The sequence below is a fragment of the Schistocerca cancellata genome, chromosome 2 (genome assembly GCF_023864275.1).
Source record: "Schistocerca cancellata isolate TAMUIC-IGC-003103 chromosome 2, iqSchCanc2.1, whole genome shotgun sequence".
NCBI classification, from domain to species: domain Eukaryota; kingdom Metazoa; phylum Arthropoda; class Insecta; order Orthoptera; family Acrididae; genus Schistocerca; species Schistocerca cancellata.
Genome location: NC_064627.1, coordinates 703,419,027 through 703,707,384, shown reverse-complemented (window position 1 = coordinate 703,707,384; position 288,358 = coordinate 703,419,027). Strand labels below are relative to the sequence as shown.

The 288,358-nt window shown below is 42.8% G+C and overlaps 1 protein-coding gene across 1 annotated transcript; it reads left to right on the top strand.

The window, feature by feature from the left end:
• Positions 1-140,144: 140,144 nt before the first annotated feature.
• Positions 140,145-242,772, top strand: LOC126157897 (bcl-2-related ovarian killer protein). Its single transcript, XM_049916405.1, has 5 exons — positions 140,145-140,295; positions 148,063-148,249; positions 196,026-196,245; positions 217,179-217,340; positions 241,739-242,772. The coding sequence occupies exons 1-5, from the start codon at positions 140,145-140,147 to the stop codon at positions 241,862-241,864; spliced, it is 846 nt and encodes a 281-aa protein (XP_049772362.1). The 3' UTR covers positions 241,865-242,772.
• Positions 242,773-288,358: the final 45,586 nt, after the last annotated feature.

Genomic DNA, 288,358 nt, shown 5'->3' with positions numbered 1-288,358 from the left:
TATTTATGGCTTAACGGCTCATGATAAGAATACTGTATCGGAATCTGAATCGTCTGAAATTTTGTAATCCCACTCGTTAGCAGATTAAAACTATGCAAAGTACTGTCATTGAAGTTACTATTCTCACACATCCAGCAGCTAGGGAGCTTTGTCTCCTACCTCGTATACCAATGGTCCCAACCGATTCACTCATTCATGTTAAGCAACTTCAGTTCCCGATAAAAATTTACTTTGCAATAACAATAATCGAAGCGCAAGGTTAGGGAGACGGGAGGAGGAAATGGATGCCGCGCGGAGTGGCCGTGCGGTTTGAAACGCCATGTCACGGATTGCGTGGCCGCTCCCGCCGGGGGTTCCAGTCCTCCCTCGGGCGTGGGTGTGTGTGTTGTTCTTAGGGTAAGTGAGTTTAAGTTAGTTTTAGTGTGTAAGTCTAGGGACTGATGACCTCAGTAGTTTGGTCCCTTAGGAATTCACACACATTTGAACATTTGAGGAAATGGATGGAGAGAAAGGGAAGGAGGAGATGGAGAGGGGAAGGAGGAGGTGGTCAGAGAGAAAGAGTGGACGAGGATATGGTGAGAAAGAGAGGGGGTGTGGGAATTGGATAGAGAGAAAGGGAAGAGGAGATGAACATTGGCAACTGCAGAGCACTACCAGCCTCGCTAATAAGATAGAACTTCGGCTTCACATCAGTCACTACGAACTGTGCCATTAACGACAGGAACCCATGAATCTAGTCGCTCACCCGAGACGAAACTCCATAGGCACGGAATTTGATTAGAAGCCACTCGCGAGGATTGGTGTCAAAAACCTTCTGGAACTCCAGTTCACCTAACAATAGCACTCATTACTTTGTTCTCAATAGAAAATTAGAATCCGTGCTGATTAATGGCAATAGATGGTTCCTCTCGACGTATTTCGTAATAGCAGAGCGTAAGAGTAATTCGTCTTCATCACATACGAGCGCGAGTTGAAAAGTAACGCTGCGGAATTTTTAATGTGAAAACTCTTAAAGCTTTTTAAATAAAACAAACATTATTAAAATTATTCATGTTTATTCTTCATGTCTGCATCTTTATTTCTCAACATAGCCATCCTGGAGACGAACACACTTCTTCCAACGAGAAACAAGTTTGCTTATACCGTCAATGTAGGAGAATTGACTTCGTTGACGGAGCCACCTCCCCTCTGCTTGTACCGCTTCATAACTATCAAAGTGAAGTCCTCGAAGGTGTTCTCTAAATTTTGGAATCAAATGAAAGTCGGATGGGGGCTAGTCTGGACTGTACAGAGAATAATCTATGACAGTGAACCAGAGGCATCTGATTATTGCAGATGTCGCCGCGCTCGTGTGTGGTCTGACATTGTCATGCTGAAGGACGAGCTGCTCTTCGAATTCGAATCTCGATTACAGCACGCTGTTTCACACGCCACGACATAATTGCTTTACACCCCGCTATGTAACACGCTACAGTTCGGAGCCCACTAGTGGCAGAGGGCTGCAAATATATAGACATGAAAAATAAAGGCGTACAATGTTAATAACGTCTTTTTATTTGAAAAAGCTTTAAGAGTTTTCAGAATAAAAAATTCGGAGGCATTACTTTTCAGCACACACTCGTGCAGTTGATTCACAATAAAATTTTACAACATGCTTTTATCATTTATAAATGTTAGCTAACATTGTAATAGGGAGTGGGTGACTTTTCATTAGACCACCGGCGTTGAGGGAGTCCATGAACTTAATATTTTGATACCTAAAACTCGATACCGGCTGCATAGGATGAACTTTTAAATTTTGACTATGCCAAGCCACTAAGGTTATCTATGAGAAGAAAAGATCCAAGATATCAAGAAATATTGCAGCGTTCGCTCAAACCGGTTTGGCTCAGTAAAATTTTCGAAAATACAGTCCTGTGCAGTGACTATCGACATTTAAGTCATTAAAAATTAAGTGCCCGAGTTTCGTGAGGGCTGTAGAGCACCGACTGTGTAGAACACTGCTGACACGTACGTCATATTGTCGTAATGAAAAGTGTCTTCTTAAACAATATTAACATCCTTTCCTAAACTACGTTTATGGAAACCAAGCGTAGGCGTTGCTGGAAGCAACCGCATTTGCTGTCACCGTAGCCTCGGCGTGTGTGTGTGTGTACGCGCGTGCGCAGCCACCTGTGAACGCAGATAGCCGACCGGCACTGCACGGTCTGTGAGCCGCAATCCCGGCTTTCAGCCCGCACACAAAGCAGTGTTCTACGCGGATTAGATGGCCACCATTAACGTAATTCAGACTACTATCGTGATGTGTGACGTAAACTCATCTTCATGAGAAGTCCCCGTCAGTATAACGTTCGCCCGTAACGATAGTATAGCAAACAGAAAATGTTACACAGTTTCTTGAGTTACGCGGTTGGTGCGTAATTCGTAGCGTTTTTCCCTAAGTTTGCGAAACACAAGAGTTACACATGACAGAGACTTTAGTCATCGGTAACATAGTCTCCTTCGCTGTTTATAACAGCCTGCAAGCGCTGGGGTAACTTCTCGATTTTACGACTGTAGAAATCACGTGACTTTGAGGCGAAGAACTCGTCAAGCCGTGTTCGGGGCGCATTTTCATCCGGAAAAGGTGAAAATCTGAGGACGCAAGATAAGGTGAATAACGTGGGTGCGGAACGACTTCCCGAATCAACTCCTGTAATGCGTTTTTTGTCAGTGTAGTAGCATGCGGGCGTGGTTTATCGTGGAGTAGCATCATTTCACGTGCTGTTCCTGGTCGATGTTCTTGGACTGAGTTGTTGACAATAAATGTCAGTAGTTGTGGTAAAATGTAAAATGTCGTGTGACTAGGGCCTCCCGTCGGGTAGACCGTTCGCCGAGTACAAGCCTTTCGATGTGACGCCACTTCGGCGACTTGCGCGTCGATGGGGATGAAATGATGGTGATTAGGTCAACACAACACACCCAGTCCCTGAGCGGAGTAAATCTCCGACCCAGCCGGGAATCGAACCTGGGCCTTTAGGATTGACATTCTGTCGCGCTGACCACTCAGCTAGAGGGGGCGGTCAGCATTTGTGGTTACACCTCGGGGAAGCGTTTCGTAGTACACCACACCGTTGCTGTCCACCAGACACATAACATTACCTTTTGTGGACATGCACAGGTCTCTGTACGGGGAGTTGCTGCTTTGTTTGGGGTCAACCATTCCGTTCCTTTCTTTACGTTAGCTTAAAGACATTTCTCGTCACCAGTAGTGCAGCAATAATAGAGGATAGGAACAGTAGGCGTTGTTCACGATCCAGTAAGTGACGAGCAAGCAGAGCTGCACATATGGCCACACGCAGATTTCTGTGATTTTTAGGTTCCAGCATGCGGCACCCACCCACTTGAATTTTTTACCTTTCCCAACGCATGGTCGTGGTCATGGTCGTGTGGTAGCGTTCTCGCTTCCCGCACCCGGGTTCCCGGGTTCGATTCCCGACGGGGTCAGGGATTTTCTCTGCCTCGTGATGAATGGGTGTTGTGTGATGTCCTTAGGTTAGTTAGGTTTAAGTAGTTCTAAGTTCTAGGGGACTGATGACCATATATGTTAAGTCCCATAGTGCTCGGAGCCATTTGAATTGCGACGTCATCAACGAAGCATGCAAAAAAATGCGCAGATTTTAGGACCATTATGCCACAATATTTCGTACAAATAACTAAGTAATAGAATAGTAAAGCAGTGGACAGAGCCCAGCTTTCAAAACAGCTGTGTTACTAGGTATAACAAGGATTGACGGCAAATTCTTCTCATCCCTGTGTTTTACCCCTGCTACCTACGGATGCCTTCGGGTTTTCAAACACAAGCTTTGTCTACGTCTACAAATGCTATAAACGTAGGGTTGCCTTTCCTTAACCTATCTTCTATGAGAAGTCGAAGGGTCGGTATTGCCTCGCGTGTCCCTACATTTCTCCGGAATCCAAACTGATTTTCCCCGAGGACGGCTTCTACCTTCTTCATTCTTCTGTAAACGATTTTTGTTAGTATTTTGCAGACGTGACTTCCTGAACTAATAGTTACGTGATCTTCACACCTGTTAGCACCTGCTTTCTTTAGAATTGGGATTGTTATGTTCTTCTTGAGGTCTGAGGGTATATCGCCTCTCTCGTACATCTCGCTCACCAGATGGAGAGTTTTGTCATGGCTGGCTCTCCCAAGGCTATCAGTAGCTCTAACGGAATGTTGTCTACTCTCAGGGTCTAGTTTCGACTTACGTCCTTCAGTCCTTTGTCAAATTCTTCACTCTGTATTATATCTCCCTTCTCATCTTCCGCTACGTCCTCTTCCATTCCACAATATTTTCAAGTACACGTCCTTTGTATAGCCCCTCTACATCCCTTCCAGCTTCCTGTTTTCCCTTCTTTGCTTAGGACTGGTTTTCCATATGAGCTCTCGATATTCATACACTTGGTTCTCTTTTCTCCAAAAGTCTTTCCTGTAGATAGTATTTATCTTACCCCTAGTACATCCTTAAATTTGTCCTCCAGCCATTCCTGCTTAGCCATTTTGCACTTCCTGTCGATATCATTTTTTAGACGTTTGCGTTCCCTTTAGCCTGCCTCATTTATCGCATTTTTATATTTTTTCCTTTCATCGATGAAATTAAATATCCCTTGTGTTACCCAAGGATTTAAGCTAGCCCTAGTCTTTTTACCTACTTTATCCTCTGCTGCCTTCACTGTCCATCTCTCAAATCTACCCATTGTTCTTCTATTGTATTGGTTTCCCCTGTTGTTGTTGTCAGTCGTTCCCTAATGCTCCCTCTCAAATCCTGTACAAATTCTGGTTCTTTCAGTTTATCCAAGTCCCACCTCCTTAAATTCCTGCCTTTTTGTGCTATCTTCAGTTTTGGTTTCATAACCAATAAATTATGGTCAGAGTCCACATCTGCCCCTAGAAATGTCTTACAATTTTAAATCTTGTTCCTAGATCTCTGTCTAACCACATTATATAATCTGTCTGAGACGTTTCAGTGTCTCCGGGTCTTTTCCAAGTATACAACCTTCTCTCATGGTTCTTAAGTCTGATTAATTTATGCTTTGTGCAAAGTTCTACCAGGCGGCTTCTTCTTTCATTCCTTTCACCCAGGCCATATTCAACTACTACTTTTCCTTCTCTTCCGTTTCCTATTGTCGAATTCCAGTCACCCATGACTATTAAATTTTAGGCTCCCTTAACTATCTGAATAATTGCTTTTATCTCATCATACATTCTCTCAATCTCTTCCTCATCTGAGGAGCTAGTTGACATATAAGCTTGTAATATTGTGGTGTATGTGTGCTTCGTGTCTATCTTGGCTACAATACTATACTCAAAATGCTGTTCATAGTAGCTTATCCGCGTTCCTATTGTTTTACTCGTTATTAAACCTACTCCTGCATTACCTCTTTTTGATTTTGTATTTATAACCCTGTATTCAGCTGACAAGAAGTCCTGTTCCTCCTGCCACCTAATTTCACTAATTCCCACTTTATCTAACTTCAACCTATCATTTCAATTTTTTTAAATTTTCTAACCTATCTGCCCGATTAAAGGATCTGACATTCCACGTTCCGATTCGTAGAACGCCAGTTTTGTTTCTCCTGATAACGACGTCCTCCTGAGCAGTCCCCGCCCACAGATCCGAATGGGGGGCTATTTTATCCCCGGAATATTTCACCTAAGAGGATGCCATCATCATTTAACCACACAGTAGAGTTCCATGCCTTCGGGAAAAATTACGACTGTAATTTCCCCTTGTTTTCAGCCATTCGTAGTACCGGCACAGCAACCCCATTTTGGTTGATGTTACAAGGCCAGTTAAGTCAAATCATCCACACTGTTGCCCCTGTAACTACTGTAAAAGCTGCTGCCCCTCTTCAGGGACCACACGTTTGTCTGTCCTCTCAACAGATACCCCTCCGTTGTGGTTGCGCCTACGGTACGACTATCTGTATCGCTAAGTCACGCAAGCCTCCCCACCAACGGAACGGTCCATGGTTCTCACTACGGACCTATTGGAACTAAATGTAGTCTAACTCACACCGCACTCCATACGCGAGCGGAAACAAATTCTAATATGTGGCTCAATGCTAAGTACCCTGTGCCATGCAGTTCAAAGTGATTTCCTATTCGGAAGTGCTGAGGCACCACAGAATGGCCTTGTCACAGTTGCAGAATTCAGTATTCTCTGCATAATAAGTTTATCTCATCATTCTCCCAATTACTGAAACCCTACGAAATATCACACATTCCACGGCATGCACTTCCATGTGACCTATAGAGATTCATTAACACGTTTTAGTACGTCGTAATATTGTTTCTGAGGACTGTATGGCGCTCATGAAATATAAAAGTAGCGTAAGCCTAAAAATTAACTTCTGAGACAAACGTTCTGGTAGTTGTCCTCAGAAAAAAATGAAAATCTTGTAAATTTTTTGAAATAATTTTGTATTCAGATTTACGTGGTATAGCTAAATTACATGTTGTTATAATTTTCTGCTGTTGACAACACTTCGTAACCACTGTGTTGTAGTTTTCTCCGAAATAAAGTATTTAATAGTAAAGTTTAAAGAAATGATACACTAACTTCCACGATAAGGACACCAAATAATACGAAATTAGCGAATACTAGCCTAAACTGTTAACTTCTCGATCAAAAAATTAATTTTACTCCCATACAGCACTTTTCACACTGTGACACCTCATTCCCTGGCTGCACATGTGTGCTCATCCTGTTCTTCATCGCGTGCAATAGGGCGTGTTTTGCGGTGTCCGGGGTTTACTGTCCTAGTCGGGTCAGGTAGCACTCAGCACACACTGATACGTGTGAACGATGAAAGTCATCGTCATCGTCGTCATCATCATCAGAGTTCTTCCGTTGGACAGGTCTTCACATAAAGCTCTTTGTGCAGTCCTGTCATTTGCTACCCTTTTCGTTTTCTCATAAATATTTCCTATGCTTATTCTATCCTCCATCTGGTACCTTCTGGGTCTTCTTCTTTTTCTTCTTCTTTCATTCACTCTTACTTCCATAGCATTCACCAGTAAACAATCTCTTCTTATCTAGTGTTCAAGCTAATTGTGCTCTCTCTTCTGATTAACTTTAAAATTTCCAGAATGAGATTTTCACTCTGCAGCGGAGTGTGCGCTGATATGAAACTTCCTGGCAGATTAAAACTGTGTGCCCGACCGAGACTCGAACTCGGGACCTTTGCCTTTCGCGGGCAAGTGCTCTACCAAAGGCAAGGTCCCGAGTTCGAGTTTCCGTCGGGCACACAGTTTTAATCTGCCAGGAAGTTTCAACTTTAAAATTTGTCTCTCTCTTTCCGCACTCTCCTCAACTCCTCCTCCTTTCTCACTTCGTCTACTCATTTCTCTCTTCCATCCTGTTCCAAATCCACGTCTCAGATACTTCTATTCTTTTTTCTTCCTGTTTCCTCAGTATCCATGTCTCAGCTCCGTTTAATGCCACCCCCCATATGAAGCACTTCGCCAATCTCTTCCTCAGGTCCCTGTCCATGCACTAAGATAGAAGCCTCTTCTTATTAAATGCATCCTTGACAACTGCTATACATGTTTTCACCTCCTTATTACATCTCATGTCTCTTTCCGCACTCTCCTCAACTCCTCCTCCTTTCTCACTTCGTCTACTCATTTCTCTCTTCCATCCTGTTCCAAATCCACGTCTCAGATACTTCTATTCTTTTTTCTTCCTGTTTCCTCAGTATCCATGTCTCAGCTCCGTTTAATGCCACCCCCCATATGAAGCACTTTGCCAATCTCTTCCTCAGGTCCCTGTCCATGCACTAAGATAGAAGCCTCTTCTTATTAAATGCATCCTTGACAACTGCTATACATGTTTTCACCTCCTTATTACATCTCATGTCCTCCGTAATACGAAATCTCTAACTTGTTCTATATCTTCCTATTCTAACTGTATATTTGTTTTTACTTTTCTTTCACTTGTCACCATACAGTTTGTCTTTTTCTTATTAATTCTCATTCCGAATTACCCCACAATTCTTTTAACATTCCAGTCTTAGTTCTTTCGCTCTCTGCCGATAACATCATGTCACACGCAAATCGAATGCACTCTATCCTCCTAACACCATATCGCATTCCTCTATTTTGTTTCAAATACTTCTGATTAATACGCTTCAAATATATGTTAAACAGTATTGTGGAGAGACAGCAGGCTTGTCTCACTCCCATTCTAACTGTGCTTTCCTCTGTCATCTCATTCTCAGCCTGTAGTTATATTTTCTGTTGCAGATATAGATTTTTAATCAGCCTTCTATACCTTTAGTCGACACCATTTTTCCTTAGAATGTCCATTAATTTATTCCACTGTTCTCTATCAAAGGCTTTCTCCAAGTCAAGGAAAACGGTATAAACTTGTCTTCCTCTTTCAATGTATCTCTCCCCTATAATTCTCAGCACCCCAATTGTATCTCTTGTACCTTTCCCTTTTCTAAACCCATACTGTTCGTCTGCAATACTTTTCTTCAGTCTTCCGTGAAGTCTTCCATTCATCACCCTTAATAAAAATTTGTTGCATGAGAAATCAAACTTATAGTTCTAAAATCCTCACAATCCTTGGTATTTCTTTTCTTCTCAGTCGCTATCACTACTGCCGAGAAAAAGTCATACGGCCATTGAGCTTTTTCATATATCTTATTACGTAGATGACTCTTTCACATCACTGCTCCCAAGCCTCGTAAACAACTCTGTTGGTAATACATCAGTTCCGCTTGGTTTATGGTTCTCCGCCTCTCTTAAAACCCTTTCAGCTTCTTCTTCCAAGATGGAGGATCTTTCGTCCTCTTCTGTGACCATTGTCTCCTCTTCTAATTCAATATCTTTTTGTTTTTGATCAGCGTCATATAGGCACTCTACATATTCTTGCCCAACACTCCCTCCTGATTATGAACCATAGTACTATCACTTCTTTCTATTCTCATATACACTCCTGGAAATTGAAATAAGAACACCGTGAATTCATTGTCCCACGAAGGGGAAACTTTATTGACACATTCCTGGGGTCAGATACATCACACGATCACACTGACAGAACCACAGGCACATAGACACAGGCAACAGAGCATGCACAATGTCGGCACTAGTACAGTGTATATCCACCTTTCGCAGCAATGCAGGCTGCTATTCTCCCATGGAGACGATCGTAGAGATGCTGGATGTAGTCCTGTGGAACGGCTTGCCATGCCATTTCCACCTGGCGCCTCAGTTGGACCAGCGTTCGTGCTGGACGTGCAGACCGCGTGAGACGACGCTTCATCCAGTCCCAAACATGCTCAATGGGGGACAGATCCGGAGATCTTGCTGGCCAGGGTAGTTGACTTACACCTTCTAGAGCACGTTGGGTGACACGGGATACATGCGGACGTGCATTGTCCTGTTGGAACAGCAAGTTCCCTTGCCGGTCTAGGAATGGTAGAACGATGGGTTCGATGACGGTTTGGATGTACCGTGCACTATTCAGTGTCCCCTCGACGATCACCAGTGGTGTACGGCCAGTGTAGGAGATCGCTCCCCACACCATGATGCAGGGTGTTGGCCCTGTGTGCCTCGGTCGCATGCAGTCCTGATTATGGCGCTCACCTGCACGGCGCCAAACACGCATACGACCATCATTGGCACCAAGGCAGAAGCGACTCTCATCGCTGAAGACGGCACGTCTCCATTCGTCCCTCCATTCACGCCTGTCGCGACACCACTGGAAGCGGGCTGCACGATGTTGGGGCGTGAGCGGAAGACGGCCTAACGGTGTGCGGGACCGTAGCCCAGCTTCATGGAGACGGTTGCGAATGGTCCTCGCCGATACCCCAGGAGCAACAGTGTCCCTAATTTGCTGGGAAGTGGCGGTGCGGTCCCCTACGGCACTGCGTAGGATCCTACGGTCTTGGCGTGCATCCGTGCGTCGCTGCGGTCCGGTCCCAGGTCGACGGGCACGTGCACCTTCCGCCGACCACTGGCGACAACATCGATGTACTGTGGAGACCTCACGCCCCACGTGTTGAGCAATTCGGCGGTACGTCCACTCGGCCTCCCGCATGCCCACTATACGCCCTCGCTCAAAGTCCGTCAACTGCACATACGGTTCACGTCCACGCTGTCGCGGCATGCTACCAGTGTCAAAGGCTGCGATGGAGCTCCGTATGCCACGGCAAACTGGCTGACACTGACGGCGGCGGTGCACAAATGCTGCGCAGCTAGCGCCATTCGACGGCCAACACCGCGGTTCCTGGTGTGTCCGCTGTGCCGTGCGTGTGATCATTGCTTGTACAGCCCTCTCGCAGTGTCCGGAGCAAGTATGGTGGGTCTGACACACCGGTGTCAATGTGTTCTTTTTTCCATTTCCAGGAGTGTATGTCCTGCTTTTCTTTGCTTCAAAGACTCGTTCAACAGCTAATCTTCTAGTTTCTCAGTTTCTTTAGATCTATATTTCATCAATGTCCTTCTTACCTGTTCTGTCTTTCTCCTTAATTCATTATCCAGCTTTCTGTACATTCTTTCTCCTCCCTCAGTTCTTACTATCTTCCATTTCCTGATTTGTTCCATCTTACCCAACATTGGCTTTACTACCCATTCTTTCCTGATTCTTTCAAACTTCCTCATCCCTATTACTTCTTCTGCAGATTCCATAAGGTTGTGTCTCATCCTCTTCCATTTCTCCTTTGCACTCTCTTCATTGGGCCTCTATCGCATTCTGACATAAACGTGTTTTCCAACACAGCATCCTCACCTTCTTTTAGTGTGTCTAGGTCAATTTTTCTTTTGGTTTTTTTCCTCTCACTCTCTCCAATCTGATTTGCAAGTTCTGCTCCGAATCTGTGTCTGCTCCAGAGTATACTCTGGCGTTTTATGCCCATTCATAATTATGACATGATCAATTGGGTATCTTTCATAATTCAACCCAGTTATCTACGTCTATTTTCGTTCAATGTTTTTTCCAATCCCAAGAATGTTTTCTCTGCAGAAATTAACAAGCCTTTTACCCGCGTCGTTCACATTTCCCAATACAAATCTTCCAATCATTCCCTCTCCTACCACTGCATTCAAACCCCCCAATAGGGCCGGCCGCAGTGGTCTAGCGGTTCTAGGCCTGCAGTCCGGAACCGCACGACTGCTACGGTCGCAGGTTCGAATCCTGCCTCGGGCATGGATGTGTGTGATGTCCTTAGGTTAGTTAGGTTTAAGTAGTTCTAAGTTCTAGGGGACTGATGACCACAGATGTTAAGTTCCATAGTGCTCAGAGCCATTTGAACCAAACCCCCCAATAACGATGATGCAGGCGTTTCTTTTTTCTTTATGCATAATTTCTTCAATCTTTTCATAATATTCTTCTACTTCATCAATGTGTTGACTTATTGACACGTATATATGTATTAAAACGACATCCTCCTCCTCACCTCTTAAGGTCATCATCATCAGTCACTTTCAATACGATTTTCATCGGCCACTTTCTATAATAATTGCTACATTATAGCTGCCTATCTTCTCCAAGCTTGAGTAAAACAATTTGTACTCTCGCTATCTGTTCTCCTTTACTCCTCCATCTCATTTCACACGTACCTAATACATCCAGTCTATTCATCATCATTTCCTGTTCGGCATTTTCCAGCTTACCAGCCTGCAATAGTATGAACACGTTTCATGTTTCAATCCTGGACTTCCCTCTTCCTGCTTCGTTTCCTCTTTCTTTCTTCATCCTTCTGCAGCGCTTCTTTATTTGATCTCGACGTAATCCCCTCCCAGAGATCCGACTTTTACAAAGACAACCATACCTTGTGTTTACTGGAGAGAAAAATGTGCTAATGTCTCACTCCTTTCCATATATGAAGATGTTGCCCAGTCGAATTTAGCAGCTTAGTATGAGTTAGATGCTGTTTGTAGCCCTCTCTCTGCGAATAGATGCTACTGTTTCCAGCTTTCGTCCTCGACGTCGTACTGAAGTCCATCTTCCCCGCTGCCTACGACGTTAGAGATAAAAATGGAACTTTAAAGACATCCTAAGGTCTCGGAACCGAAGACAAGAGTTAGTGAACGAAGACCGATAGAAATGATAGAAGCTTGACACAAGTAAGTGGAAATGATGTCATATTTAGCTAGGGCCCCTGCGGTTGGCATCCACGTATTCCCAAGAAGGGAACCCTCTAGGGGGACTACTCTTTCTTTGATCTCTCACCTACGGTATTTGAAAAAAAAAAATGTACCTCTAAATGTAGTTGCACGCGTCGAACTAAGAATTTCAGTAATATTAATATTAGCACTATTCATGTGTGTATATATATCTTGTAATCTGACTTGTTCCACATCATATCGATAAAATAAACGTGAAAATGGTCTACGTAACATGACTAAACTAAACTAAACTACTGACAAGTCTGGCATGCGTGACCCTACCGGGTACATACCTCCCGCCAGCATAGATCAGCGGACCAGTGACACACACAAACCTCCCCACCGACGTCATGGTCGTGTCCATGGGTGGAGGGTGAAAGTAATGGAAGTATTTATATGAATAAGAAACTTGACTTTATCTATGTGTAACTTGAAACAGTAATAATTAAACAGTAAAACGAAAAACAACAACAGTACATTTACATATTTAAAATACAATTTAAAAAAACACTGATCTTAAAACGAAGCACTTCACTGGCACTCAAACTGGAAGGACCTGTCATAGGATTGTTATTACGTAGATGAAGTGGCAAAAGTTATTCATGGAGGAGGGTAGGAAGGTGGTGGTAAGAATAGAGGACTGGAGCGTGGTATCGATGGATAGGATTCCCCGTTGGAAGTACATGAAGGTATCAGTGAGGCTAAAATTTGAAGGAGTAAGGTTGGTAGGGAATGAAGGGAGAAGAGGAAAAAGAGGGTAGGAAAATATGGGGAGGTGAAGAAAAGGAAGACTTGATGATGTGGAATGGATGGAGTAAATTTAAAGTTGATTGGCTGGGCAAATGTCGGGACGGATCCAGGAGGAGAATATAGTAGAAGTTTCTTTGGGACGGTATGTGGATGGTAAGTAGGTGTAGGGCTAGTGGTATTTGTTGGTATAGGCGCGGCAGCGTACAAGGATTGGTAACTGGAGTGGAAAAGAAGAGCAGTGACCGGTAGAAGAAATGATAGTTCTGAGTGGTCGGTAACGACTAAGTTCAGCCAGTGAACGGCTGGCTACAGAGTCCAAAGCAAAGCAAGATCATCGTAAGCGCACAAGATCAGATTGATTTCCAAAATGTCCAAAGGAACTTCGCATCGTAATTCCGAATAACACAAGCACTGCAATATCGTATTATCTGCCGACTGCGGGCAAGCGGCTTTCAAGCAAAATGCCTCGTCTGTATAGGAATATACATAATGGATGTACGAGTACACAAGGAATTGTGTCTGTGAACTAGTCATTGCATCTCACATACCATACTGACAATGCGGCTTGCAGGGAACGTGAATCACTGTCGAATGCACGACAGCGGAGAGGGGCTTTTGTTCGACCTGTAGATGACTGGCGACTGGCCAGTCTTCCCATAATCGCCCCAAATTAGTTTCATTTGTGGCCTATGAGACTGGTTTAATGGCTTCCGCCTTTCCCATGATGGCTGACACCTTATAGCACCTATCTGAAAGGAACTTCTCTGAGCCTTGACAGGAGACAGTACTGTACTTTGCAGAAGAGCTTTACTTATGGGAGCAGAAAATAGCCATTCAAAGTAGTTTGAATGTCCTATGAGTAATTTCAGAAAACATTTATACTAAATTTAGTACGACCTGCACACATTATCTACCTCTTGTTTCTTCTTACAGCTTTTAAATTTTGGTATGTTTAGAATCTAGAACTTAATGATGTAGTGTGGCTTTTGACTAGTGTAAATATTTCAGCCGCAATCCACATTTGAAGAAATCTTTAAGAGCACGCAGATGTTTGTTCCTCGTATTTAAAAATTTCTGTTCCTTATGCCTTGGATATCTGTATGATACTTTTTATTGAGATTCACTAGAAAAAGACCTCCTTCCAGTAGGAGGTTAATAAGTTACTACAAAATCTCCAACGTGAAAGAAATGCCTAGTTTTAATGATCAGAGTGGGTATGATTACTAGAGGCAGCTGCGAGCACTAGCTGTTCAAAGCAGGGTGCTCCCCACGTCGTCGTCGCCGTCGTCTCGGAACGAAATCTGTCCCTGCAGACTGCAGAAAAGGAATAGAGTTTTGCGGTACTGGGCAGGCTCTATGTCTCTCTGTTGCCCATGTGTAAGACGAGAAAAGATGGTGAAGGACAATATTACACTAATAAAAGCTACTCAAAGACATACAAACAATTATATGTATAGTAAAAAGTACCCTCTGCCATATGAACAGAGTACGGCGTGTAGAATGTAGATATAAATCATTTTTCTTACTTGCAAAATAACAAGACGGTTACCGAAAACATTTAATTCGGTGTCCATCATTCCCAGTAGCATTCAGTAGGATTTATTACCTGAAGAGAAGCTGAGAAGTAGGTCTCCATTTAGGAACAGTCATAACATGCAGAACACTGCCGTCGATACTGTAACGTCCCTTTTATTAGTCGGCCACAGCATTATTGCACGTGGGAGTCAGGACGCTTCGGTCGGTTTATCGTGAGTTTTTGTAGTGGTATTTCACGAGGACACGCTGAACCACTTCATAGTAGGCAATGTGCAATAATTTCGTGACCAGATAGTACCAACATACGTAGGAACGCCATCTACGTAATCCAACATTTTCTCGTATATTAAGGCAAGTGAATCTCGCAGAGGTATTTTCCGAGATACGCTACCTCTCGCTCGCTGAGTTAACTGACTGATGATTAGGAGAAAATAAACATATCTCTTCAGCACAGCGGTAAGGATAAATTTCAAAAATGAGACACTAAAATATCTGACGCACTACCGCAGACTACGCACGAATGATTCACTTTCCATGAGGATGTCCCATAGCTTTTGTTGAATGTCTGCCTGAAATATTAATTCCGATGTATTGCTAAAGGCACACACGCACTAGTGCAGTGCAGTGCTGCAACAAGACGTCACCATATTAACTGATTGAAGTTCGCGACCCGAATTTGCACACATCAAAAGAAAGCGTGATGCACCATAGAAAAGCTCTGTGGTAGAATACGTGGGATAGTAGTTTCATACCGGACGTCGTGAATGCTTTAAGTACTGACAGGAGAATGATTCAAAGTGCAAAACTGCCAGTACACGAAGCTGAGCACTGCAAATTTCTCAGATGGTGCAGTGATTACCACGTTGGACACGCATTCTGGAGGACGACGGTTCAAATATCCGTCCGGCCATCCAAAGTTGGGTTTTGGGTGATTCCACCAACTTGCTTAAGACAAATATCGTGACTGTATCATTTGCTTCCCCATCCTTTCCGAGCTTTTCCTCTGTCGCTAATGACCTTGACGGGACGTTAAACCCTAGTCTTCCTTCCTTTTTGTTGATACATTTCTCCCGAGATACTGGAAACGCCCATCTGGCGTCAACCAGGTTGACAAACCATTGATCGACTTTGGAAGAGTAGCAATAACACAAGTGAGGTTTTGAATTCCAACCATAAACGGAGTAGTGAGAGCTTAATCGTAGCCATACTGACAATGCACGAATGTACGTTTTACCGTGTCAAAATTTTTGATCGTACATTATACGTTGATTAGACCATTATGTATAAGTGGAGCACGTTTTCTTGACATGAGCGGGTGCATTTACTCTAATTATCTTTCCACTTTAGCACATTTCCATAGATGCAGTTCCTTTTTGCTCTTTTCTTTGCCAAGAATCTTCTTCCTTTACTTGTAGACGTTATATTAGTGTTCCACGGGGCGCTACAGAAGACATACGTTCGCATTATAAACGTCGCTGTGTCGTTCAGTTACGTGAAATAGAAGGTAGGGAGGGCAGCAAGTTCGTGGCCAGGCATGTGTATGGGGAAGGGTCGATCACAGCTCTCGAAAGCGTGGGAAAGTGGACGATGCTCACAATTACAAAGCGTTCTCGCGCACCAATATGTACACTGGTAGTGACGTAACATCAACCACATCGTACTTCGCCAGGGACATCATTTTCGTAAAGAGAACTGGTGTCGTCAGGCGTCGCGCCTGCCGGGTGCTAACTCGATAATAGGTGTGTAAACTCTTACGCAGAGTATCGAGCTATTCGGTGTTGCTTCCACTCGTGTGGTCACCGGCGAACGTAGAGGAGCAAATAGCAGGAAAACTGCCTGGTACGCACACGGAGCGATGAACTTACCGAAAGCGTGACTTTTCAAAGATGTTAGGAAAGCTTTGAGGGAAGACTGAAATTTTTCTAAGAGGTTAGAAAATAAGCACCGTAGCTTGCAATATAGAACATAAAACAATGTCATAAAGATAAACGTAGGCTTCCGCGGCCACTGTCACATTCAGTAAAAAAATTTCTGAGTTTTTGACCGCATTTTCAATATATATAAAACTACCGACGCTTCCTCAGGGTGTTTCAGGCTGTGATTCATATATATTTACAATGCGGTCACAAACCCATAAAAATTTTAAGGAAAATGTCATAAATAGTCAAGTAAATTGGAAGACCTGCTGTGATCAGATCTTGTAATGTCGCACTCTCCAATGTTGACAAACTATCATCACGTCATGAGCGTTAGGTTAAGTGGAGATTAACAAGCCTTTGAGGCCAGCAAGTTATAACAAATTTTCGCTGTAATTTCATGTGTGACTTTGTGTGTGTTGCGAGGGCGAACGAGACATACGAAATAGACAGTAATGATTACGATATAGAGATATTGTCCATAATTTTCATCGGCCGCGTTTGCAATTAGTGCAGTATTTGCAGTTGTCGCCAAGATGTTTCCTGTTTGAATGGAGTCCTTTGTGCTAAAGTTTAACAGTCCTTCGTGCAGACATACAACAGACGCGCCAGAGAAGCAATTTTGGTCGTAACAAAAAGTCAGTGAAACTGGGACCGTAACCTTTCGCAGGCAAGTGCTCTATCAAGTGAACTACCCAAGCACGAATGGGTCGTGAGGGCATGGGTAGCTCAGTTGGTAGAGAAATTGCCCGCGAAAGGCAAAGATCACAGGTTCATGTCCCGATCCGGCACACAGTTTTAATATGCCAGGAAGTTTAATATCAGCACACACTCCACTGCGGAGTAAAAATTTTGTTCTGGAAACAAGGATTCAGCAAGTGGCAGCCAACGCAACTGAGCAGCCAAACCAAAACCGTGCAAATGAGAGCATTTAAGTTGGCTAGAACCCTCTGCGCATGCGGGAATTTTCTTCGAAATCTGAGTTTTTAAACAACCTCCACAGCAAGTGCTCCGTATCGCTGGCGCCCGAGTTCTCCTGCTGTCAGTTCCGTAGTCTCGTTGTTCACTAGTTACGACAATCAGATCATACGGAATAACGATGACAGTTCGTAATTACGATCGTATCCGGATCCGACGCTTCCATGCCGCCGCTAAGGAAACCGCTAAGCTCCATTTTCATATGGCTTCATTAGTACCTCTCTCGTTAGCCCCCAGTTATGTTTTGCAAGTTTTACTGTGAGTGCTTATGTGTTATCTTGACTGATCGATTATTGTCTACCGGTCCAGTAATAACGTTTTCGGATCCAGATACATTTGCCACTTACGAAGTGTGTGAGAAAAGCAATGAAACAGAAAACTCTGCGAGCGATATTACAACGCCGTTTTGTTTTACTTGTCTAGACCGGCGTGTTCATCCCTTCCAAATTCTCAATCGGAGTTCCAGCTCCGTACAGCCATCACATGTTTTTTGAGAGCGCCATCAGTGAAGTTGTGTTTATGTTGTATGTTACGAACACAGAGCAGAACAGCAGAATAGCAGAATTTAGAGCAACGTTATGCAATCAAGTTTAAACTTGGGAAATCCGCGCGTTTGACCATCGATAAGTTGAAACAGGCCTATGGGAAACATTCCTTATCAAGAGCACAAGTTTTCCGCTGGCAGAAATAATTTTTTGAAGTCTGAGAACACGTTGAATATGAATCACGCTCAGGGAGATCTTCAACTTAAAAAACCCACGAAAATATCGAAAGTGTGCGTGCTCTTATGAGATCAGACCGATGCTTAACAATAAGGATGGGTAAGTGACCTGTTAATACTTTAAGCGTGCATCAGATTTTGAGCCGGCCGGTGTGGCCGAGCGCTTCTAGGCGCTACAGTCTGGAACCGCACGACCGCTACGGTCGCAGGTTCGAATCCTGCCTCGGGCATGGATGTGTGTGATGTCCTTAGGTTAGTTAGGTTCAAGTAGTTCTAAGTTCTAGGGGACTGATGACCTCAGAAGTTAAGTCCCGTACTGCTCAGAGCCATTTGAACCATCAGATTTTGATCAAATATTTGCGCATGTGAAAGGTTTGTGCCGAAATTATGTCGAAAAACATCGTAACTGAGCAGGACTATCAAAGGAACGTGTGCGTTGACCACCTTGAGAGGAATGCCAATGACCGCGAATGGTTCAGTCGTGTGATCACAGGTGATGAATCCTGGTTTTTTTAGTACGATCCTTAGACAAAGCGGCAAAATGACGAGTGGCACACTGAGACATTTCCACGACCGAAAATAGCTCAAATGAGCAAATCAAAGATCAAAACAACGCTGATTTGCTTTTTTGACAGTGGGTGTATCGTAAATAAAGAATTTGTTCCTTCAGGACAAACTGTCAACCAAATGCTCGTCCTTGCAAAGCTCAGGAAGGGTGAATCGAATGAGACCGGACATTTCGGACAAACGGATGCTGCGTTATGACAAGGCCCCATGCCACACGGCCACTTCCACCACGGAATTGGTCGTCTCAAAAGGCATTGCTGTTGTTCGACAGCACCCTCAGTCACTTGATTTCTGTCCTTGTGACTTCTTTCTTTTCCAGAAATTGAAAAACGGCTTAAAAGGACGTCACTTTGGCACTCTGGGGAATATTCAAAAGAGTGTGATCGACATGTTAAAGGCCATACCAGTTGAAGGCTCTCAGCGCTACCATCGAGTTTCAGAGCAACGACTACGCTGGTGTGTAGCTGCCAAGGGAAATACTTTGAAGCCGACGATATTCGTATTTGAATAAAATAAAAACTTTGGTACATAAAATACTAGTCCCATTACTTTTCTCACACATCTCATATTTCAGTGACTTTTCACCTTGTTCAGTCGCGTGAGATTCACTGTCAATCTGTTTGTGGGTCTTTACAAAAAAAATGGCTCTCAGCACTATGGGACTTAACATCTGAGGTCATCAGTCCCCTAGAACTTAAAACTACTTAAACCTAACTAACCTAAGGACATCACACACATCCATGGCCGAGACAGGATTCGAACCTGCGACCGTAGCGGTCTCGCGGTTCCAGACTGTAGCGCCTAGAACCGCTCGGCCACTCCGGCCGGCGCGTCTTTACAAAAGTATGGTTCTCTTAGTAAGTCTGTAAGCGGCTCTTATTTAAGTAGAGTTGCGTTGCCAGTCCTGTTCTCAACCTATCCACTGTATGTGTGAAGACGAGGTCCAGTCAAGCCTGTAGTAAGAGATGCATCCAATACCTTAAGCCGTCGGCACACGGGCCGTGCTGTCGAACGTCAACGTTGTGCGTGCCTAGTTCAACGTGCTGCTGAACGCTCAGAAATGATGTGACTTGTGCATACGGTACGTGAGCCCCAACGTGTTATACGCAATCAGAACGCACGTCACTGGCAGTTGCGGGATGTTTCTAGTTCGTAAATCACAGTGTTTACGAAAGGGGCGCGCGTAAAATGCCCACGTTAGCTCTAGTAAAACGCACATTTCCTCCATCGTCCACGAAAAGGGAAAGTACCATGTCCAATCAATAATTACACAGGCTTATAAAACTTCCATTACAAACAGTGCGATACAAATTTGCAATACTTCACATAAGATAAATATTAATTCATCATTCCAACATTTTAGTAAAACCCCAAGGTCAGCCTTACTTGATCAATGTTCCCATCAAATAGCAGAATCTTTGCAACATGTGAATTACGAAGCGTAAGAGAAGAAGGAGCAAAATATCTTTACACAAGTAGTGCAAGCTGTCCTATAGATTAAGCCAATCGAACAAAGTCACCCCCTCAAAAAAAGGTGAACTTATATTTACATAACATCAAATATTATAGTATATACTTATATTAAACTAAAAATAAAGTATCAGAACCTAATAAAAACACAAATATTAGGAAAAAATTGGAAGCGTCGAGTTGCGAACCACTGCCCTAACGTGCTACTTCTTACAGAACAGTGTCACTACTCACTTCGCTACACCAACAACACTCTATTGACACTCAATCATAGCGTGGTAGTACTTGCTGAAAACCTTAATCGTAGATATGTTACTAATTGAAATTTAATTATAACAAATTGTACCAAGAACAATGCGTTTTTGGTGGATCTTCAGTGTGTCGATGCCTTCAAATAGCATACTCTCATAATACGCAAGTTACAATAATCATTTTGCCACGAATATTATGTTTCTCATTATTTTATTGGAACGAATCACACAGTTAACAACGGGTTTTCCAGTGATTCTCACGTATACGCCTCACAACTCTTTACTGAAGGGAGACGGCGTGCATGTGACGTAGGCGGCGTTGTGGCATCTCATTGGTCAACGCTCAGTCGCACGCTCAGAATATCTGACATGCTAGATATTGCTCTGTACTTTCGGAAAGACTCTCGAACGTGTGTTCCACGCCATGACGTCAGAAAATCGGCACGCTCAACTTTCGGTTGCATGATCCGCGTGCCAACGGCTTTAGGCTCGGCCAGCGTAAGAAGTAGGGCAGTTGTCGCTGGTTTCCAAGACACGCAGCTGGTAAAGCGGTTCTACCTTTACACAAACTCTGCTGCTATAATCGAGATCCCCGTGCGCGCTTGAGTGTGTGTGTGTGGGGGGGGGGGGGGGGGGGTCACGTTTGTGTGCTTGTGGATGTATGCTGTCGCAATTTCTATTAACCAGGGCCTTAGTCACGTTTTAATTATCTTGTAGGAACGTAAGAATATTTAGTGGAACAGGAAGATAGAAAACGCACTCTGCTTCGGAGTCTAATTTCCGCGGTTAATTCTTCATTCCGAGTCGCCGTTTCGGCCATTGTCCGTCTCGGCCGCCCCTCCCTCCCTGCCTCCCCCCCCCCCCCCCCTCTCCCACCATGAAAGGCATTCAGCCCGCGGATCTCGACGTCTGGGAGGCGCAGATATTGGCCGCGCTAGGTCCTCGCTGCAGCTGCATCGTGGGCTGCACGACCCGGATAAGAGGTCAACAGTTCCAGCCCAACTGTCACACGCTCAGCACCGCACGTAGACCGCTATGAAACGAACTGATTTTAATGTACCGCATTGCCACGTTAGGACAAACATAAGTCGTATCATATAAAAAATAAAAAAAAACCTCCGTAGCTGTGTAATTTTCATGCTTTTGCTTACTACAAACAGTAGAAGATGAACCACACATCTTTTATTAAAAAAAAGTTTACTGGGAGTGAAAATTGCGTCATTTCCCTTCTCAAATCATCGTAACATTCAGCCGACTTTTGTTTGTACTGCCTCAGTTGTCAACCGAAATTATTGTTTAGGTATGACACTGTTCGGAATTTTCGCATTTGCAGTCATACCTGCTGATTTAATATATCGGCATAAACGTTTATAATACTTCAAGGCAGTAGCATTGTGTACAAACTCGCAAAGCGGATTCTCGAAGTTACAGCAGGCTTGGATATCTGTTTAAACATCGTCCCAGTTAGAGAAATGTCCACCCACGGTAGCTCAGTGGTCAACGCGACAGAATGTTAATCCTAAGGGTCCGGGTTCGATTCCCGACTGGGTGGGAGATTTTTCTCCGCTCAGGGACTGGCTGTTGCGTTGTCCTAATCCTCATCATTTCATCCCCATCGACGCGCAAGTAGCTGAAGTGGCGTCAGATCGAAAGACTTGCACCCGGCGAACAGTCTGCCAGACGGGAGGCCCTAGTCACACTACATTATAAATTTAGAGAAATAATCGTTTTACGAAACTGTCATAAGAGCTTCATTAAGTAGAGAATGCCCACCATGACAGTAGAGTATGAACTCCGACTGTGGCGCAGATTGCTGTGCGTGTATCATACCACACCATTCTTAGGACCGTACACATGTTCTCACAGCGAGGGTTGCTTGCGTGAAGAGGCAGGAAAGCGGTGAGGTGCTCTGTCACCAACAACCTGACACAGCTTCATCAGCAAAATTCTTAGATGTGCACAGTCAGCAAGAGCAGTGTGCATCTTTTATAGAAGGTGATTCAAAATGTTCTTTATATTACGATATTCAAATACTTAATTTAAGGTTCAATATGTTCTCACTTATGTTGCCTTGAACATATTCATTCTTCTGCACCTCACACTTTGGTACTGTAAATATCACAATATTATTCCCGCGTCCAAAATATCGTATTATTTGTCAAAAATACGTAAAGATGTTGACACTAGTGGTGCAGTTTATAGGTTAAGATAGACCAGGCGCTTATAACACGACTCTAGAACACTAATTGAGATTAACAGGAATATTTTCACATCCAAAACTTCTGTATTATTTGTGTTACCATGTTGATCTGGCGTTCCCAAAATTTCAGTGAAGTTGACCATTACTTGTTTCTAAACAACTCTTACCCTCTTTATGCATAATCTCACACAGCTTTCAGATGTTTTCTCAAACGTTCGAGAAAAATGCTTTTACTTTATTTGCAAGTATCATATCAACATTGCTACAACCATCAATGTGCATGAACGTTGTCAGATTAGTGGTCCACGTCCTGTTAAACTAAACGGCAAAGGTTGTAGAAAGAAACATGCACATGAAATTTGTGCGGAAGTGCTCTGCCAACTGAGCTACCCAAGCATGACTCATGACCTCCCCCCCCCCCCCCCCCTCAAAGCTTTCCTTCCGCCAGTACCTGATCTCCTGTCTGCCAAACCTCACTGTTCTCCTGCGAAACTTGCGTGACTAGCACTCCTGGAAGAAAGGACACTGTGGAGACGTGACCTAGCCACATCCTGGAGGATTTTTCAAATGGCTCTAAGCACTATGGGACTTAACACCTGAGGTCATCAGTCCCCTAGACTTAGAACTACTTAAACCTAACTAACCTAAGGACATCACACACATCCATGCCCAAGGAAGGATTCGAACCTGCAACCATAGCAACAGCACGGTTCGGGACTAAAGCGCCTAGAACCGCTCGGCCACAGCGGCCGGCTCAAACTTCCTAAACTGACGGTATCAACAAACAGGTGTCTCATTGGAAGAAATAAGTTCGTCTCCAGCATGACTATGTTGAGAAATAAATATGGAGACATGGAGAATAAAGATGTAGAACTTCAATAATGTTTGTTTTACTTTAAAAAAAGTCAAGATTTTTCACATAAAATATTCAGAGGCATTATTTTGCACCACGCCCTCTTATCCTAATAAGGTAAACATGAAAACATGCATGAAAATTTTGCATAAATGCGTTGAAACACAGTAGACACACAAGGCATTACCGTTAAGGCCACATTGTGTCGAAACAGAACAGTGACACAGAGTATCAAAAAAAAGCATCAAGAGTGCGAGAGTGTTATAAAACTTAATTCAGACGACTGTCTGTCATACGAGAGTCCTCCAGTAAGTAATGCCCCTTTTTTTTTCTCAGGACGTATTTATTTCCGAGAACTAGAATTTGGTGTCAATGTCAGTCAACATTCCTTTTACATGTACTATTTCTCTCCATAGTCTCCGTCAAGTTCTATGACCTCATACCTTCATTGTGTAAGAGTATGTATTCCCTATTGGCAAAATCTCTTGTCTTGCGCTCGTAGCCATGTTTTCACTGCATGTATTACGCTCTGGTTATCTTCTAAGCGTGCCCCACGTAGAGAACCCTTACGTTACCCAAGGAGATGGAAGTCCGCGGACGCCAGGTGTAGACTGTAGAGCGATGAGGCAGTAATAGCCAATTCGACGATGTGTTCCCGGATTCTGAGACTTGTGTGTGGGTGTGCATTGTCGTGTTGGAACAAGATTTCTTTCGGCTTCTTGTCAGACCGAAAAGGTTCTTAGGTTTCTTTAGAGTCTTCACATACGCCTCGGAATTAATATTTGACCCTTTTCGCAGCACATTAACGACAATGGCACCATCACCGTCCCAAAAGACTCTCATCAAGACTTTGCCAGAAAAAGGGAGCTGCCGTGAATTTCTTCGTTTTCTGGTGAACGTGAATGATTCCACTTCAGAGGCTGTCGTTTCTGGTTCAAAGTTATGCGCCCAGATTTCGCCACCTATAACGATCCATGACAGAAAGACCTCTCTATTGGCCTGAGACTGCTCTGACAATTGAGATGAATGACTATTCTTTGAATCTTGTGTGTTGTGTGTGTTCATGGAACCCATCTTGAACACACCTTTGAATATCCAAGAGTCTCAATCATTTCACACGCGCTGATGATGCTCAACCATAGCTGTAGATCCAATTGCCAAGTTGTGATGCGCCGGTCTGCACTTACGAGCCCTATCCACAAAGTACATTACGTTTTCGTTTGTGTCAGTTAGGGGCGGGGCTAGCGCGGCCATCTTGGTGTCATGGCATTCCGCCGCCCAGTCGGCATCCTGCCGTGCTAGTGAAAGGTTCGTGCTGTACTACGTCGAGATACTGTGACAGTTTGAAATGTTTGCGTTAATTGAAAATGCCACGAAGTGTGAAGTGCGCGCTGTAATAAGGTTTCTGACTGCAAAAAACTGTACACCGATAGAAATCTATCGGCAGCTTTGTGAAGTGTATGGGGACAACATAATCACAGAAGGTGGAGTGCGTCAATGGGTCATAAAATTTAAAAATGGCCGAACTAACGTTCACGACGAAGAGCGAAGTGGAAGACCCAGCATGGTGACTGCCGAACTTGTCGAAAAAGTCGATGCCGCGGTCCGTGAAAACCGTAATTTCACAATAACGGAACTCTCTATGAGTTTTCCACAAATTTCACGAAGTTTGTTGCACAAAATCATTACCGAAAAGCTTGGTTACCACAAGTTTTGTGCAAGATGGATACCAACAATCTTGACAGAGATTCACAAAAATCAGCGAATGGCTGCAGCGTTAACGTTTTTGGACGCTTACGAGAAAGATGGCGACTCATTACTCGATCGCATCGTTACTGGTGACGAAACATGGGTTAACCATGTGAACTGCGAGACAAAGTTGCAGTCAATGCAGTGGGGGCACATAAATTCACTCCAAAAACCCAAGAAATGCACGCAGACAATGGCGGCAAGGAAGGTGATGGCGACTGTCTTTTGAGACAGAAAAGGTGTGATTTTTGTGGATTTCCTGGAAAGAGGCACTACAGTAAACTCTCAAAGGTATTGCCAAACTCTGCACAACCTCAGAAGAGCAATACAAAACAAGCGCAGGGGAAAGTTGGGCTCAAAAATCTTGCTGATTCACGACAACGCCCGGGCCCACACGACAAATGCCACTCGTGAAGTTCTCGAATCTTTTAAGTTGGAGTTTTTTCCTCATCCGCCGTACAGTCCCGACCTTACACCGAGCAACTTCCACTTATTCCCAGCAATGAGGAAGTGGTTGGCTATGCACCGTTTTGATGACGACGCACAGCTTCAAGAAGAGGTAACCACGTGGTTGAAGGCGCAGGTGGCCGAATTTTACGACGAAGGAATTTCCAAGCTCGTCCATCGCTACGATAAGTGCCTTAATTTAAATGGCAACTATGTAGAAAAGTAGTATTTAAGTGTGGCTTTCATCTGTATATAATAAAAAAAATTTCCAATACTTTATTTACACTCCTGGAAATGGAAAAAAGAACACATTGACACCGGTGTGTCAGACCCACCATACTTGCTCCGGACACTGCGAGAGGGCTGTACAAGCAATGATCACACCCACGGCACAGCGGACACGCCAGGAACCGCGGTGTTGGCCGTCGAATGGCGCTAGCTGCGCAGCATTTGTGCACCGCCGCCGTCAGTGTCAGCCAGTTTGCCGTGGCATACGGAGCTCCATCGCAGTCTTTAACACTGGTAGCATGCCGCGACAGCGTGGACGTGAACCGTATGTGCAGTTGACGGACTTTGAGCGAGGGCGTATAGTGGGCATGCGGGAGGCCGGGTGGACGTACCGCCGAATTGCTCTACACGTGGGGCGTGAGGTCTCCACAGTACATCAATGTTGTCGCCAGTGGTCGGCGGAAGGTGCACGTGCCCGTCGACCTGGGACCGGACTGCAGCAACGCACGGATGCACGCCAAGACCGTAGGATCCTACGCAGTGCCGTAGGGGACCGCACCGCCACTTCCCAGCAAATTAGGGACACTGTCGCTCCTGGGGTATCGGCGAGGACCATTCGCAACCGTCTCCATGAAGCTGGGCTACGGTCCCGCACACCGTTAGGCCGTCTTCCGCTCACGCCCCAACATCGTGCAGCCCGCCTCCAGTGGTGTCGCGACAGGCGTGAATGGAGGGACGAATGGAGACGTGTCGTCTTCAGCGATGAGAGTCGCTTCTGCCTTGGTGCCAATGATGGTCGTATGCGTGTTTGGCGCCGTGCAGGTGAGCGCCACAATCAGGACTGCATACGACCGAGGCACACAGGGCCAACACCTGGCATCATGGTGTGGGGAGCGATCACCTACACTGGCCGTACACCACTGGTGATCGTCGAGGGGACACTGAATAGTGCACGGTACATCCAAACCGTCATCGAACCCATCGTTCTACCATTCCTAGACCGGCAAGGGAACTTGCTGTTCCAACAGGACAATGCACGTCCGCATGTATCCCGTGCCACCCAACGTGCTCTAGAAGGTGTAAGTCAACTACCCTGGCCAGCAAGATCTCCGGATCTGTCCCCCATTGAGCATGTTTGGGACTGGATGAAGCGTCGTCTCACGCGGTCTGCACGTCCAGCACGAACGCTGGTCCAACTGAGGCGCCAGGTGGAAATGGCATGGCAAGCCGTTCCACAGGACTACATCCAGCATCTCTACGATCGTCTCCATGGGAGAATAGCAGCCTGAATTGCTGCGAAAGGTGGATATACACTGTACTAGTGCCGACATTGCGCATGCTCTGTTGCCTGTGTCTATGTGCCTGTGGTTCTGTCAGTGTGATCATGTGATGTATCTGACCCCAGGAATGTGTCAATAATGTTTCCCCTTCTTGGGACAATGAATTCACGGTGTTCTTATTTCAATTTCCAGGAGTGTATTTTTAATTCCAAAACGTAATGTACTTTGTGGATAGCCCTCGTATTTTGGCATCGAGAGAACTTCCTGAACGTGAACGGTCATGGAGCAGTTTCTGCTCATCGTGGCGCTTTCTTTAACATTTTTTACCCAACGCCGAAGACTACTACCAACTCAAACATTACATTTTATAGATATGCACGTCAGTTTTTTTTTCTGAACCAAGAATATAGTTGCAGCACGTTATTGTAACGAACGTCTTGCGTAGATGTCATTTTGATGGTTCACTACGGCTCTGCCATCTTTTGGAATTATTCGAAGCTTCACATACGCGTAGAAGAACTGTCAAGCATTTATAAAGTGTATATCAAAAAGAATCATCCGATTTTAAAAAGTCGTAACTATTATGTTATTAGAGACATGAGCGTGAACAACGTACTGTTGGAAAGGGCAAATTCTCGAGTTTTAAATGGTTCCCGCTAGGTAGCGGCAGTGTGCTCTCACTTCAGTTCTAGAAAAATGGTGTCGGGACAACAGAAAGCATTTTGTGTTCTACATTTTGCGCAATGCGGGTCAGTAATGACTGTTCAGCGTGACTTTCAACTAGGTATGGTGTGGATTTTTCAGATATCTGTTTCCAGTGCTTTAAAAATACTGCACCATTATGCGCACATAATCTTAAATAGTATTATTTTTAATTTAAAGCTGCCGACGGTTAATTGTCCCCCGAAAGAACAGCTTAGTGTGATGTGCGACACCGGACTCTGCGGGACCTGTAATATGCGCTGCATAGATAAGCTGCGTCTGCTTTGATGTACATCTGATAATAAGGATAAGAATTCTCTGCGGATCTTCAAAAAGAAACTTCACACGTTTCCATCTTTCTTCAGCAACACTGTCTTTGTTAGGATTATATTCAGACTTGGAGAACAGGAAGGAAATTGTTCTGAAAGGACATCATTTTCGTTTACGTAATAACAATATACGCTCGCATTGTTCATTGCCAAGCTGAAATACACCTGTATAACAAGGGGCCGTATTTTGCAAGCACGTGAACATATTAACACATATCATGGTAACGTACACCCATCCGCTAGTTCTCAACCTAATATTCTGAGCGATCACACTACTCGGGACAGTTCTACGTACTTTAGTTTCAATAAATTTTACCAAAGTCACAAAAGTAGTAGTATGTCGTCGCTCGTAAAGTATCTGGCAGGAAGTGATTGCTGTTAACACACTAGCGATACACAAGATGACTACATTCAGAGTAGAAAGTACCGTACAAAGCAGAGTATTGAATGTTTGAGAGGCAGGCCGCACCTAAACTGAAAGAAAGACGTTGCGATTGTGAATTTTTTAAATGTTTTAGGGTTTACTAAACGAAGATCGATAGAATGCAATTGACTGAATACAAACTCAGGCTGAGGTAACAATATGCTTAAATAAAGTCCTTCTGTTGTTCATACACTGATATAACAATGCCTCTCCACTGGTTCGACAGCCAGGAAATTCAGCTACGGATGTCAAGAATACAGATGGTTAATGTTTTATACTGTTATTCATACGATGCAGTAGGATCATAACCCCGTCCCAATTAACACCTGCTATTGCCGCAGCTACCGGAAGGGTGATATCATCGACAACGGTGCGTATAAGGCTTCATGAAAGTGATATGTATGCCCCGCGACCAGTGAAGTAGGTACAGCTCACAGTTCTTTGCAAGAGGGAGCGTTCAGTGAGAGAGCCTCTTCGTGCGACGAACGATGAACCAATAAACAGACGCTGTTGTTCATCATCGTTCTTATCTTAACTGTTGTACCGTTAAGAAGTGCTAATAAACGTTTTTCCAAGAATAAAGCTGTTACCCACCAACCAGTGCTGGTAGGAACTAGACAGTATCCACGTGTGTGATGTAGACCTACCTTTAGGACTACTCTCACAACCATAACGTTTCGATGGGAAAAATAAACAAAGCGGATATTTTATCTTTGAGCATCCTAATACAGTAAGAACAGCAACGGCAGCGTGGGAGAAAGGAAGGCAAGCCAATGGATCTGTCGCTTCAGAGGAAGTCTTTTCGATGCACGTTTTTCGACACGGGTAGCTAAACTACTGGGTTTAAGATCTTTTGATGCTGATCCTCGTAAACCACCGTTGAAGTTAGCGAAAGTGACGAAGTGTCACCAGTTTAGCTGTCACATTTATTTTATTCTCATGATCAAACTTCAAAGGTGTGTTGTATGGCTGCCATTCAATGTAAGTGAACACCAAACTTCCATGGGTTACCATTTGTACAATACATCTCCTATTGCTAAAAATCAGTTACGTTATAATCAACATCATTCTTTCCATTCCAAGAATGTGGGCGATGATGAAGAATGGTGATTTTATGTGACCACCAAATGTGGAAAGAAAAGGTCAGAGCTCCAATAAAAGGACATCTCGAAAAATGCTTGAGCCTATTCACAGATAATTATGTTACTCGCCCATTGGATAAAGGATACGCAGTGTACTAAAACTGCTTGCCTCCGTAACCATTGTCATTTATCGCTATCAGGCCAGAAAACATGTGGATACAACTTGAAGAAAATCAGGCGAGAAGACTGAATCCAGTGTTGCTATAACAAGATAATTTGCCTCTCAGGCCGGTAATTGGCGAAACCATCCGGTAACTGTCGAGAAAATAACCTCATAAGCTCCTTCCTCAATCTTTCACTGAACTCCGCAGACAACCAGTTAGTTTTTGTGAAATTAATGACTTTAAATCAGATCATATTTCTGAATTAGGGATAAACCACGTCTGCTTGTGACTGGTCTTCTGTGAGTGTAACGTTACAATTGGCGGTGTCCTTATATACAAACTGTTATTTATTGCTCTGTTTATACATATGTGATTTTTTTTAATCGTGTTGTTTCTGTAATTTTTACTGTGATGTTATGAGCCATACGCTAAATAAATAAATAAGGGATAAACCAACGAGCCCGTCGCAGAGAGAGAGATGCACGGATATTGGAGAAAAACGTATAGCTGATTCACTTCTGTAGGCTGTATAAAATATGCAAGTTTTTCGGATTTCGTAGCTCGTCTTACATTCCTTGTTTGCAAAGAGAATTTGCACTTTATGCAAAGGGCCATTTGTTTATTTTCGCTTTGCCCAAACATGTTTCAGCATTTTGTATGCTATATTTACGGGATTTTGTTTACTGTTCCGTCTCACATGATACTAGCATTTATTTAGTGCTGGTAGTTTTATGTCACCACACATTCTACAGCTTTTCGCGGTTTCTGATATCTTGTTTCGCGTTAATCTGGACGTGTTAAAACATTTTGACTACCGATGTTTTTAAGTGTTTCACAAGCAGATCATTATTATTTCAACACAAAACGCAAGGTTTTTGTAGCTTTCCCTATAGGTTATACCTATTTTCAGAACTGCGAACATCTTGCACTATTTTACATTATCGAGTGCTTTTTCCAGGTTGACAAATGCTAAGAGTTTGTCTTGAATTCCCTTAGTCTTGCTTCCGTTGTCAAGCACAACGTCAGAACTGCCTCTCTTGTGCCTTTACCTTTCCTAGAGCCAAAATGATCGTCATCTAACAGATCTCTAATTTTATTTTCCAATCTTCTATATATTATTCTTGTCCGCAACTTTGATACATGAGCTGTTAAGCTGATTGTCCGATGGTTTCTATATTTATCTGCCGTTGCTGTCTCAGAAATTGATGGATTATATCTTTCTGAAACTCTGACGGTATGTCTACAGTCTCGTAGATTCTGCAAACCAGCTTGAATAGTCGTTTGAATGCCACTGCCCCCAATGATTTCAGAAATTCCGAAGAAACGTTAGCTATGGTTCCCGCCTTATTTGAATTCAACACGGGGAGCACTGGTTAGCACAATGGGCTCGCATTCGGGAGGACGACGCTTCATATCAGCGTTCGGTCATCAAGATTTAGGTTTTCCGTGGTTTCTCTAAATCGCCGCGTCAAATGCCAGGATGGTTCCTTTGAAAGGACATGACCGATTTCCGCCCCCCCCCCCTCCCCTTCCCCCTAGGGTGAAACAATCGGAGCTTGCGCTCCGTTTCAAATTACCTCGTTATCGCTGACAGAACATTACTCTTCCATCTTTGTTTTTCCTGGAGTTCAGGTCTTCGAAAGCTCTGTTAAACTGTATTGGATCCTCTGCATTTTCCTACTTCTGTCTCGTCATCGGACTGGTCCTCCCCCCCCCCCCCCCTCCGTGAAGTCCTGCAGTCTGGTCTATTTACCTACCCACTGTTTCCTTTCCGTTTAACAGTGGAGTGCACAGCTCTGCTAGTGACATAATACCGCTGAAAGAGTAAACATTCGGGACTGTTAAGCCGCCAGTATGATTGGTGGAATAGGCTCAGTTTTGACGTTTCGTGAGGTTGGGGCAACGCGTAGAGGTGGCATTCTGCGGCTGTGCCAGTACGCCACGCCACTCCGCGATGTGTCGCCGTCGCCTTCGCCTGCGCGGGCTAATTGAGTAACACCAGAGGCGGCGAGGCGGCCTGGCCTGCTTTCCGCCGCGGCCGGCTGCGCTGTCCGGAAAACACCGCCATTAGCCTGCCCCGCGGCCCCGCGGCTCTGCCCACCGGCGGCCTATCGCAGCATCGCCGCCGCCGGACGTCCTCTTCCTCGCCTCCGTTATCTCGCGGGCCTTAACAGCCCGCGCGGCCGATCAAGTATTTTCTGGGCAAGTGCTACAAGTGTGCGAAGGAACTGCTCGCGGTGATGGCAACGGAGCACGAGCCGTTGGTGGTAATCACGGAGTCCTCTAGCGACAACAATGACGTCTTCGAGGGTAAGTGCTCGCAAAGACGCTTTCTTTTCCTTGCCGTAAGTTGTACATTTTAAAATCGGACGAAACATCTTCTCAGATATCTGATGGCGTGAAAGAAGTGTTGACTGACTGGGCCCTGTACGTCACACTGTTAGGTGGATATTGAAAGGAAAGGAATCTGGCATTGGGTGACACCTCGAGGTTGCATGATGTGATCGCTAACGTACTCAGCCTGTTGCATACGAAGGTCATTTCATAAAAAAGTGCATGAACTCGCAGCACTGCGTAGTGAACGACGTGTCGGTATCGTTGCGTGTGTTAGTATAGGTCAAGGCCTGCGACAAAACTCAAATTTTTTTTCGGTGTCGTATTAACCCTTCGCCTACCTTTTTTCCAGAGTGATACTCAGTAACATACAGTTCTTTTAACTAACGTCGTAGTTAGAAGTAACAATATGAAAAAATAGCTGCTGGTCAGTTTTCCCAGGTCGTGGTCCGTGAAACTTTTCTGTTCCTAATGTTTCGGCCAGAGCTAGGCAGGACATCTTCAGAGGTGCTACTTCTTTCGCTGAGTCTTGCCGATTCTCAGTGTTCTCCGTCTGCAAGACTCGGCGGAAGAAGCGGCACGTCTGAAGATATCCAGCACTGCTCACGGCGAAACGTTACGAATGGAAACGCTTCATGGTCCAAGAGCATGCAACCCGTTTTATTCACACCCGCTAACATTCCGATTGTAAAAGCCTTATTTGTACGATAAAAAAATATTTCCCGCAATTTAGTTTTTCAGTGCGGAGAGATGTGGGACGTACTGTGTTTTTCACGCGTACCTCTAGAGATTTGCAAGTCGATTGCGCAAAAGCTACAAGACATACAGAAAACAGACATAAGTGAGTGGATAGAGCGTCTCTCCACGTTTGTAACTCACATCAGAGATGTATTTGTGACTGACAAACGTCGGTACGTGTTTGAATGATCTTATGGCATTGATGGCTGGAAGTCCCCACCTCTGGAACTACGGCCACGGAGTTGCAAGTCTTTTCAGTTGACGCCACACTGGGCAACTTGTGTGTCTATGATTATGAAATGATGGCGAGAACAACACAACACCCAGCCCCGTCTCGGCCGGCAAACGAACCCGGGCCCGCTGCGTGGCAGTCAGACGCACTGACCAGGCGGCTAAGGGAGCAGACAGCACGTGCCTGAAATTCGTTGACACGACTTATCTGGCAAAGCAAGGTGGTAGCCTGCTTGGCAAATCTATTTATTGGGTTGCCTACCTACAGGCTCAAACTAAAACGACGCGACAATATGAAGTAGAAGGATAACTATGACACTTGAGATTAGTACAACCAGTAGGCGGGTGTTGACAGATGCGAAAATTACCGAACAATCAGTTTAATAAGCCACAGCTGCAAAATACTAACGCGAATTCTTTACAGACGAATGGAAAAACTAGTAGAAGCCGACCTCGGGGAAGATCAGTTTGGATTCCGTAGAAATATTGGAACACGTGAGGCAATACTGACCTTACGACTTATCTTAGAAGCTAGATTAAGGAAAGGCAAATCTACGTTTCTAGCATTTGTAGACTTAGAGAAAGCTTTTGACAATGTTCAGTGGAATACTCTCTTTCAAATTCTGAAGGTGGCAGTGGTAAAATACAGGGAGCGGAAGGCTATTTACAATTTGTACAGAAACCAGATGGCATTTATAAGCGTTGAGGGACATGAAAGGGAAGCAGTGGTTGGGAAAGGAGTGAGACAGGGTTGTAGCCTATCCCCGATGTTATTCAAATGGCTCTGAGCACTATGGGACTTAACATCTGTGGTCATCAGTCCCTTAGAACTTAGAACTACTTAAACCTAACTAACCTAAGGACATCACACACATTCATGCCCGAGGCAGGATTCGAACCTGCGACCGTAGCGATCGCGCTGTTCCGGACTGAGCGCCTAGAGCCGGCCGGTGTGGCCGTGCGGTTAAAGGCGCTTCAGTCTGGAACCGCGTGACCGCTACGGTCGCAGGTTCGAATCCTGTCTCGGGCATGGATGTGTGTGATGTCCTTAGGTTAGTTAGGTTTAATTAGTTCTAAGTTCTAGGCGACTGATGACCTCAGAAGTTAAGTCGCATAGGGCTCAGAGCCATTTGAACCATTTGAGCGCCTAGAACCGCTAGACCACCGCGGCCGGCCCCGATGTTATTCAATCTGTATATTGAGCAAGCAGTGAAGGAAACAAAAGAAAAATTCGGAGTAGGTATTAAAATCCATGGAGAAGAAATAAAAACTTTGAGGTTCGCTGATGACATTGTAATTCTGTCAGAGACAGCAAAGGACTTGGAAGAGCAGTTGCACGGAATGGATAGTGTGTTTAAAGGAGGATATAAGATGAATATTAGCAAAAGCAAAACGAGAATAATGGAATGTAGTCGAATTAAATCAGGTGATGCTGAGGGAATTAGATTAGGAAATGAGACACTTAAAGTAGTAAAGGAGTTTTGCTATTTGGGGAGCAAAATAACTGATGATGGTCGAAGTAGAGAGGATATAAAATGTAGACTGGCAATGGCAAGGAAAGTGTTTCTGAAGAAGAGAAGTTTGTTAACATCGAGTGTAGATTTAAGTGCCTGAAAGTCGTTTCTGAAAGTATTTGTATGAAGTGTAGCCATGTATGGAAGTGAAACATGGACGATAAATCGTTTGGATAAGAAGAGAATATAAGATTTCGAAATGTGGTGCTACAGAAGAATGCTGAAGATTAGATGGGTAGATCACATAACTAATGAGGAGGTATATTGAATAGGATTGGGGAGAAGAGAAGTCTGTGGCACATCTTGACTAGAAGAAGGGATCGGTTGGTAGGACATGTTCTGAGGCATCAAGAGATCACCAATTTAGTATTGGAGGGCAGCGTGGAGGGTAAAAATCGTAGAGGGAGACCAAGAGATGAATACACTAAGCAAATTCAAAAGGATGTAGGTTGCAGTAGGTACTGGGAGATGAAGAAGCTTGCACAGGATAGAGTAGCAATGAGAGCTGCATCAAACCAGTCTCAGGACTGAAGACCACAACAACATAGGCGGAGTCTGTAATTATAATATTTCTGCAATGATACGTAGCATTACAATGCAGCGAATTCCCACTGATTACTAACCAGTCGCGGAACACGTACTTCCCGATGGTAGTCAAAGGAATAAGTTTTGTTATAATAGAAGGTAGAAATGGCGTCCGCATTTGTTTTAGCTACTGTGACTGATAAAGATCAAAAACCGTACCTTAAGATCGAAGCGTTGTGTGTCAAGAACCTGACCGAAAGCCGCATAGCTTTAAATAAATTTCGTAGCGAGTTAAGAGTGGACCTCAGCTAATCGATTTCGTGAAGGTTCTCTCATCATAAACAACCGACGGCTGAAAACATCAACAGATGAAGTAAGTATGAAAGGTTTGGAAATTTCTGAAGCTGCATAGCTACCATAGACATAAGTATTTCGTTTTGTGCCAAATAAATTTTTTTCTCCAATGTGTCCGACACTTCTTGAGTGCTGAACAAAAGTGCGAAACAGCCGGACACCGTACCATCGCTGAAAGTAGGTTTGGCGTAGGTTAAAGGGTTTTTTTTTGCATAGAATTTTCGCTACAGAGAACTGAAGCCGGAGTTGAAATAACCGTCGAACTAACCGAGGTCAGTCTTCACAACGACAAAGAACACGTAAAAATGAAAAAAAAAGAAATATCGTCGAACTCAATCTAAGATCAGAGAAATGATGATCTTCGCTTACGATTAGTAGGAGGGAGTTCCAAGTGGACAAAATGTCACATGAGTGTATTATCGTGAACTCATGCAACAACTTAACAAATTCACAAAACCCGACCTGAGTTGGTTGAGTTTGGACGCTACTTTTCCTCGACAACGCTCGCCCTTATAACATCGGCGTCGTTAATTGGGAACCTGCGCGAATGGGGTTTGGAAGTGTTACATCATGCACCTTACACTGCTGACTTGAGTGTGCCAGACTTTGACGTATTTTCAACGTTGCAATCACTCATTCGAGGACATATATATTAATTTCTGGAAGAACTTTTGTCGCCGTTACCCCTCCCCATTTGTTAGCCAGAGAAAGGAGGCGGGTTAGATTGAGTTGTAGAACTTCCCCATCTTTGGGCCACGGTCATTCAAAATCAGACACACCATATTGAAGGATTGTAGACACATAATGTCAGAAATCAAAATAAATAAAACTTGTATGTAGTATTTATTAAATGAACCTCGTAGTATGAGCAGCCCTGTCAGATAATAGAGTGAGATGAGAAAACTCACGGGATAGCGATATGCACATATACAAATGGCAATAGTATCGCGTACACAAGATATAAAAGGGCGCCGCGTACACAAGATGTAAAAGGGCGCCGCGTACACAAGATGTAAAAGGGCGGTGCATTGGAAGGAGCTGTCATTTGCACTCACGTGATTCGTGTGAAAAGGCTTGCGACGTGATTATCACAGCACGAAGGGAATTAACATACTGGTGGTTGGAGCTACATCTACATGACTACTCTGCAATTCACATTTAAGTGCTTGGCAGAGGGTTCATCGAACCACAATCATACTATCTCTCTACTATTCCACTCCCGAACAGCGCGCGGGAAAAACGAACACCTAAACCTTTCTGTTCGAGCTCTGATTTCTCTTATTTTATTTTGATGATCATTCCTACCTATGTAGGTTGGGCTCAACAAAATATTTTCGCATTCGGAAGAGAAAATTGGTGACTGAAATTTCGTAAATAGATCTCGCCGCGACGAAAAACGTCTTTGCTGTAATGACTTTTCCATCCCAACTCGCGTGTCATATCTGCCACACTAGACGCATGGGACGTTCTATTTCGGAAATCGTTAGAGAATTCAGTATTCCTAGACCCACAGTGTCAAGAGTTCCTGGCATTATCTCTCGCCACTAACAACTCAGTGGCCGACGGTCTTCACTTAGTGACCGAGAGCAGCGGCGTTTACGTAGAATTATCAGTGGTAGCAGACAGTAGAAATCATTGTGGGCCGTATGACGAACGTATCCGTTAGGTCAATGCGACGAAATTTGGCGTGATGGGTTATGGCAGCGACGACTGATGCGAGTGCCTTTACTAGCAGCACGACATCGCCTGCAGCGCCTCTCTTGGGCTCGTCACCATATCGGTTGAATCCTAGACGACTGGAAAACCGTCGCCTAGTCAGATGAGTCCCGATTTCTGTCGGTAACAACTGATGGTAGGATTCGCAGACACCACGAAACCATGGACCCAAGTTGTCAACAAGGCACTCTTCAAGCTTCTGGTGGCTCCATAATGGTGTGGGTTGTGTTTATATTGAAGTGACAAAGTTCTCTGGTCCAACTGAAGCGAGCATTGACTGGAAACGTCTATGTTCGGCTACTTGGAGACAATTTTCAGCCATTTATGTATTCCGTGTTCTCAAAAACGATGGAATTTTTGTGGAAGACTATGCGGCATGTCGCCGGACGACAACTGTTGCCGATTGGTTTGAAGAACATTCTGGACAATTCGAGCGAATGATTTGGTCACCCACCGAATATGTAGGGGACATAATCGAGAGGTCAGTTCGTGCATATCATCCTGCTTCGGCAACACCTTCGCAGTTATGCACGACTGTAGAGGCAGCATGTCTCAGTATTTCTGCAGGGGACTTCCAACGACTTGTTGCGTCCACGTCATTTTGAGTTGCCCCACTACGCCGGGAAAAAGGAGGTCCGACACGATGTTACGAGGTATTCCGTGACTTTTGTCACCACAGTGTTTGATGATCACAGTTTAGTCTACAGTAAACTATAGCGTTTGGGTGACTGCAAGGGATTCCGTGACAACTAGAGCGTGACCTTGGAAGCGGTGTGAAATATATAGAACACTTGAAACCAGCAGCAGGGAAAGCGATGATGATGATGATGATGATGATGATGATGATGATGATGATGATGTTTGGTCTGAGGGGCCCTCAACTGCGCGGTCATCAGCACCCGTACAAGTCCCAATTTTTTCACAGTCCAATTTTGCAACTGTCACAAATGAAGAGGGCAACACAAGCGATACATATTACCAAGAATTATGTGCTGCATTTTTTTTTAATAATCAGATACACCAAATACGTAATAAAGTGTTATCCACACAAAACAACACTTTAAAGAAAAGTAATAAATGGCAGACATGCTGCTGTACAGTATCATACCCGTGTACTCTATACGAAAGTGTAAAAGAAATGCCCAGGGAATTGAAATGGATATCTCTCTGTAACGACCAACTGGTTTTATTATTTTTAATCTCTTTCTTACTTTTGTCTATGTCTCCTACTTACGTTGTTTCGTGTCTTTGGGTTATTCTTAAATCTGAACGTCTAACGAGATCAAATGTAATCACAACATTTACAAAATATTTGATGCCTGACTTATTTCAGACTGACATACCATTCAGCTGAACGGAGTAGAAAGTGAACTGTTCAAAATGGTTCAAATGACTCTGAGCACTATGGGACTTAATTTCTGAGCTCATCAGTCCCCTAGAACTTAGAACTACTTAAACCTAACTAACCTAAGGACATCACACACATCCATGCCCGAGGCAGGATTCAAACCTGCGACCGTAGCGGTCGCGCGATTCCAGACTGTAGCGCCTAGAACCCCTCGGCCACTACGGCCGGCAAAGTGAACTGTAAATCACAAGTTGACAACTGTATGAAGACACTTCGCCATGTAATACGACACAGCACAGTTCAGTGCAGTTATTGCGTAAACGCAACTGCAAAATATTGTACTTTGCTTAACAAGTTTTAACTAACAAACTGTGCCCTGAAAAAGCAGCTTTTGTCACTTTCAAGACTACTGTGATTCCGGAGATCCTAATATACAATGATTTAGCGCTTTATGAATACGTTAACGCTGAGATTCTCACTGATTATCTGTGAAATGCTTCAACTGGGAACTTTTGTTCTCACAGTAGCAGTGACAGTATTTATAACTGAGACAGCAGCCGGTACATCTGATCTTGAGAACAGACACTTGTCACTCAGTTGTATTTAAAATTGGCCATCAGTCCCAATGGGACTACTTGAAAGACTCCGTCATCGGTAATTTCTTTCGTGCAATGTTTCTACTTTCGTAAAGACCAAGCTAATGTTACAAGCCATTGTTCCCTGCCCTTGTATCAGTAGCGGACATCTTTCCTCATTAGAAAACTTAGTTTAACCTTTGTACATAACTAGGGTGACAAAATCAGTTAACCAACCGTTCGTCAAGTTGTGACAAACAGAAGCACTACTTTTACTACTACATTCATGTCTTTGTTTTATACCGACTACTCAAAGCAAAGACGATTTTGTCTTTAGTTGCCACACGAAAATTAATTAAAGTAAAGCTTTACAGTGAAACTAACACTTTAGGCAAGATATCACAATTATACCTCACAAGAGATGTTTTACTAAGCAAATACTCACAAGGAAGTGCGTGACCTCGAACGCTCGAACTGCACGCGAATGTGCTTTTAATTCAAATTTCTCATCCAAAAAACAAGTGGCAAGAGCCATACCCGTCCAAGATTCCCACGACAGACATTTGAATGAGCACTTTTTCAGAGTCTAAGAGAGGGACTGTCATAACACGAAGAAAAAAATATCGATATAATACTTTCCAAAAACACACTGAAGAAAAGAAAATTTGGCCATCACCTCGAAGTATAATGCTGTAGGCAATATAAGCTGCACATGAGAAGGATCGCTTATGTAGTAAGGTTATAACATTCAAAACCACAAGCAGAATCAAGAGATAGTCATTTCAACATCAGACTTCGCTTTGTGGAATGTAATAAACTGCGTGCACCCGTAGGTTACGACACTAATATAACAGTATCATCGTTTGAAAAGGTAATTAGTGTAGGGTTTGATACTGGACTGCTTGAATGCAGAAGAGATGTTGAATGCGAAAAAGTTGCTTTGGCTGAATTTGGGTACCACGTCATTGAAATCGTGCACTCGCACTATGAACACTGAATAGCACTGTCAGGTCAGTAGGAAAGTTTGTCGTTCAGCTAGCGTTATTATATTAAGCAGAGGGAAATAAGGTAATAAATCACGACTTTGAATTTTTTCTGTCATATCGATATTTTGTTTCTTCACGTTACCAAAGTTCCTTTCTGAGACCTTGAATACGGGATCACTCAAAAGTATCTAGTGTGTAAGGCGCAGTGTTTCGCAGGCGATTTGTATTCTAACATTTTCATGCACTTCTGAAAGTTCGAGATATCGCATTTCACTTGTCAGTTTGACAAAAGGATGGATCATATAGAAAACCTTATTTTCAATATTACACATGCATTGTCCATTTCAAACAAGCGTTACTTTGATTACAATGTTTGAAGAATGCCGTGCAGATTCGAATTAGCAGACTGCAGCACCTTCAGCCCGTCCAAATATAGCCATGCCACACCTCAAGACGACTATTCGATGGTTTACCATTCATATCATTACCACAGCATTAAATGAAGCCTTTAATCACGAGATCGCTGAACTAGCTTCAGTACGACCTGCTTGCCTCAATATTCTACCATCTGAGACAAATTAATATTCGAAGCCAGGTTTCCATTGCTTCCTACCACTGTTAACTGTTCGCATCTGACTGACTTTGACTGTAGTTAAACCGCGACTGCCTATACTATGTGATCAAAAGTACCCGAACACCTGGCTGATAATGACTTACAAGTTCGTGGCGCCCTCCATTGGTAATGCTGGAATAGACCGCTTACACCCTCAAAGGCAAACGTTGAATCAGGTGCTGGAAGGTTTCTTGGGGAATGGCAGCCCATTCTTCACGGAGTGCTGCACTGAGGAGAGGTATCGACGTCGGTCGGTGAGGCCTGGCACGAAGTAAGCGCTCCAAAACACCATAAAGGTTTTCTATAGGATTCGGGTCAGGATTCTGTGCAGGTCAGTCCATTACAGGGATGTTACTGTCGTGTAAGCACTCCGCTACAGGCCATGCAATATGAGTAGGTGCTCAGTCATGTTGAAAGATGCAGTCGCCATCCCCGAATTGCTCTTCAACAGTGGGAAGCAAGAAGGTGCTTGAAACAGCAATGTACTATGATAGTGCCGCGCAAAACAACAAGACCTGGAAGCCCCCTCCATGAAAACCACGACCACACCAAAACTCCATTGCCTCCGAATTTTACTGTTGGCATTACGCACGCTGGTATATGACGTTCACCGGGCATTCACCATACCCACACCGTGCCATCGGGTCGCCACATTGTGTATCGTGATTCGTCACTCCCCACAACGTTTTTCCACTGTTCCATCGTCCAATGTTTACCCTCTTTACACCAAGCGAGGCGTGGTTTAGCATTTACCGGCTTGATGTGTGGCTTATGAGAAGCCGCTAAACCATGAAATCCAAGTTTTCTCACCTCCCGCCTAAATGTCATAGTACTTGCAGTTGATCCTGATGCAGTTTGGAATTCCTGTCTGAGGATCTGGATAGACTTCTGCCTACTACACATTACGACCCTCTTCAACTGTCGGTAGTCTGTCAGTCAACAGACGATGTCGGCTTGTACGCTTTTGTGCTGTACGTGTCCCTTCACGTTTCCACTTTACCACTACATGGGAAACAGTGGACCTAGGGATGTTTAGGAGAGTGGAAATCTCGCGTACAGACGTATGACACAAGTGACACCAAATCACCCAACCACGTTCGAAGTCCGTGAGCTCCACGGAGCGCTCCATTCTGCTCTCTCTCTCGGTGTCAAATGACTACTGAGGTCGCTGATATGGAGTAACTGGCAGTATGTGGCAGCACAGTGCACCTAATATGAAAACCATATGTTTTTGGGGGTGTTCGGATACTTTTGATCACATAGTGTGTGCTTTCCCCTCGCGCTCTAAGGCACGACGGCCGAAAGCCTTGCTATTTTCTCCATCTCGTGGTAGAAGACACGTTCAAAATATAATGGTGTTTTTCGCTCATGGAACGAAATTCAAATGTAATTAATACGAGTAATAAAACGGCTAGTGCACTGTATACTGCCATAAACAACAAAATAGAACCCCCACAAGAGTACTGTGGAGCAAGAATATACAATGACAGATATATACTGAAGAGCCAAAGAAACTGGTACTCCTGCCTAATATCGCGCAGCCGGCCGGAGTGGCCGTGCGGTTCTAGGCACTACAGCCTGGAGCCGAGCGACCGCTACCGTCGCAGGTTCGAACCCTGCCTCGGGCATGGATGTGTGTGATGTCCTTAGGTTAGTTAGGTTTAATTAGTTCTAAGTTCTAGGCGACTGATGACCTCAGAAGTTAAGTCGCATAGTGCTCAGAGCCATTTTAATATCGTGCAGGGTCCACGCGAGCACGCAGAAGTGCCGCAACACGACATGACATGGACTCGACTAATGCCTGAAGTAATGCTGTTGGGAACTGACACTATGAATCCTGCAGGGCTCTCCATAAATCAGTAAGGGTACGACGGGGTGCAGATATCTTCTGAACAGCACGTTACAAGGCATCCCACATATGCTCAATAACGTCCATTTCTGGGGAGTTGAGTGGCCAGCGGAAGTGTTTTAACTCAGAAGAATGTTTCTGGAGCCACTCTGTAGCAATTCTGGACATGTGTGGTGTCGCATTGTCCTGCTGGAATTGCCCAAGTCCGGCGGAATGTGCAATAGACATGAATGAATGCAGGTGATCACACAGGATGCTTATGTACGTGTCACCTGTCAGAGTCGTATCTAGAGTGGCTCCAATATCACTACAAGTGCACACGTTCTACACCATTACAGAGCCCCCACCAGTTTGAATAGTCCCCAGCTGACATGCAGAGTCCATGGATTCATGAGATTGTCTCCATACCCGTACACGTCCATCCGTTCGATACAATTTGAAACGAGACTCGTCCGACAAGGCAACATGTTTCCAGTCATCAACAGTTCGTCAGTGTTGACGGGCCCAGGCGAGGCGTACAGCTTTGTGTCGTGCAGGCAAGGGTACACAAATGGGTCTTCGGCTTCGAAAGCCCATACTGATGATCTTTCGTTGAATGGTTCTCACGCTGACGCTTGTTGACGGCCCAGCAATGAAATCTGGTGCAATTTGCGAAAGGGTTGCACTTCTGTCTCGTTGAAGGATTCTCGTCAGTCGTCGTTGGTCCCATCCTAGCAGTATCTTTTTCCGGCAGCAGCTATTTCGGAGACCTGATGTTTTACCGTATTCCTGATATTCACGGTACACTCGTGAAATGGTCGTACGGGAATATCCCCACTTCATTGCTACCTCGGAGATGCTGTGTCCTACCGGCCGTGCTCTGACTATGACACCACGTTCAAACTCACTTAAATCTAGATAAGCTGTCATTGTAGCAGCAGTAACTGATCTAACAACTGCGCCAGACCCTTGTTGTCTTACCCAGGAGTTTCCGACCGCAGCGCCGTATTCTCCCTGTTTACATATCACTGCATCTTAATGCACATGCCCATACCAGTTTCCTTGGCGCTTCAGTGTATATGTACGTGTACAACTGGAAGAAAGAAAACTTTATGCTCTTTATTCAGTGGTGGGAAGATTAAGAGAACTCCATATAGGAATATCGTAAGCAGCAGTACTACTGTCTCAGTCCTAGTTTCTGTGAGGAGCTCTTGAGAGTAATATGAGAGGTTAGGACGCGTGCGTAGGTAACCCAGTAAACAGTTTGCTGTATGCGCAGTAGGAATGTAACAAGAACTAGACAACAGTGGTACGAAATTTGCTCCCCTATGATTCTGTGGTGGCTTCGTAATTACATCTTGACATGCAATAAAATTTGAGCAACTGACTGTTTCTGTGCTTCACTATAACTTAAATACGCAACCATGATGAATATTGTAACATCTTAACGTGTTAATTAATAATTTGGTGCTAAATAATGAGACTCAGAACTAAATTCACAGTTCTCTGGAGCGCTATACTAAGTTGTTTTTCTCTCATTGCTACATTAAGCCATTACCGTCCATAAAATTACTATTCGAAGTACATGCTAACCGGATGATTCACTAAAATCCTCTCCGCATTATGTCAAAGACACTTATGACGGATAGGGAGGTTAAGCCCAGCGGCTCGTTGGTGCTAAGGGGAAGTATTGGACCATGTGCCGGCACCGGGTTCCGCCCTTTCCCTTCTTTCATCATCTTACAACCCAAACATGATATCCTACTATACACGCTTGTATTACAGTTACTTCAACTCAAAAGATACTCTTAATAACGAATCTCACACTTCGCAAAGGCAACGTGCCACAGAGCGCGTGATGGAAGGGAAACATTTCCAACTAGGCGACTGAAACCGTCGCTCTGGGTCTCCCACACAACCAACCCATACGACTTTGCTTACTGGTACAGTGGTTTATCATTTATAGTGCTACAGTACTGAATCCAGTGTTCAAATCAATAGATTGGTGCACAATTTAGTAGCGTTTTTGTTTGCATGTAGGCATTCCGGTTGCTATGGTTTATTTGTCGATTGTGATTTTTTTATTTTTAGTTCACCGTGCTATCTGAGTTTATATATTGTCATTTGGAGATAGGAAATAGAGCCTTGGGCCTAAAAAATGGTGCCAAGTGAGAAGTCAGAACGTTTCTGACATTCTTATGTAGGAGTTCAATAGGGGCGTGAGAGCAGTGGAGGCAGTCAGAACCATTTGCACCATGTATGGGGATAATGCCATTGGACAGAGCACGGCAAGAAAATTGTTTTCTCGTTTTAAGGATTTTTGACATTTGTGACTCTCCACGTTCAAGAAGACCTTCGGCGTTCGATGAAGATCGTTTAAACGCATTAATCCACTATGATCGCGTCCGTGTACTAGAGAACTGGCAAATGTGATGAACTGTGATCATTTCACCATCGTGTGACATTTGCATGAAATGTGGAAGGTTCAACAATCGCCTGTATGGGTTCCGCATGTCCTAAGCCGAAAATACAGATCAGCGGCTGGGCATATGTGCGTCTCTGCTTTTGGTCGTCATCGATTGGCTCGCGAACAACTCGGATAATTTCTATCCTACATCGTTACTGGTGAAGAGAAGTAGTGTCTTTATGCTAACACAAGGAAAAGAAAGGAATGATTGAACACAAACAAAGCAGCAACGGCCCGAACAAAGACGTACGCGCATCAACAAAGGGAAATGTTACGCATCTAGTGGACGGCGACGATATCACGAGGTGTACCCATCACTGCTGATATTCATTGTCAACAACTGAGACAACGACCAGAACGACTGCGTGAAGTGACCCTACTCCACGATAACGGCCACCCACATTCTGCTAGACTCACAAAAAGCGCTATAAGGAGCTATGTTGGGAAGTCATTCCGCACCCATCTTAAGCCGTCGGCACACAGGCCGTGCATCCGAACGTTGAGCGTGCCGAATTTCTGACGTCATAATGTGAAATATCACGTTTGGGAGTCTTTCCGAAGTGCAGGGCAACCTCTAGCGTGTCAGACATTCTGAACGTGCGTTTGAACATCGACCAATGAGACGGCAGGACGCCACCTACGTCGTACGCACGCGACCTTCCTTCAGTGCAGGGTTGTGAGACGCCACGTTGGCTTTCACTTGAAGCCCATATCTACATATGTCGTGTCTGAGCACCAAAAAAATGAGGATCTCACGAAAACCCGTAGTTAACTGTATGATTCGTTGTGATAAAATCACTAGAAACATCATATTCGTGGTTAAATATTATTGTAACTTGCGTATTATGTGAGTATGCCGTTTGAAGGCAACGGCACTTGAAGGATCCATAAAAACTGCATGGTTCTCATTACAATATGTTATTATTAAATTTCAGTTAGTAACATAGCTACGATTAAACTTTTCAGGAGATGGTCATAAATACTTCGTGGTCGGTTTAGCGAAACGAGTAGTGTCACTGATTCATGAGAGAAAGCGATTTTTTTATTTAGAAGTGAGTTTGTTGGATTGGCGTAATCTACAGGACAGCTTGCACTACTGACAGTAATACATTTTGTCCTTTTCTTTTTAAGTTTTGTATTTTACATGTTGTAAAAATTCTGCTACTGAATAAAACCAGTCATCGAGCAAGAATGACCTTAGCCTTTTACCAAAAAGTTGGAATGATGAAATAATTTTATTTTATGTGGAGAACAACTAAAAATTTGTACTGTGCTACTTGCAATGGAACTTTTACAAGCCGATGTCGTTATTGACTGGACGTGGTATCTTTTTGCCTTGAAACATGTCCATGGATATTGAAGTTTCTATTAATGTATTCTTCAGATTCCATTCGTATGGACAATGGAGGAAACGTGTGTTTTAACAGAGCTAACTTAGGAATTTTACGCCCGTTAATTTCGTAAACAAACTGGTTACGAGCCAGATACAGTTGACAATTGCCGCTGGAGCGCACTGCTATCGAGTGTATCATGTTGGGCACACGTACCATATGCCCAACTCGCATCTCTTATGTGTGTTTAGCAACACGTTGAACTCCACACGCTCAACGTAGACGTTCAAAAGCATCCTCCCGGTGCCGACGGCTTTATTCATCTATCTTGCGCCCTCAAGCTTTCGCCTTTACCGCTCTCTATCGAACAACCTTCAAGGAACATCCTTTCCGGAAGAAAATGTACTCCGAACATGTCTCGATGAGTTCTTCGCCTCAAAACCATGTGATTTCTATAGTCACGGAATCGAAAAGTTACCCAAGCATGGGCTGACTGTTGTAAATAGTAAACGACAGTGTATTATTGATGACTAAAGTCTCTGTTTTACATAACTCTTGTGTTTATTAAGCTTATGGAAAAACGCTACGAACTTACGCACTAACCCATTATTTATATAGGGAGATTTAAATTGATAAAAGTAAAACGTGAGAGGAACATAGCTTCGTAGACGGCTTGAACAGGAATTTATACCATCGCTCAGTGAAGTAATCGAAATAAAAAATTATTAACTTGTTAACATTTTTAGAAAGAGCACTTGCTACCTGTTTGATTTTCCCCTGTGCCTAATACAGGGTGTTTCAAAAATGACCGGTATATTTGAAACGGCAATAAAAACTAAACGAGCAGCGATAGAAATACACCGTTTGTTGCAATATGCTTGGGACAACAGTACATTTTTAGGCGGACAACTTTCGAAATTACAGTAGTTACAATTTTCAACAACAGATGGCGCTGCAAGTGATGTGAAAGATATAGAAGACAACGCAGTCTGTGGGTGCGCCATTCTGTACGTCGTCTTTCTGCTGTAAGCGTGTGCTGTTCACAACGTGCAAGTGTGCTGTGGACAACATGGTTTATTCCTTAGAACAGAGGATTTTTCTGGTGTTGGAATTCCACCGCCTAGAACACAGTGTTGTTGCAACAAGACGAAGTTTTCAACGGAGGTTTAATGTAACCAAAGGACCGAAAAGCGATACAATAAAGGATCTGTTTGAAAAATTTCAACGGACTGGGAACGTGACGGATGAACGTGCTGGAAAGGTAGGGCGACCGCGTACGGCAACCATAGAGGGCAACGCGCAGCTAGTGCAGCAGGTGATCCAACAGCGGCCTCGGGTTTCCGTTCGCCGTGTTGCAGCTGCGGTCCAAATGACGCCAACGTCCACGTATCGTCTCATGCGCCAGAGTTTACACCTCTATCCATACAAAATTCAAACGCGGCAACCCCTCAGCGCCGCTACCATTGCTGCACGAGAGACATTCGCTAACGATATAGTGCACAGGATTGATGACGGCGATATGCATGTGGGCAGCATTTGGTTTACTGACGAAGCTTATTTTTACCTGGACGGCTTCGTCAATAAACAGAACTGGCGCATATGGGGAACCGAAAAGCCCCATGTTGCAGTCCCATCGTACCTGCATCCTCAAAAAAGTACTGGTCTGGGCCGCCATTTCTTCCAAAGGAATCATTGGCCCATTTTTCATATCCGAAACGATTACTGCATCACGCTATCTGGACATTCTTCGTGAATTTGTGGCGGTACAAACTGCCTTAGACGACACTGCAAACACCTCGTGGTTTAGGCAAGATGGTGCCCGGCCACATCGCACCGCCGACGTCTTTAATTTCCTGAATGAATATTTCGATGATCGTGTGAATGCTTTGGGCTATCCGAAACATACAGGAGGCGGCGTGGATTGGCCTCCCTATTCGCCAGACATGAACCCCTGTGACTTCTTTCTGTGGGGACACTTGAAAGACCAGGTGTACCGCCAGAATCCAGAAACAATTGAACAGCTGAAGCAGTACATCGCATCTGCATGTGAAGCCATTCTGCCAGACACGTTGTCAAAGGTTTCGGGTAATTTCATTCAGAGACAACGCCATATTATTGCTACGCATGGTGGATATGTGGAAAATATCGTACTATAGAGTTTCCCAGACCGCAGCGCCATCTGTTGTTGACAATTGTAACTACTGTAATTTCGAAAGTTTGTCTGCCTGAAAATGTACTGTTGTCCCAAGCATATTGCAACAAACGGTGTATTTCTATCGCTGCTCGTTTAGTTTTTATTACCGTTTCAAATATACCGGTCATTTTTGAATCACCCTGTATAAGACTTGTTCTGACGGCCGCTGTTTCATTCCGTGCGTAAGATGTCAGTTGCCAGCTGCTTTGGTGCTGCATGTGCTCAGCAAGGCGCTTTTCCAGTCATTAATGTTGGCTTTAGAAATTAGGGTCCTCGAGTAGTTTACCATTTGTCAACATAGGACCTTGTTTCAATCTTACGACCATAGCGAATTCCTTGCTGCTACCAAAGATCGAAGCCGAGTCCGTCGTGTTGCTGACGCGCTGAGGACTCTGCGACGAAGGCGCCCGCTGCATTCTTGCTGGCCCTTGAGCAGAGCAATCAGCAGAAAGAAAGACAAGCCAAAGATTTCTAGTTCACGAAAATAAGCTTGTGCTATCCGTACACATGCATATACCGATAAATGTTAAGACTGCAGATTAAATAGGTTAGGGTTTTGATTTCAATTGATCATAGGATATTTAATAATTACAGTTATGTGGCTCTTATCCTGCAGAAATGCGCCGAATATGTGAAAAGTCTGTCCCGTGGTTGTCGCGCCGCACAGAATAATGGCTCCCTCAATAACGGTCTCTGTATCAGGCCGCAGTCGGGTCACAGGATCGTAATAGGACAATCACCAGTGAAGCGCTGTGTCGTTAAACCAGCTATCGCGTTAATGACAGTTTTATACTGTTGGGACATGGTTTTGATATTGCACTGTAGAATAAAATGTGGGAATTTCGATTTAGCGTGGAATGTAACATTGAAACAGGAGACCCATTTATAGTAAATGCAAATGCACGTTTCTCGCTTCCCACGCCCGGGTTCCCGGGTTCGATTCCCGGCGGGGTCAGGGATTTACTCCGCCTCGTGATGACTGGGTGTTGTGTGATGTCCTTAGGTTAGTTAGGTTTAAGTAGTTCTAGGTTCGAGGGGACTGATGACCATAGATGTTAAGTCCCATAGTCCTCAGAGCCATTCGAGCAAATGCACGCAAATAAAGATGAAAATATCATGCCCTGTAAAAGAAAACCGGTATTTAAAAGATGAACTGGAAAATCTATAAATTTGTACAAGTATGAAAAAATGATGTAAATGAGGTGGAAAGAGGAAAGGATACATGTAGAAATCGCAGAAAACGTCTAAAATGACGAGTAACGCAATAAGTACTGTACTCGAACAAACTCGCCCAGTTGGTCAACGCACGAATGATCCTATTGTCAAGGGGAGTATGACACGATACTGTAAAGAATCTGATATCTTGAATTTTGCGACTTTATCACACGGAACGTTGGAAGAGAAGTTTCACGGAATATAAATTACTACAACTTAAGAAAGGTCGCTTTAAGCAACCTGCTGATTACAAATCCGGATTTCAACCACGGAATACACTTGTGAAAATACCTGTATTTTTTTACTCCTAAAATTACATGCAGAACAGTTCACTGAAAGCTGTAGAAGCAAGGAGAGGTGTGGTGTTGGAAGTAGCTTTTTTTTCGTATCAGCGCTCTCACTGGTTTGATGTGGTCCACCACGACATCCTCTTCTGTGCCAACCTCTCCATCTCAGAGTAACATTTGCATACACCATCCTCTATTATTTGATATACTCCACTCTCAGTTTTCCTATACAGTTTTTACCCTCTACAGGTCCCTGACATCCTAACACATCTCCTATAATCCTGTCCACTCTTCCTGTCAATGTTTTCCACGCAGCCGGCCGCTGTGGAAGAGCGGTTCTAGGCGCTTCAGTCCGGAGCCGCGCGACTGCTACGGTCGCAGGTTCGAATCCTGTCTTGGGCATGGATGTATGTGATGTCCTTAGGTTAGTTAGGTTTAAGTAGTTCTAAGTTCTAGGGGACTGATGACCTCAGATGTTAAGTCCCTTAGTGCTGAGAGCCATTTTTTTCCACGTATTTCTAACCTCGCCGACTCTGAGGAGAACCTCCACATTTCTTATGCAATTAGCCCACTAAATTTTCAGCATCCTTCTGTACCACCAAATCTCAAACGCCTTGTGTGGCTAGTGTTGCTACCTGTGGATCACGGGGTCCCGGATTCGATCAACGGCCGGATCGGGAATTTTTTTCCGCTCGGGAACTGGGTGTTTGTGTTGTCTTCATAATCATTCGGGAAGTGACGAGACTGGAACTGGAAAGACTGGGAACTTGTACGGCAGCTAATGACCTCGATGTTGAGCACCCCACAAATCATCATCATCATCATCATCATCATCAAACTCCTTGATTCTCTTCTTCTACTGTTCCCTCATAGCCTACACTTCACTTACACAAAAATACTGTGCTCCAGAAGTGCGCTCTGACGAATTTAATGCGAATGTGGTCTAGGGTACTGCTTTAGGGTACTGGGTTCCAGGGTAGAACCTAGCCACTGCTTAAATTTTGAATTAATACCCTCAGCAACGGGGCCATAGACTTCCGGTGTAAGTAGTCGTCCCCCGTTTCACCACGGCCTTGTCAAAGAAGGCGGAGAAGCGGACAGAGGCTCAGGGCACTCTCTTGCGGCTGGGGTGAAAAACTGCCTCTAAAAGGCGGAAGAATCGGTATGAGGATGCAGAAGACAGTAGAAACGTCTACCTTAGAGATACGTAAGTTGTGTCCACACGACATGTGGCCTGTAATTGAAAAAGTGACATGATAATCTCCATTGGAAAAATATTTCATATAAGTCCACATTCGGGCTTTTAAATTACAGGCCTCGTATCCTGTAAACACACGTGCAGCAGTTTCCATTGCCGTCTTCATCTTCAAGCTCTTGATCATTGCTGATTCTTTCTCCTCTTAGAGGCAGTCTCCCACCCCAGCGACAACAGAGTGCTCTGAGCCCCAGCGCGCTCCTCCGCCCTCTTCGACAAAGACGTCGGCAGAACGAGGGGGGTTCCTTATAGCGGAAATCTTCGGCGGGCCTTGGTGTCGGTTTTTATTCAAAATTTAAGCAGTAGCTGGGACAAGCCCGGGACTCAGGACGTTTTGATTATTCGTTAAAGACGCTATCCCTACACAAAAGCGGCATACCTGTTGCAAAGACCCGTAATCTAGAGCAGAGACAGGTAAAATTGTGCATTTCACGAAAGGTATCCTGAGACCACAGGATTAATGATTCGTAATCAGAGACATACAGATATTTGTGTGTAACATTCTGTAGTGGTATGAAATGTTACGAGCAGCGCATAGGCCCAGCTGTAGGTGAAGCAGGCTACGATTCATGGGTAAGGCACTAGGAACCTGTAAGTATTTTCAACGCAAAACTCTAGTACAGTTGGTATTTGAATACTGCTCAGTTGTACATTATCCGTGTCAAGCCAGGCTAACAGGGAGCATAGACCGCACCGAGAAAGGTGCATTATGATTGGTCACATACTTGTTTCATTGGCGAAAGAGTAGTGTAGGATCCCCACTACATGTTTCTGTATGAAATTAAGCCCCGCTTTATCTCCCATTCCGTAAGAAAATCTACGTGTTACTAGAACTATCTATCCACAAAATATTATCCATCCTAAACTCGTATGTTAACCTTAGGTTAAACAGATCCCAATCTGAAATGAATTATAACTGGTTTGAGTACAACTTGTCTTCAGATAAAATTGCGCAACTGGAGTAAAACAACTGTCTGGCCCTAATTAACAATATTGTTGCAGTTTTCTCGAAAGCACAATAGCAAATAGCAAGCAGTCAGTGGCTAAGCTAGATTTTTCTTCTTAAATAAAATTCCAGACAGTATTTAACTGTCGTATATCATGTGGTGCAATGTGGTAATGCGTAATGATAAACCTTCATTAAACAATGGGATGGGAGAGTAGCTATTCGTATGAAATGGCATTCCAAGATAAAGATTTTGGAATGAAGTATGTATTCAAAAAGACAGAATTTCCCGTGATCTTCACACATAATATTTGTCAATGATTTGAAAAGGGTACAATGTTGTCAGAGAATTTCTATAAAAACCAGACACCTTAATCAGTTGATAACTTAATGCATGCGTGCGGTCTGAGGCGTCACGTCACGGTTCGCGCGGCTCCCCTCGTCGGTGGTCCGAGTCCTCTCTCGAGCATGGGAGTGTGTGTGTGTGTGCGTGAGTGTGTGTCGTGATTAGGATAAGTTAGTTTAAGTTAGATTAATTAGTGCGTAAGTCTAGGGGCCGATGACCTAAGCAGTTTGGTCCCATAGTCCTTACCACAAATTTCCAATTTTTCTTAATGCACGACTCAGGGAAGCGGGGTAGTATTTATCTCAGACCTGAGCAAGTTAAATAGCTGACAATAATCGTTCCGACAAGCTAGCTGCTCAGCTCTGCAGTTTTAACTCAAACTTCTTCTCTTCAAAAATAACAACATTATTCAAAGTTAATATTCCGTTCTTCTTCCAACATATACATCGTATTATCCTTTCTGTCCTTTACAATAAATCTTTCTTCGTCTAACAGTTACAATGACAAGTCGACAGAGCGCTACTGAATACGTCCGTCACCTACGGCACTTCATCTAAGAATATATCAGGCTGCGCAACAACAAGACCAAAGATTGTTTAACAGTGACGTAACTTGCTCTCTGTTTGACATGCACATCGGTAACTTACGAAAATCAAAATGACACGCTCACCTTAAAGTACAACGTAAATACTGAACAACCTGGGCTTTCAGACACACTAAGAAACACGCCATTGATGTCGCGAGAACCTGCTTGGAAAAATCTTCCCTCTTCCGGGCTAGAAACTACTCATATTCTCCAGTCCCCTTCACATCTATCCAGCAGAGGTCTTCCTGACAAAGTTATGGAAATAAGGACTTCGTTCCAACCGTGAATCGACGGGACGAATATACAAATATGATACACTTATGTTGTTCAGTGTACTGGCGTATACGCAGGAGTGATCACTTGGAGCTCAAAAGCTTGCACAAGTACCCCATGTAATGGGCGCCTATTTACACAACATCGGGAGATTTCCGCTGCGTAGTGGACGGACTGAAAAAAGCCGTACGCGATGTTAGCCGAATACGCCACGACCTTCTCCGCGTTAACAAACTACACTGGGCCAGTGAAGGCAGCGTCTATCCCGAATATCCACGGCGACACTTTAGCCGAGAGGGGTGGCAGCTCTTAGAATGGCGGGACTGGCCGCAAACCGCTGAGCTCCGTGTGTCGGCTTTCCCGGCCTCGGCCTTTGAAGTTCGTTTGCGCCCGATGCGATGTTCACAGCAGGCGAGGCTTTCCCGTCCGCTCCGCTCGCCACGTTTATCAGGGCAGCAAAATGCCTGTCTGCTGGAAGCGAGCAGGCTGCAGCAGATCCTCACACTTTATGATCCATAAAAAAGGTTTGGAAAGCCGTGTATATAGTGAGCATTTTTAACGAAGCGCCTTCACGTTATAAAGTGGACCTCATTGCTGTGCATGGCATGGTAGGAACAAAATGCTGAAGCTATGCATAGAGTACATCAATACTCGGGGGTTGACGACCGCCCTTAAAGCAGAAGGCAATATACGTCTTGTAGTATTACCATTCAAGCTACAGCACTCACTGCAGTTGATATTGCTGCAACAGTCATCTGAACATGATTATAAAATCTACAGGATTTTATTAACGTCAAGTCGACGATGGCATTCCTCTGATGGCCATCAGAACTAAAACTGCCTCAAGTTTTTACTATTCATTAATCTACAGATGGCTGCGACTAGTCAATTGGTGAAGTAATAGTTTATCTTCACAACTACTGTCTTGATTTTTCAAGATGTGCTTCATACGAGGTAAGCGGGAACTTTCATACCCTTCAAGCAGTACGCTGATCACTGGATGTTATTTCGCTGTGAAAAATAATGGAGAAACGTTTAATATTGATCCCGCGACGCTACGGCGAAAGTTGAACTTGTTCACATACTACGAAAAGAAAGGCGGCGTTGGAGCAAAAATGCCACTGACATTTTCATTAGCTTTATCTTTCACTCGCACTGTTAGACACTGTTACTGAACGTCTGTTTTGATTGTTTCGAAAAACACTACGTACCAAGAGAAGCCCATCAGCATGCAGCATACTCTGTGCACCTGAAATTTATTGTAAAAATATGCGACTAAATACATAAGATGTTTGCGGGCATATCTCCTTTGCTTGTTACACACAGAACAAAATTTTTGAGAAGTCAAAATTTTAATTTGCGTTATTTTTAACTTGGATGTTCCGTTTTTATCTTATGATGATCATAGGGCCAGAATATATCTGTGTGTTACAAATTTAGCCATATGTCTGATTACTAAATTTGACAGGTACATATCCCCTAGAAAACTACTGCTTTGTCACCAGTATAGAGACAGGACAATTTTGTAATCTATGCATAGCTGTGTATATGTGGCCATCAACTTTTTTAAAAAAATACTTTCATATTAAATTTACCCTTTGAAAAAAAATGGCTCTGAGCACTATGGGACTCAACTGCTGTGGTCATAAGTCCCCTAGAACTTAGAACTACTTAAACCTAACTAACCTAAGGACAGCACACAACACCCAGCCATCACGAGGCTGAGAAAATCCCTGACCCCGCCGGGAATCGAACCCGGGACCCGGGCGTGGGAAGCGAGAACGCTACCGCACGACCACGAGATGTGGGCTACCCTTTGAAGTTAGATGTAAAATTCTTTAAAAGACTACTAGCTAACCGAAATTATTTGTGAGTAAATCATTAGCGTTTACTGGAAGTTTCTTGGAGGTGTGACCGGTAGAAGCGGCGCAGTAATTGCAGACGCTGGACGCAATGAACGATCAGAGTTGCGCACAGATTTTAGTAGTAGTAGTTTTATTCATCCGTAGATCTCATTTCAATGATACTCATTTCAATGATTGCTGTTGCAGTTTATGAAGAACAAAAATAAATTGATTCACATTTACATACTTGCAGATCTACTATGACAAGTATGGGACACATAGTTGGCCCTGGCCTTGTAGTAAGAACCGTTCCGGGCTGAATTACTTTAGGGAAACAACGCAAAATGGATGTAGGTCGGAGCCTCCACCCTCACGCATGCAAGGCCAATCTGTTTATAACCAGTTCTACCCCACTCGATTTTTGACTAGGGTTCAATACGGTTTTAGAAATAAGTTTTTTAATAATGTGAAAAGCCAGTGATACATGGTCCATTCATTTCTCACTCCTAGTCACTTCGCTCACTGCACACACACACACACACACACACACACACACACACACACCAGTAATACACGGTCCATTCATTTCTCACTCCTAGTCACTTCGCGCACTGCACACACACACACACACACACACACACACACACACACACACACACAATACCCAACTCTACACACTATGTGAGCTGATGTCTGGACCATTTTGTGTACTGAAACTTCCCATTTGATGACCTGAAAATCAGATACTGCGTCTCTCTATAATGAGTGACGTGATCGCCTCAGAAAGAGGACAAGGTGTTATTATTTAACCCTACATAGTTTTGGGAATTGCCGCTTTTTTCAGGAAAGAAAAAAGGAAAAAAATGAATCTGGAAGTTTTATGTGGAATCACAGATGTTTCATTATCGTTATTGTTATTATTTGTGTTACATTTTTTACTGACACTTAACTCTGTGTTTCCTAAGTACTACTTCAATTTATAGAATCCATTTCTTAACACTGCTTTGTAACAGCCTTTTTAAATAAATTTGTTTTAGCAGTTCTTTACCTCTCATTTGGAAATTTATTGAGAAAGAAATCTCCAGAGTTGGAGGTAGGTCTGTATCTTTTGTGGTGGAACTGTTACTATTCCGTACGCTGATTTCAATCGCTCTACATTTACAATTACAGGGTGCTGCGCGAAGATATCCTCTTTAACATACACTGAAGCGCCAAAGAAATTGGTATACGCATGCGTATTAGAATACAGAGATATGTAAAAGGCAGAATACGGCGCTGCGGTCAGCAACGCCTGTATAATAGAAGAAGTGTCTGTCACAGTTGTCAGACCGGTTGCTGCTGATACAATGGCAGGTTATCAAGATTTAAGTGAGTATTGAACGTGGCGTTATAGTCGGCGCACGAGCGATGGGACACACCATCTCCGAGGTAGCGATGAAGTGGGGATATCTCGGACAACCATTTCACGAGTGTATCGTGAATATCAGGAGGCCGGTACAACATGAAATTTCCGACGTACCTGCGGCCGGAAAAAGATCCTGCAAGAACGGGAACGACGACGACTGAAGGGATTCGTTCAACATGACAGAAGTGCAACCCTTCCGCAAATTGCTGCAGATTTCAGTGCTAGGCCATCAACAAGTATCAGCGCGCGGACCATTCAACGAAACATCGTAGATATGGGCTTTCTGAGCCGAAGGCCTACGTGTGTACCCTTGATGACTGCACGGCATGAAGCTGTATACCTCTCTTCTGGCCCCGTCAATACCGACCTTGGACTGTTGATGAGTGGTCGGAGAAAACCTCATGAATCCATGGTCCCTGCATGTCAGCAGGGGACTGTTCAAGCTGATGAAGGCTCTTTAATGGTGTGGGGTCTGAATAATTGGAGTGATATGGGACCCCTGATAAGTGTAGATACGACTCTGCCAGGTGACAAGTGCGTAAGCAACTTGTCTGATCACCTGCATCCATTCATGTCCATTGTACACTCCGACGGACTTGGGCAATTCCAGCAGGACAGTGCGACACCCGACATACCCAGAATTGCTAGAGTGTGGCTCCAGAAACATTCTGAGTTTAAACACTTCCGTTGACCACCAGACTCCCCAGAAACAAGCATTAATGAGCATATGTGGGATGCCTGCCGGCCGCGAGGGCCGAGCGGTTCTAGGCGATTCAGTCCGGAACCACGCGGCTGCTACGGTCGCAGGTTCGAATCCTGCCTCGGGCATGGATATGTGTGATGACCTTAGGTTAGTTAGTTTTAATTAGTTCCAAGTCTAGGGGACTGATGACCTCAGATGTTAAGTCCCATAGTGCTTAGAGCCATTTGAACCTTTTTTTGGGATGCCTTGGAACGTGCTTCTCAGAAGCGATCTCCACCCCGTTGTACTCTTACAGATTTATGGATAGCCCTGCAGGATTCATGTTGTCAGTTCCCTTCAATACTACTTCAGACATTAGTCGAGTCCATGCCACGTCGTGTTGCGACACTTCTGCGTGCTCCCGGGGGTCCTACACGATACTAAGTAGGTGTACCAGTTTGTGTATCTCTTCAGTGCAGTTGGACTGTGATCTCGTGCAACTATAAAAGAAGCAGCTGCCCATACAGACTGCAAAACAGATAATTGTGCGCTATGTAATTTGGGACAGTTGAAACAGACATTCAATTGCAGACTACTAGGATTTTTTTTTTAATATCCGATATGAGACTCAATGAATACGTTATTCTTAATGGTTATTTAACATTGTCTTCATGACCCTCATTTGGGCAGTCGTTTCTGCCCGTACCAAAGAGGAGATTCAGCAACTGTGAGTCGTGAATAATTTTTTCAGAGAGTAATCGTGTCCTTCGAATATTTCTAAAGACAGAGAGAAAAGTAATAGTTATTAAATGTCCTTAATAACTAACATAAATGTCCTTAAATGTCCTTAGAACCGAATCAACTTGTCATCCATAGAACTCGTTTTTTGGTTCTTCAACCCACTTGCATAGCCTGAACTTTTAGCATAGCTGACCCCAGCAATTCTTTAGGCAACGTCAAGCACACGCGTGTGCTGAGAATAACGTTTGGTTCGCGTAACGATAATTTCTGACCCCTCTAATACTTTTATTGAATCCCTGTTCGCTTAAAGAGGTTTCAAAACTTAAGCGAAGCGTCGAAGTAAGAAAAACACCGCATTCGTACTCGGTAGAAGCGCGCTTCAAATCCCTGTGCGGACGTCCATATTGAAGTTTCCGTCGCTTCCTAAATCGCTCCAGGTGTAGCTCTTAAGAAAAAAATTCTATGAATCGAAGTGGTACTTAGGAAACACAGAGCAGAGTGTCAGTAAAAAATGTAACCACCCTGTTTCTCCACCTTCCTTGTAAAGTGTCCATCTGAGATAGTGATCTGTATAACACTATCTTTTTCTTCGTTTCTGTTCCTGGAATAAAACACAAAACTTCCTCCTAAACCAGGGAGGAAGTGGCGCCTTTAGATATACCTCTCTTCTACATTCCACCTGTCACTGATGTTTATAAATTGCATTTCAATGCCAGCTATTACAGCGAAATTATAATTACAAAGTGGTTATCATTGAACTTTCGCTACTCGAGCCTCGTAGATGGAAAACTATTCACAGTATGGGTACCAAACTTTATAGGAAATTTGTGATGCAGGATTTGCGTTGTTAGCAGTCTTAATGCCACTACTTTCCGGTAGGCGCCGGTACTGGTATGGCGACGTAGAGTTGAAACACAATCATCGGTGTGCACTGCAGTTGCAGACAGTCAGCATTGGTCTGGACAAGATGAGCAGGGACCCACTCGTAAAGCTGATTTGTTAAACCAGCGGCAAAAATGCTTCTGTTCTTCCATTTTTCTGCATAAGGTCGAGACAGGCATCCAATTCATCCGACATGTGCTCTTCCAGAATTTTACATATTTTGTATCATATCTGAGAAAGTCAGATTAATATCCAGTCAGATCTTGATAAGACTCAAAAGTGGTACAAAGATTGACAATGCGCCTTAAATCAGAAACGTGAAATTTTGTACTTCAGTAAAAGCAAACTTGTAGTATTCTGGAAGCATTCAGCTCATTCAAATACATGGACGCAACTGTTTGTAGGGATATGAAATGATTAGCAAGCTGTGTGTACTTGGGTCTATATATGATCGTCACTGGCCGTAGTTAAGGATACAGGGTACATATAAATAGTAAAAAAATCTAAATTTTTTATGACTTGATTAAATTCTATAGTCTTTCCTGATTACATTGATATATACATTATAGGGTTTCAAATGAAAAATGACCTATACATACCAAATTTTAAAGTTGCGGCCATGTACGCCGCCACGCCCCCTTTATTTCTGTTACAGAAACCTGTATTATTTCGAAAATAACTGTAAACTTCCTGTTTCCAGCGATTATACGTATGGGGCATTGTATATGTTCGTAACAGTATAGGTTTCTAGTGCCTCTTAATGATTACTATGCTAGTATTTACTTTTGTTTCGCTGAAGCATTTTGTTCACGTGTTACTGAATGTTTGTTGCACAAGTGCTACATATATTTTTGGAAGTACATATCCTTTTGTGTGCAGTAAATATGAACTTTGCCGTGGTAACCAGTTCACAAACAAAGCAAGCCACACTGTTGAAAGTAACCTATGTATCAGTTCTTCAGGGAAGAAAGTCCCACATGGCACACTTTCTGGTGATTCAAATTTTTGTGTTAAGAATGACGTTGTTTGTAGTGGATTTGCTGTTGTTGATGTGGGCATCTTATCTTCTTTGAGAATGGAAGTGGCGAAATGTAAACAATGTGATGGTGTAGGCTGTCTGAAAATAACTGAACAACAAAGTAGCAGGAAGAGCTTAGCGTCAAAATTAGTTGCTCTGTGTAGATCCTGCAATAAATCTACCTCGAAAATGACTTCAAATATTGTGCATAATTCATATGATATGAATTTTTTAAGTTAGTGTATGCAATGCGTGCAATAAGAAATGGAAAACAGGCTGCTCAGACGTTTTGTGGTTTGATGGACCTTCGTCCTCCTCCGAGTAGGTTCAGCAAGTACATAAAAAAACTTTTAGTTGCCTTGACGGTTATGTCTAAAGCATCTATGAAACGTGCAGTAGAAGAAACTGTAAATATTCATGGAATCGGGGACATTGCTCTTGCACTTGATGGGACATGGCAACGTCGAAGACATCGTTCCTTGAATGGTGTTGTATGTGCTACTCCTCTGGAGTATGGAAAAGTTGTTGACGTAGAGTGCTTATCTAAGTACTGCCACACCTGCCATGGTGAACATCAGTGTTCTAAGAATTATGATGGTTACATTGGAGGTATGGAGTGTGATGGGGCTCTAAAAATATTTCAGAGGTCGGTGCCCGTTTATAACATAAGATATACGAAGTACCTAGGCGATAGGGACTTTAAAGCTCTCAATAAAATTAATGAGTTGGATGTTTATGGTGATACCTTGGCAATAAAACTGGAGTGTTGTGGGCATGTGCAAAAGAGGGTGGGTACTAGATTGAGGAAGCTACGAAGAGAAATTAAAGGAAAGTTGCTATCTGATGGAAAATCTCTGTCTGGCCGAGGCAGATTGACAGAAACTTAAATAGACCTCCTTCAGGGTTATTATGGACTGGCCATTAGACGAACTGCACCTCTGAATGATGTTACAGCAATGAGAAAAGCTGTATGGGCCACATACTTTCATAAGTTGTCCACAGATGACCACCCTGTTCAAGGACTTTGCCCTGAAGGAGCATATTCTTGGTGTGGTTACCAAAAAGCAAACGAAATTGGTCAAATATACTGTCCTAAGCCTGTTATGAATGAAATAAAACCAATTTTTAGAGACTTGAGTGACCCTGTTGTGTTTAGTAAATGTCTTCACGGGGGGCACTCAGAATGCAAATGAGAGTTTCAACCATCAGCATATGGGAAATATTACCCAAGAACGTTTTTTTAGGACTAAACACATTAAAAGTTGGTGTACGTGATGCAGTGATATGTTTCAATGATGGAGAGATAGTAAAGTTGGAAGTCTTGAGAAATTTAGGCATAAAATGTGGCTCTAATACGAAAGATCAATTGCTTGCCTGAAGCTGAAAGATTTGCTCTTCAAGTTACCAAAGAAGCAAGAATTACTAAAAAGGAATGTAAAGAGGAAGCTTGAACATGAAAAAATATTGCAGGATGAAGAGTATGCTTCAGGAATGTTCTGAGGCACGGTTTAATTGGACTCATATCTTCATTCGCAATTTACCGCAAGTTGTATTTTTCTGAATTTAGGTACAAATATTTCCTAAAGTTTATAAAGCATTGCTCTAATTTTTTTCTGTAACTTTCAATAGTCCATACTTATGTAGTAGACCTAAGCTTTATTGCAGAATCAACTAAATTATAGAAAAAATAACATTTTTAATAGGAAAAAATTATGAAAATTAAAATGTAAGATGTGATATTTTTATCCTTATAATACACATAATAGGTGGAATTAAGTAGGTCTAGTACCTCAGCCGTCATGTTATGCATACCTGGTAAAAATTTGGTCTTCTTCAAATGTGTAACATTGGATTAAAGGGTACCTCAATTTGAGGAAGCATTTCGGGAAAAAATTGCATCAGTTTCTTTGTAATTTTTTTAATAACACTAGGGAGGCTCAAAAATATTCCAAAAAACTTCTAATTTGTTTAGAAAGTATGCTGCATTACCTGATATCAACAAAAAATCTGTAAAACGTACACTTTATAAACAGTGCTTGAAAGAAATAGGTGTTGATTTATACATAATATTGAGCCGGAAAAGTACCCTGTACCCTTAATAACCTTATGTATAAAAACTGTAATCCGTAACTGGAATAAATCACGAGGAGGCAGTTGAGAGGTAAAGCAGATGTCAGACTTCGATTCGTTGGTAGGATAAGTGGGAAAGGGGAACGAGCCTGTAAAGGAGATTGCTTACAAAATACTCGTGCGCCCAATCACAGAATACACTTAGATGACGAAAGTCATGGAATTGCGATATGCGTGTATATAGATGGCAATAGTATCGCGTACGCAACGCATAAAAGGGCACTGCATTCGCGGAGCTGTCATTTGTGCTCAGGTGATTCGTCCAAAAAGGTTTCCGATGTGATTATGGCCTCACGATGGCAATTAACACCCTTTCAAAGCGGAATGGTGGCTGGAGCTAGACGCATGGAACATTCTGTTACGGAAATCGTTAGGGAATTCAGTATTCTGAGATACACAGTGTCAAAACCGTGCCGAGAATACGAAATTCCAGGCATTATCTCTCACCACAGACAACACAGAGGCCAGTGGCCGCCTCTTAACGACCGACAGAGAGGCGTCTCTGAAGAGTTGTCAGTGCTAACAGGCAAGCAACACTGCGTGAAATAACCACAGAAATCAATGCGAGACGTACGAGGAATGTACCCGTTAGGACAGTGCGGTGATTTGTGGCGTTAATGGACTATGTAGCAGACGATCCGATGCGAGTGCTTTTGGTGACAGCACCACATCCCTCGCAGCGCCTCTCCTACGCTCGTGACTATATCGGTTGGACCCTAGACACCTAGGGAAACCTGACCTGGTCAAATGCGTTCCGATTTTAGTTGGTAAAAGCTATGATAGATTTCAAGTGTAGCGTGGACCCCGCAAAGCTATGGATGCAAGTTATCAACAAGGCACTTTTCAAGCTTGTGGTGGCTCCATAATGGTGTGGGCTGTGTTTACATGCAATGGACTGGATTCTCTGGTCCAACAGAATCGATCATTGATGCGGTTCGGCTACCTGGAACCCATTTGCAGCCACTGATAGACTTCATGTTCCCTAATACGATGGAATTTTTATGGAAGACAATGCACCATGTCACCAGGCCACAGTTGTTCTCGATTGATTTGAAGAAGATTCTGGACGATTCGAGCGAATGATCTGACCACGCACATCACCCGACATGAATCCCATCGAACATTTACGGGGCATAATTTAGAGGTAAGTTCGTGCTCATCATCTTGTTCCGACAACACTTTCGCAGTTATGGTTGGGTGTAGAGAGAGCATGGTCCAGTATTTCTGCAGGGGCTTCCAACGGCTTGTTGAGTGCATGCCCTGTCGAGCTGATGGACAGCGCCGGGAAAAAGGAGGTCCGAGACGATATTAGTAGGTGTCCCGCGACTCTCGTCACCTTAGTGTATTTTGCAGGTGTAAAGGACCTACACTAGATACGACTAACAGGGGACGTTGAACATATAGAAAGAATGGGAACATGAGCGGTAACGTGTTTGTTTGACAAATGAGGGAGCATCATTGAGACCTGAAGTGGCAAATAACTGCAGACTAATATTCAGTGAAAATCTGCTTTCAGGGAACAGTACTAAGTGAGGAGTCTCTGAATATACTATAACCCCTACATATCGCTCCTGCAGGGATCGTGAAGACAAGATCAGACCAATTAGAGCGTGCGCAGAAGCGTTCAATCAACAATCTTCCTGCGCTCAGTATTCGAATGGTACTGAAAGATACCTTAATACATGGTGCAATATAAAGCATCTTCCGGCATTCGCTTCACAAGCTTTTGCAGAGTACATAATACACTACTGGCCATTAAAATTGCTACACCAAGAAGAAATGCAGATGATAATCGGGTATTCGTTGGACAAATATATTTTACTAGAACTGACATGTGATTACATTTTCACGCAATTTGGGTGCATAGATCCTGAGAAATCAGTACCCAGAACAACCACCTCTGGCCGTAATAACGGCCTTTATACGCCTGGGCATTGAGTCAAACAGAGCTTGGATGGCGTGTACAGGTACAGCTGCTCATGCAACTTCAACACTATACCACAGTTCATCAAGAGTAGTGACTGTCGTATTGTGACGAGCCAGTTAGTCAGCCACCATTGACCAGACATTTTCAGTTGGTGAGAGATGTGGAGAATGTGCTGGCCAGGGCAGCAATCGAACATTTCCTGTATCCATAAAGGCCTGTACAGGATCTGCAACATGCAGTTGTGTATTATACTGCTGAAACGTAGGGTTTCGCAGGGATCGAATGATGGGTGGAGCCACGGGTCGTAACATCTGAAATGTAACGTCCACTGTTCAAAGTGCCGTCAATGCGAACAAAAGGTGACCGAGACGTGTAACCAATGGCACCCCATACCATCACGCCGGGTGATACGCCGGTATGGCGATGACGAATACACGCTTCCGACGTGCGTTCACCGCGATGTCGCCAAACACGGATGTGACCATCATGATGCTGTAAACAGAACCTGGATTCATCCGGAGAAATGACGTTTTGCCATTCGTGCACCCAGGTTCGTCGTTGAATACGCCATCGCAGGCGCTCCTGTCTGCCATGCAGCGTCAAGGGTAACCGCAGCCATTGTCTCCGAGCTAATAGTCCATGCTGCTGCAAACGTCGTCGAACTGTTCGTGAAGATGGTTGTTGTCTTGCAAACGTCCCCATCTGTTGACTCAGGGATCGAGACGTGGCTGCACGATCCGTTACAGCCATGCGGATAAGATGTCTGTCATCTCGGCTGCTAGTGATACGAGGCCGTTGGGATCCAGCACGGCGTTCCATATAACCCTCCTGAACCCAACGATTCCATATTCTGCTAACAGTCATTGGATCTCGACCAACGCGAGCAGCAATGTCGCGATACGATAAACCGCAATCGCGATAGGCTACAATCCGACCTTTATCAAAGTCGAAGACGTGGTGGTACGCATTTCTCCTCCTTACACGAGGTATCACAACAACGTTTCACCAGGCAACGCCGGTTAACTGCTGTTTGTGTATGAGAAATCGGTTGGAAACTTTCCTCATGTCAGCAAGTTGTATGTGTCGCCACTGGCGCCAACCTTGTGTGAATGGTCTGAAAAGCTAATCATTTGCATATCTCAGCATCTTCTTCCTGTCGGCTAAATTTCGCGTCTGTAGCACGTCATCTTCGTGGTGTAGCAATTTTAATGGCCAGTAGTGTAGATGTAGCGATTAATCCGCCCATAACTTAATTCTCGTGAAATTAGAAGTATAGTATCATCACCAGAAAAGTAAGCTTTGATCAGCACCTAATTGGTTAATACGTTTCGAATCACTGTCGATTCTTAAAATATTAATCAGGTGCTGGTAGGACACGAAGATTTTATTGACTGCCCGGCGTGAAGGAATATCTGCTGAGAGCGTGCCCTTGATTGTAGTGCAGCCAAGTGCTTCGGACGGCAGACGACAAAGACGAGCGCAGCGCGGCTGCACGTATCGAGCTGTACTGTGCTGTGCTGTGCCGAGCAGGCTGTAAGCTGCTGGAGGCGTCGGCTGCACCGCAGCCACCCCCACACCACGCCCCTCACCCCTCACCCTACTGCCAGCATCCTCCTGCCAGACCAGGCCACGCTCCGTGACTGCGAACTACCCCACCATCCCACCACCACGCTTCTAACCGCCGTGGTCTCTTAAGAGATTCGCCACCGACTTCTGCGTAGGCGCGTATGTTCCACCAAAGGCAATTTAACAACTGTGGTGTCTCTTAATTCTCCTCTCGTGCACGACGGCAATCAGCAGTGCAAATTAGGAATTGGGTCTCCCAAAGGCAACGCAGCCGTGCAGAACACAGTTCGTTACGCATTTGTGTAGCGTCGCCCCCTCGGTTCAAAGCTGATTGAACAACGATGTCGGGACTTTGGTGCGTTAACGAGCCCGTGTCGGGGCGACAAATGTTTAGTGAAAGATTGTTGCACAATGCTGAAAGAAGACCATCTCTTGCACTGTGTACCTTAACGCACGAAAATGTGTTCAAAGTACGTCTGGATACATGGATGTATTAATAAAAATTTGAAGCACATCAATTACATCTGATGACGAAGACGATAATCCACCGTTAAGGGCATCCTGCCTCAAATTCCGTGCAGGTTTATTGATCTCGTCTTTGTACACGGTGGGACAATACTGTTGAGTCAAGTCTGCGTCATAATTTCATCATTCCATCTTGTTCTCAGTCATTCTTTTCCGTGTCTCATCAATCGCTTCGAAAACTAGCGACTTCTCCGGTGACATTTCTCATAATGTGGACAAGATATTTGAGTTTTTTCCGTAAAAGGTGACTGAAGTGAGCAATCAGTGCTATTTGTGTCAGAAATAAGATATTTGGACACGTATCGATCAAGGGAAATGTTCATTATTCGTACGTCAGAGCTGGGAAAATTAAATCATTACTGTAGGATACTGATTTTTAGTTTGTATCTACGGAAGTACAGACTAATAAAATAATCGAAAGTGAAATATAAGTTTATCGGTTGATAAATTTGTAATTTGATGCAATAGCTAACTACTGCATTTGTGAAGTAGTTGTGACCTCTGAATAGATCAGTCGTGATCTAACAGATATGAATCAAGCGACCCAGAAGTCGGTAACAGACTGCAAATTTTTTGACGGTAATTGGTGGTCTTCATAAAGATGAGTAGGGTAATTGCAGGAGACATGCACCACCATCTTTGTAGTGCGATTCCGGGACACCTCAGCTATTTTACAATAATTAAAAACAGACACAGTTATCTAATACCAAATATATTTGCAATATTCGTAAGAAAAATTCCTGAAAATTGTCAATTGGGATGCCAGGATAAATAATCTATCTATCTATCTATCTATCTATCTAGCCCGGACCATCCGATTGAGATGGACCGTCGATCACTAGGAAACAAATTTAAAACAGTCGGTGGATTTATGCAATGTTTTATTGATTACAACATGAGATAAATTGTTGGTGACATTCAAAGAAAAGAAATAAGCGTTTTCTGTGCGGCTGTTCCCGGTGGAGGTTCGAGTCCTGCCTCGGGCATGGGTGTGTGTTTGTACTTAGGATAATTTAGGTTAAGTAGTGTGTAAGCTTAGGGACTGATGACCTTAGAAGTTAAGTCCCATAAGATCTCACGCACATTTCAACATTCAAATAAGCGTTTATTCGCAGATGAAAGTCTTTCCAATGTCCCTCACCGTTCAAAATTTCAAAATTGAAAATTTCTTTCTTATCTCTTTAACCGCTTCTTGAATTTACCACATATGTCACAAGTGTTATCAAATTTTGTGCAGCTTTCTTGCAATCAACGGCTGCAGGTAACACATTTAAACCAGTCAGGTTTGCTAGTTATGAAATAGCAGTCCTCCCCACAGCGCACACCAATGTTCTCGTCACAGTCTGCACTGCTATCCGTGTTGGGATCAGAGTCTTCTGAGACAGAGGTATCGCTCCTACTCTTCTTCTTCGGTGGTGGAGCTCTTGGCTCCTTCATTTTTAGCCTATACACCTTTTTTCTTTCGTAGGCCTATTGCCTTTGTCTGTTTGCAATCTAATGTTTGCCTAGAACTTAAAATTCACATTTGTAGCAGCACCTCTTGGCATAATCTTTTTTCTTCGTCTCCGCGACCGGAGAGATTTTATTTAGGACTTTCGTTCAGTTAATTTGAAAGCCATCACTCGAACTGTTTCTCGATTCTGAGAAAAGCTGCCGGAGTGCAGTTTTGTTATGTGCCGCACCATCTCTTTCTCAGCCTCTTCTCCAAGAACGGGTTGTGGCTCAAGAGGAACTTTCGACACGTCGCCGCATTTTAATCTTCTTTTTAATGTGGTTGACGGTGCCTGGATATGTCTGGCAGCTGCACTGACACGCACTGCACGGTTCTTCGCAGCATTACAGACCTTCTGCAGAGGTCCTTCGCTCCAACGTCCGTTGACGGAACATGCCTTTCTTTCATAACGTGTCGGCATTTTACTGCACAAACAAGAATATAAAAAGTTTAATAAGAACCTGCTTTTACGTTTAGGCAACTACAATGAAAAGTTTAGGAGGATGGTTGTATATTATGATACTAGTTTGTACCAAACTATAATATTAAATCAACGATTATATTAACTGTCCAGTTTCAAAAATAAAAGTTTATTTAATATAATTCAACTAAAAACAAAAAGAAAACAAGACTAATTTTAAACAGAAACTATTAAAAACACAAAAAACATGAAAGGGCTAATTTTAGTTATGTACTTTGTCGTTTAAATTTTTGAAATTACAATAGTTTAAGGTGGAGCTCAAAACCAGAATGTTGCATCGCAGCACTGAACAGCTTGACCCGCCTAGTGGTCCATCTCTCCTGGACCAGGCGGTCGTGGCAGCCCTGATCGTAGGAGATGTTTCTAATTTCACAAATAGATTTGTAAGACACGTGACTGAACGAATATGGACGCTAGCGAGGTTACGCAACATGATAGACGTATGGAAAACGTTTATCGGAGACGAGCAGAAAACTTTCACTCACCTGAATTCACTTATGCGCAGTTTATCGACGGAAAACGTGAAAAAAATACCACATCAAAAATACAAGGCGCTGTTGTCCGCCACGTTGCTAGGAGACCGCCAGTGGCGCGTTCAAGCAAATCAGAAACTAACGAGCTGGCCCATCTCAGCCAGTGGTTCATCTCTCCCGGATTTACTCTGTACGTAACAAATAATGAATAAGTACCGCACTATATTTGGTACAGCATTTCTTCAAACCAGCTTTATAAGTACAGTTTCATAATTGCCCAGACACCTGCGATTCATGTAAATTAGTATTTTGGTTTGTGTGTTAATATACTATATTCGTCAAAGTTCGTCCTACTTCATAACTATATTTTATGCTGGTCTCTCTTGTTAAGAGAATTTTAAACGTTTAAAGAAGGGTAAGTGCCTATTTACAGGCCCCTTTCAGCGCACAACAGGAGTCCGCGGAGTTGCGCAGACTACCTGCTCCTTGTTGCACGGAACCAAATGCAAGTCTATACGTGTACATGCGAGCGCATACGTCGCTACACGAATGCTGACGAAAGAGGGAGAAGCGTTCAGTCACAGGTGTGCTCTGAAGTGGTGAAGGCACCTGCAGCTATGCGGTTCACAGCTCCCACGTCGTGCTGACAAAGTGATTTAGATAGGGAAGAATGTAGAGTATAGTAGCTTCATGCTATGAACGCATGGTGTCATAAGTGAACAAGATGAAGTGAAGCAGTGTCTTTTTTACAGCCGAAGTAAAGATTATCACAACAGGGACGAACTTGGTACAGCATTAAACAAAATGAGCTCTATGGTAAAAGAGCGTACATAGGCTACAGACAACGGTGGAGGAAATTAAAAAGAAAACAAAACTCTGCATTCACAGTTATGCGAATAACGACATGTTACTGATACTTCGAAGAGAAGTGCTGCTGACGGTGAGGACGTCGACATACAGAAAGTATAGCTTCTTCAGACTTCGAGTCACCAGGGGCATGGGAATGTAGAGCAGCCGATAAGACCACAGATGAAGCAATTGTTTTTCTCATCATGGCTCCCTGTTTCGATAATTTTTGTTGCAGAAGGCTCAGTAGGAATCGTTAATTATTTTTGTTCATCTTCAGCTTATTTTCAAATGAGCATTCATCATCTAAAATAAGCTATTTTCGAAGATATGTCAAGATTTATCTCGCCTTTGGTTTGTCCATCTATTTTTTTTCGCCCTTAAGAACCGTTTTCTTCTTTTCGTGTTGTTCACTGCCACGATATGGAATGCAGCAGCTGCAGATAAAGTGTGCTGGCTTCAGCTGTGGCCAGCACAGCGGGCGGCAAAGAGGCTGCGAGAAGATCGATAGTAGGCATCGGAGCAGGCGAGGCCATCAGGAGAGATGCCAAAGACAAACTCGCAAGAAACGCGCTGCCAGCGGCTTATCGACTGCCAGTATTTAAATCGCCGCCGCGGACCGAGGGGCCCACTCAGTCATCCAGCGAGTCATCGAGTCATCAGTCTTAGCCCAGTAGGAGTCGCAGAGTCAGTCAATACCTGGCGACCAGAGTAGTGTACATAGCGGACTGGTACTTCACCAGCAGTGAGGCTAACATGTTCTATTACGGAAGAGCTTGTACCACAACACCTGAACTATGTTGAGTAACTTCTTGTTGTTACTAATAAAGAACCCTGTTAATATATGGGTGCAGTTGTGTTATAGAAAGAGGATACTGGCCACCAAACAACATCCTATCCTTGATTCCCTACACTGACAACGAGAGGACGCAAATGAAAGCAAGAATTCTAATTTCCTTTTAGCATTGATAGTTTGCTGTCTTTGTATGCAGTACTGAAGTGCCCTTTTCGTGAGCTTTAAGGAGCGGGTAAATGGTCGCTGACGTATAGTTCTTGGGGGGCAGCCATGGTCTGGTCGTCTCGGCTATCGTCGACGGCAGAGTTGTATTCCCGGGAAGGGGGGGGGGGGGGGGAAAGAGGAGGATTTATTTGTCCAGCGTCGAGATGATGGGTCTATCATTCCGTAACCCTAAATTTCTAATCGCGACCTGGCACATTATGACACGCCTTTTTCCAGAATCTGTTGGAAGGAAACTACGGAGAATTTTTGGCAGGGAGTACCGCCTTCTCAACGAATTTTATCAGCGGGAGCAGAAACATTTCTGTTCTTAGGTTGACTCGCTGAAAATACAAAACCTTAGAACAGGTTCGCGGAGCAGGTCGAGGGAGGAGTGGGCTGGCAGACGTCGCGAGTGCGGGAGGAGGCGATTCGTGGGTCCTGTGGCGCGGAGGTGTTCAAAGAGGACTGCGGACGTAAAGTCGGGAATGAGTGACACTTCGTACTGAAAGTTCAAATGGTTCAAATGGCTCTGAGCACTAAGGGACTGAACTTCTAAGGTCATCAGTCCCCTAAAACTTAGAACTACTTAAACCTAACCTAAGGACATCACACACATCCACGCCCGAGGCAGGATTCGAACCTGCAACCGTAGCGGTTGCGCGGTTCCAGACTGTAGCGCCTAGAACCGCACGGCCACCCCAGCCGGCTCTGAAACTTCAAGAGCTTTCCACTGTATGGGTATAGAATGCTACATCATCATTTGCATTTAGGAGGCACTGTTTTTTAAGGGTGCACGACACTTATGTTACCCCATCGTGGCACCTGTTTCTGTGGGGTGATGTCCGTCCTACCATCACGTTATCACGCTAATGTACGAGGGCGTACTGAAAAGTAATGCCTCTGACTATTTTATGTGAGAGTTCTCAAAGATTCCACAGGAAATGGGTCTCACGTTACGACGACCGCTTGAATCTTCGTTGCATTGAAGGCCAACTTCCATACCGCCGTCCATGACACCAGTTCATCAAAGGACGTCTGCAGTGTATGCTGCATAACCTGGACGCTCATAAACCCGTAAATAGCGCAGCAAGCTGCACGCGTGGCCACAATAGCAAGTCCCTTGTGTACAGCGAGTAACGTACGCTAGACATCCAAGCAGGGTCACGCGGTCGTTGCGTTAGCTACCGCGGAACATACTGGCACCGCTGTGGTCCTGGTGGGTAATTTCCGTTGCCGGTATTTAATGAAGGCTCTGAAATGCGATAAACAGCGAGTGTCGTTAGGTACTCGCGGAGCGCAGTGCCCGGCTGGACATGCGGCGAGCGCGCTCCCTGGACGACGCCATGCTGGCAGGTAGGCCGCACCACGCGTCGCCGCTGTACTGCGTCGGGTTGGGCAGCACTGGAAACTATCTACAGTATATATAAACACTTCTTAATGTGGTATTCAGTCAGAAGACTGGTTTGGTGTAGCTCCCCACGCTACACTAATCTGTGGTGTACTCTTCTTTTGAATACCAGTTTATTTGCCAAGGTCACTATGTAAACAAAATTACTGGGATGCTAGTTTGGCCAATATGTATTACCATCCTTAGATCCATAAAAGTATGTACAGCTTTCTTGATGATCTGCCAGCTGAGGATGTCAGTACATGTTGCCGAAACTAGAAATCCTGTAATTGTGATCCTGGGAAATAAATTGGTTTTCAGAAGATGACTAAAACACAAAATTGTGTTTACGTAGTGATCCTGGCAAGTAATTTGGATTTCAGAACAATACCACAACACAAAATTGTAGATCGCCCTCTGTACTGACGGATCATGTCGGGTAACAGTAACTATTATATTCTGTTGAAATTTCTACGTAACTGTTGCATCCTACATCAATTTTAACCTGTTCGTTGTAATTAAGCTTTGGGCTCTCTCTACAATTTTTACCTCCCTCTCAGCCCCACCTCCATACTTCCCTCCATTACCAAACTTACAATACCCTATAACGTATAATCTCTCTTTTCAACCTATTCCTTCTTTTAGTCACTTTATGCTATTAATTTGTTTTCTCCTCATTAGTTATTCGAGCTACCGATCTAATCTTAATCATCCTTCTGTCGAATCATATTTCGGAAGCTTCAATCTTATTCCTGTGTGAATTATACATGCTCCACTTTTTTCTGTACGATGGAACACTTCAGATATCTGTACAAGGACTTCCTAATGCTTAAATTTATATGCGTGTTAACACATTTCTCTTTTTCAGAATGAAACATTCATTGCTATTGGCACACTGCATTTTATGTCTTCCCTACTTCTGCCACCGTCAGTTATTTTGATATCCAAATATTGTAAGTCGTCTGCTATTCCTAGTATCTCATTTCCTAATATAATGTCCTCAGTATCACCTGATTTAATTCTGCTACATTTCATTATGATTGTATACTTTTGTTTAATTTTCATCTGATAACCCCTTCCTAACACACTATACATTCTGTTTAACTGCTATTTTACTGAACACCGTTGATGGGTATTCGTCATTTTCACCAACTGGCGCGTCTACACTTGCATAGTTTCTTGGGAACATTTACACAGTAAGCCATTCAGCTATAGTACTTTGTTTCTAGATAAGTCATTCATCTACATCTACACTCCTGGAAATTGAAATAAGAACACCGTGATTTCATTGTCCCAGGAAGGGGAAACTTTATTGACACATTCCTGGGGTCAGATACATCACATGATCACACTGACATAACCACAGGCACATAGACACAGGCAACAGAGCATGCACAATGTCGGCACTAGTACAGTGTATATCCACCTTTCGCAGCAATGCAGGCTGCTATTCTCCCATGGAGACGATCGTAGAGATGCTGGATGTAGTCCTGTGGAACGGCTTGCCATGCCATGCCATTTCCACCTGGCGCCTCAGTTGGACCAGCGTTCGTGCTGGACGTGCAGACCGCGTGAGACGACGCTTCATCCAGTCCCAAACATGCTCAATGGGGGACAGATCCGGAGATCTTGCTGGCCAGGGTAGTTGACTTACACCTTCTAGAGCACGTTGGGTGGCACGGGATACATGCGGACGTGCATTGTCCTGTTGGAACAGCAAGTTCCCTTGCCGGTCTAGGAATGGTAGAACGATGGGTTCGATGACGGTTTGGATGTACCGTGCACTATTCAGTGTCCCCTCGACGATCACCAGTAGTGTACGGCCAGTGTAGGAGATCGCTCCCCACACCATGATGCCGGGTGTTGGCCCTGTGTGCCTCGGTCGTATGCAGTCCTGATTGTGGCGCTCACCTGCACGGCGCCAAACACGCATACGACCATCATTGGCACCAAGGCAGAAGCGACTCTCATCGCTGAAGACGACACGTCTCCATTCGTCCCTCCATTCACGCCTGTCGCGACACCACTGCAGGCGGGCTGCACGATGTTGGGGCGTGAGCGGAAGACGGCCTAACGGTGTGCGGGACCGTAGCCCAGCTTCATGGAGACGGTTGCGAATGGTCCTCGCCGATACCCCAGGAGCAAGTGTCCCTAATTTGCTGGGAAGTGGCGGTGCGGTCCCCTACGGCACTGCGTAGGATCCTACGGTCTTGGCGTGCATCCGTGCGTCGCTGCGGTCCGGTCCCAGGTCGACGGGCACGTGCACCTTCCGCCGACCACTGGCGACAACATCGATGTACTGTGGAGACCTCACGCCCCACGTGTTGAGCAATTCGGCGGTACGTCCACCCGGCCTCCCGCATGCCCACTATACGCCCTCGCTCAAAGTCCGTCAACTGCACATACGGTTCACGTCCACGCTGTCGCGGCATGCTACCAGTGTTAAAGACTGCGATGGAGCTCCGTATGCCACGGCAAACTGGCTGACACTGACGGCGGCGGTGCACAAATGCTGCGCAGCTAGCGCCATTCGACGGCCAACACCGCGGTTCCTGGTGTGTCCGCTGTGCCGTGCGTGTGATCATTGCTTGTACAGCCCTCTCGCAGTGTCCGGAGCAAGTATGGTGGGTCTGACACACCGGTGTCAATGTGTTCTTTTTTCCATTTCCAGGAGTGTATATACACCGCAAGCCACCACACGGTGCATGGCGGACGGTACCTATATCTCTATTAGCAATGCCCTTTCTTCCTCCACTTGAAAATGGAGCGAGGGAACATACTGTATATATGCCTCCATACGAGCTCCAATTTGTCTTATCTTCTCTTCGCGGTCCTTAGGCAAGACGTATGGTGGCGACAGTAGGATCGTTCTGCAGTCGGTCGCAAATGTCGGTTCTCTCAACTTTCTCAATAGCGAAACTTTCTGGCGGATTAAAAGCATGTGTCGGACCGAGACTACCCAAGCACGAGTCACGACGCCTTCCCACACCCTTACTTCTGCCAGTACCTCGTCTCCCACTTTCCGATCTTCACAGAAGCTCTCTTGCGAACTTTTCTCAATAGTGTTTTGCGAAAAGAACATATTCGTCTTTGCAGAGGATCCCACTTGAGTTCAAGAAGCGTTTCCACAATACTCGCATGTTGATCGAACCTACTGGTAACAAATATAGCAGCACGTCTCTAAATTGCTTCGATGACTTCCTTCAATCTGACCTGGTACGGATCACAAACATTCGAGCTATATTCAATAATGTGACATTCAAGCGTTCTATACACGGTCTCCTAAACCAAAGTCTACGATAGTATGGCAATGGGCCTTCTGGATCAATTTGCACTTCAATAAGATATTGAAGTATGCAGTATCACTCACGTCACCACCCAAGACAGCGTGCATTTGACCTTGAAAAATGCAGATGTTAGTGCACGTCGCTTATATGCAGGGGCAGGGACAATGATCTTTGACCTTGACATGTGCACATATGAATTCAACAAGAGATGAAGCTGGGAAATTTGAAGTATTTTAAATTCTCTCCCAATTTTAATTTTCTTCAACCAGTCACAACACGCATAATTATAATATGTATATAATATATGTATATAATAAGTACAATTAGATACCTCTACAAAAATCCGAGCAAAATAAAACTATCATTTTTCGAAATTTTGCACACTTTGCAACCTCTATGAAACCTCAAATTACATATTTACGCATCTAAATTGTCTGTATTACTTATTAAAATGCACACAGTTCGCTTATTGGCTCTACTCAAATAAATTCTTTGTTAGTAGACGACTGTAATTCGATCTTTGTACCTTGAATTAAATTAATCTAAATATATAAAAATTGGTTGAAAAAATATGCACATGAGTGCTTCTGCAGATCTGACTTACAATTTAAATTGGACTAGATTTATTAGTCTTGCTCTCACTTCTAAATAGCGTCTCTGAAACCCAAAGTCCCTGCCACACTATGCAAGCACAATGCGTCTTCAAATTAAATATTTTTGCGCCTAAATTGCATGCATTACATATCAGAATATACAGCTTGCATATTGGCAACATTAAATCATTTAGAGAACTTCTACCTGTAACTAGCTAATCTAACCACAAAAAGCAGTTCACCATTCATTTTGGTATGCATTCAGCATAGCAGTATGATCAGAATACCTACTGCTAACACGGTACAAAACTGTGTTCCCTCAGTAATATTTATTATAATGCTGTTGCCTCATTTAATTAAGCATTACATGGAGAGGAAGTATTGCATAACTAATTAAAATCAGTATGTATGTGCAGTGGGTGTAATCAATTGATTGTGTCAGTTACTGGGGGTGTTACCATCCATCGGAGGTGACAAGTATTGATTGTGGTAGAAGTACTAGCTACTGGGTTAATTTTTGTAGGTAACATCTCTGACGGTAACAATTGTCCCTCCTACTTAAGACCATGGTGGCATTTTTCAACAGGTCATTGCTTGTCCCTTCATGGCCAGCAACGTTGCTTCACAACAGCACAATTTTCTGATCCACTTGCCGGCCGCGGTGGTCTAGCGGTTCTAGGCGCTCAGTCCGGAGCCGCGCGACTGCTACGTTCGCAGGTTCGAATCATGCCCCGGGCATGGATGTGTGTGATGTCTTTAGGTTAGTTAGGTTTAAGTAGTTCTAAGTTCTAGGGGACTGATAACCTGAGCAGTTAAGTCCCATAGTGCTCAGTGCCATTTGAGCCCTCTGATCCACTTGAAAACGGCTTACATGTGAAGCCTGAAACCAGTCACGGAAAGTATATATACACTCCTGGAAATTGAAATAAGAACACCGTGAATTCATTGTCCCAGGAAGGGGAAACTTTATTGACACATTCCTGGGATCAGATACATCACATGATCACACTGACATAACCACAGGCACATAGACACAGGCAACAGAGCATGCACAATGTCGGCACTAGTACAGTGTATATCCACCTTTCGCAGCAATGCAGGCTGCTATTCTCCCATGGAGACGATCGTAGAGATGCTGGATGTAGTCCTGTGGAACGGCTTGCCATGCCATTTCCACCTGGCGCCTCAGTTGGACCAGCGTTCGTGCTGGACGTGCAGACCGCGTGAGACGACGCTTCATCCAGTCCCAAACATGCTCAATGGGGGACAGATCCGGAGATCTTGCTGGCCAGGGTAGTTGACTTACACCTTCTAGAGCACGTTGGGTGGCATGGGATACATGCGGACGTGCATTGTCCTGTTGGAACAGCAAGTTCCCTTGCCGGTCTAGGAATGGTAGAACGATGGGTTCGATGACGGTTTGGATGTACCGTGCACTATTCAGTGTCCCCTCGACGATCACCAGTGGTGTACGGCCAGTGTAGGAGATCGCTCCCCACACCATGATGCCGGGTGTTGGCCCTGTGTGCCTCGGTCGTATGCAGTCCTGATTGTGGCGCTCACCTGCACGGCGCCAAACACGCATACGACCATCATTGGCACCAAGGCAGAAGCGACTCTCATCGCTGAAGACGACACGTCTCCATTCGTCCCTCCATTCATGCCTGTCGCGACACCACTGGAGGCGGGCTGCACGATGTTGGGGCGTGAGCGGAAGACGGCCTAACGGTGTGCGGGACAGTAGCCCAGCTTCATGGAGACGGTTGCGAATGGTCCTCGCCGATACCCCAGGAGCAACAGTGTCCCTAATTTGCTGGGAAGTGGCGGTGCGGTCCCCTACGGCACTGCGTAGGATCCTACGGTCTTGGCGTGCATCCGTGCGTCGCTGCGGTCCGGTCCCAGGTCGACGGGCACGTGCACCTTCCGCCGACCACTGGCGACAACATCGATGTACTGTGGAGACCTCACGCCCCACGTGTTGAGCAATTCGGCGGTACGTCCACCCGGCCTCCCGCATGCCCACTATACGCCCTCGCTCAAAGTCCGTCAACTGCACATACGGTTCACGTCCACGCTGTCGCGGCATGCTACCAGTGTTAAAGACTGCGATGGAGCTCCGTATGCCACGGCAAACTGGCTGACACTGACGGCGGCGGTGCACAAATGCTGCGCAGCTAGCGCCATTCGACGGCCAACACCGCGGTTCCTGGTGTGTCCGCTGTGCCGTGCGTGTGATCATTGCTTGTACAGCCCTCTCGCAGTGTCCGGAGCAAGTATGGTGGGTCTGACACACCGGTGTCAATGTGTTCTTTTTTCGATTTCCAGGAGTGTACATTAATTGAATATACAGTTGCAGAATAACAGCACCCTCCGAGCGTGGGAAAACTAATAAAAATAATTAGTGGAACGAGATAGTATTTTGATTTTTTAAACAATTTAGTAGTGATAATCATAATCAAACACTTCCTGCTTTTATCCCCTCCCCTCCCCCCCCCCCCCCGAATATTTCATTTGACCCCGAGCAATCAATTACCCTAAGTGACAACCATTGGCCTACGACGTGGCCCCAGATTTTGATGAATTTGTCGCTAATCTGAATTGTGCTGCTCCTCAATACTTCCGTCATTCTTTGATTCACTCTCATTCCACGTTCTGTGCTCATTGAACTGTTCATTCCACTCAACAGGTCATGCAGTTGTTTCTCACATTAACTGAGTATAGCAACGTCGTTAGCGAATCATACCATGTGTGTCTTTTCACCTTGAATTTTAATCCCACTTCGTTCATGTTGAACAGTAGTGGAGAAAGACTGCCTCCCTGTCTTACGCCCTTTTTAATCCGAGCACTTCTCCTTCGGTCTTCCTACATTCGTAGAAAGGGAGTTGACGTAAGACACCGTCTATGTTGCGACGACTCGTGTGTCTTAGAGAGCTGTTTAGAGGACTACACTACACTGATCGTGCTGATGACGACCACTGCCGCCACAAACATTTATCGGGAAATGTAAAAGAGATTAATGCTTTTGAGAAAATCAGAATTGCTATTCTGCACCGCAGTAGTAAGAAGCTCGAAAATTGGATGGCAATATATTTAAGGCACTAACACATACACATGAAGAATATTCTTTCTCTGAGGATGTCTGAATTCCTGGCTGTGGCTTGAGTTAAGGGCGAATACAACAGTATCAACTGTAAATTAGTCATCAATGATTGCAAAAGATGAAGAATAATATGAGAAGCTGCGTTCGTTGTAAAGCTACATAAGCACTGGTCTATTATATACAGGCTTCTGTTGCTACAAATGAGGTTAATTAATTTCTTTGAAAAATACCAAGTTTTTTTAACTGTGGCTTTCCTTCCAATTTTCAACGTTAAAATTATCTGGCATTAGCATAAATGATATTAAGCAGTATCACGTCATTTTATTCTTATTAATAGCGTCAGACTGAGTTACTAACAAGGGAATCTCCCCATCGCACCCCCCCTCATATTTAGTTATAAGTTGGCACAGTGGATAGGCCTTGAAAAACTGAACATAGATCAATCGAGAAAAGAGGAAGAAGTTGTGTGGAACTAATAAAAAATAAGCACAATATACAAACTGAGCAGTCCATGCGCATGATAAGCAACGTCAAGGATAATGTGAGCCCAGGAGCGCCGTGGTCCCGTGGTTAGCGTGAGCAGCTGCGGACCGAGACGTCCTTGGTTCAAGTCTTCCCTCGATTGAAAAGTTTGGTTTTTTTTTTTTTTCAGGCAATTATTATCTGTTCATCCGTCCGTCCGCATGCGTGGTAACTGCGCCGTAGTATGGGGACGCTACACCTGAACGGAAAAATTTGAAAACGTTAAAAACATATTTTTTGACAGAGCACAGGGAAAACTGTGCGACTGCGAAACTGTTGCATTCATTTGTTGCAGTTTATGTGACAAACTCTTATGTTTTCATCACTTTTTAGGAGTGATTATCATATCCACAAGAAAACCTAAATCGGGCAAGGTAGAAGAATCTTTTTACCCATTTGCCAAGTGTACAAGTTAGGTGGGTCGACAACATTTTCCTGACATGTGACGCACATGCCGTCACCAGTGTCGTATAGAATATATCAGACGTGTTTTCCTGTGGAGGAATCGGTTGACCTATGACCTTGAGATTCCCATTGGAGAGGGACGTCCTCTCGTCTACTAATCGCACGGTTTCGCGGTGCCGTCGCAAAACATAGACACTAAACTTATTACAGTGAACAGAGACGTCAGTGAACGAACGGACAGATCATAACTTTGCGAAAATAAAAAAGGTAAACTTTTCACTCGAGCGAAGACTTGAAACAAGAACCTCGCGTTCCGCAGCTGCTCACGCTAACCACGGGACCACGGCGCTCCTGAGCTTATACTGTCCTAGATGCTGCCTATGTTGCGCATGGACTACTCAGTTTGTATATTTTGTTTATTTTTTCGTAGTTCCACACAACTTCTTCCTGTTTTCTCGATTGATCTGTGTTCAGTTTTCCAAGGCCTATCCACTGTGGCAACTTATAACTAAATCTGAGGGGGGTGCGATGGGGAGGTACCCTTGTAAGAGTCGATTCTCATTTGTTGATATATACTTTGACTCGTTCCATAGCCCTGATGCTTCTCCTTCTTGATAGGATCTACAGAACACGATGAATGAAGGAATGAATGAAAACTGCTAAGATGATTTGTGCGTGATGGAGAAGCTAAGCTCATGTGTCATTTCAGGGTAGTTGGCTACGCTATTAGCCAGCACAGAGTTCATGAACCATTTTCCCCCATTCCTTTGTAATTCACAGCGACACAAAAACTACATTACACTGGACAAGCTTTCAGTACAGTCATGTCTTGCATGAAAGGCAGACAATGGCAAATCACCTCTCCTGGCACAGCAACACAGATTCCCATGTTCTCCCCAGAAGATTCATTTACTGTGACACTGACATCGAAGTGAAGCAGTGCAGGAACTGTACTGTCCAGCAGCAGTTTTTTCTTATTCACTTTGTTCCTTCGCATATTGGAAGTTCTCAAAAAATGAGTTAAGCACTTGCAACATACACATTCATTTATTGTTAAATTGCTCGTGGGTCACTTCAGCTAATTAAGCTTTCTTGAATTTTTTTAATAATACATCTAGTTTCAGTCCATATGTTTCTAGTCTCTCAAAACATGGAGAATCAGGCGTCGAACGTACTGTTCTAGAACAATTCTGCTGACGTCAAGGTGCAGATCAATCTTTAGAGAACATCGCCTGAGCTACTGTATACGAAATAATCTTATCTCTCTCCCTTGAAGCAACACGCAGTTCCTTTGAATAGTATTCTAATTAGTCTTTTTCAAACTATAATTAGCTCCACAAAAGTTCAGATTTTAATCAACTGCAGCCTCGCGCAGAGGACGCTAATGATGGAAATATTTGCTTATGAACTTCTCTTATCTCTCCTGTTCCACCGACTCCAACTTTCGCCCACTTACTTGGCTTCAAGAATAGACGCTTGATTCATGTTCACTGTAGTAATGAAAACTTCATCACCTGAAATAATTCCTTAACGTGTTTCGCAGCACATCAAATTACTGAAATGTGAATAAATTTTATAACAATGTCAACTACAACCTTTCTATCTTTCCGTCTAGTTTGACACTAGAAGTCATAGTTACGTATATAGCATATTATTAATGTCTTGACTGTTGATTAAAGTGAGCTTTGGAAACCTGCAGCTGAGCGACAGTTTCGATTTTCAATTATCATATGTTTCGTTAAACATCATAACGCCGTGGTACATCTCGTATTGTGAATAAAAGACAGCTGAAAACCACATGAGGATTAGGCTTAAGGAAACGTGAAGTAAAATGTGAGTTGGGCATTGTCGACGATTATAAGGAAACATTAAGCTTTCCTTTGCCATTTTATGAAATACTGAATTGTAACTGTCCAAAAATCTGCTATTAAACAATTTTGGTCTCATTTAACATATTTTACATTTAACATATTTTACTTTTCTTCTAGAATGTTCATGGTTTTGCAGTTCCGTAAATTGTGGACGATCTGAAGAGACGCCTCTATACTGCCGACCATATGTTCATCCTCTTCAAGATGAAAGCGAATGTGGAAGTGCTGCTGTCCGTTTGCCTGATATGTTCTTTAAACCTCGTATTAAAAACACTAGCTGTTTGTCCAATGTAATACTTGAGGCATGCGCAACACTGCAGCTTATAGATACCTGATACACTGAAAGGTTCGCTTTTGTTATTTTTACGCCGTATTAACTTCTTTAGGATGTTGTTTGTCTGTAAACTAATGTCCACTTTTGTATTCTTAAACGTACATGGAAGCTTATCCGAAACAATCGCACGATACCGAAATGTGATGAACCATTTTCTCTTAGTAGCCATCTGTTCACATTTTACTAATGTGATCTCATTTTCAATAGATTTTGCACCAGCATTCCGTACATTGTTACACATATTCCTAACCACTAGTAAAAGACTTTAGTAAAATCGGAAAACTATGTAATAAGAGAATATATTGTAACTATGCCTTGTTATTGTGCGTGATATGTCCTCATAAACATGTAGCGCTGAAGGTATCCGTTAGTTTATGCATATGCAAGTTTCTTGCCATTGTTTTCACCGCTGTTAATTAAAGTATGATTGGACTCGGTTTCTCATTACCATAAGATTAGCACCGAACAATATCCTTATCCATTGCTGGCAAAGGTTGTATATCAGGATGCGTCTTAAGTGTAGTCTTTGGAGATGGCCTAAATTCGTTAGAGTTGTTTCCCGCTTGTTTTGGCCAATACTCTATTCGTTAATGACATGTGCGGTCATCACGAGTTTTATTTCATGTATTCTTATCCTGTCTGTCACATAATGATAATTTTAATGAAGAGTGTTGCATTTATTTGTACGTTTTACGATGCTTTCTCGTAACATTTTACATTTATTTAGATGGAGTATATGGCAGATTGACACTAGCAGTAGAGGCTCACGTCATTCTTTTTTTCCTTTTGCTGATGACTACAGCTGTGCTTACAGCACAGAAGTAAGTTTTACTCTATTTTAATCTAGATGTTTGTGACTCCATTGCAAAACATACATGTGTTTTGTTAGTGGTATGTTTGGCCTTGTATGTTTATTGTTTGTAGCTGTTACCCGTTTGAAAATAACCAAAAGCACAACGTATAGAAGGTAGGAAGTGTGATCACTAGTCGAGTACACCCGTTTCACCGCTAGCTCCGATTTAAGCGCTACTCTCCCATACAGTCGAATTACACTTTCGCAATCGTACCTCTATTTTACGTGTTATAAAGTTGAGATTCTCATAAAAGCTGTGGAAACACTTGAACTAGACTATTTAAGCCCAGACTCAATACGGACAATTGATTTTTGCATTGTTCGGGCATGGAAACAGGAGAACACGGCAGTGCATAAACTGCACGACTTGGGACGCAGTCATTAATTTTTGGATTGTCAATGTATTAAAGTAGCTAGAAAAAGAAAAACAGGAATCATTGAATTTCATAAGGCAACGCTAATACGAGGGTCACTCCAAATAAAATACAGTTTTCATTATGCATGTGTGAAAGTTGTACACTGTGTAGATACATCTTTCCCGCTTGTTTTCAAACTTAGTTCAACCTTCTTCAAGATGGCTGCTATACTTGACGTTCGTCAGAAGCAACCTACTGTCATATAATTCCTGTGCTGCGAAAACGAGACAGTGGGAAACATCCACAAGAGGTTGAAAAAGGTATATGGAGATGCTGCTGTTGATCGCAGTACAGTTAGTCGGTGGGCAAGTAGGTTACGTGATGAAAGCGGGCACGGCAATATTGAGGATTGTCCTCGCAGCGGCAGGCCACTCCAGACAATGTGCAGAGAGTTAACGAATTGGTGACTGCTGACAGACGCATCACAATGAAGGAATTGTCACGCTACGTTGGGATAGGGGAAGGAAGTGTTAGCAGAATACTGAAAGTGTTGGCGTTAAAAAAGGTTTGTGCCATGTGGGTTCCCAGGATGTTAACATTAGCTCACAAAGAAACAAGAATGCCGCGAACTTTTGGAACAGTACGAGAATGGTGGAGATGAATTTCTTGGAAGAATTGTGACTGGTGATGAAACATGGCTCCATCATTTTTCACCAGAGACGAAGAGGCAATCATTGGAGTGGCATCATGCAAATTCACCCAAGAAAAAAGAAATTCAAAGCCACACCTGCTGGGAAAGTTATGGCTACGGTGTTTTTCGATTTCGAAGGACTCTTGCTTGTGGACATCATTCCAAGTGGAACCACCATAAATTCTAATGTATATGTGACGACACTGAAGAAACTTCAAGCTCGACTGAGTCGTGTTCGACCACATCGGCAAAAGCAGGAACTTTTTCTGTTGCACGATAATGCACGGCCACATGTCAGTCAATAAACCATGGAAGCGATCACAAACTCGGATGGACAACACACCTTACAGTCCTGACTTGGCTCGATGTGACCATAATCTCTTTGGGAAACTGAAAGACTCTCTTCGTGGAACAAGGTTTGAAGATGATGACTCCCTTGTGCACGCTGCGAAACAGTGGCTCCAACAGGTTGGTCCAGAATTTCACCGTGCGGGTATACAGGAGCTGGTTCCAAGATGGCGTAAGGCAGTTGAGAGGGATAGAAATTATGTGGAGAAATGAAAATATTGTTCCTAAAGGATGTATCTACAGACTGTAAAACTTTCAAACATGTAGAATAAAAGATGGATTTAAAAAAAATGTGCATTTCTTTTGGAGTGACCCTCATATTTATACTTACCATGTCACTTCATATATCTACAGTTGACCAACTAGATAACGATCGTGAAATCTACTACAAAATATGCCACATTAACAATTCAGTTTTATTAATGCTGCGAATAAACTAGAGGTACAATAATATAAGTCATTTGTTGTGAAAAGTTTTCAGTTCTGTAATATTTATAGCAGAACATTGTTTATCTTTAATCCTATCCCCGTTTTGTGTTCTCAACTATTATTTTCTAGCCTTTCGTTTAGGATTTAGATTTTCTTGGCCAGTAGTCAGCTTATATCTCACTTATATCTCACAAGGCACAATAAGAATACTATTAAAATAAATATTGCTTGCCCAAAGGTGACCCTAATGGAGTGTGGCTACAGCTGAAAAGAAGAAAATTCTCATAGGTCTACCAGTCCATAGAGCACAACTAGGCCATAAATAAAAATTACTGCACACTTAAATAAAAAATTAAAAGCATTTTTTACGTATTTTCTCACCTTTTACATCTTGGAAACTTTGGAAAGCTTTCTTGTTGATTTACTAGTTTTTGTTGACGTAATTTCCTTTCTGAGTACCTTCATTTTGAAATAGAATCGACATTTCACATAGTAAGAAATTAGTCCGGGTACAGTCTCCATGGCATGTTCTGCACTACAAGCTAACCCTGAAGTCTTCATTTTTATTTTTTTCGATGCTTTCTAAACAGTCATAGAACAAGTCACTCCAGAAAGCAAATGGAGAAGAAAGATGATTAGATTAGATCAGATTAATACTAGTTCCATGGATCATGAATACGATATTTCGTAATGATGTGGAACGAGTCAAATTGCTTAAGGTTTCTTCTGCCTGTAGCAAGACGTTTAACAGTGCTTCTGAAGACTAAAATAAATACCTCTGTCCTTGATGACAACCATAGTTCTTCAAGTTAGTGAAAAGTAAAAACGACGAGTTTCTACTGGCGAATTGTTTAGTGAACCTAAGCAGGCATTACATTTAGTGATTTTTGAGGCCTGTACAGCATAACTTGCTATGTTGTGTACAATACGTTTTTTGCGTTATCAAGAACACTGTTGTACAGCTCATTAACCTTTCACTCAGAAAGATTTTCACTGGCATTTATGGCAATCAGTTTTTCTGTTATATTCCCTAGTACAGATTTTTGATGTCAGTGTATTTCTTCTTAGTCTTCTTTGCCAACATTCTTATCTAATTAGCATAGAATGTAAGAGTAGATCTGTCCCTGATTCAGAATTCCCTCCCTTTGATAAAACATTATTGACAGGGACATGTACTCACTGGAGCATATGTAAATGTAGAAAGTCTACTGATGAAGGGTGGTCATCAAAGGTCGATGATCTAATAATACCAAAATGTCGCCCTAGTAGATCCTGATTGAATTTGCCGGTCAATACATATTTGAACTCTTTATTCCACAAGTATTCAGCTACTTCTAAAGTATTCTGTAACGTTTCTCCAGGCTATTCCAATGTTCTGTTTGAAGCAAAAGTACTGTCTGAAGTGGTCAGAATATAAGAAATGCTACTGAATTTTGTGGTGATCTGAGCCTTTTTTCATATCACATGATGGTGTTTACAAATTCAGACCATCGAAAACATCGTTTATATACTGAATAAATGTTTCAGATGGCTCACTAGTTTCAAATCCCAAGATTCCACTTTCTAAAAAAAGTACAGCATTTGCCATGCTGGTACTAAGCAACTGGAAAGCAAGACGAGCTTTCATTCGCTGAAAGGAGGTCGGGTGTGTGTTTACTACATACCCTTACACCATCAAATTCTAGTGAATTGTCAACTTCATGAACACATTCATAAAATCCATACCTCGTTATGTCAGTACCAAACACCACAGTACGTTTATCACGAAAGAGGTTACATATGCATTTCAGAATAGGTACTGCATCTGAAAAGCCCAAACTTTTCTGTTTTCAACAGGATTTTGAAAATAGCATTTAGTATTTCGCTTCTTTCCTAATATTTACAAATGTTTCTGGGATTATATTTTAGATTGGCTGCCATCGCATGTAAACCCTACAATTATACAATCTGCCTGCTCCATTTCTATTATAACCTGAATTAAAATTTTTGCTAACAGTTCTCCAGGAGCTGCATCTTTACTTGCATAGACTGAAACTGGTTGTACCCAACTGTGTAGCAGAGGTACGAACATGAAAACAAGTGTGTGGTCATCTAAGACTTTATTTTTCTCTGCAGGTATCATACTGCCATAGTCTACAGATGCAGCTATGAATAAAGAGCACACATTGAACTGAATGTCCTCTCTCAGTTTAGCCTCATCAAAAATAATTACCTGTCTTTCTGTTTTCATCAGTCTCTTCTCTAAAACTCTCTTTTATAGCATCTACGGCTGTCTTGTTAATACCATATGTACATTTCAAACCTTTTAACAGTCTCCTCAAATGCACATCGGAAGTAAAAGGTAACAGATCAAGTTTCAGTGCCTATAACCGTTAGGATATTTAATATATAATAAAAAAAACTATCTAGAAGAAATCCACTGTTGTATCTCATTCATTTCGGAATCTTTTTTTGGCACCTTTTTTTGACACTTCTGTAACATAATACCTGCAATTATTTTTTGTGTGCTAGATAAGCTTTCATTACATTTACAAGTATGTTTTTATTAGCCTACCTACTTCTCTCTGCAGGGCAATTACTCTAGTCTTCTCTGACTTGAGTTTATTGTTTGCCCCAGCCAAGCTACTTTTTAATTTTTTTATTTGTGGTTTCAGTATAGTTACTTCATCAAGTGGGAAAACTAATGTAGACCTAGCAAATAACTGGGTTCTGCTTAAATCAGAAGTGGTATTACTGTCACAATTCTTAATCATTTAGTGGGTGTTTTGTTCAAGTTTGTAAGCAGCTTTCCTATTTATGAGAGATTTTCTTTGCATTAATGGAGTAGACATTTACTTAGGCAAATTCGGGAAAATGTAAGGAACTGAATTTGGTTTCAATTGCCAATTAATTCTGGACAATTCTACTTCTTTCCATCAATAATGAATTTGTCTGTTTTTAGTATTAAATTTTCAGCAAAGTGAGCCTCACAAATGTATGAATTTCTTGTTAGCTCCTTGTCTTCTCTGGAGATAACTTTTTTCCATTTGTTAAAGTTTTCTATGTCCTTCGTGGGCTAAAAAAAGCGTCTTGCCGCTTTGCTGCTTCTGTATCCTGACTTACAACCAGACACAAAACAGGAAGGCGTCGTCACCTCAGTTCAGGACAATGCAGACCCAACTATTTATTTCAATCGAAATATTGCTTGTAAACCACGTATTTTGGTTTAATTTATAATCAGGTACCACTAATAATCTGTACCACTGCAGAACTGCTCATACGTAACTCAAAATATCCGCAAATCAACAACGAAACACATGGACAGCACAGCTCGTAAAACGATTGAAGCGCTGCGCAGGGGAGATTACCGCACTAATTGTATTCAGTGCATTTTATTGGTGACAAGAGATAACATTTTGTACTTCTATGCGCTATGCCAAAAGGTTTAAATTGCAATAGCGGATTTTTAATAAACTTTTAGGCAATGAAGTCTCTCCAACAGTTTTACGAGACTGAGAACCTATAGAAAATGGAATTGTGCGTTACTAACCAAGTGTTCAGTGTCACTCGTCCTCATAAATTAAATTAATCTCTCAAAACTATCGGGGCAAAAAATCTCAGAATTACCAAAGCTCCATGACTGTTAGCATATTTTAGGCACGACATATGGTATTTTACAACGTCGCTTTTAAAGACATCCATATCGGCTGGAACATCGACTGAAAACTTGTTCCCATTTCCAAGAATTTACTTCATAGTGGCAGTTCATTCTGCTCATCTACCGACCTTACTACTTCATTTTGGGAAAGCAACCAAGAAATAATGTTTCTGCAACGTACTATCGGAAATATAGACTATAGTCTATAGTCAAAGAATACGTGCTTGTGTGCCTAATTTTACATTTTGTAGAACTAGGACAACTGAATGTGCATTAACTTGGTGATGTAGATCCTTATAAATTAGTTAACTGATAAATAAATTTATATTTCAGAATTTTAAAGAGTACAAATGCAACGTTAGACATATAACTATGAAATGGGCTTGGCCTAGTGTCATATAGCTATAGATTTCTTTCCAGATAGTAAATCTGAGTTGCGATGTAGGTTAGCAAGCATTAGTCGTAAACACTGCACATGGTGGTTACAAAAGAAAAAGAAATGTGAGAGGTCAACAGAAATGCTTATAGGGGAAAAGTGTGGTATGTGTGGCGTCAGACGATTAGTAGTAATGCCTAGAATTCAATCGCAGGACATTTTTAGTATTCTGAACTTCAACTGGTAAAAACGAAATTCTCATAGGATCACTTTTTTGTCCGTCTGCCTGTCTGTTCGCCCGACTGTTAGAACCTCCTTTTTCTTAGGAAAGGCTGGAAGCATCAAGCTGACATATATGCCACGTATTAAGATCTGCAGTCCTCTGGTGGTGTAATTAATTTAAGCCCAGAAATCGATGCAATTTAAAGAGACGCCCGTTCGTCACATATTTGGGTACTCGTAAACTCATTCATCAAAAGCTATAGCGTACTTCACGTTGACCTAAAATCATGAAATTTGGCAAGAAGCAAGGTTTCATACTACAAGTAGAGGAAGACATTTCAACATTATTAATTTGTAACTGTATAACTTTTTCTCCTTGTGTTGTCCATCTGTCCGTACGTATGTCTGTCCGTCTGTTAATGCCTATTTTCGGCAGGAATGGTTAGAGGTATCCAGCTGAAATTTATATCAAATTCCGAAATCTATGGTCCTAGCTCGTGTAAATAATTTAAGTTTTAAGTCAATGCGATCAAAAAATATGGTCATTTATGTCACATATTTTTATACTAGCGTAGTCACTCAGCGGCAAAGGCCTCGCTGCAGTGGACTGGTGCCGTCATATCACCGAAGTTAAGCGCTGTCGGGCGTGGCCGGCACTTGGATGGGTGACCATCCGGGTCGCCATGCGCTGTTGCCATTTTTCGGGGTGCCCTTAGCCTCGTGATGCCAATTGAGGAGCTACTCGACCGAATAGTAGCGTCTCCGATCACAGAAAACCATCGTAACGACCGGGAGAGCGGTGTGCTGACCAAACGCCTCTCCTATCCGCATCCTTAACTGAGGTTGACACGGCGGACGAATGGTGCCGATGGGCCACTAGTGGTCTGAAGACTGAGTGCTTTATAGTCACTCATCAAAACCTATAAATCATATATCTACTAGATTGGTGTGTAAGTTCGTAGTGTTTTCCCGTAAGTTAATAAATTACGACAGATACACACAGTACAGACTATAGTCATCAATAATGTATTCTTCTTCACTATTTACAACAGTCTGCCAACGGTTAGGTAAATTTTCGATTCCGTGATTGTAGAAATCACTTGGTTTTGAGACGAACTTGTCGGGCTGGAGCGCATTTTCACCCGGAAAGTAAGTTCCTTGAAGGTTCTTAGAGAGTGGAGATGGTGAAAATCAAGTGAATAAGGTGGGTATGCAATTACTTCCCAACCCAACTCCTGTATAGTGCTTTTTGTCAGTCTAGCGGATTATGAGGGGGGGGGGGGGATGAGGGGGGGGATGGAGGAGGGGGGGGGGGTCGGCATTGTGGAGTAGCATCACTTAACTCAGTCTTCGTAGTCGTCGTTATCGGACTGTGTCTGAAATACGTCTCAGTTATTGGCAATAAATGTCAGCAGTGATGGCTGCACCTCGGGGAAACAATTCGTAGCACACAATGCTGTCGCTGTTCCACAAGATGCATGATATTACTTTTTGCGTGTGTGGGTATGTCTTTGTAGTGAGTTGTTGCTTTGTTTGGGTTCAACTATTGCTTTCTTTTCCTTCTGTTAACATAAAGACACCACTTCTCATCACAGTAACGATACAGGATAGAAACTGTCGGTGTTGTTGAGGAGCCAACTGATGACAAGCAAGTAGATATGCAGAATTGCAGATATGGCCACCTGCTGATTTTTATGATTTTGGCTTACGGCGTGCGGTACCTATACATCCGATTTTTTAACCTTCCCCACTGTATGTAAATGTCATACGATGATGGAATGGTCACAGATACACATATGGCAGTTATGGAGTACAGTGAAGTAGGTCATAGTGGATTAATGCATTTAAATTATCTTCATGAAACCGCGAAGGTTTTCCTGAACATGGAGTCACTAATGTCAGAGCAATCCTCCTCAAAACGACAAAACCATTTTCTTGACGTTCTCTGTCCAGTGGAATTATCATCGTACACGGCGCGAAAGTTTTTTTGGCTGTCGCCGCTGCTGTCAGCCCTGTATTGCACTCAAACAGATGAATGTGCCGGAAATGCTCAATGTCTCCAAGTGACACACTATTTTCTAGCTCCGTCAGCTCCGTTTCCTATCTCCAAATGAAGAAATGACAATATTTGAACTCAAATAGCAACAGTGAGCTACAAATAAAAAATGACAATCGACAAATTAACCTACAACATGCAAAATAAAAACGCATCGAACTTATGCGCCAACCAAAATGTACAGTCGACGACAAAACGAGCGAGACCCCTCGCCTTTCCGTTAGGCTGAACCGCACAGCTTTAAAGTCTGCTACACAGCATAATAGGTAAGGCGAAAAAGTGCTGCCAACACACTATTCACAGGCGTGAAATTGAAGAACTATCTGTACTTTGTCAGACTGTTTTCAATCATGTAATTTAAAGGACTACACACGTGGTAATTCAGATCCCAGTATTAATGCCACCGCGTTTTAGAAGTGCGAGCATTCCCATTGCTAGCTAGTTTAAGAAACACTTCGGCTAATGAACGTTTTCTGCCTGTGGCGAATCTAATGGAGAATTCGAAACATTGTAGAATACGTTTGGCAGCTATGTAGCCGTTTATTTCCTGGGGTGATGCAGAATTATCCTACTAAATTTACTCGCTAATAATAGTATTTTGTTATTTCTATAAACATCCCGAATGATTGTCACGTAAGCGGTGACATAAAGGTAGACAATTCATGTTTTTGAGTCCAGAAAGCTCTGTGCAACAGAAACTGCATACCATTTTGCCATTTTCATTGCGAAATTGCCGGCATATTCGTGTCTGGGGTAATAATCGAGGGCTATTTGCCTGGGTTGTCTGCTAGCGTAGTGAAAGAAGTTTGCTACCGCAATGGAGGTCTGGTTTGTTTTCGGTTGTAATCTCGATGGAGGCAGATAGACTATCAGTAAAGCAATTTTAAGAAATTCTCGCTCCCCCAATACGTTTTATTGCTACTTTTATTCTGTACCGGCGCCCTGTGTACGTCAATATGAAACTCTTGCAGAATTTCATACTTGTTACTGCCTACTTTTTCCGCTTCTGACAATAACTGAATTGACTTAAGTGTGGCACTGAATGATTTTTAACTGAATTTTGTTATGAATCTTCACGCATTGCTAGATTTGCACACTTTCATGGTAGGTCGGCAACGGTAATCCAGTCTGATTCGTGTGAACGTTGACACAGACCGTTTCGCGGCCGAATTCGCTTAATATTTTGCTAATTCGTAACGATCTGGGGTCTTTGTCTTACTAGAACAATTATGTTATCTCGATAAACTGAAATTCATTTTTATTAGTACAGTTCATACTAATTAGCGTTTCTTCTTTCATTTATATCTTATATTTACGTGATATGTTTAACACACTAATCAGCATTAATATACTCTTACACATGATTGAAAACAGTCTGAAAAAGTTCAGATAGTTTTCCAATTTCACACCTGTGCATATTATGTTGGTAGCACTTCGTCGCCTTCCCTGTTATGCTGTGTAGTGGACTTGAAAGCTGTGCGGATCAGCATAACGAAAAGGCGAGGGGTCTCGCTAGTTTTGTCCACGACTGTACATGTCCAGTCTGGCGGCATAGCGGTAAAGCACGTGCCCGCAAAACGAGAGGTTTCGGGTTAGAATATCGGTCGCTGTAAAGTAGCCTTCACCTCTCAACAATGTGAGGAGTCGGCAGAAACAATTCGTGGATTGGAATCCACGTTAAACTATAGGTCCCATTCTCCCACTTGGATAACTGTGGTAGGTTAGGAACACGCAAGTCGCCGAAGTGGCATCCAGTAGACTGACGTGCTTACGGCATTTGGCCACGCGAAATTAGTACTCGTATTAGTATTATTGTTATCTATATAAATAATTAAGTTAGTACGGAACCCAAGTTGCGATTCCTAATCGTACTTTTCCGGCTTTTTCTCCCCTATCATGTCTTTAACAAAAAATGGTTCAAATGGCTCTGAGCACTATGGGACTTAACATCTGAGGTCATCAGTCCCCTAGAACTTAGAACTACTTAAACCTAATTAACCTAAGGACATCACACACATCCATGCCCGAGGCAGGATTCGATCCTGCGACTGTAGCGGTCGCGTGGTTCCAGACTGAGGCGCCTAGAACAGCTCGACCACTTCGGCCGGCTGTCTTTAACATCCGGCAATACCTTGTATTTGCGAAAATATCCTGAGGTTGTGGAACGCCATTAGAGTTTGTTTCCCTAATAACCTCTGAATAATCAATTTGTTAGATAGTAAGAACGCAAGATGATTGCACCTAAAAAAAAAATCTATTAATATCCTGCAGTGCTTCAACTTCGTGTTGTACACTGCATTGCTTTAAAGGAGGGAAATAAAGCAATTTGAAAAAACAGAGTCAGTCAGATTAGTAAATGTTTAGTTTTCATCAGCAACAAGCCAACAAACAACTGATACCGGAAGTACGGAGAAACGGAGATCTATTGCGCAAATATTTGGACGAAAATGCAGGACACCATAAGTTCTCGTAAAAGAGGTTCGAGTCTTTCGTGGACATCATTGTCGACGAGAAGCTTCGTTAATCACTTGCGTCTTCTGTTATTCTCTCCATATTTTATATGAACAGTTTCGAACGGTGCAAGGGATGTGTCACACTACGACATCTATAATCATATGAATACTACTCTGTACATGCTATCTTTTTTCTAATATAAACGGGCCAAAGACAGTGCCTCTTGTCGTTTATGCATTTGACGTAAGTGTGTTCTGTCGCCGTACATTTCCTAAGGATTGAGCTATATGACGTGCATGTGATGACGACATCGCCAATGAATGAATTGTTTGCGTTCCAACACTTTTCATTCTTTAGCACGAGATGATCGTACACAAATGGATTTCTTTTGATGCGCAACCACAGTAGATTAGGCCGAATAAATTTCGGTGCGTAAAAGAAAAGTGAAGCATCTTCAGCATATTCTGCAAAAAGCTATTTTCTGGCTTTCTGTACGTGTTAACTTCTCTGTGGTGTCGCCAGATAGAAGTACAAGGGCGCGCTGCAGTCGCGACATGCCGCACAGCACGCGAGGTATCTGACGCGACACTGATACGATTAGTGTCACCTTATTGGTGCCTAACAGGTAAGCCGCTTCACGCATGAAATGAGTGTGCTCAGTGTGCTTCCCGTTTTTTCTGGTGGAGTACGTCAAAGGACGGTTAATGTAGAGGATTTAGATGAAAATTTATGCGTTTCTCTCGTTTCTCAGCGTGAGGAAATTCTTTAAAATTCTATATTTTAATGTCTAGTGTGAACAATAAACGTATTAATCATTTCAGCTCCCTGTTATCTGTCGTTTGCACCATAAAAATTGGTGGTTTTTTTTTTTTTTTTTTTAGTTTGTGAACTTACATGTTTTCGGAAGTTGACGAGTTTTGCCTGTAAGTAATTCATACGAGAGCTGTAACATTCATTTGTGTATTTACTATAGTAACCTTCATTTGCGTATTTAGTATATTTCATAGCAATACTGTACGGTTTCAGACACTCATTCCCTCCCAGTTTAAGTATGCATTTATGATTAAAAATTTTCATTCATACCATTTTACGTTCAGTCACGAATGTGAAATCATCGGCAAACTGTTTCATGATCCGTGTGTTCTGTACTACTAAAGTTTGCTGACTGCTTATGTTTGCTTATGTGTTTTACAGGGGTGGACAAAATGTGGAAAGACCAAAAGCAAAGCACATTACCATGCCTAAGACAGAGTAGGAAAGCCCTTGGCATTCAAAACAGCTTCCAGTCGTCTCTGAATAGATAAATACATGACCTAGATGGTCTTCAGTGGAATCTTATACCTTTCATCCTGCTAAATAGTGGCAAGTTCAGTCTCGATGATGGAGGTGATAAAGATCACGCACTCTTCTCTCCAAAGTAATAATATTAAGATGTGGCGACTATGGTGGCAAGGGGAGATGCGACGTTTGGTCCTCGTGGTCACAAAAATCGTTCCTGGACTATGTGAGCGGTCTGAAGAGGGGCATTGTCTCCTTGGAACACAGCACTACCATTGGGGAACATACACCGTACCATGGAATGGATATGGTCAGCCGAAATGGTCACATAATTGTTGGCAGTAATGTGACCTTACACAGTGACCATGTGACCCAATTAATCGCCAAAGCCCTCGCAATGCTTCACTCTTGGGAAGTGAACTTTGTCAGAAGTTCTAAACAGTGTGAAATAACACTCAGCCGACCAAATAAGTTTCTTCCATTGCCCCACAGTCCAGGGTTTACGGCTTCGACACCACGTTTTCCTGTTACGACCATTTGCATCGCTCGTGACTTGTCTTAGAATTTCAGCTCGCCCTGCAATTACTTGCTTATGGGAGTCCCTTCGCGCTACTTCGGTTCTGACAGGGTTCGCGAGTACGACATTTAGTTCTACAGTGACTCTTGCAACTGACTTCTTACTATTCGTCACAGTCCCTTTTAATAATTCTCTCGCCATCACTCAACACGCGCTTTCGTCTACATTGTGTCTTAGCGGAAGATATCTTTTCGCTTTCTCTGTAAGCGATGTAAATCTTGACACGGGCCTGTTGAAACATCAAATGCTTCGGCTGCCTTGGTTAGAAGAAGCCGCCATACGAGCTCTAACAATTTGCACACGTTCGAATTCACTGAACTCCGACAAAATCCACCTGCAACTACAGAGAACACTTTTCTGACTACCGTGTCGAGGACATTGCGCAGGTGCTGTTCGTGGTAAAACACAATACCGGAACCTGGAGGCCTGGCTAGCGTCTGCATTTATTCGTATTTCAAGGATGCATTTCTCGCGGTGTTTCCATATTCCCATCGAACCCCTTGTATCTTTATCCTGCGCAGATTCCTGTGTCTATTGCGTGGAATTTCACTGTTATGGATATCCGTTTTATGCTCTCACATTTCTGAGATTTTTGTTTACTTGGCATAAATCCAAGATATAAATACACTACATTTACATATACTGCAACCATAGTGGCAATATCGCTTCCGTGTGAGGAATAAGTCGGTTGTATTCAGTACGCAACCACACGCCGTGGCTGGTTATGGTACGAAGAAGCCTCCGCCACGTTCTGCATGTGTCTCTGCACTTATGAGCCAGTACAAATGACCACCTGCTTAATACACTACTGGCCATTAAAATTATTACACCAAGAAGAAATGCAGACGATAAACGGGTACTCAATGGACAAATATATTATACTAGAACTGACATGTGATTACATTTTCACGCAATTTGGGTACATACATCCTGAGAAATCAATATCCAGAACAACCACCTCTAGCCGTAATAACGGCCTTCATACGCCTGGACATGGAGTCAAACAGAGCTTGGATGGTGTGTACAGGTACAGGTGCCCATGCAGCTTCAACACGATACCACAGTTCATCAAGAGTAGTGACTAGCGTATTGTGACGAGCCAATTGCTCAGCCACCATTGACCAGATGTTTTCAATTGGTGAGAGATCTGGAGAACGTGCTGGCCAGGGAAGCAGTCGAACATTTTCTGTGTCCAAAAAGGCCCGTACAGGACCTGCAACATGCGGTCGTGCATTATCCTGCTGAAATGTAGGGATCCACAGGGATCGAATGAAGGGTAGAGCAATGGGTCGTAACACATCTGAAATGTAACGTCCACTGTTCAAAGTGTCGTCAATGCGAACAAGAGGTGACCAAGACGTGTAGCCAATGGCACCCCATACCATCACGCCGGGTGATACGCCACTATGGCGATGACGAATACACGCTTCCAATGTGCGTTCACCGCGATGTCGCCAAACACGGATGCGACCATCATGATGCTGTAAACAGAACCTGGATTCATCCGAAAAAATGACGTTTTGCCATTCGTGCACCCAGGTTCGTCGTTGAATACACCATCGCAGGCGCTCCTGTCTGTGATGCAGCGTCAAGGGTAACCGCAGTCACGGTCTCCGAGCTGATAGTCCATACTGCTGCAAACGTCGTCGAACTGTTCGTGCATACGGTTGTTGTCTTGCAAACGACCCCATCTGATGACTCAGGGATCGAGACGTGGCTGCACGATCCGTTACAGCCATGCGGATAAGATGCCTGTCATCTCTACTGCTAGTGATACGCGAGGCCGTCGGGATCCAGCACGGCGTTCCGTATTACCCTCCTGAACCCACTGATTCCATATTCTGCTAAGTCATTGGATCTCCACCATCGCGAGCAGCAATGTCGCGATACGATAAACCGCAATCGCTATAGGCTTCAATCCGACCTTTATCAGACGGAAACGTGATAGTACGCATTTCTCCTCCTTACACGAGTCATCGCAACGACGTTTCACCAGTAAACGCCGGTCAACTGCTGTCTGTGTTTGAGAAATCTGTTGGAAACTTTCCTCATGTCAGCACGTTGTAGGTGTCGCCATCGGCGCCAACCTTGTCTGAATGCTCTGAAAAGCTAATCATTTGCATATCCAGCATCTTCTTCCTGTCGGTTAAATTTCGCGTCTGTAGCACGTCATCTTCGTGGTGTAGCAATTTTAATGGCCAGTAGTGTAACAAGGCTGCCTCTGGAATGCGATGCAGCGGCTGTTCTGTGTGACATGTATTTGTCGAGTCTATGGTATGGCACGAGATGTCTCGGCATATGTTACACAGTTCTCGTAAATTGCGATCCGGTTGTTTGTGGCACGGAGCTGGAGCACAACAGTCCCTGATGGGAACTACTGGGTTCATGTCAGGCGTATTTGATGACCCAGGCATCAGCGCGAGTTCGCTATAATGCTCCTGAAACTACTGTAGCCCTGTGACATGGACAGTTATCCCGCTGGAAGATATCATCACCGTTGGGAAACATGTCAAGCACGAGAGGATTCAGGTGGTCTGCGAAAGTGTTCACGCAGTCTACAGCTGTCATGGTGCCTACGGTTACTACCGCAGATCACATGAGAGCGTAGGTGGACGTTCCCCATAGCATAATACTGCCCTTCCCGGCCATCGTCCTTGGTGCGCTGTAGATACTACCATCGTGCAGGTGTAACAACGTCTTTCACTTGACCAGGGGTCACGTTTGCATTGATCCGAGGTCCAATCGCAATCGCAATCACAAAAGAAGACGAAGTAAATATTCCAGAATTCGATTCGAGAACAGCTGCCAATTCTCTGCCTCGTGATGACTGGGTGTTGTGTGATGTCCTTAGGTTAGCTAGGTTTAAGTAGTTCTAAGTTCTAGGGGACTGATGACCATAGATGTTAAGTCCCATAGTGCTCAGAGCCACAGCTGCCAACATGAGTAACGTAGACGTAAATATCCTCGGAATAGTGAAGCAACTCAAATCACTTAATAAAAGCAAGTTTTCTGGTCCAGACTGTATACCAATTAAGTTCCTTTCGGAGTATGCTCATGCATTAGCTCCATACTTAACAATCACATACAACCATTCGCTCGGTGAAGGATCCGTACCCAAAGACTGGAAAGTTACACAGGTCACACCAATATTCAAGAAAGGTAGTACGAGTAATCCACTAAATAACAGGCCCATATCGTTAACGTCGATATGCAGCAGGATTTTAGAACATATATTTTGTTCGAACATTATGAATTACCTCGAAGAAAACGGTCTATTGACACACAGTCAACATGGGTTTATAAAACATCGTTCCTGCGAAACAAAACTAACTCTTTATTCACATGAAGTGCTGAGTGCTATTGACAAGGGATTTCAGATCGATTCCGTATTCCTGGATTTCCAGAAGCCTTTTGACACTGTACGACAGAAGCGGCTCGCAGTAAAATTGCGTGCTTATGGAATATCGTCTCAGTTTTGTGACTGGATTTGTGATTTCCTGTCAGAGAGGTCACAGTTCGTAGTAACTGACGGAAAGTCATCGAGTAAAACGGAAGTGATTTCTGGCATTCCCCAAGGTAGTGTTATAGACCCTTTGCTCTTCCTTATCTATATAAACGATTTGGGAGACAATCTGAGCAGCAGTCTTCGGTTGTTCGCAGATGACGCTGTCGTTCATCGACTAATACAGTCATCAGAAGATCAAAACAAATTGCAAAACGATTTAGAAAAAATATCTGAATGGTGCGAAAAGTGGCAGTTGACCCTAAATAACGAAAAGTGTGAGGTCATCCACATGAGTGCTAAAAAGAACGCGTTAAACTTCGGTTACAGTCTAACCTAAAAGCCGTAAATTCAACTAAATACCTAGGTATTACAATTACGGACAACTTAAATTGGAAAGAACACACAGAAAATGTTGTGGGGAAGGCTAACCAAAGGCTGCGTTTTATTGGCAGGACACTTAGAAAATGTAACAGACCTACTAAGGAGACTGCCTACACTACGCTGGTCCGTCCTCTTTTAGAATACTGCTGCGTGGTGTGGGATCCTTACCAGATAGGACTGACGGAGTACATCAAAAAAGTTCAAAGAAAGGCACCACGTTTTGTATTATCGCGAAATATGGGAGAGAGTGTCACAGAAATGATACAGGATTTGGGTTCAAAATGGTTCAAATGGCTGTGAGCACTATGGGACTTAACAGCTGTGGTCATCAGTCCCCTAGAACTTAGAACTACTTAAACCTAACTAACCTAAGGACATCACACACATCCATGCCCGAGGCAGGATTCGAACCTTCGACCGTAGCCAGGATTTGGGCTGGAAATCATTAAAAGAAAGGTGTTTTTCGTTGCGACGGAATCTTCTCACGAAATTCCAATCACCAACTTTCTCCTCCGAATGTGAAAATATTTTGGTGACACCGACCTACAAACGGAGGAACGATCACCACGATAAAATAAGGGAAATCAGAGCTCGTACGGAAAGACATACGTGTTCATTCTTTCCGCGCGCTATACGAGATTGGTATAACAGAGAATTGTGAAGATGGTTCGATGAACCCTATGCCAGACACTTAAATGTGATTTGCAGAGTATCCATGTAGATGTAGAACGCCCACTGAAATCGTAATTGACAGTACCATTGGGTCAACATGGCAACTCCTGCAGAGTGCCCCATTCAATAGTGTGCGCTGAACAGTGTGCTACGAAACACTTAAGAACATGAATTTTTGTGTTGTGGAACCTCTGAGTTTTCTCCTAGGAGGCGCGGGCTGCCGCTCTAGACGATGGACCTCTGCCATTCCATGCAACTGAGCTGTCTGAACGGCCCTTGGCAAGCGCCCCGCCAACCGCAGTGCGCGATTCTGCGCTCTTCGTAGCGCCTGTACTTGCGTTTCGGTGGCTGTACGGCAACATATTTCGTACTGCGCCGGTAGGGAGGAAGGTGGATTCAACAATGCCAACGTGTTGCTGAGCCGACAGATGATTTTGTTCCTAACGTCTCGGCTGTGCAGGCGGTGTAGCGTGACACCAAGATATCGTGCTGCGTCACTGCGTTGGACACTGCTGTCTCCAATCTTGACAGGTGGCATCGCTGTAGGAATGATGCGGCGAGTTACTGTCGGGAGTTGCTTCTAAGGAACACACGATTCTAGGAGCAACTTGGCGCACCAGTTTTGCAGGTTGTCAGAGGGGAGCTGCAGTTGATGTTGCAGAGTTTCGGCATTCACGCTGGAGCTGAATCGCTGTATAGTCAGCGTACAACTCAGGTGTAACAGTGTACAGCATCGGTCCGAGGTCCTAGCCCTGTGACACGCCAGACAGATTGTGGGCAAATTTGAAACTTTCTGGTAGATTAAAACTGTCGGATCCATACTCGAACCTGGGACATTTTTCTTTCGCGGGCAAAAGTTATCTGCCGACTGAGCTATCAGAACACGACTCCCGACCCGCTATGTCATCTTTACTTCCGTTTCATTGGTGTGTCGGTTCCGTGCTTGGACAGCTCAGTCGGTAGAGCAATTGCCCGCGGAAAGCAAAGATACCAGGTTCGAGTTTCGATCCGGCTCAAGTTTTCAGTCCAGATTCAGCTCGTACGTGGAAGGTCCTGTCGTCCTGTCGTTGGGATAGGAGTGGATAAAGTGGACATTGGTGGTTATCAGCTACCACAAAATACTCGAGATTTTCTAAATTCCTATTAACTATAAATCTAGACGTGGTACTTTAATACTAATTTGTTCCCGATATAAAAGTAATCTCGCCATTTTTATTCACATTAACATCATCGGCAGTTTAACATTCACTGAAAAGAATATAAATAGACCTCATTTTTTATCCCTGCTTACTACGTATTTTAGGTATTTACGCTACTGGCCATTAAAATTGCTACACTACGAAGATGACGTTTACAGACGCGGAATTTAACCGACAAGAACAAGATGCTGTGATATGCAAATGATTAGCTTTTCAGAGCATTCGCACAAGGTTGGCGCCGGTGGCGACACCTACAACGTGCTGACATGAGGAAAGTTTCCAACCGATTTCTCGTACACAAACAGTTGACCGGCGTTGCCTGGTGAAACGTTGTTGTGATGCCTCGTGTAAGGAGGAAAAATGCGTACCATCACGTTTCCGTCTTTGATAAAGGTCGGATTGTAGCCTATCACAGTTGCAGTTTATCGTATCGCGACATTGCTGCTCGCGTTGGTCGAGATCCAATGACTGTTAGCACAATATGGAATCATTGGGTTCAGGAGGGTAATACGGAACGCCGTGCCGGATCCCAACGGCCTCATATCACTAGCAGTCGAGATGACAGGCATCTTATCCGCATGGCTGTAACTGATCGTGCAGCCATGTCTCGATCCCTGAGTCAACAGATGGGGACGTTTCCAAGACTACAACCATCTGCACGAACAGTTCGACGACGTTTGCAGCAGCATGGACTATCAGCGCGGAGAGTGTGGCTGCGGTTACCATTGACGCTGTATCACAGACAGGAGCGCCTGCGATGGTGTACTCGACGACGAACCTGGGTGCACGAATAGCAAAACGTCATTTTTTCGGATGAATCCAGGTTCTGTTTACAGCATCATGATGGTCGCATCCGCCGGCCTTTGTGGCCGTGCGGTTCTAGGCGCTACAGTCTGGAGCCGAGCGACCGCTACGGTCGCAGGTTCGAGTCCTGCCTCGGGCATGGATGTGTGTGATGTCCTTAGGTTAGTTAGGTTTAATTAGTTCTAAGTTCTAGGCGACTGATGACCTCAGAAGTTAAGTCGCATAGTGCTCAGAGCCATTTGAACCATTTGATGGTCGCATCCGTGTTTGGCGACATCGCGGTGAACGCACATTGGAAGCGTGTATTCGTCATCGCCATACTGGTGTATCACCCGGCCTAATGGTGTGGGGTGCCAATGGTTACACGTCTCGGTCGCCTCTTGTTCGCATTGACGGCACTTTGAGCAGTGGACGTTACATTTCAGATGTGTTACAACCCGTGGCTCTACCTTTCATACGATCCCTGCGAAACCCTAAATTTCAGCAGGTTAATGCACGACCGCATGTTGCAAATCCTGTACGGACCTTTCTGGATACAGAAAATGTTCGACTGCTGCCCTGGCCAGCACATTCTCCAGATCTCTCACCAATTACTACGTCTGGTCAATGGTGGCCGAGCAACTGGCTCGTCACAATACGCCAGTCACTACTCTTGATGAAATGTGGTATCGTGTTGAAGCTGCATGGGCAGCTGTACCTGTACACTCCATCCAAGCTCTGTTTGATTCAATGCCCAGGCCGTTATTACGGCCAGAGGTGGTTGTTCTGGGTAGTGATTTCTCAGGATCTATGCACCCAAGTTGCGTGAAAATGTAATCGCATGTCAGTTCTAGTATAATATATTTGTCCAATGAATACCAGTTCTTCTTGGTGTAGCAATTTTAATGGCCAGTAGTGTAAGTTAGTCTACGTTTTACAAGCACCACCTGTATTGCGCTTTGTACATGGGTTCAGTTTCACGTAAAACTGGAACGAATTGTTGAGGCAATGCCACGTCGAACTGCTGCACTAGGCCGGGGAAACGGAGGCCCGACACGATATTAGAAGGTATACTATGACTATTGTCACCTCAGTGTACAATGTTTCCAGAACTGAGATGCCTGTATAGGCATGTTCTGAAAGCTAATAAAAAAAACTCCTCCGTTTCACGTAATGATGAGTGCAGGGTAAGTCATTTGCCAGTAATCGAGCAGTGGCTCAACCAGTGGACGCGAGGGGGGCGGCACGTTATCTGCTAATTGCCCTGCCTGGGACAACACTGACTCGGCGCGCTCTGACTAAGTTTGCACAGCGCGCTCTCCGCTGTTTGCGGTTTCCTGGCGCGCGCTCGCACCTCCTAATCGCTTAAGCTGGCCGCCCACGCCCCCGCCACCCAACTGCTTGCCCTACGCCGGCTATTGCTTCACAGGTCTCTCTGTCTCTCTCTCTCTCTCTCTCTCTCTCTCTCTCTCTCTCCCTCTCTATCTCTCTTTATGTGTCCTGCCGGAGCCCACCGTACCGGGACAACACCGATGTCTCGAAAAGACAATCGAGGTCGAGGGTTCGACCGTGGCCATACCGAGAAGGTATGGGGGAGGGGGCGGGAGAAGAGGTTGCAAAAATGAACGAAAAAACACAAAGAAAGAAAGAAATACACTTTAATAACAGCTAACCGGGAAAGGATCATGGTTGTTCCCATCCTCCGCCTACAAGAGGAAGCCTTCTCCTAGCCCGCGACTGTGAACGCACACCTGTTGACACAACGTCGTTTCGTCCAAGTAGCGTCTTGAAGAACCGACTACTACGGGACAGGCGTCTATGGCTAACAAGTTTCATCTGGCAGCAATGTGCTTGCTTCACACAGCTGTCACCTACACGGGCTCGCGTTCAGCAATGCAATTATTGCGGCTACTTTGCTGCAGCGCTACACCGACTCGAACATCGTCGAGCGGGTACTGGAGCAACTACGCTTTTTAAGCGGTTTACCGATTACTGCAAACTGAGGACTGGGACGAGACGTGACGGAGGAGGAAGCAAGCAAAAAATGGTGGAAGAAATACATGATTTACTTACCCCTGCAGGCATTACTTTTTATGCTCCGAACTTTCAGTGGTACGATCTGCCGTGCAAAATAAAAAACGATTCTAGAATATGCATTTTCTGGCTCATTAAAAAATTATGGTAGTTATTAGTCGTTATTCCTGTAGATATTCACATAATTTGCATCCTCGAGTGAACAAACATATTCTATGCCATCGACTACGTTGATCAAGCAACTGTTGTCATCAGATCCCTAGAAATAAGCGTTACATATATATGTACTAAGTACTTTGTTGTTTGAAACTCTAACACAGGTTAACTGCCGGCCGTGATGGCCGAGCGGTTCTAGGCATTTGAGTCCAGAACCGCGCGACTTCTACGGTCGCAGGTTCGAATCCTGCCTCTGGCATGGATATGTGTGATGTCCTTAGGTTAGTTATTTTTAAGTAGTTCTAAGTTCTAGTGGACTGATGACCTCAGATGTTTAGTCCCATACTGCTCAGGGCCATTTGAACCATTTTTGAACAGCTCGCTGAAATTCTTAAGTTTCTCCGCTAATCACTGTACTAAAAGTTTATCCCACGTAGTTTTTGCATCTAATCTCACTTGTCAGGAAAATTTCGTTGTCTCTGATAATCGTGACCATATGGGTTTATTAAACATAATAAAAAATGATAAAAGTTGCTAAATTAGTGGATAAAAATTGCAAAAGGATAATTTTAGAAGGGGAGCACAGCTTGGCAGCCGAGCAGGGGAGGGGAGGGCGGCGCGCAAGATCACCTCAGTGCGGCTCTGTCTGCGAGAGGTCACCTCTGCCATGAGTATGGGGAAAAGGTCTGCATAGATGAGGGCTTTGTTGTTAAAGGTTAAAGGACAATGTTACTATTACAAACTTCGTTTATCTGCATTATATGCGATCGATAATAATTATTTTTGTTTTAAGTCACTGTTATAAGCTATTCTTGACTGAGTGACTCTGTATTGGCTTGAATGTACTATTCTGGAGAGGCTAGATTGCGTTGCTGACTTCTGCAGGAGCTAAAGATGACGACCTGTCCCTCTTCTTAGCTTTGTACACAATTATACGAATGCCCCGTTTCCGTCATACCAGCCTTATGTCTGACTGGGTCCATCCTCGTTAGCAGTACGGAGGTCACATATGGAAAAACTGAAAGGTGACGCAAAACGACCTATTACATCTACTGGGATCTTCGCTTCAGGGTCTGACATCTGTTTGTGTGTTACAGACTACAACAACGATGTTCGGCGTAAAATCTCTTAAATACATTTACTATACAACGCTCCATTCACTACAAATGTAGCATGATTTAATATTATGAATATTAACGTACATTTGATAAATGAACCATCAGCAGCATGCAATATGTGATGGTAACTTGTAATATTACTGCGGAAACATTGCGCTGAAGACATCGCATAGTCTGTTTCAATAATTACGACAGAAATTTGTAACTTACGGCACGTAATAAAAATATAAAAGGCTATCTTCTTTTGTTTTGCCTTGGTTTTATCTCCTGTTTTCAAGGGTCGGCATGTTAATTTTTGGATTTAGTAACGTTAATGGTGGATGGTGGCCGGATGCCAAAAATTACGAAAAGGCTATGTTGTATTGAAATGTAGTTAGGACCGATGTCTACGTTCTTAGTCTATCAATTACAGATGAAGAGGTCACACTTCGCCAGACGAAAATTTAGGGAAGAAGTCACCTTAACGTTAGAACTCCGGTTACGAAAAAGGTAAAAATGATTTACAAAACTGTAATCTCTGCGGATGTGGATAACGGTCCTGCGGATGCCGCGCAGATCTCATTTCACTTATCCAGGCCGACTTATTGTGTGGCCTTACTGCGCTGTTACTGTGTATGGTCTTCACATATGTCTAACGTAATAGGGCAGAAAGTCAGTTAAAAATAACAAAAAATTACATATCTCTATCCTCTCCCAACAACATGTGCTGTCAGTACGTTGTAAATCTAAGAAATAAGATCATAGACGGAACGATGAGCTGCGTATCAGTGAACGAGAGATATTCGAATTCGTTTGACGGTACTTGAAAGATTAGACTAAGACTGCTGGAAGCACACCCGCTTTTCATGACTTTAGAAACTAGCTTTTCTTTCCTTTATAATTTTATTAGATAAAAATTCTTGTTATGCTAGTGGCTGTGTCACATAAATGTTATTTCTACAGTAACTTTACACCATTACTTCACTTTTCTCATCAGCAGGGCGTGAAATATAATGTAGCCTTATACGGCCGGTGTTTACTTCAGTCTCCGGGCTGAGTGGATATATGAAACTATTCTCTGGCATTTTCTTCTCATGTCTGACAGAAGCAGGACGGGTGTTGACGTTCCTTCCTCAGATGGCGTCGTACCGTCCCAGTTCAGTAGTGTAGCAACTTAGAACCCAAAAAACACTGGAAAAATTATGTTTCGTTACCTCTAGAGCAACAGGTAGTACAAGGTTTCCCGTCCCACGTTGGTAGTCCAGATGTTTGTCAGCTGTGTTTCCTTTGTGTATAAAGCAGACCGTATGCGGAATGGTTGCAACTAAACTTTTCCCATTTGGTAGTTTACATGCGAAGAAAAGGTGATCGAACAAATAGAAGCTATAAAGTGAGCATTTCGGTGCTGTACTCTAAATATCGCAGGCTAGCATGTTGCACTGCTGTAGGAGGGATCTCAGTCAGATACGCCTAATATGCTTCAGCTCGTTGCATCAAGCGTCCTGTCTTTCAAGGGGCCCTATAACCAGAAATTATAGCACCGAACATTGGACGATCGGGACGACAAAGTACTTGGAAACGATCTGCTATAAATTCTAACGCTGACAAGGATGGGCATTATACTTCGCGGAAGCAGTATCTCTCTTAGGGGAGTCCATCGCAGTTGGCCAAGCAAGCTGAATGACTTTGGATTTCGAGAACCAACTTGTTAAAAGGCTGTCACCGTGTAGTCACATGTCCACGAGGAACTCTATACATATTGACTGCATGTGAAGATGCCTGCTCTGGCTATGAGAAAAATGGCCTTCGTTACTCCACAGGACGGTGCAGGGTCAGAGGGTGTTACGAAACGAAGGAACACTGCCGCATGTTATGTTGCACTGGTCGCTGTGCCACACGAATCTTCTAGGTATTACATTTCAGAATGTTTCTACGTACTCTTTACTGAAAGATGGAGTGTATAGTAGCCCTGTAAAATGGTTCAAATGGCTCTGAGCACTATGGGACTTAACTGCTCAGGTCATCTGTCCCCTAGAACTTAGAACTACTTAAACCTAACTAACCTAAGGACATCACACACAACCATGCCCGAGGCAGGATTCGAACCTGCGACGTAGCGGTCGCGCGGTTCCAGACTGCAGCGCCTAGAACCGCTCGGCCACCCCGGCCGGCAGTAGCCCTGTCAAAAGGAGCACAATGTCTGTCATAATGATAGCGGCTTCTCCAACCATCTGTGGAGCAATGTTTTCCCGACAGTGATAACTACTAGCCTGCCCTAGCGCATCTGTCAGCTTCATGTTTTATTCAACAGGTTTCCAAAGACGATCCTTTGGTACTACATTCACCGACCGATATCCACGAAGAGTAGCAGGGGCTGTACCATTGTTCTGATGGAAGAGCCGTTCTATAACGCCAACCTCTCCTGCCCAGACTCATTGTCGATTCTTCATGACCAACTGCTCTGCGTGACTAAAACATCCGCGAAAAATTACGACACATGGCGGGCTAGTATGGTAATAATGCATGCAGTAAACCAAAAAAAAAATCTTGTGTCTCGTAATCTGGACATTATTCCTCGCACAAACTGTATCCTCTGTAGGGTGGATTAATATAGGGAAGATTTAATTACAACCACGTTACGTGTAAAAGATTACAATCACTTATACGTTGTGAAAGAGATCAATACTTCTGCGTATTGTGCTTCAGTCTGAACTTCGTTACACATTAAAACAACGTGTCAGACCAGGGTTCGATCCCGAGACATTACCTTTCACGGACAGTCTTCTTTCCGGTTGAGCCATCCAGGCTCACGACCTGTCCTTGAGGCTTCAATTTTTCCAGTAACTTTCTCCTGGTTTCAGATTTCACAGATTCTCTTCTGCATGATTCGCTGGACTAGAGCTCTTCGAATAACGTGAGAGTACTGGCTGAACGATAGCTGTGGGGTCTTGTCTTCATTCTTGCCTCGAATGCTCACTCAATGGGAGCATTGCCTGTGACTCACAGGATCCCGGATTCCACTTCCGCCCCGAACACAGTTTTACTCTGAAACAACTGTTAGATATTTAATTTATGAAATATTTAAATCGTTTTATTGTGCAAGCCATTATCGGTTTCTACCATACAGTTCATTTTCAGATGGTTCCAGTCCATTTGAGAATTATTGCTAATCATCTGTTGCCTGTTTTAGTGCTATTGCAACATACAGTTAAAGTTATTGTAAATTATAAAGGTTGGAAATGAAATTGGAAACCATTGATGCTCGCAGCGCAAAATCATCAAAACTGATGTAAGATCAAATTATCATCAACCGAAAGATTGATATGAACATGACAGGGGATCGCAAACTGAATCCACATTTCTAGATTTCCAGAAGTCTTGCGACGCCGTTCCTCACAAGCAACTTCTAATGAAATTGCGTGCCTGTGGAGTGTCGTCTCAGTTGTGCAACTGGATCCGAGATTTCCTATCCGAATCGTAGTAATCAACGGAAAGTCATCGAGTAAACCGGAAGTGATATCTGGTGTTCCCTAGGGAAGTGTAGTAGGCCCTCTACAGTTCACAACATACTAGTACATAAACGATTTAGAACACAATGTGAGTCCCCTCTTACATTGTTAGTAGATGATGCTGTCACTTACCATCTAGTAACATCATAAGAAAATCGATTTGCAAAATGATTTAGACATGATATATGTATGGTGCGAAAAGTGTTAATTCAATCTAAATAACGAAGAATTTGCAGTCATCCAAGTGAGTACTAAAAGGAATCCGTTAAATTTCGGTTACACGATAAATCACCCTAATCTAAAGGCTGTCAGTTCAAGTACGTACCCAGGGACAACAATTACGAACGACTGAAACTGGAACAATCACATACAAAATGTGGGCAGCGAACAAAAGATTGCATTTCGTTGAACACTTAGAAGATCCAACAGGTCTGCTACAGATACTGCCCACGCTATGCTAGTCCATCCTCTTCTAGAACATTACTGTGCGGTATGTGATCCGTCCCAGGTTGGATTGACAGAGGACATCGAAAACGTTCAAAGAACGGCAGTTTATTTTGTGTTATTGTGAAGTAGGCGAGAGAGTGTCTCAGATATGATACGCGAGTTAGGATGGCAATCAAAACAAAGGCTGTTTCGTTGCAGCTAGATCTTTTCAGGAAATTTCAATCATCAACTTTCTCCTATGAATGTGAAAATGTTTAGTTGACGCCAACCTACATAGGAAGAAATTATCGTCGTAATAAAATAAGAGAAATTAAAGCTCGCACAGAAAGAGTTAAGTGTTCGTTTTTTCCACGGACTATCAGAGAATGAAACTTTAGGGAAATAGTGTAAAAGTGGTTCGATGAACCCTCTGTCGCACAAAGTATCAGTTGCAATTTCCCGGAAAGCTAGGCGCACACTTAGTCTTTAAATATATTCCCATGTAATTGTCTGTATTTCCTTACGGTAAACGGTTATTCTTCCCCATAACACTTGTTTCGAATTTGAAATCTACAGATATAATATTCTCATAGATTAACTGATCATTACAAGATTATCCTCGCCAGTGAGTGTCCGTATCCCAGAAAAAATGTGAAAGCTTACTCCACATCTCATTTTTTATTTTCTTAATTGATTGAGCCTCTCGTCAATTGGTTAGTCGTTCTAAAAGTAGCCTTATAATCCACTTATACTGAGAAAAATCATAAATAATAAACTTTCGAAAATTGAGTTTAGCACTACTTTCTCGCTGGTCCATTGGCAAAAGATAACGGCATACACATATGTCACGTAAGGACACAGAAGAACTGTAAAGTCTGATACTGAATTCATATTTAATAAATTTAAGGTTCAAGCTTTTTTAAATTACTTGGAATCAACACGAAGTAAGAATCACCTGAAATAACTGGACACCACATCAGTAATTCTTAGAACAGTGAATCCTTAACTGTTAATTGAAAGCTAGAGCTTATATTTTCGTATTTCTACATACGCACAAACGCTGTTCGAGCATACAACGCACGGTAAATACACCATCCCGCACTTTAGCAGCACGTGAGAGAGACAGCAACGTAGGAACCTCGTTCTTCGACGGAAGTGTGAGAATGACGACTGAATTTCGCAGTTCAGTAGAATGCGCGAGAAAACCAAGATATGAGTCTAGTACTTCAAAGAAGTGTGAGCTAGCGCGAACAGTGGAAAATAACACCCAAGAGAGAAACTGAAATGCAATGAGTTAAGTCAGTACAGCACGCAATAAACTCGGCGAAACGTACGAGTACAGCTTGAAGCGTCCCCTTTGAAAAATTATGAATGACTGTGCTGGAATAAGTCTTAAATTATTTGATTTTCAAACAGCTGAGCAAAACTCAACGTACTCAGTTTTATCTTTACTTATTCTGATCATCACTAAACTGACACACAATATTTTTAGCGCAACGAAATCTGACTTTCAATAATCCCAGCAAAAGAATGCCCCTGTCTAAAAATAACCTATACCTTTCATGAATCACTTACCTCACAAAAATCATCGTTACTCGAACTACTGCAATACAACGAGCGCCAATACTGCCAGTTAAATAAAAGATTCTAAGTACGGAAGACATAGTTAGCAAATGAAAGATTTTGATAGAGAACAAACAATGTATTTACGTTAATAGTGTTTAAAAATCATCATAATTATATATATATATATATATATATATATATATATATATATCAATTCATGACATCCATCTTTACAAATTTCCGTTTTCTGGCGGACACACGTCCAGATCGTCCGCTTATACAGTAGTAACTTCTCAAAACTCTGGTATCTCTCTCTCCACATCCACCACTACTGGCCGCTCACCTCCAACTGCCCAAGTCTATGTGGTGTTCACATCCAACGGCCCAACACTACAGTAGCGAATATTCCAACAATACCAACCAGCTACAGACTGCACATAACACAGTCAGTGATTTTCATACAGGGCGCTACGTGGCGTTACCAACATAAAAACCTAAACAGCCTATTTACAAGCTAAGTACGTTGCAGTGAAGTCGCTTGGCTCCGAGCTTAAACAGCGAGAGGCACTGCACACCTCAGATTACTTGGCTGCAGGAATACAGAGAGCTCGGTGGGTGTAGTGCAAACCGCTGTCCGCACGAATCTACTCTCGAGTGATTACTCTGGCGGTCAGTGTGTCCATTCCCTCGTCGCTGGCTACTGGACGTGCTAAATACAATTTAATTTTTTTTTTAAGACGACACACCATGAGGGAATTATCTGAACGGACAGAAATCGGCGGGTGTGATGTACTTGTACAGACAAATAAACGATTACAGTTTCATAAAAAAATAATGGTTTAATCAAGAGAAAGAGCTTCACAAACTGAGCAAGTCAAAATGCGTTAGTCCACGTCTGGCCCTTACGTTATTCGGCTCGGCATTGATTAACAGAGTTGTTGGGAGCCCTCCTGAGAGATATAGTGCCACTTCCTGTACAACTGACGCGTCATATCGTCAAAATCGTGAGCTGGTTGGAAGTCCGTGCCCATAATGCTCCAGACGTTCTCAATTCTGGGAGATCTGGCCACATTGTTGGCCAAGGTAGGGTTTGCCAAGCACGAAGATTAGCAGCAGAAACTCTCGCTGTGTGAGGCCGGGCATTATCTTGCTGGACCTTGAGCCCAGGATGGCTTGCAATGAAGGCCAACAAAACGGGCGTAAAACATCCTCGACGTAGCGCTGTGCAGAAGACCATCACTCCTGGTTGTCGGGCCGTATGTGGGCCGACAGTCAGGCTGGCATCCCTCCACTGTGCGGGGCGACTCCAGACACGTCTTCGGCCTAGGAACTTATTGACTGGAGAAGAATTTTCTTCAGTGGTGAATCCCGCTTCGAACTGAGTCCCGATGACTAGTGAAGACAAGTGTGGAGACACCCCAGACAGCGGTTGCATGCAGACCTGACTGTCGCCCACCATACGGCTCGATAACCAGGTGTGATGTTCTGGCGTACCACTTCTTTTCATAGCAGAACCCCTTTGGTTGTCATCCACGGTACCCTTACAGCACACCGATACGTCGACGATATTCTACACCCATTTTGCCGCCCTTCGTGGAAAGTCATCCTGGGCTTATATTTCAGCGAGATACCACCTACCAGCACACTGCCAGAGTTTCCACTGCTTGTCTACGTGCTTGACAAACCGTCCCTTGACCAGCAAGGTCACCGAATTTCCCCCAAGTCGAGAACGTATCGAGAATTACGGGCAGTCTCTCCAATGGTCTCGCGATTTTGACTATCTAATGCGCCAGTTGGACAGAATTTGGCACGATACCCTCAGAAGGAAATCCAACAACTCTACCAATCAATGGCGAGACAAGTAACAACTTGCGCGAGGACCAGAGGTAGGCGAACGCTTTATCGACTTGCTCAGTTTGTGAATCTCTTTCTCTTGAATAAATCATCCATTTTTTTCTGAAATTGTAACCAATTGTTTGTTTCACATGTACTTCACAGCTATCGATTTCCATCTCATTCGGATAATTCCTTCGTGATTAGTTGTTCTTTTTTTCCCCTTAGAGTGGATATAACAGACTAGTTTCTCGACAGCAAACTCCATTCCTTCCATAAGACTTACCGTGATCGTGGGATGTGGGAAGAGCAAAGCGAATGGTCACTGCCGGGGACCCTTAATAGAACTCTGATTGATAGGACGAGTGGTGAAAGGATTTAGATAGCCATGTTGCATGTGGCCCCTTTGCAGTTAGATTTAGATAGCTACGAGGAAGCACGTTGTATGCGCTTAAAACTCCCACAAGAAGCTTTTGTTGCAGAGATTTGCGATTAGATTTTTGACCTCCTGTGTGTGCTTTGCCACGTAGTTACGTTTGCTTATTTTCTGTGAACATGTTTTAGGCAAATGTTGGACAATAATCATTTAAAAATTCCAAGAGAAGAATCTGAAAGGTGTACATTTTAACCATTTTTCACTAGCTGTATATGGAACAAATTTGCCTAATGGTACTAAGATTAGTGGAATTCATTTCAACCTTCATCCGATTGCTGGATAACAAGTTCGCTCCGCTTCGCAATAGCAAGCCCCCCTACAAGACCCTTATCAACAACTATAGAGGGCGAAATTTAAGAAACAGAATGTGCAGCTTCGCGTATAAAAATGGTCACAAAAGAAAAGCAAACGCCTGTCTTCCGCAAAACACAACTATTGTGAGAAAGTGATTGAAGTTCTCTAAGACGGTCATTTCTTACTCTACACATGCAGTTAGTGTGCAATATCCCATGCCTTGGTGCATCTTTTTTATTTCTGAGAGAGAGAGAGAGAGAGTGATAAAGAGTTATAGGGAGCTGTCTTGCGACAAATGCGTCGTGTATTGTTCGTGTGCTGTTTGTTACCAGAAGAACAGTTTCCTAGGTTAGGACAACAAGCGCGAATAATTACAAGGTGTCACTGGCGAAGAGTCATAGTGCACTATGAGACTAGACCTCACTGACAAAGACGGTCGAACTTTAATTGGGGTTGTCGGAAAGACCTATAGAATTAATAAAAATGGTTCAAAAGGCTCTGAGCACTATGGGACTTCACATCGGTGGTCATCAGTCCCCTAGAACTTAGAACTACTTAAACCTAACTAACCTAAGGACATCACACACATCCATGCCCGAGGCAGGATTCGAACCTGCGGCCGTAGCAGTCGCGCGGTTCCGGACTGAGCGCCTAGAACTATAGAATTAATACAACATGAGCGAAGTCATACTTCATCTGAAATCTCTATGCTCACAATGTAAATCGAGAAGTCTACACTCCTGTCGAGTTGCAATCAAACAACCTTCATTAATTCAGTGCTGCTGGTGTAGAGAGTATGCGCCAAGTTAGCTAGTAACAATTTTTAAGGAATGATGCGGAACGTTTCAGATTACTGGCTACGTATATGCGATTATTTTTGAGTATGGCTACATGCTTGACTTTTTCAGGTCACTGACTAGCACAGTGCCATATATTTAATAAAAATGGATGTATTAGCTTTCAATGCTACCCCTGTAACTTGTGTTACAATGTGATTTAGTTACTTTTTGCTTTTTTTAGTTACATGTATTTCCATTCATCAATAAAAAGTTCGTTATAAAGTACAAGGAGTGTTCAGAAAAAATTATCTTCGACTAAATTTAAAATTTGTTTTGCTGCCTGTTCAAATGGTTCAAGTGGCTCTGAGCACTATGGGACTTAACATCTGAGGTCATCAGTCCCCTAGACTTAGAACTACCTAAACCTAACTAACCTAAGGACATCATACACATCCATGACCAAGGTAGGATTCGAGCCTGCGACCGTAGCAGCAGCGCGGTTCCGGACTGAAGCGCCTAGAACCGCGCGGCCACAGCGGCCGGCTTTGCTGCCTGTCAGACATTTTGTTATTGGGAAAGGTATGACAGATTTTTGGAGGCTACAAATCGAACTCCTACATGAGACACTGACAGCATTAATAATGAGTTAAAAATGTGATATCTCAGGCAGTCTCGGCGTTAATGGTTCATGGTGTGCTTCCGGATGTTCAACCGAGTTGTTGGTTTCATTTGTCGGTGTGATATTTCTCTTTCGTGCACCGTGAGCTATGTAAGGACATTACGTGCACTCGCTGTTTGGACTGTGATGTGTTGTCGGTGTCGCGATGCTGTTCGTAGCAGGGCTCGACTCGCGGCATCCGCTACACCCTTTGATACCCATTCGTTTCTAGGTGCGCGCGGTTATTCATACTTCCACATCTCTGCAAACAACTGTCAAGAGCATGGCAGAGGATATTTTCCAGTGTACCAGTCACTGGTGTTTCTTCCCGTTCGATCCACGTATGGAGCGCGGGAATAATGATTGCTTACACGCGTCAGTGCGAGCTGTAGTTAGTCTGATCTTGACTATGTGGTCGCTATTTATAGCGATACGATATTCGTTATAGTACAGGAGTGGCTATAATTACCCTTCTGCTACTTGAGGCGGTGTAGACGATAAACTGTTTACCGTATGGGTACTCAACTTTGTAGTAATGGTGTTCAGACCTTGTCTTGTAGGATCTGCGTGTTTAGTAGCGTTAGTGTCATGACTTGCCACTAGACACCGCTGCTGGTACGGCGACGTAGGGTTGAAACAAAAGCATCAGTGTGCAGTACAGTTGCAGACGGTCACTTGGGTGTGGATGAGGTGAGAAGGGCTTTACAGTAAGTTGGAAATACGGGTCTCACGGGGAGCGTGTCACAGATAAGTCCCTGCAGTCGCAATATCCTCTTGTGTCCTCGACGGCTCACTCGGATAGAGCGTCTTCCGTGTAAGCAGGAGATCCCAGGTTCGAGTCCCAGTTGAGGCAAACATTTTCAACTGTCCCCGTCGATATTTATCAATGCCTGTAAGTAGCTAATAGTCTGGATTTCATCGTAATTTCATTCGAATTAAATGGCGATTTGGGGATTGCTCCTGGGAGAGGCTGACTACCAGTTGCATCACAAATTGTTGAAGTTATTGTTGCCATGGCTGAGACTGCTGGACGTAATGTGCGATCTTCAAGTGTCTCACGTGTTGCGTCACGACAGCTGAACATAGTATGGTTCAACATTGGAAAAGTATTTCGAATAACTTTGATATGGTTTTCTTAGTGCGGTTCCAGGTTGTCTTGGATGCAAATGGTCTTCACACTGAACAGCGTTTGTAGCCTGGATCGCAAACATGATATGCATTTAACAAATGTTATGCCCTCCTGTGGAACTTTCTTTTAATGGTTGATTCATTATTTCTCATCCGTGTGTCCTTACAAATGTTCCCACAAAGTTTCATTATGTTACGATGACACGTTTGTCATTGTGGTCCGCTCAAGTAACGAAATTTTAATTATTATCGCCCTGTTTCATTATTACCAGATCCCTCGCGTAATGCTGGCTCCTGAAACATTGTTGGTAGTCTATCGCGGGACAGGTTATCTCAAAGTTTGTGCCAGCTGTGGTGGATGAAACGACCGGTGAGATCGTACAAACTGAGTGCCGAACCCCAAGCTTTGCTTAAATTGTAACCTCAACGTCATTTTATTGCTTTGAAGAAAATAAATGCCAATAGCTGTAATTTTATGAATTCTTTATTCTACTACCAGTTTTGTTGCCTCATTGGCATCGTCTCCAGGCCCCTATACACGTAATTACACACGTCGTGTAAATGCCTGGGCTGTCATAGGGATCACTAATTTTAACTGGCTACCGTAGATATCTGTATACCTGGACTCTCCACGTCAGATGTGTGGAGAGTCCATATGTACAGAGATGTTTCAGAAATCTACGGTAGCCAGCTAAAATTAGTGATACCTATAGTAGCACAGACGTTTAAATGACGTGTGTAGCTACGTATAAAGGGCCTGAAGATGGTGCCAATGAGGCGACGAAACTGGTGCTCAAATAAAATAATTCATAAAATTACCGCTGTTGGTATTTACTCTCTTCATGTCTGATCAGCCGCAGTCTCATTCCATTTAGACAAGATACATCAACAGAAACTTATTTTTAATATGTTTTGTGACATATTCTATATCGACAAGTTCCTTAATTACGCTTTCGCAGAAACTTGACGTTTGTCCATAAATGGCTCTGAGCACTATGGGACTTAACTTCTGAGGTCATCAGTCCCATAGAACTCAGAACTACTTAAACCTGAGTAACCTAAGGACATCACACACATCAATTCCCGAGGCAGGATTCGAACCTGCGACCGTGGCGGTCGCGCGGTTCCAGACTGTAGCGCCTAGAACCGCTCGGCCACTTTGGCCGGCTTGACGTTTGTACTAGTACACTAATCTAGTCGTAATTCCATTTGATCATTGCCGGCCGCAGTGGCCGAGCGCTTCTAGGCGTTTCAGTCCGGAACCACGCTGCTGCCTCGGGCATGGATGTGTGTGATGTCCTTAGGTTATTTAGGTTTAAGTAGTTCTAATTGTAAGTGTAGGGGACTCATGACCTCAGATGTTAAGTCCCATAGTGGTTAGAGCCATTTGAAGCAATCCATTTGATGACTAATATATTCGAGGCATTGCTCGGCGACAGTTGGTTTGCTTTGTTGTTTCAGTCAGGTATTAGTCTTCAGGATCCGTCACATTCTCATGTTAATAAGAGTCATTTTTTTCTTCTAGTGTTATAGTGGTGGACATCAGAAATCTTCTCAAATTACAGTGAGCTATTTATGACGAATTTATGCCCTGCACTACATGAGAAAGGCCACAGAATTCTCCAGTAAAAATCTGTCAGATTGTGTGTGTGTGTTGCGCCACGTATTACGGCGGCTGCACATCGCACACCCCGAGAAGTAGCGCGCTGTCTCCGGAGTTTCGGTGTGCTGCAAGCAGGCGCGTGGGGACGCGTGCGGCGCGCCTCGCAGCGGCTCACACTCGGCCGGCCTTGGCGGAACAATTAGCGGCGCGACCCGCAAATAAAAACACGGCCGGCCGCGGCGAGCCGCTTCGGGTACGCACCTGCATGCAGTTCCACTCCCCCCTACACCGGCTGGCTCACGTCCAGCGTATGGCACTACGTTCATCACTCGCTTCGTGCCGCCTCCTTGCGCCATATCCACATCACTTCATTACGTTCCGACGAGCGTTGCACCATACTTATTAGGAAATATTCCCGTCACCCCCCCCCCTCTCCCCTCAGATTTAGTGGTAGAATGGCGCAGTGGATAGGCCACCGGAAACCTGAAACCGGAAGAAAGGAACAAGGTGTACTGAAGTATGAAAAAGAAGCAAAATAAAAACAGTGAACGGTCCAAGCACAGGACGTGTAACATAGCTCGAATTGCTAGAGCCACCGACTCGTGGTTGTGTGGTCATGGTGTCCGTTTCAAATCTCCTTCGAGCCCGTCGAACACCGACTCGGGTCTGCTATGGGTCATGGGAGCTATCCGCGGTGCAGACATACTGACGTGTCTGTTCTCCTTCTGTAGTCTTGGCAACTGTCGTACTACACACAGCTTATAGTATATGAGTCATGTGGTTCAAATGGCTCTGAGCTCTGTGGGACTTAACTTCTAACGTCATCAGTCCCCTAGAACTTAGAACTACTTAAACCTAACTAACCTAAGCACATCACACACATCCATGCCCGAGGCAGGATTCGAACCTGCGACCGTAGCGGTCTCGTGGTTCCAGACTGTAGCGCCTAGAACCTAGAACCCCGGCCGGCTGAGTCATGTGGCACGGATATATTACCGTCGCAAGTAACAGTGATGAAAAGTGAAAGTAGGCTAGATGTCGCATAGACCTCTCACAGAAATGAAAACACATAAATGTGTGTCAACCAAGTTACAACAAAGGAAGTCAAGAGTCAAGACCTTCAAAACGAAACACAACAGTCATAACATGTGATTCTAGTGTATTACACATAGGAATGTTGTGAAAAAGAAAGTATGGCCACGAGCGAGATTTGAACCCAGGCCACCTCCTTCGCAATCAACACCGTTGCCACAAAACCACGACGGCATTGCTATTGAGTTGCACTTTGCACTTGTTATTGTACATCTTGAACTTGGATCGTTTAGTGTTTCTATTTTGCTTCTGTTTTCACAGTTCAGTACACGTTCTTCCTGTTTTCACGCTTCATCTGTGTTCAGTTTTCTTGGGCCATCTTACCACTAAATCTGAGGAGAGGGCTGGGGTGGGGGTGCAATGGGGCGTTTCCCTTGTTACAGTAGAGATGGCAGTTGTCGCTGAATCAACTGATGTTCGGGTGATCGGTTTTCCACGACACCAGTTTAACCGAACTGTTAAAACCACTCAACATAACCGGTTTATGAAGTGACCGATTTCGGTATTTTTATTCATATTATATCCTGTAAAAAACGTAGAAATCGAAGAAAGATTTGAATAATTTTTATTCCCTCAGTTTCAAGGTACATAGACATACTAAATTAAACAGACAAATAAAGCAAAACTTAGCCCGTCCACCGTTCGCTGCTTTTCTGGACAAGTGAAAAGTGGTTGAATACTACGAAAAACCAACAATATTCTCCTATTGATTCTAATTTTTGAATCTCCGTTCAAAAATCATGTTGTAATCGAGGTTCATACAACTACTTGTGCATTACGAATAGTCAGTGCTAAAGTGTTAAAACTCAGGTTGAAGAACTCTATCTGTGGCGTTAATATGTCCATTTTCTAGGGCTCCAACCAGATAAAGACATACTATGTAAACACAAGCAGCAGATCAGCTACCCTCTATTTTTATCGTAAATTATTTTGTCAATTTTTATCCTCGTACAGTATCGCAAGTTTATTGTGGCTTTTCCCGTTTGTAATCTATTAAAGTAAATATAACATTGTACTTCATTGACACTGCACTTCGTAAAATACTACCAGACTAGGGATGGTGCTACTCTGTAACACAACTGATGTTCACCCACAACGATAGCGAAGAACTACCTTACGGACCTGCAGGGGGCAGATAGTGGGCAGATAGGGAAGTCTTGCTTACTACATTTGCATCTAATATGCAGTGTCACATTGTAACAGGTACACTATTGTCTCAGCAACGTTGTACCAATTCTTTTGCCTTGTGTTTGTTGCTCGTTTCTGGCGGCATTGTTATTAAAACTACACTGATCGCTTTCTTCATTCTCTATTATAATGCAATATTTCAAAGCATTGGAAATTTTACGAATAAAAATTACTCGTTTTTCAAAAAAGTGTTTATTTAAAAACCAAATATTAGCGTTGTTGCTTTGGCTAATTGATATTTTGGTTTTTTAACCGGTTATGAGTAAAAAATAAAGAAAATGCTCGTTATAGCCGAGACTAAACAGATATCGGAAAATACTGGTTATTCAGAACAGAATACTAATACCGGTTTTAACCGGTCGGTTTTTCCCATCCCTAAATTAGAGCGAGAAGGCTTGCAGCATCAACACGCTAAAAGGACACACACAGACTTTATAGTCCTTATATTGTAATATACTATTAAAATATTTATAAAGTTATAAAAATGCAAGACTTTTTATACTCAGCGCGTCCCAAAAGTCAGTTACCATTTGAAAATGAAATACTTGACAGTATAATGTGGGTAGAGAGGTAAATTTTGGCATAAATGCTTGAAATGGCGCGAAGTTTTATTGGAACCAAAACAAGTTCACAAAATGATCAACAGATGACGCTTCATATGATACAAAAATAACAATTACCATAACAAATCACTTTTTGCAAAGACGATGATCTTTTTCGGCCTTCATTCATCAACATTACCCGTAGTCCGGGTGCAATGTTGTGAACTGCACTGTACAGCATATCAGAAGGTATGCTGAAAAATTGTCATCGTACGTTGTTTTTTAGCATTCCTAATGAGGTCGGACGACCACGGTAGACTTACGACTTCATGTAGGCCTAACCCTACAACCAACAAAAACTCGGACTGAGGACTTCGAAGCTAGGAAGGAGGTCAAGCTTGACGGAAGTGGCGGCACATCAAACGATTTTCACCAAACGACGTGAGCAAGAGATATTTCACACGAGTTGCGATATGGGGTGGAGCGTCAACCTGCACAAAACTCGTACCTTCCAGCAGGTGTTTCTTAGCCAGTCTAAGGACGATGTGATTCTGTTACGTACTCGCACCCGTCACGTTGACAGTTTGAAAGGCCGCACTCCGCATTTCCCCGAACAATAAGGGTCCGACGCGATTGATGATGTAAATCAACATCGTACCGTGACTTTCTTGTCATGCAATGTGGTTTAACGACAGCTCTAGGATTTAGGTTGACTCCCACAGAGAAGATAACAGCAACCAGCCAGTTTTTATAATGCTATTTATTTATTTAAATAGCGGCGCTGTTTAAGTAATTAGATAGCATTATAAAAAGTGGCATATAGTTCCTAGGATTTTCAGTAGACTAAATTCTGTAGTTGTACGTGTTAACAGACGCTCGGAGTATGAAATTGGGATTCGTCGGTCCAGCACCATCTGTTGCCCACTTTCTGAATTCGTTTTAGAATTGTCAAGTTTAACCCTTCTACTAACATTATTCCGTGAATTAGCGCATTTTCAAATGTTAGCAAATTTTGGGTCATCCTGTAGAATTATGTAGCCGAGTTTTATTCCATACCACTCTACGCAGCTGAAGAACTGGACCACCACTTATTTCGGAATTGTAGATTATAGGCGTCATTCCGAGGACTTGAGAAATTTACTTCTTGCAACACAGGGTGGATATCGCACCAAAGAAATGCACCCGGGAATACTCTTCCAACATTTCATCTACATCTGCGGTTGCTGATGTCATAGTTTTAGCATTATGTAATTAAGCTTTTGTTAGCTTGCAGGTAAATGTCTACATGCCACTTACACATAATAACCCACAAGATTTTAACTTCAATAACAAAACTGACCGCCACATTCCAAACGTGTACGAGTCTGCAGACATAGGTTTCCCTCAGAATACAGCCCTGTAGAAGCGTTCCTATTGGCTGCCGCCAAATTAGTGGGCGGATGCTTCGAGCACTCAAGTGGGATTTCCTGTAGGGAAGACAACGTTATTTTTGAGGAACACTATTGAGAACCGTCATTTGAATCCGAGCGCAGGATTCCACCGCCGCCAACGTACATTTCGCATAAGGACCACAGATGTAAAATAACAGAAATAAGCGCTCATGGGTAGGCATATAGGTAGTCTTCCCTCGCTCTGTTTCTGAGCGGAATAGGATAAGGAATGACTAGTAGTAGCGCTGGGTGCCCTCTGCCACACACAGTATGATGGCTTGCAAAGTAAGCATATGGTTGTAAACGTAAATTTAGTCTACCTATTACGATGTCAGTCCATCCATTTATAGTCACACAAAATTCACGGAAGAGTGTTATCTCTCATTTATCCAGAAAACAAAAGGCAGTACTTTTGCTCCTGATTGGCTCTAGGTAAAAATCTTCATATCAGCTCCTAATTTTCTCACTGCAGTCAATTCGCGAGACATATGTGAGGGGTTGTAATATGTTTGCCACAACGCTAAGAAGCCTCCGAACATCGCTCCGTATATGACGCGTGGCGGATGTACATTCGAAACTCCGAATACCGACTCGGGCCTGCTATGGGTCATGGGAGCTATCCGCGGTGCAGACATACAGAAAATAGAGCAGATGCACTGCAACTGTAGAATATGTTGTTGAAAGTGACTGCATGCATTCAAGTACTGTGCTATACTATACCGTCCGACTAATGTGCTGCTCTATCTCGTACATAAGAATGATACTCACGAAAGACTGTTTCACTCCATCCGGTGCACATCTAGCACACCAAACAGCGTGATTGGGTTGAGCATGTACCATCATCATGGATTTTTAATGTACAAAAGAAGGTGTCATAGGCGCAGCGGGACGCCTTGGATGGTTTTTGTTACTGGATAATCTAGACAATATTGTTACAAATATTAGTAATATAAATCATATCGAAGATGTTACGCTTTTTAGCAGGATGGATTTAAATATGCTTACACCTGCTGCAGAACCGTTTTGCGAACAGTATTACCGAGCGAGGTGGCGCAATGGTTAGCACACTGGACTCGCATTCGGGAGGACGACGGTTCAATCCCGTCTCCGGCCATCCTGATTTAGGTTTTCCGTGATTTCCCTAAATCGTTTCAGGCAAATGCCGGGATGGTTCCTTTGAAAGGGTACGGCCGATTTCCTTCCCAATCCTTCCCTAACCCGAGCTTGCGCTCCGTCTCTAATGACCTCGTTGTCGACGGAACGTTAATCACTAACCACCACCGCGAACAGTATTTCGCTATTGGTTGAAATCAAGACTTTGCGATTGGTAACATGCGTGCAGAGTCTCTGTGTGTATGTGTGTAGAGATGTCAGCCGTGGATGGTTGCGGTTCGGTCGCATAACGTGCTAACTCAGAGTCTATAAATGACGCTGCTGGGGAGACGCACTCTGTAAGAAGAGAGAGAGAGAGAGAGAGAGAGAGAGAGAGAGAGGGGAAACTCTCATGGCCCAAGATTCTAGCTGCAGATGACATAATGTCAACTAACAAATAACTTATTACTGGGTTACTAAGAGTAAATACCCAAAAGTTGTAGTTTGTAGATGTCCTGACAGGGTTATGGGTACATGTCGGAGTTGGAAGATATGAACAGAAATAATGAAGCACATCTGGTAAGCAATAAGGGCATATACTTACAGGAAAAAAATCTGAACAGCGACAAAAATGTACTCTGTACACACGTCGACACCATGTTGCAGATCCCTACACGTTGAAGTGGAAGTCAAATGAACGTGTAGAATTGTTTCCAGACTCAGAGTTTCCATCAAATGCAGCACTACATGAGTCTGCAGGCAGGCTTTCTGAGGTGTCGGAGCAGTACTCGGAATTGTTCCCAGACTTCGAGTTTCCAATACATCCATCATCTACACCACTCGTTGTCTCTCATACAGGTAAGAAGCGACTGTTATACGGTATACTTTTCATGATCGTCGTACCCAAAATGCATGCATGTGGATCATTTGGGAGAGGGGAAGTCCCAGGATTTTTCAGTAGGTTGGTGTGTAAGATTCGCAAATTTTCTCGTAGAAAATCAAACAACACATCGGTATGTCAGCAACATGACTATATACATATGGAAAATTGTCAAAAAATATGAAAATGACATAAAATAGGTAAAATTCTAGGAAAACCTGGTATAAACACGATAAATTGATGTGAAATACGTAAAAATTGAGGGAAATGCGATGAAATATGTAAAATCGCGAAAACCTAGCAAAATTACGGAAACTGACTGAGAATGCATAAAATTAGACAAAAATTACCATAAAATGAGTACTGAGCGAAATCAATAAATTTGCGTGTTCTGGAGGAGAGTGGACATTTGCTATATATATATATATATATATATATATATATATATATATATACACATGTCAATAGTGGAAAGAGAAGGCATTCTAGAAACGTGGCGCCAAGGCGAAACGGCCGTATTATCCCACACATGAGCAACACAACCTAACGTCGGACCATACTTGTGGTGCAAGAGGAAGATTACCAGGGGCGATGGTGAACTGCGATAGTACTGTTACATCTCCTCTGGGTACTGACCGTGGTAGTTATTTCCTCGTAAGATGTCGCGTTTCTTCGTATGCATTTTCGGCTGACCTCGATCATTTTATATGACTGTTGTGAACATATCATAATTTCTGAACCGTAACCGGGCTTGAACTTCGTAAACAGCAGGCATAATACATCTCCGGAAACCCATGTAGTGTTTGCGTTACAAAGATTCGATGTTTGCCGTGCGGAGTGGCCGCGCGGTTAGAGGCGCTATGTCACGGATTGCACTGCCCTCCCGCCAGAGGTTCGACTCCTCCCTTGGGCATGGGTGTATGTCTCGTTCTTAGCATACCTTAGATTAAGTTAGTTTAAGTAGTATGTAAGTCTAGGGACCAATGACTTCAGCTGTTGGTCCCTTAGAAATTCATACATTTTTGAAGAGTGCATGTCCTTATGTTCTGCTATCATTTCTTATGCTCCACGATCATTTCTCTCTTGCCAATACTTTCTTTCTGCGCTCATGATCAATTTAATTAATTAACCTATCAATCTGATATTAATGACGTGTCGCCAGACAGGTGGGAGAGAGGACGAGAGTACCACGGATAGTTGGAGTGGTAATCAGGCGATTTTTGGTCCCGGCGACACCATTTAACGGAATTTAAATCTTCCATCTCCTATCTACACATGAACTAGAATAATACTTCAGAATTGACAGTACAGCTGATTTACATAAATGAAACACCGTCTGTCTCTAGCTCCATCATGCATAAAATGCACGTCTCTTCTTAACCGTCTACATCACCACAACACTCTCATATCTGCTATACACCGGTTAGGGGTGTTAAGCTCCTCGACAGGCACGCACCTGGAAAGATCTTGTGCACTTGGATGGGTGCCATGAGAAGGATTGGTGCGGAACAGTCTTCGCTGAACAGCAGTTATGCCTTCAGCTGGCTCTGATAATTCATGAGACGTGGAAAGTAGTGGGCATAGTACACCCTCCTACTTCTGGTCTGTTGCAAATCTAATAGGCAACAGTGTTGCAGGGAGGGGTTCAAAAATGGGTCAAATGGCTCTGAGCACTATGGGACTCAACTGCTGTGGTCATAAGTCCCCTAGAACTTAGAACTACTTAAACCTAACTAACCTAAGGACAGCGCACAACACCCAGCCATCACGAGGCAGAGAAAATCCCTGACCCAGCCGGGAATCGAACCCGGGAACCCGGGCGTGCAGGGAGGGGTGGTCAAAGACAATGTGGCAGATGTTCACACGCGACGTGGTGCCGGAGGCGTCGTGGCGGTGGAGAAGAGAGTGGAACATCCTGCACCCCCACAGACCAACAGGTCTCAGCAAGATTAGATCGGAAGCAAGACACCGGAAGTACTTATTTCCACCAGCATGACAAGACTACCGAGGCACAGAACGCAATTAGCGTTGGATATCTTCAGCTATCTGATGACTGTTACCATACATTTTGGTATCAGAAAAGGAAAAAAAAAAGTTCTCACCGTGTGAAGGGACTCTCATGATCAATTTAATTAATTAATCTATCAATCTGATATCAATGACGTGTCGCCAGACAGGTGGAAGAGAGGGCGAGAGTACCACGGATACGATTCAAGAGTTGGAGTGGTAATCAGGCGACTTTTGGTCGCGGCGAGACCATTTAACGAAATTTCAATCTTCCATCTCCCACCTACACAGGGAGAGATGATCATCGTAATAAAATCAACTGTATTGTCGAATTTATAAAATGCTTCGTATTATAAACCTGACATTTACAATTTTTCTGTGCTGTTACCTTGAGAGACTTTACCTGTGTGATGAGACATTTGGTTACTTTAAGAGAGTTCTAAAGTGAGGAGGCATCCTGTGACAGAGGTAGAGCATGCTCTTAGCACTCTGGCAAATATGAGTTTAATATTCTAGGGACGTGGCAGATATTAAGCTGATAAGAACAAATTTTTCTGTCTGATGAGAGACTACTAACATGAAACATAATCTATGCGATAGCGTTGTACAGGATTTTCACGACAGGTAACTATACTTTAGCGATGTGAAAACTCGTGTATGGTCATTTCTTCTGTCGTCAAAAATAACCTGTATAAAAGGGAGGAATCTACATTTCGCGTAATAAATACGAGGTGTATTGACAAAATTTCTTTAAAGTCAGTATCGCCGTTAGACTGTTGTTTATTTGCAGTGTTACATTTACACTTACACAATCATGATTTCGGCTTCAAAGTGCCATTATCAAGTGAAACCGAAATCATGATCGTGTAAGTGTAAATGTAACACTGCAAATAAACAACAATCTAACGGCGGTATTGAGTTTAAAGAAATATATTATACCGTGGCCCCGCATTATGGAGAAAAAAATATTATCTATTGACAAAACATCTCCGTTTCGGAATTTTTAAAAAGGTCAGTCTATGTCAGAGGTGAAGCTGCAGTTAGTCCAAGTTGCGCCGCATTGTGCCGCGGTCAGAAGTGAAACTGGTCACGAGGATTTTGAGCGATCGAAAGTTGAGGCTTATGGCCTTCGCGGCTCACAGCTGTTCTGGCGGGCCTGCTCTTCAGATACACAATACACTCGGTAGATAGCACTGGATTAGACTGGAGGTAACTGGTCATATTTCTTTTTCGTCTTGAGACGCCATGTTCGGGTAAGATAATGAGGACTGCATTCTTAAGAATGTATCATACATTATATATTTCCCATATTTCTGTTGGCTAGGACGCTACTTGCAACTTGTAAATAGGTATTAGTGTGTTTCATTCTCAAATGATGCTGCTACAGGAGTCCTGTATGTAGAAACAAGGTGTTAAAGGCGCAGTGGGACAATGGGTCACTGTTCTAATACTATTATTACCCATCCTTATGTTCCGCCCAGCAGCATCTAGTCACTTGTACATCGGCATGAGGTTACTTCCGCATACTTCAGTGATAGCTTACTGCCCGGTCATTATTACGCGTCCTTCCCATGTAGGGCTATTGGCTAGACTGGCTGGAGCAACTCTCTTGTGCTAGACTAATAGCGAAAATATCCAGTCCATATCAGGGTGCTATTGCTCCATCAATGGCAACTACCCCTGTCCAACTTAAACTGTTTAAGTAAACAAAATAAGATTTAAGTCCATCCTATCTGGCAGCCCAGAACAGACTGAGTCCTTTTCTGGCCAATTTCCAGATAGCGCAGGGGAATGGGGTCGGGGAGAGGGGAGTGGGGAGTGGGGAGTGGGGAGTTGGGAAACTGAGGAGGGGAGGGGAGGCCGAAGGACCACGTTCCAGCTGGGGAAAACCCATGATGTCATCAGGGGGTGGGTGTAATTAATCGATCGATTAATTAATTTGCATCATTAATTTGATATCAAAGTGGAGCAGAATACAGTTTGCTCTGCTACCACCAATACGCCTAACATCGATTTGCTGCAGAATTCTTGTACACATTCTCAATTCGAAAATAATAAATTTTCATGAGACCAAGAATCTTATGTCCACGAATCAGCTGCCTTACAACAGGCAGATTCTGTATTTCTAGATTTCCGGAAAACGTTTGACACGGTGCCGCACTGCACGCTGTTAAAGAAGATACAGGCTTGTGGAACAGGTTCCCAAATGTGTGAGTGGCTCGAACACTTCTTAAGTTGTAAAATCCAGTATGTTGTCCTCGACAGCCAGTGTTGATCAGAGGCAAGGGTATCGTCAGGAGTGCCTCAGGGAAGTGTGATAGGACTGCTGCCATTCTCTATACACACAAATGATTTGGCGGACAGGGTGGATAGCAATCTGCGGTTGTTTGATGATAATGTGGTGGTGTACAGTAAGGTGTCGAAGTTGAGGGACTGTAGGAAGATACAAAATAACTTGTTAGACAAAATTTCTAGTTGGTTTGATGAATGGCAGCCAGCTCGAAATGTAGAAAAATTTAAGTTAATGCGGATGAGCGGGAAACACAAACCTGTAATGTTCGGATACAGTGTTAGTATTGTCCTGCAGAACACAGTCAGTTCGTTTAAATATCTGAGTGTAACGTTGCAAAGCGATATGAAATGGAGCGAGCATGTGAAAACTGTGGTATGGAAGGCGAATGGTCGACTTCGGTATGTTGGGAAAGTTCTAGGAACGTGTGGTTCATCCGTAAAGGAGACCTCATGTAGGACGCTAGTGCGACCTATTCTTGAGTACTGCTCGAGTGTTTAGAATCCGTTCCAGATCGGATTTAAAGAAGACATCGAAGCAATTCAGAGGCGGGCTGCTAGATTTGCTACTGGTAGGTTCGAACAACCGGGGTGCACTCAGCCCTTGTGAGGCAAACTGAGGAGCTACTTGACTGAGAAGTAGCGGCTCCGTTCTCGTAAACTGACATACGGCTGGGAGAGCGGTGTGCTGACCACGTACCCCTCCATATCTGCATCCAGTGACGCCTGAGGGCTGAGGATGACACGGTAGCCGGTCGCTACCGTTGGGCCTTCATAGGCCTGTTCGGACTAGTTTACTTTTTATTTTTTTAAAAGTTCGAACAACACGCAAGTATTACGGACATACTTCGCGAACTCAAATGGGAATCCCTGTAGGGAAGGAGACATTCTTTTCGAGGAACACTGTTGATAAAATTTAGAGAACCGACATTTGAAGGTGACTACAGAACGATCCTGCTGCCTCCAACTTACACTGCGCCTAAGGACCATGAAGATAAGATAGGAGAAATTAGGGCTCATACGAAGGCACATAGACAATCTTTCTCCCTCGCTCTGATTACGAGTAGAAAAGGAAAGGAAATGGGTGGTAATGTTGTGGGATACCCTCAGCCACTCACTGTACCGTGGATTGTTGAGTATCTATGTAGACGTGACTGGCTTGTCAGCGGTGCCGTCCAATGTCTGATAGCAATCCATAAAGTTCAAATCCTGTCTCGTATTACGATCTACTCCCCTAATGCCAGCGTTGTAGATTTAGTTGCAACATCTGCGTGCCCTTCAGAGTGGTCGAGTTAATTTCTCCTTTTGAAAGCGGAAATTTTATTTCACTAAAGACCACTATTAGTTCCTGTTAAGTGTTTACTGCTTGGCCATGTTTGTCACACTTGTCACAGAATCGTGTATGAATATAACTCTTTGCTCCATGAGAGATATGAGGCTAGATGATATTTATTGTGATTCTGTGCTGCCAAGTCCTTTATGGCCGCTGACACGTTTAAAACGATATGTTATGATATCTTCAACGGCATTACAGTTGTCTGTTGCACTGTATTCATAGCAATACTGCAAAAAGCCTCCTTAAATTTCATGAGTTAGAATTTACAGTTAACTGATAGAAGTCTTGGAAAATTAGTGAAAACCCCAAAAAATGGCAAAAAAGGTCAGATAGCAAATTTAGAGCCTCTCTCCATTAGGTGCCGTTGCATGGGGAGGAATTTAATACGTGAGATAAAACATCGAATGTAATTCCGACGACGCTATAGTTCTGCGCAACTTCTAACTAGTCTCTCATTATATGATTCCATATACTTTCATGTTAAATTGTTATCAGTTTCTCTACTATGTGAGTTCTACGTTGCAAAGAGCGACGGCATATTTCCACTTGGAAATTGGCTCAAGACGTGTCTTTATGAAGTAAAAATACGAATCTGCACCCGTTGTCGATAAGAATAAAGTTTTTTTGAAATTTTTGGAGAGCGGCGTTGTTCTTAGACAGTGTTCATTATTGAGACTCGTTAATGCCAATCATCTCTAGACCACAGCAGCTAAATATCGTCTCATTAGATGTCTTGTCTGTAGCACCTTGAATAAAGTGGATGATTGCTATTTCCTTTACCACTAAGAACATATCTAAAAGTTGTGGAAGAAGTGTCGGTGAAGGTTATATCCTAATTGGTTGCTCAAATGTCATATGTCCCAATAATAATAATGGTCCACTCCAATCAATAATTTAGTTGGAATATCTTCCACATCAGTAAATGAGTCTGCTAGTTTAGCCTTCTCAATTGACGCCAAATTTCCTGCGTTATGTTGTGCTATTTGTTGGCTGATGAGAAAAGGCTGTGATAGAAATATCATCCTCATTCGAAAGCCCCACCATTTCTAAGCACGTCTTCCTTCTGAAACGTGAAGAATGGAATATGATTCTAAAGAGAGTTATCTCTACTGTCTTAGTTTCTAAAAAAGTTATAAATATTACATTAATCACCTCTGATTAAAGTCTGACTGATTCCAAGTATTTAAACAGCAGGTATTAGTTTATTCCTGGCATTCGGTCCTCTTATTCATACTTGGGCAGTTTGCAGAGATATGAAATTGATGAGCATAATTTGTATTTTATTGGTCGTAGTGTTGTAACTATCGAATATGTTGAAATGGAATTTGCGTCTGAGTTGTGAACAAATGCCTTGCTTCGTTGGAAACAATGTTTTCTGAGTTGACTAGTTTCAAGATAAAGGAAACAACGATTAATTTCCTTGAAACTTCCTGGCAGATTAAAACTGTGTGCCAGACCGAGATTCGAACTCGGGAACTTTGCCTTTCGCGGGCAAGTGTTCTACCGTCTGAGCTACCAAAGCATGACTCACGCCGCGCTGTAGAGCACTTGCGAAAGGCAAAGGTCCTGAGTTCGAGTCTCGGTTCGGCACACAGTTTTAATCAGACAGGTAGTTTCATATCAGCACACACTCCGCTGCAGGGCGAAAATTTCATTCTGGAGTCATTTCCTAGTTTGTATCTGTCCACAGTGTTGATCCCAGTGCTCAAGCTACTGACAACACAGGTGGAAAGAATTCGACCGTGGTGTTGCTTTCTGCCTCTTTGTGGACTTTACGTGAAAAGTGGGATTTATGGGTATGGTGGTTGCCTTCAAAGAAACATCTCCTGTGTCGTGGGTGTGGTTTTTGTTGTATTTAACTCTTCGGGACTTTTTGGCATGACTGCATTTCATTTATCCAAAAAATGAAGATGGTTTTCTGTAATCATATTCGTATTTCCAGATCTATAAATGAGATTTTGTTAGATCTGTTCACACGTGTCTGCAGTGCCATTAAACAAATTCATGGGTTCCCTGTCTGAATAACCACAATAGAACACATATTTATTGGCAGTTAACACTGCTAGATAACAATCTGCCTGGAACGGTAAAAGGTGCCGAAAATCTGGAACGTGCTTCAGAGCTGCGAGAAAATGTCCGTAATGTGATAGCCGGCATCTTGAATTCCGATTATCACATAAGTTGGCTTCGCACCGGAGTCTAGTCAGGTGCTGCAGTGCCGTCTGCGTCCCCTGGAGTGCACTCTTCACAGTCCGCCTAGTGATCCGTATACTGAACTTCTGTATTTGTTCAGCTAGTTAGCTAGCTAGCTAGTTGCATGTTCCAAGGCGCTACAGTCTGGAACCGCACGACCGCTACGGTCGCAGGTTCGAAACCTGCCTCGGGCATGGATGTGTGTGATGTCCTTAGGTTAGTTAGGTTTAAGTAGTTCTACGTTCTAGGGGACTGATGACCACAGCAGTTGAGTCCCATAGTGCTCAGAGCCATTTGAACCCATTTTTTTGCATGTTCCATGGATAATTTTGCGCGATAGTTTGTAATGACGCGGAACAAGTCATTTTACATTCACATTGCAGATCATTTTGTGGATACAGTTACATTTTTCTTTCTTTTTTCATAAAAGAAATACTTTGATACAGATTTGAGTTGGTGATTCCTACCCATCGCCTTCTACACATTATAATAATAGAAATTCTTCTGCAGAATAGAAGTTGTCAAGGAGAAACTTTCTCAGTTTGTTACCAAATCTTACATTGCTGTCTGCCAGACATTTTATATCACTGGATAAGTGATTAAAATTTTTTTTGCAGCATTGTGCACTTCTTTTTGCTAAAGACAATATCAATGTGGAGTAATGAATGTCATTTTTCCTGCTGGTATTATCATTATGTACCTCACTGTTCCTTTTGATCTGTAGTGGATTACTTGCAAGAAACTACATGACGGAATAAATATACTGTGAAGCAGTTGTCAGAATGCGCAACTCCTTAAACCGAAATATAAAAGATGATGGTGTGTGAGCAGCACATATTATTCTTACAGCACGTTTTGGCGCAATGAAGACTTTCTTTCTTGAAGATGAGTTGCCCCAGAACATTATTTGTATGACATTGTTGAATGAAAATATGCAGAATATGTCAGCTTACTGATTTGTGTCCCCCTAAGATTTGTACTGATTCTAAGCGCAAATTTGGCTGAACTAAATTGTTTTGGAAGTTCCAAATTGTGCTTTTTTCAATTTAAATTCTCATCAATATGGACCCCTAAGAATTTTGAAGTTTCCACCCTATTTATTGTTTCCTCGCCATGTGTTACACGTATCGTTGGTGTAGCACCTCTCGATCTGCAGAACTGAATATGTTCTGTCTCTTTAAAACTGTCGGGGAGATCATTCGCAGAAAACCAGTCAATAATACTTTTAAGAACGTTGTTTGCCATTTCTTCTGTTTCCACACGTATTCTTGGATTGATTCCAACACTAGTGCCATGTGCAAAAAGAACTAATTCTGCTTGTTCTATACTAGACAGAAGATCGTTAACATATATGATGAACAGTATTGCAACTAAGATTGAACCTTGAGGCACATGATACGTCATTTCTCCCCAGTCAGTCCGCAGCTCGTGGTCGTGCGGTAGCCTTCTCGCTTCCCACGCCCGGGTTCCCGGGTTCGATTCCCGGCGGGGTCAGGAATTTTCTCTGCCTCGTGATGACTGGGTGTTGTGTGATGTCCTTAGGTTAGTTAGGTTTAAGTAGTTCTAAGTTCTAGGGGACTGATGACCATAGATGTTAAGTCCCATAGTGCTCAGAGCCATTTTCTCTCCAGTCATAATAATGTCCCTGGATATAATTGAATTATTCACTGCATCTTCTTGCAACTTTTTTGTTAGATATTACATTATCCATTGGATGACTATACCATCAGTCCCATAAAACGTAAATTTGTCTACGAAAATAGTGTGATCCACACAGACAAATGCATTAGAGAGGTTGCAGAAAATACCAGCCAGCGCTATTTTATTACTTAATGCTTATAAAATCTGGTGTGTGAGCGTGTAAATGGCATTGTCAGTAGAGCAACCCTTCTAAAGCCCAAGCTGAGATTTTCTACGGATACTATTACCGCTAACGTGAGATACTATTCCAGAATAGATCACCTTCCCAAAAATTTTGGAAAATGATGTCAGCAGTGAAACAGGTCGGTAGTTATTGTCATCTCTCTAATAACTTTTCTTAAATTGGTCTATAAATTTACCACAGTATTCTTCAAATTTTCATGACTGTTGTGATGTTTATACTCTGGCGTGGAAACATCGAATGTATTTGGTTGGTGAATGCATCGAATATAATTCGAGCGTTGTATGGCTGTACGTCTTAAAAAATGGTTCAGATGGCTTTGAGCACTATGGGACTTAACATCTGAGGTCATCAGTCACCTAGACCTAGAACTACTTAAATCTAACTAACCTAAGGACATCACACACATCCATGCCCGAGGCAGGATTCGAACCTGCGACCGTAGCAGCAGCGCGGTTCCGGATTGAAGCGCCTAGAACCGTTCGGCCGCAATGGCCGGCTTGTACGTCTTAATTTTGAAAGAATCTGCGTTGTAGCTGTGATGCAGTGTGTTTCAACCGCAATTCTCTGTGTTACGTAGTCGCTTATTTCTCCAGCAGAATTCGCCACTTTCCATCAGAGCAAACTTACAAATTAGCATTGCGTTGGAATATTTTACCTTTCGTGAAGTGTATTTTGCATGATAGTATCTCTTCGTCAATATTCGTGCTCAGCTATTCCGTAGCAGCAGAATCGTAGAGTTCACTACTAAAGCACAAGCTGTTACGTCATGTGCCCTCTCATGATTTCAATAAGCAACTATCAAGCGTAGAGTTCAGCAACTTGCTGCGTTCTTTTTCAGCGTAGCGGACTGCGAGATTTAAGTAGTTAGAAGTTTCTCCGCTAACGAGTGATCCTCCGCGATGTTCTGGTCGTCTAATTGCTTGATTTTTTTCTGTTGGATTTAGAGAGCAGCCTTTTTGGAACATCTGTAGAAAAAAAAGATTTAAGACTATAAGAGAAAGAGCGCTTTATTTGCATTAGAGGCTGGATTCGTGGATTCGGAATATCTACGGTGTTGGAGACATGCACGGTGCATTATGCTCACCCCAAACAGTAAATATCATGTGGCTTTTGGTAATATGTATTTTGAGCAAAAGACCTTAGATTTTGAGCAAAAGACTAAAACTTTAATATTACACGTGTGTGTACCGTTTTCACACATTTATTCATTAATTAAAAGAATGGTTAATAAATATTTTGCTACAGAAATTGAAATTCGTGAAACGAGTCACGGTACCACAAACTGATGTGTGTCTGGTGGCAAAGTGTGTTGCGATAAAAAAATCGTTCTCCACATCTGAATGCTTCCTCTCTACATATTCCTACTTTTTGGTTAGATCACAGAACGCACAACATGAACACAACTATAATGTCAGGAGGTATGCAGTCACCAATATTTTTGCTATACCCCGACAGTGGGAACTGGCAAGTGGAACATCTGCTATGACATCAGTATTTCCGTACTTCATGTTCGAAGTTACAGTATGAGGCAAAAGTTGTAGGAGCAGGCAAAGACATACTCCATCCCTCCTTATCTAGTTGGTTCAAGATCTTCGATAACGTGTTGTGGATTTTCTAACCTTCAGCTTCTTATGGGTGGGCACCACAGCTACGATAAATGTAAATAAAGACATAATTGTTCCATCAGGCCGTATTTTAAAATTTTCCTTTATTAAGTACGCTTGAGTGTAACCCGTGATTAGATATGTATGTCAAGCCAGCAAATATGTTTGATGATGACGTTTGAATTTGAAACACTATTGTAATTGGATTAGCATGTATAGTTAGTAAATTATGTTAGGTCATGTTGTTTGTATCTGACTGCTGGCGTAATTATAGGAGCGCTGTATGAAGAATGTTGTTCATGTAACAACGCAAAATTATTTAGCATTATGTAAAACGCTCGAGTATCCGTATTTCAGTACTCGCTCCCTGTGATTTACGGCGACAGGTCTTACATGATCGGATACGCACTCTGAGTGCAGGATAAGACGATTTCAATGTGGTCGCGCTTGACGAGACGTCGTAATGATTCTGCGTCATGAGACGCTGTTTTAGTAGGACTATGTAACTGGTTTTTACGAAACTTATTCACTAAACAAGCGATACATATTGTTTTTTAAATGTTTCATGAAAGTAAACTATTTATCTATTTATATATGAAGACTTTTGCCGACCACTGTGACCGAGCGGTTCTAGGCGCTTCAGAGTGGAACCGCGCGACCGATACGGTCGCAGGTTCGAATCCTGCCTCGGGCTGGATGTGTGTGATGTCCTTAGGTTAGTTAAGTTAAAGTAGTTCTAAGTTCTAGGGCACTGATGACCTCCGATGCTAAATCCCAAAGTGCTCAGAGCCATTTGAACCATATTTTACGTAGACTTTTAGAAGACTATCATCTAAATGTGTGACCAAAAATTTGTAATGGGGCAGGAAATGTTATTTTTAGTTGTTTCAATGTACTTTATATTAAATGTGACTGGTTAATAAAGGCCCTGCGATGCCCCCTATTCTAATTCGATGCGCCCGTGGACGCGCAGTTGAACATCAAATGCTTGTCTTATGTTTAAATACGAAAGACTACAAGGGACAATAGTGTTCGTATTTGGGTAATTCTTGTACATTTGTTGTTGTCATTCGCAGTATTGATGTCACATTTAGTAAAGGTGCTTACACGCACCCACATGTAAATCGTAACACGCGCATAGGCTGCGGACGTGCTCTAGTAAGTGAGGCCATCAATAGTTTTCTGGTGTTGACTATGTTGACCTCCGGTTTGATTTTGACTTGGGAAGAGGCACACGTGGACTGTGGCATTCATTCTGCAAACATTAATAAAGCAAGTGTTGGGACTTCGGTGTTCAGTGTTAAATTCGGACACTGCTAGTGCAAGTACGTTTGTATTCTAATAATTAATGTCTGTTGCAATTGAACCTTTTATTGTAATTCAACTTTTGTATTCCCCGTTCACTGACAACCATGTTCTGTTTTTGTAGCCTCAGTAAGCCAGGCTTGAAAACGAACCTATAAGGCTTCAAACTACTCGCCTAATATAAATACTGCAACTGTTGACAGAATTTTTAATAAACGCTTTAAGAAACTGAAAAAAGTTGCTGGTTTCCAGTCAAAAAAACTTTGAAACAAAAGAAGTACTGCTAATTTCGAGTTTGGATCGTTCTCAAGTACATTTACAAGGAATACGTATACAAGGAATACGTATACAAAGGAAACAAAAGAAAAATTCGGAGTAAGTATTAAAATCCGTGTAGAAGAAATAAAAACTTTGAGTTTCACCGATGACTTTGTAATTCTGTCAGAGACAGCAAAGGACTTGGAAGAGCAGTTGAACGGAATGGACAGTGTCTTGAAAGGAGGATGTATTTTTTTTATTTATTTATTTAACCTGATCAGATTAGGGCCATCAGGCCCTCTCTTACATCGGACCAGTGTTCCACACATGCAGCATTTCACACATCAGAGTTACATCATGAACATAGTTTAAATGAGAAAATTAGCTTACTCTAGTGACAATATGAATAAAGAGTAATGACTAAGACCTAATAAAGTAAATGCGGCAGTATTTTTACAACAGGTGCTATACATACAGATTATGATAAAAGCAATAATAAAAACAGTAAAAAAAATCAAATAATAATGACAAACATGAGAAAGATTGGCAATAGTAATGAAGGTTTGTGCAGATGTACATTAATATCTTGGTGTGTAAAGTAGATGTTTACTAGTATAGCGAGTTTTGGGGAAGGGAGATTTAAGGAGGGGGAAAGAGGGAAGTAATGAGGTGAAGTGCATTCATGTATAGAGGAATGCATTACTGTTGCTTAAGTAGATACGTCATTAACTGTTTTTTGAAGCCGGACATGTTTTTAAGTTCTCTAACATAACGAGGGAGGTTATTCCAGAGTCGGGTTCCCGCTACTGTAAAGGACTTGGAGAAGGTCACTGAGCGATGCAGTAGAGCGGAGAGGATTTTATTATAATGGGAACGTGTGTTTCTGTCATGTTGTTCCGACATGAGCGTTAGGGACGACGAGAGATATGTGGGACAGTGTACATTTATAAGGCAGTAGATGAGACAGTGTGTATGGAAATCTCTGCGTTTGTCTGCACGCAGCCAGGACAATTTTGCATATGCTGGTGAAATGTGATCAAAAAGTCGAACGTCACAGATATATCGGACGCAGGCATTCATGACCAGTTCTAGACGTCGGGAATTTTCCGGAGAGAGGCCTTGTAGGATAATATCGCTGTAGTCAATGATTGGGAGTATAAGCGTTTGTACTAATTTCTTTTTCAGATCGAAAGGGAAGAGTTTTTTATATTTTTGTAGGACATGAAGGGATGCTGATGCTTTTTTGCACACTGCTGTTACGTGCTCGGTCCAATTTAGATTTTCATCTATTATTACTCCCAAACTCTTTGCTGAGGGAGAGAAGTTAATATTTGTTCCATTTAGGATAAGAGGTGGTACGTATTCCCGATGTTTTGGGCTAATGAGCTTAGAGTGACCAACAAGTACCGCTTGGGTTTTAGATGGGTTTAGTTTTAGACCTATGTCCTGTGCCCATTTTGACAGTGCATCGAGGTCAGTATTGAAATTTTCAATAGCTTTCTTGAGATTGCTTGGTTACGCACTTAGATACAACTGAAGGTCATCAGCATACATATGATATTTGCAATAGGTCAGAACCGATGACACTTCATTGACATACAGAGAGCAGAGTATTGGACCTAATACTGAGCCTTGGGGAACGCCTGACACTACCTGCCGCCATTGTGATTTTATATTCCCAGACAGGACGCGTTGCTGACGAGACGTCATGTATGAGCGAAACCACTGCACTGCACTTGGTGAGAAATTTAGACCGCTGAGTTTGGCTAGTAAGATGTCGAAGTCGACAGTATCAAATGCTTTGCTGAAATCTAAGAAGCAAATGATAGTCGCTTCTTGTCTGTCCATGGCAAGTTTCTGGTCATCTGTCACCTTTATCAGTGCAGATGTTGTTCTTCGATGTTTATGGAAACCTTATTGGTATTTGTCTAGTAGGTTGTTAGTAGTTAGGTAGTTGGTGAGCTGGTCATGAACTATATATTCTAAGGCCTTTGATAGAGCAGGAAAAAGGCAGATGGGGCGGTAGTCAGAGGGTGCTGTGGCGATGTCCTTTTTAGGCAGTGGCTTAATTTGTCCCAGTTTCCAGGCCTCAGGGAAAACAATTGTGATTAGTGAATCGTTGAAAATGTCTGTTATAGAGGGCAGTAGTTGGTCAATAATAAGTTTTACCATCTGGATAGTGATACCATCATGTCTAGTAGATGCTGATCTAATCCGCATTATGGCTTTCTTGACAGTACTGCAAGTGACGTGCTGTAGATAGAATTTTTCTTTGCTGCAGTCGTTCATCCCCATGAAGTAATCAATGATTCTCTGGGTTTTTTTCGGTTCAATTTTGGTTGTAGGTAATGTGAAGAATCGGTTTAGTTCTTCAGCTGGGACCATGGGATTTTCTGCAACTTTTATTTTGCCTAAACCGAGACTACAGAGATTTTTCCACAGGATAGCTGGTCTACATCTATTGTCAGCTAATGTACGGGCATGTCTGAGCTTAGCGTTTCTCACTGCTTGACTCACTTTGTTTCGTTTCTGCTTGTATACAGCATGATTTTCAGGTGTAGGGTGTATCTTGTATGCTCGATGTGCAGCATCTTTGAGATTCATGAGATGTTTTAGTTCATCAGTCAGCCAAGGTGCAGGTTCCCTTTTTACTTTTCTGGTCTTTATTGGGGCATATTTGTCATATAGTTGAGTAATTTTGTTAGTGAAATCCTGGAGTTCGTCGTTTATGCCTTTGAGGGGAGTAGAGGTCATCCCACAAACTATTTCTTGTGCTTCAGTTTCGAGAACATTAACAAAAGCAAAACAAGGATAATGGAATGTAGTCGAATTAAGTCGGGTGATGCTGAGGGAATTAGATTAGAAAATGAGACACTTAAAGAAGTAAAGGAGTTTTGCTATTTGGGGAGCAAAATAACTAATGATGGTCGAAGTAGAGAGGATATAAAATGTAGACTGGCAATGGCAAGGAAAGCGTTTCTGAAGAAGAGAAATTTGTTAACATCGAGTATAGATTTAAGTGTCAGGAAGTCGTTTCTGAAAGTATTTGTAAGGAGTGTAGCCATGTACGGAAGTGAAACATGGACGATAACTAGTTTGGACAAGAAGAGAATAGAAGCTTTCGAAATGTGGTGCTACAGAAGAATGATGAAGATTAGATGGGTAGATCACATAACTAATGAGGAAGTATTGAATAGAAATGGGGAGAAGAGGAGTTTGTGGCACAACTTGACAAGAAGAAGGGACCGGTTAGTAGGACATGTTCTGAGGCATCAAGGGATCACAAATTTAGCATTGGAGGGCAGCGTGGAGGGCAAAAATCGTAGTGGCAGACCAAGAGATGAATACACTAAGCAGATTCAGAAGGATGTAGGTTGCAGTAAGTACTGGGAGATGAAGAAGCTTGCACAGGATAGGGTAGCATGGAGAGCTGCATCAAACCAGTCTCAGGACTGAAGACCACAACAACAAACAACGTATACATCATCCTCATCAACCACAAATCGCGAGCCATGCAAAGTTGTGCATAGTACGGCGTCAAAGTGTATGATGTCAAGATGCAGAGGCTGTTAATAATGTTAAAATACGAGCTGCACATCTTTCCACTGACTGACTTCCTTCGCCTGCTGTACCTCTTTCCACTGACTGGATGACTTCGTGCGGATACCTGTGATGACGCCCCGTCCTCCTCGCTGTTGCAGAGCGGGCAGCGGACACAGGCCGCGCTATGGCCCCGCCGCTGACGGCCGCCGGCGAGGCGGCGCTGCAGGCGTTCCAGCGGCGCAAACTGAGCTTCCCGCTGCAGTCGGCGCATGCGCACCACAGCCACGCCGCGCTGCTCTCCGACCGCTCCGGCACCGCCGCCACCTCTGTCGCCGGTACGCTAACCACACACTAATTACCACTCGGTTTTACTTCTAAACTACAGTAGCCTTTCCGGAATAGAGCACTGCAGCGGTATGAGCGGCACCTGTTCCCCACCAGTAGTCCTGCGGGCGGTTCTGCTTTCTTGGCCAGCGGTTCTCCCACACGTGTGATGCTGGCGAGAACTCGCCGAGTGCGAGCCATCACGCTTGAGTCCTCCCACGGGACGAGGCAGCTAACTTTGACGTGGACATCCAACCTCACGAGATTAGAATTAATTTAATACCTTCAGCTGCTGATGGCCATTGATATACCGGGCGATCAAAAAATGAGTATAAATTTGAAAACTGAATAAATCACGGAATAATGCAGATAGAGAGATACAAATTGACACACATGCTTGGAATGACATGGGGTTTTATTAGAACCAAAAAAATACAAAAGTTCAAAAAATGTCCGACAGATGGCGCTTCATCTGATCAGAATAGCAATAATTGGCATAACAAAGTAAGACAAAGCTAAGATGATGTTCTTTACAGGAAATGCTCAATATGTCCACCATCATTCCTCAACAATAGCTGTAGTCGAGGAGTAATGTTGTGAACAGCACTGTAAAGCATGTCCGGAGCTATGGTGAGGCATTGGCGTCGGATGTTGTCTTTCAGCATCCCTATAGATGTCGGTCGATCACGATACACTTGCGACTTCAGGTAACCCCAAAGCCAATAATCGCACGGACTGGGGTCTTGGGACCTGGGAAGCCAAGCATGACGAAAGTGGCGGCTGAGCACACGATCATCACCAAACGACGCGCGCAAGAGATCTTTCACGCGTCTAGCAATATGGGGTGGAGCGCCATCCTGCATAAACATCGTACGTTCCAGCAGGTGTTTATCAGCCAGGCTGGGTATGATGCGATTCCGTAACATATCTGCGTACCTCTCACCCGTCACGGTAGCAGCTACAAAACCAGAATCACACATTTCCTCGAAGAAAAAAGGCCCGATAACGGTAGATGTGGTAAATCCAACCCATACCGTGACTTTCTCGTCGTGCAATGGAGTTTTCACGACACTTCTACGATTTTCGGTAGCCCAAATTCTGCAGTTGTGGGCGTTGACAGACCCTCTGAGCGTGAAATGAGCTTTGTCGGTCCACAACACGTTACTCAACCAATCGTCATCTCCTGCTATCTTTTGAAACGCCCACACCGCAAATGCCCTCCGCTTCACTAAATCGCCAGGTAACAGTTCATGATGCCGATGGATTTTGTACGGATAGCATCGGAGGGTACGCCTCAGTGCCAACCAAACAGTAGTGTATGGAATGCCGGTGCGACGTGCGACTGCACGAGCGCTGACTTCCCCGTGCATAGAGACGAACCCGCTACAGCCTCCATTTCTTCGTGAACTGTGTCAGCAGCAAAACGCCTTGTGCTCGGTCGGCCACTACGGGGTCTATCGTCTAAACAACCCGTGGCTTCGAACTTCGAAATCATTCTCGCCACAGCTGCATTTGTCAACGGACCTTTACTCGTTCGAATCAGGTTCCTACCGCGATAGGATCGTAACGCTGAACTAGCACATTCCCCATTCTGATAATACAGCTTCACTAAAAGCGCCTTTTCAGGTAACTTCAGCATGCTGTGACTGCTGGCGCATCTGATTTTCTCTCTCTCTCATTACAACTCCTTTTATACACGATTGTCATGCGCAGTCACTGACGTTTTGCTGTCCAGCGCCATCTGTCGGACATATTGTAAACTTTTTTTTTTTTTTTAAACCCCACGTCATTCCAAGCATGTGTGTCAATTTTTACCTTTCTATCTACATTATTCCGTGGTGTATTAAGTTTTCAAATTTATACTGACTTTTTGATCACCCGGTATATCAACGGGGATAGATAAAAATGTGTGCCCCGACCGGGACCCGAACCTGGGGTCTCTTGCTTACATGGCAGACACTCTATCCATCTGAGCCACCGAGGGTACAGAGGATAGTGCGACTGCAGGGACTATCTCGCGCACGCCTCCAGCGAGACCCACTTTCTCACCTTGTATGTCGACACACTACATTCGTAGTGTCCCATCCCAACACACTCATTACTCGTGGAAGACATTCTTACCAAGTCCCGTAAGAGTTCGGAGAATATGTGTGCATCTGCTCAGAAGAAGAAGGTCTTGGCCGGTATTGCCAGAACTATATACTTACATGGATATGGCGTCTGTTCCCTCGCTTTAGTGTTTACTTCGTAGATTCTTACTTAAATTGCGTGTGAGTTTCGTATAGGAGGTGTAATTTCGAGTCTTAGTTACTGTAATCGTAAATTCAGGCAGTCGTTAGGCATTTGTACAGGTTCGTTAATACATTCTTTGCGTGTTCCCTTGCGTTATCTAGGCACTGACTCGTGTTTCATTAACTGTTGTTCAACATCGATTAGAATGGACAGGGACTGTGATTGCTGTGTTCGGATGAGGGCTGAGTTGGCATCCCTTCGCTCACAGCTGCAAGCAGCGCTGACTTCGGTCGCGCAGCTTGAGGCTGTTGCCAATGGGCACCACTGTGGGGAGCCGGACTTGGGTATCACGGGGATGTCAAGCTCGTCCCGTCTGTCCCCAGATCGGTCTGCCGCTGTGGTTGCCCCGGTTGCTGCCCGCAGTGGGGCTGAGCCCTCGCCTGTGGTTGATTGGGAGGTCGTTCCAAGGCGTGGCAGGCATCGAAAGGCGTCCCCGGAGGCTGATCAGAAAGCCTCCCCGGTGCGTCTGACAAACAGGTTTCAGGTACTGTCCCTGGCTGATCCAGATGCAGCTGCCTGCCCTGTTTCAGAGGATGATTCTCAGCCTTCAAGGTCCGGGCAATCACAGAGGGTGGGCTTATTGGTAGTTGGGAGCCCTAATGTTAGGCGCTTAATGGGGCCCATTAGGGATATGGCGGCTAAGGAGGGGAAGAAATCCAGTGTGCAGTCCGTGTGCATTTCGGGTGGAGTCATTCCTGATGTGGAAAGGATCCTTCCGGATGCCATGAAGAGCACAGGGTGCAGCCAGCTGCAGGTGGTGGCACATGTCGGCACTAATGACGTGTGTCGCTTTGGATCTGAGGAAATTCTCTCTGGATTCCAGCGGCTATCTGATTTGGTGCAGGCTGCCGGTCTTGCTTACGAGATGAAGGCAGAGCTCACCATCTGCAGCATCGTTGTCAGAACCGACTGCGGACCTTTGGTGCAGAGCCGGGTGGAGGGTCTGAATCAGAGGCTCAGACGGTTTTGCGACCGTGTTGGCTGCAGATTCCTTGACTTGCGCCATAGGGTGGTGGAGTTTCGGGTTCCGCTGAATAGGTCAGGAGTTCACTACACTCAGCTGGCGGCTACACGGGTAGCGGAGGCTGTGTGGCGTGGACTGGGCGGTTTTTTAGGTTAGAAGGCCTCGGGAAAGTACGGGGTGGGCTGCAATCTCAAAGGGTGCATGGCAAATACAGGACGTGCTTGGATCAAGGAACAGTCAGAATTGTAGTTGCAAATTGTTGTAGCTGTGCTGGGAAAGTCCCTGAGCTTCAAGTGCTAATAGAAAGCACTGAAGCTGAAATAAGTTCTGCAGAAATTTTTACGAAGTCTCAGACGGTGTTCAGGAAAGATAGATTAGGCAGAATTGGTGGTGGAGTGTTTGTGTCTGTCAGTAGTGGTTTATCTTGTAGTGAAGTCGAAGTAGATACTCCGTGCGAATTAGTATGGGTGGAGGTTATACTTAACAGCCGAACTAAGTTAATAATAGGCTCCTTCTACCGACCCCCAGGCTCCGATGATATAGTTGCGGAACAGTTCAGAGAAAATTTGAGTCTCGTAACAAATAAATACCCCACTCATACGGTTATAGTTGGTGGGGACTTCAACCTTCCCTCGATATGTTGGCAAAAATACTTGTTCAAAACCGGTGGTAGGCAGAAAACATCTTCCGACATTGACCTAAATGCTTTCTCCGAAAATTATTTCGAGCAGTTAGTCCACGAACCCACGCGAATTGTAAATGGTTGCGAAACCACACTTGACCTCTTAGCCACAAACAATCCAGAGCTGATAGAGAGCATCATGACTGATACAGGGATTAGTGATCACAAGGTCGTTGTAGCTAGGCTTAATACCGTTTCTTCCAAATCGACCAGAAACAAACGCAAAATAATTTTATTTAAAAAAGCGGATAAAGTGTCACTAGCAGCCTTCCTAAGAGACAATCTCCATTCCTTCCGAACTGACTATGCAAATGTAGACGAGATGTGGCTCAAATTCAAAGATATAGTAGCAACAGCAATTGAGAGATTCATACCTCATAAATTGGTAAGAGATGGAACTGATCCCCCGTGGTACACAAAACAGGTCCGAACTCTGTTGCAGAGGCAACGGAAAAAGCATGCGAAGTTCAGAAGAACGCGAAATCCCGAAGATTGGCTAAAATTTACAGACGCGCGAAATTTGGCACGGACTTCAATGCGAGATGCCTTTAATAGGTTCCGCAACGAAACGTTGTCTCGAAATTTGGTAGAAAATCCGAAGAAATTCTGGTCGTATGTAAAGTACACAAGCGGTAAGACGCAGTCAATACCTTCGCTGCGCAGTGCCGATGGTACTATTACCGACGACTGTGCCGCTAAAGCGGAGTTATTGAACGCAGTTTTCCGAAATTCCTTCACCAGGGAAGATGAATGGAATATTCCACAATTTGAAACACGAACAGCTGTTAGCATGAGTTCCTTAGAAGTAGGTACCTTAGGGGTTGCGAAGCAACTCAAATCGCTTGATACGGGCAAGTCTTCAGGTCCAGATTGTATACAGATTAGGTTCCTTTCAGATTACGCTGATACAATAGCTCCCTACTTAGCACTCATATACAACCGCTCGCTCACCGATAGATCTGCACCTACAGATTGGAAAATTGCGCAGGTCGCACCAGTGTTTAAGAAGGGTAGTAGGAGTAATCCATCGAACTACAGACGTATATCATTGACGTTGGTTTGCAGTAGGGTTCTGGAGCATATACTGCATTCAAACATTATGAATAACCTCGAAGGGAACGATCTATTGATACGTAATCAGCATGGTTTCAGGAAACATAGTTCTTGTTCAACGCAGCTAGCTATTTATTCGCACGAAGTAATGGCCGCTGTCGACAGGGGATCTCAAGTTGATTCCGTATTTCTAGATTTCCGGAAAGCTTTTGACACCGTTCCTCACAAGCGACTTCTAATCAAGCTGCGGGCCTATGGGGTATCGTCCCAGTTGTGCGACTGGATTCGTGATTTACTGTCAGGAAGGTCGCAGTTCGTTGTAATAGACGGCAAATCATCGAGTAAAACTGAAGTGATATTAGGTGTTCCCCAGGGAAGCGTCCTGGGACCTCTGCTGTTCCTGATCTATATAAATGACCTGGGTGACAATCTGAGCAGTTTTCTTAGGTTGTTCGCAGATGATGCTGTAATTTACCGTCTAGTAAGGTCATCCGAAGACCATATCAGTTGCAAAGCGATTTAGAAAAGATTGCTGTATGGTGTGGCAGGTGGCAGTTGACGCTAAATAACGAAAAGTGTGAGGTGATCCACATGAGTTCCAAAAGAAATCCGATGGAATTCGGTTACTCGATAAATAGTACAATTCTCAAGGCTGTCAATTCAACTAAGTACCTGGGTGTTAAAATTACGAACAACTTCAGTTGGAAAGACCACATAGATAATATTGTGGGGAAGGCGAGCCAAAGGTTGCGTTTCATTGGCAGGGCACTTAGAAGATGCAACAAGTCCACTAAAGAGACAGCTTACACTACACTCGTTCGTCCTCTGTTGGAATATTGCTGCGCGGTGTGGGATCCTTACCAGGTGGGATTGACGGAGGACATCGAAAGAGAGCAAAAAAGGGCAGCTCGTTTTGTATTATCACGTAGCAGGGGAGAGAGTGTGGCAGACATGATACGCGAATTGGGATGGAAGTTATTAGAGCAAAGACGTTTTTCGTCGCGGCGAGATCTATTTACGAAATTTCAGTCACCAACTTTCTCTTCCGAATGAGAACATATTTTGTTGAGCCCAACCTACATAGGTAGGAATGGTCATCAAAATAAAATAAGAGATATCAGAGCTCGAACAGAAAGGTTTAGGTGTTCGTTTTTCCCGCGCGCTGTTCGGGAGTGGGATGGTAGAGAGATAGTATGATTGTGGTTCGACGAACCCTCTGCCAAGCACTTAAATGTGAATTGCAGAGTAGTCATGCAGATGTAGATGCAGACAGCAGCAAACTGCTGCTTACCCTGTCTGACGGATCGTTTACGTATATAGGAAATAGGTGTTCTATCACACGTCCCTGGAAAGCTCCTGACGATACGCTTGCCGGCCGCGGTGGTCTAGCGGTTCTAGGCGCGCAGTCTGGAACCGCGCAACTGCTACGGTCGCAGGTTCGAATCCTGCCTCGGGCATGGATGTGTGTGATGTCCTTAGGTTAGTTAGGTTTAAGTAGTTCTAAATTCTAGGGGACTGATGACCACAGATGTTAAGTCCCATAGTGCTCAGAGCCATTTGAACGATACGTTTGTCTCTGATGTACACTTGTTGTCGGGGACAACGTACTGGGTTCTGTTACATAACAAATCTTCGAACCACTCACATACCTGGAAACCTATTCCGTAAGCTTGCACCTTTGTTAACAGTCGCCAGGATGGCACCACGTCAAATGCTTTACGGAAATCTAGGAATATGGAATACGCCTATTGCGCTTCACCCATGGTTCGCAGGAGCTTACGCGACAAAAGGGCAAGTTGAGTTTCGCACGAGCGATGCTTTCTGAAACCATGCTGATTTGAGGGAAGAAGCTTGTCAGTCTCAAAAAAATTTACTATATTAGAATTGATGAACGATTCTGCAGAAAACCGTTGTTAGGGACATTGGTCTGTAATTTTGCGGGTCCGTTCTTTTCCCTTCTTATATACAGAAGTCTCCTGCGCTATTTCCAATCGGTTGGGACTTTATGCTGGCCGAGAGATTCGCGGTAAATGCGAGATAAGGGGCCAATGCCATAGAGTACAACGGAACATATTGTACTGGCCGTCGGGCAAAAAGAGACCAGCCACATGTAGTCGGCGTGCGACTACGGAGCGTGACATTTCCTATCTTGCAGTTCTGTTAAATGTGGTGGGAAACCGCACCTGTTGTTTGACGTGATCCCTTCTTGCCTGCTGCACAGTGTGGCGGTGATCTGTTGCTGTAGGTGGAGCATGGTCAGCCACCTGCTCTCCTTCAGGGAGAGTGGCTCTGGTTCGGAACGCTCCCTACGTACGTGAAATAATGCAGTGCGCCATATCAAACTCCTGAGACTCAGTCGTCACACGCCGCTCCTGTGGCAGTTCCCCGATGATTCTTTCCTCGTGAGGTCATCCAAATGTCCACAGATCATATAGTAATGAAGACCACCAGCACAGTGCACCATAGCTGTTCGCTGATTAACACACACACACACACACACACACACACACCTCTTCCCCGTCCTTCAACTCCCTCGTGTTGTGGGGCAGCCCCATTTGACGCTATGTCACGCTGACCTCACGAAATGTGACGTAAGTTTTCTGTGCACGACTGGGACATCTTTGGCAACACGCTTTCGCACTTTTATCCATTTCTAGCTCGTCGTTAATTTTTGCAGAGCAGTGTACGTTTCCAGACTTAATAAATGTGACAGCCTCAGTACTTAAAAGCACGGTGTGCTGCTGTGCCGGCGATTGCGAGCTGCCTCACGGCGACGTGTTTCGGCAGGCGGCGGGGAGCTGTCGTCGCTGGCGCGGCGGCGCTTCAGCAACGTGAGCGACGTGGTGTCGCGCAAGCTGTCGCACACCATCGGCTGGCTCAACGCGCCCGCCTGCGACATCGTGGAGCAGGGCCGCGCCCTCTGCGCGCACTACATCCGCGCCCGCCTGCGCCGCTCCGGGCTCTCCACGCGCAGGTACGTCCCGCCTCCAGAGGGGCGCGCTGCACACTGGCTGTGGCACGCCCGTGTCGCCGACCTGCCTGCCGGCTTAAGGCCAACTCACACCGGCCGTCACGTCAAGGTGTATTCAGTGATCTCAACTCTCATGGCTGTCCTCAACTGGTTTTTCTTTTTTTCTGTTTCTTTTTTCGCGGGAATTACGATCATCGCAAGATGGTTTTCAGCTGGTTTTAAGCACGAAGTGTACATACTCAACGCGGTAGCTGGACTGCACATTTGTAAGAAAATGACCTTTATTGCACTCAAATAGTATGCAATAGTATGCAAATACCTTCTGTATTAGAGAAAGGAGATAAAGTGCGAAACAACACACAAAAGAGCGAGGGTCCGAAAAACGTCATTACGTGGTACAGGAGGGGAATTTCACAAGCTATAAAAGGAGCTCGAGGAACAGGAATCAGCATTCTATATTTTATAAAGTCGAGGCATCAGTTTTTTTTTTCATTTGTTACGTCAAATTGCACCCAGAATTACTGAAAGGAGCCCAGTGTTACGAGCTGCCATCACATCACATGAAAAATTGTTTTGTTTAAGGTCAAGTTTAGTTCCTAGTCCAGTCCAAATTTTTGTGCAATACTCATATCTCCCTCAGTGCCTTTCTCTTTAAGATTTATAGGTTTCTTTATATCTTGTATTTGGCTTTTAATAGTTCAAGTGTCTTATTTGCACTACGGAGGCTAGTGAAACCGTATAAATATTGGCCACCGATGCTTGCAGAACTGTTTGACACACAATCCAGGGAGCTACTCAACAATAAATAAGCCTGCCATGAGCACATATTTAAACAAACAACTTTCAGTGTCTGAATCTTTCAGTCCATTTTCTTATGAAATACTACAAATCCCTGACAACATTAAAATAATTCCACCTACTAATCAATCTGTTTCTACCACAACACTTTTTTTCGCTTCCAGTAGCACCCATAATGCAATATACTACATTGTGATATATTAAATGTGGCATCGGTATGTATAAAAGCCCCCTTTTAAAATGTAATAGAGGGCAAGTAATTTAATACGCCATATGGCTAAATTCAGACTGCTACCTCACTGATTCAATTAATCTTTCTTCATTTATTATACATTTTAACAGAAGAAATAATGAAACAATTTATAACAAATAACGAACAACAAACAATTGATATCAACCGCGAAAACCACTACGAAATGAATTATGGAGATCTGCTCGTGGCCATGTATCACGAGGAAATGACTTTGCGGGTCACGTGATCAACAACGGAGGTTGAAGTCAACCGTCAAAACTTTCTTCTCCAAAAACTTTGACGGTGCCGTGACGTGACATGACGAGACGGGACGGCCATTGTGGATGCCGCCATTTGAAATGCATTGTAGACTGTTTTGACCGGACGTGACGTGACGACATGACGGCCAGTGTGAATTGGGCTTCAGTCACTCGCCGGCGAGCTAGGAGCCTCTGCTGCGTTGCGTTCTGTGAAGCCCTGTAATTTTCCTTCTCTGCCGTTATTTCGATTAATTACGCAGGGGTGGCTGGCCACAGTTTCAATTGAACTTTACTACAGTGCCAGTTAATCCCTTTAATTTCTCTTCAGTCATATTGAAAGTCAATCAGTACGGAGAATCGGGACCCATTCGAGCTGGTGTATCAAATGTATGACACGGCAGATCTAAACAGAAAGAATGCGGAAATCGTGAATAGCTAAACGCAATGAATACGGGAGCGACGAATGCTTACTCTAGATCTTAAGATGTCGTATTTACGATTGCTGAGTAACTGGGAAAAAACTGGACCAAGTTCAGAAGCTACTGCGGAGAACATGAAGGAATGGTTTCCGGTTTAATGGACGGAAGGAAATTTAGGGGGATGGCCCTCTTTAAACACATGAAAAGTAGGCGATTTTCGTGACTTTTTTTTCAAGTAAAATATTCACTATTCGTGAAAGGATAGAACGCAAAAACTGCAGCAGAAGAGATGCAGACCGTAAAATAAACACAGATCTATTTGTGCAAGAGGACAACATTAAGGACATACATGCAATTAAAATTCCAAACAGGTTTGTTGCCCTGGAAGAAGAGGGAAATGATACAGAGAAGTTATGGCCCAAGGTCAAGATCGAAGGTAAACACCCTGCGGATGAAGTGCTGAAGGACGAGCAGGGGATCGTTTATCGATAACCGTAGAGATGCAGTCGACAAGAGAAAAACGGCTAAAATGTTACGGCTGACAAATGAATAAGAAGAAAGAATAAGGTTTGGATACATGGAGGCAGCTAGAGAAGCAAGAAAGGATCTCCGAACAGGAAAGCGATAGTATACAAACAGCAAGATAACACTGGCATAAAAGGACCGAACAGTAGGCAGTACGACAGACTTTTAAAAAACAGTCAGGTTCTTCAAGAGAGGATATAACGCGAGGATTGACATGATCAAAGGTCAAGCATGGCAAATGATAACAGATGAAACGAAGGCTGTGAAGGAATGGAAAAACTATTTAGAAAATTCTCTGAATGTGGGCGACACCATCAACAGCGTTCTGACAACAGTGTCAGGTTAAGAAGAAGAAGAAGGACAATTGTACAGAGAAGGCAGAGTAACAGTACCAACAGCGGAGAATGAACTGCCGTGCGTGGAAGAGGTAAGACAAGCCATAAAAATGCTGAAGAGAGAAATGCTACCAAGAGTAGACGGTGTATCTGCGGAAACGCTGAAAGATATATCCTACAAGGCAGAGTGTACCAGCTGATCTATGTAATTTGGAGCAGAGAAAGGACCCCACAAGAATGGAAGCAGTCTGTCATCTACCCAATACTAAAGAAAGGAGACCAAATGATATGCATCAACTATAGAGGAATTACCTTACTCTGCACAACTTGAGCACTTTGTTACTGAAATGCTCACAACGTACATCTAGCAGGCACTTGGATTCCAACAAGCAAGGGTTGGAAAAAATGGAAATGAAGTCCCATGCTTCTTTACAGAGCGTAGGGGAACGATGCGGGAGACCCGCACCGCCTTACTAGGCAAGGTCCTAATGGAGGTGGTTTGCCGTTGCCTTCCTCCGACCGTAATGGGGATGAATGATGATGATGAAGACGACACAACAACACCCAGTCATCTCGAGGTAGGAAAAATCCCTGACCCCGCCGGGAATCGAACCCGGGACCCCGTGCTCAGGAAGCGAGAACGCTTCCGCGAGACCACGAGGGGCGGACCAGCAAGGGTTAGAAAGGGAAAATCAACGGTAGGCTAACTACACACAACAAGGCAAATGCTATCAAAAAGCTGGAAATTTTCCAGAGATGTTCGCTGCCTTTTTGTGGGTTTTCCATAAGCATATGGCAGTGTGAATATGGTAAGAATTGGAAAGCACGCAATTGCTCAGAAAACTAACAAAACTAACACAAGCATGTATATAAGAGACTCCAGGCGCCGCGAAAGTGAATGGGAAGATGTCAGAGGAATTCGAGTTGAAGACTGGAGTGCGACAGGGAAAATGTTTCTTCCGCCCTCTGTTTAATCGGATTCTGAAAAGAGCGCTGAGAAAGGTAACAAACCTGGAGACAGGAATAGGGTTCGATAGAAGGATCAACGTTCTGCCCTATGCAATAACAGCACAGAATAAGCAAAGATCTGCTTCAGATCGCAGGAGTATTAATGGAAGAGGTAATGGTGCGGGCTTGAAGATAAATAAGGAGATAAGACCAAATACCTTGCAAGCTTCTGACTCTTTCAATTGCAATCAAGACTTCAATAGAACGGCAAAGGTAATGTAAACCATGTAAACCAGAACACGTGGAGGAGTGGTAGTCTAAATAACAATAGATTTATTCTTTCTTAACATCACATGACAAAAAAATGTCTAAAGAAACGCCACACAAACATTTTTATTTGACAAACACTTTCAATGATATGCGGTCTATGATTAACAAAGTGATCAGCTGCGAATAAACACACCACACTAACCACAACTAATCGCTTTTTCTTACTTCATAAATGTGAATCCGTGGCATGGCCCAAAAACTATGCTACTGTCAAGCATCTACACTCTACTACTCCATAAAGAAAAATATGGTTCCAAAGAAAAGGGTGCTGAGAAGCGTATATTGGAGCCCTACGCTGTAGCAGCGAATACTTTACCCTTTTGCAGGTGAGAGTGGCACAGCACGACGCGGTCGCCGACTGGAGTCACAGACTGCGACAATCTGTTATTAACGGCGCGCGTCCGGAAATATGCTAGTACACTGTCTCGCATTTGGCTGATTCGGAATGCAGATACTTCCCTATGAGCTTCTGAAACCACAGTGGATTCCAGTGTGCAGGTGAAACCCGTTTGCTGGTCTGCCAAATCAATTTGACTCCGTGTCACAGCTATGCCTGACAGTATATGTCAAACTTTTAGACGGCCGACTCAAAACAAATAAGTACACCCATGCATCACTCGTTGTGTGCATGATGCAAGAAGCAGTACCTCTGGCGGTTCAGATGGTGAGCGGCCCAGGCTCTAAGTGGCACACTAGCAAAGGGCACAAGTCTCAGCATTCAGGTAGAGACCTGCCATTCTTTACTAGTCAAGCGCCAGTACAAGAGTGAGTTCGCTTTCTCTCAGCTTTCCTCACCAGCTTAGTAGCATAGCGCATTTACATGCTTAGGCTACTCCCACTTTAGCAGAAGCCAATCGCGAGCTGGAGTGCAGCATTCAAAGCTGTGAAACCGCCCTCCTCCCCCCCCCCCCCCCCCTGCACAGCATACACAGATTTAACCAACCAGCGAGTTTAAAAATTAACTGGGAGAAAGAGGAAAAAGATTCAGTTTCGCGGCCTCTTTCCCATGCATTTACGTCATGTCTTTGCTAAAAGCATGACTTGGATGGAACCACAGCCCTCCACAAAAAGTTTGTTATCGCCCCTGTTGTGTCCATTTCGAAATTTCCAAAGAACGGTCATAAACTCGCTAAAAGCCTCGTGCCTTCACAAATATGTTTTGTAGCAGAGTCTGGACACCTGGGTGCCACTGCCCTGTCCCAAGAAAATTCACAGAAACTCACAGCCGTCTCATCGGCTTCCTACCTAACAAGGGCCCATCCTCTGCTTTATTGCCAGTCACCAATGCTCTGCTAATGGCTGCAGTAACTCCTCGGCACTAGTCAGCCTACCTGGACGCAGCTTCCGACCGACCGGCTCCAGCCAATGTGTCTGCACAATGAGACCGAGGGACCTGGCTGTCTGCGAACGTTTTCACCCAGGTTCCAAAGAAAAAAAGCTCCCCTCGGCACTCAGCTGCCGTACACTTTTACTGCAGTCAATTAACTCGGCACCCTCTTCCTTTGCCGGCCGCGGTGGTCTAACGGTTCTAGGCGCTCCGTCCGGAGCCGTGCGACTGCTACGGTCGCAGGTTCGAATCCTGCCTCGGGCATGGATGTGTGTGCTGTCCTTAGGTTAGTTAGGTTTAAGTAGTTCTAAGTTCTAGGGGACTGATGACCATAGATGTTAAGTCCCATAGTGCTCAGAGCCATTTGAACCATTTTTGAACCCTCTTCCTTTAAACACAGATAAAGCTTATCGCTATGCCTTCACTAGAGAACACAAGCATGAGCGTTAACTACTGCCAACCGTTTCGTCATATGAATGAAGTCAGATCGTACCAAATATAGCAACCAAGTAATAAAGATCATCTTCCCTAATAACATTAAGCAGCATGTCACCATATCAAAAGTGAGAGTGCTCTGCAATCTCTCAACCTTGTAGTGAGCAGAAAGAATGATGACAGATTTTTAGATGTAGATGGTAAAAAATTTTAAAAGGATAAAAGAGAACAAATATCTTAGAGTGGGACTCCATGAAAGGAATGAGATAGACTAGGAAATAATTGCAAAAATCCCGCAGGAAACAGGTCAAGGTTTGCTCTCAGAAACCGGCTGAACTCCAGGCTTCTATTGAGATCCACGTAGATTAGGATCTACAGGACAATAATACAATCTGTCATCCTATACGGAGAACAGACCTGGACTATGACACGAAAGATAGAAAGAAAACTCCTGACAACAGAGAATGCTGTTCTGAGACAGATTTTTGGGCCTTTCAAAAATTGTTTTTTTTTTTTTTAGTCATCAGTATTATGACTGGTTTGATGCCGCCTGCCACTAATTCCTCTCCTGTGCCAACCTCTTCATCTCAAAGTAGAACTTGAAACCTATGACCTCAGTTATCTGTTGGGTGTATTCCAATCTCTGTCCTCCTCTACAGTTTTTGCCCTCTACAGGTCTCTCTAATACCATGAAAGTCATCCCGTGATGTCTTAACAGGTGTCTTATCATCCTGTCCCTTCTCCTTCTCAGTGTTTTCCACATATCACTTTACTCTCCGATTCTGTGCAGAACCTCCTCATTCCTTATCTTACCAGTCCACATAATTTTCAACAATCTTCTATAGCACCACATCTCAAATGCTTTGGTTCTCTTCTGTTTCGGTTTTCACACAGTCCATGTTTCGCTACCATACAGTGCTGTGCTCTGAACGTACATTTTCATCAATTTCTTCCTCAAATTAAGACCTATGCTTGATACTAGCAGACTTCTCTTGGCCAGGAGTGCCCTTTCTGTCAGTGCTAATCTGCTTTTGATGTCCTCCTTGCTCCGTCCATTATTGGTTATTTTGCTGCCTAGGTAGTAGAATTCCTTAACATCATCTATTTGTTGACCACCAATCCTGATGTTAAGTTTCTCGCTGTTCTCATTTCTGCTACTTCTCATTACTTTCGTCTTTCTTCAGTTTACCCTCAATCCATATTCTCTACTCATTAGACCGTTCATTCCATTCAGGAGATCATGTAATTCTTCACTTTCACTCAGGACATTTGTTATCAGCGAATCGAATCATTCATATCCTTTCACCTTGAATTGTAATCGCACTCTGGAACCTTCATTTTATTTCCGTCATTGCTTCTTCGATGTACAGATTAAACAGTAGGAGCGAAAGACTATATCCCTGTCCTAACATTTTTTCATCCGAGCACTTCGTTCTTGGTCGTCCACTCTTATTATTCCCTCTTGGTTCTTGTACGTATTGTATATTACCCGTCTCTCCCTACAGTTTACCCCATTTTTCTCAGACTTTCGAACATCTTGCAGCATTTTACGTTGTCGAACGCTTTTTCCAGGTCGACACATCCTAAGAACGTGTCTTGATTTTTATTAGTCTTGCTTCCATTATCAACCACGACGTCAGAATTCCCTCTCTGGTGCTTTTACCTTTCCTAAAGCCAAACTGATCGTCATCTAAGACATCTTCAGTTTTCTTTTCCTTCTTCTGTATATTATTCTTGTCAGCACCTTGGATGCATGAGCTTTTAAGCTGAATGTGCGATTATTTTCACACTTGTCTGCTCTTGAAGTCTTGAGAATTGTGTGCATGATATTTTTTCCGAAAGTCAGATGGTACGTCCCCAGACTCATACATTCTACACACCATCGTGATTAGTCGTTTTGTTGCCACATCACCCAATGATTTCAGAAATTCTGATGGAATGTTGCCTATTCCTTCTGCCTTATTTGAACATAAGGCCTCCAAAGCTTTTTAAAATTCTGTTTCTGGTAGTGGATGCCCCATCTCTTGTAAATCGACAGCTGTTTGTTCTTCTATTCTATCATAAAAATCTTCCCCCTCATAGAGGCCTTCAATGTAGTCTTTCCACCTATCCGCTCTCTCCCCTGCATTTAACAGTGAAATTCCCGTTGCACTCTTAATGTTACCACCCTTTCTTTCAGTTTCATCGAAGGTTGTTTTGGCTGGCCCGAGTGGCCGAGCGGTTCTAGGCGCTACAGCCTGGAACTGCGCGACCGCTACGGTCGCAGGTTCGAATCCTGCCCCGGGCATGGCTGTGTGTGATGTCCCTAGGTTAGTTAGGTTTAAGTAGTTCTAAGTTCTAGGGGACTGATGACATGAGAAGTTGAGTCCCATAGTGCTCAGAGCCATTTGAACCATTTTTTTTTAAGGTTGTTTTGGCTTTTCTGTATGCTGAGTCAATCCTTCCGACAATCATTTCTTTTTCGATTTATCCACATTTTTCATGCAGCCATTTCATCTTAGCTTCCCTCCACTTCCTATTTATTTCATTCCTCAACGACTTGTATTTCTGTATTCCTGATTTCCCCTGAACATTTTCGTACTACCTCCTTTCATCGATCAACTGGAGTATTTCTTCTGTTACCCATGGTTTCTTGGCACTTACCTTCTTTCTACCTATGTTTTCCATTCCATCTTCTGTACCTGGCATTTTTAGAGATGTTCATTCCTCTTCAACTGTACTGAGCTATTCCTCAGGGCCACATCTATAGCCTTAGAGGACTTCAAGCATATCTCGTCATTCCTTAGTACTCCCATACCCCACTTCTTTGTGTATTGATGCTTCTTGATTAATCTCTTAAACTTCAACGTACTCTTCATCACTACTGCAGCGTAATCTGAGTCTATATCTGCTCCTAGTATCTGATTTCTGAATCTCAGCCTGACCTGCCGGCATCTGTAGCCGAGCGGTTCTAGGCGCTTCAGTCCGGAACCGCGCTGCTGCTACGGTCGCAAGGTCGAATCTTGCCTCGGGCATGGATGTGTGTGATTTCCTTAGATTAGTTAGGTTCAAGTACTTCTAAGTCTAGGGGACTGATGACCTCAGATGTTAAGTCCCATAGTGCTTAGAGCCATTTGAACCATATCTGCCTTTTCCAAGTATACCTCCTCCTCTTGTGATTCCTGAACAGAGCATTCGCTATTAGTTGCTGAAATTTATTACAGATGGTAATTAGTCTTTCTCCTATCTCATTCCTTGTCCCAAGCCCATACTCTCTTGTAACCTTCCTGCTACTCCTTCCCCTACAACTGCATTCGAGTCTCCCATGACTATTAGATTTTCATCTTCCTTTACATGCTGTATTACCCTTTCTATATCCTCATATACCTTCTATACCTCTTCATCCTCAGCTTGCGATGTAGGCATGTATACCTGAACTACCGTTGTCAGTGTTGGTTTGCTGTCGGTTCTGATAAGAACAACCATATCACTGTACTGTTCACGGTAACACACTTTCTGCCCTACCTTCTCATTCACCTATTCATAACGGATCCTGCTCCCGTTATACCATTTTCTGCTGCTGTTGATATTACCCTGTACTCATCTGACCAAAAACCCTTGTCTTCTTTCCATTTCACTTCACTGACCCCTATCGTACCTAGATTGAGCCTTTGAATTTCTGTTTTCAGGTTTTCTTGCTATCTTACCACGTTCAAGCTTCTGTCATTCCACGCCCCGACTCGTAGAACGTTATCTTTTCGTTGGTTATTCAATCTTCTTCTCATGGTCGCCTCCGCCTTGGCAGTCCTATCCCGGAGATCCGAATGGGGGACTATTCCAGAATCTCTTGCCAATGGAGAGGTCATCATGACACTTACTCAATTACAGGCTACATGTGCTGTGGACACACGTTATGTGTCTTTAATACAGTGGTTTCCATTGCTTTCTGCATCCTCAAGCCGTTGATCGTTGCTGATTCTTCCACCATTAGGGGCAATTTCCCACTCCAAGGACAAGAGTGCCCTGAACCTCTGTCCGCTTCTCCACCCTCTTTGACAAGGCCATTGGCAGAATGAGGGTGACTTGTTATGCCGGAAGTCTTTGCCCACCAATGCTGATTATTAATCAGAATTTAAGCGGTGGCAGGTTTCGAACCCGGGACTAAGGAGATTTTTGATTTCTAATCAAAGACGCCACCCCCCCCCTCTTTTTTATCTAAGCTAAGGAACCGCAGCAGGAGCAGGACGACAGGTAGGACAGGCGTCGACATCCGAGGCCTGGCCATCCCGTCGCCACACCCACGCAACTTGTTTTAGGATCGAAGGATCAGGGAGTGGATTTAGCGGGTTTGTCTATATTGAGTTATTTATTTATTTTACTTTTTTATTTTTATTTTTGTATTTATTTATTTTTGATTTATTAAAAAAGATCCTACTACTACTGTAGCCGAGCATGCGAGTCGTCATCTCGTCTGTTGGTAGGGGTTCCCCCCTATTCCGTCTGTAATGGATCATATGCTCCAGGATTCTTCTTCAGTTTCAGCGTCTCATACCCGGAACGCCCCAGTGAGCAGGAGGGTCCGCAAAATAATGAACCTAAATATCAGCAAAGTGGGCCCTATACTTCGGGTGGCGGCTGAAAGTTGCATGTGTCGTCATCAGTAGGGACCAATAGCCAAGTGTGCCTTTGTGAGTGTGCCTTTGTGAGCATCACGAAATATGTAGTAAAGGGCCATTCCTTGTAGTTAGTTAACGGCATTCGTCCTGTTCGGTGAAAAGTATACGCCGTAGGTGCGCAATATATCATCGAGGAGATAGATTCCGGAAATCACCGCAAGAGTAATGCCAGCATGCGCTGTGTAAGTAGCCAACTCTCTCTGGTCATGTCACATGTCAGGTGGTGTGCATCCGATTCAATGACTGAGCATGTCGGTCACAAGAAGTCGTCCTTCAATATGTAGCCTCTGACGCGTAGCAAACTTCCCGTTCACAACCACGTATCACAATGAGTGCATCGTCGTCGGTAGAAAAGGTATGTGTGCTGCTCGCCACACCTTGTTCCAGCCGACATCGTGATGTCTAGTGCGACCTTATTGACAGGTTGCTGCTGTTGGTAAAGGTTATAATAGTCCTTCGTACTGGGCATGCGTGTTGTTGGAAGGTATGATCATATATAGCTGAAGTCAATCAAGAACTCTCTGATGTGGGCAAGTGCCGGTGTAATGCGTCCTACAGAAACTGGTGGATGCAGAGGGTGTGGTGCCACTTCAACTATCAGTGTGCAAGTAAGATTGTCGGGGGCAGAGGTCCATGTGCGACGCATAGTGTTGAGATAAAGTGATCACGTACGGTTATAGACATGAATTAAACCGTTACCGCCAGCCCGCTGCGGCTGTCAGGGTGGTGTATCGGACTTTAAAACCAAGACCGGCGCTCACGAAATGTCCGCATGCTGCTTGAAATCTGTCAGCTATCAAAACCGTCAAAGGAAGGACATGCACAAAATAGTTCAGTTTGGAGACATGACAGGTGTTGTTGACATAACGTGTTCGTAGGAAGGAGCATGTTGTTGTCCTGTATCACAGCACGTTGAAAGGTGACTCTTGTGAGACTATTTAAATGATTGAGAATGTAGGCAAAATTTAGTGTACTAACAACATTTATTTTTTCAAACCAGACATAAATTATGCTAAACAAGTTATAGATTGAATACCCTAAACAACTAACAGATGATTTAATTCTTCACTATGTGGATTCTAATTGGCAAAGACAGTTTAACTAGGTGATTCGTGAGCCAAGTACTCTGGCCCTAAAAATGTGGATAATGCAAGCTGAATTAATCTGACAGACTTTGATTGATCTAATCTACTGAAGTTTCTCTGCATAGGTGCAGCTGAGAGCAAGTCGCGATTGAGATCTGTATGCCCTGACAATGCCAGAGCGGCAGTACATTACCCTGTTTACTTCATGCGGCAATGTAACTTGCAGCTGGCGAGATGTGTGCGACGGAGGTGAGACGTGGAGGCGGCACCTATGAATCGATCGCGGCCACGAAATAAATGCAAAAATCAGATGGTCTAGCTATCAGGCAGATGGATCGCAATTTACTCTCTACCAGAGCCCTGAAATCAGGGTAGATTTCAGTGTGTGACACACCCGTTCACTGATCGTACCAAGGACCAATTTGGCTCACTTATTCGACAGAGCACACAAGAATACCAAACGTCAAGACTGGTAAACCAAAAACGAATAAGTGTGCCCTTGGAAAACGAGTAGTCAGAGACGTTTGAAGTCACACTGTTAGACAAGAAGAACTTCACCATAGGCTCCCCAGTCTAAACTAGTCGCAAGCAAAGTCAGTCTCAGGACAGTTCCAAAGCACCAACCACACATGCCAGAGCTTCGACCAGAAGAGCTTACCAGACAAAAGTTCTGCACCCCTGTGCTTCGCACCATTCCAGGAAAAAATTCCATCTTCCCGCAAAGTGCATGAACGACACTGCCTTCACCCTATCTTGAGCCAATCACAGGGCTCTAGAGGCACTAAATCTCCTCCCCACCCCCCCCCCCCCCCCACACACACACGACAGATGAAACTCATGTCGAACCAGGGCAAGAGTTAAGAAACCTGCGTCTCTGAAAAAAAAAGATGACACCACCAGTTACTGGCTTTTTTAAGTTTTTGCAGAGGGGGAAGATGATTCTCTCCAAAGTCATGTCTCTTCCCATGGCAACAAACGAACACATACATTCTCTAAGATCTTTATTTAGATCGCCTGTGTCTTGAAGCTTGTTAGTCCTAGCTATGAGGTGTAGCAAAGATTCTATCTCTAAAGGTTTCTCAGATGCCAGAGTTTTCTTATACAACTGAGGCGGCCAAGGGAAATGGTTCACTGGCCAATTTGCACTATCGGCAAACAAAAAACGTGAATTTTTATTACGCATGGCTCTGCACACAATTCCCAGTTATTACTCCACTGTGTAGACGTGTTCCTTTAGATTGTTGCCCCACCCCAGGCTTCTGCTGGCGCTGTGGCAGGTATTGTAGCATTGTTCTGCTGGAGACCTGTCTCGATGAGGGGCTGCCCCGTCTGCCCTGTACGGCTGTGGGCCGGCAAGATTTACTAAGGGATGGGCTCGCCGCCAATTGCTTTCAACTCCCAACAAGCTGTTTGTATGAGCTAAGAATCATAAAAATACCTCATGCTATCAGCGCCCTACCAGGCTCCATCAACATCTGCTCAGGCCGTTAACTTTCTAGAGTCTCACTTAAGGTGCGTCTGGTTGTAATGAAATCTTTAATAATTTTCTATATGTGAGAGAGTAACTTGTATATATAAGAATATACAGCCTACAGTTGCAGACTGCATAAAAATGTTAAAAATTAAGAGTAACTTGTCCTCTCTCAACATGTGGTGTAATAGCCGCCAGTACATAGCTGCCGCCTTGTGGCGAATATTATTATAGAACTGCACTCTTGAACATCTGAGTACGGACACCAAGTCAAAGGGCACTGTGTGGGAAAGCTCCCTCCGAATTCCATCTATTTTGCCTTCTTCACATTGATGATGCTCCAAGCGACCACCCCTACTAGCATAAAAACTGTAGCGCCGTACACAATTCATCTTCTGATCTGGCCAGGAACACCTCATCATCGGCGAATGCATCACAACGCAAGTTCACATTCCACATGCAAATGCCTGCTAGTCACTGTAGGAGATCATGCAAAGCTGGTTAAAGCACTACCGCAAATAATATACCTGACAAGGGGCATCCTTGTTGCACTGACCGTCCAACAATAATGTCACCAGACTGGTAACCATCACCATCATGCGGGAACGCGCTCCGTGGATCAGTCGAGGGATCACCTGTGCAGACTCTGGAGAGAGGCCCATGCATTCCAAAACTGTGTGCAGGAAGTCGTAGTCGACGCAGTCGAATGCGTGGTCAAAATCGAAGGCAACAAGGGCGCCTCGTATTTTGCAGGCAGCCATCAAAGCTATTACGTCGCAGCATGCTCCTAACGCTGTATGAATGTTCCTGACATCGCCTAAACATGTCTGACCGGTGTGTATGGCTTTCCCAATAGTGGTGCGGAGACGCGCGTGGGGGATGAGGGCGAAGATCTTGTAATCGTTGTTTAGGAGAGTGAGTAAGCGAATGTCCTGCCACATACTACCACCATTCGGTTTCGGCACTGGGATCAAGATGCCATCTGTGAGTTCTGCAGGGACAGTGAAATCAGGGCGGACCAGTTCTTGAAACATTTGGAGCCACTTGCCTCCCATAAAGTCATAAAAGGTGCGGTAGAATTCCAGGGTGAATCGTCTGGCCCTGGCGATTTGTTCAGTGCTCCACGTGCCAAGGACGATGGCAGGTCATCGGATGTGATGGGGAACAATAGAGTATAATAGAGTACCACGTCCCTGGGGGCGGGAATATCGTGCAGCAGCTCGTCGTAATGTACGTTTCACGTATCTCCCATGTACAAGGGCCCATAGTGCCAGGCAAACATGTGCACTATGTCCTTTTGAGTCATTGCACAGCTGCCGGCCTATGTGATTATCGCCATGATGAATTGACGTTTGCGGTGGCGCCTCTCGCGCACAGTGTGATAGACTGATGCCGTTTCGTTGAGGATGCAGTCTTTCACTGTCACACGGATTTGGACACCTTCTAGCTACTCTGCCCTGAGGCATAGTGGGCGAGGTTTGATGCGTTGTACGGACATCTGACGTTCCGGAGATGGCGTTTGCTTGGCCAGCTCAGGTAACGCTGTATAGTAAAATTCTGATGTCGTCCTTTGCGAGCTCGATCTGTCATATCTGTATGCCATCAGGGTCTTGCAGAGTGCACGTTTGACACAACCCAGCCACATACATAGGCAGGTGCCAGAAACAACAGCGCTAGGTGTCAATAACTGCTTGTCGACATGCTTCCTCGGGATGGAGAGTGACGTTTAGCGCCCATGGGCCTCTGCTGCATCTGGTGTGTTGTCGGGGTAAGGTGATAGTGCAGATACATGTGAGATGATCAGTGAAGGCCGTCGGCCAGATTTCTGCATCACTGGTCGCTGTGTGGAGGCCATGCGAGATGTGTATCTGGTCCAGACAACTGGCAGAGTGGCAGGTAAAGTGCATATATCTACGCTGGTTCCCATGATGTAAGAGCCATGTGCCACGGAGCGTGTAGAGCCGGGCATGACATGTAATGCAGTATAGAGTCCTCAGGCCATAGAACACTGTTACAATCACCGCCCACTGTGTAATGGTCCATATTGCCTTGCAAAAGTGGGGCGACCTCCTCTGAATAAAAGACATGTCTGTGTCCATGGTGTGAAGTACTGGAGGACACTTAGACGTTAACGAGGCGGACTGTGCCACTTGTGAGAGCGATTCCTCGTGCGATCGGCAAGTACGTCACGTCCGTCGCTTCCATGCCATCTCAGAGAAGGTTGGCCGTTTCTCCTGTGCCATCACCGGAGAATGGGCAGTAAGTGATGCAACCACAGATGTCTAAATGCAGGTCTGGATGGACCTCCTGGAGAAGGGCAATGTCCAAGTCTGCCGCTCTGATCATGTTATGTAGCATGTGGAACTTGACAGTGGAGTGGACACCAATGACACTGACTATTCCCACATGGTAGGATTGGAGACATATCAAGTGGTGGAGGCAATGCATGGGTGCAAGCCCGTAGTGAGTCTGTACACCACACAGCCTTCCGGCCGCATGACGTGCATTACTATGCAGTATGATCCCTGATGGGCAGGGCTGTCCGGGCTCAATGTCAGCCATGGGCTCCAGAGAAGCTATCGATATGTGCCGTGCATCATCTGCCTCGATATCGTCTCCTCAATCACCAAGAGAGGATTGGGAGGTCAGTGATGGCTGGCCACTTGCACAGGAGCCCACATTCTGGGAGTCGACCTGATGCACCTCGTTTTCATGGCCACCAGGAGTTGGCAAGTGTTCCATATCGTCAGGTGCCTTCTGGTGAGGCTGCTGGAATCCGCTGGAACGGAGTCGATGTCTTCCACCAGACTCACATCCCCGTCCCGTTCTTCAGCTGACAATCAAAAATGGTTCAAATGGCTCTGAGCACTATGGAACTTAACTTCTAAGGTCATCAGTCCCCTAGAACTTAGAACTACTTAAACCTAACGAACCTAGGGACATCACACACATCCATGCCCGATGCAGGATTCGAACCTGCGGCCGTAGCGGTCGCGCGGTTCAGCTGACAATCGTCTCCTCTTGTGCCGTTCGAGTGATTTTTGCTTGCGGGTCCGAGACTCGACATCCACTGGACGACGGGGCTCTACACTGTCATCGGGAATCCCTGTTTCCGATCCTGACAGTGACGGCGGCCGGGTGCCCCCAACGCCGTGATGTGCAGAGACTGCAGGAACCTCTGCACCGTTTGGCTGCAGTGGCGTCGTCGCCGCCGTCGGTGCCGACTCTCCAACGGAAATTGCAGTGGCTTGAAGTGGCATCATGTCCTGATCATCCGTCACATCGTGTCGAGCCGCCTCCACATACGTTAGTGGGAGAGAGGTCATCGTGGATCGTCGGGGAAGTCCACTGCGAGTCACCCGAACGAGGCGAAGCTGCAGACACCCAGTTAGAACATCGCCCTGCTGGTCGCAGCCCGAGCAGGTTCTCGGTTGGCCATCATAAATAACGACTGCGCGGTAGCTGCCAACGAAAACGTATGATGGAACGTGCTTCGTAAGTTCTATGCGTACTTGGCGTACCCCCGTTAAGTACAGGGTACGTTTCAAATATATTCCATATCTCCTCTGTGTGGCTCAAGACTGTGCTATATGGCCGCAGCGCGTCAACAAGGCTGACGGGGACTTCGAACGGAATTCAAAGACGCGCACGGTACGCACCCCCAGACAAGCATGGTTAACTGCTACCACGCTCACAGTACCGTCAGCGTGGCAGAAGGGGAAGCTGTTTGTAGATCGCTGGAGGAGTCTGTCACAGGCCGCTTCGTCAATCAGTTTGAGGTACACTGTGCTGGATACAATAGACAAATGGATGCCTATCAGTTATTGCTTTTCTATGTGCGTGACGTCTGTAAGAAAGTGTTCTATTTCATGGGCTTTCGGTCTCGTGTAGGATGAATTGAACTTTATAATAACGCCAGGGTGGGTCGGTATGTAAGTCAATAAAACGAACGACACACGACCGCGCGCTAGCGGGTAAACAACAGCGCCTGGGGGCGCTGCTCGGCGCGCCGAGCCCGTTGGCACGGTGTCACGGGTGAAAGCCGACTGTCCCCTAGACCACGGGTGCTGTGATGGATACAACTGGACAAAAAGGAACAACCGAGAATTGCAGGAGTTGTACAAGTCGCCGTACATTGTGGCTGCAGGTAAAGAGAAGAGACTGAGGTGGTACGGGCATGTAAAGTGTCGAGAAGGCCACATCATCAGGCTGTTAGTGAAAGGAGACATCAGAGGCAACAAGCCGAGGGGAAGACATGGGCTGACGGCATCAGAGACGATACGAGTACAAAGGACCTAGCTAGAGAAGACTACACGGACTGGGGAAGATGGAAGAGACTGATTGGGGAGGCCAAAATCCGACTGCGGTTTATGTGGCCACCTAGTAGTAAGTAAGTAAACAGAATCTGATGGTACAGTTTTATACCTTACACTTCTGTATTTAAGAAATCATTTTTGTTTCCTCATCAGACGCTCCCTATAATCACAGCACCAGGTGAAAGGACCCCTCACAGCCGGAACATTGTTCATCGGTGGGAATTCCCGAAGCCCTCCTGGTGAACCTGTAACAAAATAATTTTTTATGAGTCATTTTCAATATATTTTCTATCGGCTTACATAGGATAATTGGCCACGAAATCGAGACAAACGCGTGCACCGAAAATAGACTATTGAAGATATCGCAAAACGGCTACATACTCTTATAGAGAAATCAATTTAAAATGCCAGTATCAAATTCCGATCAAAATTGTACGTACCGCACTCGTGTTAAGTTTGCCGCCCGTTTAAAAAATACAACTTCGAGAAAAAACACGTTTGAAGTTGTGGGTCATATTTTTTTATAGTTAAGTTAAACACATCTCTCTTCAGCTATCCTTGGACCATGCAGCAGTCCTTCCAGATCCAAAAGGCGATCCTCCTCCAACTTGCCTGCCTCCATTCTGGTCCTCCTACGTTCTTTGGCAGTTTCTGTCGTCCGTTGCTCTGTTCACTCGATCCGCTTTCCGTCCGGTTTTGTGCGGGAGTTGTGACAGGCTGATCAGCCTCAAGTCCGGGCACGTTCATAATTTCCATAATTCCTGTTAGGCCGTCGCTGAAATTACATGTCGACTGTTTTTTCCCGCTGTGAATGGTTTTCGGGGATACTTTTCCCAAATCGCCACGTAATGCGATAGCATAATTTCTGGCAAACTTGAGGATAACACTGCAATACTACAATAAGGTAGACATCGTAGGGAGCATATTAAGCGAAAAGAATTCGATTTTTTTGAAATTTTCAAAGAGGGCTACCCCTTAACAGCTTAACGTACCATCGATGACGGGGTCATTTGTGACAGAGAATAACGTCAGATAGCAAAAAGACTGGGAGAACTGTCCATGGCATGTTTAAAGGATGATTCATTGAGAGAAACTAGAAGAGAGCCTAAACCTGGATGGCTGGACGGTTCTCCTTCAGTCTACTAACCGCTGAGCCACTTCACTCTGTGTGTGACGTTTACATGTTAGTGGATATACTATATGAAGTTTGTTTCAAGATCTTGCTAAACTTCTCGTTTATTGGCACGATTCTGTTCGATTCTGTAAATTTCCACGACTCTATCTAGTACCATTTACTCGTAGGGACATTCTGTTCTACACAACAGAGTTGATATGAAGGAGTGGGTGGGTACTTTGATTTGGTTGTGCGTCCTGACGAAAAATCGACGTAAGGGGAACGCTATATCAGAATTCAGTGGAAATGGGTACCTCTTTTTTTCTGCTTAAGAAGATAATAAAGGAACGAACTGAGGTAGTACTTAACATACAAGCATTTTAATACAATGACGATGCAAAATCAAATATTCACATTGTCTAACATTAAATCAAAACCAGCTACGTATACCATAAGGTTAAGACGCAGGTTTCATCGTTCGAAGAAATAGATCTAGCAGCTTCAAGACAAAAATTATCTGCAATATCTCGTCTATTGTATGTAAAATACGGAAGTTTCAGGTTTAAACAATTAAGGCAGTACTCTTCACATTGCCTTCAGATAAACTGTAATTTTTCGAACAAGTTGTAATGAACGTGGTCTTCTATACAACAGGGCCGTTCCAGTTTCTCCATTAGTATCCAACACCTTCCATGCGTCGCAACAAGAAGTCATTACCTCAACGTGGAAAAGTTACGATAACATGCATTTAAATCAACACTTTCGCAGACTGCATACTGCAGGCACATATCTTAATGTTCAAATTTGGTATGGTGACTGAAAGGCGGCACTTTGTGAAGCCTGCCAATGTGTATACACGGTGCTGCACCATTCTGGGAAACGGAGATTATCACAACGGAAATTTATATTCAGTTTCGGTGTATATAAATCCTACGAGTGACGGCGCGTCGAAATCGACATCTTGTGATCCGTAGTCTGACGCTTCTTAGCACGGTCTCTGTGTGACGTTGCTGTGTGGTCGGGCTTCACATGCGCTGATGTATCTGGTAGCTGTGAATCTGTGAATGATGATACGACTAGTGGACAACACTCCAAGCCTAAAAGAAGGTCAGGCAGTCACGGCTGGGAATGTTTGTGCATTATAAACAGTTTTAGTTAATCAGAAGTGTCCTGGGAGCGCCTTGGTTGTGTGTATTGCTGGAGGTAGTTCTACCTGTTATACAGGGTGTTACAAAAAGGTACGGCCAAACTTTCAGGAAACATTCCTCACACACAAATAAAGAAAAGATGTTATGTGGACATGTGTCCGGAAACGCTTAATTTCCATGTTAGAACTCATTTTAGTTTCGTCAGTATGTACAGTACTTCCTCGATTCACCGCCAGTTGGCCCAATTGAAGGAAGGTAATGTTGACTTCGGTGCTTGTGTCGACATGCGACTCATTGCTCTACAGTACTAGCATCAAGCACATCAGTACGTAGCATCAACAGGTTAGTGCTCATCACGAACGTGGTTTTGCAGTCAGTGCAATGTTTGCAAATGCGGAGTTGGCAGATGCCCATTTGATGTATGGATTAGCACGGGGCAATAGCCGTGGCGCGATACGTTTGTATCGAAACAGATTTCCAGAACGAAGGTGTCCAGACAGGAAGACGTTCGAAGCAATTGATCGGCGTCTTAGGGAGCACGGAACATTCCAGCCTATGACTCGTGACTGGGGAAGACCTAGAACGACGAGGACACCTGCAATGGACGAGGCAATTCTTCGTGCAGTTGACGATAACCCTAATGACAGCGTCAGAGAAGTTGCTGCTGTACAAGGTAACGTTGACCACGTCACTGTATGGAGAGTGCTACGGGAGAACCAGTTGTTTCCGTACCATGTACAGCGTGTGCAGGCACTATCAGCAGTTGATTGGCCTCCACGGGTACACTTCTGCGAATGGTTCATCCAACAATGTGTCAATCCTCATTTCAGTGCAAATGTTCTCTTTACGGATGAGGCTTCATTCCAACGTGATCAAATTGTAAATTTTCACAATCAGCATGTGTGGGCTGACGAAAATCCGCACGCAATTGTGCAATCACGTCATCAACACAGATTTTCTGTGAACGTTTGGGCAGGCATTGTTGGTGATGTCTTGATTGGGCCCCATGTTCTTCCACATACGCTCAATGGAGCACGTTATCATGATTTCATACGCGATACTCTACCTGTGCTGCTAGAACATGTGCCTTTACAAGTACGACACAACATGTGGTTCATGCACGATGGAGCTCCTGCACATTTCAGTCTAAGTGCTCGTACGCTTAACAACAGATTCGGTGACCGATGGATTGGTAGAGGCGGACCAATTCCATGGCCTCCATGCTCTCCTGATCTCAACCCTCTTGACTTTCATTTATGGGGGCATTTGATAGCTCTTGTTTACGCAACCCCGGTACCAAATGCAGAGACTCTTCGTGCTCGTATTGTGGACGGCTGTGATACAATACGCCATTCTCAAGGGCTGCATCAGGGATTCCATGCGACGGACGCTGGATGCTTGTATCCTCGCCAACGGAGGAAATTTTGAACATTTCCTTTAACAAAGTGTTTGAAGTCACGCTGGTACGTTCTGTTGCTGTGTGTTTCCATTCCATGATTAATGTGATTTGAAGAGAAGTAATAAAATGAGCTCTAACATGGAAAGTAAGCGTTTACGGACACTTGTCTACATAACATATTTTCTTTCTTTGTGTGTGAGGAATCTTTCCTGAAAGTTTGGCCGTACCTTTTTGTAACACCCTGTATAGTATTCCTTGAGCACACTACTACCTTGCTCTAAAATTGGAGAGCGGTTGATTGTAGAACCGTCTAGCTTTAGAAATGTGTCTGTTTTTTAATGGCAAATCGTGACTTAGATCTAAACTATTAGCACCAGAAATGCGTCGCTTTTTAATAGTTATAGCTACGTGCTCTGCTCTGTATGCAGCGGCTAGACTGCTGTGGTGGACATCAGTAAAGGTGTGCAGCACAGCGCGACCCTCTCGGCCACGACTGATTGAGGAACAGAGAACACATTGCAGGTTGGCATGATGTGGTTTCTGGCGTGGTACCTGGTACAGCGATCACGCGATCTACTGTGCATGTCTTAACCGTCTCTATACGTTTGTGTATTTGAAATAAAACATCAAAATATATAAAACAATACCAAAATGCTAGAACAAAACACCAACCCACTTCCTGTCCTCCTACACACAGTGGGAGTAACGCTGTAAAGTTCTTAGATAAAAACAGCGTGACACACGCATTTTCGACTCAGTAGCAATCTTAATGGTTTTATAAAGTGTCCTGATATGCATTATCCTGACTAAAAAACGTGATATTATTAGCTTAAAATGTAAGATTTATAACTTTAAGGTTTAGCGAGGCTTTTTTACACTAACATACATTAACAGAGTTGAAAGAAGTGGTATGTGACAGATACAAATACTATGAATGGTCGGAAATGGAAATGGAGTCCATAGTTCGGCACTTCCTATCTCAGTCGTTGTATTATGGCACTGTGTTGTTAGGCGTGGCCTGCACTGATGTGTTCTCGTATCAGTGCAATTGATATGTTAGTGTCATGGATCTGTTGTGGTAGTTCGTGACCTACCTACAGATTTCACGGAAATCTACGTTTGGCGTGGACTCCCCTATTTATACCATTCCACAGCCATCTTACTGCGTTCAAAATATTAACAGCCGTTAACATTCCAATAGGAAAGTAGGTCAGACAGTCATGGCAGTGTAAAGTTTGCTCGTTATAAAAAGTTTCAGTCAGAGGCGTCCTGGCGTTTGCAGAGGCTGATGCACACAGTCACAATGAGTATGTGTTAGCCACCCTCCTAACGTAGTGTACATTTCCTCTGTTAGGTGGCGCTGAAATTGGTGATGTACTCTATAATATCTGCCGGGATCGTGCAAATGGGAGGGGTGTCTCGGTATGCTCGCAACTGGTGGTGGCAATCACCTCCAAATCAGGTTGCGGTATAGAACGTTCATCTTTACTGTTGCTGCTGCTGAACTCGTTCAGACCAAAATCTCACTAGCGCACGTCATCTCATTGATGGACATTGTGGTCTGCTGACATCCTCGCAGTTGTTTAAATAAGTAAAAAATTGGAAATTTGTGGTAAGGTCTTATGGGACCAAACTACACTCCTGGAAATTGAAATAAGAACACCGTGAATTCATTGTCACAGGAAGGGGAAACTTTATTGACACATTCCTGGGGTCAGATACATCACATGATCACACTGACAGAACCACAGGCACATAGACACAGGCAACAGAGCATGCACAATGTCGGCACTAGTACAGTGTATATCCACCTTTCGCAGCAATGCAGGCTACTATTCTCCCATGGAGACGTTCGTAGAGATGCTGGATGCAGTCCTGTGGAACGGCTTGCCATGCCATTTCCACCTGGCGCCTCAGTTGGACCAGCGTTCGTGCTGGACGTGCAGACCGCGTGAGACGACGCTTCATCCAGTCCCAAACATGCTCAATGGGGGACAGATCCGGAGATCTTGCTGGCCAGTGTAGTTGACTTACACCTTCTAGAGCACGTTGGGTGGCACGGGATACATGCGGACGTGCATTGTCCTGTTGGAACAGCAAGTTCCCTTGCCGGTCTAGGAATGGTAGAACGATGGGTTCGATGACGGCTTGGATGTACCGTGCACTATTCAGTGTCCCCTCGACGATCACCAGTGGTGTACGGCCAGTGTAGGAGATCGCTCCCCACACCATGATGCTGGGTGTTGGCCCTGTGTGCCTCGGTCGTATGCAGTCCTGATTGTGGCGCTCACCTGCACGGCGCCAAACACGCATACGACCATCATTTGCACCAAGGCAGAAGCGACTGTCATCGCTGAAGACGACACGTCTCCATTCGTCCCTCCATTCACGCCTGTCGCGACACCACTGGAGGCGGGCTGCACGATGTTGGGGCGTGAGCGGAAGACGGCCTAACGGTGTGCGGGACCGTAGCCCAGCTTCATGGAGACGGTTGCGAATGGTCCTCGCCGATACCCCAGGAGCAACAGTGTCCCTAATTTGCTGGGAAGTGGCGGTGCGGTCCCCTACGGCACTGCGTAGGACCCTACGGTCTTGGCGTGCATCCGTGCGTCGCTGCGGTCCGGTCCCAGGTCGACGGGCACGTGCACCTTCCGCCGACCACTGGCGACAACATCGATGTACTGTGGAGACCTCACGCCCCACGTGTTGAGCAATTCGGCGGTACGTCCACCTGGGCTCCCGCATGCCCACTATACGCCCTCGCTCAAAGTCCGTCAACTGCACATACGGTTCACGTCCACGCTGTCGCGGCATGCTACCAGTGTTAAAGACTGCGATGGAGCTCCGTATGCCACGGCAAACTGGCTGACACTGACGGCGGCGGTGCACAAATGCTGCGCAGCTAGCGCCATTCGACGGCCAACACCGCGGTTCCTGGTGTGTCCGCTGTGCCGTGCGTGTGATCATTGCTTGTACAGCCCTCTCGCAGTGTCCGGAGCAAGTATGGTGGGTCTGACACACCGGTGTCAATGTGTTCTTTTTTCCATTTCCAGGAGTGTACTTAGGTCATCGGTCCCTAAGCTTACACACTACTTAATCTAACTTAAACTAACTTACGCTGTGGACGACACACACACACACACACACACACACACACACACACACACATTCCCGAGGGAGGCCTCGAACCTCCAACGAGGGGAGCCTCATGGACCGTGGCAACACACACACAAAGCCGTAATTGTTTAAACATAGTAGTTTAGTATCTTCAACTATCTACATATGTATTTGAATGGCAGTCTTGAAAAGTAATCGCAACTGGATTGCTGGGTAATTTGAAAGTCGTTGAAACTGGGTAGTTGAAGGTATTGCGTGCCCCATTTCTTACTTATAAGCGCATACTACAAGTGGACTTAAACTTAGCGCAAGGGGGTTTTTGGATTTCCGACCGTTTTACCCTTAGGATATGAGTCTAATTTTAGAACACATGAACTTTGGCTATCATACAGCCTGCACCCATATCCTCCCTCCAAATGTACAATATTAGATTCTTATGTAAAGAAATGGGTAAAGCCAGGATATCTGACGGCCATGCAGGCTGCACTTTTATTCCAGGCCACCATCTTGGATTTTATACTTTGCACAAGTGACCTAATTCCGCCATCTTGGATTTCCGTCAATAGAACAGTTGCCCGTCTTGGATTTCTTTAAATTTCACGCCAGTTTACACCTAGTGCATTAAGCTCTTAGCACAAATGTGCTGTGACATCGTAAGAGCAGGAACAAACTCTGTAACACTATTGGCTATTTTGAATTTCCTCCAATTTTTGAGTTGCCCACAACTTTATACATAGGGCAATGGCCTGTGACGTCACAGTGGTGGGATGTTGGAAATCTGGTGACACTGCATGGTGTCATCGATGATGTAACAGGGAAGGAGTTATCTAGCAAGAATGCAGACTGCAACCATACCCCCTCAGGTACCCTGACCACAACTGAAATGACTTCTGCTTATCTGTATGGCATATTATGCAGGAACACGTGCTGCATCCTACTCAACAAGAAATCCTCAATAGTCCAAAAATTTTTTGACGTCCATCTGGTCCTCGTTTCGTTAAGAAATGTTGGGGAGGCACTGAATCGAATGCCTTCTGGAAGTCAGGAAATACTGCATCGTCCTCATTACCCTGGTCCATTGGTTACCATGTTAGCCATAGTTTTGAAGCAAAGTTCTCTGCTAACCACCTAGTTATCACTTACTGTCGACTGCTGTTGCACTACACAATTTTATTAACACACGCTCATAAGAGTAAAAGAATAAACTTCTCTGACATGTTCATCGGTGAAAGAGAAACGACTGTCAGATAGATACTCATAGCCAAGAGTATAACAGCAAAATCGGAATACATTTAAAGCACTGTTCGTGATCGACTTACTGCAGTAGTCGATTGATGCTTATGTTGACTGAGGGCTAGAAGCAATTACAGCAGCAATTATTTTTTGGTGTCATATAAAAGGAAGTTAAAGTTGTGCTAACTAACACGGTACCTATGTATCCTAACACCGGCCATTTATTCCATTATTTTGTAACATGATTTAGTTTTTGCTCTCAGTAGAACATCTGGGGAGAATCAGTCCATGCTGAAATCACTGTAACGTGGTGGAGTGTTCTTGGACGTTGCTTTTCAGCTGAGTCATTGGTGCACTTAACTTCATCGCCATAATAGGCCACTACTTAAAAACACACAAAAAACAAAAATAGCATTTGTAGTTACCACAGGACAAAGAAAGAAACAAGTCAATACTCTATTATTGAAGCAGAACAACAGTGTGCCCGTATGTGAGAAAAAATAAAGTCACCTTGAGTATGTAACAGATTAGCGCGATGAGAAAACGAATGATAAAAAGCAACTGCAGTATTGCTGTGCCTACATAGTCTTCTGTCAAGAGGGGATCACGTAGAAACAGGCTAAGGAGAAGAAAATTTATCATCGCATCTACTCATTGAACATGCATAACTGAACAAACCTCGACGTGCCAACAAGAAGGTGGCGCGATAGCTCGGAGGGGTACAGAGCACCAGTCCAGCATACAAACATGTATTGTATGCTGTTGGTTTTTTTTTTCTTTCTTGTATAAGGGTTGCTTTAAATACGTACTCTATTTTTTCAGAATGACTCTTTCACTGTGCGGTGGACTCTGCACTGTTTTGAAATTTCCTTGATCGAATTTGAAACCTTGCCATTGTTACTAGCTGAGAATCTGTGTATGACTTCCAACCTGTCCTCGCAGCTTCTCTCTTGCCAGTACGTGTTTCCTTCTTTCCAAACATGGCAGAAGCTCTGCTGCATACCATGGAGTAGGATCCTGGTATAAAATATGTTGCGGACAAACGGCTTAGCCACAGCGTAGGGTACAGTTTCCACAATGATCTTTCACTCTCCGGCGCAGAGTGTGCAGTGTTTGCTATTTTCAGAGTTGCTGTTATCTCTTATCACACATTTTTACGAGTAATCCAATACTGAGACATACACAGCGAACTGTGGTCGCCTTGAACAAGACTCCTAGCGGTCGCGATCGCCCTCGCCCGCGCGTGCTGTCGGCCAACAGCCCCCGCTCCGCCTCTCTGCTACCGCGCTCATTTGTCACCGGTGCGCACGCGGCAAGACAGGCCTCTTTACTTCGTGTCGTTAGTGTCGTCTGTGTCGAAGTCTTATTGACATTCGTGGTCGGACAAAATTAGTGAGAGGAGTTAAGGTCCTGGAAACGAAAATCGGTAAATCCCTACGCTTCAACCCGCAGTGGGAAGAAGATTACTTTTTACTGAAACACACACTGCTCCTCAGTGTCTGTTCCGTGACTCTGCTTTATCGGCGTGGAAGAAGTACCACGTGAAGCGACATTTTTAACTTCTTCTTGAGACCTTTATGATCAATTTGGATATTGAGGAAAGGAAAGCCAGCCCGCATCTCGTGGTCGTGCGGTAGCGTTCTCGCTTCCCACGCCCGGGTTCCCGGGTTCGATTCCCGGCGGGGTCAGGGATTTTCTCTGCCTCGTGATGGCTGGGTGTTGTGTGCTGTCCTTAGGTTAGTTAGGTTTAAGTAGTTCTAAGTTCTAGAGGACTTATGACCACAGCACTTGAGTACCATAGTGCTCAGAGCCATTTTTGAAAGGAAAGCCAAACTTCTCGATGTAAAGCAGAAAACAGAGAAAGAGGAAATTCCATAAACTATATCATTTCTTGAAAATGTTAGTTATTTATAACGGATTATGTTAAAAAATCCAACAACTGTTCATCATGCCCAGTTGTCATGAGGATACCTTATACGCCGACTTATTCTAAACATTGAATATCAAATTTAAACAGCATATAAGGTACAACGCCATTTGACGTGGATTTTCAATGTTTAGAATATGTCCAGTCATTGGGAACAGATGTGCTACTATGTACTGCGCATTTGTGACGTAACAAGCACCTGTGAGTGATACACACACATTAAAAAAAGTTTTGCATCACCTCGGTTCCGAGAGTTCCGGAACCTGTACAGAAAATTGGAATAGAGATCAACATAAACATCATTTCCGCCCTTTTTATTGCTCATTGCATGTTGTACTAACATACAGCGAGACCTTCAGAGGTGGTGGTCCAGGTTTCTGTACACTTCGGTATCTCTAATACCCAGTAGCACGTCCTCTTGCATTGATGCAGCACTGTATTCGTCGTGGCATACTATCCACAAATTCATCAAGGCACTGTTGGTCCAGATTGTCCCACTCCTCATCGGCGATTCGGTGTAGATCCCTCAGAGTGGTTGGTGTTTCATGTCGTCCATAAACAGCCCTCTTCAATCTATCCCAGGCATGTTCGATAGGGTTCATGTCTGTAGAATATGCCGGCCACTCAAGTCGAGCGATGATGTTATCCTGAAGGAAGTCATTCACAAGACGTGCACGATGGGGGAACGAATTGTCGTTCATGAAGACCAATGCCTCGCCAATATGCTGCCGATATGGTTGCACTATCGGTCGGAGGCTGGTATTCACGTATCGCACAGCCGTTATGACGCCTTCCATGACCACCAGCGGCGTACGTCGGCCCCACATAATTGCACCCCAAAACAGTAGAGAACCTCCACCTTACTGCACTCGCTGGACAGTGTGTTTAAGGCGTTCAGCGTGACCGAGTTGCCTCCAAACACGTCTCCGACGTCTGTCTGGTTGAACGAATATGTGACACTCATCGGTGAAGAGAACGTGATGCCAATCCTGAGCGGTCCATTCGGCATATTGTTGGTCCCATCTGTACCGCGCTGCATGGTGTCGTGGTTGCAAAGATGGACCTCGCCGTGGACGTCGGGAGTGAAGATGCTCATCATGCAGCCTGTTGCGCACAATTTGAGTCATTACACGACGTCCTGCGACTGCACGAAAAGCATTATTAAACATGGTGGCGTTGCTGTCAGGGTTCCTCCGAGCCATAATCCGTAGGTAGCGGTCATCGACTGGAGTAGTAGCCCTTGGGCGGCCTGAGCGAGGAATGTCATCGACAGTTCCTATCTCCCTGTATCTCCTCCATGTCCGAACAACATCGCTTTGGTTCACTCCGAGACGCCAGGACACTTCCCTTGTTGATATCCCTTCCTGGCACAAAGTAACAATGCGGGCGCGATCGAACCGCAGTATTGACCGTTTAGGCATAGTTGAACAACAGACAACTCGAGCCGTATACCTCCTTCCTGGGGGAATGACTGGAACTGATCGGCTGTCGGACCCCCTCCATCTAATATGCGCTGCTCATACATGGTTGTTCACATCTTTGGGCGGATTTAGTGACATTTCTGAACAGCCAAATGGACTGTGTCTGTGATACAATATCCACAGTCAACGTTTATCCTCAGGAGTTCTGGGAACCGGGGTGATGTAAAACTTTTTTTGATATATATATATAATATGTGTGTGTGTGTGTGTGTGTGTGTGTGTAGAAAAGACCATTTGCACAACGTGCTTCATGTTTTTAAATATTTTGGTTATTACAAACCCGGTCGTGCGGTAGCGTTCTCGCTTCCCACGCCCGGGTTCCCGGGTTCGATTCCCGGCGGGGTCAGGGATTTTCTCTGCCTCGTGATGACTGGGTGTTGTGTGCTGTCCTTAGGTTAGTTAGGTTTAAGTAGTTCTAAGTTCTAGGGGACTGATGACCATAGATGTTAAGTTCTAGCGGACTGATGATCTTAGAAGTTAAGTCCCATAGTGCTCAGAACTACTTGAACCTTTTTTTTTTACATCGCTGTAGCCAATGGCCATCACTAAACGACCGAGGAGGAGGAGGAGATTAGTGTTTAACGTCCCGTCGACAACGAGGTCATTAGAGACGGAGCGCAAGCTCGGGTGAGGGAACGATGGGGAAGGAAATCGGCCGTGCCCTTTCAAAGGAACCATCCCGGCATTTGCCTGAAGCGATTTAGGGAAATCACGGAAAACCTAAATCAGGATGGCCGGAGACGGGATTGAACCGTCGTCCTCCCGAATGCGAGTCCAGTGTGTAAACGACCGAGATAACAGGGTCTGCAAAGAGTTGTCAGCGCTAACAGAGAAGCAACACTGCGTGAAATAACAACAGAAATCAATGTGGAACGTACGACGAACATATCCGTTACGACAGTGTGGTGAAATTTGGCGTTAATGGGCTATGGCAGCAGACGACCGACGCGAGTGCGTTTGCTAATAGCACGACATCGCCTGCAGCGCCTCTCCTGGGCTCGTGACCATACCGGTTGGACCGCAGGATTGGAAATCCGTGACCTGGTCAGATGAGTCCCGTTTTCAATTGGTAAGAGCTAAAGGTAGGGTTAGTGTGGCGCAGACCTCACGAAGTCATGGACGCAAGGCACTGCGCAAGTTGGTGTCGGCTCCACAATGCTCAGGGCTGTGCTGGTATGGAATGGAATGAGTCCCCTGTTACGTTCGGCTACTAGCTCACCTGCAGACTTCGTGTTCCCAAAAACAATGGAATTTTTAACGATGATAATGCATCATGCTACCGGGCCACAGTTGTTCGCAATTGGTTTGAAGAACATTCTGGGCAGTTATAGCGAATGGTTTGGCCACCCAGATCGCCCGGCGTGAATTCCAACGAACATTTATAGGATATAATCAAGAGGTCAGTTCTGCATAAAATCCTGCACCAACAACACTTTCGCAATTATGGACGGCATCAGAAGCGGCAAGCTGAATATTTCTGCAGGGGACTTTCGACGACTTGTTGAGTCCATGTCACGCCCAGTTGCTGCACTACGCCGGTTAGGAGGAGGTCCGAGCGATATTAGGAGGTATCCGATGACTTGTTACATCATTGCAGACCTGCAGTGTGACAGGCAGTTCAGTGATAAGTTTCATAATAAAATAAGTCTTGTGAACTTGTATAAAATTGTTCTTCAACACAAAATTAACACAACTTTGCAGCTACTGTTATGACGATGTTTGGGCCTACATTTTTTGCGAGCAACTTATTTCCGGAATGACGAGAACGAAATCTACCCACAGAAGCTCACTCACATTCACTTTAAAATCCAATCTTCGAATTAGCAGTTCTCAGAAAGTGGTACCAGACATTGATGCTTTTGTGAAATGCAATATAAACAGTATTCAGTGATTCACACTGTTTCTACGTTTAACGTGTGAATAAAATAGTCACAAAATGTTGATGTCAATGTAAACTTCGTACGAAAACGTAATTCATTAAAAGGCTGCATAAGTCGTAACGAATACCATATTTCGTACTTAGCTGCTCCATGCTCTTTGCCTCATAAATTGAAAGAAATGCAAGTTGCGTTTCATTGTCATTTCTCACCGATGCAACAGCTTTAGGAAATAAATTTGCCACGAAAGGCATTAATTAGCCACCGTCAAGCGATACATATCCGCATAACTATTAGCTGTTGCAGAATAGACTCGTTGGGAACAGTTTCTCGTGCCGAGTTGCCTTGCTCCGATTCCTGCCCCCCAACCCTACTCTTTCACATTCCACAACTCGCCGTTAGCCGGCCGGTTGCTCATTGCTGGGTCGTGAGCGCGAGCCAGCTCGACGAGCAGATTGGTGAATACGCCTGCATTAATCATTTACCATGGTCGTTTCGAAACTAGTGTCTTTTATATTTTTACATTGCCTTTGAGTGTCAGACCCATTTTATGTTGGGCTAGCACTATTTTTTTAATATCCCCCCTAACGTCCTGTTGGTTTCGTTGTCCTGCGAGATAGCATCAGCAGGGGAGCGTTTCAGAGTGTAATCTGTTATCGGGATGTGTGTAAAATGGAGACAGGGTATTGAATCCGTCACTGCTGAAGAAATTGCACCAAGCAGATTAAAACTGCCAGGAAGTTTCATATCAGCGCACACTCCGCTGCAGAGTGCAAATTTCATTCTAAAATTGCACCAATTTATATTCACTGACGCTTCTTAAAGGTGTATGGAAACGGTACAAAGGACGTGAGTAATATGAGGCGGTGAGTGTTATGTTTCAGTAGCGGCGAAAATGATGTGGACAATCCGCGCCCCATCTTTCTCTGCTCAGACGCCATTATTCGTAATGAACAAAGTTGATGGAGACTCATCCGTCACGATCGGCGGATTACTACCACGGTACTGTTCGCACAGCTGAATGATGGTTGTAATGCCCCAGACGAGATGACACCGGTGACCGTAGTGTGCTACATGGGTTCCACAGATACTTACACCAGTCAAAAAATCATCAAATTGGAATTAGTCGGGGCTTGGTGGACCAACACGAAGCTGAAAGTGACAATTTTCTGATCATCACGGAGATGAGATGCCATGACACCACGAGCCGGCATTTAAGATAGTTCATGGAGTGGAGACATGCGAATTCTGAAACAAAGTAGTAGTCCGAGACACAGCCGTTCGTACGCAAAGTGAACTGTACGATTTTCTGGGATATGTAGCGCGTGGTTCTTTTGGATGTCTCAGAACTTAAAGTGTCGATTCAGAAGTGTATAAGAAGGCAGTGACTAGGCTGAAAACTTGAATTCCCAGAGTCAGGCCAGAGAAGAGGAAGACAAACTTCCGCTTGCAACACGATAATGCTAGGCTCTACAACACTTGCCGCGACCACAGTCTCGTCTCCAAATTTAGCCGGTCTGTCCTGCGACATCGACAACAAAATCAAAATTTAGCACCTTCAGATTTTCACGTCTTTGGTGCCAAAAAACTTGGGCTACATGTACATGTACGACATCTCTGAGTCAGATGCTGTCGTCAAACCTGTAATACAGCAACCAGCCTCAGCTGGTTCAGGCCTTTAAGAGCGTGGCATCATCGTTGGCAGAAGTGCAAAACGAATGGTGGTGGCTGGGTGGACAACACGTTCACAGAAGTAGAAAGCGTTACACCAGGAAGCACCACTCTGATATCTATCAGACTTTGTGGACATTTTATCACATGGCGGGTGTTACTAGGGGCGTAATGCAACACTTCTTTCTGAAATCAGGTTGGTTTTATTCAGGAGTTCAATACACCATGTCATTCCCCACTGTTTTGGCTACAAAACACTACTTTTTAACATAATCTTCGTTCATTGTGAAGGTCTTAGGCTACCTTACTGGGAGGGCGTGTATGCCCGCATGATACCACTCTATTCGCCGACGTCTTGTTGCATCAGTACCTCTTCATCATCCACGTACTGCTCCCCGCGGACTGCATCCTTCATTAGGCGTATGAGATGGAAGTCGGGAGGTGCAAGATCCACGCTGTAGGGTGGACGAGGAAGAACAGATCAGAAGGTTTTGTGAGCTCCCCTCTGGTGCGCAAACTTGTGTAAGATCTTGCATTGTCATGGAGAAGGAGGAGATCGTTTGTATTTTACTGGCGATGGACACACTAAAGTAGTTTCTTCAATTTACTGAGGATAACACAATACACTTCAGAGTTGATCGTTCTACCATGAGGGAGGACGTCAAACAGATTAACCCCTTCAGAGTTCCACAAGATTACAAACAGAGGTGTCCATTTGACCCGCGATGTGTTTGATTGTGTTCCGTCGATCACATCGAATGAGACTGTTCATAGATTTCAACACTGCAGGAGTCACAGATGTGTTGAGCCGGCCCACACGAGGGATATCAGACATGTTTGCGCGACTTTGCTTCGATGATGACAGACGCCTCGCCCAATGATTCACCGTGCTTTTGTTCAGTGACAGGTTTCCGTAGACATTCTGCAAGCGACTACGGATATCTGCGATGCTGCGATTTTCCCGCCAAAAGAAATTTAATGACAGCTATCTGCTTGGTACGCACCTCCTTTACAGAGGTCGTTTTGAAGGCTACGTATAGCGCCACCACCAATCGGAACTTAGTGACACTGTAGGGGCTGAGGTGAAAATATCCCATGACGTACCACATCAAATTCCGCATTTTTTCAACCTAAAATGCCGAGAAAAAAACCATTGCATTACTTATTGAACGTCCGTCGTAAATGAATACATTTCCATTCCATTCGGAATTGATATCTATCATTAACGTCAGTATGAGGTGCGACCCCAGGGTCACAAGTAATTGTTGCGGTTTGGAAGCAAACAACTACTGTATGTCATTTTGGGAAATTCGTTGGCATGCCTAAAATATATGTGCTGGCTGTTCATGAATGTTGTCGGATGGAGGCTCGTATAAAAGTATACGTCGTCGCATCGCATGCTGGAGATGATCTATGGGTGAATAAACAGGGCAGGACAGTCAAGAATGCGGACATCCCTTGAGTCGTTTATGTTATGAATTGCAGTGTGGGGTAGTATGCCGTTTGGTACCATTCTTGCGGCGCATTAGTGATCATTCAGCTTCCGTCCAAAAATTACGAGATTAATCTTGTTTTCCAGTATCTCCATAAACCGGAATTCCAAGAGTTGGAGAGGATGGGTCTCCAGAATCGCTGCTTTGTCACCTTTCACCAGGTCGTCTGTGGACACCTTGGCACCGACCTGACGCCACGAACAGAAGTGAGACTCATAGCTGAGCACCACAGAATGCCACTAAATGTCCCAGTGGACTCTGGCCCTACACCGTGCAAGTCTCTGTGGTATGGTTTGAGCGGTAAACGACGTTTGGCAGCTCGAGATCTCAGCCCAGCTTCTAGTAACCTGTTCCCAATTATTCATGGTGACACGGTGCCTTTAACGTCTTCCCAGATTTCAACTGCGGTCATCTGTCTATTCGCCAGATTCACTCGAACAGTCACACGATAGGTCGTGGTGTATTCTCTGTAGAAGGAACCTCGCCTTCTCTTATTGGCACTCTGCTGTTCTGAATCCGTCTCGTCACCACTCGATTTACTGTCATTGCACCACAGCTAGCTGTCGGCGCGGTCTGACGGCTTCTTCTCACATATCCCTTTCTTAAAGACCGAAAGATGTGTTTATTGACATGCTGTGTTGTTATATCCACGTGAAAAGCTACAGTAACGCTAGACACACCAAAGACGCATCATATACTCACATATCTTCGTCTTTAGGAATGCCTTTTGTTTGTACTGAAAATAATCTCGCATAAAGATTATTTAATCAACATATGACTCAGGAATGGAAATACTGAATTATCATTTCGGCAGCATTCGGTGAAGGTGTCCGTGGCGTAATACTTCACATTTCCAACAGTGGGCTGTACCTGGAATGCTGCGCTATTTAACTGTGTAATTGTGCTTTTTATATCTGATGTAGATTCCACGAAAATAAATGAGAGACATTAGTTTCGGAATGACCCTCTTACATGTAAACAGTAACAGCACTGCAACACAACTCGACGACCCTTCTTGAAAACTGGAATCATCCACGCAAGGCCGTATTTGAAATCTACAGACTTGTAGGATGATCCTGTAGTATTGGCCCTTCCAGCGACATTTCATGGGAGTTAATCTGCAAAATATCGTTCTGGATCAGTTTCCTTATGAAAAGCCTGTAACACAGCATTTGAAGTGGGTTATTTAATTGTTTACAATTTGCTATACAGTATTCAACAAGGTGAAATTCATGTCCATTGCGGATTATCTGGTTTCTGAATTAGCCGTGGATAGTTCGGCGATGTTTGAAAACCTAAAAAAACTTGTCTTATATCAGAATTATAACGATAGTCCTAGCTTAGACTACACTGTTACGCAAGCGACTCATGTTTGGAGGAAGAGAATGTGGTCCCTAACCCTACCATCGGACATTCCTGAAATATTTTCCTATTATGTAAGATTTCATCGCCACATTTGCGCGAGTATGATCCATGTAATATATTGGACGCCAATACCTTGACTATGCGTTTGCCTCACGAGCTATAGATTTATAATTTCCAGTCTATTGTTTCCGACGAGTAACGCGTAATTAATGCAGCGGGATTTCGAACGTGGCATCTGGAATGTTTCCTAAATATAGTAAATAGCATTTTCCTGTCAAGCAAGTGTATTTTGGATTATCAATGTTTTTCAGTTATCCGTGCATTCTTTGGTTCGGATCAACCTGGATAATCATGAGGTTGCTGTGTAAACACTTATTTGTTAGGCAACTGCAAGATCTCAAAATACGTGTAACAACCGAGCAAAATTTACTTATATGGGGCGTTTCAATTTTTTTGCGTCAGACTTCTAGGAGCGACAGATCATGTCATGCAGATGAACTTCACTCAGAGACAAAACGTTTGCACACACTTCCTGGTGATTCTGGACGTACTTTTGTAAGGATTATGCCACTGACAGGTGGCAGGGTGTAGGCACGCTGCCATGTGTGTATGCAATGTACGTTGCCTATTATCCTAGTCATTTGCTCCGGGTGATAGGGCGTAAGCCAGGTAAAAAAGTTCCCGATTCGCCTCTAAAATATTTTTCTGCGCTCAGACATTCATTCTTATGTTTTTCCTGGCCTGCCTGGAAAGTGCTGCTTCCGGGACTGGGAGGTGTGCTGGCCCCCGATCGAATCAACCCAAAAGATTAACGACGACGGAGATCAGTGTGCCCAGCAGGCTGGACGTAGTTTTTTTGTGGTTTCCCTCATCCCACTAGATGAATACTGGGTTGGTACCCCCGTCGCGCCTCAGTTACACAATTCACAAACATTTAGATAAACTTTCGCTCACTTTTCGCATGAAATAACGCTGCATACAGACAATTGGGATATGTATCTGCTCTCCCAGGAAGTAAGGTGTTGGCGACAGGAAGGGAATCAGACCAACCCTTCAATTCACCATGTCAAATCCGTGGCTAACTATTCCAGCCCTGTGCCACTGTAGGGCAAAGGCACAAGAAAAGGGAGAAAAAGATTCTTAAGATTTAATTGTTGAAAATCACTCTATCAATTTGCTGGGGTAGGTAGCAAGCAAAACACACGGTTAGTACATCTTGCTAGTTTGGTGAAATTTCGTCGTCCCAGGACTAGCATCACCGGGAAGCGTCGGCGAATATTTTCTCTCTAAGAAAAGTTGTTCTCCGCGACGTAATCCATCACTCCTAGAATTTTGATGCAAAGACTTTGAAAGGCCCTGTATTTGTTTCAAATACGATACTTTTACAGAAATCGATTGTCTGAACATGTTGTCTAATCGGTTTGTGCTTACACTACATACTAATAAAGTAGCTTACAGTACGATTAAAATGCCAGAATTTCGTTTGTGATTCTTTTAAAAATCTCAGCTATTTTGTGCACAGAAGTACAATAGGACTGACTTGACGCCACTGGGCATTTGGAGTCGTGTGAAGTTAGCACCCTTTTTTTCAGAAATATATATTTTTTTCAGAGTTCTTGATAGATATGAAATAGTTCTAGAGTTCTTTGTACAAAATTTCAATAGTTCTGCAGAATTTAGCGAAGAAAACAACAATACTCGAAAAAATTTTCGCTTCGAAATCATTTTTTGTCAATTTCCGCAAAATGTAAATAAGTACGACAGTTCTGAGCACAGTTCTGAATAGAGCTCCAAGAGTTCTATCGAAAATCCCAGTAACATTTTTTTGTGCAGCTAATAGTTTACGAGATAATTGCAATTTAAGGAGAAAATCTTTTCACTTACTGTGAAGTTGGCACCCTTTTTTTCAGAAATTTATATTTTTTTCAGAGTTCTTGACAGATATGCCATAGTTCTAGAGTTCTTTGTACAAAATTTCAATAGTTCTGTAGAATTTAGCGAAGAAAACAACAATATTCGAAAACATTTTCGTATCGAAATCATTCATTGTCAATTTTCGCAAAAATTAGACTCGTACAACAGTTCTGAGGACGGTTCTGAACAGAACCCCAAGAGCTCTATCGAAAATGCCAATAACATTTTTCTATGGCTATAATAGTTTATGAGATAAATTGATTTAATGTGGGACACACTTTCTCTACAGAAAATATAAATATATTCGTACAACAGTTCTGATGACAGTTCTGGACACCACGTGAAGAGTTCTATCGAAAATCCTGGTAGCATTTTTTTGTGCAGGTAATAGTTTAAGAGGAAATTGCAACATAATTAAGAACTCTATAAGAGCTCCCACTGTGAAGCTGGCACCCTTTTTTACAGAAATATATATTTTTTTCAGAGTTCTTGATAGATAATCCATAGTTCTAGAGTTCTTTGTACAAAATTTCAATAGTTCTGCAGAATTTAGCGAAGAAAACAACAGTACTCCTAAAAATTGTGGTATCGAAACGATTTTTTGTCGATTTTTGCAAAAAGTAAATTCGTACAACAGTTCTGAGGACAGTTCTCAACAGAGCCCCAATAGTTCTATCGAAAATACAAATAACATTTTTTTGTGCAGCTAATAGTTTGCGAGATAATTGCAATTTAAGGAGAAAGTCTTTTCACTTACTGTGAAGTTGGCACCCTTTTTTCCAGAAATGTACATTTTTTTCAGAGTTCTTGATAATTATGCCATAGTTCTAGAGTTCTTTGTACAAAATTTGAATAGTTCTGCAGAATTTAGCGAAGAAAACAACAATACTCGAAAAAATTTTCGTATAGCAAACATTATTTGTTAATTTTCGCGATAAGTAAATTCGTACAACAGTTCTGAGGACAGTTCTGAACAGAACCCCAATAGGTCTACCGAATATCCTAATAACAGTTTTTTGTGCAGCTAATAGGTTACGAGATAATTGCAATTTAAGGAGGAAACCTCTTCACTTACTGTGAATTTGGCACCCTTTTTTTCAGAAATGTACATTTTTTTCAGAGTTCTTGATAGAAATGCCATAGTTCTAGAGTTCTTTGTACAAAATTTGAATAGTCCTGCAGAATTTTGCGAAGAAAACAACAAAATTCGAATAAATTTTCGTATCGAAAACATTCTTTGTCAATTTTCGAAAAAAATAAATTTGTACAACAGTTCTGAACAGAACACCAAGAGCTCTATCGAAAATCCTAATAACATCTCTTTGTGGCGGTGATAGTTTATACGGTAACTGTTTTGATGGAAGACCTACTGTATCCACAGAAAAAAATTAAATCTTGCAACAGTTTTGATGAACAGTTCTGGATAACACCCCAAGACTTCTATCGGTAATCATAATAACATTTTTTGTGGTTATAATAGTTTGTAAGATAATTGATTAATTGTGGGGCTCACTTACTCTAAAAAAAATTATGTCTATTCGTATGTTCTGATGACAGCTCTGGATAGCAATGTAAGAGTTCTATCGAAAATACTGGTAACATATTCTGTGCAAGTGTATTGATTACATAGTGTATTGTTTAGTGTATCCTGAAGAAGAGTTGTTGACGGACCTGTACATCACAGCCTGTAGATTTTACTGGTACTTTGAAATTTAATAATGCAAGACTGTCAATAGATTCAGGAATGAAACTTTTATCAAAGAATTGGTATATTGTGAGCTCCAGGTGAAAAAAATTGTAAATCTCTGGAATACACTGTGCAGTGAATATTGATGTTTTCTTACATACTGAATTACACGTAAATGTTATTTTAGGTTCAATGTACTTAACGCTATTCCAAATAAAAGATAAAAAACAAATTTTATTCTTTGAATTATTACATTGTTGAAACAGCAAACCAGTAATATTTACGTTTCATGTTTTGATTATTTTTAAAAAAATGTATTTTAAGAGTAAATTTTTTCTCCTAATGATTTAAGAACATAATATGAGATACTGCAGCTTAAAATACTTAATCCATTGTTGAATAATGTGATTCAGTGTGTATGCAAGCACTATATTATTATTCATCCATAGCTTTGTTTATGTAGCTTTAATAGTGGATGAGATACCGGTAACAGTATCTCGGTATGCAAACACGTTGATTACAGAAAACTGAAACTAAAGATTTGTATCTTTTGTATCTTTGTATCTGCTTATCACTAGGCCGCTAATTTAGTCTAGTACTGAGTGATAAAGGAGCTCAGAGTGTTTAAATGACATTGTTTCTCAAGTATTGTACATTAATATAGCGGTGTATTGGTGTCCATCAAGTAAGTTGCATAGTAACCACGCCAACCGCACTCCACCAGAGCTCATTGTACCTCTGGTGCGCTTCTCGACAGGTGTGACACCACCTGGTTAGTGGCGTGTGTGAATGTATCTGCCCTCTCAGCCATCTGTTTTGCACTGACGAGCCTTCTCTCTTTGAATCATCTAAGCGTGCACATCCCACGCTTCCACCTACAGTTACTACAATCAGTCTTAAGAAGGTGTACCGGCATTTGTACAGTGCTGAACATTTAGACTTTTTGTATTTAGTAGAATATATATCAGGATTTTCGGTTATCCGGATTACTTCCGGTCCCACATAGTCCGGATAAAAGAGCTTCTTGTGTACCGCACTGCACAAAGTAACATTGTTTATGTCTCACATAATTCCAAAATAAAGGTGAGAATTTACGATCCGTCCTCATAGCTGTACTTCTAGCAGTACCTCATCTCCTGCTTTCCCAATTTCGCAGAAGCTGTCCTACGAAAATTGCAGAAGTAGCACTCCTGGTAGAAAGGATATTGTGACGATGTTCCTTCGTCACAGCCTGGGGTTAGAGACCCGGCCCAGTACACAGTTTTTATCTGCCAGTAAGTTTTACATTGGCGCACACCCACTGCAGAGTGAACACACAATCTATTTCATAATCTATTGGCACCATAAAAATGTTATTAGGATTTTTAAAAGAACTCTTTCGGTGCTATCCAGAAAGGGTTGTGCCAATTTATTATAATGTAGACCAAGTGGATCTCTCGAAAATGATATTATCTTATTAATTGTTATCCCCACAAAAAATGTTATTACAGTTTTCGGTAGAACTCTTAGGGTCCTATTAAGAAATGCCATCAGTCCTTTTTTACGAATTTATTACTTTTACATGACAAAAGTGAGTCTCACATTAATTATCTCATATAATGTCATCGTCACGAAAAATGTTGTTATAGTTTTTGGTAGAACTCTGTAGATGCTATTTAGAACTGTCATCAGAACTATTCTACGAATTTTGTTTTCATAGAGAAAGTATGAGATTAAAACAATTATCGTATAAACTATTATCGCCACAAAATTGTTTTTATCAGTTTCAATACAACTCTTCTGGTGCTATCGAGAAATGCCAATAGAACTGTTATACAAATTTATTTTTTCCAAACTGACAAATAATTTTTTACTATACCAAAATTTTGCCCAGTTATTGTTTTCTACCCGAAATTCTGCAGAACTTTTCGTGTTTTGAGCAGGGAAATCTAGAACTATTGCATACATATAAAGAACTATTAAAAAATGTATATTTCTCGTAAAAGGGGTGCCAACTTCACGGGAAATGCTCATAAGCATTCCTTATTAAATGCAGTTACTACGTAAACAATACACTTGCACAGAATATGTTACCAGTATTTTCGATAGAACTCTTACATTGCTATCCAGAGCTGTCATCAAAACATACGAATAGACATAATTTTTTTAGAGTAAGTGAGCCCCACAATTAATCAATTATCTTACAAACTATTATAACCACAAAAAATGTTATTATGATTATCGATAGATGTCTTGGGGTGTTATCCAGAACTGTTCATCAAAACTGTTGCAAGATTTAATTTTTTTCTGTGGATACAGTAGGTCTTCCATCAAAACAGTTACCGTATAAACTATCACCGCCACAAAGAGATGTTATTAGGATTTTCGATAGAGCTCTTGGTGTTCTGTTCAGAACTGTTGTACAAATTTATTTTTTTCGAAAATTGACAAAGAATGTTTTCGATACGAAAATTTATTCGAATTTTGTTGTTTTCTTCGCAAAATTCTGCAGGACTATTCAAATTTTGTACAAAGAACTCTAGAACTATGGCATAATTATCAAGAACTCTGAAAAAAATGTACATTTCTGAAAAAAAGGGTGCCAACTTCACAGTAAGTGAAAAGACTTTCTCCTTAAATTGCAATTATCTCGCAAACTATTAGCTGCACAAAAAAATGTTATTTGTATTTTCGATAGAACTATTGGGGCTCTGTTGAGAACTGTCCTCAGAACTGTTGTACGAATTTACTTTTTGCAAAAATCGACAAAAAATCGTTTCGATACCACAATTTTTAGGAGTACTGTTGTTTTCTTCGCTAAATTCTGCAGAACTATTGAAATTTTGTACAAAGAACTCTAGAACTATGGATTATCTATCAAGAACTCTGAAAAAAATATATATTTCTGTAAAAAAGGGTGCCAGCTTCACAGTGGGAGCTCTTATAGAGTTCTTAATTATGTTGCAATTTCCTCTTAAACTATTACCTGCACAAAAAAATGCTACCAGGATTTTCGATAGAACTCTTCACGTGGTGTCCAGAACTGTCATCAGAACTGTTGTACGAATATATTTATATTTTCTGTAGAGAAAGTGTGTCCCACATTAAATCAATTTATCTCATAAACTATTATAGCCATAGAAAAATGTTATTGGCATTTTCGATAGAGCTCTTGGGGTTCTGTTCAGAACCGTCCTCAGAACTGTTGTACGAGTTTAATTTTTGCGAAAATTGACAATGAATGTTTTCGATACGAAAATGTTTTCGAATATTGTTGTTTTCTTCGCTAAATTCTACAGAACTATTGAAATTTTGTACAAAGAACTCTAGAACTATGGCATATCTGTCAAGAACTCTGAAAAAAATATAAATTTCTGAAAAAAAGGGTGCCAACTTCACAGTAAGTGAAAAGATTTTCTCCTTAAATTGCAATTATCTCGTAAACTATTAGCTGCACAAAAAAATGTTACTGGGATTTTCGATAGAACTCTTGGAGCTCTATTCAGAACTGTGCTCAGAACTGTCGTACTTATTTACATTTTGCGGAAATTGACAAAAAATGATTTCGAAGCGAAAATTTTTTCGAGTATTGTTGTTTTCTTCGCTAAATTCTGCAGAACTATTGAAATTTTGTACAAAGAACTCTAGAACTATTTCATATCTATCAAGAACTCTGAAAAAAATATACATTTCTGAAAAAAAGGGTGCCAACTTCACACGACTGGCATTTGGCACAGGAATTGCAAGATTTGGCAGGTGAATGCTGCCTTAATTCGTATCAGGTGTTCCCTGAAAAATTCGGCCTAATAAACGGGCAGAAAATACACTGACGGGAAAAAATCCCAACTCCAAAAAGGAGTTATGCCACATAAACGAAATTAGGGAGGTGTGTTTCTACATCCCGAAAGATGACGTCTATTCAGATTTGGCGCCAGCCGCATAAGAGTGGCGCTAATGATGCAAATGATGTAAATCAGTTTTGCTTTTAATACACGCTCTAACGGTCATGAGCGTTAGTTACTTTTGAGACTGGACGTAATGAGTTGATGTTAATCAGGAATATTGCAGTGTGGTGTTGAATGGAAGGATATTGGGCCACAAATTTACTAGCATATTTATCAAAAACACAAACCAATTTATTAAACACAGAAAATAATGCAAGACAATCCGAGCAGCTATCCCCGGAATTAATTAATTTCCAACAACACAACTGTTGGTAAACATTACGTAACTTTCAGAAATGACTGAATGAAATTAAAAGAATTACTTTTTGAGAACAGCATTAAGTTAAAAAAATCTTATAGATGCTTAGCACAGAGGTCTAATCAGATCACAATTCTATAAAATTAGCCTGCATATTCCACATCACAAGTTTCAAAAACATACTGAAAATTGCTAACACGCCTTTAACATCGTAAATCCACTATCACTCTTCGCCAGCTATCACGTAACTGTTTGCAGATAATTAGAGGGAAGACCACTGGTTCCAAGCATGTGAAATAACCTGACAACATTAATTTCAAATTTTGATACATATGGAGTCGCAGACCCAAGCAATTTCCCTTTCTTCACTTAAGCGAGGATGGCGATCGCCACTAGAAAGACGGGCACTCTCCGTAAAGGTATTTATCGTACCCAGTCCTCTTTAGCTGGACCCACGATATAAACGACACATACATCAGCCTAACATGTATCATACGAACCACTTTTTAACAGTTTGCGGTTACAACAAAAATAGACACCGTAAACACACTTGAAAAAGGCGAACGTTGAGCATGAAGCACCTGATTCCAAAATAAACAACAAAATTCAATTATAGGTGTATCCAAAGCTAGTCAAACAGCTCGAGCACCACTAGTTTAGTTACACACATTCACAGAAACATAACTTGAATGAGATCATTTAAAGTATAAGTGAATGGATATGTTTACATGTCACGATGAATAACCAGGATGGCGAGTTAAAATAGCCAGTTCCCTACACAACACAATCATGGTCATGGTAATCGGACACTCACCATAATTTCTTGTACGGATCGTTACGGGGGGACGAAAGCTGTGTGCACCACTTTGTGCCACAAACAAAAAGGCAATCCATGGAGTGGCATCATCCTCATTTACCGCAAAAGAAGAAATTCAAGACAATCCCCTCTGCCGGAAAAGTCATGGTGACAGTCTTCTGGGATTATGATGGCGTCATTCTCGTGGATGTGATGCCAAGAGGGTCAATCAATAATTCAGAGGCATACGTAAAGACTCTGAATAAACTCAAGAACTGTTTCCGCCGTGTTCGATCGAATAATTAACCAGCAGAATTCTTGCTCCAACACGATAATGCACGCCCACACACAATTCTGAGAACCCGGGAACAAATCGACAAATTGGGTTGGACATCATTGCCTCATCCACCCTACAGTCCAGACCAGGCACCCTCGAACTTCGTTCTCTTTGGGCCGCTTAAAGATTATCTACGGGGAACACACTTTGAAGATGACGTGAGTGTCCGTCATGCAGTGAACACATGGCTACGCCTACAGAACAAGAGCTTTTACCAGCAGGGAATACATGCTCCCCCGCAACGTATCGCGCAGAGTTACCTTTTTCAGCGACCAATCGTCACGGTTCCATCCGACACTCGATCCCTCCAAACCCGCAGTGACCAAAAACGCCCATCAGTTCGAGAGCGCCTACTGGCCGCGACAGCGCTTTAATGCTGGCCCATGGGCCTGCTATCTGCCGGCGACAAACCGCTCGAGAAGCTGTTGCGGCCAGAGAGGCTAATAACGAGCGGGAACTGTCGATATCAAAACGTGTCCGCACTGCACAGACGTCTTTAAGGCGACAAAGATGCCATTATCAACACCTCACTGAGTTTGAACCATGTCGTGTATTTGGACTAGAGACGCTGGATGCACCTTCTGTGATATTGTAGAAAGGCTTGGCAAGAATGTAGCCATTGCACATGTTTGCTGGCAGTGGTGGTCACGGGAATGTATGGTCGCAAGAAGATGGATGGCCACATGGCACTACCGAAAGGGAAGACCACTGCGTTCGTTGTATGGCTCTGGCGCATCATACTGCATCTGCAGCAGCAATTTTGGCACCATTTGGCACCACAATGACACAACGAACTGTTACAAATCTGTTACTTTAAGGACAGTTCCGAGCCATATTAAATTGCGTGCAATCCACTGACCCCAAACCACTGCCATTTTTGGCTTCAGTGGAGAGTTCATTGGAAGGCAGGGTGAAAGTCTGTTGTGTTTTCTGATGAAAGCCGGTTCTGCGTCGGTGCAGGTGATGGCCATGTTTGGGTTAGAAGGAGGCCAGCTGGGGGCGTGCTACCGAGCTGTTTGTGTGCATGACACACTGGAACTACACCTGGAGTTATGGTCTGAAGTGTGATTTCATGTGACAGCAGGAGCAATCTCGTGGTCATCCCTCACGCCATGACTGCAGAGTTTACATCCGTCTCGTGATTAAGCTATGGTCCCTCCACTACGGATCAGTTGCCAACAACAGCTACTCAATTATACTGTACACGTTGCGGCTCACCTAAGCCTCCAGACTACCTTGTCCTTTCTCCCAGTAGCGAGATCCACCTCCACAACAGAGTCCCAGGATCGTAATTGCAGTTCGACCACAATATCCCTGCCCTGAACTCCAACTTCCCCCATTGCCAACTCTTGTCAAGGAGGAATCGAATATGCTCCCACAACGTGTATAATGACCTCATATTTGTCTTGATTTTTCCATTAGACCGAAAGATTCAGTTGATCCCGATGTGTTTTGCTACATGTTCCTGGCTGTACTCGATGCATCTCCAGGTTCGGAAGTGATATATGCTGACGGTTCGTCGGTCGATGCCCGAATCAGTTTTGCATACACACATGCAAGGTGCAGTGAACTACGCTCCTTGCTGAATGGATGCAGCGTCTTCACAGCTGAACTGGTGGACACCGAACGAGCGCTTAGCCATGCTCGTTCTTGCACAGGCAAGATGCTTCTAATCTGCAACGACTCCCTGAGCAGCCTTCAGGTTATATATCAGTGATACACTCATCACCCAGTAGTCACGTCCACCCAGGCTCTTCTTTCTGACCTCCATCAAGCTGGACAGCCAGTTGTCTTTGTTTGGGCCCCTTGGCACGTTGAGATCTCAGGGAGTGGACATGCTGGCCAAAATTGGCTACGAGGATTCCGATTTTGGAAATGGGGGTCCGAAAACTGGACATTCAGTCTATGGCACGAATTGTTGCGTGTCTGGAACACAGAATGGTTTGCCCTGGGCTTCCCAAACTAACTGAGGACGATAAAGGAGACCATGGCCATGTATCGGTTTTCCTTTGCGCTTCTCGAAGGGAATCCGTTGTCCTTTGTTGGCTACACATTGACCACAATTGGCTGACTCACAGTCACATTATCAGAAGTGAGCACCCACCTTACAGCGGATGTGGTGCCCCCTCCCCTCTGATGGCCCACACCCTACTACACTGCCGAAATTTGACTGCTTTCTCGCGATGTCTTAACCTTTTGGCACACTGCCTCTGGTGCTAGAGGATGACGCCAAAGCGGCCGACATGGTTTTACATTTTACCGAAAAGGTGGTTTCTACTAGTATCTGTGATGTCGGCGCGTTGGTATCATTGACCGCCCGAGGGACACTCCTCCGCTGCTCTGGCCAAGGGATCCCTTGGTGGCTCTTGCTGAACGGTCTGGCCTGGCCCCTACCCTTCCACCTTTTTATTCTCCTTGGCCTTTTATGTTTACCGTGTTTTAATGTTTCATCTTTCCTAAACTTTTATCATCTTGTCTGTGTTGTTCGTTTTCTTGGCAAGGGATGGTGAGGTGGTGCAGGTGGGATGCAGACGATGCCTCTCCCACTGCATATCATGCTCCGGGAACCTGCAACTGCATTCTGGGCAAAGCGACTCGCTCACGTTACCCCCTCTCACACCCCTCCTTCCCCTCGATTTTATCTCCTTTTGTTGTATCTTGCTTACATTTAGGCTTCCGAGAATCTGCCTCTTGTATTCTTCTCTGAGGATTACTCCTGGTTTGGTACATACAGGATTGAGGGACTGATGACCTCGCACTTTGATCTCTTTAAGTCCAACAACCAACTGTTCGTCAGGATAGATGCAGGAGCGGAAAATTTTGGGCGTTGCTACAATGAAAAGTAATTAAGTTGGAATGGACCCTATTTATTCATGTAACGATGGCACACGGGTACCAACGTAGGGCTGAGCAGCCCCAAGAGGGGTTGCCGTCTGTTCATCAGGAGGTTTGAGGAGAGAGGCAGAGGCTAGAGGAGCGACTAGTCGGGGCCGAGGTCTGAAGCTAAGAGCGCGCGGAGTTGTTTCCGAGCCGGCCTCGCCGCTGCCGGCCGCGTCCCCACGTGATCACACGACTAGTCTCTGATTGGAGGGTCGATTCCACCAACGCGCCTTGCTGGTAACGTACCCTCGTCAGCGCAACCAACCCGTGGGACTGGAGCCTGACCGAGGAGCACGTGGCAGGAATGTGCCGACCACGGTCTTCCGGCCAGTACCTTCTACCACAGTATGCCCAAGCCGGCTACGGCCGTACATTATGAATGGAAAAATTATTTAATAAAATTTTATCGGCAATGATCCCTCTTGGGGAGTCTCCTCCCTGCACACAACCATCCAATCTAGTGATTCGATGTGTTGTGCTGCCATTCATGAATATTATTCCAGGGGGTGTTTTCCAACAGGATAGCGGCAGCACACATACCACTGTTGCAGTCTAAATTAATGTACAGAGAGTGGACGTGTTCCCTTGGCCTGCTCAGTCACCAGATCTATCTCCAACTGAGCACATACGGTACATAACACGACAACTCCAGCGTCATCGACAACAGCGTAAATCGTGCCTATCGTCCCTGTATTGACCGAGCATGTGCAATAGGCATGGTGCTGCTTCGCACACACTGACACCTGGCACCTGTACAACACAATGCGTGCACGTCTGAATGCTCGGTTTCGACATTCAGACGGTTTGGTGATTAATATACTGGTATTTCACATTTGCAACGGCTACCTTGCGCTTGCATTAACCAATGATCTTGCAATGCTACTGAAATATGATACCTAGACAAACGTATTCCCGAAATTTGATTACATGAATTACTTTTTTGTGTTGCGATTATTTTCCCGCCAGTGTAATTAGGTCGGCGACTTATATGAGGTCCCTGAGCACGGTGTTACTGACGGCAGGTGCGGGCTGCAGCGGCTGCGCGGCTCGCCGGCGGCGGTGCGCGACGTGTTCCCCGAGCTGGCGAGCGTGGGCCGCGAGCTGGAGCGGCTGCACCCCAAGCTGTTCAGCGCGGTGGCGCGCCAGGCCAGCCCCTCGCCCGGCGGCGTGCTCGCCGGCGACAAGTCCGCCGGACTCATCCTCACCGCCGTCGCCCGCGAGCTCTTCAAGAACGCCGACCAGGTCGGCAGCCAGGCGCCGCTGTCCGCTGTCACTTAACTCAAACTTTGAAATAAGCCACAAACGACTACCGTCCCGCTGTGAGCCCGTTATTTTACTTAATAATGCTAGCAGGTACGGAACACAGGGAGCGAAACGTTACCTACAACTCGTACAGAAACCAGACTGCAGTTACAAACAGTCGAAGGCTGTAGCAAAGGAAACAGTAGTTCAGATGCGAGTGAGACGGGGTTGTAGCCTATCCGGATATTATTAAATTTGTACATTGAGCAAGTAGTAAACGAAACCGAGGAGAAACTGAGGTCCGTTTTCACAAAAGTCGAAAAAAAAAATTGTGTGAAATCTTATGGGACTTAACTGCTAAGGTCATCAGTCCCTAAGCTTACACACTACTTAATCTAAATTATCCTAAGGACAAACACAACATCCATGTCCGAGGGAGGATTCGAACCTCCGCCGGGACCAGCCGCACAGCCCATGACTGCAGCGCCCCAGACCGCTCGGCTAATCCCGCGCGGACCGAAGTCATAGACCGTTCGGCTAATCACACGCGGCACAAAAGCCAACATCTACAAAAAAATAAACTTTTGAGGAAACACATTTTACTGGATTACTTGAACAGTACATATAGTTTCAGATACGTAACACAATAGTAGATAAAAATTTGTATCTGCTTTCAGTTGCAAATAAAAAATATGTATAAATCATCCACAGAGCGATTATTTTATAGCAGTAATGTTCTGGCTTATTCTGACTACTCAACAAATAATAATTTAGTAAACTGGTTCTTTAAGGTATTGCACCACATTATTCTCGTCGCCATGTTCATTGCAACTTTTTTGCCCGAGAGCCAATGATGACATCGTGGAGCGGTACTTTGGTCCACATTTGTTACCGATCTTATTATTGACTGGTAACCTACATACATTAGTACGTTATTAGCCCCAATAGACTAGCTACAGTAAGGGTGCAATAAGTAGGCAGGCGATCCCCAGTACTGATCGTTAAAAGTCGGTACCATTCGGACCACTTCGTGTCGGCTGTTCTCTGTTTGAAGACTGTTTTCTGTTTCTGATTACTATGACCCACAGAGACTGAAAGTTGTAACGTTGCAATTTCCTAGCGAAGTGTTGTGTTCCCCGTGTGAGCCGACGATTCATTTATTAATAACAGTAACATTATGTAACGTAATACGATCACAAAATTAATGTTTACTAAATTTTCTGAAACTCATTTTAATTAATTCAACTGTGGGTTTGAAAGTCATTTAACTTCTATTCTTTGCGTTGTATGACAAAAGCTTTAATATTATTTCATATTCCTTGCTATGAATAAGTATCGCATTTGAAGACGATTCTCTCTGTAATCCTTAATCACGAATCCATGTAACTTCCGTGTCAAAATTTATACCGTAGCAACTGATCGGCAAGAGTCGCGCACGCCCGTGTGTTATGAGTACCGGAAGACAAAGAAAAAAGCATTCCCTCTCTCATACCCTCCGACCCCGCAGTGACCGCACTATTTATCCCTCTGCCCCTTAGTTAAAGGGCTAAGTTTACAATGCTCATACCCAGATTCACCAACGGCCATTTTTGTTTGTTACTGAGCACGAAAGCTACACTCTTAAGAAGCTCTTAACATAAGCTGACGTTTTCGGATTCGACTGTTAGCTTCTTTAATTGACAGCTTTTTTTCATACTGACATGCTTTCTATGTTTCATTACAGATCATTGATTAATGTCCTGGAAACTATCTATGTTAGTTTACTTCATTTCAACACTGATCGGAGAGAAAAAGTATGTTGCTTAGAATTTGCAAATGGCGCCACACCTTTTTTTTTATAAATAAGAACTCTGGGTTCACACATTTCAGATGTTAAGCTTCTGTTCTATTATCCCATTAGCACTGGTCTTGAAATCATACAGACGCCAGTTCTTGCCCACAACACTGAAGCTACCACGGTGACTCAGAATCTCATGATGGCGCAATAGTACGGTTATGCTTTCAAATTTTCTCAGTTACTTTGTGATGGTATGAAATACTTTCTCAGGAGGTGCGTAACTGTGGCTCCTGGGAAGTAGTGAGCTACTTTGTCGAAAACAAACAATAAACGTCTACCACAGGCAGTAGATGTTTACATTTGGCAAAACTCGTATTTTAGTTTGGAAAAATTTCGCAGTTTTGCGTGCAATATTAAATAGACAGATACAAAGTTTAGAAAATATCCTTATACTGCAATGGGTTCGTCCAGCTTAGAAGTACACGAATTCACGTATAACACACCTTTGTAAATTTTGTAGTTGTTGAGACAGAAAAAATAAAAGCTATGTGATTTTGGCCGATGACATTGTAATTATGATAGACATGCCGACCACTTGGATGAGCAGTTGAACAGAATGTATAGCGTCTTGAAAAGAGATTATAACATGAATATCAACAAAAGTAAAACGAGATAAGCAGAATTTGGTCGAATCAAATAGGACAGAGCTGAGGGAATTACATTAGGAAATGAGACACTAAATTTAGTAGATGAGTTTTGCCATTTAGGCAAGTAAGGTAATTGACGATGGCCAAAGTAAAGTGGATTCCAAAGGCTGACTGGCAGTAGGAAGAAAAGCATTTCTGAAATCAGAATTCTGTTGACACTGAATACACGCAATAAAGAGTTCAGACAAGAAGAGAATAGAAGCTTTTGAAATGTGGTGCTACATAAGAATGCTGAAGATCAGGTTGGTAGTTCATATGACTAATGAACAGAATTATAAACAGAGAAATTGATGGCACAACTTGATTAGAAGATGAGGTTTCTTGATAGGACACAGCGTCAGGCATCGAGAAATTCTCATTTTTGGTTATGTACAAATAGGATATGTGGCACCCATCGTGGAGGCTGGCCATAGGTTGATAACAGTAAGCAGATTCAAATGGAGTAGTCTGCGGTAATTACGCCGAGGTTCACACAGGAGAGACTAACAGGAAGAGCTCCATCATATCACTCTTCGAACTGAAGACCACAGCAACAACAACAACCAATGGCTTTCGGATCTCCTTGCAGATTCATGTGGCGCAGGATTTGAGTGGGAGTGTAGTTTCTCTAGGGGACGTGCAAGCGTGGGTTTTTAATCATTCTTTGTTTAATCAGGCAACAATTTATAATGCTAGATTCAGTACAAATACAGTGAACCATAGCGCTCATCCTCGTACAGTAATTAACTTCACATAACAAATGACAAATAAAAAAGAACTATTTGCCCCACAGTAATGAGATAACCTGATCTCCAAACATACAATAAAAGGCTATCCTAAGATACTGGCATACATTACACAGATAAAGCAATATTGCTTTTGCCCACAAACGACTCTACAAGAGGGCACCAAAATAAAATAGCAACTAGAGCAATGGCTCGCTAGAATGATCAACAGTCCGCTACTAACACCTCCGCTGTATCGAAGACAGACAACAGACGGGAGAAGACAGCCTACACAGATAGACAGCCTATTATAGAATCAAAAATTAAAATACTTGACCAAGGGAAATGTACACTGACTTGTCACTAATACTCAGAACGACCTCACCGTGTTTTCAAATACCATACAATAATGGTACATTCAGGTAGCACTACGGGCATTTAAATACAGAACTTATGGCACATAAAACTTTGAACATAGCTGCTAAGGTTCACTGACCGTGTCAGAATTATATTGCAACAAATAGTCTTGTTGCAACCATTGTTCACAGTACGAGCAGCCCTTAGCGGCTCGCCATCTCACAAGTGTTCATGACGTCGCCTTTCCGGCTTAGATCTTTCTTAATATGTGACTTGTAAGTACTGCATCTTTTCGAGTCAGTACAAACTTTAATTTTATTAATTACTATATACCTAATGTTTTAGTACAGTTAGTCTAATTCTGAAGACGACGCTCATAGTAGCGTCGAAACCAGGTCAATTCTGACTTAATATTTGTGACCGAGGGCTTATTTGTTACAATATATTTATGGCACAATCAAATTCCTCACAGTCTCGCCGTGCTTCTTCACAAAACGCTATACTAGGCCAGCTTCACCAATCCCAGCACACACCTCCACGCTGTATTTTCATCAGTCAAAACCCTGATAACTACCAATGCCCACTGACTCTAATAATGGCACACAACAAGCACACATCACTTCATGCTCTGGCCTGTATTGCCACAACTGGAACTCTCCACCATTCATCCTCCCTTTCTGTGAGCTGCCATCATCTTCTGGACTCTCGAATGAAGACACCATCTTCTAGCACGGCTCATTCGGCCATGCCCCATATTCACAGCGAAAACTCACCGCTGCTGCTGCTGCTGCTGCTGCTGCTTCCGTCTCGTTCCCGTGGCACACTGCGTACCCAGGGTGTAATTTTCTTAGTGGTCGTTAATGAACTGGCCTCCTCCTACAACAGCAACTCCTCGGGCCGGCCACACTGAAGTAAAAAAGTCCAAGTAGCACGCCATACGAGGCCCCGGCACCCTCCCGTGACTTACCAGCCCACGGTAGTCTCTGGCACTGTCTCGAGTGGATGTCGCCGCTTCCGCTGCACACCACAGACTCATTCTGTCCGGGCACGTCGGCTGTCGTGTCGATTCCCGGCCCATGGCAAGGCACAGCAGACCTGTCAGCCACTTCCGCACAGTGGCCATGGCGCTGGCATCCGGTTTGAGCTCCGTGCTTCCAACTGCCAACCATTATGTTGTGCTGCGCCAGCGAGGGTGAGAGCGGTGGTGCCTCTGCCCTGCTGCCGAACACGCCTTCTGGCGGCATGAGAGCGCCTGACCCACGCACGTGCGCGAGACGAGAAAAATGCCGTGAAAATTCCTGTTGTAACACTATCATGTTGGTTTAATGCAACCTACATCTACATCCATACTCCGCAAGACACCTGGTGGTGTGTGGCGGAGGGTACCTTGTGTACCTCTATCGGTTCTCCCTTCTATTCCAGTCTCTTATTGTTCGTGGAAAGAAGGATTGCCGGTATGCCTCTGTGTGGGCTCTAATCTCTCTGATTTTATCCTCATGGTATCTTCGCGAGATATACGTAGGAGGGAGCAATATACTGCTTGACTCCTCGGTGAAGGTATGTTCTCGTAACTTCAACAAAAGCCCGTACCGAGCTACTGAGCGTCTCTCCTGCAGAGTCTTCCACTGGAGTTTATCTATCATCTCCGTGACGCCTTCGAGATTACTAAATGATCCTGTAACGAAGTGCGCTGCTCTCCATTGGCTCTTCTCCATCTCTTCTATCAACCCTATCTGGTACGGATCCCACGCTGCTGAGCAGTATTCAAGCAGTGGGCGAACAAGCGTACTGTATACTGTAACCTACTTCCTTTGTTTTCGTATTGCATTTCCTTAGGATTCTCCCAATGAATCTGTCTGGCATCTGCTTTACCGACGATCAACTTTATATCATCATTCCATTTTAAATCACTTCTAATGCGTACTCCCAGATAATTTATGGAATTAACTGCTTCCAGTTGCTGCTAAATGTAGCTAAATGATAAGGGATCTTTCTTTCTATGTATTCGCAGCACATTACACTTGTCTACATTGAGATTCAATTCCCATTCTCTGCACCATGCGTCAATTCACTGCAGATCCTCCTGCATTTCAGTACAATTTTCCATTGTTGCAACCTCTCGATATACCACAGCATCATCCGCAAAAAGCCTCAGTGAACTTCCGATGTCACGCACAAGGTCATTTATGTACATTGTGAATAGTAACGGTCCTATGACACTCCTCTGCGGCACACCTGAAATCACTCTTACTTCGGAAGACTTCTCTCCATTGACAATGACATGCTGCGTTCTGTTATCTAGGAACTCTTCAATCCAATCACACAATTGGTCTGATAGTCCATATGCTCTTACTTTGTTCATTAAACGACTGTGGGGAACTGTATCGCACGCCTTGCGGAAGTCAAGAAGCACGGCATCTACCTGGAAACCCGTGTCTATGGCCCTCTGAGTCTTGTGGACGAATAGCGCGAACTGGATTTCACACGATCGTCTTTTACGAATTTAACCGCAGTTTAAAGGTATTTTTCCTCACACAAGTAATACAAAGTGTGACACTGTCACAGCAGAAGGGGAACGAATGTTCGAATGATCGTCTGCCACAGTATGTACACGGGGACGGAACGTGTGATTTATACATGAAAGCCCAGTGCGTGCAGTCCCTTCTTCTCGTAACTGAATTGTAACCAATTTGCTTACCTCGCGTCTTGGTTTCTTCTCTGTCGGGCCCGAGCTCTAATGCTCGTGCAATAAGCAGTGCCTAATAATGTGGCAAGTGGATGGGTTCAAATGCTTAAGCTTAATGAGAATCGTAAAATGTTAGGATGCCAGCTGGTGTTGTCCTGTCGCAAAATTAGTAAAACTATTCCTAGAGTCAGTCTCTCGTTAATATTGATAATACAATTCCCGGTCATTAAATGTTAGTTCCCCAGCACCGCAAGAGTCACAAAAATGCGCCACACGATCTGAGAATTCACATGAGATCACACAAATATTTTTCCGAGCCAGCTTTGACATTTAATTCTGTCTTTACGCGGAGTTGCACTTCATACGCCAGTTCGCATTTTTCGACGTTGAAAACTGCTTCCCACGCCCGGGTTCCCGGGTTCGATTCCCGGCGGGGTCAGGGATTTTCTCTGCCTCGTGATGGCTGGGTGTTGTGTGCTGTCCTTAGGTTAGTTAGGTTTAAGTAGTTCTAAGTTCTAGGGGACTTATGACCACAGCAGTTGAGTCCCATAGTGCTCAGAGCCATTTTTTTGAAAACTGCTCGTGCACTGCCTTGGATTAACACGTCGCACAAATACGTCACGCGAGCCAATTTTTCAACAAACTGCTCTGTCTTTACATGAGATCAGATTTTATACACGGACTCAAGTATTACCTCCTCGGAGATCGTATATTATTCGTGGGCTATCTCAGCAGTTTGGCGCCTGCCATCTGACGACACACTTGTGAATGGTCCATCTTTCAATAAGCACTGACAGTACTAAAATTTGTAATTATCATTTCGTGTTGAATTGAGTGATACTGAAATTATTACTAACAATTTCTCTTTGCGAGTAAAGTCATCAGTACGGTTGGAGCTTCATATTAATAACCAAACAATAAATATGAATAATAAAAGGTTTGCTTGTTGGCGCCCAGCGTGGTAGGTGAATCAAGCACTGTGTCTCGGTTCCAGCACGTCACGGCTCCTGCTCCCCCGGTCGTTCTTATACTATGTGACCACCTGACGCGTCGTTAGATGAGTCTGCTTTGTGCTCCTACCTAAGTGCTGACTTCCCATAAAAAAATCTTCCTATACTGCATTAAAACATAGCAACAAAAATGTAGTAAACGTTGGCAGTGATGTGGCATAAACGCCACTATGACACACTCCTCATAAAAGCTGTTGCAGGAGTTATAGCTTTCCTGCACTCACGGTATAATACAAACTATACTAGACGAACTAGAGCCACAAGGAAATGCTGCATTTCACAAAGTGCATTCAGAATAAGCCACTAACACGAACTGTTTCTTGCCACTTGTTGTTCAGTGTCAACTCCATTGCTTTTTTCTGTGGCTGAGTACGAAAACAGAAAAACAGATGACTCTGAAAGCTGCTTGCTTTTATATTGTTAGTCCTTTCTATGAGACCCCGGTATGGATCGCCAAATAATAGTCAGTAAATTTGGTGCATGTAAGCGACTACATGGATATGGCACAAAATTAGATACTGGTTCCTTGGAGGCCAATTATTTTATTCGAAATCTTTCACTTACCGCAATAACATAATCATGACTATTGGTAAGGCCCATACTATCATGAATTGAAACAAAATGTAGTTTTTATTCTACTTTGGACACTAAAATATTACTCAATAGTTTCGACTGCATCTCACCTGTGCAATAGCCTCTCCAAGCTGAAGATTACTTACCGACTTTTTAAAATATGCCTATGAAGAAGATCAATTTTGTATTATCAAGGCAAGAAAGATTACGACGAATACCGAGCGCTTGCGAAGCTTTCACCATGTCTTTGTAGATTCGAGCAGCTCAAACGCGTCCCATCCCGCACATTACAATTTAATGGCAGGTGTACCCACCCTTCATTTGTAGAGCTGTTACTGGCACAGAGTTGGTGTACTTCGTAGCAATCGTGATGATGTGAATGTAATCCTTTTGTAGGCCTGTAGTCAACATCACTGCAAAACAAGTGATCTGGCTATTGCCTGCGCTCTGCTGTGTTTTTCTCTTAAAGTCAGTAGTCGCCTCCCTCCTGTCAAGAGTCACAATAGCTTCCCCTGTGCCGGCCCATGTCCGGTTAATGGCTGACGCTACAGATCAGTTTGCATACAGATGAATTTATTTATAAAAATACAAAGTACAGTCACCAACAAACTTTACATATTTACATACTCCTTTACCTTTAACCCAAATGAATACAGACTCGTTAACAGATATTTTTCTCTTATTACGAGTATACAAAGATAATGCAGAAGGCGACATATAAGCTGATTTACCAAAGTCTTTATTTGCAAGTTCTGCCATATGGTAGGTACGATAGGCAATAATGTCTCTATCAACAAAACTTTCTCAAGTTTAAGTAGTTCAAAGTTCTAGGGGACTGATGCCCTCAGAAGTTAAGTCCCATAGTGCTCAGAGCCATTTGAATCATTAGCTTCCCCTGTGCCAGCGTGACTTCCGCACCTGCCTGTGACGTTGCTGGCAGACAATCTGCAGCGCTACTCATTTCCAAGTCTTCCTCTGCTTCTTACAACTCAGTGCTTCACTATAAATAGTCATTTATCGTAATCCCACAAATTTTTGCAAAGACTCAGACTGTGGAAATCCGACACTAATATTCATGAAGCCTAACTTAGTTTCTGTCTGAGGACGTTGCTGCAGCATATATGCAACCTAGTGCGACATCGGTGCGGGTGTATAAGCATCGACATGTAGGCAAGGGGTTAGGTGGCATTCGTGTGTTTCCGAAGTGCGTGGGTAAATGCGGAAACGTGAATTATGGCGACGTTATTATCAAATGTGTCCAAACAAGACCAATGTGCTGTTATTCTTTTCTTCTCTGTTGAAGGACAAAAAATGTTCAAATGTGTGTGGAATCTTATGGGACTTAACTGCTAAGGTCATCAGTCCCTAAGCTTACACACCACTTAACCTAAATTATCCTAAGGACAAACACACACACCCATGCCCGAGGGAGGACTCGAACCTCCGTCGGGACCAGCCGCACAGTCCAGGACTGCAGCGCCTCAGACCGCTCGGCAAATCCCGCGCGGCTCTGCTGAAGGACAAACATAGGTGCAATCCATGGGAGAACGAATAGTGTATAGAGCAGCATGTGTGTCGAAAACCGCCGTTTTGGAATGGTGCGACACGGAGTGCTCCTGCTTCGTGATAACGCACTTGCCCGTATCGCAATTGTCGTAACGCAGACGTTATGCCAACTCAAGTGAGCTAAAGTCTGTACCTTAACCTACTTTTCTACATAATTTCCGTCAATATTGAGGCACTTGTCATAACGTTGTACCAGTTTTTGAATACCCTCCTCATAGAAGTCTGGCGGCTGACTTGTTAACCACTGCATCACCACTGTTTTGACTTCGTCATCGTCTTGAAGACGCTGACCGCCCAGGTGTTTCTCCAAGTGCAGGAACAAATGGTAGTCACTGGGCCCTATAGCCCTAATCTTTCCCCATGCGATTATCACGCCTTCGGTCTGTTGTGATGATGATGTTTGGTTTGTGGGGCGCTCAACTGCGTGGTTATCAGCGCCCGTACAATTATCCAATCTTTGCTCAGTCCAATTTCGCCACTTTCCTGGATGATGATGAAGACAACACAAACACCCAGTCATCTCGAGGCAGGTGAAAATCCCTGACCCCGCCGGGAATCGAACCCGGGACCCCGTGCTCGGGAAGCGAGAACGCTACCGCGAGACCACGTGCGGCGGACAATCCTTCGGTCTGTTGGAAGGGTCAACGATTTCTGTCGCGTGAGGATGTGCAGCAGGCAGTTACGGACTTCTGCATGCAGCAGGACACGGTGTTTTATCAAACGGGTATTTTCAGCCTGTTGCGTCAGTGGGGTGAATTTACGAGGCGTCTTTTTCAAGTAAGTACGCTTTGAAATTAAAAAAAGACGTGTTAAGATATCTCAATAATTTTATTTTTACACTAAAGCCTGTACCTTAATCTACTTTTCTACATAATTTCCGTCAATATTGAGGCACTTGTCATAACGTTGTGCCAGTTTTTGAATACCCTCCTCATAGAAGTCTGCCGCCTGACTTGTTAACCACTGCATCACCACTGTTTTGACTTCGTCATCGTCTTGAAGACGCTGACCGCCCAGGTGTTTCTTCAAGTGCAGGAACAGATGGTAGTCACTGGGCGCAAGATAGGGATTGTACGGAGGATGATCTAGAGTTTCCCTTCGAAAAGATGTGATGAGATCTTTGGCCTGATTCGCCACATGCGAACGGGCATTGTCTTGCAGCAGAACGATGCCCTTGCTCAACTTCCATGGACTGTTGCTTTGATTCTGGTGTGACGTAGGCCACCCATGTTTCATCGCTCGTAACAATTTGTCTTAATAAATCATCACCGTCGTTGCGGTACCGCTCAAGAAAAGTCAATGCACTGTCTAAACGTTTGGTTTTGTGCACATCCGTCAACATTTTCGGTAACCAACGTGAGCACAATTTTCGGTAATTAAAGTGGTCGTTCACAATGCCATACAAAACACTACCAGAAACATTAGGAAAGTCAACCTGCGAGGAGGAAATCGTAAAGCGTCTGTTTTCTCTCACCTTATTGTCCACTTCCTGCACCAAACTTTCATCAACGACCGAAGGACGCCCACTCCGTTGTTCATCATGCACATTTGTGCGGCCATCTTTAAATGCTCTCACCCACTTACTTACCATTCCATCACTCAAAATGTTTTCTCCGTAAACTGCACAGATCTCACGATGAATATCGATCGCTTTTAGGCCTTTAGCACTAAGAAATCTTATAACAGCCCGTACTTCACATTCGTCGGGACTCACGATTATCGGAGGCATCTTAAACAATCAGTACACAACGTAAACAAGGAAGAATCAGACTGTAATGGCGCCAGTGCGTAGATTAAGGTACAGGCTTTCATGTAAAAATAAAATTATTGAGATATCTTAGCACGTCTTTTTTTATTTGAAAACGGTACTTACTTAAAAAAAAAAACACGCCTCGTACTTCATTGCATACCGATTCTGGACTTCAAAGCTTTCGAACGGAAATTTTATGATCTCCCCCTTATACCTTAACTCTCTGAAAACTTTTATTGCAATAACGCCGAAAAACAATGTAATTTACAGAATATGGTAAGTCAAGAAGCGGAGCATAGTTAGATCGACTTAAGTTTTAATTTATTATTTTTTTCAAGAGCGTACAGATGCTTTCAGTATTTTCTTCCATTGCGTTAGATTATTGTTTGATAATCCCAAGAGAAGAAACACCCATGTTTTAAATACATCAAAACAGTCAAGAAAACTTAATTTCAATTTATTTTTAAAATTCTCTTAACAGATATAATGCTCATGAAGCATTGGTCCTGCTGTTATTGTTGTGAAAACTGTGGAACGTCCAATTGCATATTGTTTGTGACTTCAAAGCCGCTTGGATTATCTCTTTGCTCATCAGTCACCAGCACAGTCTTGTCTCAGTTCTAGAATTTTGTACTAATAAGATCAGGCAGCGGCGGATCGATTTAAATTACAGTAATTCATTTGTTTGTAGAAGACACCTTTGCAACTTCTCCTTTACTATTTCTTGTCCAGCTGCTGCTGCTACTGCAGCTACGTCGCCTTTTCCTGTCTCAGGCATCATCGACGTTTGTGGCAAGTTTCTTCCATTTAATCCGGCCCTCTGTCTCACCCAGCATCAGCTTTTTTCTTCTTCCAGTCGTCTCGTACGTAGTAGATTTACACCTTCTTTGGCTTTTCTCTTCCCCCGGAGCCCTCTACCTCCCTCTGTCATCCTTCTCGGAATGTGAGCCTTTTCACTTCTTAGGGCATACTACTATTTAATCTTGCTTGCACTGGTGCCAACAGTAGACTGCAGGTGAAAACTTCAAAGAGCACACAAGAACAATTGTTTTGGAAATTGTGTAGATTTTACAGTAATATTATAGAACCAGAATATATCTACACTGTTGGGTATTAAAACTGCAACACCATGAAGGTGACACGTAAGGAAAGTCAAACTGGTATGGAATATACAATATCCTTAGGTATGCAAATGATTATCATTTCAACACAGGTACAAAAGTACGTAGGAATAACGCCACTTTCATGTATGAGGAATGATTACACAGCAGGTTTCTCATACGGTGATTATATTTGAATGTCGGTTACTTGTGACATGACGGTGTTACGTTTCTTGTAATGAATACACCAGCGGCAGGATTGTGGTTAATCGAGACTGTGGTTTATCATTGAGAAACAGTGCTGCCTGTATAACACATGATTAAATGATCTGCGCAACTACGGAGTCAGTGGATAAGTAGGTCCATTATCAACGCCATTGAGGATCTCAACGACCCCTGGTGATTATCGCCTGATATAACTGATATATTCTTCGCTCGGTTGACCAGGACCGTACAGCTACATCACATATCTTGAGCCAGGAATTGGACTCGCACACACGCACGTACGCGCCTCCATAGCCATCCATAATTGACAAAGTGCTGCCGATGCAGGATTTTGAGCACAAACTGACCTCTCGATCATGACTCATAAATGTTGGACATGATTCATGTCGGGAGATGTGGGTGGCCAGGTCATTCACTCGAACTGTCCAGAATGTTCTTCAAACCGCCGGCCGTTGTGGCCGAGAGGCTCTAGGCGCTTCAGTCTGGAACCATGCGACCGCTACGGTCGCAGGTTCGAATCCTGCCTCGGGCATGGATGTGTGTAATTTCCTTAGGTTAGTTAGGTTTAAGTAGTTCTATGGGATTTCTGACCTCAGTTGTTAAGTCCCATAGTGCTCAGAGCCATTTGAACCATTTGTTCTTCAAACCAATCGCGAACAATTGTAGTCCAGTGACGTCGTTATATGGTAACATGAAGCCCATGAACGCAAATAGTCTCCAAGTAGCCGAACATACCATCTCTAGTCAATGATCGGTTCAGTTGGACCACAGGACCCGGTCTATTCCATGTAAACACAGCCCACGCCGTTAAGAAGCTGTCACCAGCTTTCACAGTGCTTTGTTAATCAGTTGTGTGCTGTGGATCTCGGAGCACTGAATTCCCACTACCGTTCCGCGTTCAAAATCTGTTAACGGCTTCTTGGGCTCTGCGCCACACTCGAACCCTAACACCAGCTCTTAGCAACAGAAATCGCGGCTCATCTGAACAGTTCCCTGTTTTCCAGTCGTCCAACCGATATGTTCATGAGCTCAGGAGAGGCGCTGCAGGCGATGTCGTGCTACTAGCAAAAACGCACTCGCGTCGGTCGTCCGCTGGCATAGCCCATTAACGACAGATTTAGCCGTACTGTGCCAACGGATACGTCCGTCGTACGTCCCACATTGATTTCTGCGGTTATTTCACGCAGAGTTGCTTGTCTGTTGGCATTGACAACTCTACACAAACGCGCGACTGCTCTCGGTCGTTAAGTGAAGGCCGTCAGCCACTACATTGTCCGTGGTAAGAGGTAATTCCTGAAATGTGGTGTTCTCTGCACACTCTTGACACCGTGGATCTCGGAGCACAGAATTCCCACTACCATTCCGCGTTTAAAATCTGTTAATTCCCGTTTTGTGGCCGTAATCACATCGGAATCCTTTTCACACGAATCATCTACTTACAAATGACGGCTCCTCCAAAGCACTAATTGTTACGTTTCATCACCACTTCCGGACACCAGTGTTACGACTTGGGCTGGCTCGCGTTGTAATCCGGAAACCGAGTGACTGGTGAAGGTGAGTGGTCCGGTGCACGCTCGGAGGTGTCAGTGATACACCGTTGTTTACAAATACCTACACTGGCCGAACAAAGTTTACCAAGTGCACGTTCGGAGATGTCAGTGATACAGCTTTATCTGTACATATGTTCACTGATCGAACAATGTTTACAAAAGTTTAGCTACTTCAAATATGCTGGTTGCGGTCGAGCGCGGAGCGCACGTGCGTGATCGAATGCTGACACCTCGTCAGCACGTCGTGACAGCACTGCCGCAGGTCGGTGCCTCGGATGCAGGCAAAGCTGCAGACGGTGGTGGGCCCGATGGGCGCAGCGCTCCGGGCGTTCTACGGCGGCCCGGGTCGGCTACCACCTCAACGCTGTCGACGATCGCCCCTTCTTGTGCTCAGGTGACGTCAGCCGACTGTGTTCCAGGATGCCGTTTGTCGTGCAGAGAGGCCCTGGCTCGATCAAGATTGTATCAGATGTTCACCAGTGGGCCAGGAGCCTGCGCGTACACGCCTCCACCGCTCGGTACGGAGATGGTAACTTGTAGATCTTCCTCGATGATCCAGTAGTGGAGGAGGGCTGACCGCTCACCAGCCTTCTCATCCGCGATTTGGCTTTTATCGTTCATATTATTGTTGTTTATAAACCAATCGACAATAATGATATGTCAAATTCAAATGCAAGAGCGGGTTCTACCTACAAAACGGCTATAGCACCTTTCTTTTCTGAAGAGCATATTTTACATTACACAAAATAAAAAAAGTATCCGTTTTGTTTCAACCGTCCCCATACCAGGGGCGGTTGAGACATTGATTGGGATCAGTTGAAACACATGCAAATAACACAAAATATAGACTAATATTGCAACTTGTTTTATTTAAAATAATTGCGAATATTGCTCCTATAGACAGAGCATAATGGAAGTGGGCTACTACACAATATGTGTCATGTAATACAATGTCAAGTGATGAGTTTGCTAGTACTAATCCTGTTAATCCACGGCTAATTCTGCTAATTCTAGTGATATGCATAATTATGGCACTATATGATAAAATTAATCAGTCTTCAAGGTTTTAATACCCACAAAGACATTTCCAAATAATATTTGACAAGTAATGAACATTACGAAGAAACTAAAAGGAAATATTTCTTCAAACAAACTTACAGAATAAAATTTTTACTTGGGGTCAATCTGAATATTCAGAGTCAAAATTGTGGCAAACATAGCTAAGTCCACCTTCTGTGCATTCTTCGTGAGCCCACTGTTTACAAGTAATACACTGAATCCACTTTTCTCCGGGTCTGCTCTCTGAATATGGCGATAAGCAAACAATACAGTAGCAGTCTTCCTCTTCTGATGACATTTCCTGCTGAGTATTATTTTTTCTTCGTTTTGAAATTTTTTTTTCGTTTTCTTCCATCCAATCTTCTCTTCACTTGCTTAGCTTTTCTACGTTTCAATCTTGCTTCATGTTCAATTCTTATCTCCTCTTTCTCTGGGGTGTCAGTGTAAATTGTTGACTTTCTAGTTTTTCGCCCTTTCAGCCTATTACATTTCCTCGGGGGTGCTTTCGGTAAAGGCCGTACTGCTTCCGGTGTAAATACAATAGCATCATTAGAAATTGCTTGTGTGCTTGTAGAGAGTCTCGGTGAAGTTTCCTGATTGATAGGCCTAATGCTGCTGCACAGTGTAGGTATTTTAGGTCTATTCGAAGTTTCTTGACGTTCATCAACGTTTTCTTGCTGGGTTGATGGAACTGGTGAGCTATTAATAGCCTGTTGTTCAACTGTTGTCTCTGCTACTAGGCCTAATTCCTCAGTTAAAATAGGTGACAGGCCTAATGGTGGTGTTTCATCTTCAGGTGGATTTTCATTAATTACAGGAACAACTGCAGACTCAGCTGTATTTCCAGGATTGGGTCTATCCGTTACAAATGCAGGAGCAAAATCGAGCTCACAAACAGCTGCCTGTTATATGGGTAAATTTCCGTTTTGCGAAAGCCGGCTTGAATGTTGGAAGACGTCAGAGCGAGGGGCATATCAGACGCTACAATCCCCGGAATGTCGTAGATTGACATTGTTTTTCCTGGATGGTTTCGCATCCACGCATCACAGGTCGAATTTACAGCCTTCTTGAAAGGGCCATATGCAGATCGATCGAGTGGCTGGAGTTTGTGGGAACAGTGGGGAGGGAAAGACATTAAGACAAAGCCATTGTTCTTGCAAAAATCCAGTGCCTCAATATGAATGTGTGAGGAGTGGTTATCAAGTATGAATAACTCTTTGAGACGGAGATACGAGGTGCATTCAAGTTCTAAGGCCTCCGATTTTTTTTCTAATTAACTACTCACCCGAAATCGATGAAACTGGCGTTACTTCTCGACGTAATCGCCCTGCAGACGTACACATTTTTCACAACGCTGACGCCATGATTCCATGGCAGCGGCGAAGGCTTCTTTAGGAGTCTGTTTTGACCACTGGAAAATCGCTGAGGCAATAGCAGCACGGCTGGTGAATGTGCGGCCACGGAGAGTGTCTTTCATTGTTGGAAAAAGCCAAAAGTCACTAGGAGCCAGGTCAGGTGAGTAGGGAGCATGAGGAATCACTTCAAAGTTGTTATCACGAAGAAACTGTTGCGTAACGTTAGCTTGATGTGCGGGTGCGTTGTCTTGGTGAAACAGCACACGCGCAGCCCTTCCCAGACGTTTTTGTTGCAGTGCAGGAAGGAATTTGTTCTTCGAAAACATTTTCGTAGGATGCACCTGTTACCGTAGTGCCCTTTGGAACGCAATGGGTAAGGATTACGCCCTCGCTGTCCCAGAACATAGACATCATCATTTTTTCAGCACTGGCGATTACCCGAAATTTTTTTGGTGGCGGTGAATCTGTGTGCTTCCACTGAGCTGACTGGCGCTTTGTTTTTGGATTGAAAAATGGCATCCACGTCTCATCCATTGTCACAACCGACGAAAAGAAAGTCCCATTCATGCTGTCGTTGCGCGTCAACATTGCTTGGCAACATGCCACACGGCCAGCCATGTGGTCGTCCATCAGCATTCGTGGTACCCACCTGGATGACACTTTTCGAATTTTCAGGTCGTCATGCAGGATTGTGTGCACAGAACCCACAGAAATGCCAACTCTGGAGGCGATCTGTTCAACAGTCATTCGGCGATCCCCAAAAACAATTCTCTCCACTTTCTGGATCATGTCGTCAGACCGGCTTGTGCGAGCCCGAGGTTGTTTCGGTTTGTTGTCACACGATGTTCTGCCTTCATTTAACTGTCGCACCCACGAACGCACTTTCGACACATCCATAACTCCAGCACCACATGTCTCCATCAACTGTCGATGAATTTCAATTGGTTTCACACCACACAAATTCAGAAAACCAATGATTGCATGCTGTTCAAGTAAGGAAAACGTCGCCATTTTAAGTATGTAAAACAGTTCTCATTCTCGCCGCTGGCGGTAAAATTCCATCTGCCATACGGTGCTGCCATCTCTGGGACGTATTGACAATGAAAGCGGTCTCATTTTAAAACAATGTGCATGTTTATATCTCTTTCCAGTCCAGACATAAAAAATCGGAGGCCTTAGAACTAGAATGCACCTCGTACATTCTCGTCCTTCTTTAAGTGTTCCAGGAGATTCATATATGTTTCATCCTGCATCCAACCACAGGGATTTGCAGTTCCAGCAGACCCTACTGGCCCACCCCTAACAAAATGGTCTTGGTAACGCACTCGTGGAAAAACGAAGAATGGAGGAATAACATTGCCAATGTCGTTTGCTGCAAAGGTTATTGTCACTAAACTACCCCTTTCAGTTGAAGTTACTGAACCTACTTGACGAGCACCGCGTCTGGCTACAACTCTGTCTGGTTTTTGAACAGTGGTAACGCCTGTTTCATCGGTGTTATATATGTCTTGGGGTTCAAAGTTATGACGGTCCACGATAATGGCCAAATTGTCATAGAAAGCATCAACGTTAGTTTTATTAAAGCTAGTCACCCTTGATAGGTTTGTAGCAGCGCGTAAGGACAGTTCGGGGTTTCTTCTCATAAACATCTGAAACCATTCCTCACCAGCCATTTCGTTGTCGTCCCAAGTTGGAGGTCGTGATAAATTATACTTAATTGTAAGCTCGTGAGCCAATTTTCTCACCTCTTTTTTAGACACCAAAATATATATCAGCACATCGCATAAAATATTTTGATAGTTCTTGTTCTTCTTTAAAAACTTTGTTGGGGGCTCTGTATCCCATGTCTTCATCGTCCTGGCCAGTCGCGTCTCGCTTTCGTATGTACCGGCGCAGGGAACAGTGGTTTATTCCACTCACTACGTAAAGCAGCGGACAAGCATGTGTGTGTGTGGTTTGAAACCTCAAACCACACACACACACACACACACACACACACACACACACACACACACACATGCTTGTCCGCTGCTTTACGTAGTGAATTTCCTGCTTTCACCTCTTCATATGCATCCTTATACTTCGACATATCAACCTGCCCTCTGGAAATCTTCCTCACCCTAACCCTCGGCATCTACAAAACAAAACGAAATAATATATCTACTGTTTCAACCGCACCCACAAAACTTGTTTCAACCGTCCCCAACCCCACCTTTGAAACAAGAGAGTTTATAGGAACGGTAGTAATAATAACGCATTAAAACTAGTCATTATTCCGAATTCTACAAGCTTCATTAAAGGCACAAACACACCCTCAATACTTTGACTTAAATAAAATACACAATATTAGCATATAAGCCAGAAGAAAAGTACTTACTTTTCTGTGTAGAAAAACAATACGTCCTCCCGTACGCGACGACAATGCACGGGGAGCAGCGCAACACTGAGATTCGTGTTCGGAATTGTCGTCCGCTCTTTTATTCCATTAGGCCCCCCACTCCCTGAATAACAGTTCCAGAGATATTAGCTTCGTTTCAACTGTACCCAGTCTCCCCTACACATGCGGTTTTTCAGTTTGTCGATAGAGAGTGCTGCAGCCATGTGACTACAGCACTGCGTACTTGACGTTAATTCTTAATAATACATAATGAACTTTGATACTAATTACAACCATTACTACACTCATGCTCATTAATTAAGGATAATGTTGATACGTGGTGAAACAACGCTCTGATGGGCGGTTTGCGGGTTTAAATCACCTCAGGTTATGACCATGCTGTGCATCTGACCTGCGGTCGTGGCACGGTAGCGCTGGCGGCAGTCCACATACACAGATGTGTGTTGGTGCCTGTCAGAGTACGCCGCAGCGAGTAAGTGTGCAGACATTTTCAGACGTGCTAGTGATGACTGTGTGTTGAAAATGGCTCAAAGAAACATATTGATGAAGTTGTGAGGGGTAGATTACTAGGGCGACTGGAGGCTGGTCAAACACACCAGGTCGTAGCACAGGACCTCCGTGTGCCACAAAGTGTGATCTCAAGATTATGGTAACGATACCAGCAGACAGGAAACGTGTCCAGGCGCTACAGTACGCGACGTCCACAAAGTACACCACCACAAGAAGACCGATATCTCACCATCAGTGCCCGCACACGGCCACGGAGTACTGCAGGCAGCCTTGCTCGGGACCTTACCGCAGCCACTGGAACAGTTGTCTCCAGACACGCAGTCTACAGACGACTGAACAGACAAGGTACTCCGGAGACCTGGAAGGTGCATTCCACTGACAGGAGAGCCCCTAAAGCCTGGTGTCAAGAAGTCAGTACATGGTCATTGGAACAGTGGTCCCAGGTTATATTCATGGACGAGTCCAGGTATAGTCTGAACAGTGATTCTCGCAGGGTTTTCATCTGGCATGGACCAGGTACCAACCCCTTAATGTCCTTGAAAGGGGCATGTATGGAGGTCGTAGTTTGATGGTGTGGGGTGGGATTATGATTGGTGCACGTACACCCCTGCATGTCTTTGACAGAGGAACTGTAACCACTTCAGCAGCTCCGACAGGCACTGGTGCAGGAATGGGAGGCTATACCCCAGCAGCTGCTCGACCACCTGATCTAGAGTATTCCAACCCGTTGTGCGGCCTGTGGTGATCATATCCCATATTGATGTCGGGGTACATGCGCAGGAAACAGTGGTGTTTTGTAGCACATGTGTTTCGGGAGGTTTTCTCAACTTATGACCAATACCGTGGATTTACAGATCTGTGTCGTGTGTGTTCCCTATGTGCCTATGCTATTAGCGCCAGTTTTGCGTAGTGCCACGTTGTGTGGCATCACATTCTGCAATTATCCTTAATTTATGAGCATGAGTTAAATATAATCATTTATTCGTTACTGTTACATAGGTGCTTCGAGGTGTTATAAAATCTGCTTTTTTTATTTTTTGTTACATGCCATTCCTAAAAGTTATTTCTACACTCGTTGTCACTCTGCAAATCATAAAGTGGCACATCACTGCCCCTCGTGACTGAAGTGAAAGTTAGTCAATATATTTGACTACAAACCAAACGCCACACAACTCTGTGAACCGTTGAAAACATTTACAATACTGTAAACTACTAAAAATATTTGTTTGCATTCGCTATTGCAATGTAAAAATAATCATTTTGGTAATAATCTATCGAAATGGTTTCACGAAACTCTCAGAAAAGTTATGTTATTCGTCATCCTTCCTGGTGTTGCAATTGTAATGGCCAGCAGTGTCGTTCTGTGTACTCCATTTTGATGTAATCACTATACAGAGATCTATGTGCAGTAAGATTGTACAATGAGCACGATTCCTGTAGTACTGTCTGGAATATCAGAAAACAGAGGGCGCCGATAAATTTATATAAGTCGCTACTGATATGATAAACTTATAATTTCTGAAGCTGCGCTGTTTCTGGCCTTGCTTGTGAGAGACTTTTGCTCCAGAACACAGACGTGAGCGGCGCACCTGTGCGTGTGTGGCAGGTGACGTGGGCCAAGGTGGTGTCGCTGTTCGCCGTGGCGGGCGGGCTGGCGGTGGACTGCGTGCGCCAGAACCACGCCGACTACATGCAGGGCCTCACCGAGGCCATGGCCGACGTGCTCGAGGAGGAGCTCGCGCCCTGGATCGCCAGCAACGGCGGATGGGTACGTCCTCTCACCGGCCGGCCGCACGCTGCCCGCCAGTTCTCTATTCAGTGTACGAGGGGAGTTCAATAAGTAGCGCAGTGCATTTTTTCCTCGGCCAATTTCAGTTCAAAAAATACGGAATTTGTTGTAGCACAACGTGGATCCTCCCGCTTCAGTCCCTATAGTTTCAAGCGCTTCCGATAGGTGACGGCTTCGAAGCCTTCGAAATGGAGTCTGTAACGTGGGTGCGTTCCAAGCAGGGAGCTGTCATTCAGTTTCTTTTGGCGGAAATCTATAGCATTGCTTATATTCATAGGCGCTTAAAGAATATCTACGGAGACCTGGCAGTGAACAGAGGCAAGGTGATTCATTGGGCGAGATGTCACCGCAACGAGGTCGCGAAAACCTATCCATCCTTCCGCATTCCGCACACAGCTATGACTCCTGCAAAGTTGAAACGTGTGGACAGTCTCATTCGAGGTGATCGACGGATCACAATCAAACAACTCGAGCACAACTTGAGTGACACACTCGTCCACCAGTTGGGTTCCTCGCTGTCTACCAGAAGACCATAGAGGAATGAAGGACCATCTTCGAGGAATCACGCATGACAGTTTTTGTCGAACACTTTCACAGGTGATGAAGCCCGGGTTCGGTAGTTCGACCATGAAACAAAACGTCAGTCCACGGAGTGGCGCCACAGCACCTCTCCTCCGAAGAAAAATGTTCAAAGCCGCAACCTCAGCCGGTAAGGTTATGACGACGGACTTCTGGGACTCTAGCGGGATTATTGTGTTTGATGTCCTCCCTCAAGATGCAACGCTCAACTCTGAAGCGTTCTGTGCTACCCTCAAGAAATTGAAGAAACGACTTCAGCGTGTTCGTCGCCTCAAAAATGCAAACGAACTGCTTCTTCTCCTTGACAAAGCATGGCCTCCCACAAGTCTGCGCATCCGAGAGAAAGCTCAAAAAGTTTCAGTGGCCATTAACAGAAAATTAAAAGTCGTATGGGATGGTAGGAAGCTGGAGCACTGTCACAATTCAAAATATCTGGGGGTCACGCTGGACCGTGCACTGGCATTTAGGAAGCATTGCATAATACGAAACAAAAAATATCCGCCACCAACGACATCATCAGAAAGCTCACAAGTAGCGGATAGGGTGGCCAACCGACTGTACTCAGAGCATTGGCACTTGCACTATGTTACTCTGCTCCTGAATACGCCTGCCCTGTTTGGTACAGTTCTGTTCATGTCAGGCATGTAGATGTTGCTCTCAACGAGACATGCAGAATAACATCAGGATGCTTCAGAGCAACACCTACCTACAAACTCTACAGTGTGGCGGGGAGAGCCCCATCAGATATAAAATGGGAACTAGCCGCGAACATGGAGAGAAGCAAATTGGAACTAAACGCTGCTCACTCGCTGCATGGATACCAACCTCCCCCACGCAGCCTTAAATCTAGGAAAAATTTTCTGTCAAGGACAGTACACCACCGTCAGTGGCACGACAAAACCTGTGGGCAACCAGAAACGCAGCCCGCCCCAATGGCCGAGCGGTTCTAGGCGCTTCAGTCTGGGACCGCACGACCGCTACCGTCGCAGGTTCCAATCCTGCCTCGGGCATGCATATGTGTGATGTCCTTAGGTTAGTTAGGTTTAAGTAGTTCTAAGTTGTAGGGGACTGATGACCCCAGATGTTAAGTCCCATAGTGCTCAGAGCCATTTGAACCATTTTGAACCAGAAACGCAGATATCGCATCAAGGATCCCACCTCCGGCGGCCCTCCCCCCAGACGAAAACCTGCAATAGAAAACATGGAAGTCTCTGAACAGACTTAGAAGTGGTGTGGATAGAACAGAGGATAATATGGCCAAATGGAACTATATTGGGGACTCATCAAATTTATGCGAATGTGGAGCACAACAAGCCACTAAGCACCTGTATAATCGTCTTCAGTTCTCAGTTTCCTGCACGTTGGAGGATCTTTGGTGAGCCAGGGACAATGCCATAGAGATCGCTAATTTTTGGCCTTACATTTAGTGTTTGTAATCTGTTTTACATATAACTATTATTACACTCCTGGAAATGGAAAAAAGAACACATTGACACCGGTGTGTCAGACCCACCATACTTGCTCCGGACACTGCGAGAGGGCTGTACAAGCAATGATCACACGCACGGCACAGCGGACACACCAGGAACCGCGGTGTTGGCCGTCGAATGGCGCTAGCTGCGCAGCATTTGTGCACCGCCGCCGTCAGTGTCAGCCAGTTTGCCGTGGCATACGGAGCTCCATCGCAGTCTTTAACACTGGTAGCATGCCGCGACAGCGTGGACGTGAACCGTATGTGCAGTTGACGGACTTTGAGCGAGGGCGTATAGTGGGCATGCGGGAGGCCGGGTGGACGTACCGCCGAATTGCTCAACACGTGGGGCGTGAGGTCTCCACAGTACATCGATGTTGTCGCCAGTGGTCGGCGGAAGGTGCACGTGCCCGTCGACCTGGGACCGGACCGCAGCGACGCACGGATGCACGCCAAGACCGTAGGATCCTACGCAGTGCCGTAGGGGACCGCACCGCCACTTCCCAGCAAATTAGGGACGCTGTTGCTCCTGGGCTATCGGCGAGGACCATTCGCAACCGTCTCCATGAAGCTGGGCTACGGTCCCGCACACCGTTAGGCCGTCTTCCGCTCACGCCCCAACATCGTGCAGCCCGCCTCCAGTGGTGTCGCGACAGGCGTGAATGGAGGGACGAATGGAGACGTGTCGTCTTCAGCGATGAGAGTCGCTTCTGCCTTGGTGCCAATGATGGTCGTATGCGTGTTTGGCGCCGTGCAGGTGAGCGCCACAATCGGGACTGCATACGACCGAGGCACACAGGGCCAACACCCGGCATCATGGTGTGGGGAGCGATCTCCTACACTGGCCGTACACCACTGGTGATCGTCGAGGGGACACTGAATAGTGCACGGTACATCCAAACCGTCATCGAACCCATCGTTCTACCATTCCTAGACCGGCAAGGGAACTTGCTGTTCCAACAGGACAATGCACGTCCGCATGTATCCCGTGCCACCCAACGTGCTCTAGAAGGTGTAAGTCAACTACCCTGGTCAGCAAGATCTCCGTATCTGTCCCCCATTGAACATGTTTGGGACTGGATGAAGCGTCGTCTCACGCGGTCTGCACGTCCAGAACGAACGCTGGTCCAACTGAGGCGCCAGGTGGAAATGGCATGGCAAGCCGTTCCACAGGACTACATCCAGCATCTCTACGATCGTCTGCATGGGAGAATAGCAGCCTGCATTGCTGCGAAAGGTGGATATACACTGTACTAGTGCCGACATTGTGCATGCTCTGTTGCCTGTGTCTATGTGCCTGTGGTTCTGTCAGTGTGATCATGTGATGTATCTGACCCCAGGAATGTGTCAATAAAGTTTCCCCTTCCTGGGACAATGAATTCACGGTGTTCTTATTTCAATTTCCAGGAGTGTATATAGCTCTGTTAGCCTCACATTGTATCTATAATTCCTTTTGTATGTATTAATTTTATATATTTAGTCTGCTTTTCTCATTACCTATTTTGATGCAACGCTTTTGACACCAATAAATAAAATAACTGGATAGTTCTTCCTAGTCCGCCCTACAGCTTGGATATGGCACCTTCCGGTTACCATCTGTTTGGCCCAATGAAGGATTCACTTCGCGGAAAGCAGTATGTGGACGATGGAGAAGTTTTGCTGCAGCAAGATGTTGGCTCCAACGTAGGCCAGTGGAGTGGTACCATGCGGGCGTTCTGGTCCTCCCACTAAGGCGGCGTTAAGGCCATAGCACTGAACGGACATTGTACTGAAAGACAGGGCTTTGTAGCCAAAAAGGTGGAGAATAATTTGGTGTACTGGAATCCTGAATAAAACCAACCGCCTTTCAGAAAAAAAAACGTGCTGCATTAGTTATTGAACGCCACTCGTAGGAACAAACCAGGTTATACTCACTCTCGACTTACCTTAAACGATGGACTCCAGAAAGGCAAACCTGTATTTATAGTATTTGTAGACGCAGAGAAAGCTTTTGACATTGTTGACTGCAATACAACCTTACAATTCTGAAGATAGCAAGGATGAAATACAGGGAGCGAAAGTTTTTCTACTAATTGTACAGAACCAGACTCCTCGGTTATAAAGGTTGAGGATATGAAAGATAAACATTTGGGAAGGCAGTGCGGCAGGATTGTAGGCTGTCCCTCTTGTAACCAAATCTGTACATTTGGCAAGCAGTAAAGGAAACCAAGCATAAATTTTAACAGGGAATTTCGATGTTAAGAAATAAAATGTCGAGGTTTACCAATGATTTTGCAATCTTTTCCGAGATAGCAAAAGGACTTGGAAGACCATTTGAACGGAATGAGTAGTGTCTTGAAAAGAGGTTATAAGAGTAATATCTATAAAATTAAAATAATGGTTGCTCGAATGCATCCAAATTACATCAGGCGATACTGAAGTAATTAGGTTAGGACTTGAAACACTAAAAGTGGTTGGTGAGTTAAGTCGTGGGAGCGCGATATGCACATACACAGATGGCGGTAGTTTACGTACACAAGATATAAAAGGACAGTCTATTGGCGGAGCTGCCATTTCTACTCCGGTGATTCAAGTGAACGGCTTCCGACGTCATTATGGCCGCATGAAGGGAATCAACAGAGTTTAAACACGGAATGGTAGTTTGAGCTAGACACATGAGACATTCCATTTCTGAAATCAATAGAGAGTTCAATATTCCGAGATCGACAATGTCAAGAATGTGCCGAGAATACCAAATTTCAGGTGTTACCTCTCACCAAGGATAACACAGTGGCCGGCGGCCTCACTTAACGACAGAGAGCAGTGGCGTGTGCGTACAGTTGTCAGTGCTAAGAGACAAGCAACATTGCGTGAAATGACCGCAGAAATCAATGTGGGACGTGCGGCAAAGTATGGCGTTAATGGGCTATGGCAGCAGACGACCGACGAGAGTGCCTTTGTTAAAAGCACGACATGGCCTGCAGCACCTCTCCTAAGCTTGTGTCCTCATTGGTCAGACCCTATGTATCTGGAAAACGGTGGCCTGATCAGACGAGTTCCGATTCCAGTTGGTAAGAGCTAATGGTAGGGTTCGAGTGGGGCGCACGCCCCACGAAGCCACGGAATGAAGTTGTCAACAAGGCAATGTGCAACCTGGTGACACCTCCAGAATTGTTAGGGCTGTGTTAATATGGAATAGACTGGGTCTTCTGCTCCAACTAAACCGATCATGGACTGGAGATGGTTATCTTCGGCTACTTGGAGAACATTTGCAGCTATTCATGAACGTCATGTTCCCAAACAATGATGAAATATTTATGGATGGCAATGCGCCACAATTGTCCGCGATTGGTTTGAAGAACATTCTGGACAGTTCGAGCTATTGATTTGGCCACCCACGTCACCAGACATGAATAACATCGAAAAATTTATGGGACATACTGGAAAAGTCAGTTCGTGCACAAAATCCTGCACCGGCAACACATTTGCAATTAGGGACGATTGTATAGGCAGCATGGCTCAGTATTTCTGCAGGGGCTTCAAACGAGTTGTTGAGTCGATGCCACGTCGAGTTGCTGCACTACGCACGACACGATGTTGGGAGGTATCCCATGACTTTTGTCCCATCAGTGTAAAACATCCTGACAACAGAAAGAAAAGCGCTTCTGGGAAAAGGGAAAAATTGAATGTAAACTTAAATGTTCGGAAATTTTTCCCGAATTCTCTGTTTGGAGCGAAGCTTCGTTCAGAAATAAAATGTGAACGATAATCTGTTCAAACAGGAGAAGAAAAGCGTTTGTAATGTGTTTCTGCATAGTAATGCTGAAGATTAGATGTGTATAATTTATGAAGAGGTACTGAACAGGATATAGGAGGAAAGAAATTAATGCACAACTTGATTAAATAAAGGAATTGGTTAATAGAAATCCTCACGAATCAAGCAAAAGCCAATATGGCGACTGAGGGAAGCGTACGGCGTAAAATTTGTAGAGGGAGACCAAGGTTTGAGTAGAGTAAGCAGGTTCTAGTGGATGTAGTTTGCAGTAGTTTTTCGGGGCTGAGGAAGTTCGTGACGTGCGCTGGATAGACTAACATGAAGAATTGCATCACACCATCTTTGAACTCAAAATAACAATAACAATAACAAAAACTACTACTATTACATTCAGCGATGACGGGAAAAATCTCTACAACCAGTTATGGTGTTGTACAATTCTCATAATTACACTCGATATTGTGACAGTTTTAACATAGAAGAAATACAACACGAATGAATCCAACGCTGGAGGATCAGTCCAACACCACACCAGCAGTAAGTGATTACGTTTGCAGAGACTGGGGCGCCCTCTTCTGCGCATGCCATGTTGAGATCAAATTTCGCAATGTCTGCGAGTAAGTGCGTTAATTCAAATGAGGCAGAATAATCAGGGAAACAGTTGTCACGAACTGACATTTTGTATTCACGCGTGGGAAATTATATTTAATCCGCACAGGAGATATACTGCCAGCTGGAAATAGTCTCAAGTCCTAAAAAAGGAAGGGAAAACAATAACATGACTTAACACCCAAAACAAGTCATGTCTATAAAAATCATTCGTTCAACATAATTGTAATTGGTGTAGTGTCGTTTTTTTTCATCATCGTTGTAATTCGTAACAGTTACTGAGTTCTCCAACGATCATGGATAAAATAATAAATGAATGACTTTGTCAAGATATCTCTATGGTGAAAACAGTGGCAATTGATCTTAAACAATAAAAAGTATGAGCTCCTCCACATGAGCACAAAAAAGTCTGTTAAAGTTCGATTATATGATAAATCACACAAATTTAAAGGTTGTCAATTCAACTGAATACCTAGGGATTACAATTACGAACAAGTTGTTTTGGGAGATACGAAAGAGAAACTATAATCCCGTAGGCGAAAGGCTATTTACAGTTTGTACAGAAACCAGGTTGCTGTTATAAGAGTCGAGGGACATGAAAGGGAAGCAGTGGTTGGGAAGGGAGTGAGACAGGGTTGTAGCCTACCCCCGATGTTATTCAATCTGTATATTGAGCAAGCAGTAAAGGAAACAAAAGAAAAATTCGGAGTAGGAATTAAAATCCATGGAGAAGAAATAAAAACTTTGAGGTTCGCCGATGACATTGTAATTCTGTCAGAGACAGCAAAGGACTTGGAAGAGCAGTTGAACGGAATGGACAGTGTCTTGAAAGGAGGATATAACATGAACATTAACAAAAGCAAAACGAGAATAATGGAATGTAGTCGAATTAAATCAGGTGATGCTGAGGGAATTAGATTAGGAAATGAGACGCTTAAAGTAGTAAATGAGTTTTGATAATAACTGATGATGGTCAAAGTAGAGAGGATATAAAATGTAGACTGGCAAAATGGCAAGGAAAGCGTTTCTGAAGAAGAGAAATTTGTTAACATCGAGTATAGATTTAAGTGTCAGGAAGTCGTTTCTGAAAGTATTTGTATGCAGTGTAGCCATGTATGGAAGTGAAACATGAACGATAAATAGTTTGGACAAGAAGAGAATAGCAGCTTTTGAAATGTGGTGCTGCAGAAGAATGCTGAAGATTGGATGGGTAGATCACATAACTAATGAGGAGGTATTGAATAGTATTGGGGAGAAGAGAAGTTTGTGGCACAACTTAACAAGAAGAAGGGACCGGTTCGTAGGACATGTTCTGAGGCATCAGTGAATCATCAATTTAGTATTGGAGGGCAGCGTGGAGGGTAAAAATCGTAGAGGGAGACCAAGAGATGAATACACTAAGCAGATTCAGAAGGATGTAGGTTGCAGTAGGTACTGGGAGATGAAGAAGCTTGCACAGGATAGAATAGCATGGAGAGCTGCATAAAACCAGTCTCTGGACTGCAAACAACAACAACAACAATTGCATAGTGCTACCTAGCGAAACTAACTGCTATGACATGGAGCTGTGGAGCAAGCACATTGAGGACTTCGCTGGTCATCAGTGCTCAGTTCGAAGTGGACTCGTCACTGAAGACAATTGTGTTCCAGTCAATGAGACTCAGACCAAATAGATGTCTGGAGACGACCCTGATAGCAATAGGATACCAACCTGACTGTCGCCCGTCCTATGGCCCCACAACCTGGAGTGATAGTGTGGGGTCCCACTTCTTTTCATAGCAGGGCCCATCCGGTTGTCACCCGTGGCAACCTTATTGCACAGCAGTGTTATTTACAACAATATTCTACATCCCGTGTTGTTGGCCTTCATGGCGAGCCATCCTTGGCTTTCATTTCAGCAAGATAATGTCCGCCCACGCACGGCGAGAGTTTCTCTTGCTTGTCTTCGTGCTTGCCAAACCTTGCCCTGGCCAGCAAGATCGCCAGATCTTTTCCCAGTTCCTCTTCTGGACTTGGACTGTCTAACTCACTAGTTGCACAGAATTTCGCATGACATCCTTCAGGAGGACATCTAACAATTATGTCAATCAGCAGCAAGCCGAATAACTGCTTGCATATGGGCCAGAGGTGGACCAATGCTTTACTGATTTGCTCAATTTGTGAAGCTCTTCTCTTGAATAAATCATCCAGTTTTTCTGAAATTGTAATTATTTGTTTGTGTATACGTGAACATCACATCTACCGATGTCCATCCCACTGGAATAATTCCTTAGTGATGCATCTCTTTTTTTTCTTACACTCACTTCTCTTTTCATTTCTCTATCAGTCAAGACACTTCGTTTTAGTCTATCACCTTTAACTGCGTGTTATCACCTTCCTCTTTCTCTGCCTGTTCCACCCTTTTCTCTCATGTCCATTGCTGAAAGCGCTCATAATTAAAATCTACCTACTCATAATCTGTTTATTGTCATGCACGTCATGAACGAATATAAATTGTGCGTGTTTTTTATCTGAACAATTGTAATTTTAAATTTGTAAATACAATATAACATACGAGGGTTTACCAGAAACTAATCCACTGCATTTTTTCATCAATAATTCTTTATTGGACATATTGAGAATCACACATACTAAAGAATGGGGTTTTTATCTACACACCCTATTTTTCCACGTAATCTCCTCCCTGTTTTATGGCCATCCTCCAGCACAAAACAAGGACGTGTATGCCCTTTTGGTACCAATCCTTGTCCTAGTCGCAGAGCTGGTGCTTCACTCTGTGAATCACCTCCTCATTGTCGTCAAAATGTCTTGCTCGAATGGCATCCTTTAATGGTCCAAACAAGTGGAAGTCCAAGGGGACTAGGTCAGGGCTGTAGGGTTGATGGGGTAACATTGTCCAACCTTGTTTTGCGATGTGCTCAGCAGTCCTCAGACTTGCGTGGGACTGAGCGTTATCGTGTTGCAGAAAACCATCTGCTAGGTTGCTGTGGCTCTGAAGTCGCCGGAAGCGCATCTTGAGTTTCGTTAATGTTTTGACATATGCATCTGCATTAATGGTACCACCTCTTCACGTCACATCAATGAGTATCACACGTTCACAGTCCCAGAACAGGGTGATCTTGACCTTATCGGTCGAAACAGTTGCCTTGAATTTTTTTTCTGTGGAGAGTAGAAATGGCGACATTGTATCAACTGTCGTTTTGTTTCAGGCTCGAAATGGTGGACCCAGGTTTCATGACCTGTCACAATCTGGGAGAAGGCCTCCTCCTCAGCCTGAAAACGTTGCAACAAATCAAGACAAATGTTTTTTTCTGCACGATTTGTGATCCACCGTTAGACACCGTAGCACCCATCTTGCACACACTTTTCAATATCCAAGAGTGCAGATAATTGCATCCACACTTCCTATGCTGATTGACAGATGCAGTGCCAACTGCCAAGTCGTAATGCGTCTGTCCTCGCAAATATCAGCTCGCTGCAACATTTCAAGTGCGACAGCCGTGAATGGTCTCCCCGACCGCTGCAAATCGTGGAGCTGCACCGAACCGCCTTCTGATGACCTCATCCTCCGTGCCCAGCGACTAACTGTACTTCTGTCGATAGCAGATGCTACAAGCGTTTGTGAATATCCACCACAGTTTATTTCTCTGCAGTGAGAAATTCAATGACGCACGTTGCTTGTAACGTACATAGCCCACAGACGCCATTTTGAAACTGTCCTGCAGCTACGCTATCTATCGGAAGAAACGGAAACTCGGCGCGCTCACACAGAAGACTTCAAATAATACATACGTAATGTTGCGCATTTGTAGCATTGTTTTCGGTTGAGGGAGAAAATGCGGTTCATTACTTTCTTGGCAACCCTCGTACTTCTCGTACTATATGTAATGTAAAACACGTAGAACGCCTGGTTAGATGTAAGAAATTTTGACGGGAAATGGCGCAGCTGAGCGAGTTGTATCCCGAATCCTGATTATTCCTAACAATTTACCTTTTCACTTTACAAGTGTATAGTTCCCAGTGAGTTTATGTTAATGCCATCACCAAAACAAAAGACAAGGTCAGACACTGCGTGCTGACGGCATGTACTTTAGTGCTAGTTGCTTTTAGCTCGGACAGCTATACATGACTGTCAACCGTGTTAGGGAAGCAAACAAGCTCTTCTTTCACATTCCCATTTGTACTACTTCAAACATTGTACACAAAGAACCTTTATAAGCCAAAAATAAATTCCACGCATACAAGCTTCAGGCACAGCTACAAATAAAATACTCACACACACACACACTACAAATAAATACTTAGACAATGCCCTCTTTCACAGCTATTTAAAAAGTATGACATTAATAGCCATTGATATTCATTCGCATTAATATTATGAACCTGACATTTGCCCTAGACATTTCACACTCATGTGGTGAGAGAGGTCTTAGCGAACGTTTCGCCTAGCCCGCACAAATAAAGAATGCCGAATTATTCAACTGATTTAACATCTGATCACAGATACGCACCAAAGGTGAAATTACCAATCCAATTATCGAAATCACAGGCGATTGCATGCTACTAAATGAGTTCCAAAACTTATTATGGTACGCAAACTTCTTCTATAAAATCAATTTTGTTAGAGATTCTGGACCGATCCATGTGTTTCTGAAGTATTGTACCATCAATTGATAATATCAGAATAATTTTGATACCCGTCAAGCACATTATTTTAAAAAGACCCAATATGGCATGGACCGTTATAGGAAAAAGATGTGTTTGGTTTAAATTGGCTTCGTGGCCACGCTGTCACGGAGAAAGACTTTTTCCTGCATACTCGACTGACATCACTTCAGAATAGACAACCTAAGAGCCAAGAAGTTTCCCCCGTCCCACTGCATAAAAAACAATAGGAATTGTTAGAGGTCAGCGCAACCTCACATGTAAGGTTCGACTGCAGGGACTACGTTCTTCTGGTGGACTCACACCACCTAGGCAACAGAACTAACGCAGATACGTGCTTCATCCGGCACCCTGGTGCATGCTCTGGTCGGTAGCGTTTGGTTTTGTACTGTTCGTGAAAACTGGCACGGAAGTCTGCCACCATCTTAGCTTGCAGAATATTACCTTGGAATTAGATGTGCATAGAATAATCGCGGTAGGAATCTGATCAAGTCGCGAGAGTATGCACACAGCTGCTACTACAACCAATGAACAATCACTGAAACTACGCCGCGCGGTGTGGCCGTGCGGTTTGAGGCGCCATGTCACGGACTGCGCGGCCCCTCCCGCCGGAGGTTCGAGTCCTCCCTCGGGCGTGTGTGTGTGTGTGTGTGTGTGTGTGTGTGTTCTTAGCATAAGTTAGTTTCAGTAATGTTTAAGTCTAGGGTCCGATGACCTCAGCAGTTTGGTCCCTTAGGAATTCACACACACACACACACACACACACACACACACACACACACGACAGAAGCTACGTGCTCAAGCAGTCTGCTGTGCAAGCCGACGCTGATGCGAGTTTGGTAAGAGTTGCCGTACATGCTGCGCTTTGCATTCGAATCTCATTCACCCTTATGGTCAAAAAATGTCTCCTCTCATTCTCTCAGACTTGTTTCCTGGGCATTTTATCAACCATAACTCGATAAGGACAGTACAAATTACTTTTCGTCTTTTGTATTCTTCTTTTTAAATTCATAATCCTATGAAGGAATGGCGTTTGCTGCAGACAATCTAGCAGTGTGTATTGGTGCTATCACACACCGTAAAGGTTACCCCGCATTTGAATAGTGTTTACCGTTAAATATACAGAGTGAGCACAAAGTCTTGCCCCGATTATAAAAATTTAAAACAGAATTACCGTTTGACATAATGAGTTACATTAGATGCCGTTACATAGGTTAGTGTTACTAGTTGTTGTGACCAATAGATGGCGCTAGTGCTCCACAACACCGACACGGTCTGTTAGGTCACGTTAGTTGCTGGCGAAATGGCGTCGAAGTAGGAGAAAGCGCAATGTGTGCTTTGGTTTCACGAAACAAAATTGCCCATCAGTGTTCAGCGTAAATTAGGGGTTTCTTATGGACGCAGCCCTCCTGACGTTAAATCAGTGAAGCTATGGTATGCAAAGTTTAGCGAAACAGGCAACACTGAAGATCGTCCTCGAAGTGGCAGGCCTCGTGTGAGAGACGCAACTGTTGATCATGTTCGGCAATCGTTTCAACGGAGTGTGTCTAAATCAACTCGTCAAGCATCACGTGAACTTCAAATACCGCAAGCAAGTGTGGTGAAGATTCTTTATGAAAGGATTAGGTTGCATGCTTACAAAGTGCAAATCGTGCAGGCCTTGCAACCGAATGATTTGCTGACACGTGCTGAATTTGCAACTGAGATTCTCAACAGAATTGATGGCGCTAACGATTACTTAAATCGCATATGCTTTACCGATGAATCCACCTTTCATGTCAGTGGAATGGTAAATAGGCATAATGTCCGTTTGTGGTTCAGAGTCTCCACATGCTACTGTACAGTTACAACGAGACAGCGAAAAAGTGAATGTTTGGTGCGGCCTCATGCATAACATGGTTTTTGGACCGTTTTTCTTCGCGGAAAAATCCATTACCACTAATATTTACTTAGACATTTTGGAACAGTTCATTGGCCCACAGTTAGAAGAATATAAGAATATCAACCATGGATGCTTTTCCAACAAGATGGAGCACCCTCCCCCCCCCCCCCGCCCCCCCTCACCACTGGGCTTTGATAGTGCGTGATTTCCTGGATGAAACATTTCCGGATCGGTGGATTGGAAGGAACGGTCCAACATCCTGGCCATCACGCTCTCCAGATATTACAGCCCTTGACTTTTTTTTCTGGGGCTATGTCAAGGACAGAGTCTTCGTCACACCAGTTACTCACGTCGACGAACTGAAGGCTAGGATACAAGCTGCTGTGGGTACTGTGACAGAACACTGGTTACGAAACACCTGGCGGGAACTGGAATACTTCCTCGACATTCTCCGAGCTACCAAGGGAGCATATGTTGAGGTTAACTAACATAAGTGGTCTTAAAAAAAAAACTACTAACACTAACCTATGTTACGGCATCAAAATATGTAAATTATGATGTCAAACGGTTATTCTGTAATAAAATGTTATAATCAGGGTAAGACTGTGCTCACCCTGTATATAAAAATTAATGGATTTTCTGTCTCCCTGTTCCTTATTTGTGTACTTTCGCCCTATACCTTATTCTGCTAACTTTCCGATTGAAAATATACTGTAGATTTCATTCTCCGATGCTGCTACGGTCAAGGAGACAGTAAGATCTTTCAGGTATGCTATTATTTATCTGAAGATAGCGGGATGAAGTTAGTTGGGGCAGCAGGTCCGATTGTCACGGTCAGTAGTATTCCACCATTTCATTTTGCTATCTCATTGACATAATTCTATTAAAACTAACGTACCTAGCCTCCATCTAACACTTCTTTAGTTGTTAATTCACAGGAGAACCATTTATAAATTACTCAAGGTTAATTATTAAAAAACAGTTCAGCTACATTATTTGTTATTTATGAATGAATATTATTGTTATAAAATGTGTACTTAGTGTATATTAATGATGCATGTACTCCTTTCAGGCTGTGGTGTACCTAGGTTGTTTGGCACCCGGTACGGAGATTAACTTGTCCAACCCCACAATAACATCAATTTTTTTTTTTTTTTTACAGAAACAATTTTTGATGGAAGCTATTAAGTAGCACAGTACAATGTTAATTATTTTACAAACAGTTTTATGAATGGAAACAAGTAAAAAGCATTTTCATAAATAACATATTTTAAACTGGTTATTAATGAAGCAGTGCAAACAACCATAGATCTTCTTAATGACGGATGACTTTAACATTTAGCTTAGAATCTCTTCGTTCTAATTTTTTGTGCTGCAAATTTTGAAACTGCATTGTAAATTACATACTTTTAGCTGCACTGTTTTAAACTGACAAAACTGCCAAATTATAGAGTCGTACTTTAGCTATAGTGAACCTAAAATAATCATATTTAGTTTCGATTTTGAAAAACTCCAGCCGGCCGGAGTGGCCGTGCGGTTCTAGGCGCTACAGTCTGGAACCGCGTGACCGCTACGGTCGCAGGTTCGAATCCTGCCTCGGGCATGGATGTGTGTGATGTCCTTAGGTTAGTTAGGTTTAAGTAGTTCTAAGTTCTAGGGGACTGATGACCACAGCAGTTAAGTCCCATAGTGCTCAGAGCCATTTTTTGAAAAACTCCTCTCATATGACGCTAGCGAAACACATAAAGTTAAGAAAAATTTTAACACTAAAATGAGGTTGGGGACAGATTTGGAAAATTCTTATCCACCCATGAATTGTAAAAATCTTAAATGGCAGGTTGCAGAAATCTTCTCAGGCGTGTAATTCCTTCAAAGACACTGCCTTCACTTTTCACAGTTGCGGCATGTTTCTTTTTTTTAGGTTTTAACCAGTTTGCTGGGCCCTAAAATATATTCCATGGTTTGGCAACGTGTATCCATTTTTTGTAGACACCTGTCAACGCACTCTAACATTGCCCTCCTCAGTTCTTGATACAAAGTCATCGTCTCGTCTCAGCCTTCTCTCCGGCATCATTTTCTTATTCCTCATAGGGATACTTTTTTTCCCATAGGAATGCGCATCTCGTCACTGTGTCCCTCGAAACTCGAAGTGTTTCGTCCACAAGATAATTTCTCTCTTGTTGTTTCATGTTCGTGTACATATTTTATGTTTTATTTTTGCAAAAAGAAATAAATTTTATGTAAAAATTTTAGTATTTTAGTGAATAAGAACACTTGCTCATTGATAAAAACGAAGTAATTATTTAAAAAAGCTGTCAATTCCTTAAGTACAAACAGCATTTACTTACCGGCACTTACTGCAGCTGAACTTACTATGTCCAAAACATAGTAATGTAACTTAGCACGCGGGGTTTCAGAAATATAGCACAAACGTTTTGTAGCATTAAAATGCTTCGGTTTGCTAGATATTTTGTGCATACAGCGTCTGAAAACATTTTGCACACACTTCCCTTGCAAGTAACATACCATGTTGGCCAGGTCTCATCACCCCGTGGTCGTGTTGTTCCTACAAAATTCACTAAACAACAAACAATACGCCGATATCTTGATCTCATAAGCACGTACGGTACTTAATACGTAAATATGGAGTGACACCACTATCTGACGTCACAGTTTCATTAAATAATCTGTTCATATTGTATTTTCTTGTATTTTTCAATGTCTTATTGTTACTCTGTACTATATAAAGTATCATATTGTTAACTGCGGCCAGAAACAGCTGTAGTTTCATTCTGTACCAGTTTTATAGGAGACTCCAGCTTCTGACACATAACCAATTGGTCACCCTGGCTCCAGATAAATGTGTGATAATATTAATATGATTGTGTTTTTAGCAAGGCTTCTTTAGCTAAACAGCTTCTTGTTTCATTTGGTTTTACATGCACATCAGAAAAAAGAGCCATTATTCACAGCAGCCATTTCAACACCAGAAGAGGCAGTAATACTGTACCTGAATAAGTATAAATTCACATTCTTCAGCCTTATCACTTTCAAGTTCAGACAAACATCCCCCGTATTCGTCGTCGCGAATAATATGTTGATGCACAAGTTCGAAACGTTTTTGTTTGCATGTTGATATTCCGTTTGCTATGGGTTTATTTATCAATTGTCATTTTTTATTTGCAGTTCACTGTTGCTATTTGTGTTATTTTGTGATAGTGAGTGTAGTTGTGGACGCTAGAAAATGGGTTGCCAAGTGGAAAAATCGGAACATTTCCAACATTTTCTTTTGTTTGAGATCAGCAGAGGGATGACAGCAGCGGAAGCAGCCAGAAACATTTGCGCCGTGTATGACGATAATGACATCGAACAGAGAAAATGTTTTTTAAGGTGCATCGTTATGCTTTCAGTGACTCTCCACGTTCAGGAAGACTTTCGGGGTTCAATGAAGATCGTTGAAACGCATTAATCCACAATGATCCACCTCTGTGTACTCGAGGATTGGGAAATGTGATGAACTGTGATCATTTCACCGTCGTGCGATATTTGCGTGCAGTGGGGAAGGCTCAAAAAGCGGCTTTATGCGTACAGCGTGCTCTAAAGGCAAAACCATAAAAATCAGCGGCGCGCCTTATATGCCTCTTTGCTTGCTCGTCATCAGTTGCCTCGTGAACAGCGCCGACCATTCCTATCCTGTATCGTTTCTGGTGACGAGAAATGTTGTCTTTAAGCTAACATAAGGAAAGAGAGGAATGGCTGAGCCCAAGCAAAGCAGCAACTCCCGTACAGCCGGCCGAAGTGGCCGATCGGTTCTAGGCGCTGCGGTCTGGAACCGCGTGACCGCTACAGTCGCAGGTTCGAATCCTGCTTCGGGCATGGATGTGTGTGATGTCCTTAGGTGAGTTAGGTTTAAGTAGTTCTAAGTTGTAGGGGACTGATGACCTGAGAAGTTAAGTCCCATAGTGCTCAGAGCCATTTGAACTCCCCGTACAAAGACTTGCGCGCATCACAAAAGATAAATGATATGCATCTGGTGGAACAGCGACGACATAGTGTACTACGAATTGCTTCCCCGAGATGTAACCATCACTACTGACTTTTATTGTCGACAACTGAGACATTTTGCAGACGCAATCCAACAACAAAGACCAGGGAAAGTGCATGAAGTGATACTACTCTACGCTCACGCCCGCCCAAATTATGCTAGACTGACAAAAAACGCTATACAGGTATTGGGATGGGAAGGCATTCCACGCCTACCTTGTTACCTCATCTTGCGCCCTCATATTCTCACATTTTCAGCTCCACATCGAAAAATGCGCTCCGAACATGGCTAAATGAGTTCTTCGCCTAAAAACCACGTGATTTCTGTAGTAGCGGAATCGAAAAGTTACCCCAGCGCTGGCAGACTGTTGTAAATAGTGAAGGAGAATATATTATTGATGACTAAAGTCTCCGTTAAATGTATCTGTTTTGTTTATTAAACTGCAATAATTTTCAGGCATTTTGCATCACGAAAAATGAAACATCTTGTCGCCTTCCTTAACGGTTGAGACAAGAAAAAATAATATTTAAAACATATTCGTAAATAATTCCATTTAATTACGTAGAAATGAATTAATGTTTTATTCGTCTCCTGTAGACGGCGTCTCGCGGTAGAAGACAATCATTCGCGTTGGTTCACGCACGAAATCAGTGACGCAGACGATATATCGATAAATTTCCTTTAATTTACATCTATGGTCACAAACTTTTTGTTCACAGATTACCGGTTTCGGTCTATGATCTGCAGCAAAAAAAAAAAAAAAAAAAAAAAAAAAAAAAAAATAAAAATAAAAATATAGCAAAAACATAAATACACTCGCAGATTGTCTATAGCTTAAAAACAATAAATAGACCATAATGAAAAGTACTACTGACATATATATGCATTTGTGCGCTTTAGCCGGCCGCGGTGGTCTCGCGGCTCTAGGCGCGCTGTCCGGAACCGCGCGACTACTACGGTCGCAGGTTCGAATCCTGCCTCGGGCATGGATGTGTGTGATGTCCTTAGGTTAGTTAGGTTTAAGTAGTTTTAAGTTCTAGGGGACTGATGACCACAGCTGTTAAGTCCCACAGTGCTCAGAGCCATTTGAACCATTTTGTGCGCTTTAAGTATGAAGAGGCATACCAGTGTTCTATAAAAACAATGTCCTATTTGTTGCATCCATAGTGGCATCGTCGAATGTTAAATGCAGATTCAGGACCAGCATCGTCAAATATATATAAATAACATCATATGCACGAGTCATGTTGTCAGTAGCACTACTGTTCAAAACAAGCTGCCGTACAGTAGCCAAAGGATGTTCGTGACAGCGTTCTTCTGTCGCACGTCACTATATTTCGCTCTGTGGAATTCGATCGTGTATATTTTGTAATGGAAGCCATCACACCTATATTAAGGACAGTGTAAATTAAGATGTCGTGTGGTACCTCTCCTGCTTTCAGTCGGCCGGTTTCACGTCTTGTCGTCCTGAAAAAAGAAGAAAAAACGCTATTAATACTGGGTGGGATTATTTGTGATTAGGTGAATAAGATCTCTTCAGTAAATTTGCACTATTTATTGCCTATTAGCTAATAACTTTCTCTTCTGTGTGACATAAAATTAAAGGTACCATAAAATCAGTAAAGACAGAACACTTTTCTTCAATATTTAGGTCCTAGCATTTTTTTTTCTCTCTAATCTTGTTGCAGCTTTACACCCTCGCGCCTTCTTTTCTGCGAAAGAATCTATTACCTCACCAAAATTCGTTAAACATTTTGCTACATGAAAAATCAAAATGTCGTTGTCTAACACTGAAAAAGCTGTTAATAGGTATTACACCTAAGACTCGTGAGGTTTCTATTTGATTATGCCTATTTTTCCACTGTCTGCTATAAAAAACGAAATAGGCCTTCCTAATATTGCAGCAACTGTAACATACGCCAAATAAGCGAGATTTTTTTGGCAAAAATGCTCATTTTTATCTACCTCATTTACATAAATAACACCACAGAATATAATTGACAAAGTACTAATATCAAATGCATATTACGCTCACTAGAAGCAATAAGTTTTGTTAGATCTTCCACATTTCGTTCATATGCTCCACTTTCTCAAGCATGCTATCGAAAAGTAGTAGTAGTACGAAATTTGTTTATAAATTTGGTATCGTCATATTCTTCCACATAATTTGTGTGATGCCCCCGTTCCTTTATGTTCCTCGTTCCAACAATCTTGTTATCACTAATTCTGCAACTATTTCTGCCACTGTCAAAACTTATTCTCCAATTAACTTCGCTAACCCTGCCAGAATCACGGGTTCAGTCCTCCTGCATTTATTCTCCAGTTAGGTGTTATTACGTGTTCGTACAACGCGTTTTCCGCACTATTCCGAGAATAGAACTTCAGTGGCTGCTAACTGGGGACTGAACAACCGGCCTTAGTAATGTAGCGATCTGGCAAAAATTTTCTGTCAAAATCTCATTTTCTTGGTTACACCAAGAAGATAATATACAGGGTGAGTCACCTAACATTACCGCTGGATATATTTCGTAAACCACATCAAATACTGACGAACCGATTCCACAGACCGAACGTGAGGAGAGGGGCTAGTGTAATTGTTTAATACAAACCATACAAACATGCACGGAAGTATGTTTTTTAACACAAACCTACGTTTTTTTAAATGGAACCACGTTAGTTTTGTTAGCACATCTGAACATATAAACAAATACGTAATCAGTGCCGTTTGTTGCATTGTAAAATGTTAATTACATCCGGACATATTGTAACCTAAAGTTGACTCTTGAAACCTCCGACGTTCAGTTGCGTGTTGTAACAAACACGGGCCACGGTCGGCGAGCAGCATCTACAGGGACATGTTTACGATGACGACCGTGTTAACGAGTGTGGCTGTAGTGCACTGTTGTGGTTTGGTCTAGCTGTCGCAGTGTCCGCATGTAACGCTTGCTGCTATTGTTACTCTACATTCGTCTCCGCACGCAAACCAACTGTAGTACACCGTGTTACCAGACGTCTCTGATAGTGTAGTGTTGTAGGAACTGTGACCATGGTGTATTCGAACTCTGAAAAGACGGAGATGATACTCATCTATGGCGAGTGTCGACGAAATGCAGCTGAAGCCTGCAGGGTGTATGCAGAACGGTACCCGGACAGAGAGCATCCAACGTGCCGCACATTGCAAAACATCTTCCGCCAACTGTATGCAACAGGTATGGTCGCAGCACGCAAACGGGTTCGTAACAGGCCCGTCACAGGAGAAGCGGGTGCAGTTTGTGTGTTAGCTGCTGTTGCCATGAACCCACACACGGGACATTGCGAGAGCCGGTGGACTGAGTCAAAGTAGTGTCATGCGCATACTGCATCGTCACCGCTTTCACCCGTTTCATGTGTCGCTACATCAGCAATTACATGGTGATGACTTTAATCATCGAGTGCAATTCTGTCAATGGGCATTAACAGAGAATGCGTTGCAGTTCCACCTGTTTACCGATGAAGCGGGTTTCACAAACCACGGGACAGTGAATCTACGGAACATGCATTACTGGTCCGTGGATAATCCTCGCTGGCTCAGACAGGTAGACCGACAGCGACCGTGGACTGTAAATGTATGGTGCGGAATCATTGGCGACCGCCTCATTGGTCCTCACTTCATTACAGGGGCCCAAACAGCTGCAACATACATCGCGTTTCTACAGAATGATCTGCCAACGTTGCTCGAAAATGTCCCACTTGCACATTCCGCAATCAACACTAGGCTGACCCTTGACAGGATGTTCGACGGGCGTTTCATAGGACGTGGAGGACGCATAAATTGGCCAGCCCGTTCTCCTGATCTTACACCTCTGGACTTCTTTCTGTGGGATACGTTAAAGGAGAATGTGTACCGTGATGTGCCTACAACCCCAGAGGATATGAAACAACGTATTGTGGCAGCCTGCGGCGACATTACACCAGATGTACTGCGGCGTGTACGACATTCATTACGCCAGATATTGCAATTGTGTGCAGCAATAATTGAAAATGGAAACCACGTGTGTACGTGTACCTCACCCCTCATGGTAATGTGCGTCAGTGAAAAAGACCAATAAAAAGGTGTTAGCATGTGGAAGTAATATACTGTTCCAGTCTCTTCTGTACCTAAGGTCCATCACCGTTCCCTTTGGATCCCTACGTAATTCGGTGCTCTCCGATACACGCGATCGAACAGCGGAGAAGTGGTACTCAAGCGTCAATTTTAGGTTACAATATCTCCGGATGTAATTAACGTTTTACAATGCAATAAACGGCACTGATTACGTATTTGTTTATATGTTCAGATGCGCTAACAGAACTAACGGGGTTCCATTTAAAAAAAACGTAGGTTTGTGTTAAAAAACATACTTCCGTGCATTTTTTTATGGTTTGTGGAATCGATTCGTCAATATTTGATGTGGTTTAAGAAATATATCCAGCGGTAATGTTAGGTGACTCACCCTGTATAGTCATTCTTACCTGTTAATCCTGTTGGTCGTTCATTTCCACTCTGTTAGCCTAAATCCATGGGTTTCACTAATAATTATAACAACGCTGATCATTCGCACACCCAATCAACCACATAAACAAACAGCGATTGCCATTCACCCGTTCGCGTTTATTCGGCTCAGTTCATATAGCCCCGTCCCCTTTTGTCTGCGGGAAAAGTGTTTTGTTTCTTGATGCAAGGTATTCCACTGACAGAGACATCACGTACCTTATGCATTCATTCAAAAATCAACTTATGATTTCGTTCAGAAATCCACTTAGAATGTGTTCAAAAACCATCAGGGATGCAATTCAAAATCATATGAATAATCGATGGACCAACTTGCACTGGAAGCTAGGTGCTTTGCGAAACAAGGTTTTTATCTTCAAGAATATGAAAATTTGGCGCCCCCTGAAATTACCACCTGGGGAAGATACCCCAGTGTTTAGCATTGTCTTAAGAATGATAAGGGGACTACTCCCTAGCCACACCTCTATACCACAACAACGCCTGCTCTGTACTCTACTGTTGAAACTACACATGGTGACAGGTAACATTCTCCATGCTTCTGCTAAACCTACACCCTTCGACTGAATTGTCATAGGGTACACCATGATTCATCACCCTAAATCACTCATTCCCAGTTATCCACTGTCCAGTGGTGAAGTTGATGTTCTAACTCATCCCGAAGATGTTCCATTGGGTTCAGGTCTGGACTCTGGGCAGGTAACTACACCCCCTCAAGTGTCACTTCGCACTGACGAACAGAAATTTGTGGCTTATATGCAGCCACTGGACCACTGTTCCCCCTTATTATTAACTCCTTACATACAGTAATAGTGATAGCATTATGAAACTCCAGAGTGATATTTTCCACTGATGAAATGCAATTTTTTTGCGACCACCCTCCATGATACTCAGTGGTCCCTGTCTGTTAATAAATGCACTCTGCGTGGTCTTAGTTTAACTGTGATTGTTCCTTTAGATATCCACTTCACAGGCACATAAACAGTCAACTTGAGCAACATTAGAAGAGTTGAAATGTCCCTGATAGACTTGTTGCTCAGGTGACATCCAGTGATTAGTCCGCATCTGAAGTTGCTGAACTCTTGTGACTGCTTCTCCACTGACAACACAATATTCCCTGCCTCCTATCATACTGACAGGTTCACTTCTCATGACATCTACTGGTCAGTTCTGCATTACATAGGGATGTCCACACGCTTTTGATCAGATAGTGATGCAATCCCCTACATGTCACTCCCTTAGGGATCAAGAAGAGAAGATTAGTTTAATTACAGCACATACTGAGGCAACTAAGCAATCATTTTCCCCCACTTCACACCTGAATCGAATAGGAAGAAGCCTTAAAGTGGAACAAAGGGAAGTGCATTCAGCCATACATTTCAGAGTGGTTTGCAGAGTATGTATGTAGATGTATAAATGTTCTGCTTAACCATGGTAGGGTTATCATTTTGAAATATGATGTTTCTATAAAGCCATGTGAATGATAATGGATACAAGACTGAACACAATCAGACCTCTCCTGCCGTTTGTTGTCTCCTTGCTGAGGTTGGATGCATAGTAACATGAATGGTGCATGAAGGTAGGTCAAGAATTTCTGGCACACCTGACTTCAGTGAAAGCATTCAGCAGATTGTCGAAGAAGAAGATACCAGTACCACTACCATGTGTAGTACCACTTTGAGACTGATTCATGGACAGTTTCTGTACCTTCATCATATTCAATATCTGTAGTCTCTTCCAGCTGCCAGTAACTGACAATGATTATTTCCATTAACTGCAAGCCACTATGTGTATTTTCAGTCTTGTTTACACATTACGTAATATTAGAAGAGATAGGATAATAAATTTTCATGAACATTTGTCATAGGTGGATTAAAATCCTTCTGTTATAGTTTTGATTAATTTTAAGAATCAGTGAAGCATAAATGCCAAAAATATACTGACTATTTTGGTTTTACTACAATTTGGCTCTTGTCTATCATATTAAACCATGAAAGTGTGATGATTGGAAAATATAGTTTAAATGTAGTTTAATGTAAATAAAAAATACATAGATAAAATACAAAAAAGATCTGGATGGAGTACAAAGACCGCCTTATAGTCAATGCACTGAATGGTTTACAGGCTCATAATAATAAGACTGAAGTAGTTGCTGACCTTACAGACAGTGTCCACCTTCAGAGTTCACTGACCCAGTATAGACATGTTTGTGGACTAGATTTACTGGCCTTAGTCTCTGCTGACCACTGCTCTTACTGTCCACCATCACCATCTCTGTCCCCATGCCTCCAACTTCATTCCAGTAATGTACACTCACTCCTTTCTCTCCATGGTCTCCCTCTTTCTCTGTCCCCTTTCCCTCCCATTCCTTTCACTTCATCTTGCACCTTATACAACATCCCTGCATACATGAGACATGTTCACCAGTGCCACATTCATATCCCATTGCCTTGCTGCCTCTACATCCCCCCCCCCTTTTCACCACCCTGCTAGCTGTCAGCTTCCCTTCTCTCCGTCTTTTCTTTTGTCATTTACCTTATCCAGCACAACCTGCCATCTTACTGTGGCCAGGATAATGTAGCTGCTGTGACTACATAGCCACGTTTATATATATGTGTGTGTGTGGGGGGGGGGGGGGGGGGGGGGGGTTGTCAAGCTTAATAATAAAATGGTATTAAGAGACTTATGAATAAGAGTGTCAGTCTTATCAACTTACAAATAATTTCCTTGTGTAAAGTGCTTTAAATTTATAATTTGTACATTGTTCATATTCTACTTTTTTTAAAAAAGTATCACACTTATAGTGTATTATTTTTTAATATTTCTATTTCTGTTTACAAACAGCAAGGTTTGCTGAACCACTACAAGCCCAGAACCAACGAAGCTGCTGTATCACGGTGTGTTATACTTGTGGGAGCTGTATCAGCATTAATCTTTCTACTTCTTTTCATCATACGGCTCTGCAGTTAGCAATCTGAAGAATTAAATATTCAGTAATCTGCAGAGTATTAATGACCAGCTCTGTAAGACCAGTGCATAGTGTGTACCTCAGGGCAGTCTGTTGCATTGTTGTTGTTACTGAATGAAAGATATTCCTATTACTCGTGGTAGACACTATATATTTGGCAAAAAGAACTGATAAGTACAAAATAAGATTCAACAAGAGTGATAAACTTGTAATATTGAAAGGTGTTACTCGGTAATTTATAGTGATGTATATACAGACAGATATTCTACCTACAATTAGATAATCACGCAATACTTAAATGTTACCAACAATATCAACTACTGTGTGGTACAAGAAAATGCTGTGGGGAAAAAGAGCACAAACTATCAAACTGAACTAACATAGTTTATGTCAGTCCTTTCATCCACCCACTGAAAAATTTTGTACACAAATTTAAATAATGGTACAAAAAATCTGGTGTCTGTTGGATAGTAATGAATGAGAAAAGATTTGATAAAGATTTTTATTTTTGATTCTGTTGCACCACATTTATTGCCATGCTTTGAAATGTTGACTTTCCACAGTGATGATTGTTGGCAATATATTACTGATGTGTATGGACTCAAAACAATTCCACCAATTTTCTTAAATTCTTTTTTTTAGTATTTAAGTGTTGTTATAAAAAAATCCATTTGTCAACTGAATTTATTGCCTTTGTTTTGTAACAGAATCTTTAATTTAATGAACTAATTTTGTTTCTATAAAAATAATCACCAAAAACCCTTCTTCGATTAATATTTTAGCAAAATATTTGTTGGGTATCACACATATTCAACATTGTTATTAAGATTATTACAATAAATATACTTTTTCTTTTTGTTCCATAAATCATTATTTCTGAATGGTGACAAATGGAAAACCTTAAGGGTTATGCTGTGACTCACAAACACACTTGGACAAATAAAAGTTGTACTTACTGATTTCTAGTAAATCTTTTTAGGTAATACAGAAACAGGAGCTATGAGCAATGAAGAAGTTGTCACATGTAGAAGTCACATGGTAGTCCAAGTAGACAATGATCTGCCAAAAAATTATGAACAGCATAAAACTCAAATAACAAACAATTTCACACCAATCCTTAATAATCACTGTCTAAGCTTAGGGTTGCTTTTGCTTGCATTAAAAGATAGTATGTGAAAATGGAATACTTCTAGCTGGAAAGAGTTCTTATGAATTTACTACTGTGAGGAAGTTTATAAGGTATCAGCAGTAAGTACACCAATGAAACAAATATTGGTATTTGACCTTTTACATTAATCCTTTGTAAATATTTTTTGTTAATAATTTTGTAACATAATTTTTAAACATCTGAAACATGTCAACTAAATGTGCCAAACCATACGCAAGGGTTCCAGTAGCCTTGAAGCAAGTTTTTGTGTATGTCGATTGGAACCCTTGTCTATGCCAGACATTCCTTATGTAATACAGCTTCTACTACAAAGTAAAAGGTCATGTACACAGAACAAAGTTTGGATTTATTATCCAGCTTAGAATGTGAACATTTAACAGCTTGTACATGACAGTTCTATCTCGACCATCTCTTTTGTTCTCTAATACATTCATACGGGGAACTTCTTGAATTGTTGTGAGCCCAAGCCACAGCACTTCACCATGGATGGGGCTGCATGGTGCAGTGCGCGTGCTGCAGACTCCAAGGAATTACTGGTGATGACATAAGCATCTTGAATGGAAGTTGTGACGCAACAGTTTGGGAGCATCTCACACATAAAATAACAAATATATGAACCCAAAATCATACTAATACATTAACTAATAACACCTAAAATTATCTGAGACCCTTATATTTGAAACTATTTATAGTTATTCAATTATACCTATATTCAAAGTTACAGTTTTCTACTCATCTCTCCCCAATTTATTAAACACACCTGTTTCCTTACACAATTTTGCTATAAATGACCGCATTTCCTTACTTATTGCCCAGATTTGATATTGGGAGGTCAATGTGAGTCGAATATGTCTTTAACGGGCTGAAGAAGACAGTTTCAAAAGCTCACAGAGTTTGATCAAGGTCACAAAGGCGGACCTTCTTTCCATGATATTGCAGAAATATTTGGCAGTGATGCAACCAAAGAATATTATTTTTGGGAATAATGGTACGTGAAAGTCACTATCTCAAGAATTCCTATGAGTAGGTGCACATTGGTCACTACTGAGAGGGAAGACTGTTGTATTTGTGGTATGACTGTGTTGCATCATAAAGCATCTGCAAAAGGCATTAGAGTTTCTCCTGACTCCATAATGACACCATTAAAAGTATCCAGCTCATTAATTGAGGGACAGCTTTTAGACAGATACCCTGCAGTGTCCACTCCAATCAGAATCAGTTCCACGTGCAACTTCAGGGGTGTAAAGCTTGAGAGCCATTTCTGTCTTGACGCTAATGACAGTCAATGATGCAACCAGCTTGTTGCTGACAGAGACACTAGACCTACACAAGAAGTTATGGTCTGGGAGCTATTTCCTACAATAGCAGAAACATTCTAGTTGTTATCCCAAGAACCTTGTATTCATATGTAAGACTGACGATTGATCTAATTGTGCTGCAATTAATTCCCATTACTCAGGGCAGTGTTTCTCAGTGGGGTAACAGATGTCCACATACCTGCTGCTGTCACTCAGCATGCACTGCATTTAGTCACCCAGTTGCTTTGGCCCATGAAATCATGAGATATTTCTCCCATTGAGCACTTATGGGATATTATGGGATGATAAATCCAGTATAACCAGTACCATGTGCTGATTTGATTGCCCAAGTGCAACACATGTGGAAGATCATCCCACAAAATGACACACAGCATCTGTGAGACACTCTTGACTATCCTGTAGTTAAATAACATAGCTTTGATTTTATTCTCTTGTCAATGGGTTAAAACTCAGCTTCACTGCAGTTATATTTGTTTTAGTCTGCACTCTTTTATGTGTGTCTGAAGAAACTTATAGTATTCTTAAATTTCAAATATCATAGGTGACACTATTTTCTTCTTTTACTTTCAGTGTATTAACCAAAACCAAAATAAACTTTACATCAATCTTGATAGACAGCACTGAACAAAGACTGATCTAGGACTACTTCATGTGGTCATGTGGTATCTGCCACATCATCTGAAATGATGTTAGGGTAATCAAAAAATAGCTTTACTTTATTGGAAAGTTAATTTTTACAAAATTCCAATTAAAATTTTCAAGATTTGGAAAAGTTACATGACACAAATTATAGTGAGATTTAAGTCATCTCTTACTATTGTAATATTTCTGAAGATTTTATGAGCTTGTGAGGAATCATACCAGTGAAATGTTTTTAGTGTAATCCAGGCTTCAAAAACACAAAATTGAAGAAACTGTGGAACTGAGGAAAAATATGAACAAAAACACATGCATCTGGCGTATACCATTAAAAATACCAATTTTCTCCAATACTTTGTATAAAATCTGTCTAAGTGAAGGAAATTAAATGTACAATACAATGTTTATGCAATGATTTGTGATAATGAATTTCATCAGTTCTTAAAAAATCGCAGATGTGGAACATCAAGTAAAAACTCATCAAAAGGTTGAAATTGGTATCTGGATACAAAGTAATCGAGCTGTTTTCTGATACGCTACAACTAAAAGTAATATATTCGAATCACATGTTTTTGAGAGATCATCCTTTGTGCTCACCCAGAAAAACAGTTATGAACATGTTGAATTAAACCAAAGCATCACAGCAGCTAGGTGGTTAAACCAGAAGCATATATGCGGACATCTGCTTAATCACATACTTTGTCACCATTGCTGTTATTGTTTAATGCTTTTCTTATGAGCTGCACTTCATATGCTCACCACCATTAAAGTTTTATTTTAGGCTTGATGTGAGAGTTTACTTTCCCAACTGATGTTACAACCTTATTAGAAGTTGGCTCAGTGAATTCCTGTACGCTGTGTAAAATGTAAATCTGAAAGAAAGCTCAGATGCTACAGTTTTGTTTCATGCCTTCTATCACTGCTGCCAATCTTTATCATTTCAGCAGGGCTTAACAACTGGCTGGTTTTCAGCGTGAGTACTCGCGTCTGCTCAGGCATGTGCTCGCGAGCAGGTACAAGGTCACCCCAAGTAGGGAGGGAGGGGAAATGCGCGCTGTAACAGAACATATTATAGGCTTCACTACACCGAAGTATGCGATACCCTCCAAATTCAACCAGTTTAACGAGTATTTATGATTATAGAAAAGTTATTGTGTATGTTAACAATGATTGCATAACATGTCTGCATAAACAGTCAACCCATTAAATTATACTGAGTAACTGACCCACACAAAAGTTTATATCACTTGATCACTGATACAGCAAATGTCATCATGTAAAAACACTAAGTTCATCTTAAATAATTAATATGAAGTACGAAAAATAGTGGCCAACTTAGGTATTTTGGATCTCCTTAAATAAAAATCACCCAGTGAAACCTATTTGTTCACTAGGAGCGTTTTCACTCAGTATTCACGAAATCAATCCTATTTTAGACGAAAACCAATGTAATTCTTAATAATTCATGTTATTTACTTATTTATGCAAATTAGAGAAGTCAATTGACAAACTTCTAAAAAACGGCCTTTTTGTAACAAAGAATTATTCTGTCAAGTCAACAAATCTGTCTGTCATTTTAATAACATGTTAAATTATGTCACTCGATGCAAATTAATTACTTTTCTGCACAAATTATGATAACAGATGTACATGTCACTTATAAACTATATCTCTTTTTAGTAGTTCTTTGACAATGTTATAAATACAAGCAGCAAGAACGGTTGGGAGGCAGTCGGAATGTCACTTTGGTAAAGTGTGTTTGTGTGTTATTGTTTGAGGTGGATAAACAACGCAAAGAACATGTAACGGAAGTACTACTTTGTGTTGAGTCATGGTCTTTGGTGGACAGTGGAATTAAGATGGCCACCAGAATAATAAATATTTGAAGTTTACATATTTGTTGGTTTCGCTCGTTCTTTATCATCAAAAGCACATAAAAAACACGGGACCTCATGTTTTTAACCCTAGACAACCAGATGTTGAGCCAGAATCAGCATCGAGAGACAGCAGCGATCCAGCAACTAGCAGCAATTACTACAACACAATGCATTTTAATGGCGCCAACCTAATATCAAGTGCTAACAAGCTCCGTAAATGGGAGTGAAATAGTGCGATTATAGCAATTAGCAATATCTACGACCAAGCGACCATTACAAAAGTGGGGGCTCGTCCGGGATCTTTAAGTGCATCAATGATAATAGTGCAGCGATAAATTTCGTAAGTGCTTAGCATTCCAAAAAAGTATATTTGTGCAGTGTGGCAGCAGTGAAAATATGTCAAACGGAAAAAACGTGTGTATGTGCGACTACGAAAAACAATCATCACAGCTCTCGGAAGATTAACGTCTGGATTATGTCAATGGAATTCATCAATCAAGACTTCAGCTTCGATAAAACCGAATATAAGTGAAGAAAGCCAGCAAGAACACCGATCACGACATCATAGCATAGCTACAGAAAGCAAGGTATTTTGTTGTTGTCGTTTAAAATAATTAATAGTTAACATGTCTCTACCTGAGAGTGATGAGATCATAGGAAACGTAAAAATTGAACCAGGGGATGGTGAACAATTAAACTTAACAGAGTGGCTAGCAGGGTTTGCAACTCAAATAAGCTCGCAACTTAAACAATCAAGTGAACAAGTACGTTTGGATTTTAAACAATCAAGTGAACAAGTAAGTTTGAAACTCATAGATAGACTGGATAAGTTAAGTTTGGATTTTGATCTATTAAGTACTCATCTCATTGAGAAGTGTGAGGAAATTAAAACTACCCTCAGTAAGGACACTAGAGAACAGTTGATACACTTCAAAAAAGAATTTCAAGTTAAAGTTGAAAGTTTAAATGAAAACATACAAGATAACACAGGCAGCATTGCTGTCATCTACAACAGAGTAGATACTGAAGTTGAAAGATTAGATCAGAAAATAGACAAAACTTCAGAAAACCTTAAACAAGAATACAACCTGTATACCACTAATGTAGATACAAAAGTAGAAAATATACACACTAAATATACACAATTGGAAGATGCATTCATGTCAAAACAAATGTTTTACAATCAAAATACAATGTATGGGCACATCCAAGTGAAATGCTTTCCTGGTGAAAATCTGCACCCTATTGACTTTATTCACCAATGTAAGGATATGTTTGTTGTAGGAATGTCAGATAACATAAAAATTAAGTTAGTAAAACGGTTTCTAGAAGGGGAGGCCCTATCCTGGGCAAATGAGAATAATGATTCTTGGAATACTTTTGAAAAGTATGAAGCTAAATATATTTGCAAATTTTGGTCACAATCCATACAAGCCAGATTAAAGTCAGAATTTCTAAATGGACCAGTGTATAGAGGGAAAGTAGGGGGAATGCAAAAATTTTGCAGAGATCAATTGAAAAAGCTTGCTCACTTGAATAACTCTTTTGATATTATGACACAAATTGATGTTTTAAAAAGAAGGTTAACAGAGAGACTGCAGTGAGAATTGGTCCATGGACCAGACGATTCAATGGAAGAGTTCCTGAAATTTGTAGATAGATTAGATAGGGCCTTGGAAAGAGAAAATAACCAAAGTATTGGCTCTGGCAACAACCAGTATGGGGGGGGTGGGGGTGGAACAGGAATGTAAATAGAGATTATTATGGGAGGAGAGACTTTGAAAATTCTGGAAATAATGCTCCAAATAGGGGAGATAGGAGATATGAAAAAGATTTCAGAAACAATACACAGGAGGGAGGATGGATGAGAGATAACAGGAATGATAGAAATAGGTATTGGGGAAGAGAACAAGATAGAAGGGAGTTAGTTGAAACTAGTGAACAAAATGACAACTACAAACGGACAGACCGAATGAACCAGCCGGGAAACGGTGGACAGTCCCACTAGATGTCTGTAGTTTTGGGGCTAGACAATATTATGACAGGACAACACATAACCGGAACTGGAAAAGGAGAGGATACAATGTAAAGAGTAAGTACCATGAAAATACTGATGTTGTTAGAATGAATAAATTAGAATTTAATAAAAGGTTTTGGGATACTATGAGTAAAAGTGATACAGTTAATGAAAACAGTGTTCAAGCACAGGTAGTTAGTGAAAGTGCAGAAGTTGAAGGTATTGCAGAGTTCCATAGTTGGGCTGAAAAAGATACTGGTGTTAATAACAAGTCAGACACACCACAAATAGAATCTATTTTGGGGGGGTTATTTGATAAGAAGGGGGATGACGAAGTGTTTAATGGAGCCAAAGACTCAATTGCTGAGATTCAGATACATAGGGGGGAAACTGAAGATGGGGTTGTTGTGGAGGAGGAGGAAGAAGTAATAGAGGGACATTTAAATAATGATCCTAAATCAAGTGATGTTGTTGATGAGAGTGTGGAGGAAGAAATAAAAGTATTTGTAGAATTGAAAAGTGATTATGTGGGAAAGGTAAGTGATGTGACAAACATGGGTAATAATGAGGTTAATTTAAGTGAAATGCAGACTAGGGAATGTGTATCTGAGGACAAGCTATTGCCGATTGGAAACTATGAAACACTAATCTATGAGAATGGTAATAATAATATTAAAGAAAATATAAAGGGATGGAATGTAAATGTGTGTTTTCAAGAAAAAGGGGAAAAGTTTTTAGAAGTTTTGTGGAACAACTATGGAAACTGTATAAACAAAGATGCCTTTTGGAAAGAATTAGCAAAGGTAAGTGCAACCTTGTATCCTACATGGTGGGCAAGAATCCGTAGTGGACTTTATAAAGAAGGGGGTGAAAACAGTAGTTTGTTAAGTGACAACACAGTGTTAAAAGGAACAGATGAAAACAAAGGTTTATGTTTAAATATCTATTCTTTGCAAACAGTGAGGGATGTGTCTAAGTGTAGGAAAGAGACATTAGACTTAGGAGCTAAAGAAATTGAAAATGATCTATTGTTTGAAAATACGGAAATAGACAAAGATGTTGAGCTAGGTTGTCCATATGTTAAAGTAAACAATGACATTTGTCCAACTGAAATAAAAGAAAGCCCACATTCTAATGCGTATAGACTTATCTTTCCCAGATCAAGAAGGTTATTTGGATTAAGAAACATCACTGAATTGAAACCATATAAACATGATTAAGCACATTTCCCTGTTTGAATACAGTTACTTACCCATTTTCCGTAAAGCATGTTATCAGCAAAGATTTTTACTGGGTGTGTCAAATAGCAACTACCACTCATCCTACAGACCCTGGAAAAGTTCCAGATCTCTGAGAGAATGTTTTTATATTTTTATTGTCACTATTGAACATTAAATTTTGAGACATCTTCTTTACTTGCAACGGGCTAGAAGGTGACAAACATTTATTACTTTCTTTTTGTATTGTTGAATATGGGACATACTTGCACCAAATAAAAGACGATGTAAAAATTGTTGAGCAAGACCCATCATTTTGTGACTATTGTGTTCTTAGGCATAAGATTTGTGTACAATTTTCTACAGCTAATCAGATGTTCACCAAGTTTGATGTTTGTGTTATGTTGTGACCAATTTAAGTGTCCAATTTTAGTATTAATATGTTCTTGTACTGTCTTGACTATGTGTCTCAATGGGAGACAAGTTTTTTAAATAATTCCTTTTTTTTCAAATGCATATTATATTCATACATGTGACTTCTCTAGTGTTTGTGTTTATATATCATGTCCATACTTATAATTATGTTCTTTGTTTTCATTTCTTTTATGTGGCTCAAAAAGAACAGACAGTTGCAATATTTTCCTATGGACATATGACCTGTCCATCTATGTAATATATTTATGTTCCTTCTATTATCTTGATTAATCTGTGACTCAATTAGAACTGACTTTGAAATAATTTACATATATTTTTTATATATCTTAAAATCGCATGTGATATATTTGTGTCTGTTTTTGATCATTTTCCATGTGGCTCACTGGGAGCAAAGATTAACTTTTTTTTACTTTCATATATTACTAAATATTTTTATTATGCTGTCATACTGAATGACATAACACAAAGTACATTTGAAACAACACAACTAAAATATTTACAGGAAAAAGTCATTTTGAAACGTTGTAACGGTCCTTGTATACATACACATTATGCATAGTAAAACAAAAAAAAATTATTAAAGTAGTACTTTTCCAAATTTTAACAATTTGACACATTTGTCCTAGTCGGCTAATATCATTAACGTTCTGTAAATGATATTATCCCAGGGGGTATTGTAACGGAACATATTAAAGGCTTTACTATACCGAAGTATGTGATACCCTCCAAATTCAACCAGTTTAACGAGTATTTATGATTATAGAAAAGTTATTGTGTATGTTAACAATGATTGCATAACATGTCTGCATAAACAGTCAACCCATTAAATTATACTGAGTAACTGACCCACACAAAAGTTTATATCACTTGATCACTGATACAGCAAATGTCATCATGTAAAAACACTAAGTTCATCTTAAATAATTAATATGAAGTACGAAAAATAGTGGCCAACTTAGGTATTTGGATCTCCTTAAATAAAAATCACCCAGTGAAACCTATTTGTTCACTAGGAGCGTTTTACTCTGTATTCATGTAATCAATCCTATTTTAGACGAAAACCAATGTAATTCTTAATAATTCATGTTATTTACTTATTTATGCAAATTAGAGAAGTCATTTGACAAACTTCTAAAAAACGGCCCTTTTGTAACAAAGAATTACTCTGTCAAGTCAACAAATCTGTCTGTCATTTTAATAACATGTTAAATTATGTCACTCGATGCAAATTAATAACTTTTCTGCACAAATTATGATAACAGATGTACATGTGACTTATAAACTATATCTCTTTTTAGTAGTTCTTTGACAATGTTATAAATACGAGCAGCAAGAAGGGTCGAGGAGGCAGTCGGAATGTCACTTTGGTAAAGTGTGTTTGTGTGTTATTGTTTGAGGTGGATAAACAATGCAAAGAACATGTAACGGAAGTACTACTTTGTGTCGAGTCATGGTCTTTGGTGGACAGTGGAATTAAGATGGCCACCAGAGTAATAAATATTTGAAGTTTACATATTTGTTGGTTTCGCTCGTTCTTTATCATCAAAAGCACATAAAAAACACGGGACCTCATGTTTTTAACCCTAGACAACCAGATGTAGAGCCAGCATCAGCATCGAGAGACAGCAGCGATCCAGCAAGTAGCAGCAATTACTACAACACAATGCATTTTAATGGTGCCAACCTAATATCAAGTGCTAACGAGCTCCGTAAATGGGAGTGAAATAGTGAGATTATAGCAATTAGCAATATCTATGACCAGGCGACCATTTCAGCGCGCACGTTTGAATAGGGCCGCAGCGTGCCTATTGAATTCGCGCCGACTGAGTAACGTTTAAAGTACTACGATCAGCTCAAACAGTCACTTCGCTGGTTAAGAATCATGTCAAGTCGCCGTTGTGTAACCCCAACCATGCTTTCGCAGTTCAACCCCCATTGTGAGGAATTGTATCTTTTTACAGAAAAAGATGGTGTTGCAAAATCTTTAGTATGTCACAAAATGCTAAATTGTTTTAGGAAATTTAATTTGCAGCGACATTATATGTCGTACCATGCGAAAGACTACGGAAGTGGAAAATGTGATGGACCAGTTCGTGCACAGGAAGTCATTAAACTGAAAAGGAAGCTATCCGAAGAAGATATGGACGACGAAGAAAAATCAACTGAGGCAGCTCTCAGAGTGAGTTACAAAATTGCTTTGCTTTTAGCAAAATCCCTGCGCCCCTTCACTGATGGCAATTTAATAAAAGAATGTTTGGTAGTTGCAGCGGAACATTTGTGTCCATCTCAAGTTGAGCAGTTTCGGATTGTGCCATTATCTAACATGAGCATTATGCGTCGCATACAGGACATGGCAGACGACGTCCAGAGCCAGCTTGCAAATATCTGTAAAGATTTTATGGCGTATTCTCTAGCTTTGGACAAAAGTGTTGATATCACTGGAACAGCGCAGCTTGCCACATTTATTAGAGGTGTTAATAGAGATCTTCAGGTGAGGGACGAGCTCCTCGATGTTGTAGCCATGCAGAACATTACAACCAGAGGTGATATTTTAAGTAGTGTTGAGTAAATTGTTGAAAATATAGGATTGTCGTGGAATTCTTTAGTTTCAGTGTCTACAGACGGTTCACCAGCGATGGCAGGGAAAAAATCAGGTTTCGTTGCCCTGTTGAAGGAGAAAATGCAAAAACTGACCGTGCCAAATGAAATAAGGGGCGTTCACTGTGTGATCCACCAGGAAAACGTACGTGCAAAGAGTTTCACTCTAAAAAATGTGATGGGTGTTGTTGTTCGTACAACCAATTATATAAGGAAGCATGGGCTACAACACAGACTATTTAAAAGCTTCCTAGAGGATGTAGAAAGCCAGTATGGTAGCCTGCCTTATTACAGCGAGGTCCGCTGGCTTAGTCGTGGCGAATTATTAAAAAGATTTTTTTGCCTATTAGATGAGATAAATATGTTCATGGAAATAAATAACATGTGTGTTCCTGAATTGAAAGAGCCTTCATGGAAATGTGATCTCGCGTTCTTAGCAGATTTAACTAGCCATCTGAATGCTTTGAACATTTTACTACAAGTTAAAGATCTGCTAATTACTCATTTCATAGATCGAATACGAGCTTTTAAAATGAAATTGACACTTTGGGTGAGTCAGCTGGAAACAGGAAATCTAGCTCATTTTCCTAAATTATCATCCATGCAAGATGTTCACAAAGACTGTGAACATTATTCACATAGTTTAGTTCCCCTTAAGGAAGAATTAGATCAACGCTTTCAAGATCTGACAGCACTAGACATTGATTCTTATCTGTTCTCCTCTCCATATTCAGCGAGTATTGAAGAGATTCATCCTGAGCTGCAGCAAGAAATTATTGATCTGCAGTGTGACAGAGAATTCAGGGACAAATTTCAGAACAAGAAAAACGTTTTGGAATTCTACAGACACTTCCCTCAGGAGAGATTTCCTCGTTTGCACAAACTGACGGATACAATAATATCAATGTCCGGTTCCACGCATGTTTGTGAACAACTGTTCTCTGCAATGAAATGTAACAAGACGCGCCTAAGAAACCCATTGTCTGATCGAAATTTAAACTGCACACTGCGCTTACAATGCACAAGAACAATTACTCCGAACATAGACGCAATTGTAAAGGGCAAAAAGTACAAGATAACTGAGAATCCCACACTTCAGTGACACCTTTCATTGTGTAACAGTTCACAAAGTAACACGAATGAAGAAGCATACAGTAAGCTAATAAAATTTTGTGGCACGTGTACATTCTCCTTTATTTGTTTCATTTGTCGCAGTAATAATTCGTGAGTGATATCCCTGCAGGTGGCCGCGGGTTTACATTGACTGGCGGCAGCTGTTGTGTGCCCCACATGACTCTCCCCACTCTCCGCTCTGGTCAGGTAGTGGGGGTAGCATGCTCCCGCTGCTCCGTGCTCGCGCCTTGCTGCTCACAGCTTGCTCCACGAGTACGTATGTTGTGAAGCCCTGATGTACAGTGTGTGGTGTGTGTGGTGCAAAGTATATACATGAGCAGTGTATGTAGTTGTTGCAACTGTATCAAGTCAAATTTGAACACAAAAGTCTTTAAAATGTGCTATCGCAAAACCCTTGTTCTATTCCATATGACATCTCTGTCATAGCACATCACCTGCATGAAAAGTATATTTTCAGCACTTCACAAAATTCTTTCATTCCTATCTGCACTCTCGTTGCTGAAGGGCCACTCACCCTCTCCACATATCCAGTAGAAGAGCTCATTTTACATCTTTTAGTGTGGCATTGTGACTGTGCTGCCTATTGGGTGACCTAACATGTCGGCAGCCAATAGAAGTTCACTAGTTGGAAACAGGCGACATTTCTTCAATTATGACTAAGCATATTCTTCGAGACTCAGTGTTTGAATTTAAAAGTTTGATGATTGATATTGTTGCTGTATACAGTATGTTGTAAATACACGCAAAAAGATGAGACTGAATTATAAGTAGTACAAGAAAATGTGGTGGCTGGGCCCCTTTGTCATGTATTGGCTTGGTCCAAAACACTTCGCATCAACTGTCTTGTTTTTCCATTACTGCTGCAACTTAGCAGTAGTTGTATCATAACTGTGTGGTAAAACCAAATGTTGCAAGTTGTGTTGGTAACACCGATTGTGGATTACACCAACATTTCCTTTCTTCATCTCCCTTCTCTACAACAGCCTAAAATATCCTCTTAATTCCACCACCCCACTGTGGTGCGAACCATCTGTCATTTGAGTCACATATAAATTTTTCAGTCACATCAAATGTCAATAAGAAGAAAATGACAAAGTCAAGTGAGACGTCGAGTAAGAGGTTAGAATCAAGGTAAATCTTCCTAGGAAGAAATGTAAAATTGGGGAATTTTTAGCATTGATCTTATGAGTTTTTTTTACAGGCACTACGGATTTATGGTGTAGAAACACAAAAATGTAAAACTGGAGAATTTAAAATCGAAGTTCCACTGTATATAACTTTTTATAATACTCTTTTTGATTAATACACAAATTTCTTCCAAATTATAATAGACAAGTTGTTGCTAAAATACATCGATATCTGTGTGTAAATCTCGTTCCAAGAATATATGACTTTAGGTATAGGAAGATATTAAGATTCAATACCAGTACTATTAACGCCATGATAATATGAGAATGTTTTAAAATTTATTGATTTGTGTAATAATATTGTATATCTAGTTGAAAGTTACATAAATATATTTTAGTAGTTTGTTTTAAATTCATACAATAGAAAACACATGGATATGCAAATTAATTAGTGCTTTCAGCATGTGAGTAAAATGCGTGATTGTGGTATCAAGTATTCAGGTTGACAAGGAATTGGTTAATTCAAACTTCTTGTCGTATTCTGCCATATTATAGCACAATGTATACACGTTTGCAGGGTTGCATTCAAAACTGAGGAGGCTACAGTGGTTATTAAGGTACCATAATTTCATGTTTCTGTTGTGCATACCTTAAGCTGTGACCTGGAAAACTAAATCAGATAGATGTGTCACAGCCTAAATTTTAGTCACCTAAGCTAATGTCTTCTTGATGTTGGGATTCCATTTGCAGCAAGTGCCTTTTGTGTTGTCTATACTTTCTGCAGTCTTTACGTTAGTCTTTGTTTGTAAATATGTAGCTTCTACAATCAGATTTCAAAAAGCGAGTTACACAATATTGTGGCAGGCCAAGTAAGACTTACTGAGTGCTGCAGTACACTTCACAGTGGCCCAGATACATGACACTGTTTTTCATCATAGTCATCAAGTCTCTGTAAACAACACACAACAAAACAATCTGGGTCCCATTGTCATTTTATTTTGTTATTTGCTTCCTTAAGATGAGGCCCCACTTTGCTGAATTGCTTTCGTCAGAATAATTTCTGAATTAATTTGAAACATTTCAAGTAACTATTTTTGCTATAGCTCAGTTCAGTTACCTAACAGCAACTATTTCCTTTTCCAGTCACACTGTTGACATGTAAACAGAGGTAATTACTACATTACAGATAAAGTTAGGAAAATAACACACAGAAATCCCTTAAGTATTCCTGTAGCTAATTTCCAAAATATGGTAGAAACATCAGCACTTAATTAGTTTCTGGGTAATTAACACTTATATGCTTAGTATTGTTTATTTAGCTATTTTTGCAGTTTTCATCATCAAGAAGGCTTATTTCAGTCAAAATTCCTATTGTGACATAAATTTCAGAACAAAACCAATTTTCTGCACTATTTAATTGATTTGAGATGTAAAATTCTAATTGCAAATTATTGAAATTACATATTTAACAATGTGAAATTTTAGTAGCCATTTTCAAAAAGCTATATAAGCACTGGCCTGAAACAATTTTAAGTCAGTCTGTTCTGAGAAAACCATGTCAGTCAAAACAGCAACAATATATTTGTGTAATAATGTGTTTAACTTAATATGAAACTGGACTGTGAATTAGAACCATTAATAACATATGTGGATTAACTTAAATATGAAGACAGTCAGTACCTCAATTACAAGTGTGCAACCCATGTCAGTCTGAACCATAATAATGTAACAGTTCAATGGTGTGTTGTCATGAATAAGAAGATGGACAGTGAAATAGGATGATTAACAATGACTGCTGATTAACTTTAGTATAAAACTGCCACATGTATTGTTCGTCTGAGTGAGACTGTTGCTGGTTGGTTAGGTTATACTGTACAGTGACTATTGTCATATAACTAGGAAGTGCAGTATGTGCAGTTCTTGAAGATGAGAATTAATTATGTAATTAAGACATCGACTGTTCATAACTAATTCAGTGAAGGGGATCTGACATTTATGGACGTAAAACTTGTGAAACCAAATGTGAGTGTGTGTGTGCCCACCACATTATTGGATGTAGATAGTGCTGTATCCACCCATATTTACAGCCAATTTTTCGCCATGATCACTTCTACCAAGGAACTAAAAGCTGATACATGACAAGGAATGTCACAGTGAGTCAGAATATTCTATCAATCATTCAATTTCTCGCTGATAGGACTCCGCTTCTCAGTCATGGAACCATCCAAGAAGTGCTTGTGTGAATTTCTTCATGGCTTGAAAAACCTCCCCCGCCCCTCCCAGATGTTTTTTTCAGGTTGCCAGAGACCAAATAATATGGTGCAGGTTCTGCAAATTGGCGTCATCCACATATGTGTGGATTCGGCCAAATTGTTGCTTCCATTTAATTACAGCTGAACATGAAATGCATTTTCTCCAAATATCAGAAGAATTTCGGTGTGAAACTTGTAGTATCACGTCGAGAGAATTTGATATTTCATTGTATGCTCTGTCTTACAACACGTGTGAAAGTGTCAGTGAGATGGAAATGTTTTTTCTTTTATTTTTGTCAAAAGCTGGTAGTTGCAAATGTTTACTTTGCATGTTTTGAAATGAATGCATACATTTTTTTTACGTCAGATCTGGACATACTAAAAAAGCTATACATTGTTTTATATGTTAAAAATTATGACGGTAATATTGACACTCAGAGATAAAGTGGCTGCGAGTGGCAGCAACAATGCTAAAAAGAGACTGTTGTACATTGTATCCCTGGCTTTGTTAGCCGACTTGGATGAAATTTCTAATTTTTTTTGTTTTTGTGTTGTCTTCCTAGCGGGGATAGAGAGAGGTATATATTGTTGTATGAAAGGGATAGTCCACCATCGCATTCAGAATTGTGACTTTAATGGTTGGTGTCTATATAGAAAATATGGCAGGATTAAAACTATTGTAATTTGAAAGGCGAATATAATCACCATCAAAGGTAACAAAACAGGAAAAGGTAATTCATTCTTTTAAAATCGCGACACTTCTTAATGGACATTATATATGTTTAAGTTTTACCAGCAAGATTTCCATCCTGTGGCTAAAATAATTTCATGAGCTTGCACCGAATCTTTAATAACACAGATCAAAATCATGATGAGCGACATTGCCACATTTTCTCAAAAGTAACACTTAATATCCCGGATATGGATTTATTCTCACTACAATGATTAAGGATCTGCTGCCATTTTCATTCCCCTCCCGTTTTTTCTTCGAGATTGTGCAGACCCATCAATACCACATCATCGATCGCCGCAGCATTGGAGTCCCAGGATCAACATCGCCGAGATTCAGAAGAAGAATTCTTCCTCCAACGAATCCCTATTGCTGGAGATACAAAAATAACAACAATTATTATTATTATTATTATTATTATTATTATTGGTGAATCTTCAAAATTTTTGTTAGGAAAAGTCCTGCAATTACATTTGACAAACGTTGATAATATTCTTGTTTCTTTTTTCATTTTTTTAATCGGCACAAACGTCCAGTACAGTACACATTCATTCAAGAGAGAATTAGTACATAACTTCAATCAACTTGGGGAAGGGATATTATGAACCATGCAAAATTTACACATTTTCCACAGAAGAATCATGCTGCCCCTCATCCTTTAGCTTTCGAGTCGGTTTCCATTTGCCATGCCATTTCTGTGATAACTTCAAGTTGAACAAATATATTTCAAGGAAGACGCAATACATGAAAGTCACAGATCAAGTAAACAGAGTAATATGTGTGTACACTTTAACAGTCAAATCATAACTGAGTCCAAGTCTAGTGGCCGCTGGCTGGCTGGCCGCTTAGGTGGCGCTGCTGCTGCATGGCTGGCAGGCAGCGCTGCATTTAGAGGACGCGCTTAACTGCGCGGCGGCACTTTGAAAGATCGGCGAGTCACAACACTTTTCCCCCCTTTGAATTTTTTGCACAGGTCTTGATGGAGGTGGCCTGTAGATTGCTAACGTCCATAGGTGTTGTTTGACTGGCTGTAAAGTCTCGAGGAAGAGGCTTCCCGTACGGACAGAAGTGTCCCCGATGATAACGGGTCGAGATGACAGGAGATGTGGGGGTCGAATCTGCTGGGGCCCCATGCACAAATCTGCCCATTGCAGCAAGTCCAGTTGTTATAACAGGAGACATGGGCGATGTGTCCGCGTCCGTAGGAGAAGGAGGCAAGTAGAGTTGCTCTGACAGATTATGGTCATCTGGTTCCTGCATGGGCATGTCTCCTGGTGGTGTCAGTTCTTGTGCTGGCACCAATATGATGATGGTGAGATGACTGCATTGTGAGTAATGAGAGATTCCAGTATCCCGAGTGTCAGGTAGAGCCGAAGGTGGTGTAGTGTCAGCCGGAAAAGGCGTTGCCGGCACACGAGGCCAAAGCTGGTCCGAATGATGCACTGCAACATCCGTGTCCATCTGGATTTCATACAGGCGTCGGCCACGGTGTCGTAAGATGCGGCCAGGACTCCATTTTGGCTGCCTGCCATATCCCCATACCCATACAAGGTCGTCGGCGGTGAACCGGCCAAGAGAAGGCACCCACAGCCGTTAGGTGGAAGGCCGCAGAAGATGAAGTAGCATGTGGGGCTGTCGGCCATGTAAGAGCTCAGCCGGGCTGTGGTCGCCCATGGGGGTGAAATGGTAAGAAGCCAGAAATTAGAGAAGCGCATCATCAGCAGCAGAAGAAGTCAGGAGTTTCCTCATCTGAGCCTTAAATGTGCAGACCAGTCGTTCAGCCTTACCATTTGACTGTGGATGGAACAGAGGGGCCGTGACATGCATGACGCCATGACGGGCACAAAAATCCGCAAAATCTGAAGCGGCAAATTGTGGACCATTATCAGTAACAAGAGTAGAGGGAAGGCCTTCCAAAGAGAAAATGCAAGCTAGAGCATTGGTGGTTGCCGTGGTGGTAGGCGACGTGCAACGGACAACGAAAGGAAAGTTAGAGTAGGCGTCAATAACGAGAAGCCAATAAGTACCTAAAAAAGGTCCCACGAAGTCAGCATGCATACGCTCCCAGGGCTTCTCAGGCGAAGGCCACGGTGACAAAGATGACTTCAGGGTGGCGGACTGTGACACACAAGGGCCGCAAGCAGCGACCATGTGTGTGATTTCAGAGTCAATGCCGGGCCAGTACACATGACAGCACGCCAGAGATTTTGTGCGAGAGACACCCCAGTGCTCTTGGTGAAGGAGGCGCAAGACCGAAGCACGCAAAGACACAGGTACCACAACACGTGGTGAAGCATTTTTGGTGGAAAGGAGGATAACACCATCCCTAGCCGTGAGGCGGTAATGCAAAGCGTAGTAGTTCTACAATGGATCAGAAGTCTTAGCAGACAGACGACCTGGCCAACCCTTCTGAATACAGCGTAAAACCCGGGAGAGGGTAGGGTCAGAACCTGCAGCAGCCGCCAGCCGGTCCCTGGTGATGGGGAACCCGTCCACAACCCGCTGCTCGGCAACATCCAGGTGGAAACACAAAATTTATCCCTATCAAATGCCAGATCAGGACCCATGGGAAGGCGAGACAGTGCATCAGCATTCGCATGTTGAGCCATCGGCCGGAAATGAATCTCATAATTGAAATCAGACAAGTAAAGAACCCAACACTGGAGGTGGTGCGCAGCCTTGTCGGGAAGTGATGTTGATGGATGAAACAAGGAAACAAGTGGTTTGTGATCCGTAACACAATGAAATTTAGATCCATAGAGAAAAACACCAAACTTATGAAGAGCATGAACAATGGCCAAAGCTTCTTTTTCAATTTGAGAATACTTTTGTTGGGCATCCGTGAGCGTTCTGGAGGCATAAGCAATGGGTTATTCAGAACCGTCAGAAAAACGGTGTGCAAGGACTGCACCGACCCCATATTGAGAGGCGTCCATGGCAAGAACAAGATGTTGGCCACGTCGATAAGCAGCCAGGCATGGGGCCTGTTATAGTATAGTCTTCAATTTCTGGAAAGCCGCATCACATGACACGGACCAGTGAAAAGGCACGTTTTTATGCAAAAGGCGATGCAACGGCTGAGCCACCAAAGTAGAAAATGGTAAAAACTTGTGATAGTATGCTATTTTCCCCAAGAAGGCCTGCAGTTCCTTAACAGATGTAGGGCGAGGAAGGGCATCGATTGCAGCAACAGTTTGCTGAAGCAGACGAATACCATCCCTTGAGAGTTGAAACCCCAAGTATGTGATAGATGCCTGAAAAAATTTTGATTTCTGAAGATTACACTTAATACCGGCAGTCTGTAAAACATGAAAAAGTGTGCAGAGATTTTGAAGATGTTCGTCAGTGGTGGAGCCAGTGACAACAATGTCGTCCTGGTAATTTATAGACCCAAGGACAGTGAGCAATAATTGTTCCACGAATCGCTGAAAGAGAGTAGGGGCGCTGGCATCCCTGAATGGCAGTCGTTGGTATTGATAGAGGCCAAAAGGCGTGTTAAGGACCAGAAACTACTGGGAAGCAGCGTCGAGAGGAAGTCGATGATAAGTTTCCGACAGGTCAAGTTTAGAAAAATACTGGCCTCCAGCAAGTTTAGTGAACAATTCTTCACATCGAGGCATAGGATAAGTGTCGATCAGGCATTGAGCATTTACAGTGGCTTTGAAATCGCCAGAGAGACTAATATCACCATTTGGCTTAGCAACAACGACAACGATAGCAGAGGACCACTCACTGGAAGTGACAGGAAGCAAGACCCCTGAAGCAGTGAGATGATTCAGCTCCTGTTTGACCTGATCACAAAGGGCCACAGAAACGGGCCGAGCCCGAAAAAACTTAGGCCGAGCAGTGAGTTTGAGCATGATATGAGCTTCAAAGTCGTTTGCGCTGCCTAACCCAGGACAAAAAAAGGGACGAAAATGTTGTTGACAAAAAATCCAATTGAGCATAAGGAATAGCATCAGAGATGATATTGACAGAGTCATCTGTGGAGAACCCAAAAACGCGAAAGGCACTGAAACCAAAAAGATTCTCCGCGTTACTATGGTCAACCACAAATATGGAACAGTGCGAACGACAGATTTGTAAGATACCTCAGCATCAAATTGTCCCAAGAGAGAAATCTTCTGTTTATTGTAAGTCCGTAATTGCCTAGTGACAGGTGACAGGATTGGAGAACTCAACTGAAGATACGTCTGAGAATTGATGATAGTGGCAGCAGAACCAGCATCCACCTGCATGCGAACATCTCGACCAAGTATTTGGACAATAAGGAATAACTTCCCTGAAAGGGAAGAAGTACAATTGACAGACAACACAGAATCAGAATCAGCGTCATGTTCATGAACATCATGTATGTGGTCGGATTTGCAAACGGATGACACATGACCATTTTTTTTGCATTTGTGACACACGGCCCAACGTTGTGGACAATCTTCTCGTGAATGTTTCGTAAAACACCGCAGACATGAAGGAAGTTGCCGTGGGTTTTGCTGCAGTTTCTTAAAGTTTTGTTTATGGTTAGGCCGAGGCTGTGCTTGGGAGCGTACTGCGGCCACGTCGGTTGGCGGGGACACGCCACACGCTTCGTCAACATCACACAGAGGTTGTATTTCCTCAATGTCGCCCCATGCCTCTATTTGCGCTCCAGCGGCGTGAGAAATTTCAAAAGACTGAGCGATATATAGGACTTCAACTACAGTCGGATTTGCCAACTGAAGGGCGCGTTGCCTAACTTCTTTGTCGGGCGCCAATCAGATAATAGCATCCCATACCATGGAATCGGCGTAGGATTCTTTGTGAACTTCAGTAACAAATTGACACTTTCTACTGAGGCTGTGTAGTTCAGCAGCCCAAGCGTGATAGGATTGATTTGGTTGTTTTTGACAACGATAAAAGGCAACACAAGAGGCTACCAGATGTGTTTGCTTTTGAAAATAGATGGACAGAAGTGAGCACATTTCAGCAAAGGACAAGGACGCAGGATCTCTCAAATGAGCCAATTGCGACAACAACCAATACATTTGAGGTGAAATCCATGAAAGGAACAGAGACTTACATGTTTGTTCGTCCGCGACATGAAATGCCAAGAAGTGCTGTCGAAGACGTTTTTCGTAATCAGACCAGTCTTTTGCTGTCTCGTCGTAAGGAGGAAAAGTAGGTAGAGACAACGACGAGAGACGCCCTGCATTTGATGCCGCGACGAAACCACGAATCGCATTTGTGAAAAGCGTTTGCTCTTCTATGAGACCTTGCAATAGTTGCTCTAAAGTAGCCCTGGAAACATGTGGGTCAACGATGGAAAAGAAAAATCCCATCCTCGTCGCCAATTGTGATAACTTCAAGTTGAACAAATATATTTCAAGGACGACGCAATACATGAAAGTCACAGATCAAGTAAACAGAGTAAGACGTGTGTACACTTAAACAGTCAAATCATAACTGAGTCCAAGTCAGCGGCCGCTGGCTGACTGGCCGCTTAGGTGGTGCTGCTGCTGCATGGCTGGCAGACAGCAGAGAACGCGCGTAACTGCGCGGCGGCACTTTCAAAGATCGGTGAGTCACAACAATTTCACTCCCACACTATGATGTACCTGTTGTCTATATCACAGCAGAACTGTGTTCGCAGAAAACCCAGAAGATTGCCATTCAGTTTAATTCATGCTGTGAACTTTGCAACTAGAGTATGTTAATGCTCTGAGACTACTGATCATGACATACAGCATCTTAATCGCAAATCATGTAGACCATTGTTTCAAAAAAGGATGATCCTGCCACTTCCTTGCATATATATATACTTGAAAATATAATGTATTTAAAGCAAAACTTACATACAAAAAGACCACTCATCACTCAGAATCACACAACACACAGCTATGATACAAGACAAAAATTAGATGTACATGGTCAAAGTGCCAACACAAAGTTATTTCAAAATGGCCTTATCCATCCTAGTGTCAAACTATACAGTGCCTTACTAGATACCATTAAACACATACAAAACATGGGTCACTTCAAATCCAAACTGAAGTCGTACTCGGTTGATCACTGCTGTTACACAGTAAATGAATACCCATAAAACTAAATTTTTCTGTGTTAACCCAATGTAGTCTCATTCAGAAGAACATTTGTATTTTATCTCTCTGTATATAGCATAACAACATTTATTTAAGTATTCATCATTAATTGATATATTAATGTGTGTTATTATGTTCAAAGGTATATTATATGTAAAACTGTTAGGCCTAATATTAACATAAAAATCCAAATACCTCTTGCACATTGTGCAGCTGTAGATGAAAATGGATCAATAAATCAATATGTTAAATATTGAAATTTGTTAGGATATGACATCCATTAAATCTGAGTACAGTAGGGTAATAAATCAGTCACAAATTAAGAATTTTAGAAAATTGCTCAAAGACATGAATTGGGCATATGTTTGCAATACTTCTGACTCGAATGGAAAATAGAACACACTCATTAGTAAAATTATTTCCTACATTTGAAAATTGTTTTCCCCTAAAGGTAACTCAAATCAAACAAGTCTAAAAATAAACCATCAATTACACAAGGAATGAAGGTATCGTGTGTGACTGTATCTACTGTCTAGGAGCAGCTCTGATGTTAGCACTGTAATGCATTACAACCAATACTGCAAAATATTGAAGCAAGTAATCTGGAAATCTAAGCAGCTTTATTATAATAAAAACATAATTACATCAGGCAACAAAATAAAAATTATATGGGACGTAGTGAAGCCAGAGACCAGGTGGGACTAGAAAAGAAGAGGAATAGATAGTTCTAAAAATAAATGGGACATTGGTAACAAGTGCATTTTGTGTTGAAAAGCCCTTAAACGAGCACTTTATTTCCATTACTGACAGCTTGAGGTTATGAGGTTCAGTAAACAGTGCAATAGCATATCTAAGATCAGACTCTACAAATAACTTCAGTAAAATGGAAATGGCACTCACTTCTCCCAAAGAAGTAGCATCCATCATAAAATACTTAAAATCAAAGTATTCTAGTGGCTATGATAACAAATCAACAAAGTTAATCAAGAAGTGTTCTTATGAGTTGAGTGCTATCCTAAGTTATTTGTGTAATCAATCTCTTATCAGCAGAACATTTCCTGATTGGTTAAATATTCTGAAGTTAAGCCTCTTTACAAGAAGGAGGATAGAGAGATACCATCAAAATATCGACCATTTCACTTTTTCCAGCTTTATCAAAAACATTTGAAAGGTTGTGTTCAGACATCTTTTTAAATATCTGATAGCAAATAATATACTGTCCAAGTCATAGTTTGGGTTCCTTAAGGGTTTTGATACAGAGAAGGCTATTTACACATATAGTGAATATGTTGAAAATGTACTTAATTCTTTAAATAACAAATTAGAGGCTACTGGCATTTCCTGTGACCTGTCAAAAGACAGACTGTGTGAATCACAGCAATCTCTTAAGTAAATTAGAATACTATAGTGTCACTGGCAGTGCTGCAAAATGGTTGAAGTCTTACCTAAGAGGAAATAAATGGTGTCATTGCAAAATAGCTGTGGAGTAAGCAATCAGTCTTCATCTGATTGGGAAATAATAACATGTTGTGCTCCTCAAGGTTCCATCTTGGGTCCATTGCATTGTCCTGTGTACATTAATGACCTCTCATCTGTTACAGAGCCAGATGCTAAGTTTGTTATGTTTGCAGATGATACAAACATTGCAATAAATAGCACGTGAAGTACAGATTTAGAAATGGCTTCTAATCAAATTTTCACTGGCATTAATAAATGGCTTAATACTAACTCACTGTCATTAAACTTCAAAAGGACCCGCTATATGCAGTTTGGAATCTGTAAGAGATCTCCTTCCAGCTTGTGTGTAACATGATATGAAGACATGCATCTAGAGGAGGTTGACAGTATTAAGTTTCTGGGATTACAACTCAGCAATAAATTCAGTTTGGAAGGGCATACCACAGAATTGCTGAAGCATCTAAACAATTCTGTAAGTACAATGTTAATGATCTCATATGTAGGAAATATTATTATAAAAGGACTTGCATACTTCGGCTACTTTCGTTCTATTACATTGTATGGGATTATATTTCGGAGTAATCTGTCAGACAATGCAAAAGTTTTTATTGTGAAATGCATGTAATAAGACACATTTGTTGTGTAAATTCAAGTACATCCACCACATAGAAACCTGTTCAAGGAACTGGGTATTCTAAGCACTGCTTTTCAGTATACTTATTCCTTGGCGAAATTTGTCTCAAATAATATGTCTCCATTTCCAACCAATAGCTCAACACTTAGCATCACTACTGGGAATAAGAACAATCTACATAAAGAACTAAAATCATTTACCTTAGTCCAAAAAGTGGTCTGATACTCAGAAACACACATTTTCAATTAATTGCCAGCAAACACTAAAAACTTGGTTTCAGATAAATCTCAGTTTAATCAGAGTTTGGAAGACTTTTTGGTTGGCAACTCCTTATCTTAACAGGGACTCTTTGACCAGAGTAAGGAAAAATGTCTGTTAGATTTCACTTGGTCACACCAGTCAAGATTTGGCAAATTTATTGATACTGCATTACTATGTTTCATTCAGACAGTGTATTAATTCTCTAAATATTAGCAGTTCAAGTTTACTGTAATATATTCACATATCTTGACAGTCTCACGAAAAAGTGAGTATTATATTCAAATGTTCTATTGTTTTTACTTTACACTCCCACACCCATGAGAATCATCTCTTTTCTGGGTCTATGGAACGAATACTAAACTAATGTAATCTGATCTTATGACGATGTACGACTCTTGTCACACAATGGTCTCAGCATAGGATCACATGTGTAGCTTACTTTCTAAAGTCCATACATATGTAGCAGACAGTTTAATATGAATGGTGTTGTTAACTATAAATTATATGCACAAGTCTGCATATGGCACAGAATTATAGGAGAAGAGACTAATAAGGTACTCTTTTATTTCTGTTCTGTATATTTGCGGATTTCCAGTTTATCATCTAATGTCTGCTGGCAGCCTTTTTCACTAGGTATAAAACTCTATATGAACCCTTGAAAGAGATGCACAGTCAGCATGTAATTTGTTTTCTGGTATTATAGTTCAGAATTTCACAGTTCTTCATGATTAAATGCAAATACCATTAGAGTGTAAATGTGTTTTTATGTGAGTGTAAGACTCTCAAAACATGCTTCTGCAATATTTTCTCTTATCAGCTACACATAATATTCTTATAACACTTTTTAAATTGTGGCTACATTGCCCCAAATGATTATGACATGGGGCAGCGCTGAGTGAAAGTATGCAAACTGTGCTGGCAACCCCACCTGCAGGTCAACACAGTGAGAGGATTGAGTGCAAAGCAGGTGGAACTGAACTTTGTTGTTACTTTGTCTATGTGCAAGCACCCCCTGAGTTTGTTATTCATCTAGATGCCAAGAAACTTCACACATGTAGTTGCATCTGCATGTGCTCAGTCATCGCTACTTTGGTACCTGTGAGCTATCCCATGTACTTCCAAAGAAATAAAAATAAGTGCTAAGCTGTTTGCTGTGTACCAGTTCTAAACTTGTTCCTTTATTCTCCTGATCCATCTCTTTATCAGTATAATTAAATCATCATCAAAATTCATATCTTTTGAAGAGTCATCCATTGTCCCTCATAAATAATTTATTCAGGTCAGTAACAGGAGTATACTTAGTGTTTCCTCAATCTGAATTTAGTTTTATTTCTGTGGTATCATTTAATATTGTGACACTTTGTTTTTGACTGTTAAGATTTTACTTGATCTGTGCAAGGACATTTACTTCATCACATTTTAATTTCTCTGCAGTACCATTAAGTGGAGTGACTTTGAACATTTTAAATTCATTTTTGTAAATTAAACAGAAACTTCTGAAAATATTGACTTGAAACTTTTTGGGAAGTTGCAAGAGGTGTTGCTGAATATGAAAAAGCATATTATACATTTTTATCCCCCACGCTTTAAATTTTTCACTGTTCAGTTTCGCCCCATGGGTCGGGGTCACTTTGAACATGGAAACGTTTGCCTCTTCATCTTCAAACAACTACTGCAACCTACATCCTTCAGACTCTGCTTCTGTATTCATCTCTTGGTCTCTCTCAACAGTTTTTACCCACACTTACCTCCGTACTAAACTGATGATACCATGATGTCTCAGAATGGGTCCTATCAACCAATCCCTTCTTCTAGTTAGGTAGTGCCACAAATTTGTTGTCTCTCCAGTTCTATTCAGTACCTTTTCATTAGCTATTTGATCTACCCATCTAATCTTTAGCATTCTTCTGTAGCACTGCATTTCAAAAGCTTCTGTTCTCTTCTTGTCTAAACTGTTTATCACCTGTGTTTCACTTCCACATGTGACTATACTCATACATGTATTTTTAGAAAAGACTTCCTGACACTTATGCCCTTATTTAGTGTTAACAGACTTCTCCAAAAACGCTTTTCTTGCTATTGCCAGTCTACATTTTATATCCTCCCTACTGCAGCCATCATCAGTTACTTTTCTGCCCAAATAGCAAAGTTCTTCTACTACTTCAAGTGCCTCATTTCCTAATCTAATTCCCTCAGCATCAGCTGATTTAATTCACTACTTTCCATTACCCTTGCTTTGCTTTTGTTGAGGTTCATCTTATATTCTCCTTTCATGACCCTGTCCATTCTGTGCGGCTGCTCTTCAAAGTTCTTTGCTGTCTCTGATAGAATTACAGTGTTGTCAGTGTGCCTCAAAGCTTTTATTTTTTTCCCTGGATTTAATTCCTACTCCAAATTCTTCTTTGGTTTCCTTTAGTGCTTGTTCAATGTACAGATTGAATAACATCAGTGGTAGGCTACAACGCTGTCTCACTCCATTCTCAACCATTGCTTTCCTTTAATGCCCCTTGACTCTTATAACTGCCATCTGGTTTCCGTACAAGTTGTAAACAGCCTTCTGCTCCCTGTATTTTACTCCTGCTACCTTCAGAATCTGAAAGAGAGTATTCCAATCAACATTGTCAAAAGCTTTATCTAAGTTTACAAATGCTATAAACGTAGGTTTACCTTTCCTTAACCTATCTTCTAAAAGAAGTCACAGGGTGAGTATTGCCTTGTGTGTTCCCACATTTCCCTAGAATCCAAACTGATCTTCCATGAGGTCAACGTCTACCAGATTTTCTGTTCTTCTGTAAAGAATTCATGTTAGTGTTGTGCAACTATGACTTATTAAACTGATAATTTGGTAATATTCACATCTGTCTGCAACTGCTTTCTTCAGAATGGGGGTTATTATATTCTTCATGAAATTTGAAGGTATTTTGGTTGTCTCAAACATCTTGAACACCGGATTGTAAGAATTTTGTCATGGTTGGCTCTCTCAAGGCTATCAGTAGTTCTGATGGAATGTTGTCTACTTCTGGGGTCAGTATAGTATCTCTCAACTCATCTCATCTTCATCTACATCCTCTTCCATTTCTGTAATATTGCTTTCAAGTACTCCCTTGTATAGACCACCTCTCAGCTTTCCCTTCTTTGCTTAGGACTGGTTTTCCATCTGAGCTTTTGATATGCATACAGCTACTTCTCTTTTTTTCAAAAACTCTCTTTAATTGTCCTGTACACAGCATCTATCTTTCCCCTTGTGATATATGCTTCTACATCCTTACATCTGTCCTCTAGCCATTTCTGTTTAGCCATTTTGCATTTCCTATGAATCTCATTTTTCAGAGATGTGTATTCCCTTTTGCCTGCTTCTTTTTTTTTCTCCTTTCATCAACTGAATTCTGTATCTCCTGTGTTATCCAAGGATTTCTGTTAGACCTTGTCTTTTTACCTTTCTAATATTAAAAGCTCTATGTCTATCTTGGTGAGAGAATTTAATGAAGTTATTTGAGTGTACTTTTAATGGAGAAAAGTAGTCTTTGAAATAAGTAGAAGAGCTAAGCCTGACACATATTCTTGGGTCTAAGAAGACTTATGTAATGAGACATTCAGGATTTCTCAGTAGATGCATTGAATACAAGAGTCTCAGGTCTGCCAACTGATCATGTTGTGTAAATTCCATAATATTTCACCTCTCAATATCTTCAGTTGTTTCAGCACCCAACAGTTGCCGCAAGGATGTATTGTAGATTTTATGCAGCATAATCCACTGGAATGTGTAAGAAATTTTTAATCAGACCTTTGAAATATTGTAATTATTTTCATAGTGGGACATGACATTACTGCAAAAGCTTTTGTGTATGGTTCAGTCACTGTTAGGGGGTCCAACTTACAAACTTGCAGTAAACCTTACCATTTCTTTTCCTTCACCTCTTTTTCTTCCGCTTGAAACCTTCTGCTGGAAGGAGCCACTGGCTTCGAAAGCTTGCATAAGTGAAACTTTTTTTTTTTTTTATGCGAGTTCTCATGCTGCCATTTGGTGTGTAGATTTTTTATCTATCCAATTACATTATATCATCGGAAATTGATTATTTTTCATTTTTTCACAAGTGTATTGTCACATATCTCACTGTAAAGCGCTTTTTCAAAGATGCAGGTTCTTGTTCACCTCCAAATTTTTATTGAGTAAGAAATTGTTATGGTAGGGATTCAAGCAAACATGATACCTGTAGTAAAAGGTGATGGGAAAGAATTGTGAAATTTCCTTGCCTAATTCTCACAAATAAGTGGTGCTTGTCTACTATACACATATTGAACGCACACCAGAGGTCATTACATCTCCAGTTCAAAAATTCACGAACTTGGGTACTTTGTAAAATTCAGTGTACTCTACATGTTTATTTCTTTTTCATGCACACCAACACATGTAATAAAAATTCAGAAACTCAGAATAGTAGTATCACAGCAAATATTGACAGCATTTTAAATATTCACTGATGGGCAGGGAACATGCTGAAACAGAAACAACTGGACTAAGGTTTCAGACATAAAATAAGTTCAGGTTTTCTTCCTACAAACTGATAAGAACCAACCACCTAAAACTTTTCATAACTGTAATTGACAGTATGATTTCACAGTACCTCTTATAAACCCGTGTACATCAGTGAAGCAAGAAAAAAGCTATCATGGTTTGTCTTATACTGGGCACTTTATTGTCAAAAAGATTGGGAGATATAGTACCTGGGATGTTATGCAACTCAGGTCTGTATCACAAAAACATTCCATACGAATTACGTTTTATGTATATGTTGTCCATGCTACTTACAGCTTCATATATGGTAGCAGAGACGCTGGCTTGTCACATTTCTTAGTAGGTTAACATATTCAGGATTTATGTTAACCACTGCCTAATACTTGAAGTGTTGGTTGTATGGGAGGAGTATGGAGCAATGAGTTCTCATCATAATAACTACACACCTGCACTGAGCAAACAGGAATTTACACTATGTATTGATACAAAATTTGTGAAGGAGTTTTGTTTATTTCATTGGTTAACATGTATTTCAAGCAACAGCCTACTGCACAAATAAATGAAGGATCATCTCGTGTAAGTTTCTAATTTTAATTTGCAAAATTTAATATGATGAAAGTATAATAAACAACTAATGAAATTGCACATCCAATACAAACATAATTAAATGGGTTCAAACAGTGCCAAAACTGATGTATATAATTTGTTGAATTGGACTAGATCAAATAGAAACTGAATTATAGGTACTGATACATTAACTAAGATTTGATGTCGTGAGCATATACAGGGCTCACTTAGGAAAATGGAGTATCTTTCTTAAACAACTTGAATCATTTCCAACTCAACTGTTCAAAAAATAAATAAAAAATAATCGTTCTAAATTTTTAGCTTATAACAATGACAAGCAACAAAAAACTGTGAAAATGCAAAGGACAATATTTTCTTAGATAAAAGCAGGTTTAACAATGTGACCATGATATTAAATGCTCTTTCTGATTTTGATGGTCAACTTTTATCAATTACTAATACCAATGTAACGAAAAAGAGTAGTTCTGTGTATAAGCCTTTCAGATTAAATAGTGCGATTAATCCACAGATCGGTCTACTCAGGAATGTTTGCAACATATCTACCTCTACATCTGTACTCGGCAAAACACCGTGAGGTGCATGACAGAAGGTATGTCCCATTGTACCAGGTATTTCCCATTGTACCAGTTATTATGGTTTCTTCCCATTGGAAGATGGGACATGGGAAGAATGATTGACTGAATGCCTCTGTGTCTACAGAGGCATTAGAAATCTTATCTTCACAATTCCTGTGTGAGCGATACATAAGGTATTGCAGTATATTCCTAGGCTAATCATTTAAAGCCAGTTCTTGAAACTTCATTAATAGACTTTCTCGGGATAGTTTACATCTCTCTTCAAGAGTCTTCCAGTTCAGTTCCTTTAGTATCTTTGTGACACTCTCTCATGGGTTAGACAAACATGTGACCATTCATGCTGCCCTTCTCTGTATACGTTCAGTATCCCCTATTAGTCCTATCTTGTCTGGGTCCCACAGTTGAGCAATATTTTAGAACTGGTCACACAAGTGATTCATAAGCAGTCATATGGAATGCAACCCAACATACGAGATGCTGTATGTAAAGTATAAAGTTAACTTTGGCCTAAATGGATTTTAAGCAATCTTTTCAAAGAGCACTTTAAAACTTACACAACAGAATGTGTGCACTTGCTTACATATCAGATTAGCAGATTCTATAAAACAAATAGGATGCTGCATGCTGCACTCAGAATCTCCAGTGACCATTGGGCTAGGTTGCATTATAAATAATATTGCAACATCCTAAAAAAATGTAACTGAAAATTCCAAGAGTATGTTAATTATGTTTTAAATTGACAGCTCACAGAACAAACTAAAAATCGTTTGGAAGATTATAAAAAAAAGGGAGCCAGGCCACAGAAGTATGTTTAGATTGGTTGTGATGGATGTGTTCTGAGACCATAAATCGTCAGCAAACAATAAGAGGCAAAAAACTGGCCACATTTGTGTACTCCCACTCACAACAAACAAACCAGGAAAAGTAGTCACAGTAATGCAAAGCAAAGGTTCCACGTGTGTTGGTAATATACCTATCAGAGTTCTGAAATATTACCATAAATTTGTAAGCTAAGTAGTAAGTCACATCATGAATTTTCACTCTGCAGTGGCATATGTGGATTAAAACTGTGTGCCGGCCTGAGACTTGAACTCAGGACGTATGCCTCTTGCAGGCAAGTGGAAGGTCGGGGATGAGGTACTGGTGGAAGTAGAACTGTGAGTCATTCTTGGGTACCTCAGTTGGTAGTGCATTTCCCTGTAAAAGGCAGAGGTCTTGAGTTCGTGTCTCAGTGTTGCAGTTTTAAAGTGCCCGGAAGTTACGTAACAGCACACACTCTACTGCAGAGTGAAAATTCATTCTGGAAACATCCCCCAGGCTATGGGTAAACTATATCTCTGCAACATCCTTTCTTCATGTCGTGCTAGTCTTGCAAGTTTCATGGGAAAACTTGTGTGATGTGTGGATGGTAGGGGATGAGGTACTGGTGGAAGTAAAGCTATGAGGATGGGTTGTGAGTTATGCTTGGGTAAGAGCACTTGCCTGCAAAAGGCATTAGGCCCCAGTTCAAGTCTCAGCCTAGCACACTGTTTTAATCTGTCAGGATTATGCCACATGTTCAAAGAATCACTGATTCAGTGAATGATGTCTGACAGACTGAAAGATTCCGTTGTTAAAGCACTTTGCAAGTGAGGTGATAAATTGGAGGTGTCCAACTACCATCCATTTTCTCTAGTAACACACATTTCATAAGTTCTTGAAAAATTCATATCCAATAGGATTGTATAACTTCCTAATAACTGCATGATCATCAACAAAAGACAATTTGCATTTAAAAAAGGCATTCCAACTGAACAGGTTTTGTTCTCATTTGTAAAGAAAGTTTGAGTCCATCAACAACAAAATGTCACCATTGAGAATCTTTTACAATGTCTCTAAATTCTTTGATTGTGTGAATCATAAAATTTTATTCAAGAAACCTGAACATCGTGGGTTAAGTCAGTTTTCAGGGATGTGCCTTGAATCTTATTTAAATGACAGGAAACAGAATATAGATCTAAACAATACAGACAGAACACCTGCATTCTCTGACTGTGGCACAATAACCCATAGGGTCCTGCAGGGCTTCACACTGGCTACCTTACTATTTCTTACTATCATAAATGATATTCCTGTCTGTACCTCACTCTATTTGCTGGCTACACAACCCTTCTAACTGATAAAATCCTCAACAACAGAATAGACAGAATTTGCTACTTTACTTTTAAAGATAAAATTATTTAATTGGACAGATAAAAAATCTACTCACAAAGCAGCAGAAGAACAAGCACTTAATAGGCCATTGTGATTGGCAAGCTTTCAGAGCCATTGGCTCCTTCTTCCGACAGAAGGGTTGAAGGGGAAGAAAGAAGGTTGAAGGAAAAGGACTGGAGACGTCTAAGAAAAGAGGTAGATTTTGGAAAAGTCTCCCAGAACCACAGGTCAGTGGAAACTTACCATACAGGATGAGAAGAAAAGACTGATTGTTGGGGACTGCATCGGATGACACTTGAAAACCTGAGGGCTTAAAGGTGGAAGACAGGGCAATATGCAAGTCAGAGATTACTACTAAAATATTGTGCATGAGTTAATAAGAGTGAGAAGCAAAGTGCCTTGTACGCAACTGAGGTTGGAGGGGGTGGTGAAAAATAGATGGGAAAGACAATGAAAGATGTAAAAAAGTAAAATGGTGTGAAGAAAAGAGTATTTACAGTGAAGAAAAGCTGAAGCGGAAGAAACTGTCATAAATTAAGGCCAGGTGAGTGGCGAGAACCAAGGACATGTTGTAGTGCTAGTTCCCACCTGCAAAGATCTGAGAAACTGGTGTCTGTGGGAAGAATCCAGATGGCACGTGGGTGAAACAGGTGACGAGGTCACAAATGTGGTATTGTAGAGCATATTCTGCAACAGGATATTGTGAGTTGCCAGTATATACTCTCTGCCTATGCCTGTTCATCCTAATTGATAATTTGGTGGTAGTTATGCTGATGTAGAATGCTGAAAAGTGTTTACATAATAGCTTATATATGATATGTGTCATTTTGCAGGTGGCTCTCCTTCTGATAGTATATGTTTTGCCAGTTACAGGGGTATTATAGGTGGTGGTAGGAGGGAGCATAAGGCAAGTCTTACAGCGGGAATGGTCACAGGGGTAAGAACCATAGGGCGGGGAGATGGGAGCAGAAGGAGCATAGGGTCTGACAAGAATATTGCAGAGATTGGGAAAGCTATTCTAGGTGTGGTGGGCAAAATTTCAGGCTGAATGGATCTCATTTCAGTGCATGACTTTAGGAAGTCATGGCCCTGTTGAAGTAGCTGATTATTACATTCCAGACCAGGATAACAGTGAGTCACCAGTGGTGTGCTTCAAAGCTATTTTGTAGAGGGATCAGCAGTACCAGGACTGAATGTGCTATTGATATGATTGTGTCTGTCTTTGCTAAAGAGGCAACTATGGTGCCATGTTCTGGTTATTTCCTTTTTAGTTATACTGGATGACATTATACCCAAACATCAACAACCTGAAACAAAGAGAGCTTTTACTAGCCAAAAGGGGGTCACCATAAATGTGAGCTCAGCCCATCTCAGATGCTGTTGTGGGGATTTATTCAAACAGTTGGAAATCCTCAACATGGTGTGCCAGTACATTCTGTCACTGATGTCCTTCATTGTGAAAAATCTCACATTATACAGACTGAATGTCAGATGTCTTTAACATTATACATGAAATGAACAAGAGTTACATAGAGGGATAAAAAACTTCAGCGTGTCGACAATGTATATAAACAATGAGTCACAGACAGGCACAACAAAAAGACTGTTAAACAAGTACTGTCTATGGCATCATCAGCCATTGTGGCGGAGTGGATGGTACCTTGAGTACCTCTATCGGTTCTCCCTTCTATTCCAGTCTTGTATTGCTCGTGAAAAGAATGATTGTCGATATGCCTCTGTGTGGGCTCTAATCTCTCTGATTTTATCCTCATGGTCTGCTCGTGAGATATGCGTAGGAGGGAGCAATATACTGCTTGACTCATCGGATATGATTAAATAAACAGAGCTAAACACAATGGAAAAAATTGATGTAATAAGGTGATACACACAGATATTCTAAGATACTATCCATAATTTTCATAGTACTAATTATGAACATTGTCCCATCTGAAAATTGTAAAAGGATCTACTCATTTAGTCTCATGGTATTTATGTATCAAATATTAAAGCTCAAATTATTACAAAACATAATTATATAGTGTATCATAGATTTAAACTCAGTCAATAGCTAAGACAGAACATTAAAAATCATATCATCTTATGTGCTATATTCATTGACAACACAAGTCTCTTGTTGTTGATGAAGTAATTTTGGGAGAATATGATGATGATGATGATGATGATGATGATGATGAGTACAGGTATTTGTGGAGTTTAAGAATAATGAAGTTTCAGAGTTATCTGTGAATGATGTTGACAATATAAGTAAGATAAGTGATGTATGTGAAGTTTTAAGTGAGAGTGATGGAATACCAGTCCAGTCAGAACAGTTTTTCATTAATATCATGCAGATCAATGATCCAAACAGTAATGGTGAGTTATCTGTAAGCCTAGAGAATAAAGGTGAACATTTTTTGAAGTTTGTTTGGGACCAGATTGATGATAACATAGATAAATGTGCATTCTGGAATAAGTTAGCTAACATTAGTCGAAATTTGTATCCAAATTGGTGGAATAAAGGGAAAGAAGGTCTAATCAGGAAGTGTAATTTTGACAGTAATATATTTTGTGTTTCTTCTGTAATAACTGATGTTAGTTGTGCAATGGAATCTATTCATTGTGTTCAGTCTTTAGCTGATAACATGAGTAACCAAAGTTATGCTATGATGCCAGTAAAGTTGATAAAACCCTGTAAAGGCAGTGGGGTTGTAGCATTTGATGAAACTGAAAGTGATCTTTGGCATGAGGTGTCTAATAACAGAGATGATATTCAGATTTTGGGTGTCCTTACATTAAGATTAAGATTGGTCAGTGGGAAGGGAACTGTTTGATTGATACAGTTAGCCCAATTTGTGGTATATCTGAACAATTTAGAGACAAGATTAAGTATAGTAAGAATTTTGTGGAAATACCTGTTGTAGGAGTAAGGATAAGAGAAGCTATAGGTAAGCAAAGCAAATTGGTAAAATTAAAAGTACTTTTAATTTTTAGTATAGAAGAAGAAACCTTTGAACATGGATGCATAATGACCCCTAGTCTGGAAGAAAATATACACTATGTTTGCAGATTCATAAGACTATATAATTGTGTTTTGTTCATCAGGAAGATAGTACATAAGATGATGTCTTAGCTACTGACTGAGATTAAATCTATGATACACTATATAAATATGTTTTGTAATCATTTGAGCTTTAGAATTTGATACATAAATGCCATGAGACTAAATGAGTAGATCCTTTTACAATTTTCAGATGGGACAATGGTCATAATTAGTACTGTAAAAATTAGCTATAGTAACTTAGAATATCTGTGCGTATCACCTTATTAGTTCAATTTTTTCCATTGTGTTTAGCTCTGTTTATTTAAGTTTCATATGTCAACACTATTTAATCATATCTGATGTAAATCCTACATAATTGTTTTTGTAATACGAATAGGGAGAGCATATGCTATGTGATTTGAAGAAGGTATTGAACAGTATATTTAGTGCACAAAACAATGTGTCAGGATTTGGTGTGAATGCTAGACAGGAAGTTACCTATCCATTAGAGCATCTGATGAGAACTCTAGGGAGGAAACTGGGAGATGTGAGCAGATCCACTCCCCACACTGCTCAATGGCTGTACCCTGCTAGAGCAGTCGCCTTACAAGAGATCATAGGTGCTGGGTAATGTACTCAAGCATTTGTCAACTACATCAGTGTTGTGACTGAGATTAGTAAATTGTTAGCCAAGACTGTGAAAGACAGTGTTAATCCACATAAACGTATGTTTTTTTAAGTAGGGGGGATTAACTTCCCAATATATTATGTAACTTGAAATCAGTATGTATTATGTTTTTTTTTTTTTTTCCTTTTCTTCTTCAATTGTAAGTGAATCTTCTAGGGCTCCATGTATGTGGGTTAGTTTGTATGAACAATTAGCAAATAGTGTGGAAGACACAGACAATATAACAAAATGTATACATATCTGCTTTCATACACTGATTTTGGCCCTCAAGCTACTTGATTATCTCCTCATTCAAAGCTAATAATGACTCTGTTCACATTATTTATCCTGAGTAGTGCAATATTGTATCTGACTGGAATTTGTGTTGTGGGAAAATCCTGCTAAACTCTGTTTTGGGTATCTCTGGTCATCACAAATGTGTGTGTACTCAAGGAGAACATACAACTATTGATTGAGGCTAGATGCTTCTTATAACTACTCTTTACATATGATTGAACTTATTGATCTGATTATGAATTTTATTCATTTTGTTGTATCAAAACATTTTTTGCTGGTTTGTACTTGGTGTGGTTTGGATTCATGGGTCGATCCACACATCGTAAGCTTAGGCACTAACATAAATCGATATGTGCTGGCTTTGAATGTGCAGTTAAAATTGCTTTTCTTTAGTAAACATTTGAAATTACAGTATATTGGACACACTTAAAATTTCTGTTATCAATTATACAATCTGATGCTAATTATTCAATTTACTTCGAGTCATTTATAAAATATTGATATAAATTGATGGAGATTACTTTGTAAAGAAAATTTTTAAACTCTTTGCAATATTGTTAGTACTGCAGAATGAAGTAGTAGATGTGATTAGACACATTTTTATTTTTGGCAATAAGAATGTAATTTTTTTTTTAAGTTGAAATTGTAAAGACAGTGTTATATAGAAAAATGTGGAAGAATAAAAACTACAGAAACAGAAATTACTGCTCAGGCAATACTTCAGCATTATTTACATCAATTGAAACCATGAGAACCCACAATGTAATCATGAGAACCTACAATGTCAAAAATTTCAGCTTCAAGAATGAACCTCTAGATGTGAAGAACTTGAGCCAACTATGAGAAATAAGATAAGTGAAAAGTTTATTGTAAAACTTACTCCTCTTAAAGCTTATTAAAAGAGTTAATTATGAAGTCAGTGACAATCAAGACATGATATGACAGAGGGGTAGATTACAATTCACACCACTCTTCATTGGATCTTCTCTCTCTCTCTCTCTCTCTCTCTCTCTCTCTCTCTTTCTCTCTTCTATCAGTCTTATTTGGTAAAGGTCCCAGACCGATGAACAATACCCAAGAGTCAGTTGAACAAGCATCTTGTAAGCCACTTATTTCATGGATGAGTTACATTTCTTTAATTTTCTTCTCATGAATCCTATTCTGGCATCTGATTTTCCTTCTATTTGTTTTATGCGGTCATTCCACTTAAGGTCGCTCTAGATAGTCACTCCCAGATATTTTGCAGTAGATACTGTTTCCAGCAATTTGTGATCAGTAGTGTAGTTCTGTGGTAGTGGATTTCTTTTCCTATGTATGTAAATGTTACATTTCTTACGTTCAGGATCAATTGCCAGAGCTTGTATCATTAACCAGTCCTCTGCAGATCATTCTGCAAATCGACACTGTCTGTTGGCATTGCTACTTTCTTATACACAACTGCATTATCCATCTTAAAGAGCTTCTGATGCTTTCTAATAGGTCAAACAGTGGAAAATCTACATGGAATAATAACAATGTTATTAAAAGGATAGATTGCTTCTCACCGTATAGTGGAGATGTTGAGTTGCAGACAGGCAAAAAATAAATGAATAAATAAAACAAATAAGATTTTCGACAGAAGTTACACACACACACACACACACACACACACACATATATATATATATATATATATATATATATTTAAAAAGAAAGATGATGAGACTTACCCAACAAAAGCGCTGGCAGGTCGATAGACACACAAATAAACACAAACATACACACAAAACTCAAGCTTTCGCAACAAACTGTTGCCTCATCAGGAAAGAGGGAAGGAGAGGGAAAGACGAAAGGATATGGGTTTTAAGGGAGAGGGTAAGGAGTCATTCCAATCCCGGGAGCGGAAAGACTTACCTTAGGGGGAAAAAAGGACAGGTATACACTCGCACACACACACATATCCATCCATACATACAAGACACAAGCAGACATTTGTAAAGGCAAAGAGTTTGAGCAGAGATGTCAGTCGGGACGGAAGTATAGAGGCAAAGATGATGTTGAAAGACAGGTGAGGTATGAGCGGCGGCAGATTGAAATTAGGAATTAGCGGAGATTGAGGCCTGGCGGATAGCGAGAAGAGAGGATATGCTGAAGGGCAAGTTCCCATCTCCGGAGTTCTGACAGGTTGGTGTTAGTGGGAAGTATCCAGATAACCCGGACGGTGTAACACTGTGCCAAGATGTGCTGGCCGTGCACCAAGGCATGTTTAGCCACAGGGTGATCCTCATTACCAACAAACACTGTCTGCCTGTGTCCATTCATGCGAATGGACAGTTTGTTGCTGGTCATTCCCACATAGAACGCTTCACAGTGTAGGCAGGTCAGTTGGTAAATCACGTGGGTGCTTTCACACGTGGCTCTGCCTTTGATCGTGTACACCTTCCGGGTTACAGGACTGGAATAGGTGGTGGTGGGAGGGTGCATGGGACAGGTTTTACACCGGGGGCGGTTACAGGGGTAGGAGCCAGAGGGTAGGGAAGGTGGTTTGGGGATTTCATAGGGATGAACTAAGAGGTTACGAAGGTTAGGTGGACGGCGGAAAGACACTCTTGGTGGAGTGGGGAGGATTTCATGAAGGATGGATCTCATTTCAGGGCAGGATTTGAGGAAGTCGTATCCCTGCTGGAGAGCCACATTCAGAATCTGATCCAGTCCCGGAAAGTATCCTGTCACAAGTGGGGCACTTTTGGGGTTCTTCTGTGGAAGGTTCCGGGTTTGAGGAGATGAGGAAGTGGCTCTGGTTATTTGCTTCTGTACCAGGTCGGGAGGGTAGTTACGGGATGCAAAAGCTGTTTTCAGGTTGTTGGTGTAATGGTTCAAGGATTCCGGACTGGAGCAGATTCGTTTGCCACGAAGACCTAGGCTGTAGGGAAGGGACCGTTTGATGTGGAATGGGTGGCAGCTGTCATAATGGAGGTACTGTTGCTTGTTGGTGGGTTTGATGTGGACGGACGTGTGAAGCTGGCCATTGGACAGGTGGAGGTCAACGTCAAGGAAAGTGGCATGGGATTTAGAGTAGGACCAGGTGAATCTGATGGAACCAAAGGAGTTGAGGTTGGAGAGGAAATTCTGGAGTTCTTCTTCACTGTGAGATCTGGACTCACAGTGAAGAAGAACTCCAGAATTTCCTCTCCAACCTCAACTCCTTTGGTTCCATCAGATTCACCTGGTCCTACTCTAAATCCCATGCCACTTTCCTTGACGTTGACCTCCACCTGTCCAATGGCCAGCTTCACACGTCCGTCCACATCAAACCCACCAACAAGCAACAGTACCTCCATTATGACAGCTGCCACCCATTCCACATCAAACGGTCCCTTCCCTACAGCCTAGGTCTTCGTGGCAAACGAATCTGCTCCAGTCCGGAATCCTTGAACCATTACACCAACAACCTGAAAACAGCTTTTGCATCCCGTAACTACCCTCCCGACCTGGTACAGAAGCAAATAACCAGAGCCACTTCCTCATCTCCTCAAACCCGGAACCTTCCACAGAAGAACCCCAAAAGTGCCCCACTTGTGACAGGATACTTTCCGGGACTGGATCAGATTCTGAATGTGGCTCTCCAGCAGGGATACGACTTCCTCAAATCCTGCCCTGAAATGAGATCCATCCTTCATGAAATCCTCCCCACTCCACCAAGAGTGTCTTTCCGCCGTCCACCTAACCTTCGTAACCTCTTAGTTCATCCCTATGAAATCCCCAAACCACCTTCCCTACCCTCTGGCTCCTACCCCTGTAACCGCCCCCGGTGTAAAACCTGTCCCATGCACCCTCCCACCACCACCTATTCCAGTCCTGTAACCCGGAAGGTGTACACGATCAAAGGCAGAGCCACGTGTGAAAGCACCCACGTGATTTACCAACTGACCTGCCTACACTGTGAAGCGTTCTATGTGGGAATGACCAGCAACAAACTGTCCATTCGCATGAATGGACACAGGCAGACAGTGTTTGTTGGTAATGAGGATCACCCTGTGGCTAAACATGCCTTGGTGCACGGCCAGCACATCTTGGCACAGTGTTACACCGTCCGGGTTATCTGGATACTTCCCACTAACACCAACCTGTCAGAACTCCGGAGATGGGAACTTGCCCTTCAGCATATCCTCTCTTCTCGCTATCCGCCAGGCCTCAATCTCCGCTAATTCCTAATTTCAATCTGCCGCCGCTCATACCTCACCTGTCTTTCAACATCATCTTTGCCTCTATACTTCCGTCCCGACTGACATCTCTGCTCAAACTCTTTGCCTTTACAAATGTCTGCTTGTGTCTTGTATGTATGGATTGATATGTGTGTGTGTGCGAGTGTATACCTGTCCTTTTTTCCCCCTAAGGTAAGTCTTTCCGCTCCCGGGATTGGAATGACTCCTTACCCTCTCCCTTAAAACCCATATCCTTTCGTCTTTCCCTCTCCTTCCCTCTTTCCTGATGAGGCAACAGTTTGTTGCGAAAGCTTGAGTTTTGTGTGTATGTTTGTGTTTATTTGTGTGTCTATCGACCTGCCAGCGCTTTTGTTGGGTAAGTCTCATCATCTTTCTTTTTAAATATATTTTTCCCACGTGGAATGTTTCCCTCTATTATATATATATATATATATATATATATATATATATATATATATATATATATATATATGAGACCACTGTCTGTGGCTGTTGATGCCATAGACAGTACTTGTTTAACAGTCTTTTTGTTGTGCCTGTCTGTGACTCAGTGTTTGTATACATTGTCAACATGCCAATGTTTTTTATCCCTCTATGTAAATGTTGTTCATTTCATGTATAATATTAAAGACATCTGACATTCAGTCTGTATAATGAGAGATTTTTCACTATGAAGGACATCAGTGACAGAATCTGGCAAACCATGTTGAGGATTTCCAACTGTTCGAATAAATCCCCACAGGAGTGTCTGAGATGGGTTGAGCTCAATATTTATGGTGACCCCCTTTTGGCTAGTAAAAGCTCTCTTTGAGGTTGTTTATGTTAGGGTATAATGTCATACAGTATAACTGAAACTAAATCACCAGAACATGGCACCATAGTTGCCTCTTTAGCAAAGACAGACACAATCATATCAATAGCAAATGCTGCTTAGTTCAAGCTGCTACGAAGTTCAAATATTGCTGTTCATTTGGGCTTGCTACTGTTATTTAGTCCCAGGAATTAAAAAAAATATATGCTTGACATTTCTTCATTTTTGCATTTTACAGTCAGATAATAATTGTTACATTTTACGGTCAGATAATCTTATATTTTTTATCCTGTGCACAACTGTTAACGTTGGAAGACAGAGACCACTTAATTCCACATAGTTCAGAATCTCATTCTCACTGAAGACCAGCTGCACACTTCCATCTACATTAAACCTACCAACAAACAACAGTAGTTACACTTTGACAGTTGCCATCCTTTCCACGTCAAACATTTCCTCCTATACAGCCTTGACATCTGAGGCAAACATATTTGTTCAGATGCAGACTCTTGACAGCAATACACCACCATTCTCACCTCAGCCTTCACTGCACCTAATTACCCCATCGGCCTAGTTAGAAAGTAGATTTCACGGGCCATCAAATTCAGTCCTGGTACTGCTGATCCCTCCACAAAACAGCTTTGAAGCACACCATTGGTGACTCATTATTATCCTGGTCTGGAATGTATTAATCAGCTACTTCAACAAGGCCATGACTTCCTAAAGTCATGCCCTGAAATGAGATCCATTCTGTCTGAAATTTTGCCTACCACACCTAGAATAGTTTTCCGTCACCTTTCCAATCTCCGCAATATTCTTGTCAGACCCTATGCTCCTTCTGCTCCCATCTCCCTACCCCAGGGGTGGGCAGGAATCCTGCATGTTGTGGTGCACTTGCATGTGTGCAGTTAACAGGTGTTGTATGTGCACACAGGAGCAAGCTGGCCACCCACTTCACTCCCCTCCCCACCATCTCATCTCTCCACTCCTTCCTCTGTAATGCGTTTTATTTCCTAGCTTGCTTTACTGAATGAAGGAATAAGGTTAGTAGAAGTGCTTGAAAAAAATCATGGTTTGAAAGAGCACCTATTACCTATGATACATTTTGTTTAATTATCACAGGTGGAGTTTACAATATATTTAATGTCTGGAACAAAATTTCTGCATACAAACAAATGCATACAGTTATGTAAATCTTCATCACTGATGTTTGCTCTTAATCAAGACTTATTAATTTTCATAACAGAAAAAAATATCTCAGAAACATATACTCTTGCTTTGGAAAGTCATAATAAAAGTCTATTACACGTCTTGCCAAAACTAACTTGCCTCTCAGACAAGAATTACACTGTAGATCTATTAATTCCATTTGTAAATTGGGATGAATATCATCTACAGAAACAGCAAATGGTCTCGAGAACCATTCAAAAGCTTGGGATAAATATGACATATCCCCAAATTGCTTGAGCAATTCCTCTTTTATTGCACTAAGTATGGAAACATATTCTTAGCAATTCTGTTCTCACACATTAGACAGAGTAGGGAAATGCATTGCATTCCCTGATGAGAGCTGTCGTTTCCACAGCTCAAGCTTGCTAGTGAAAGCTTGCAGGTTTGGAGCCATTTCACAGATTAGCTGATTTTCTCCTTGCAAACTTATGTCCAGTGCATTCATGTGTCCGGTAATGTCCACTAAAAATGCAAGGTCAGCAACCCACTCTGGATCTTCTAACTTGGGGTCATACCTTCCTTTGTTCTTTAAAAACTGATTTATTCATATTCTCAGCTCAAAAAACTCTTTTGAGTACCTTACTGTGGCTAATCCAGCGGACTTCACTGTGGTATGGTATGTCACTGTACTCTTCCCCAATTTGAGCTAAATATGTGTGAAACTGTCTATGTGTAAGCCCCTGGGATCTCAAATAATTAACTGCCTGAACAATCACTTGCACGACGTCCCCCAGTTTTGCTGCTTTTGCACAGAGTACTTCTTGGTGCAAAATGCAGTGGATGCTGTACAATGATTTTTCCATATGCTGTAGCTTTCTTCTTAGTAATTCAACAAATGTGTAAGCCCGTGGGATCTCAAATAATTAACTGCCTGAATAATCACTTGCATGACGTCCCCCAGTTTTGCTGTTTTTGCACAGAGTACTTCTTGGTGCAAAATGCAGTGGATGCTGTACAATGATTTTTCCATATGCTGTAGCTTTCTTCTTAGTAATTCAACAAATGTGTAAGCCCATGGGATCTCAAATAATTAACTGCCTGAATAATCACTTGCATGACGTCCCCCAGTTTTGCTGTTTTTGCACAGAGTACTTCTTGGTGCAAAATGCAGTGGATGCTGTACAATGATTCTTCTGTACACTGTAGCTTTCTTCTTAGTAATTCAACAAATCACATCTGTTCCCCTTTCATTGCAGGTGCTCTGTCTGTTGTCACTGACACCAAACTTTCCCAGTTTAAGCCAGCTGAATTGACAGCTTCTTCAATGGTTTTTAGGAATATCCGCACTGGTGGTTGTGCTTTTTAAAGATATTATATCTAAAAATTCCTCTGTTACATGCAGAGCAGTGTCCACGCTGCAGACGTAAATCACTAATTGTGCAGTGTCTGAAATATCTGTGGACTCATCAAATGCAACGGAAAATGCAATAAGCTCCTGCACTGCACTCCTTAATTGACGGTAAACATCACCTGCCATGGCGCTTATACAGTGACTTAGCATCCACCAAGAAAGAGTGATAGCTTGAAACTGATTTGCATTTAGTGGGCAAAGTAAATCAGCAGCATCATTGATATACTCCTTTATAAACTCACCTTCAGCAAATGGTTTTCCAGCTCTCGCTATATTAAGCCCAGTCTTATAACTTGCACGTACTGCTGGGCTATCATTGTTGTCATCCTGAAAAATTGAAAACAGTGCTCCATAAAATGTTAAATCAGTTAGATGAGAGACATGATGAAAGAAAGTCACAGATCTCTCGTGACAACATCAACTTACGTCAGATTCATCTAGTTCTTTACTTATTCTTTATTTTATTTGATTTATTCTTTATTTATTTAGCCATCCGTGGACATTTTAAAATGTATGGATGTTGTCAGTTGCAAACATTCATATATTTATACAGTTTGTTGTTACATGTAGTTAAACATTGTGACATATAAGTTATTTACAATCATTTTTGCTCCTTATCAAAATATTGTGAAACAAAAGCTATTTACAATCATTTTGTTCTAAGGAATTCACTAATAGTGTAAAAGCCGTGATCCTGCAAAAACAATTTTTATTTTCTGCAGCAGTTTATTACACAGATTTACACCTTCATACAAGAATCTGTTTTGATTCTTATGTTTGTTCTTCCTGTCTAGGTGAAGACAGTGACTTGTTCTTGTACTATAGTTATGAAACTGCTATTTGTGCTATAATTTTCTATATTTTTCTTGATGTACACTATGGTTTGGAATATAAATATACAAGGAACAGTTACTTTGTTTTCCTGAGACCATTTGTGAACATCCCTCAGCACTTCAGTAGAATTTTCCAACATTTGTGCTGGTATCTTACTGGTGATTACTATGTTGCTGTCATCCGCAAACAATATCTTCTCTCCATGGCTGATATGTTGCGGGAAATCATTTATATACACCAGAAATAATACAGGGCCTAGTACACTTCCTCGAGGCACCCCAATATTGATATATTGTGGATCAGATATATGTTACTCAATGTACTTTGATATACTGGAGACATGTGTGATCTCTACTGACTGTACTCTGTTTTCTAGATATGAACGAAACCATTTGAGAACCACTCCCCTTACTACTAGTGCCTCTAATTTATGCGACAGCTTCTGGTGGTCAACTTTATCAAATGCCTTAGACAGGTCTAGGAAAAGGCCATCCGCTCAGAATCTGATAATAAATTGTCCTCATCCTTGTGAAATTTATTATAATGGCATTCAATACTAAACTTCCATTGACCAGCGAGAATACTGCCACATATTAAACATTTCAAATATTCATGTTTTTGCACAAACAAAACATGATTCTCCCATTCCTTTTTAAAAGATAGCAAATCCCCACTTCTCTGTTTCCTTGATTCACTCTGTATTTTCCCATTCTTGAAATACAACGTTCACAACGCAGTGGTCACTTCGCATCAACATCAGCAGCTTAGCCTGGTACTACACTGCCGCAACCTGCTGGCTGTCACCACTGTCCCAGTCTGCAATTGCATGCGAGCAGCACACGTGCAGCGCTGTGTGCTCATTACCCTCGTACAACATTTGCCCACCCCTGCCCTACCCTATGGTTCCTACACTTGTGATCATCCCTGCTGCAAGACTTGCCCTATGCACCCTCCTGCCACCACCTATAATAGTCCTGTAACTGGCAAAACATATACTATCAGAGGGAGAGCCACCTGCAAAATGACACACGTCATATATCAGCTATTATGTAAACACTTTTCAGCATTCTACATCGGCATAACTACCACCAAATTATCAATTAGGATGAATGGGCATAGGCAGAGAGTATATACTGGCAACTCACAATATCCTGTTGCAGAATATGCATTACAACATGACATTTGTGACCTCGACACCTGTTTCACCCCACATGCCACCTGGATTCTTCCCACAGACACCAGTTTCTCA

Bases quoted from the DNA above. Each gene is read 5' to 3' on its own strand.
- LOC126157897 (XM_049916405.1), top strand. From the start codon at position 140,145: ATGGCCCCGCCGCTGACGGCCGCCGGCGAGGCGGCGCTGCAGGCGTTC. The intron at 140,296-148,062 runs GTACGCTAACCA...GTGTTTCGGCAG, and splicing joins CGCCGCCACCTCTGTCGCCG to GCGGCGGGGAGCTGTCGTCG. The intron at 217,341-241,738 runs GTACGTCCTCTC...GTTTACAAACAG, and splicing joins TCGCCAGCAACGGCGGATGG to CAAGGTTTGCTGAACCACTA.